This window comes from Lissotriton vulgaris, chromosome 3_1 (assembly GCF_964263255.1).
Source record: "Lissotriton vulgaris chromosome 3_1, aLisVul1.2, whole genome shotgun sequence".
NCBI classification, from domain to species: Eukaryota; Metazoa; Chordata; class Amphibia; order Caudata; family Salamandridae; genus Lissotriton; species Lissotriton vulgaris.
In genome coordinates, this window is record NC_141689.1 from 86,062,068 (window position 1) to 86,350,425 (window position 288,358).

General features: G+C 49.1%; 1 protein-coding gene across 2 annotated transcripts; it reads left to right on the forward strand.

Moving 5' to 3' along the window:
* Window positions 1-2,848: 2,848 nt before the first annotated feature.
* On the forward strand, window positions 2,849-220,199 carry LOC147726002 (uncharacterized). Of its 2 annotated transcripts, XM_086960121.1 has the most exons (6): window positions 2,849-2,949; window positions 63,360-64,194; window positions 68,481-68,512; window positions 75,650-75,699; window positions 206,564-206,644; window positions 218,848-220,193. In XM_086960121.1, exons 2-6 carry the CDS (start codon window positions 63,727-63,729, stop codon window positions 219,417-219,419), a joined length of 1,203 nt encoding a protein of 400 aa, XP_086816247.1. In that variant the 5' UTR covers window positions 2,849-2,949; window positions 63,360-63,726; the 3' UTR covers window positions 219,420-220,193. The 2 variants fall into 2 exon arrangements, with proteins under 2 accessions (XP_086816247.1, XP_086816246.1); XM_086960120.1 differs by lacking the exon at window positions 206,564-206,644 and having other exon boundaries at window positions 218,848-220,199.
* The last annotated feature ends 68,159 nt before the right edge of the window (window positions 220,200-288,358 follow it).

Sequence of the window (288,358 nt, forward strand, 5' to 3'; positions counted from 1 at the left end):
AAGATGGGCTATTTTACCTTTCTCCCCCCGATGGTGTCTCTTGTGAGTGAATCAGGCAAAGCTCATACAAAAGACACCACTTAGGGGAAAGGGGAAAAAAAGGATAAAATAATAAAGAAAGAGACCATCGTCTTCCGCTGTAGGTAGCATTATTTTGTCCTATGCTCTCTGGGACAGATAGCCTGGCAAATGTGTTTCTGCAGTAAGAAGGAAGATATAACACATGAATGTGAACTGTGTGCCTATGACCTCAGCTTGTCAGTATGTGCTACGTAACGAGACATAATTACAATTCACACACACCGCAATCAACCAAGGAATAGAGAGCAATACTAGTTCTTTGAAAGGACAGTGTCTTGAGAAGGATGAGAGCACTGTAGAGGAACAGCAGATCAAAGCACTAAAGCAGGAAAGAAGCAACACTTCATACTCAAAGAAAAAACAAGAGCCAAAAGTACTTAGCTGTGGCGTGTCCCTTATGCAGCAGTGCTGTGTCACACTCTGTATCCGTCACAAGGTGCTTTGCAAATGAGGCTCCCAGCGCAGACAGGACCTTGGAGTACCATCTACCCAGGCGGTCGTAAAACAGTGAAGAGTTTCTGCTCGTTAGAACCTCTCACAGGCAGAATGTACACTGCAGGTTCTGTTGGAATCCTTCACGTATCAGGCACAAACATAAAACAGGTTTTTACAAATGCCTAGAACCAGCGTAGGCTGAACCGTCCTGAAGCGGGCAAGCTCTCCAGAGCGTGAGGATCAGCCCGTAGACTTCAACAAAAAAATGTTTGCTCTCCTGCGCGTTGAAGAGATGCCTGCAAAATCAGCAAAGGAAAGGCTTGCACAATAGTGAGCAAAAAACAACTGAAAGTAAGCCCTGTTCGCTGTCCTGCAAAAACAACAGTTGATGGACAGAATGCAGAACAATGTCATACATTCACCCCAGTACAGAGATCTGGGCCTAAATCCATCGTTTTTTGGCACTCCACATCACCCCAGTTCAGACATGGCCATATGCGAATCAGCCTTGATCCTGTGCCTCATGGGAACAGTCCAGCCCGAACTGCCAAGCCATGTCTTTCCTGGACCGGAATCAGGCATCCTAGGACCTGTTTCTGGCTATCAGCCGTCATCAGCCACGATAGCTTGACTCCAGTGGTGTGGAGAGCATGGGACTCATGTCTGAGCATACCCATCCCACTCGGGGTGACAATTGCAAAAACAACAGTTGATGGACAGAATGCAGAACAATGTCATACATTCACCCCAGTACAGAGATCTGGGCCTAAATCCATCGTTTTTTTTGCACTCCACACCACCCCAGTTCAGACATGGCCATATGCAAATCAGCCTTGACCCTGTGCCTCATGGGAACAGTCCAGCCTGAACTGCCAAGCCATGTCTTTCCTGGACCGGAATCAGGCATACTAGGACCGGCTTCTGGCTATCAGCCTTCATCAGCCAGGATAGCTTGACTCCAGTGGTGTGGAGAGAATGGGACTCACGTCAGACTGATTTGCATATGGCCATGTCTGAACTGGGGTGGCAGAGTGGGCTACAGAACTGTGATGGATTAAACCCAGATCTGTTGACTGGGTGTGAGTGTTTGATTGGTTCAGATGCTCCATCCATCACCACCCCCTTTTGTACCGCTCTGTTCGGTCTCCTGAGCGTAAAGGCAATTACAGGCCCAAAAGGAAGTTGAACCTGAGCGAGAACATGAAGCCCAGTGAAGGCTGCTCCCCAGAGAAAGTCACGGTCCTCTCGATCTCCTGTGGAAGAGTCCCGATCCTCTCAACTCAATAATTAAACATATCTCTGCAGTCACCCTACAGAGGGTACACCCGTCAGGCGATCATGGCACAGAAATCAAGAGATTGCGTTAAGAATCTGAGTGCACTTAAAAGAAACAAATACCAAAGACAAAGTAAGGAATGTAGGAAAGAAAGAAGAGGAGGAGAAAAATGAGTCAAATAAAGGGAAAGACTGAAGGAAAAAGAGAAAGAAATCGAAATAGAGCAAAAGGGGACAATAACAAAAGAAGGTGGGAGACAAAAATGTATAAAGAGTGAAGGTAACAAGGCAGAAATGTACCTAAAGAGAAAGAAAAACAAATATAGAGTGAGAAAAAAAGAATAAGCTAGGAGGACAGAAGAAGAATTAGAAACACAGTGAATGAAAAAATAACAGAACAGTTAAAGAAAGGGAAGGGAAAAAAGAAAACAAGGGCAAGAAACAGAGAGAAGTAATAGACTAAAGAGAAAAGTAGTAAAAGAAAGACCGAAGAAAACAACACAAAAGATATAACGAGAAAACAATTAAAAAGGAGGGAAGGAAAGGAAGAACAAAACAGCAAAAAGTGAAGTAGAATAAATGAAAAATTAAAGAAAAAAGTCATAATAATGAAGAAACGGGGAAAAAAAGTGAAACAAACAGAAATAATGCATTATGGTATGGTTACATAGAGAGGAGATCGAAAGCAAAAAAGGGAGAAGAAAGGAACAAGAAAGATAGACATGTATGGTAAGAAGGTTACGTAGAAAGAAGAACGAAAGCAAAAAGTGAGAAAGAAGGAACTGAAAAGATAGAAATGGAAAGAAAGGCGAACAATAATCATCCAGGGAAAGAAACAATGACACCTGCAACAAATGTGGTACATCTCTCGCCTTCCTCTTCTGGATCCCATTCCATTCAAGACCAATAAATAACTGTGAGATGCGGGGAAACTCTAAGTCTAAGGCATCCTGAGAGCCACTGATCTCTAAGACAGGAAATGACTGGATGCGCCTCACGCGCCATCTTGCCAAACACTACCTCCAGGTGCATGCGCTTCAGGGGTGATTTTTCACCCAAATATGACGTACCAGAGTGCGTGTCGCCGTTTGTTTACGTTCTTTGTTTAGTTCGGTTTCAGGCGAGTTCGAGAAGGTGAGCCCCGCGAATCACCCGCAGGTAAAAGAGAAAGATATTCGCGCACATTTTTTACAGAGATACGGAACAAAGATTATTTGAGTCGCCGCTGGTCATGGCTGCGTTTGTAAGCAGGCCATGCTTGCGGAGTTGCACTATCGTTGCGTGTGTGCGCTCGAGGACGCGTCCTGCGGGTTCCAGCGAGACCCTGCGCTGCCTTCTGGATCAACAAACACGTGTCTTGTTCCTCAAAGACCCACACCCAGTCTCTCATGATGCCCATCCCTTCATGGGTTAAAAAGCACAACTAAATAAAACCTGTTTGTAAGGATCATGCGCAAGAGCTGGTAAAGCAGTAAATGCGATAATTTTTTTTAATGATAGTTTAAGTATTTATTGAGTAATATGCAAGATGATATGCATAACCAATTACTGTAAATCTAGTGTAAATAGTAGTCTGTGCCGACACATACACCCTTGCATTGCTACCTAGCAGTCGAAAGCACTCTAATTGCATGTTAAAAGCATTTGCAATGCAATAGGTCTTGCATTTAGGCGAGTTTAAGCTATTGGCATTGTAAATGACAACGCCTTTTATTTTTGTTTTAAAAACGAAAATAAAAGGCATTGTCATTTGCAATGTCAATAACTCAAACTAGCGTAAATGCGAGACCAATTGCATTACCTGCATATTTACAAATTTTAACAAAAGTTTCTAGCTCAAACGGGTCAAAAGTAACTAAAAATATTAAATATAATACAAAGCATCTGCACGTGCTGTCACGCAGCAGTGGAAGTCCCTTTGCAAAAGCTGAATGGTAATCTTTCTGAAGCTTATTGCTATATTTGCATATTAAATAAGTACTAATGAAATTATACCTGTGCTATATCGGTGTAAACATTGGTAAAAAATAATAATTTAGCTAACCATTTCACATAATTTGGTCCTCTCCTGACCCATAATTCCAGTGGCGCTGAATACTACCAAAGCAGAGAGAGCCCCTTGCCAGAGAGGTCTGAAACAACACTAGTCTGTTTGGAAGCGAAGGACACTCTGGGATATAAAATTGGGTGTTTCTTCAAATAGGCACTTCGTTAAAATATTCTAGGCTGCCTAGCAATTAGGGGAAAGTGTGACCCCATAATGCTTACAGTCTGGAAAATAATATATGAAAGAAGTGCGAAAAGGCAGGCATGACATAGGTTCGAGGTCTTCCAGTTACCATGCCGGGGATAGCCACATTGGTTTGAGTTTGTGTCATACCAGAGGGGTTCCATTGATGCTTCTCTTTTTCTCACACGTCTATGGACTTAATATTGTTCTAGTCTGCAATTTACTACATGCAGAATTATCCTGTATGGTGTCCTTTTTAGGTTTCGCCTGGCATCCGCTGCGCAGTAGCGTTCGCGCAGGCGAAATCTTATGTTAGAACAGTTGTTGGGTTTGCCCCGCCTCTCTTCCATTGGCTAGCTCCATAAATGGAGGCTAGCCATTGGAAGAGAGATCTGTCCGTCATTGTGCGAGGCGATTTTTAGGTCTCGCCTGTCGATGCGCATGCGCATCGAGCAAGGCGAGAGTATTGGCACTTATCCGCTCTTTATCCACACTGCAAGGAATCGTGGCGATTCCTTGCAGTGCCCGTGACTTTTAAGCTCAATGCGCATTGAGCTTAAAAGCGCGTGCACGTCCGTCTTTGTTTACCCGCTCCGCCCCCTCCCCTTCCCGCCCCAACCAGGCTCTTGTAGGGCGACGCTTCACCAGCGCTTCCCTCCCACTCGCTCACTTCCCTTCTCCCCCGCCCCCCACCCGACTTGAAATTTCATTCAGCCGCGCTGCGTTACTCCTCCCCTTCCCGCCCCAACCAGGCTCTTGTAGGGCGACGCTTCACCAGCGCTTCCCTCCCACTCGCTCACTTCCCTTCTCTCCCGCCCCCCACCCGACTTGAAATTTCATTCGGCCGCGCTGCGTTACTCCTCCCCTTCCCGCCCCAACCAGGCTCTTGTAGGGCGACGCTTCACCAGCGCTTCCCTCCCACTCGCTCACTTCCCTTCTCTCCCGCCCCCCCACCCGACTTGAAATTTCATTCGGCCGCGCTGCGTTACTTTTACGTCAACATGGCTTCTAGTTTGTGCTCTCCCTTGTTTCACTGCTGTCTGTGCCTGCCCTGCTCCTCGCAGCTGCCCCGGACGTTGATGACTGGTCTCCGGGAACACTGGATGTGTGAGCTCTATCAGCGCGGCACCCTTTCACAAGCGCCGTGTGGCTATGCTTTATTAACGCCCTAACAGCCAGCGTTATTTTTCTAAACTTGTCTTGTAGTATGCCAAACATGACTCTTCAGGCAAAGTTAACACTTTCTGCGTTATAACGGCGGGCCAGAGAGAAGGCTGCGCTGCTTGGCTCAGACCAGGGGGGCACTGCTGTCTGTGCCTGCCCTGCTCCTCGCAGCTGCCCCGGACGTTGATGACTGGTCTCCGGGAACACTGGATGTGTGAGCTCTATCAGCGTGGCACCCTTTCACAAGCGCCGTGTGGCTATGCTTTCATTGTTGTGTGTTTTCCCTGCTGACTCTCTGCTCCCGCTCCCACTGCCCCCTACCTCTTCCCTTTCTGTCAGTCACCGGGCTTCAGCTTGTTGTTTAAGAGAGGCCGGTGCATTCTCGACATTACCAGTTTGTGGAAATAAATTAAACAAATGAGGCAAAACACATATTCGCAATTAATTGTACATCTCAGTAACATAGGCAATACGATCATCTCTGCGCCCGTTTCACAAACGCTCAGCTGGTTTTGCTTTGATATAGGGTAGGGAGTGCTTTGTTATTAGGCCTCATTTTGTCCATCCATGTTTTTGATCTTCTAAGCGTTTTGTGGCAGTTTGTAACAAATGCATTTACTGAGAGCCATGACGTTTCTGAACCTAACCACTGAATAACCGTACTGGAGGGGAACCTGCTATAGTGTTTTAAAATTGTATTTGTTATCTAGTGGGTGTTTCTGGGTGTATCATGTACGTCTGCTTTTCGTGGGAGATGTTTATCTATGTGCTTTAAACTATCCCTGGCTTAACAGAAATTGGGGGGGGAGGGGGCAATGCATGCAGACAGAATTTAGAGGGTTTTGATAAGGGCATGTAGTAAGTCCTTCCACGCATTCCTCGCAGATATGTGGTACTTGGTATCATGTTCTGTTTTGTATGAGGGAGACTTATTACCATGTTCCACTCCTTAAAGTACTATAAAGCTGCCTCTCAGAAGAGGAGGCCCCATTTCCCACGTGTGAGCGCAAACAGCTGCTGACCCTCTTGGGCTGAGGACGTTGAACAACCTGTCCCGTGGGATGCCTTCATCGTCCTCCAACGGCACATAAGAGGCTGCAATTGACCGGGGTCCCCACTTTTGGGACGCCCATGTCACCCTCAACCCCTCACCCTCACTCACCCTCAAACCCTCAAACTCACCCTCACTCACCCTCAACCCCTCACCCACCCTCACCCTCACTCACCCTGACCATCACTCACCCTCAACCCCTCACTCACCCTCAACTTCTCTCACCCTCACTCTCACTCATCCTCACTCACCCTCAACCCCTCACCCTCACTCACCCTCAACACCTCACCCTCAACCCCTCACCCACTCACCCTCAACCCCTCACTCATCCTCACTCAACCACCCTCAACCTCACTCACCCTCAACCCCTCACCCTCAACCCCTCACCCTCACTCACTCACGCTCAACCCCTCACCCTCAAACCCTCAACCTCACTCACCCACCCTCAACCCCTCACCCTCACTCACTCACCCTCAACCCCTCACCCTCACTCACTCACCCTCACTCACCCTCAACGCCTCCCCCTCAACTCCTCACCCTCACTCACCCTCACTCACCCTCAACCCCTCACTCACCCTCAACACCTCACCCTCAACACCTCACCCACCCTCACCCTCACTCACCCTGACCATCACTCACCCTCAACCCCTCACTCACCCTCAACCCCTCACTCACCCTCAACCCCTCACTCACCCTCACTCTCACTCATCCTCACTCACCCTCAACACCTCACCCTCACTCACCCTCACTCACCCTCACCCTCAACGCCTCACCCTCAACGCCTCACCCTCAACCCCTCACTCACCCTCACTCTCACTCATCCTCACTCACCCTCAACCCCTCACACTCACTCACACTCACCCTCAACCCCTCACCCTCACTCACTCACCCTCAACACCTCACCCTCAACTCCTCACTCACCCTCACTCTCACTCATCCTCACTCAACCACCCTCAACCTCACTCACCCTCAACCCCTCATCCTCAACCCCTCACCCTCAACACCTCACCCTCAACACCTCACCCTCAACCCCTCACCCTCAACCCCTCACCCTCAATCCCTCACCCTCAATCCCTCACCCTCAACCCCTCACCCTCACTCACCCTCAACCCCTCACCCTCAACCCCTCACTCACTCTCACTCACTCTCACTCACTCTCACTCACCCTCACTCACCCTCACTCACCCTCACTCACCCTCACCCCCCACAGCCCCTCACCCTCACACACACCCTCACCCTCACACCCCTCATCCTCACTCACCCTCACCCTCACTCACCCTCAACGCCTCACCCTCACCCTCAACCCCTCACCCTCAACCCCTCACCCTCAACCCCTCACCCTCAACCCCTCACCCTCAACACCTCACTCTCAACACCTCACTCACACTCACTCTCAATCATCCTCACTCAACAACTATCAACATCACTCACCCTCAACCCCTCACCCTCAACACCTCACCCTCACTCACTCACGCTCAATGCCTCACCCTCAAACACTCAACCTCACTCACCCACCCTCAACGCCTCACCATCACTCACTCACCCTCAACACCTCACCCTCACTCACTCACCCTCACTCACCTTCAACGCCTCCCCTTCAACTCCACACCCTCACTCACCCTCACTCACCCTCAACCCCTCAATCACCCTCAACACCTCACCCTCAACACCTCACCCACCCTCACCCTCACTCACCCTGACCATCACTCACCCTCAACCCCTCACTCACCCTCAACCCCTCACTCACCCTCAACCCCTGACTCACCCTCAACCCCTGACTCACCATCACTCTCACTCATCCTCACTCACCCTCAACCCCTCACCCTCACTCACCCTCAACCCCTCACCCTCAACCCCTCACTCACCCTCACCCTCACTCTCACTCCTCACTCCCCCTCACCCTCACTCACCCTCAACCCCTAACCCTCACTCACCCTCAACCCCTCACCCTCACTCACCCTCACTCACCCTCAACCCCTCACCCCCTCACTCACCCTCACCCTCACTCACCCTCAACCCCTCACCCTCACTCTCACTCACCCTCACTCACCCTCACCCCCTCACTCACCCTCACTCTCACTCATCCTCACTCACCCTCAACCCCTCACCCTCACCCTCACTCACCCTCAACCCCTCACCCTAACTCACCCTCACCCACCCTCAACCCCTCACTCACCCTCACTCACCCTCAACCCCTCAACATCAACCCCTCATCCTCACTCACCCTCACCCTCACTCACCCTCACCCTCACTCACCCTCACTCACCCTCACTCACCCTCACCCTCACCCTCACCCTCACCCTCACTCACCCTCACCCTCACTCACCCTCACTCACCCTCACTCACCCTCACCCTCACCCTCACTCACCCTCACCCTCACTCACCCTCACCCTCACTCACTCTCACTCTCACTCTCACTCTCACTCACCCTCACTCACCCTCACTCTCACTCACCCTCAACCCCTCACCCTCACTCACCCTCAACCCCTCACTCACCCTCACCCACCCTCACCCTCACTCACCCTCAACCCCTCACCCTCACACAGTGCAATAGGTCTCGGAGCATTTGAGTTAGAGCTTTTAGAAATGTTTATGGCTTTTTTTTTTAATTCTTTAGCATTGGCTACAGGAAACAAAAATGCTAAAGATTTACAAAAAAACCCATAAACAATTCTAAAAGCACTAACTCTAATGCTGCGAGACCTATTGCATTTCCAATGCTTGTTTATTTTTTTTCCCCTCTGCCCCTTTGTTGCCGTCATTGCGGCGGTGAGTGTTGTCTTATTTTTTTTTTTTCCCAGGATGTTTGCGCCCGCCATTTTTTAGGTCTCGCCTGTCGATGCGCATGCGCATCGAGCTTGCAAGACTATGGGGGCTTAAACAGTCTTTAACCAACTTGCAAGGAATCGTGGCGATTCCTTGCAGTGCCCGTGAAAATCAAGGTCAATGCGCATGCGCATTGAGCTTACAAGCGCGTGCACATGCCCCCAGCCGCCTGCCTTGCACTCCTCCCACACCCCCGCTCCGCCCCCTCCCCTGCCTGCCGTGTCGCATTTCTTCAGTTCCCTCAGCCGTCTGCCAAGCCCCTGCTGCTTTGTCAAGTCAAGTCAAGTCAATAAATTTATATAGCGCGCTACATACCCAGAGGGTCTCAAGGCGCTTGAGGAAGGGTGGGGAATTACTTGTCGAATATCCAGGTTTTAAGTTGCTTTCTGAATGCTAGGTGGTTCTGGGTAAGGCGAAGGTGAGTGGGAAGTGAGTTCCAGGTTTTAGCTGCCAGGTAGGAGAAGGATCTACCTCCCATGGTGGTTTTGTTGATGCGAGGTACAGTGGCAAGGGCTTGGTTGGAGGATCGTAGCTGGCGGGAGGGGGTGTAGAAGGACAGTCGTGTGTTGAGGCATTCGGGTCCGATTTCGTAGAGTGCTTTGTGTGCGTGGGTTAGGAGCCGGAAAGTAATCCTCTTATTGACGGGGAGCCAGTGGAGGTTTTTCAGGTGACCAGAGATGTGTTCTTTACGCGGGATGTCTAATATGAGCCTGGCTGAAGCGTTCTGGATGCGTTGGAGTTTTTTCTGGAGTTTTGCGGTGGTACCGGCATAGAGGGTGTTTCTGTAGTCCAGTCGGCTCGTGACCAGAGCGTGGGTGACCGTTTTTCTAGTTTCGGTGGGGATCCAACAAAATGTTTTTTTGAGCATGCGAAGAATGTTGAAGCAAGATGAAGAAACGGCGTTGACTTGTCTGTTCATCGAGAGGGAGGAATCCAGGATGACACCCAGGTTCCGTGCGTGGTCCGTCGGGATGGGTGCTTTTCCAAGGGCCTCTGGCCACCAAGAGTCATCCCAGGCGGAGGGGGAAGTGCCTAGGATGAGGACTTCTGTTTTGTCTGAGTTCAGTTTCAGACGGCTGTGCTTCATCCAGTCGGCTACTTCTTTCATTCCTTCATGCAGGTTGGTTTTGGCAGTGTTAGGGTCTCTGGTGAGAGATAGGATCAGTTGAGTGTCATCGGCGTAGGAGATGATGTTGAGGTTGTGTTGGCTTGCGATGACCGCGAGGGGGCTCATGTATACGTTGAAGAGGGTGGGGCTGAGTGAAGATCCTTGTGGTACGCCGCAGATGACTTCAGTGGCCTCTGACTTGAATGCTGGAAGGCGGACTCTCTGGGTTCTTCCGGTGAGGAACGAGGTGATCCATTCCAGTGCTTTTCCTTGGATTCCGACATTTCTGAGGCGTTCTAAAAGGGTGCTATGACAGACCGTATCGAAGGCTGCGGAGAGGTCGAGGAGGATGAGGGCGACTGTGTCTCCATGGTCCAGTAGAGTTCGAATGTCGTCTGTTGCTGCGATGAGGGCGGTTTCAGTGCTGTGCTTGGCTCGGAAGCCGGATTGTGAGGAGTCGAGGGATTTGTTGGTTTCGAGGAATGCGGCGAGCTGGTTGTTGACCGCTTTCTCGATGACTTTGGCCGGGAATGGAAGGAGTGAGATAGGGCGGTAGTTTTTGAGTTCGGTGGGGTCAGCTGTGGGTTTCTTCAGGAGGGCGCTGAGTTCGGCATGTTTCCAGCTTTCCGGGAAGGTTGCGGAGTTGAGGGAGCAGTTGATGACGTCTCGGAGGTGCGGTGCTATAATGGAGTCTGCTTTGTTAACCACATGGCTGCTGCCATGATTTTTCCCGTATGCTGGAAATTGCTATTCTGCTGCTTTCATGACGAGCTCAGCTCGTCATCAGCACACGACACCCGTGGGTGATGACGAGCTGAGCTCGTCATCAGCAGCGAAAGGGTTAAAGATGTGGTGAGGGCATGGGTCTGTGGGGGATCCTGAGTGGATAGAGTTCATCAGACGGATGGTGTCCTCAGTGGAGATTGTCTTCCAGTCATTGAGGATGTTCAAGGGGGGTGGGGGTCCTACAGGGGGTTGGGTGGGTTGGTCTTCGGGTCGGTTGTCGAAGCTGTTGTGGATGTCTGCAATTTTGTTGTGGAAGAATGAGGCTAGGGAGTCGCAGAGGGCTTGAGAGGGGGTGATGTCGTTGGAGTTGGCTGAGGGGTTGGTAAATTCCTTGACGATGTTGAATAATTCCTTGCTATTGTGGGCGTTATCTAGTCGGTCCTTGAAAGCGGCTTTCTTTGCATTCCGGATCAGTTGGTGGTGTATGCGGGTGGCGTTTTTGAAGGCGTCCTTGGTGCTGGTGGTTGGTCTTTTTTCCAGGCCTTCTCAAGAGAGCGACAGAGTTTCTTGGATTTCTTAAGATCATCGTTGAACCAGGAGGCCTTCTTGCTGCCTAGTTTGATTTGTCATTTTTTCAGTGGTGCTAGGATGTCGGCGCTGTTGGATAACCATTGGGTGAGGTTGGTGGCTGCTTGGTCGGGGTTTGAGGAGTGGGCTGGGGGGTTTAGAAGAAGCGATGAGGAGATCTGGTCGATGGTGATTTTGTTCCAGTTTCTTTGCAGAGTGGGTTGGGGGTGGTTGTTGGATGTGGGCTTGTTGTAGGTAAAGTGAACGCAGCTGTGGGCAGTCCAAAGGAGAGCTGTGGTGTGGCTGAAGGAGATATGTTTGCTGGAGGTGAAGATAGGGTCGAGTGTGTGACCTGCGATGTGGGTGGGGGTAGTGACAAGTTGTTTAAGTCCGAGGTTGGCGAGGTTGTCCAAAAGGGTGGTGGTGTTGCGGTCGTTGTACTTTTCAAGGTGAAAGTTGAGGTCTCCCAAAAGGATGTAATCCTCGGAGGGGAGCGCGTGTGGAGTGATGAAGTCCGTGATGTCTTCACTAAATTGTGCGCGGGGTCCTGGTGGCCTGTAAAGGAGGGTGCCTCTGAGTGTGGTCTTGGGGTCGATGTGGATCTGGAAGTGAAGGTGTTCAGTGTTGGCGAGATTGACGTCTGAGCTGGTTGAGATGCGGAAGGATTTCTTATGGACGATAGCGATGCCTCCTCCTGTGTGGCCGGTACGGTCCTTGCGAATGATCTTGTAGCCTTCCGGGATGGCAATGGTGATGTCTGGGGCTGATGTGGCGTTCATCCATGTTTCTGTTAGGAAAGCGACGTCCGGAGAGATGGTGTCTAGTAGATTCCAGAGGTCGATGGCGTGCCTGTGGACTGAGCGAGTGTTGAGCAGGATGCATTGTAGGTGGTTGGGGTCGGATATCTGTTGTGTGTTCGTAGATGAGGAGTTGTTCTTGGTGCCGTCGAACTTGCAGGAGTTGCAGGAGAAGGGTCTATGGGTGTTTCCAGGAGCGGCTTGGACGCAGTTGGGGGAACGGCCGGGGTTAAGGGCTAGGAGGGTGGTGGCATCGTAAGTAATCAGGGGTGTGGAATTTTTGAAAAAAAGTACTTGTCCAAAGGACAAAGTGCTACAGAAATCTTCTTGTCCTGTAATAAAATCCACTTGTCCCCTTTACTACCTAAATCCTTTAGCTGCTGCTTTTACTAATCGGTTACACCATCCTAAGTAAAATAGCCCTTTGCTTCTGCCCATCAGTAGTAAGCAACCACGCAAATTCCTTAACCGCAACCTATAAAATTCTATATTCCTCTCACCATTAAGGCTAAACACATCCCCTTTCCTCTCAATTACAGTCTATAACCCTTCCACTGACTCATCAAAGGCTCCATCCCATCACCCTTTGCTTCTATTCCTTCACACTATAAGCTTCATGTTGCCCATTTATCTCAATACAGACAGAATAGTGTTATCCCTCCTCTCTCTCATTACAGGATACAGGTTCCTTCTCTTATTCATCCACTACACAGAATACAGGTTTCATGCGTGGCCCATTTATCTCCAACTCACTACATGTTCTATGCCCCTAGGGGTGAGTAATGCTGTGGCTCGTGAGCATGTAGCATCAGACACTGGTGGCAGACTTACTAACCAGGAGAAAAGAGACAAATGGTGGTTGTAGTGAGTTCACAGAGTGGAAATATGTGGGACCTGAGTTGGAGATGCGAGGGCTACAGTGATGAAGTAGTGTACAAGAATGCAAGGAAGTGTGCAAAGAGGATGCTGGAAAGAGTGGTGGTCAGGTTTGTAGAACAGGAGTTGAGGCGCTAAGCAGGGAGTGAGCGGCAGAAAGAAAGATGAATGTGACGAGAAGGGACTATAGCCACTAGCAACTAAAAGATACAAGACAAACGCGAAGCATCTGTAGGATTATGGGTTCACTTTTCTTAGCAAGTAGGCAGGGGTTGGTTTAATCCGGACAGGAAGAGAAATTTGGTTAAACCCCAATATTTTGGCTTATAGAAGCATCTTTCACCCCTGATGTCAGTAGGCCAACACCCTGGGAGGTTGAGGAAATCAGAACAAACAGGAAACAAAAAAAAGGGGGCTTCAGAAACATAAAACCCAATAACCTATATATATATTCAAGGCAAATAACCTCAAAATCAAGACACAGTCAAAACTCGTAGTGTAACAGACATGCTCTGATCTTGATTATTCTGGGTGAAAGAACCAAAAATGCAAACTGAAATAGAAAAAGCGAAATACCCTGTCTATCTAGTGTACATTCGCTGTAAATTGCGGATCCTAGCACACAACTATAATATAATACAATGCACACTTTTACCACTTTTTGCAGCTTTAGTTATAGTTGATTAATCAGTATGCACTATTTTGAAATCAATTCATGTGTCCTGGGGTGGCTCCTGATAAACTTGTTGCTAGCTGAATAGTCCCACTTAAGCGCAGAAGCTGCTGGCTTCCTGCATGGCTCCCTGCATGGCTCAGTAGTTGATTTTAAAATGTTTATTCCCCTTCCAATGGAATAACCGTTTAACCATCGTACTCTCATCCTCAGGGGAGGTACTGCTGCTATTCTCTGAGACTGCAGAGCTTGTAACTGCCACTTCATCTTCAGGCCCTGAAGCCTGAAACATCAGATAACGAAAATAACCTGTCCCCACAATCCAGGGAATCAACAGGTACCTTAAGCCCACCTGTGGCTTACAGTTAAATTTTTCTGAGCCCCACCCCCCCTACACACACACATATTAAGTATCCCCCATTGTAACCCATTGGCTCTGGGGTCTGGAGCCTCCTTCATTCTCCTCTACGACTAGGAGCCTTTCCCTAGGCCCGTGCGCCCGGCCTCGCCTCGTGTCCCATCTCACTCATACCTTTTTTCAAGCTCTGATCTCAGCTCTTTGATGCTCTCGTTCTATAATCAAAAGCACCACGAAGCTGAGCACTTTAATCACTGAAACCCCAAGAGGAGGAAGGAATGTCTGCTGCTGGCTCCCTCATAAGACAACCTAGGACACCCCGCCCTCCCAGGCCTGGCTCCAAAACACATTAGTACCGAAGAACGCTCACTGCAGGCTGCCTGTCCCTCACACCAGTAAACATGGTGCCGGTGGTTAAACTCACTCCAATGGAAGTCAGTCTGGCCACACTTAGCATGCACTCACTGCAGGTTACCTGTCCTGCACACCGGCAGGCAGACGGGAGAGGGCTCAACTCACACTAGAGCAAGCCCATTAGCACCGTTTCCTCAGGGCGCAGCTTACTCCATTGGAAACCATCTACGCCACTTCAGGGCGCACTTCCTGTGCTGTCTGCCCCTCACATCGATAAACTGTGCTCAATTCCCCCTTGTCCACGCCATGTAGGCCACACCCCAGAGCCCAGTGTATCCTGCCTCTATGAAAAGAGCCTAGGAGGTGTGTTTGTCCTTACTCAGTAGCCACCGGTCACAGGGGCACTTCTGACGCAGAGGGTATTCTCCATGTGGATACTGTCTGCAGTCACTGCGAGGCACTCCCACCCCAGGTTATACTGACTTACAGCTAATGCCTGCCAATGCCACCCTGGCCACGTGCTTGCACCCTGGGGAGGAGTGTCTGTCCCTCGACTTCCGCCTCAGGCTCTTAACCCGCTCTCTCTTCAGGCCTGCTCTCCCTGGGGTCACTCTGGTGCCAGAACTCGCATACAACACACATCTTGGAGCGAGCGTCAGTTTTGCACGGATCCCGTTCATCCCCCCCCCCCTCCTGTGGCCTACGAATATTTGCTCCCTGGACGTTGGCTCTTTTTGTCCCCCGGGCACAGTCATTGAGTTGGAGCAGCGAGCTTGAGGGAGAGACGTGCTTGCACCCCCACTCCACCGTTCTTGCTCTCCTATCGCCCCCCGACATCCTTACCATGCCTGAAATGGAAATTTAGAAGTGCCAGTTTCCACTGTCCAATAGTGCCTGCTCGCTGCTGAGATCTATGTGATATGTGTACAGTGAGCGTAGGCAGCTGTAGCCAAATGTAGTGGAGCGCTGGGTATTGCAGCACTGCTGAGAAGTGACTGGGCTCGTTCTTTCAAACGTAGGAAGTGCGGGTACTCGGTACTGGGCAGTGCATGCCCATGTAAAGCACTGACCCCACTCCTCACTTTTGGGTCCTGCTGGCCGCCGCCACGGGAAGATAGACACAAAGCTCACGTGTGTTTTGTAACGTGAGAGTTAAGAGCGTAGGGAGCTGCCCTTGTGTTCTCTGTCCCTCCCTGCCCCTCTTCTCCTGTCCATTCCCACCTACCTGCTTCTACGCATCTCTTCTCGGTGTTTCTATCGTGTCGCTCGTGCCCTTCCTTCTTTTCTCTCTGTACTCGGTCAAATATAAATATGAGTTTTCTCCCTCCCTCAGAGCCAGAACCGAACTAAACTGGTTATAATTACTGGGGCGGGGCGGAGCCGAGCCGACGAGGGGCTTAGTGCAGGCGCCGCTGCAAAATGCAATATTATTGAGACTGGATTAAAGTGGTAGTAATAACAACATGAGGGGCCGTCACAACAGAATACACACTGACCTGAGACTTGCATGTAGAAGAGGGAAGACCGGGTGACTCACTTTGCAGCATACCCGCTTTAGTGACGACTTGTGTGCTGCTTGCTGCTCCTCCAGTGTGTATGATCCCCTGGGTGCTATCAGTGAATGTAACCACCACTCCGGGCTGACCCGTAGATTGACAATCTTGCCGGTTGCATAAGTCATCGGGAGAGGCGCGCTCTCAACAGCAGCACAAGCTGAGTGTAGTCAGTAGTTGGTTCTGGCCACCAGTCCCAGTAAATACATCGTCAATGGAAGGCTGCAGGCCAAAGCCTTAGTTCAAGCCATTCAGATTAGTGCCAATCAGTTTCCCCAGATACTTCATGCCGCCCGTGGCGGTTTTGGTCTTTCCCACCCGAGGCCGCGCTGAAAAGGGCGGAGGGAGGGGGCGTTTGTCATGATTTCTCATGTGAGAGCTGGGGCGGGGCGCATCTCCAATTTCCTTATGCCGGGTTTCAGCCTCCCTTGTCCGATGCCCTCCTCACGTGTGAGGAGCATCAAACAGCAGACGCTTTCCTCCACCTGTTCCCGGGTTTTACAGGACGACTTCGACAGGACTGAAGAGAGTGGCTCCTTCTGGTTGTCATTTGATCTGCAGAGCGGAAAACTTCGGAAGTGCCGATAATTAGCATTTGAGCTGCCGGGCCCGCCAGTAACACAGACTCTGCCATTGATTGGCTGTGAGCCCCAGAGTGCTCCCAGATTGTTTATTATTTGTGATGTAATGTCTACTTGTCCGTCGGACAAAATAGACAGTAAATCATCTTGCCCGTCATAAAAATCAACATGGTTCGGGCGTCGGGCGATATGATTCCCCCACCCCTGGTAATGCGGGAGGGGTGGGCAATACGAGGACCAGGGGGACAGGCGCTGGGCGCGGTCCAGGCGCGGACGGGCATAGACGGGCTTACCTTTGGCGCACCTTCGGCGCGACAGGGGCGCGATTGCTGCGCGTACACGCTGCGCGTATAGGCATCAGTCATATATGGATGGTTGGGGGGGGGGGAGGGGCGAGGGTGGAGCAGCTGGGAGGCGGGAGGCGGGGTGGATATCCGGGGAGGGAAGGCTTCACAACAACAACAACAACAAGAGACTAAACAAGATGGCAGTCGGCCAAAAACCAATGCACAGATGGGGGCACACAGTATAAATGACACGCACAGACTTGTTCAACAAAATCGGGCACAGACAGTCAAATAAATGGAATGCAAGGCAAAGCAGACAGAGCTCAGCGTTACAGCACGTTATGGAGGCTGGCGCTCTGTGATTATGCTAATTGGTGTAAGTGGCAAAAAGCGCTACGCTGCGAGGAGTTGGAGCGCTATGGGGATGAGTAGTTAACTGTTGAAACCGGGCGCTATGGGAGTAAGTGGCTGAGGTCCGGTGCAGCTTAGCTCTCACACCCTCTCCCCGCTCCGCCCCTCCCCTGCCCGCCGTGTCGCATTTCTCCTCCCCCCTCCCCTTCTCTGCCATCCCTCCGTCTTGTTGCTTAAGCAGCTGCTCACCCACGAGCAATAACCACTAAACAAAGACGTTCCAGCCCGTGAATATGGATCCATCCTGGGTTTGCATTCTTTTGCTGCATAACTTGTGTCGCATTTCACCTCCCCCCTCCCCTTCTCTGCCTTCCCTCCGTCTTGTTTTTTTTTTTTTTTACCCGCTCCGCCCCCTCCCCTGCCCGCCGTGTCGCATTTCTCCTCCCCCCCCCCCCCTTCTCAGACTGTCCGGCACCCGCACTTGGTTCGTTTTACAAATTAAGCACGGGGTGTTGCGATGCCAAAGCCTGCACAGTAGGTTATTGTTTTATTAAATTAGTTCGACTAGACCCATGTACGTCCCTCACGGCTTCGACCCAAATCCCTCTTTCTAGCCTCTATATCCCCCTCCTACCGCCTGTTTCCCGATGGGCGGCCTAGTTTCAGAGATAGTTACACTCATCTGTGAAATGAAATGTCCGCCCATCTCTTTCCCATTAGTCACTGAAGGGCCTCGCAGCGCCTAACGCTCATCCATTACCGGTAACTAACTAAGGCAATACTCGTAGTGCCTTGAAATATTTACTGTCCTCTCGCCCTCCCACCCGTTCAGAAACGTCAGTTTTGTCACCCACACCCATTCCCTCCCCTGCCCGCCGTGTCGCATTTCTCCCCCCCCCCTTCTCAGACTGTCCGGCACCCGCACTTCGTTCGTTTTACAAATTAAGCACGGGGTGTTGCGATGCCAAAGCCTGCACAGTAGGTTATTGTTTTATTAAATTAGTTCGACTAGATCCATGTACGTCCCTCACGGCTTCGACCCAAATCCCTCTTTCTAGCCTCTATATCCCCCTCCTACCGCCTGTTTCCCGATGGGCGGCCTAGTTTCAGAGATAGTTACACTCATCTGTGAAATGAAATGTCCGCCCATCTCTTTCCCATTAGTCACTGAAGGGCCTCGCAGCGCCTAACGCTCATCCATTACCGGTAACTAACTAAGGCAATACTCGTAGTGCCTTGAAATATTTACTGTCCTCTCGCCCTCCCACCCGTTCAGAAACGTCAGTTTTGTCACCCACACCCATTCCACTTTGTCTAGGTCGTCTCTTCCTTTTTCGCCCTGTCAGGCCGGCTGGCACACAGTTCGCAACTCGGCCGTGTACTAACCCTTCAACCTGGTATTCAAATCCATCTACAGTCTCACCTCGAACTGCCCCTTCTCCTAAGTCATACCCATTCCAAGCTCAGAATCCTCCACTGCCTGACCATCCTGGCACAACCACACCTCTATCGTTGGGTGTTTTATCCTCCTAGCACCCATCAACTTGCACTCTACTCTCTGTGTTCGGCCGAGGGTAACACCTCAAGTCCCTCCACTTATATTTGTGAGCAGTTTAAGTGACCTTTAATAAAAAAAATGTTTTTTTTTTTTTTTCGAAACCTCTTTATTGATTTGATGGTGAAAGGGCATGGAATTTAAAGCACAGCATATGCTACACATCAGATCGTCTGTATGCGTAGGCTACAATGTACAGAGGACATCATTCCAACAGTAATCCCTTAAGGACAATTGGCTCAGCATAAAGCAACTTCCATAAAGAAACATCAGATAATAAACATAGAAGTGCTCCAAGTTGATGGGGGTACACGCTGGGTCTCTCCTATATAGAGAACAGTCAAGGAAGAGGCCCCACATTCATTCACCACCACCACATCCACCACAGCATCCACCACCACATCCACCACCACATCCACCACTCCCACCACCACCACATCCACCGCATCCACCACCACCACATCCACCACCACATCACCACATCCAACACATCTACCACCACTTCCACCACCACCGCATCCACCACCACCGCATCCACCACCACCACATCCACCACCACCACATCCAACCCCACATCCACCACCACCACATCCACCACCACCACATCCACCACCACCACATCCACCACGACATCCACCACCACATGCACCACCAATGCATACACCACCACATCCACATCCACCACTGTCGGAGGGGATGATTAATTAGGGGCAGGAGGGGCCAGGGGACTCAGTGCAGCAGCTTTCAGAAGCCGCGCTGGGGAGACCGTGAGAGAGAACTAAGGGAAATAGGACAGCTTAATTTGCACCGGGGCAGTCCTGGACCTCTTGCTCTAAAACAGGAAAAAACATACGTATGAGCTTTGGAGACTGAAGCTTGAGAGTTGTACAATTTATTTGAAGACACAGCTTCTAGAAATAATCAGTGATAGCATAAAAATCATATAGTACTTGGCCCTGTACCCAGCATTCTCTTGAAAGTCACATGGACCTGTTTGAGTTTACAAAGTACAGTTTAACATTTGCTAAGAGAGAGAGATTTTGCTTTAAGTACACTTATGAGTACTGAGGCAGATTTAAAAAACGGTTGTGCTTGTTCACATAGATGAATACTCACATTTGCTTATAAGTGTAATCCTGCAAGATACATTAGAATGCAGAGTACATGTTATTATCATTAGGTACGCTCACAATGCTATATCAGTGAGATGTCCTAAGACCACAATATAAATGCTTAAATGTAGAGAACAAGTTAAAAAGTACATATGCAGATATAAAAGGAATTATCTAAAAGACAGTTAAAACATAACACAAGTAAAATATTTACATGCACAAAAGTATGAACATTTGATCAAGGGCCCTTGGAGACAACTCTCGGTCTGAATACCTACAAACAGACGAGGAGTTGCCCGCTGATGTTCTTGCGGGGCTCCTTCTTATACTGTCCAAAACACATGAGACGATAATTACGTCATCCCACGTCACCACGTATCACATACCCGTCCATTGTCATTTACTGGCCTGCCCTGTACCTTTCCCACCCGTAAGGTTAGGTATGGCCTTTTTCCTGTAATTGTTGTACATACTACAGTCTAGACTGAGACCTGCCACTTGACTGGAAGTTTAATAATAAACTATCAATGGACGACAAAAATGTGTTAGTATTGCTTCGAGGGGTTCTATTCATGTGTCAATCAGGCAATCTGTGATAATATTTCGCCACACTTATCCTCAGTTTATCGGATATCTTGCTTGACGTAGCTGTGGTGGGAACTTCCCTTATTCTATTCATGGCTTAGGTGGGGGACGTGGGGTATGTTGCAAGATTTATAGAGGAACTTGACTTCTGCAGTTTGTGAGAAATATACAATGAGGTGGGGCCTGGTAGGGGTGCGGGTCCTTGCAGACAAGAGCAGCTGGGTGAATCTTGGGTCAGACCTGCTTTCTGCTTCTGCTTAAGCTAAGAGAAAATGGCAGTGCTCAGGGCAATGTAACTGAGGCCTGTAACCTCTAAACAGCAGGGCCTACACAGGGGTCATGTTGTGCAGGTGACAGGTGTGTCCTTGGATAGCTATGCAGCTAAAAATTCTTCCTCCAACACCACCACATCCCCCACATCCACCACCACTTCCTCCACCACTGCATGCACCACCACATCCACCACCACCACCACCACATCCACCACCACATCCACCACCACCTCCTCCACCACCACCTCCTCCACCACCACCACATCCACCACCACCTCCTCCACCACCACATCCACCCCCACCTCCTCCACCACCACATCCACCACCACCACCACCACATCCACCCCCACATCCACCACCATCACCAACACCGCATCCACCCCCACCACCACATCCACCACCTCATCCACCACCTCATCCACCACCTCATCCCCCACCGCATCCCCCACCGCATCCACCCCCACCACCACATCCACCACCACATCCACCACCTCATCCACCACCTCATCCACCACCTCATCCACCACCTCATCCACCACCACATCCACCACCACTTTCACCACATCCACCACCACCTCCTCCACCACCACCACATCCACCACCACCTCCTCCACCACCACATCCACCCCCACATCCACCACCACCACATCCACCCCACATCCACCACCAACACCACATCCACCACCACCATATCCCCCAGATCCACCACCACCACATCTATATGTGTGTGTGTGTGTGTGTGTGTGTGTGTGGCTCTGTGTGTGTGTAGGTGCAAATGCAATGTTCTTGGATTTTCGTCACAATAAATTACACTGAACATAATCTTCACAAAAGTTACTTACAAACGTTTAAGCTATTGCCATTATAAATTACAATAAATTTTATTTAAGTATTAATTATTTACAAAATTAAACAAAATTAAAAGCCATTGGTATTTGTAATAGCAATACATCTAAGTCACGTAAATACAACACACATTGCATTACAAATGCTATAGGTGTCACATTTGCGATTAAAACTATTGACATTGTAACTGACAAAGCTATTAATTTTGCTATTTTCAAAACCAACACATAAATAAAGTGTCATTTACAATACCAATCGCTCAAACTTTCCTAATGCGAGACCTATTGCATTTCCAATGCTTGTTTCTGGGAGCTAGGGCGAGCGGGTGGGTTCACGTAATGCTCCTTTCTCGTCAGGAACCTCCTGCAGCCTCTCCCTGCCCTGCCAGAGCCGAGGACACGCAGACACAGCATTTCTTCCCATTCCTTTCACCCCCCCCTCCCAGTTCGATGCCTTCTCGCTGATCACGCAGCCGCGGTATTTCTCACCGTTCCTCCCACCCCCCTCCCAGTTCAATGTCTTCTCGCTGATCACGCAGCCGCGGCATTTCTCCCCGTTCCTTCCAGTCCAGGAGCTGTGAACACTGCAGCCCTGGAGCTGTGAGAGTCACACTGCAGTCCTAGAGCGGTCGGATGGAGATGTCTTGACCTACGACCGCCAGTCCATCGTTACACGTTCGTAGCGACGTTTCCGTATTAAGTGTTGTGCACGTGTATAGCGCTGCCTTGAAGCGCTTACGGATCTGGGCGCCCATAATGGACTGTAGTCAGAGGGGTTATGTTACCTGCGAGGGGATCCTGGCGCTGAGACGAGCATTATGTTTGTTTAGTGACGAGTCATATGGGATGTGATAATCTCTGTGCGTGCCCCCTAATTCCCCCATCCTGATGACCTCTGTGCGCAGTCTGCCCTCGGTTCCAGGTGGGCGAGACGCCAACCCTGTCTACCTGCCCCATCAGCGCGGCCTTATGTGCACTGAGTGCTTGACTCTCACTCGGGTGTAGCGCCAAGTGTCAGACTCTGACGTCTGTAGGCGCTCTCTGAGCAGTGCCCCGTGTCTCCCATTGCACCGGGCCTTGGCCCAGCCCGGCCCTCGGTGGTCCCGTGGTGGGCAGGACGCGGCCTGCCGCGCCTTTCTAGGCATTCCTCCCGTCTCTCGGGCACAGTTGAAGAGCCTACGCCCAGAGAGATGTCTCGGCCCCTCCTCGGAGTTGGAACCCGATCCCGGGGCGGCTTCTCCTTCACACGGCTTCTAAGCCGTACCACGCCGTTGGCAGGAAAAGTGAGACGAAACCCAAGCCAGGCTCTGAATACTGCCGCCCCTTGTGTGCCCCTGTGGCCCCCACGCGCTCCCCGCGAGGCACCCTTGTGTTGGATGGCGGCAGCCGCGTGCCCCTCATGCTGTTTGTATTGCATTCTACTGTAGCATTTATGTAGCGCTGCGTACTCCGCCGAGGAGGCGGGGGCTGTTAGCGCTCTGCAGCACGCGGAGCGCGTGGCTGGGACAGTGGGTTATGGGCTGTGCCTTGTGTAGGGATGGTGTTACCATGGAGCGTGTGACCAGAGAGGCGTCTTTAGTTTTGTTTGATTGCCCCCATTCTTGTCGTCTTTGCCGTCTCCCCCCGTCTGGGACCGTGGCTGTCAACGGGGGCGTACGCTTATTAAGCTTGCGGTAATCAACTGTCATGCGCCAGCTTCCGTCCGGTTTGCGCAATGGCCACACGGGGTTATTCCACGCCGTGGTAATTGGTCTCACCACTCCCGCCTCCACCAAGTCCCGTATGGTTGCGGTAATCTCATCATGTCCCCCTGGAATCCTGTACTGCTTTATGTGAACTACTTGTGTTGGCAGGGGCACCTTCACTGGGGAAATTTTCAAGCGCCCCACCCTCACTGCAGCCACTGAGAAGTACTGCTTTGACCCAAACTGATAGCATCCGTCATCTAAGTATAGGGTCATACCTTTCAGAATGTCAATGCCAATGATGTACTCGGGAATAGGCACAATCAAAACAGTGTATGCTCTCTTGGGAAGTCTGTCTATTTTCATCTGAATTACTGTTTGCACTGCTGGTGTCTCCTGTCCTCCCAAACCTGTGATAGTAAAATACTGTCCTTTAAATTTTTGTGGATTGCCATGTATCAATGTGACCTCCGCTCCAGTGTCTACTAAAGCCTGAACCTCCAGAACATTTCTATCTTGACAATAGATCTCAACCCTCACATGTGGTCTATTATCTTTGCGAGCTCATCCCTGCACCGGAGCTTGGCCCATTTCCTAATCTAATTTTCGCCTGCGTAGCTCTGCATCTGCCCGGCGCAGGTCCCGGCGCAAATCTGAATACAATGTTGGGTAACTCTCACGAAACAACTACTCCTCTTCCAGGTCCCCATCTGAATCTGTGCAATCTCGGTCCCAACCTTTCTCTTTTGTCACTCTCACATGAGGTTCCCTCTCCCTCTCTCTCTCATGACTTGCTTTTTCGGGCTTCTCCTCAGGCTCCGATTCCCTGCGACTCACTTTCCTGTTATCTTTTCTATTCACATGCCTACTCCCCTCCTTCCTATCCAGTCCTCGCTTACGGTACATCTCCCACTTGCTTTTGGTCTCAATACCATCAATCTCACTCCTTGACCCCATCCTTTTAACAGGGTTAAAAACATATCACGTCTGGTCACTCTGTTGTTATCAGTACGGGACTCTGGACGTGAAGCCCTGTCTGGCTTGGCCCATTCCCCAAGCTCTCCAAGCTCACGGACTGCCTCGACCACTTCTCCTATGGTATTACCGGTTTGATTAATTAACAAAGTCATTATCACAGCTTTGTATGCAGGGGGCGCCAAGCGAATGATTTTGTTCCACATTGAAACAGTCATTAACTGATCCATCAAATTATGCGCCTCACCTAAAAGAACAGCTAGCTTCATCCCCTCCTCCTTAATTCTTTGTGATGCATCTCTTAGGGTAAACCATGGTTTTTCATTCCCAGGCCAATCTGTATGTGTGTTCCTGTGGCCACAACCCCAGGCAGCTAACTGCAACAGAGTAGTTTGATCATCACCATGGAAAGTCCGAAAGTATCCCTGCACAGTGGGGTCAGTACTGAGAGTACAAAATTTGGCTGCATCCCCCTCATCTAACATGAGCCCAGAAGCGCCGTGACCATAGAGGAGCACCATCCAAGCTAATAGCGTCTCGCCAGGCTTCTGTATAAACCTCACTAAAAGATCACTTATTTCCTGCTGTGTAAAAAACTCCAGGCTATTTAACATTACTCCGTCTGGGTTCCCTGGAGCGATTTGAAGTTTCCGTCTTAGAATGGGCTGTGCTTCTACTCTCTTAGCATTTTTTCCTACCTTGTCCTGTGTCTCCTCCTCTAAGGGCTGCTCTCCTTCTGAGGAGAATTCTGACGATTCCCAGATGTTGGCGTCCCAATTTGATGGATCGAAATCTAAGCCTGCTTTGGCAATCGCTAAATGGACCTTCCTCTTACTAACTCGCCCTCTCCTTTTCTTGTATCTATATTCAGCAACACGGACTGCTGCACTTTCTGCTATCGTTTATGTTTCTAACTTATCTTGTAATACCTTATTCTGATAGGAAAGCATCGTAGAAATACTATTGGCTTCAATAAGTTGTTTCTCTAAGCTCAACTGTTCTCGCTGTAGAGATAAACATTTGTCAAAAACTTGACGGTAGGCATGCAAGAGAGCCCAACCTCTGCGACCCACTGTACATAATTCCTTGCCTTTCTCTACAGGAACCTTCTGTAAACAATTTTAAACATCTTCTGGCGTTGCTTCCCCCAGACAGTCAAACCAGCTCTCACTTTTTTCACTCGTGCCAAAGAGCCAAAACCACCTTTCGTCTTTTTAAACATGGTACTCCCCACGTAATTTACCAATCCTACCGACTACGCCAAAATGTATTGCTTTGCCCACTTGCGTAATCTGAACTTACTCATACCACTTACTCACACAGACACTCCAACACTCCTCTTGAGGTGAAAAAATGAGCTTTATTAATATTGTAGGCAAAGGCAATAAGTCACTGAAGCTAATAAATTTGTAGGCACCGAGTGAAAGGCAATAGACAATGAATGCACCACACTATATATCTATAAATATGAAACTGTGAATACAGGTATATAAACAGTTAATTTACAAAGCACCTCACCAGATGCGTCGGCACCGGAGCCTGCAACATCCCTGGCTAAGCATTGCACCGAGTCGGGAACCCATAGAGACCGGGGGCTCAGGAAGTAATCTCTCTGGGCACCAAAGTTGTCCTGCGTGTGCGTCCATTCCAAGACTGAGTTCCTGAGCTCCACCCTACAAACACCGCTTTTTAGGTCGAGGACCGTCCCACGCAGTGGGCGGAGCCGAAGATTTAATGATTCTTAGAGGGGGCTTGGAACCCACTCCTCTTCTCCATTGGCTGGCCTAGCAAATGCTGGCCAGCCATTGGAGGAGAGGGGCATCACTCGGTCCAAGCCCCGTCTTTTTCGGATTTAGGGGTGTGTTTTTTCGTTTCTTTCTATTTACTTTCTCTCCTCTTCCCATTGGCTGGGATTTTACCTTCCAGCCAATGGGAAGAGGAGAGAACGAAAACACGCCCCTCAATCCGAAAAATGACCCTGGTTTCTCCGAGGCATTTCTGCCTTGCCTCGGAGAAACTTGGTCATGTTCAGTGCTCCTCTCTTACCTTCACTGCCTCCTTAAGAAAGCCAGCACCTCACACTGCCTCCTTAAGTGCTCCGGTGTGGGGCGCTTGATTATTTCATTCCTGCCGTGCTCCACGTCGGAGAAAGCCAGCACTCGCACTGCATCTTTAGCCAGCACCTCACACTGCCTCTTTGAGTGATGCGGTGTGAGGCGCTTGATTATTTCATTCCTGCCGTGCTCCTCGTCGGAGAAAGCCAGCACTCGCACTGCCTCCTTAGCCAGCACCTCACACTGCCTCTTTGAGTGATGCGGTGTGAGGCGCTTGATTATTTCATTCCTGCCGTGCTCCACGTTGGAGAAAGCCAGCACCTCACACTGCCTCCTTAAGTGCCTGGGTGTGGGGCGCTTGTTGATTATTTGATTCCTGCCGCGTGTGAGGGCGGACCAAGGGTGGAAAGCCGACAGCACAAAAGTTCGCCCATTTAAGGCTCGTCAAGCTCCACGTCGGAGAAAGCCAGCACCTCACACTGCCTCCTTAAGTGCTGCGGTGTGGGAGCGGACGGCAAACACGGCCGCAGTCACTACACACGCAGTTTTTGAAAACTTGGGGTACGTTTTCCGTTTTAAGAACAAGAAGCTGTAAGATTAAAAATAAAAAAAAGTATTAATAGTTTTCTACCTAGCCATAACGACCGCGAAAACAATATGCCTCCTCCCACCATTCAAAGTCAAATATCCTTAAGTGACACTCAACAAGACCCCGAAAGCGAAAGAGCGGCGGCTGCCTGCTGAGAGCAATGTGTTCAGATCTGCACTTCTCTCCCGACAGCAGCGAGACCCAGGCCGCCATGTGACTGGTGTGCGGTGAAGCGCCCAGGGCACACAGGCAAGGTGGGCGAGCCTCTCCCGCAGCACATGGCTTGGAGGGGAGCGCTATGCGCCCTGGTGACACTGCTCCACCTTCGGGTTCCCTAAGCAGCAGCGGCTGAGGCACGCACAGGTAAGATGCTGCTATCGTGCCTTTCAGTGGCGCAGCTCATCCCAGCACTGACACTTGAAAGGCATGTGTCACCTCCACTCCCCCCACCGTGGGAGACAGCCCAGACCAGCCCCTGACCCTTTTGATAGTTGCCGGCACGGGGCGGCGCCCCCTTCGTTCCTGGGAAATTTGTCGAGCCCATCTACAGGTGAGACCTGCAGCCGCTTCCAGGGAAGTCGCGAGCCCGCCCTGATCATCTGTTACTCATCTGTTACCAGCTCACTGTACCTTTGAAAAAGATTAAAGAAAAATGATTGTCACCGTAAATTCAGATTCAGGCAGCCTTTAGATCTGTTGATTACTCAGTTACATGCATTTGCATTTTTATTTTCTAACCAGCAACAGCGCTCTTCCTTACTGCCGCTCTTTTGACCTCACAGTAAAGGCAACCCCTTCCCTTTCAGTGAGAGGCACATTAAGTAAAGCCCTTGTTAACCAGCACACAGTTCAGAAAGGAATGCTACTTGGGGATCCATTAACCTAAGGCCTACCCGGAGAACCGTGCTTCAATCGGTGATTAATTGCACTTCTAAATTGTTATTAAAATTCTTGAACACACAGGCAAAGCTAATCTCCAGCTGTCTAGTTTGGGGAAATGACCAAGTCATTCAGAGAGCTAGCAATTGAAAACCTTTTTCACTTTGCTATTTTTCTATCTCTATTGAGCCATTGGTATTCATTATGGGCTAAAACTTTGTAAACATTTCAACTGCCTCATTGTACATTAAAAACATACTGATATTTACTGGGGCTGTATTTTATTATATGGTAGTTTCCTCTAGTTGTGCCTCGGCGTGTTGCTGCTATTCACGATGAGGTATTTCGTTTTCCCTTTGCGTGGTACTCTATTTAATGATGTGGTAATTGCTATGCTTTTTCTTTGTCTTCACCTTTTCTGTCATAGGTGGCTGTCTTTCCTTGCTATGAGCAAGTGATCGTCAATACTTTTATTGCTGACTAAACAACACATGGGTGCACATGGAATGCTGTTATAATAGTTTATGTTGAGGTAGTTTATGTTGTAGTTGTTTGTGGTAGTGTGGAACTTGCTGCTGGCGTAAAAGGTTTCTTATCTTCTTTATGGGTCCAGATGGCCCCATAAAGAAGATAAGGATTAAGTGAGCAGGAAGTCCGGGAGCCCAGTCTCAAAGGGACGGGGCTCAAAGACAAAAGGCTGCATCATGGCGAGCGCTTGGTTCAACATCCTTTCAGCATTCGTTCCTAAAGGTGAGTTCCAGTTCGTCTACTCCATCCCGCCCCCTCCCTCCTCTAAACCTGCCTGAAATTACTTACGTTGTCCAAAGAGTGACCTAGTGGAGGGTCATAGATGCATGCTGCTTTTTAGGAGCGTGCTCAGTACTATTGAAACGGGGGTGACATTCTTCGAATGCGAGTGAAGTGTGAGGTTTCCGACCCTGTTTGTTGTTTTACCTCGGTGCCGGCAAAATCAATAAGGCAGGCTTTAATGTGATAAACAGCGACGGTGCATGCAACCCAGCTGAACCGTGTTTATAAGACTTTGCAAATTAAACCCAGGCATAATGGCATTAATAATGCTCGTTAGCAAACAGAGTGGCTGTTGTAGGGGTGCAATAACCTGACATTGGAAGGAGTGACAAAGTAGAAAGGAAACCTGGCCGTAATATTTAGATGCACAGATAACTGGAAGTTGTAACATATGGTGACACGACAAAAACTGCCCAAACGGTACGTTTTAAAATGTGGGAAGACTTTGCTTTCGAAAGTCCGTGTACACAAGAAGCAAACATGCTACCAGTGTCACATGCTTTACACAGGATGTGTCAGGCTACGGTTCTACTACAGACTGCCAATCTTTCTCGCCTGTCCCAGTTCATCTAGGATGCTGCGCGTGATGGGCGTGGCCTCTTCCTGTCAGTGGGAGCATCTGTTGGCCGTGGAGCGGCAGGTGACCGTGATCCCTGCTCCTCCCAGCTCTCCTCCCAGCTCTCCTCCCTCCTTGGCGTTCTCGGCTGTTGCAGGGTCCATCTCCACGTTGCTACGTCTTCCGAGACTGGTAGGATCAGTGTTTGCTGGCTAAAAGCATCTTTTTACAGTGAAGCCATCCCCTGTAGTTGCTGTTCTGCTGTTTAATTTGCGGCAATCATGCCTTCTAGCTTGCTATAATTTTCCCAGTGATGGTAGTTTGACCGCGTGAATCAAGTGAAGTGCATCTGTTCTCCATAAATTACAGCAGGCGTCTGTCAAAGTAGTACCCAGGAGAGTATTATTAAGTAACTGTTTTTATTATTCTTTATGGGGTGGGTAGAAGTTTCCCTACTCTTTAGTTGGCAGTAGTTCTGGTTAAAAGACGGTATACTTGCTAGTGAGCTACTGCTTGTGACGGGATGGACCCCTGTCCTCCCTCGCTTGCTGACAGGACTCTGAAGCACTACAAGGCTCAGTCACTGAATAAATAGCCAGTGACTGCAGTTGAGCTTGCGCTACGTTTTCCAGCCACCTTCATGCTGGTGGTTGTTGAGGGTTTGTGTTTGCAGTTCATACTTGATGTGGTTGCACCCCCTCACAGTTTTAACATTGCTCCTGCTGCAATAACCAGTAGCGGACTTTTTTTTCTCTTTTGCCTTTCACGCGGACTGTTAAATATTCACATGAGACTGCAATTATTTAACACCTTCGACGCTGATGACGAGCTGGGCTCGTCATGGCGTAGCCTCCTCGCACGCTGATGACGAGCCCAGCTCGTCGCGTAAAGTGCGTTTTTAAAAAACTCAGCGTGCGAGCGGAATTCCGCTAGCGCGCATGGTGTTAATACACTGGTGCTTGTTACTTGCAGGGTAATAACTCTCAAGGGTGGGTAGGGACGAAAAGGATTTGGTTTGAAACTTTTTTTTTTTTTTTTGGTGTAAGATTTTTATTGACAGTTATCATCCAAGTAACAGCAGTACATTTAGGCAGTAAGCATGTCGTAAGGTAAGGCAACATTTTGTACTTCTACACAGCTAATCAGCCGACAGCCCTCCGGTCCGGCAGCGAATGTTGAAGATGATACGGTAGGTCATCAGGATGTAGTGTTCGGAGCCGTGAAATCTTACGCTTTCAAGTCCATTTTTTTCATTTTTGTGAAAGAGAAACCAAACCAAACTTAATGGCTCATTTGTATTGAATAGTCACAAAGCAACAAGAGAAAAGGCTATCAATAAAGTATGCCGATCCCAATCACCCAGGTACATACCCCTCCCCCCCCCCCAAGCATTATGTGAAATGAAATCCCCATCAACAAAGTTACAGTTCCGATCCCACACCAGAGCATCCTTCAAGTCAATCAATCATTTCCTCCTCATCGTCCGAATCTTCGTCATCATCCTCCTGCAGCGGCTCACACAGGTCCCCTCTATATCTATTCCACGCCTCCCATACCTTGTTCCATTTCTTTGGGTTCGCTCTCAGTTTATATACAGTTCTTTCAGTTAGCATCAATTTGTCCATGGTCTTGCACCACAACGCCAAAGTAGGTACCTCCGCCACCCCCCATCTTTGCGCCACATCGGGCTTAGCCACCATTGTACCAATTGTGACCCACTGCTGTTGTCTAAGGTTAAGGTCAGTGCCCTCCCATATATTCAAGAGACAGAGGCGCGGCTCCGGCGTAAGGGAGGTATCAAGGGCCTGTGATATTGTGCGCATGACCTGTTGCCAATATCTGACAATGAGAGGGCAATCCCACAGCGTATGTAATAACGTGCCGTCCTCCCCGCATCCCCTGAGACAGTGAGGGGTGTCAGCCCTATGTATTCTATGTAGGGTGGTCCTCGTGTAATATACTCTGTGCAGTATTTTTAACTGTATGAGCCGGAACCTAGCCGATACCCCTGCTTCCCTTGGAGACGCCGTAGCAGCATTCCAATCCGTCTCATCCATAGCTCCTAACTCATCCTCCCACTTTTCTCGCAGTTTCTGCAGGGGGTCTGGGAGATTATTTAGCAGTTTGCGATATGTGGGTGAGGTGGCCCGTGTCTGTAAAAAGTCCATAAGAAGCCGGTCTTCCAGGGGTGAGGACTCCGGGACGGTGGTCCCTGGTTCCAACACCGCCAGCAGAGCGTGCCTGATTTGGATGTATCTGTATGTTTCGGTGGGGCCTAGGGCATACTGCTGTTGTAGTTGCGCAAAGGGAATCACCCCTGAGGACGTCCAAAGATCCCCCACCGTTGAAATGCCTATATTATCCCACTGGGTGAATCCCTTACTGGATCTAAGGCAGCCCAGTTTTTTGGTGTCCCAAAGCGGGGTAAGTTTCGTGATGACCCCCTTCCATTTCAGCCGAGTAAGCGCCTTGTACCATAAGGTAACTGTATGTTTAGTAGGGCCAATCAGTCCTTTGAGGAGACTTGGGTTATATAAAGGGGCTAACAGACTTTGCGTTCCCAGTTGGGCCCTATCAGCCAGATATGCCGGGTCATCGTGTGGTGCGTGGAGCCATTGGTTGAGTACCTTGAGTTGAGATGCCCAGTAGTAAAGTTGTACATTTGGTAGCGCTATTCCCCCATCGTACCAACCACGGTTGAGTTTGAGGTGAGCAATTCTCGGAGGACGCTCACCCCATAGCAGGGTAGTGACAACTGCGGTGACTTTATGGAAATAGGAGGGCGGAATTACATCTGGGGTATTTTCCAGAACATACAGGAGGCGTGGAAGTGCCATCATTTTAAACAGGGCAGCACGCCCCAGGAGCGTGAGTGACAGGGACGACCAGTGTCGTGCGTCTGCCTTCAGACGGAGGAGGGGGGGTGCCAGGTTCCGGTCGTAGAACACGGCCGTGTCGTTGGTGACATGGATGCCCAAATATTTAAAGGAGACATCGGTCAACACTAGAGGACAGTGTTCAGGGAGGACTGGCATAGGGCCCTTCAGGACATAAAGGACCGACTTCGTCCAGTTAATAGTATAGCCGGAGGCTGAGCCATGTTTATCGCAAAGTGCCAGTAATATCGGAACACTCGATTCGGGGGCAGATAAGTAGACCAACATATCATCGGCATACAATGATACTCTGTCTTCCCAGGCCTCCGTCCATTTAATACCTTTCAGTAGTGGTGTCTTTCTAATAACAATCGCGAGTGGTTCAAGGACCAGCGCGAACAGTAACGGGGATAGGGGGCAGCCCTGACGAGTCCCACGCGCCAGAGGAATCGCTCGTGAAATGTGGCCATTGGCCGCCACGTGGGCTACTGGGTCTGTGTAGAGAAGTCGAACCCACGATAGAAATTTCGGTCCGAAGCCCATCCGGGTCAGAACTGCAAACAGGTAGTGCCACTCTACCATATCAAAAGCCATTCTGGCGTCTAACGACAAAATGGCCGCCGGTTCTTTCAGTGAATGTGCTCGAGCCAGTGCTCCGTGCAGCCTACGGAGATTCAGTGCCGTACTCCTATGCGGCATAAAGCCGGATTGGTCTGGGTGGATCAACTGGGAAAGATGCGGAGTCAGCCTATTAGCAATCCATTTCGCCAAGATCTTCGCCTCTGCGTTAATGAGCGAGATCGGGCGATAAGACGTACAGTCCTCAGGAGGTCTGTCAGGTTTTGGGATAGCTACTATTGTCGCCAAGCGCTGGTCTAAAGGCAGCGTTCCGGTCTCACGGCAGTTCTCAACCATGGCCAACAGTGGTGGGCCCAGTGCATCCGACATCGTTTGAAACCATTCGATTGGTATCCCGTTGGGGCCCAACGCTTTACCTGTACGCAGCGCACCTATCGCCATACGGAGCTCCTCCACCGTGAGGTCCGCTTCCAGCTCAGTCACCGCCTCCGGCGACAGCGTCTCTACTTCCACACCCTGGAGAGCTAGCTCCGCCGCCTCCGCCGTGACCACCACATCTGGAACATACACCCCCTGGAAGTGGTCCGCTAAGAGGTCAACAATTTTGGGAGGGTGTGTGTGACACGTCCCCTCTCGGTCCCGCAATTGTAAAATGTGCCTGCCACCGTCCCGTTTCTTGTCTAACCAGGCCAGTAGTTTATTGGCCTTGTCGCCCACATCATAAACCCTGCTCGCAGTCGACTCTATATGTTCTAACACCCGTCGACGGAGAAAGTCGTCATGCCTTTGCTGGCAGAGAGACAGTGCGTGTCGAGTGTCGTCCGACGGTACGTTCATATGAGCTACGTTAGCCTGTTCTAACTGCAGTTCCAGCTCTACCAGTTCCTGTTTTTGCTTACGTTTATGATCGGTTCTACCCGCGATCGCCTGGCCCCTCAACACTGTCTTATACGCCTCCCATAGTATCGTCGGGGAGAACACCGAGCCGGAATTCTCCTGGAAGTAATGCTTGGTGGTGGTTTTAAGGGATTTTCGAACTGGAGGGATTTTAAGATAACCGGGGTAAATGGGATAAAGCCGTTTGCGAGCCATGGTTGTGCAGGACAGTGTAGCGGTCAAGGGAGAATGGTCTGATATACCCCGGGGCGTAATCTGCACGTCAGCAAATGTGAGTCTGCCACCCCCCAGTGTGAGAAAGTAGTCAATGCGAGACAGGCAATCATGAGTGGATGAATAGTAGGAATAGTGGCGATCAGTAGGGTGGAGCTGTCTCCAAATATCAACCAGACCCTGTGCCTCCAAGAAGTCCCTGAATTTCGTTGGGCCAGCGGGGAGGGAGCGAACCGGGAATCTATCCATGTCAGTATTGGCCAGTGCATCGAAGTCTCCGCCCACCAGCAGGTCCCCTTCCGGAAGTTCCAAAAGAAATTTGCCCAGGTCCGGAAATGCCGATGAATGTAGCGCTGGTGGGATGTACGCAGACACCACATTAATGGGCACACCTTCCCATAGCCCACACACTGCCGCGAAGCGGCCATGTTTGTCTGTTTTTGTGGAGTGATGTATAAAACGCGATGTTTTTTTCACCCAAACACCTGTCCCCCGGGACCCTGAAGTGAAGTCCGAATGTACTACCATGCGATACCCTCTCCTATCCAGAGCTTTGGTGGCCGCCCCCACCAAGTGTGTTTCCTGAAGAAGGGCGATGTCACAGTTCAGTCGCCTAATACATTGCAAGACCAGTCCCCTCTTCACTTTATCCCCCAACCCCCGAACATTCCACGACATTATCTGCAACGGTGGCACAGACCCCACCCCAGTGTCAGGTGTTACGTTATTAGGTCGTGGGAGGTCCGCCATTGTGTAAACGCGTGTGTAAGTTGATGTTCCATGGGGTAGGACAGAGCCATAGTGACTGAAGAATTTCCCTGCCCTGTGCAACTATTCGCACGTCGGTGCCTTCGTAGTGCCAGAGGATCAGAGGTGGTACACCCGGTGTAAGGAATACGGTCATGTGTGACTATTAGCAATTTTAAAATGATGAATAGAGCCAAACAATTCAAACAAGCAAACCAACGAAACCCCCCCGTTCCCAATACCCCCACCCACCCTGCTTCCCTGCTACACGGACTCCAAACTGCCCGCCACCCCAATTTAGCAGAGTGCTTAGACCCATCCCAAAGAAAACACACAGTTACTTGCTCGTTGGGGGTGAGGAGTACTCCGGAATTAGAGACCCCTCATACCCTCCTCGGAGGCCCTCGGCCCAGTGTCCTTGGCGGTTCCAGCCGCAGTCCCAAACATCAATATCTCGTACACGGCGAGTGTTCAGGAGTCCACCTCCTGATTCAGGTCATCATTATCTCTTACTGGCGAGCTTCTGCCACTGTTCGTACCGGCTTCCCCAGCGTCGTCTCGGTCAGGTTGATGTGAGCCATTCTTAGTCCGTCCAGGGCGGCGAGAGTGGGAGGCAGGACGCCAGCCGTCCAGCCAGTCTCGTGCAGTTCCAGGGTCGTCGAAAAACCAGGTCCTGTTCTCCGCCACCACCCGGAGCCTGGCCGGAAAAATCATGGAGTAAGGGAGTTCTCGCTTCCTAAGTTCCTTTTTAACATCCAGGAAGGTCTTCCGCCGCCTGGCCACCTCCGCCGTATAATCCGGGAAGAACGCCACTGTTGAGTTGAGGATTTTCACCGGCGGTGAGACTCGCGCCGCCTGAAGGATGACATCCCGGTCGCGGTAGTTAAACAGTCTTGCTAGGATCGGCCTAGGCGAGGCCCCTGGCTTAGGTTGACCCCCTGGAACTCTGTGTGCCCGCTCGACTGAAAAGAAGGCCGACAGACCCTTAGGTTGAAGGTGGGTTTTAATGAGGTCCTCCACATACAAATCCATCGCTCTCGTGCCCTCAGACTCCGGAACGCCAAGAATGCGTACATTGTTCCGCCTGGAACGGCCCTCCTGGTCGTCAAGCTTATCCTTCAGGAGCTTGTTTTCCGCCATGACCGCTTCCATGGCCGTCTGCAGTTCCGAAACATCCTCTACTAGCGATTTCGTGACCAGCTCCAGTGAGCCTACTTTTTCGGCCATCTTGTGGAGATCCGCTCGGATAAGGGTGATTTCGGTCGAGATGGAGCCCACCGTCGTTTGGACCTGCGAGAGAGCCTTCATAACATCTTCCAACGTCGCCTTCTTCGTCCCCGCAGGCTCGCCTGGTTTTACGGAGGAATGTTTCCCATCCGCCGGAGGGGAAGCGGTTCTGTCGTTCGTGAATCGGTCGATACGAGTCTGGGTTGTACCGCCTTTAACACCTTTCCCGGCCATAGTTCGGTCACAGAGAAAATACAGTTCGCCGGCACAATGGGGTACCAGAAGGAACCACCGTCACAGCGCGGCCCTCAGTTTAGTGCGAAGAGGGGCTTTCGCTGCAATGAGGGAGACGCCCCGATGATCCTCACGGGGCAGATGGCAAGACAGTATTCTGATGGTTGTCTTGAAAATCCTCGGGCACCCCCCTCTATTAACCTCCGTCGGCTATGGCAAACAGTCTGTCCCTGGGCAGGGAACTCGCCCGCCGGCCGTCATTCGGGGTGGTCCTCCAGCACCGACTACTTCCTGTCTGCGGTAGCTGAACAGGCTGCACTTCCGGTCGGCCTCAGTCGCCACTAGAGTTCCCGGAGGTGGGCCTGTACTTCGGCCGGATCAGCACTCGACGATAACTCCGTCATCCAATCTTCGATTTCTGTCCGGGTACTTGCTGCCAGTTCCGCCCGGTCTCGGGCGTTCGGTGCCGCCGTCTGAGGTAGGAATTAGCCACGGATTATCGTACGGATAGATGGAGAGGCCGCTTCCCTGCCGGAGCTAGTCCTCTATGCTGCCGCCATGTTCGTCCGCCAGCCACGCCCCCCTGGTTTGAAACTTTTAGCGTTCCGCCCCTGAGGAATCAGTGGGCGCATTGTTGTGGCTCTGTGTGTGTGTGTGTGTGGGTGGCTCTGTGCCCACGAATAATCTCTACTACTCTCTAATGCTCACCTATTGCCATTGTAAATGACAATACCATTTATTTATGTTTTTAAAAAAACATGAAAAAAAGTCATGAGCAATGCCAATAGCTCTTCCTTTAATAATGCTTAGACCATTGCATTGTAAATGCTTGTTATAGTTTAAATCGACATGTTCGAGAAGCCTCTAGCAGGCGCTCTCGCCCATCTATTCACAGGTGCTGGCCCCATCTCTGCATCAGACCCGCCCAGACAGACCTGGCCAGATTCTGTTTGGGCTGTGCTGAGGCAAAAGACATTCCTTTCCCTATCTCCGGCCTTGGAGCTTTGCACGGCCATCCTCCCTCTGTCCTAGAGATAAGCCTAGAATGCACAAAAACACGCTGAAGGTGCAACATAACCTCACGAGGCATCCTCACGAGATGCCTCGCACCAGCTTGTACTGGTTTACGTGAAAAACATGTTTGTTACTGCTGAAGTGTAACTACAGGGCAAGGCAGCACAAAAGGGAAGTGCGATGCAAGAAAATGGAAGATCAGAGCATTGCATGGAATCGAGGTCAACATGTAATTTAGCACGTGTAAAATGGCAAATGCAGTACAGATGCCAGCAGCAAGGGGTTGTGTCGTGTGTTATCACAATTTGATGTGGATGGTAAGGAGCTTATAATTGCACATGCTTCAAGCGCACGTTTGTCTGTGGAAGGGAAATTATTAGTTATTGAGAAGGAAACTTGCCTGTGTGTGAGCCTTGCGACATTTCTGATCTTTTGTTTGAGGGTAAATTGTGTCCTGTGCGTAGCGATCTCAAGCCTGTTCTGGAATTATTAACTATAAAAGGTCTGTTTAATGCATCTAGTAGGATACAAAGATTGTTAATGCAGTTGCAAGATTTTATTTACAAGGTGGTGAATGTGCCTGGTAGAAGATATGTTTTAGCAGATTTTTTGTCTCGCATGCCTACAGATATGCAGGATTGTGATAAAAATAAATGGGAGGATTTGCTCATTCATGATCAAGGTGCTCCTAGACTTGAGGAAGTGTGGAAGAATGCATATGCTGAAGATAAAATTAACAACAGTTCATTGACTGGGTGGAGCACGATTGGTCTCCGAAGTCCTGTACGGTACAAGATTTAAGGAACTTTTGGAAAATCCAAAATGAATTATCCATAAGTCATGCTATAGTCCTTAAGGGTGAGAGACATTTCTCCCTCCGCTCTTAGGGAACATATTACGAAGTTGTGCCATGAGGGCTATTTGGCATTGTAAGATAAACTATACAGAGGGAATGATTGTATTGGTGGCCTGGAATTGATATGTATGCAGAGAGGTTGGTGAGTAATTCTATGTGGTATGCTAACTCTGATAAGTCCTTGAGGACTTTAAGACCAAGCATGTGAGCCAATCATACCTAAGAAACCATGTCACACGGTTACGGTGAATATCGGGATCATGTTGGTTCACCTGTCAAGTATATTAATTCCATGATTGATGTGTTTTCTATGTGGCCTATAGTCAAGGTTGTGGAGAGATTGATTCAGTGGAAGTGTTAAAATGTATTAACAAAATTTTTGTGGACGATGGTCTGTCTACTTAAGTTAATCAGTGTTAATGCGGTGCAATTTGTGCCTAATTTAGCTAAAGTGTATTTTGAGAATTTGGGGGTATACAATCCTAGTGGGAATGGCATGATTGAGAGCTTCAACAGGTTGTTGAAAGCGACTATAGATTTGGCAATACAAAATGATGTTGATTGGTAGAATCAGGTGCATAAGATTGTGTTGACTTTTAGGACCACTGTTCATTAGTCTTTGGAGGCGTCCCCTTTTGAGGTAAAGAGAGGTAGAAATGCTAGGACCAAGTGGAATCCTAGCAATGGCTTTTAAAGGGTTCTGCTTTTAACGTGCCAATGGAGGAGGTAGGGAGAAGAATTATTAATAACTGCAATAAGTACAAGGAAACATTCAACTACAGGAGGGGTTCAGAATGTTAGAATTGTGAAATTAAAATTTCCTTGGAAAGTCAGGAAGGGTGAAAGCAAATTTTCTGGCACCCTGCAATTGATTGATGTTTGGCGCAATGCGGTATGTCTAAGTGATGGTAAAAGTGTTGAGTATGAGAATAGTAGCCATTCTTAAAGGTGAGTGTTGTGTGTATGATGGAAGTTTTGGAGGTTTGGATGAAGTCGTAGCAAAGACATGGTATGTGACAGTAGTGAGGTGGCGGTGAACAGGAGTGAGGATGAAATGGATTTGGATGCTGGGTTTGTGCCGGAGAGTGGTCGAAAGGATTTAGTAAAGAAGGTAGCAAGTGTGATCAGGTTTGCAAGAATTTAAAACCAGTCCCATAGTTTTTGTGTGTGCGTTTTTTTTTTTTTTTTTTTTTTTTTTTTTCTTTAGCTGGCATTTAATTGTAATCTCAATGCATTATGGAATTGTTATGAATATAATATTGAAATGACAATCAACATGGTATATTTACATCAGTAATTAATCTTATTCAGTTTCTGCATATATTTGTAGTATTTTCCATATCTAGCTCGAATACTGTTGCAATTGTCTCTCTTCTGCTACATGGTATGCAAAAAAATTGTAACAAAGATAAAGTGCCTTTTTGATTTAAACAATATCCAGGAATTTGCATTTTGCAATAATCAAACAGTTAACCCTTTAATGTCTAGGACAGGTGAGAGATCAGAAATGGGTACTGCATACAATTATTAGCTTTGTGTGTGGGAGGAGAAACATTTTACCTTGACATTAAATAATGAACCATCGGTGGTGCCCCAAACTTGCCTTGTACCCTCTTGTTTTGCTGAATACTTTTTGTTGGCCTTACACTTACCTCCGCCAACCAATGCTAAAGTTCTTGTGCTCTCTTCCTAAATCATGGTAAAATTGACTTCCATCTGATTGCCATATTTAATTTATTTATATATTCCTTGTAAAGTGATGTACAGAATGCTCAAGGCTGGTAAATTAATTACTACAAGCAAATCTACAGCATTCATTGTGCCACCAACCTTAAGTGGCCCCATAAAACATCTCAGGCCTGCCATTGCAGCCTGTATGCAATTTTAAACTGCCACATCGAGTTTGCAAAATAAAACCACTTGTCAGGCCTAAAACTCTTCTTATTACATGTCACCATTAATAAACCCATAGGACTGGGTAAATTTGTATTTAAAAAGCTGGACATGTACTTTTTAAGTTTTACATGTCCTGGTAGTAATAAACTTCCAAATCCTGTGTCAGATCACTATGTGCAGTTGGCCTTTGTTTATTTCCTCCCAGATAGCCATACAATAGGGGGACTCAGTGTTGGCAAGATTGGCCATCCAGGGGGCGTGGCCAAGATGGCGACGGAGTAAGACGTGCTTTTGAGTCGCTCCGGCGCCCGACCTGCTAAGCATTGTACAGCATCGCCTGCGGGGCCCAGATCCGCTCCTGATCGACGACAGCGGTCCGTGGTGCTGGGCGGAGTGGTCTGGTGCTATCGGCGCCCTCCGGAGTGGTCATCCGGCGCCATTTGGAGCTCTGCAGCAACGGGCCTACTGAGCACCGCCCTTGCGCACGAGCGAGTCCGCCTAGGAGCGCAGTAGACCGGCGGCGGCTGGGCGGGGCCTCACGGAGCAGCGGACGTCCTCTGCCTTCTCGGCTCTCGGGCCCCCTTCGCAGCAACGGACCCTGGTTTGGAGGTTCACCCCTTGCTCTGGCCAGCTGGGAGACTCAACGGCTGACTACCTGTGGCGCCTTGGCCGTTGTACGGGCCATCCACCGCGTCTGACGATCAGAAGACGGGGGGCTCAGTCGGGCGCTGGGCCGCGTGCCTGCTTGCGGCCTGGCTCTGCGGGTCCGGTCCATCGACTTTGCTGCCAATCCCCGGCGCCTCGGCTGGGGAACCTGCCTCGTGTGTATTGCTGTGTGCTAGTGCTCTTCCCTGCAGCTCGGACGGCCTTGTGCCGCTATCCCGCCGCCATGTCGACCCAGCTTCGCAAAGGAAGGACGGTGAAGGAGGGGACCTCCAAGACGTCGCAACCGCCCAACTCCCCGGGGGCGAGTGGCTCGGCGAGAACATCAGATGAAGAGGCACCGGCCACTAAGGCCTTCATGTCGGAGCTCTTTGCCTCCATCAAGGAAGACATCTCGGACCTGCGGGCCCAACTGGCTTCGGACCTCCGTGAAGTCCGGAGGGACGTGGATGGCATTGGTGAGCGAGTGGCCGTACTGGAGGACCATGACCTAAGTATGGCGAATGACGTCCACCAGCTACAGCAAGATGTTCTTCGCCTTACGGATCAGAACTTGAATTTGCAATCCTATGCCGAAGACCTGGAGAACCGCTCCAGGAGAAATAACATCCGGATCAGAGCGGTCCCCTGGGACGGTGAAGCTGGGGACTTAAGGGGCTACGTGCAGGCCCTCTTCCTCCAGGTCCTGGATGAGGAGGACGTTCAGGAGATTAAACTGGACAGGGTACATCGAGTGGGCCTGCCCAGGCGAGGGGGCCCTCCTCCGGACATCCTGGCCTGTGTCCATGACTTCCAGATCAAGGAACGCATCCTCCGGAATGCTAGGGCCCTCTCCTCCTTGACTTTTCGAGAACATCGGCCACAGTTGTACCAGGATTTGGCGGCATCTACCCTGCAGAAACGGAGGGAGTTCCGGCCGGTGACTGCCTATCTGAGAGACCAGTGCATCTCTTACTCGTGGGGACACCCTTTTCGAATTATTTTCCGGTGGCAGAACCGGTTGATGCAAATTCGCTCCTTGAAGTCCGCGATGGAGCTGTTGGGACTGGAGGAGGAACCGTCCTCACAGGCAGCACGATCCTCGCCCTCGCGACGCCGCCATCGCTCATCGTCATGGCACAGAGTTGGGGCCTCCCCGGAGCGGCTACGACCGGACCACTCCATACGCCTGCGAGAGAGAGGATCGGCAGTGGCGTCGGTGGCATCAGTCACTCTTGCAAACTCTCAGCTCTCCTCTGGAGCGGCCTGACCCCTGATATCTTTCACGGTTGGGCGCCGGGGCGCCTCTCCTTCGTCGGCCCTGGGGTACTATGGTACTTTTGGAGAAGACACCCCGGGCCTTGGCCCTGGGGGCCCCTGATTTGGTGCTCCCGCCCCGATACCAGTCTGATGCGGACCGTGTGACCTGTGGCCCATTGGAACTGCTGACTATAAACTTCAGGTTGCGGGCCTTGTGCCCTGTTTTTTTGGTTTTGGGGCTGTTTGGGGGGGGTGGACCAGTTGGTGCTTATCGAGCGCTTGTGGTGGCAATACAGTTGTGTTTGGGGTTGGGGTTTGGGGGGGGGGTGGTGGTGGTGGCGACCTGGTGTGCTAGCGGTACGATGCGTGTGAGTACAACCCTGTTTCTTTCCGTGCTTTCTGGAATACACTGTTTGAGGGGTCCTAGGGCCCTGCTGCCTCTCTTGGCCTTTGTCCGCGAGTTTCTGAGTGAGCTGTGTGGCTGTTTCGGCGTTTGCATGGCGTGGCTTCTAAATTCCCGTCATGACCATTAGCATAGGTACATGGAATGTGAAGGGCCTCAACTCTCCGCAGAAGAGGCAGAAGTTATGGAAGTATATTGTCGACCATCACTTAGATGTGGTTGCCCTTCAGGAGACCCATCTGGCTAGGAAAGACGAGTTGCGGCTCCGCCACAGACAGTTCCCTCTTATCTATAGGGCGTCTGCAGCCACGAAGCATAGGGGAGTGGCCCTTCTATTCCGAGCTTCCCTGCATTTCCAACCCCTGGGAGTGAATGTTGACAAGGAGGGTCGATGGCTGATGGTTAAGGGGGGATTGCATGGCCGCCTCTGTACCTTTGTTGTGTTGTATGCCCCGAATACGGGCCAAAATGGCTTCTTGCAGGGCTTGCTTGACAAGGTGGGGGATTTTGTGGAGGGACACTTGATTCTGCTGGGTGATCTTAATATGGTGTGGGACAGGGACCAGGACGCTTCAGGAACACGGAGGGCAGATACTGGAGTTTTTTCGGAAGAAACTAAGCGTCAGCTAGGCGGTATGGGGTTAGTGGATGGCTGGCGCTTTGTCCACGCACAGGCTAGGGACTACACTTTTTTCTCTAATGTTCACCGCTCGTACTCTCGCATTGACTATGTCTTGGTGAGCCAGGCTCTCCGGGGTGATATACAACTGTCTAATATCTTTCCACTCTCCTTATCCGACCATAGCCTGGTGGTTCTGGGACTACGCTGGGCCCCTGGGGGGGACGGTTGGCGCAAATGGTACTTCCCAGCAGCCTTGGCGAGGGATGACATGTCCTGTAAGGCTTTACGTAAGGCACTCGGCGATTTCTTTCTTCTCAATCCCCCTTCGGACACCTCGGTGTACAACACTTGGGATGCGTGCAAGGCCTCCTTAAGGGGCACTTGCCTCGCTCTCAATGCGCGCCTGAACAAACTGCGTCGCGAGGAGAGAGAGGCCCTTGAAGCGGAACTTGCCACCCTGGAGCAGGCCCACAAAGCGAACCCCTCCAGGGTGACTTTACGGCCCCTAACGGCGGTATGTGGGAAGCTGAGGGCCCATTATAACAACAGGGCGGAGTTCACTCTTTTGCGTTTGCGGCGCACCTCTTACTCCCAGGGTAACAAGATTGGGCGCCATCTTGCCCGGCAACTCCGTGACAAGCGCGAGCGGGAATACATTGGAGGGGTGCGTGATCGCACAGGCTCGGTTCAGCACAAGGATGCGGACAAGGCGGCCATCTTTGGACGCTTCTACGCAGCACTCTACTCGAGGGATACTCTCGACCCGGAGGCTCAGTCCAGATTCCTGGAGGGGCTCCCTCTTCCGACGGTCTCCGATGAATGGAATAATTTGTTGTCCTCCCCCATCACTCGAGAGGAAGTCCTGGACGCTATCAAGGCTCTAAAGCTGCATAAGGCGCCTGGGCCTGACGGCTACACGGCCCTCTTTTATAAAACGTTCGCCTCGGAGATTTGTGATTACTTGGTCTCTCTTTTCAATGCAATGGCCACTGACGGTAGAACTACAGACTCCATGGCCGAAGCGTTGATCACTGTAATTCCCAAACCGGGGAAGGACCCTTCCTCCTGTACGTCTTACCGCCCGATAGCGCTCCTCAACCTGGACGCTAAACTGTATTCCTCCATCTTGGCGGGCAGACTGCAGGACCTCATGCCGGCCCTGATCCATCCTGACCAATCTGGTTTCATCAAAGGTCGGCAGACTCATGATAATCTACGCCGCGTGGTCCATCTCATAGAAAAGGCGGAACGATTCCGCATACCTGCGGTGCTGATAGGGCTGGATGCGGAGAAGGCCTTCGACCGCGTGGATTGGGGGTTCTTACACCGGACGCTGGAGGCTTTCGGTTTCTCGCCCGGCTTCATTCGCATGATCGAAGCTAACTATCGAAGTCCTACCTCCCGGGTACTGATCAATGGCCACAGGTCCGAGAGTTTTAGCCATACCAGGGGGACGCGCCAGGGGTGTCCCCTCTCGCCCCTCCTTTTCGCCCTCAGCATCGAACCTTTGGCGTTGGCGATACGGGAAGAAGAGCGGATCTTGGGGCTTCCCTTTACAGGTGAACAACACAAGATATCGCTCTTTGCCGACGACGTCCTCCTGTCCATACGCGACCCTGCTCAATCCCTACCCCATGTCCTCTCAGTCCTCTCCGCCTACGAGGCAGTGGCGGGTTTTAAGGTCAATTTTGATAAGTCCTATATTTTAAATCTGACCCTGTCCCCGGGAGATGTACAACAGACCCGGATGCTTACCACGCTTGCTTGGGCGTCCACGTCCCTGCTTTATTTGGGGGTGCGACTGACTTCCACCGTGGGAGCCCTGTTTCAGGCTAATTTTCCGCCGATGTTGTCCTCACTCCGGACTGAACTAGAACGGTGGAAGCCTAAATTCATCTCCTGGCTTGGCAGGATTCACGCCCTCAAAATGGTTCTTCTTCCTAAGCTATTGTACCTCTTTCAGGCCTTGCCCATTCCAGTGGGGCTGGACTATTTCCGCCGGTTGAAGACCGTGATGCTAAAGTATGTGTGGCAAGGTGGCCGAGCCCGGCTCCCGTTTGCGGTTCTTCGGCGCCCGCGTTTAGAAGGGGGGGTGGGTTTCCCGGACATGCAATTGTACTACAAAGCAGCTCAGCTTAGAATCCTGGTAGAGTGGTCCCAACAACGCTCGGAAAAACATTGGCTCCATATGGATCGGAGTGTGGCAGGCCGCTCCATATGGGATCTAGCATGGAAGCCTAAGATGGACCGGCCCAGGAACGCATACCTTAGCACCCCCACGAGCACGGTATTGAAGGTTTGGGACGGGGTGAGTGGCGACGATCGCTGGACCACCTTTCCGTCTCCGTTTACCCCGATTCATTTTAACCCGGCCTTCCCCCCGGCCTTGACGGAGGGCCCTTTTGAGTCCTGGAGGGAGGGCGGCTGCAGAGCCCTCACTCACTTATTTCATGGCACTGAGCCCCTTACTTTCCACAACTGTATGAGGGACTACGGGGTGCTGCCAACGGAGCGTTTTAGACACCTCCAGCTCCTCCACTGGGCGACATCGCCCTCGGTGGTGGATGCCGCCACCAGGCCCTTGACGAGTTTCGAATCTTTCCTTCTCCGCACCTCCACCATGAAGGGGGCGATCTCTTTCATATATAAGCTGCTATTGGACACTACGATAGCTCCGAGACCGCGGTACCAGGACCACTGGGAATCAACGCTGGGAAGGGACATCTCGGCTTGTGAATGGCGAGGCCTGTGGCGGGACGTGTCGGCGCATAACCACTCCACGGACCTCCGGGAGGCCCATATGAAACTCATCTTTGATTGGTACTTGTACCCCGCTAAACTGCGACGCATATTTCCGACTGCTTCGGATAGGTGCTGGAGGGGCTGTGGAATGTTAGGGGATTTTAGCCATATCTGGTGGGACTGCCCCTCCATCAAGCCATTCTGGGCCGAGATCCTCTCGCACATGAGGGATATCCTGGGTTATCCGATCCCGGACTCCATGGCTTTTGTCCTATTAGGCCTCAGGGACCCCCTACTCGAGCATCAAACTAGGGCGGATAAGCGTATCATGTGGTTGTGTTTGGGTGCGGCTAAGATGACCTTGGCAGCCGCTTGGAAGGCCCCATCTGCCCCTGCTATCTCCTTATGGCACGCCCGATTGTGGCGCCTTCTGAGCATGGAACGTCTTTCAGACATATTTCTAGGTAACTTTAAGAATTTCATGCATAACTGGGGCCCACTTGTACGATTTCTATCCCGGGGCCTTCCTTCGGCAGTGTGTCCGTCAGCATTGCGATCCCTTCATCTTTTCCAGATCTGAGTGTAGGTGTGACTGTGATGGGTTGTGTGTTTGGTGTCGCCACCACGGGGGGGGGGTGAATGTTGGGGTGGGATGTGGGTGGGAGGGTAGTTGGGGATGTTTTCCCCTTTTTTTTCGCGACTTACTTCACTCTGGGGATGAACACTACAACTTGCTTCGGGATGGAGCTGCCTCCCCTCTCCAAGGACAATGCCTTTATTGTTGGTACGCCTGACTTAATCTGATGGGTGGGCCTCCTGCCCGTACCTCTGTTGCTTGCCCGATCCTTGGCGCCTTGGTGTGGACTTTGGAGCTTAGCTGGCCTTGCTTTGCGGTCGTGTCCTCTCCCCGATCATTGCACCCCCTGTGTGGGGTTTGTGGCGGCATGTCGCCTGTTCTTCTCTCTTTCTCCCTTGCTCCTCTTGCTCTATTCCCTTCCCCCCTTTCCGTTTCACCTTGCATACTACAAAATAAAAATTTTATAAAAAAAAGATTGGCCATCCAGGACTTTCGGGGTGGAGCTGTGCACAGCCCCAGTTGCAATTCAAAGACACTGCTCCAGCACACACAAATAATGTTACATTAGCCTATTGTGACTCCAAACATCCCAGGATCAGGGCAGAGAGACACGAAATTCCAGACACTTCTGAAGGGTGAAAACTCAAGAGGTTTCTTGCACTTCAAAGCTGGCATCAGGTATGCAATAAGACCCTCAGTCCCACACTTTAGTTCACTTCTGGACCTGCAGAAGGTTCTCATGGGACTGAACTGTTTTTTGTGGCTTGCTGTGTACGACAGACTGCCCTGCTGCCTGAAGCCTGCCTTGTACCCTGAGATTACTGCCCTGCTGCTTGAGACCTGGTTTTCTGCTTGATTCTTGGACTTCCAGAGCCAACTTCAAGGGTTAGTTGGCTGGCTTCCTGATCATAGTATCGGGGCAGAAAAGGCTCCAACCATATTGAAACTGGGGAGTCCTGACCCTCCAAGTGGTGCTCCCCACCCTCACAGTCCTGGCCTCTTGAAAGTGGTGCTAAAGCTGCCCAGATAGCCCAAATCTAAACCTTGGGTCTTAGAAAATTGTCTATCAACCAGTGCTCTGAAAATTAAAATGGAGACTGGGATGTACCTGCTGGCTGATCTGCCTTAGGTGTACTGCTGGTCAGCCTGATTTCGGGTAGCTCAGCTACGTTCTTCTCTGCAGCAGCAAAGCTGTTAAGTTGCTCCTCGTGGGAAGTTGAATCCTGCCTCTGAGAAGCCCTCGTTGGATTTAGCCTGTTGCTTCGTCCCTTTAGAGATTTTCGACGTAATAAAAAAAAAACAAAAAAAACCTACGTCCGAATGTAGAAATATTCACCATAACTTTATTGAGTGGCTTCACTGCGATGACGCTGCCTCCTCGGACACTGCCGGCTGCCTTGCCCTGCGAATTTTACCTTCATAGAACTGCGCTCCATCGTAGTCGGCCATAACTTTTTTCGCTTTTAAAATGTATAACTCTGGTTCTACCGACTTGATTTCTGCTGTCAAAACAGTTATTCAGTTTTACTCTTGTTCTCTAAATTAGTGTGGGATTTTTTTATATTGCCTTTTCTTTATTACTGTAAAGTGCTGCATAGTTTACACACTGCTGCTAAGTTAAGCATGGCTGCTTTTGTGCCAAGCGATCAGAGTTAAGCACTGATAAATTTAGTGACGTTCACCCAGACAATGAATTGTGGCTTTTACTTGCGGAGGTCTTCACACCCACCTCAACCCGCAACCCAACTTCTCATTCAGTACCACTAGGAAGGGCGAGGTTTCCATGCAGAAATACAGGCGCCATTTCCCACCATGTTGGACCTGCTGATGGGTCTGGAAGTGGATTCAGTGTAGGTAGCTGAGAACAAACTAGATGCGACGGTGAAGCTGGTGCTGATCTTTAGGTTCTGCAAATGGTAGATGGGACACTGGGGGCCAAACTAAGAGGACCGGAAGCGAATGGAGAAGGTCTGGAAGTGTGTTGGAAAGGGGATCTTAAAGCTGGCCGAGCGAAGTCGAGAGGCCTCCTGGCGAAGTTCCTCCCCTAGGATCGTACAGATGAGCAATCACCCCTCTACAGATGGACACCACACAAAGATAGGTTCTCAACGTTTTTATCAATACTTTAAGGCAGGTTATCGTAGCGATACATGTGTAACTGGATCCAGAGATCCTTTCAGGTTTAGTCTCTGAGGGAAGGGGGTAGCGGGACAGTCTTGGTACCAGCCTGGTACAGGAATACCCTACGCTCAGCTCTCAATCCTCGAGCTGGTGGGTTCCTCAGAGTTGGGCTGCGGCAGCGCCAGCAGGGCTCCAGAGATGGTTTCAGCGAAGATGGGCCGCGGCAGCGCCAGCAGGGCTCCAAGGATGGATTCAACGAAGATGGACCGCGGCAGCGCCAGCAGGGCTCCAAGGATGGATTCAACGAAGATGGGCCGCGGCAGCGCCAGCAGGGCTCCAGAGATGGTTTCAACGAAGATGGGCCGCAGCAGCGTCAGCAGGGCTCCAAGGATGGATTCAACGAAGATGGGCCACAGCAGCGCCAGCAGGGCTCCAAAGGTGGTTACGGGTTCCACGCGGATGAGTTCGTCTCGGTGTCTCTCGACTCTAGGATACAACTGCCGACCTGCTCCAGAGCTGCCCCAGATATAGGTCTGGCGGTCGGAGGGGCCGGTATGAACGTGTCCAGACGTCGGGGGACGGTTGGAGGACCATCAAAACTCTTCTCCCCATTGATCCATCAAGTGGCCTCTTTACCACCTGGTCGGCTCGTGGTGCCAAGATGTCGGGGCTTCGCTGGGTCTGTGGCCGGGGTTGGGCCGAGGCCACGAGTGGTGGAGGGTCCAAGATGGAGTCTGGTTTTGAGATGTTGGTCCGGGATAGGGTTCGGACCAGCCGAGTGTGTTGAGGAGGGGTTGCCGAGTTCCAAAGGGGGAGAGCCGGCGGTTGCCGCCCTCGGCCGGAGGACAGGGGTCGAGGTAGCCCAGGGCCCGCCATGCGGGAGGAGTGGGACCACGCCACGTGGCCGGGTCCAACACCCCCCCCCCAGCTAAAGGCAGGGAGAGTCACCCATCCTCTTGGGTATTCTCCTCGCCGAGGCGGAAGAAGCGGGACAGGCAGTCTGCGTTGGCGTGGTCGTTGCCTGGGCAATGCTCCACAGTGAAGTCCATCCCTTGTAGGGAGATGGACCAACGCAGCAACTTCGGATTCTCCCCTCGCATCTGCATCAGCCACCGCAGAGGCCGGTGGTCAGTTTGTACCTGGAAGTGGGTGCCGAAGAGATAGGGCCGGAGTTTCTTGAGGGCCCACACCACGGCGAAGGCCTCCTGCTCAATGGTGCTCCAGCTCTGTTCTCGGGCCAGCAGACGTCGGCTAATGAAGGCCACCGGGTGATCAATTCCCTCGGTGTTGACTTGTGAGAGAACCGCTCGACACCGTGATCGGAGGCATCCGTTTGAACTATGAACTCCCGGCTGTAATTGGGGGTGTGGAGCACGGGGCGGTGCACATCGCTGTCTTTAGGGTCTCGAAGGCGGCCTGACACTCAGCGCTGTCCCTGGCCTTGAGTTCTTTTACTGGAGAGCCGGCTGAAGGACCACGGACAGGGCTGCTTTCCCTAGTGAGACGTCTTGAGCACTAGAGAGATGAACAAAAGTGCTCTCCGTGGGGTGCGGTCAGGAGGTAGAACTGTGTAGAAGAAGTCTCAATGAGGCAGGAGTAGAGTGTCTGTGCTTGGAGTGCTGTTTCGGTGATGAGATATTTGATCATATTTTGGTACAAAGAAAACACAGATATTGAGGGGGATTTGTGTGTGTGTGTCTTTGTTCCTGCCACCTATAGGACCAGCCACCGAGGTGGTTGTGTGCTGCTACGAATATAGCCTGGGTATTTTTGGAGTAGCTGGGGCATATGTTGACTACAGAAGTACTGTCACCTCAGACACTTCGCTAACCCCCTCTGACCTACTAGCGGAAAAGGGAGAGTCCTCGTGTTACAGTAAGTGAGCAGTTATTATTAATCGGGTTATCTGAGACTCCAAACGGCTTTGTAGTACTGTACTGCAGTGTGGACTGTACAGTTTCTCTCTCATGTGTGTTGTGGACTAAGCGGCTCGCTGGAAGCCTGGTGACCCTGGAGCCCTACATAAGACACCTGCTAGATGTATCCTTTAGGACTCACACTGTACCTATAGGGTGGAAACAGGCGGTTGTGCTTCCCCTACAAAAGAAGCCGAACATCAATTTCGAGAAACTGGAGAACCTCCGCCCCATTTCACTTCTACCATATTTGGCCAAAGTAGCGGAGAAGGTCGTGAACATCCAGCTGATGGAATTTGTGGAGTAGGCGAACCTCCTTCATGCCACTCAGTTTGGATTCCGGCCTCGACACTCTACGGAGTTGGCCCTACTTATGGCGGCCGAGACTATCAGACAGAGGGTTGATGAGGGTCAAACTATGGCTCTGATTCTCCTGGATCTAAGTGCAGCATTCGACACTGTAGCACTTGCCACCTTGCTACAGTGTCTGAATGAAGGTGGAATCTCAGGTACTGCACTGGAATGGATCCAGTCCTTCTTGGTAGATAGAGGTTTTCAAGTTAGGCAGGGGGACTGCTACTCCAGAGTGGTCAACTTGGGTCAGGGTGTACCCCAGGGTTCGTCCCTGAGCCCAACCCTATTCAACCTGTATGTCTCCCCAGTGGCTACTATAGTTGAGGGCTATGGGCTGCGCATAGTGTCCAATGCCGATGACACGCAGCTGATCATCTCCCGATCGCGCGCCCCCGATCTTGCTGCGGACAGTTTCAGAGCCTGCATGCAGGAGCTGCCATCCTGGATGTCGTCCAACTGCCTGATGCTGAACGGCAGCAAGACGGAAATGCTAGTGGTGGGAGGGGGCCCGTCGGTGTGGTCATCGGCATGGTGGCCACCCTGTTTGGGGTCGGCACCCATGCCATGTCAGGAAGCAAAAAACCTGGGTGTATGGCTCGATACTGACCTAACATTTAGGCCCCAGATTAACCGGGTGGTGGGGGTGTGCTTTGGTGTTCTGAAAGGCCTGCGGAAGGTTCTTGAGCTCCTACCAACGGAGGCCCGAAGGACGCTGGTGCATGCCCTTGTAACAGCACGATTAGACTATGGCAATCTTCTCTACCTGGGGGCCGCAGGAAAGAGCCTTGACCGTCTTCAGGTGTTGCAGAATGCTGCGGCCCGCTTGGTCCTGAGACTGCCTAGGAGATCTGTCTCAAAGGCAGCGCTCCAAGCACTTCACTGGCTCCCGGTGAGGAGCAGAATCGAGTTCAAGGCTCTGTGTACGTGCCACCGCATTATTGGCGGTAAGGCACCGTTACCATTACAGGACCTTGTTACCCGTTATGAGCCACTTAGAGCCTTGAGATCTTCCGGCTCTGGGCTACTGAAGATTCCCAAAGTGAAAAAGGCTCATATGGGGGGCAGGTTCTTTACGTTTCTGGCTGCGAAAAGCTGGAACAAACTCCTGTTGGAACTGCGCCTGGAGTAGTCTGAGTCCAGATTCAGGGGTAAATTCAAAACTCCTCTTTTTGTCCGGTAGACTGGTGACGGGTTTTAGTTGCTGTGATTTTGCTGCTCCCACCTACCATAGCGCGAGGACACGCCAATGTGCGTAACCAGGCGCTCTATAAATCTGCCTATTATTGGCTGTGGTTGTGTCCTCTGGAGTTTCTGGTTTCATCATTCCGGTGAGCGCTGCAGTAGTTGTTTTTATCTCCCACCCCAGTGATGTGGGCTGGTTGTAATCTTTGGGGATGTGATGTCTTCATACTACTAGAGAATTCAACGGATGTTGTCTCCTACCTTGTGATGTGGACTTGGGTGATCACTTCTGGGGAGTTTGACATAATTCAGGTGAGAGTTGTAGTGGTTGTCTCCAATCCCTCACCTTCACTCATAATGTTGGCTGGAGTTGTATCCTGTTGGTGCAATGATGGCATTACACTCCTGTGTGCTGTAGAGGTTGTCTCATGCCTTCTGATGCGGACTGGGAGGAACTCTTCTCTTCTGGGGAATGTCGTCCTTCAGGTGAGTGCTGCACTGGTTGTCTCATCCAGTGCTTTAAATGGAAAAAAACAAGTGCAGGTGCTCAACAAATTGAGATGTGGGCGGGGGCAGGGTTAGGGGGGCTGGACTATGGGGGTGGAGCAATGGGGGCGGGGCTACGGATAGTGCTAAAGGGCCATTAATTAAATTTATTGATAAAACCTCATGACCGAATGCAACTCTTCATTTAAGATTTTGTTTCATTGGCGCGTTATGTTAGAAATTGTTTCAAAGTTATATCTGCAGCATGGCATCCTGTTCGTGTTGTGTCCGCTTAGAAGCCCACTTGTTTTTGGTCCTAACTTCTATGTTGCTTTGAACAATCCGGGTGACCCAGTTTAAGCTCTCTAACCCACCTCTTAAGTCGGAGCGGAGTAGCCCGGCCTGGTACACACTTAATGCATCTCCTTTATTTCCCTCCTAGTGAGTGACTGTCTCCACCAGCCTGCCCGGTGCCCCTTCCCTGGCGGGGGCTCTGGCTGCGTCCAAGAGCAGTGCCTGGCGACCTCTCCCGCTGCCAAAAGTGCTCTTGTGCTTCGGAAGTGCACTCGTAATTTGCCGAGTAGTTCCACCTGATTGATTGACTACAAAGCCTCGCGGGGGGGCGGGGGGGGGGGGCTTCGCTCAAATGCTTCCTGATTGCCTTTTGTTTGCTGCTCAGTGTGGGAATCCGAGCTTCGATGAGACACTTGTAAAGTCACCCCGAGTACCCACCCCACCCCACCCCACCCCCACACGTGCCTTTACACTAAACCCAAGTGCAAAAAGTTCCTCTTCAAAGTGGGCTCTTATAGCCCTTCTTATAGCCCTTCAACAAATCCCACCTTCTGTTCCCAACTCAGGACTAACCGGTTGCGGAATTGGGTGTATTTCCTTTACTGTACAATATTGAGAGGTGATATGCCTACCACAGAGTCACTCATTTTTGTCTTCTTATTGGTGCACTTTGAAAGCCATCAAAGCTCCTCCGTCAAAAATATCTAGCGAAATAAGCAATAAATATGCCTGGAGGAAATGTTATAAATTGATGTACAAACAGCATAGTCAGTGCAGTACCACAAATAATATATACTTTACCTGTGCAAACAAAAGTTTGAGTGATACAGAACGAGACCTCAGACAAAATATCCCTTTAAAATACTTGAAGGCTGCATTGATCAATGATGCAACTTTTGTTGGCTGCATAACATTGAAGACAATTTTTTTTATATATTGACTTCTTTGCAAGTGTAGTTCCATTCATGCATTTGTAGTGATTTATTTGTGCCTATTGTCTGATTATTAGCCTTGTTGACCTTTTTTCTGATCTTTGTTGCTGTGACCAGTTGCTGGTGCGTATTAGTATTGCATACAATTAGGGTGGGGTGGAGGCAGTTTCCACACTTAACAGTGGTGAATACTGCTGGTATGTTTGAGAGGGAGCGGTGTTGGGTTAATTGGAAGTTGAACTCCACGTAGAATAAGCATTAAAAATGCAATAGGTCTTGCCTTTCATTAAGTTAAAGTAATTTGCTTGGCTGTACAATAGCATTAGCAAAGCAAATTACTTACACTTAATCAAAGGTGAGACTTAATGCATTTTCAATGTTTTTTTCAGATGGAGGCCCAGGATTTGTGAATTTTGAGAGACTGATTTTACATGTATTTACATCAGTGGCGGCTCCTCCGCTAAGGAGGAGGAGCGTCGCCACACAGCCTTAAGCAGTGGAAAAAAATTCAAAATAAAATGATGATAAATTGTTACCATTTTGTTTATTCCTGATGTGTCTCGGCGGGCGAGGCGGATCTGCTCTGGTCTTGGAGCAGGGGGAGGAGTGGTGAGCACTATGTAAGTGCGCATGGATGTTTCACCGTACCTCTCAGACTGGCCAAACGTTCATGCGCGTTTTACATGTTCTCCATTCAGCCAGCTTTACAGCCTGCATTGAGAACCTGCCCTGGCTCCCATTCCCGGGCTCACCTCCGAATCGGGGCGCTCAGACCAATCAAAACGCTGCATTGCTGTGATTGGGTATTGGGAGCCCGGTGCTTTCTGCCTCTTCAGACGAAGCCAGCCAGGAGGTAAATAAATTTTTGATATATATATTTTTTTTTTACCGTCCTCCCCGACCCGCGGCAGCCCCTGTGTTACACTGCCTGACACTGAACATTAAAAGTACTTTTTTCGGCAGAATAACTTCCCAAGTTCATATACCTGTCCTTTTTAGGTCTCGCCTGAGCCAGCGCATTTGCTGCTCTGGCGAGACATATAGTAAGCGGGTTTCAAAGTGCTACCCACCACAGGCTTTTGCACGCCATCAGCTGTCTGTTACGCGCACAAACACGCTCGACGTGCATAGCTGGCTTTCTCGCGTTAATCCCCTCCCTTCTCCCCCCTCCCTTCTCCCACTCCCTCGTTCGCCTCATGCTTTCTATGCTGTAGCAGGCCGCAGCCACCAGCTTTGTTTACTTTTGCTCAACAGTGCTCAATCGCGGCACCCGCACTTTACTTTAACCATGTTAAAAGTTAAGCGCGGGTGCCGCGATTGTAGCAAAAGTAAATATATAGTTTTTTTTTACTATTTCTTTACTTTTGTGCAACTGCGGCACCCGCGCTTTAATTTAACATCTATTTCTTAACTTTTGCTACAATCGCGGCACCTGCGCTTTACTTTTAACATGGTAAAGTAAAGCGCGGGTGCCGTGATTGTAGCAAGAGTAAAGAAATATATTTTATTATATTTCTTTACTTCTGTGCAATCGCGCCACTGGTGCTTTACGTTTAACCATGTTAAAGGTAAAGCGCCGGTGCCGCAACATTTCATCTGCCATTTTCTTTAAAGTTTCGTTTTTCTTTTCCGTCAAACGGAGCCTCCTCACCAGCCACACTGCGCCCCTGCACGCATTCTGTCTATGCGTTTCTCCCCACTATCATGGAGTTGTCCATTTTTATTTAGTTTGCCATTAATTTATAACCAGTCCATTTGGTCTTGTTTGTTCATAAATTACTTGCAGTGTCTTTGGTAAACCGACGCCTTCTCTTTTTATTCCGCCCTGCAGTGCCTCATGCCTCTCGATTTTCCATGGTGCCTTGCTGTTTTGTGCATAAGTTCTGCCTAAAGAATCCATGGGTGCAAGCCCAGCACATTACATTTTACGTTTCTAGAAAAATACAATTTGGAATAGTATATTGCACTTTAAATTTTGTGTAGGATGTTGACCCAGAGATGTTAGATTTTCTATACGATGTCTAGATTTGGGTCCCAGCTTCACGTGGTATGGTACAAGAACATGTTTAGAACACCTGCATAGAAAAAACCTCTAAAGACTTTGCTTATTAAACAGAGTGCTTCCAAATTGACGTTTTTACTTTGTGAAAGTGTGCCCCCTCCCCCCAAACAGCAATTCCTTTGTATGAGTTAATGCTGTGCAGATCACTATATTGTTTTATGGGGTTTAAGGTTATTCAGTATGCTCCACTTTCAAATTGGTGCCCAACAACTGCTCCTGTCGGCAACAGGTTTGGCTCATGGGTACTGTGTAACCTGTCTATATCTTGCATTTGTTTTACTGAACTGCTTTCACAGATCAGGATCCTCGTAAAATTCTCCACTCCTCTACTTTGGCTTGTGTTCATGCCCCAAATACGTGTCATGCTGTGTACCACTTTTACCCTTATGTAAGGCATTTCTCATCTATTGTTAGGCTGCTCATGTCAAATCAGTAAATGCATTGATAGAACACCTTATTCTATAAGTCCAATTTCAAATATGCAGGAATAAAATCCATCCTTATGAAGCCTGCTTGATGGTGGCCTCACTATGGAAGGGTTTGCTGCAGGACTCCTTCCATCATGTAATGCTGTGTGAGCTCTAAAACAAGACCGTGCTGGTCACCTAATTATCCCCCAAGGCTTTCTGTTCGGTGCATGACATGATTACTGATACCGATTGTGACAAGAAAGGTTTGGCTGGATTTCACGGATGTCAATGGTCTGTGGCTAGCTTTGTTGTTTGGTCATGGTTACAAAGTATTTACGAAAATATGTTGGATAATTTATTTAGTGGATCGTGTAAAACAAGTAGCTACTCTATTGTGCATACATCTCAAAACTCAAATGATACTTAATTACTTTTTTCCCCATAATAACTACATCCACACCATGCACATGAGTGTGGGTTATGATTAGGGCTCCCAGTTTATGATATATATATATATTTATTTTTTCTTTCACATTTCCGTCTGAATTTAGCCATATTTATTTTTGACCCATTTTATCTGTATTTATTCATATTGATTTTGTGTTTTGTATATAAATGAAGTTGTAAAACTGTACATTTCGATATTTATTTAACTGATAGGCATGCACTCATGCTTTGATGTCTGTTGTGTTTGAGCTATTTAAGGTGCCAAATATTGCATAACAGTACATCCACCGGTAAATACCAGCATTATACCACAAATGTATATTGACAAAAAATATTAAAGAGATTTCATCCTGTTTTTAGGTCTCGCTGAGCCAGCGCATGCGCTGCTCTGTTAGAAATTTAGTGAGTGGCTTTTGAAAGTGCTACCAGAGGCTTTTGCTGGCCTCAAGATTGCGGTCACGCGCTCGTGCACTCGCCCAGCCGCAAGCTGCCTCTCGTCAAGCGCGATCAATTTCACGTTGAAACCACGCGTGCAGCCGCCATTTGCTTCCCTTCCTGCGCGATCACGCGTGCAGCCGCCAGCCACCCTCCCAGCACAATCACTTTTACTTTGAAACTTTGTCAGTTTCCGCGCTTGTGCTTGTTTACAAACTTGTGCTGTGGCGTTGCTGTTGCATGGACACGCACCTTGCACGCTTTCAGTTTCCGTCACTTTGAAACTTTGTCAGTTTCTGCACTTGAGTTTGTTTAAGTCCGGATGGGAATTCCTGTCTCTAGATAAAAAAATGTTTTTATGATGGTTGATGAAGATTTCCCCTAATTCCCTCTAATTCATTTGTGCTCAGAATTGTTGGAATTGTTATATTTTTTTGCCTCTTAAAAATAAACCATAATGTTCAAATGTAACCGACAGCATACGTAAAGATGGAAAAATAAAATTCACTTCATGATTTGTTTTTCTTTATAATGTTTTATGATGTTACTTCTGCAAGTTTCCTTTTTGTTAATTAATTTATTTTAAGCTTCTGTCTTTTCACGCTTGGCCTCCCTGTTCCTCTGTTATCCATGCACATACTAATTGTGTTGGTTCCCATAAGGGTTTAGAATCAGTACTTTGAAAGAAGATTGTAACATTACCCTGCATTATGCACGGGTCTTTGGAATTATGCAGCAGCGGAAGACAAGATTATACCGTGGGGTTGACAAAACTATTCAACAAAGCCACTTCCCTTCTGAAAGCTCTACGGAACAGAATAGTACATTTTAAATGTACGTGTTCTGTCTTATGACCTGAATAAGGAATGCAACATCTTTGTAATTATTATATAGTCTCAGTCCCCTGTTGAAATAAGGGTTGCTTTGAGGCCGTAGTCTGCCAAGTGAACATGAATTTTTGCTTATTGTGAATTTAATTAAAGACCAAGAATGCCTCATTCGATGCACCATGTCCAAATTAGATATTTATTTAAGGTTTATCTTTTATTCTGCTGACAAAAACCCATGTTTGTCCATGAACAGAAGATTTCTACACAATCTAGACACATTGTTACCTCATTGTTACCGAAGACCAGCTGATCACCACCCTCAACCAGAACCCACCCACCGACCCCACCAACCCAGACGACGCTGCCAGCAACCTCAGACAGTGGTTTGACGACTGCGCCAACACCCTCGCCCCACTCAAGAAACCGTCCAACAACCAAACCAGCAAGAGAGCCACCTGGTTCACCGACTAGCTTCAGACCTCCAAACGTGCCTGCCGGAAACTGGAGAAGATATGGCTCCACGAACGCACTTCGGACAACCGCACAGCCCACATGGACACCACTCGCGGACATCACCACCTCATCAGTATAGCCAAGAGATCCTCCTTCAAAGACCTCATGGATAACAACGCACACAACAGCAAAGAGCTCTCAGCATCGTAAAAGAACTCTCCAACCCCAGCACCAACGCCATACCTCCCTCACATGAATTGTGCAACTCACTAGCCATCTTCGTCCACCACAAGATCGCTGACATCCATGACGGCTTCAACACCATGACGGCCCCGACTATGCCAGACCCCATCCCCCCCTGCGAACACCAGCGCCAACTGCCTGACCTCCTGGTCCAACGTCAACGGCGACGAGACACGCATGGTCATGAACTCCATCCACTCAGGATCTCCGTCAGACCCTTGCCCACACCACGTATTCAACAAAGCAGACACTGTCATCGCACCCCAACTACAGAAGGTCATCAACATCTCCTTCGAAACAGCAACATTCCAGGAAAGCTGGAAACACGCCAAAATCAACACCCTCCTCAAGAAGCCCAAGGCGAATCCCAAGGAACTCAAGAACTTCCTGCCCATCTCCCTGCTCCCGTTCCCGGCGAAGGTCATTGAGAAAATCGTCAACCTGCAACTGGCCCGCCACCTGGAAGACAACATCATCTTGGACCCGTCCCAGTCCGGGTTCAGACGAAACCACAGCACCGAGACAGCCCTCATCGCCACCACAGACGACATCAAGCGCCAACTAGACAATGGCGAAACATCAGCCCCCATCCTCCTGGACCTGTCAGCCACCTTCGGCACGGTCTGTCATCGCACTCTAAAGACACGCCTACTAGAAGCCGGAATCCAAGAGAAGGCACTTGACTGGACCATGTCCTTTCTCTCCGGCAGAACCCAGAGCGTCCGCCTCCCGCTCTTCCGATCCGAGGCCACCGACATCTGCGGCGTCCCCCAGGGTCATCCCTCAGCCCGACGATGTTCAACGTCTACATGGCCCCCCTCGCATAAGTGGCCCGCCAACACTACCTCAACATCCTCTCCTACGCCGACGACACCCAGCTCATCCTCTCCCTCAGCAAGGACCCGCACAGCACCAAAACCAACCTCCACGAGGGAATGAAGGCCGTTGCTGACTGGATGCAGAACAGCCGTCTGAAGCTGAACTCTGACAAGACCGAGGTGCTCCTTTTCGGACCCACCCCCTCAGCCTGGGACGACTCCTGGTGGCCGACCACACTGAGAACAGCACCGACACCCACCGACCATGCACGTAACCTAGGATTTATCCTCGGCTCCTCCCTCTCCATGTCTAAACAGGTTAACGCCGTCTCTTCCTCCTGCTAAAATACCCTGCGCATGCTCCGCAGGATCTACAAGTGGATCCCGACCGAAATAAGAAGAACGGTGACACAGGCTCTCGTCAGCAGCAGACTGGAATATGGCAACGCAATCTACACAGGAATCCCAGCCAAACACCTACGACGACTACAACACATCCAAAATACCTAAGCCCGACTGATCGTCAAAGTCCCCCGCAGCAGCCACATCACCCCCCACCTGAGACCTACACTGGCTCCCCGTCGACAAGAGGATCACCTTCAAGCTCCTCATCCACGCATACAAAGCACTCCACAACGCCGGACCATCCTACCTGAACAGCAGACTCCACTTCTACACCCCGACCCACCAGCTCCGCTCCGCCAGCCTCGCCCTCGCCGATGTCCGCCGCATCCAACGAACAAACTCCGGCAGCAGATCCTTCTCCTACCTCGCCGCCAAGACCTAGAACACCCTCCCTACCCACCTACGTCAGACCCAAGACCTACTCACCTTCAGAAGACTCCTCAAGACCTGGCTCCCCCTCCTCTCAGCACCTTCAGACCCTCACGGGTAAGTAGCGCACTTTACAAGTGTTCTGATTGGCTATTTAAATCAATCAATAAATCAATTTCAGTAGTTCACAGCTGATGGTGACCAGTTACGTTCCTTTAAAGTGTCTTGTGCGATATTACCTCCTGTATGTATGGGTATTTCTAATGTGCAAACCTAGATGGGAAGTAACTGTGCACTGATCAAACTGTGCTTAGTTGCAGTTCAAGGACATTACAGTGAGATAGGTGGTTTCCTAAATTGACGTGTGGTAAGATACCTAAATAAGCATTGGCATAGGAAATAGGTCTCACTTTTGGAACCTTATAATTATTTAGTTGTGCAGCACAATATTCTTGGTTCAACAACATCAACTGTTGCATGGCTAAACACTTAAAAGGTCCCAAAAGCGAGACCTATTGCATAATACCAATGCTTGTTTAATATACTGACATGCTTTCCCATCTGCACCTGGGTTTCCTCTATTAATTTACGATTGCACATGAAATTAGTATTTATTTCATTTGTTCTCTTTACTGTTTGATTTTCGTATACGAATCACAATTTGTTTTAATACTTTTTTTTTTCTTTTGTGCATTATGCTGACAGAAACCTTTTCTTATTTGATTTACTTCTCATGGAGCACCCGTAGAACGATTCTGTTGCAGGGATTCCACTCCTACACAGAACTGTGCACAAGAGACGTAGAACCTCAGTGAATTAGGGTGTACCAAAACTCACCTTAGGGCACAACATCCCCTTACCAGACTAGCATCAGTGTCTCTTTGGCTCTTTGTCCTATAGCAAAAATACCAATGATTAAACAACCCAGAACATGCGACTTAGGATACCTCAGGAGTTGTGGAAAACAAGAACACTCTTTTGTCACACTCTCATACCAGTCCAAAACATGGAGTAAAGGAGACACATGCAAGTTTGAAATATTTATTTCTAACGCCGTGATCTCAGGTGCAGCATCTGAGCATGTACATATAAACATACTATTAGCAACAAGGTTGTCAGCATAGTTACTACTCCATAAAATACAAAGGGAGAAAGCATATTATAATGCTAAGTGGAAACAGGTCTAAAATATACCTATATTTCGCCCTCCCTTGCTAGTAGATTATTTTATATCTATAGAAGGTCTCATAGGCTTACATGGATGGCCCCATACCTCCGGTATCAGCAGAAGTGGATCCCATTGAGTTCTGCACAAGCTCCCAGCTTGCGAATGTGCTCCAAGTGTGTGTGATCATGCCTGCACAGTGCATTATTAAACGCACCAGTATCAGAGCTGGCCACAGCTGCATGTGTGTTATATCTAGAACGTGCGCTGATCATTCTGAACAACAGACACGGTGTTCAAGACTACCTTGACTGTTGCGGCACTAACTGTACAGACTAAACTCACGAGACTGTGTGGAAGTGCGCAAAAACAAGTTATTCTAGTGTGAAGTGAAATACTCATGCTTCTCTAAACAATAGCGCCATTGTGTGCTGTGTGCAAAGCAAAGCAGAAAAGGAAAAATGGCGTTTAAACTTCTAATAAGCCATTTTTAAAAAAAATTGTTTTTATTGCAGAATTAGAAACCAGTGCACAAAATAGTTCAACCAGTTCACTTATGATATCACCAATCCTAGAAGTAAGTACAGTAAAGTCGTACACAGCCAATTAGCCCACAACCTGAAGGCCGGGGGGAGCGCATTGTATCGTATACACTGCAAAGGCGTCACAGTGATCACCCCATAGGGGTACCTGGTTAATAACATCATTTAGTATCTGCATTTTACCCCCCTAAACTCCAACCCCCCCTTCCACACCAGCCAGCATAATCCGGAATCCTATGTGAGTGATATCGGCGTTGTAACTCCTGGTCCTGCTCAAACCTATCAGTGGAGTCCTATGGTGTCAGTCCAGGGTGTATCTGTTATTGCCCTCGGCAACCTGCTTAACCCCTCTTGAGGACCCATGGTCGTGTACCCAGCCCTGGTGTACCTTTGATGTCTTCCATAACTTTGCCTCGGTGTCTGACAACCCTCCCCAAACCATCCCCTCCACCCCCCCTTCTGATGTGGGCATAGTTATTCCATATTAATAGCGGAGCACGCTACAAATCTGGTATTGCAGTCGTCCTTCCAAGCCTCATGGAGCCCTAAGTGTTCAATTTATCTATTCTTCCTCGTCCACCATGTAGTCACTATCATCTCCCATGCTCTCGCCATCTCCAAGCTTTTATCATTGTCAGTCTTGGCAGCCTGTCTCATTCGGAGCACACTATCACACCCGGACCATTTCAGCAGCTCATTCATCCACCTCCTCACAGATGGACCCTCCTTGGACTTCCAGTGCCAGGTGATCTCTCTTTGAGCCAGCACGAGCCCTAAATCAATTAATTTTCTTGTGATTTTCGTGTTCTTTGTGTGGGGAAACCAAAGCAGTAAGCACGCCGCCATGTCAAAATCCACCTCCCTGTCAGTAACCACGTTCAGGATTTCCCCTATCTCCGGCCAATACGTCCTTAAATTCAGACAGCCCCATAACAGGTGGTCCAGGTCTACCTCAGGCGCCAGGCACCTCGGGCACATTGCGTTTTGTACCCGAAAGTACAGTTTAATCCTTTCCGGGGTCAGGTAGGCCCTGTGTAAGACAAAGTAGTGAACCTGTTGGAAACGTGCATTCCTGGTCCCCTTCCGTGTTCGCTTCAAAATATGGCCCCACACTGTGTCTGGGATGGGCTTACCAATACTGTCTTCCCATTTCGCCTTTAGCGCCAGTAATGGTTCCAGTCCCTCATTCAACATGCTAACTTAACACCGTGTATAATGCAAAGCTCACCCCCACTACAATTCATTATCTTTACATTCATAGGAATTGTATTTGTCACCTATAGAAGTGAAATTTGTCAGTAGGAATGTTATTTTAGAGCTATTAAATTCAGATGTGTTTATTAAATATATGTAGTTGGTAATGCTGTCACTTGCTTACATAGTGCATGTTTTTTTTTCTTCAGAACTAATTTTATTAATTTTTCAGTGGTCGTTTGGCCCATTGGTCTACAAGTATTCACATACATTAGCGTCGCTATAACAAGCCAATTACAACAATGAAACCCAATGCATTTGTTCCTCTGAGGGTTTATGACTCCCCCAAGCAACCCCCATGTTCCGATCATGAGGTCATCACACCCCACCCCCGGATCAAATGTTTGAATTTCAGTGTCTATAATGTCGGACTTCGCTGTGCCAGTGGAAGACTGCTGGACTCTGCCCATCGCCGCCATATTTTATGTGTTTCTGTGGGCGTCCTCGTGCTTGGAAGACCGACAAAGTGCACATTTTTGAACTAGTAAATGTTTTCCTATTTTGAAAAATACTAGCTGTTCTCATTGATTTCCTTTTAATGCCTGATTCTAATTGCTTTGAGAACAATGTATGTTTTTGTTGTGGACTACTGCCGCAGTGTTTCCAAAATTAATGGAAGGTTTTCTTTTTTACTTTACATACACAGTGCAAGGTGGGCTGCGTGCAAAAAAATCTGAACAAGGCAGCATATTGAAAATCAGCGGTAATCACTCCTGAAAAGCTGATACAGGACATCACCGTAAAGAAGTTTAAAAACGAGCTTGACTTTCGGCTGCAGATTCGTAAAGGGCATTGGATTTGGAAGTACTGGGAGCGAAAAACAGTGGCATCCACTCCTTAAAGCTGTTACAGCACACCACATTAAATCAGTTTAACAAAGAGCTTGATTAGTAAAAAGCAGTGGAATTGAAAGTACTAGCATCTGCTTTTCAACAACACTTGGATAACTCCGATAGCAGCCAAACTTTACTGAATCCTGGTAGTACACTTCTGAGCACTGGCAACTTCTCCCAATGCCTGGCACTGTGCTTGGCCAGGGTAGTTCTTTAAAGAAGGAGATTAAAATGTCAGCCCTTCAAGTGGTTGCAAACAAATCTAAAGAAAAGGCTCATTCTGGCTGTGAATCCGATTCTGATTCGAACTATGCTTGTGAGGCACCTGACTTCGATGAAGAGCTCGGTAGTGCATGCAGCAGGCCCTCTGGAAAGCAAAACTGTGGTACTGGTTTGTACTCCAGGAAGACTGATGCTGGTAGCTCTCGCTTTGATAATGTTTTCATTCTTGACCCTGCTGGAAAGTCCTTTAGGAAAAAGATGAGAAGGAAGAAAAGGAAGACTGAAAGCTTAAACCCTCTGAATGCTTCCACTGTTCACTTGACAGCCAGCAAACCTTGCTCTGCTACCACATTGCCAAACAGTCCACTTGTCCCCCAAGAGTCCAAAAACAACTCTGTTGATTCAGGCCCTCTAGGTGTCCTCAAGGTATGTAGCTTTCATTGAGATCAATTTCTGTGTTTGTGTGAATTAGTGAGCTATGCTGTTATCAGCATTTCTTCTTTCTAGACAAAGCATTTCTAAGGATGTTGCAATAATGTTTTTTTTTTTCACAAAGTGGGAAAACATTGTAATAGTTATAGCTATGATACCTTTATTTGGCCCACACTTTACTTTGTTAATAACTTACAAGACTGCTGAAGTCCATTATTCAGTTAACTATTCTAGTGTTTGCTTAAATAAATCAAATTAGGCTGCAAAGCTCTGGAATAACCCCAGTGTCTACACATCCTGTGGCCCCCAAATCGTTCTTCTGACATTAGAGCTCCCGATTACAACTTGGGTCTAGTGCTTTTTTTTGTAAACATTTGTATTGCATTGTATTACATTTTATAACCGAGCACAACAGATCCAATGCATACAACAAAAACACACTATCACCAGCAGGCTAAACGCAGGGACCTACCAGCTAGAATCAGAGATCAATGACGAGAAAGGCACAGTGGGCAGGCATACTAAAGACTGCATTCCCAGCAGTAAAAAGCCTCTCCCTGAACAGAAGAGGTAGGGAATCCTGCAGGAGAAGCACCTACAGACAATAATTATAATCCAGTCCACCCAGTCACACCTCAGTGATCCTCGCTCACAACCGAGGTGAGGGGGGGGGCGGGAGGGGTAAGAGTAGAACCAGCGGATCAGGGAGAAAAGTGCTAATACCTGGAGCCAGCTGGTGTCGGGGGGGAAATGCACCATCTTCAGAGTTCGACATGTAGTGGCCAGAAGCGGTCCCATTCCCACAGGCAGCCACTCTGGGAGACCCGGCCAAGCCCCTGGGCGGATCCAGCACCTGACTACAAGAGGTAGCTCCTGGGTGTGTGGGTTATGAGTCTGCCGTAAAGTGCGGGCCCAAACATAGCGCATGGTCCTAATCAAAATGTTCGAAGTCCGCACCCTAGAGGGCATGCAATAAAAAGCCCAGCCGACAATCCTTGGAAGGAGAGCCATTCTTCGCAATCCACATAGCCTCCCAGAGAATGGCTCGCCAGCATGCCACCCACTGAGCTGTGCCCTTTAGTAATGCAGTTCAAAGTAATGTCCCCTCAGCCAGTGCTAAACGCAGTTTCCAAAGTGCAACCCAGTAACGGGATGCACCCCAAGAAAGCGAAAATAACAGACCAAGTTACCGAAGGAATTTTTGTGGCTGATCCAACTGGAGTACCGCAAAAAAAAGACAAAGTAAGCAGGGTAGCATAATTATCTTGGATAAAGCTACTTGACCGTTGACCGAAAGAGGCAGCATAGTCCAGAAGTTAACAGAGCGACGTAAGTAGGTCAGTAAATGCCTGTAGTTTCTCTCATACAGCAAGTCTGCAGAGTGGTACACCACCATTCCAAGATACTTCACCGTATCTCGTTTCCACCATAATGTTGGTGCCGAGGGGACAGGACTGCGCTCAGGGGCCTCTCTCCACAGGGTATAGATGCATGAGTCCCAATTGACCAAGTTCTGAGCAGGTCCAAACATGATTGTGAACAATCTGACAAAAGGTTAGAATCACTCCCTCAAAGATACAACATCATCTCATCTGCATACAGAGATGGGTAGGTACAGTTCATGACAATGGTCAGACCCTGAAAGTGTTCACGCTGAAGAAATACCAGGCCCTTTGATGTTGACTGCCATAATTATTACTTCTTACTCAGCGGCTACTTAAACAATAAGCGCTCAGAACTGCAGATGAGTTGATGAACGGCAAACCATTTTAAAGATTGGATTTTTGTAAGGTCAGTAATATTGGCTTGTAGAGACAGACCCAAAAGTGCTTTTGTTGCCTTAGTTAATGCTTTAGGCAAGTTGACCAGAAAAGCCATATTGGGCAACCATGGGAACCACCAGACCTCCAAACATGATTGTATTGAGGTTGTTATTCCAAAACAAATTTTATTGTACGCAATGGGGTCACTTGATTTCGTACAGGATATTTTCGATAAGAAACATTGATCATTGTGACATGAGATCTGCCGACATCCATTATATCAATATAAAGTTTATGAAGAAAAAAACACAAACATAGTGAGCTTAGAATATGCTTGCTCGCAACTGTTCACCGTATTGTGCCATGTCCATTGTATCTTTTTATAGACTATTCCCCATTAACCCCTTTGCGTATGACCGTGCCCGGTATACAGTTTGTCATCTCCCAGTTCCTTTTCATTTCGATATCTCGGTGCCCACTATCCTCAGGGTGGGGGCTCAATATATAGACCTCTGTAGTCCACCCATCTTTTCCAAATTATAGGCTTTTTTGTGGGCAGTCCCTAGCTTAGAATATGGGTTGCTCCAGGCCCATGCGGGTTCTCTAAGCAAGCGCCGGGAAACCCACTGCGGGTAGCTGTGCGCTATATAAGCTCAAATACATTTACATTTACATTTACATTAGGCATCAGGGGTTTCTAACCCCCGCAGTAAGTTGATTGAAAGCATGTTTTCAGAGCGACTTGCAGTTCGATCAGCCCATAGGAAGTGATTCAATCCTGTGTTAATCTGACAGAACCAGGCGGATGAGATCTAGAAGGGGTGAGTCTGTAGCTGATACAAGAGACTGGGAAGCGTAACCATCTTGAAGATGGCTGGTCTCGCTAGGGTAGAGAGCGGCACGCGAGCCCATGTTTTCATCTCTGCTTGTAGCCAGATGGAGGTAATATTTTTTTCCCAGGAGATAGACAGAGATGTTGACAGATATACCCCTAGGTATTTCAACCCTGTTGTGACTATCGTCACATCTTTCGACCGGCACCTATATCCGTTATCCCCTACAGTGGCCAACGTATTGATTTACGGGCATTCATGTATAGCTCCGATGTCTCTCCGAATATCTGCATTATACGAAGTAACCTTGGTCCTGTCCAGTGCGGCACAGTAAGAAAAAAAGAGAATATCGTCCGCGTACAGGGCTATATGGTCCAATAGCCCTCTGGTCCACTCGAAACCCCTGACCTGCGCGTTGATTATAACCCACGAAGTCAACGGCTCCATGGCTAATGCAAATAGGTATGGGGACAGGGGCACCCCTGACCGGTACCTCGCCCACTAGAAAAGGTGCTAGACACTGCACCCGCCACCCGAACTGAGGCTGTAAGGTCAGTGTATAACAGGTGAATATATGAGATATAACGGGGCCCAAGAATTAGGCGTTGTAGGAGGACAAATAGATAACGTCCAGCTCAGTGAATCAAACACACTATTTATGTCAGCCAGTAACAGTGTAGATGTACTTTGGGTTGTATGATCGTAGACCTTGTTCTTTACATAAGAGGCTGGTACAGCTCTCTTTATGGCTTATGTTTGAAAGGTTAGTGAAAAGCAGTCTAAAAAGAGGGATTCTAAATGTTTGATTGTCTGAACTTCATAAGTCGACTTTTCATTCTGCTAGCTTGGCTACTTTTAGCATTTGGTTTTGCGTATGTATGTTGAAAGCTATACCTTCCAAATGTCATTCCATAAATTTAGAGGAAAAATACGTTTTTTATTCCTATGGACCATTGGTGTGGTTTTCATTTTTACCAATGGGTAGGCACAAAAAGAGTTAAGCTTGGATCGGAAGGTAATGTATAAAAAACTGTATTTGTAGCAACAACGTCTTTGCTATCTATGTTGTGGCAGATGTTTCCCCAGTGTAGCACCGCTAGATGAAGTTACAACCATATTAAAAGCCATACTCTTTGGAGCCTATTGCAATCAGGCAGCCGTAGAGAGAAAGCCGTTGTTTCTGAGTGTAAATTCCAAAGTAGGCTTGGTGATTTAATCTTGTTTTTTGTTGAAATCATCAAGGAAGAGATGTTTTTAGAGCAGGGTTGAGTCATTTCCTCTGGAAGCCATTACCGTCATTCTAATAGCACCTTCCATCCACATCCCTTGGCCCCAAGAGAGATTGTAGAGTTAAGACCTGTAGTAGTTAGAGGAATGTTTTTGCTTTTCATCTCGATTTCTTTATTGATGCCATAAAATCATCAGAGCCCTGAGACTCAGTTGAAGTTAGATTGGTTGCTCCGAGTTGATTCAACCTTCCAGACTGGTTCATTTATCCAATGAGGACACTTCAAGCTTCAAGGACCATAGCAGTAATCTGTAGGTTGGTGACAAATATATCAAATACATTGTTATTCAGATGTTACCAATAAAATACTTCTGAGAGTTCCTTTTTTGTAAAAAGCTTCTACTTACCACCTGCGTGTCTCAGCATTTTCACTTAAATCCTTTCTATATTTTACAGGCTGATCGAGAAGATGCTGCCCACGTGGAAGAGTAAGTATATAAAGGTGTTGATGAGTTTTAGTGACTGTAAATAATTGTACTCAGTGAAGAAAGGCTCATTTAAATTTCAGAAAATAAGTTGTGAGCAGTCGATAGTGACAGAGTGCTTTATGGTTTACTTTTTTTGTGTGAAATAACTCCTAAATCTCTGGTATGGAGTAAGTATCTTTGTCTGGAGCATGTAATCCAGGTTATGTTTGTAGGAAGGTGGATACCTGACTATGCTTACCCCAGATTTTGTGCCTAGTGTTTAGCTGATTTTCGACTTAGCCTGGGGCCCTGATTAGCAGGATCCCAGGCCAACTATCTGCTCCCTCTTTAAAATGGACTCCATGTACCCTAGGTACATCTCCAATTGGAAACTGGGTCCCCTTATGAGCCCCTGTACAGTGTACTATAGGTACCCAGGGCATAGGTGCATCCAAGGCCTACCAGGGGCTGCAGCATGTATTATTCCACCCCTGGCTGGCCACCCAAATTGACACAACTGGCTGATCACTCAGCTGGGGCAAGGTGGTGTAATCAGCCTTTGTTTTAGATATAGTATACCTATATCTAACCTTATATCTAGACACATATACACCTATAAGTCACTCCTATGGCAGGCCTTAACAATTCTGGAGGCAGAGTGCTTGGTTTTATGTGAGATGGTGCTCTAGCATGAGCTGAGCCTGTCTGCAGCTTTCGGAACCATGTCCTTATAGCTGTTCTAGGATATTGCCATACCATATACTCTTAAGTGCATTATGTACCTCGCGGTCAGATGCTAACTATGGTTTGGCTTTATCAAGTCATGTCGAGTAAGGTGTCATACAATTTGGAATATTACCCCCTCGCCAGTTCTGGCGACGGGGGTAGCATTCCACCCTTCTAGAGGGAGAAGACCTGTTGTTCCTACTAATCCCGGTTAAAGTTAACCAGAGCCTCAGCATCACAAAATGGATGCTGCTGCCACAGACACAAGTCTGACCTCCTGCTGTTGGGAGTCCTTCCAGCGAGGGAAGCTTGGACAAAAGGTTTCCTGCCTTGGGAGGTGCTAGCAGCACCCCAGACAGGCTCTTATGTATTGGGGCAGGGAGGGCTGAAAGAAATGAGACACTGCCTGGGGCACACAAGGTGTCCCATGCATAGTCCAGTTCAAACCGGTGCTGGGGCACTCCAGCCCCAGCTCTGGCGCGAAGCTGGACAAATGGAGAGGGGTGTAACCACCCCCTTCCCTGGTCCCAGCCATAGGAGGGACCTAGCAGGTAATCCAGCCCCTAGATTTGGTATATAGGTAGGAGCTGAGTCCCAAGACTTTAGATTATCCTGACTGAAACTCTGAAACGAAACTCTGGACCTTCATCACTCTACTTTGGAAGAAGACGACTGAAGAATCTCCCTTGTGGTCAAGGAGTGACCACCCTGCACAAGCAGGCACCATCCAGCGGTGGGCGACTTGCTTTGCCGCCACCTCCCGCCGGAGCCTGAGCCCAGAGCCTGACAAGAACTGGATTCCCAGACATTCAACAGCCTGATCCACAGTCCCTGCAAAGCTGAGACCCGTTTGAGGCGACGAGAGATGTGGGACCGGCCATCTTGAAAGCTGTGCATCGGGGATTGAGAAGCCCCAGCAACGAGCAGCATCTGCACTGAAGATCAGCCCTGCACACTCCACGAGTTCTGCGTGGGGCCCTTTTACATTTTCCTGCTCGACGCGTCCGCCCGGTCACTTGCCCGTTGGCTAGTGGCCATCTTGGCGAAGATCCTTTGAATTTTCACCGCTGGTCAGGTTGCTCCAGACTGGCCCTTGCTTCCCTCAAAAGAAGCAGCCCCTCAGACCTTGCTGGTCTGAGTAAGAAGCCTACATCGTATCCTGCGTGGGTTGCCTTTGCCAAGGCTTGTTGACTCCAATCCTGAAGCCGACACCGCCGACGGAGAGTGCCTTCTTGGGACAGTCCGTCCCTGACTCCTGGTCGTCGTCAGCGCCTCCTGGTCCACGTGGCTGCAGAGACAAGCTTCCCATCGGCACCTGATCACTTCCTGACATCGCCTGGTTCCTTCCTGGTCACTGACTACTGACCCAGACTCTGTCCCCTCTGCTTTCAGGTGCTCTACATCTTCGATCCACCCTTGGATCCACCCGGACTCTTATCTTGTGGACGTCTGCAGCATCTTTTCTCCAAGGCTCCATAGATCTCCACGACGAAACCCGACACACTTTGGGACCTATGCACCCGCTTCCTGTGGGTTAGGTAACGTGAGTACTACGGTGCTCCTGTAAAGGTTTACACTTCTAGTGTCCTAGTTTCAAGTGGTTAAGGTCTAATCCAGTCGGAAGACTCCCAAACCTTTAACTTTGTAACTTTTACGCACACATTGACTTCTATGTGTGAACATATGTGCCTTTAGACACTGCACACGCATCCCGTGGGCCTCCTGCTCCCTAACGATTGTTAGTCCAGTGTAGCCCCAGCGATTCCCAAGGCCCTAGACCTTACCATTGTTCGTGACGTGGTACTTATACCACTTTCTTAGTATATGGTTTAGCGGGCCATCCCGGCCTATCCATAATTGTGCAACTTTTGTCTATTCTATTAAGTTACTTGTTTTGCGCTTGTGCTTCTGTGCTCATAAAGAGTTCAGGGGATTGTTTAGAAATAAATACATATATATTTTGAATATATATCCTGTGTGGTGTCCTTTCATTTGGTATTAAAGGGATTGCATATGGTAAAACAGCTGGCTTACATGCCCTCTTGAGTTTACCCTAAGACTGCTTTGTCCATGCTACCCCTAGGATAGCTGGTCTATAAGGTTGACTTTACAACCATCACCATAAGGGTTGTTTGGACTGGTGCAAGGTGCTTACTAGAATAGTGAACATCATATACCAGGCCAAATTCTCACCATGTTCACAACCTTCCTAGGTACCCATATACGGTAAGACTTTGGTTAAACTCTTCTTAATGTGAACGCTGCTTAATAAATTACCATTTCTACGGTCCTAGAACTACCCTTTTGGCAGAAAATAAAACCGATCCTCTGTGTCCCTGTTCTTTCTTTGTAAACATTGTAGTCCACCTAGCAAGGCACTGAACAAGAATATTAACAGTTCTTAAATTTTGACTGACATCTCTGCTAGTTTGAAGACCTTCTCTTAACGAAGATTAGTGTGGCATTGTGCTTCATTATTTACCAATCCATCTTAGGAATGTTTCTACCTGGGGGGGGCGGGCATTCAGGAGGTGGATCAGGAATTGATTGTACTCAAGATGATTTTAAAGTATCTCTGAATGCATCCTTAGAACATCTTTTTCTGTTACATTTTCTATATCTGACTCTATGCGTCGCTCCTCTGAGTTTTTAGGTCTCGTCTGGCGTGGCTGCGCACATGCGCATCTCGCTCAGGGAGATTTTATGGTTTGGAGGAACTTTTAGTAACTGGCTTTAAGCCCTGCCACTCTTTTTTTATTGGCCGCGTCACCGTTTATGCTAAACGGTGGCCAGCCATTTGAAAAGAAGTTTGTATGACATAGACTTTTCTCTTTTTCAGACAGCCCCGTTTGATTTCCGTTCGTCGCAAAAGCTTTCTTATCTTTATGAGGATTAGCCCAGCGTTGCAGGTTGCCTAGGGCTCATCTCTTGTTTATACATGGGGTTGATAGAAAAATATCTACAGATTGTGCAAGAGGCTCCAATATGGAGTTGACTCCAAAAGCAATCCGCCACCCTGGTGGAGGAAGTTTATTCATATGAATTTCTCTGCAGTAAAAAGAAGGTATGGACCTGTAGGAATTTTAGTCGTTCAGAATCTTTCTTATTTCAATATCTGCCCTGCTGTTGAGACTTCTTCCATAGTGTAAGTAATTCGGTCTTTCATGGTTGTAGCAGGATCATGTGCAAGTTTATTGTAGTGTGTCTCGTCTGATTGTTCTTTCAAGCGCTTCTGCCTGAAGGTATTTCTATCCTATAGGATAATGGCGCTTCCTTTGTCTGCCTGTTTAATTTACAGGTTGGTGTTGTTAGTTAATTCAGAGTGCCTGGTGTTCGGCTCTGGGGAGGTTGTCGCAGTGTTGCCTGTGGTTACCCTCCATACTGTCTAGATTTGCAAGTACCGCCTTTTTAAAACCTAAGATGTCTGGTGGGAGGATTAAAACTAGTGTTCATTGACCTTAGTACAATCAATTTTTTAACGTTTTGTTTATGATGTATTATTCAGACCTGGCTTGTAAAGGGTTATGTATCTTCCTCGCCGCTAGTATCATCCCTGAGATGAACATTCTCTTGACCATAGTAGCTTTGTATTTTTTGTCTCTTTTATTGGACTGGATTCTACAGTGATGTAGTAATCCCGTTTACTTTCATATTTCACTATACTCACGATACTCACGACCAACTGACCCGCTACCTCGTGGAGAACAACATCCTGGACCCTTCCCAGTCCGGGTTCCACAGCAACCACAGCACCGAGACTGCCCTCATTGCCGCCACCGATGACATCAAGTCCCTGCTGGACAACGGAGAAACGGCGGCCCTCAACCTCCTGGAACCCGCCTTCGACACGGTCTGCCACCACACACTACGAACACGCCTCCACTATGCCGGGATCCAAGAGAAGGCCCTGGACTGGACTACCTCCTTCCTCTCAGGCTGAACACAGAGCATCTGCCTCCAGACCCACTGACTACGCACGCAACTAGATGTCTTCCTCAACTCCACCCTCTCCATGACTAAACAGGTCAACGCCGCCTCCTGCTTCAACATCCTCCATGATCTATAAGTGGATCCTCACTGAAACGAGAATAAGTCACCCAGGACCTCGTCAGCAGCAGCAGGTTGGAATACGGAAACACCCTCTAGGCAGGAGCCTCGGCCAAACTCCTGAGACGGCTCCAACATATCCAGAATGCCTCTGCACACCTGATGCCTCACACCCCACCTAAGAACCCTACACTGGCTCCCGGTCAACAAGAGGATAATCTTCAAGCATCTCACCCACGCACACAAGGCACTCCACAACACCGGACCAACGTACCTCAACAGACGACTCAGCTTCTACACCCCCCAGCCGCCAGCTCTGCTCCGCCGACCTCGCCACAGTCCCCCGCTTCTGAAGACCTCTAGCGGCAGATCGTTCTCCCACCTCACCGCCAAGACATGGCACACCCTCCCCATCCACCTTCGGCAGACCCAAGACCTGCTGACCTTTAGAAAACTCCTCAAGACCTGGCTTTTCAAGCAGTAGCAGTATTCCCCACCCCAGCGCTTTGAGACCCTCACAGGTTAGTAGTGCGCTTTACAAATGATGATTGATTGATTGATACTAATTCAGCACTAATCCTTCTTTGGTTCTGGAGTAGCATGCTACTCGCCGAAAAAGCGCTTTGACACCTCGTCAGGGGTAGTAAGCGCTATATAAATGCAATTACAATACAAAATGGAAACAGGTGCCATTGGTGGTGCCAATCTGTTCTCAATAGTGATTGATTGGTGAAGGTGAATGCCAAGTTTTTACAGCCAGTTTGGGAGTTGGAGCTTGGCTCAATTCAGAGGGTCACTGGTTGTCCAAAGGTGTTGAGCCTTTCCAAACAGCATGACTATTGATTTGTGAAAGGCACCCTAAACATACCATTTTTTGTGACTACACTGAGATATGGGAGCAAAGATAAAACAGACTAGCAGATCCACTCCTGGCCATCAATGCTTTTTTTCGCCTCCTTGTTTTGCTGTAGAGAATTTTCATCTCATTCACTGGCTTTTCTGCAGTTTAATATGCTTTAGAATCAGATGGCAATCAATACTTAACACAGAGTAATGCTGAGGGTCTAAGCATTTATCTGGACTATTTAGGCATTAACTTCTCTATTAAATAACAGTCAAATCAAAAGAAAAGAGTATTGGTGATTGCACAGTGACTTGGAACAATGTCTGATATTTGCAGCACCCATTTCCTAGAAGTGAAAAGTCAGCAGCAATGTCAGATACTTAATCAGATTACAGATCAGAGGGATAGAGGTGTTGGGGCAGTTTGGGGATGGATTGCTTGGTGTTAGTTGTATTATCTTCCCTTATCTTTGCATATAATTTAGTCCCACTGGCCTGCAGTTGTATGTGTGTGCATGTGTTCTTCCACAAATGCTTAGTAAAGATTTAAACCATAAAAGAATAATATCCTGCCCTTTGGTTTTTATGCCCGTAATAGGTACAGATAGTTAGGAATTCTGTTTTGGATGCAGGTCAACTTAATTGGTTGGGAGTCATCCAATCTTGGATCTTGGAAACATTCTGATACTAACTTGTGATCAACTTGGGCTTGTGTGAGGGTGGAAGGACTGGCTATATATCATCAGAATATTTGAGTTTTGATCTAAAAAAGTGTCAGTTGGTGTAAAGATTACATGCATATATTGAAAATCACTGAAGACAAGCCGGACCCTTGCAGGATCGCACAGTCCACCTTCCTGGCGGTGGTGGGAGAGTTTACCCCTTCTCCTAGAGAGATGGCAATAATTTCATGATAGTTTACGGATCAAATACTTGATGACCCACACAATTTTTCGTGGACATAGCTCTCCCTAACAGAAGAAGGCTTATTTGATTTCATAATGGAGATTGTTTGTGACAGGTTGTTAGGCACGTTTTCCTTCAGTTGTCTCTCTGTAGTGAAAGGGTTTAGATATTCTGGTTACTGATCAAGCACCTTCTTTCAGCGTGGTGCAGGAATGCCATCTTTCTATTGTTTAAAATTGATGCGTTTCTGAAAGAGAATGTCAAAAAGCTCGTTTTTATGCAACGGAGCGGACACCTATTGTTTGGAAGTTTGAAGAGTCTATTTCCAGTTCGAGTTTTAATATTACTACATTGACAAGTAGTGTTCTGGAGTAGAACCGGGAATAGAAGTAAGTATCCTTTACTTTTTTGGGTTTTAAAAATCCATAAAATTACATTTTTACAATGTAATTGCTCTTGCGGTGTAGTGACTTGCAATGTAAGCATACTTATGATGTACTTAACTGTGATGTAGTGAGATCCAGAGTATAAGCTAATCTGTAGTGTTACTGCATCCTATTCATACACGCTAATTTTACTTTTGCCTTGTATCTTGAGGTAGCGCTAACTGTTGTACTTCAACTTTTTGTTTGTTAGTAATGAAAAAGTGACCCCCAGCTGCAGTTCAGACTCGATACAACCAGCAGGTAAGTTGAATTGACACTAATATATATTTTTTAATGGTATATCTGTTAGTAGGGTTACTGGTAGGGTGAGGTAAATTAATATTGAGGTTGTTTCTGGGTCCCGTGGCACTTAATTTTTTTTAAATCCAAACCCTATTGGAACAAGTTGGGTTTCAGGGATTTCTTGCATTTCAAAATTAGTCTACCCGGAGGAGTAGAGGAAGTCTGTTTCAGAAAAAATAAGCTTTGTATATGTAATGTTCTATCTATACTGTATTTTCGTAGTTGAATGGAAATTCTGTTTTGGGTAGCCAATTATGGAAGCCTGTTCAGCTTGGATGATGTCAAAGTCAAGAGGTACATGGGTGTGGTTTTTTTTTTTGACCAGCTATTGTAAGAGCTGCGTAATTCAGCATTTTTTTGCACTTAACTTAAGTCTTAGTCTGAAGATATCTGTATATACCTTTCAGTAGTTGCCTGCAGGTGACTGCAGCTAGTACAAGGGCGACTGTCCCATTTTTTTTGTCAGGAATATTCTTACAGGAATGGTAATGCTGTTGTGTTTCTCCAAGTGTAATAGAAATGTCACCCATCTTAGAAATAAGTCTGGGCAGAATCCTACTGTGAAACCTGCAAGTTAGTTATCACACATCCTCTAACTTTCCTGCTTCCGTGTCCGCTTTGATCCATATTCTGTATGGCAGTGATACTCAAACTACGGTCCGGGGGCTGCATGCCCCTTGATCAACAGCAGCACTGGGCTGCAGTTCACTTGATTCAAGAGTAACATTAAAAAGCTGCTCAATATACAGGCAAGCCTTTATTCAAAGGTTAATTAAGTTAAAGAAAGGAAGTGACTAAGTTGTCCAGCACTACTTCATTTTAAGAACACTTCTACTTTCTTGCACCCTCCCTCCAATCGTGACCCTGCTGGCATTGTTGCGGCCCTCGGTCACATAACAGACTAAACAACTTTGTGGTCCTTGTTTGCGAGTACCCATGTTGTATGGGGTCAGTAGCAAAGGGGCTTCTCTTCATGCTTGCGTTGATCCTAGGAGACTACATGAACGATTGTGAATGCAGTGGAGCTTGTATTGGATCCATCCCTCCTCTTTGTTCCAAATCCATAATGCTCATGAGTAGTGAAAGGGTCCCCCTGCATGTAGCCACAGAATGGGAGTTTGGCGGTACGACCACTTTGTCTTTCAAGATATTGACAGGCAGCATTGTAAGTCTACTCACTTGGCACTGCGTCGATCGGCTGGTAACATTGATATCTGCAGGTTTCATTAAAATTATCCTACTGTGCACACATTAGGTCTCTGTGATGCCTGGCGAACACAACACCCTACTACCAAAGATTTCCCCTATTTCTCTCACGTCCACCAGTCCGACTCCAGGATAGATTACATCTTTATTAGTCAGGCCTTAGTGGGCTCATTGCAGGCAGCCCAGATCCTAACCCTTTTGCTATCAGACCATAGCCTCGTATCCGCCAGTCTAGCATGGGATGGGAATAGACTGGGCAGGGCACGCTGGAACTTTCCAGGTTCGCTCCTTCGAGTCAAAACCCTCTGCTTAGAACCGAGTACCTCAATTAACGGGTATTTTACTCTTCACACCACAGACATCCCACGTAAAGAACATATCTCTGGTCACCTGAAAAACCTCCACTGGCTTCCCGTCAATAAGAGGATCACTTTCCGGCTCCTAACCCACTCACACAAAGCACTCTACGAAATCGGACCAGAATGCCTCAACACACGACTGTCCTTCTACACCCCCTCCCGCCAGCTTCGTTCTTCCAACCAAGCCCTTGCCACTGTACCTCGCATCAACAAGACCACCATGGGAGGTAGATCCTTCTCCTACCTGGCAGCTAAAACCTGGAACTCACTTCCCACTTACCTTCGCCTTACCCAGAACCACCTAGCATTCAGAAAGCAACTTAAAACGTGGATATTTGACAAGTAATTCCCCACCCCTCCTTAAACGCATTGAGACCCTCTGGGTATGTAGTGCGCTATATAAATCCATTGACTTGACTTGACTTGACAACAATTGGGACGCTTTTAAAGCGGTATTGAGGGGCAAATGCATGCAACTCAACACGGCACTGAATAAACGGAGATCGAAGGAATGCATAGCACTTGAAGGTGAACTAGAGGTAGTGGAAAAAGCTTACAATGCCACTCCCACACGAGCGCTTCAGCAACAGCTCAACGCGCACAGAGGCAAACTACAATCCATCTACAATAACAGAGCGGAGTTTACTCTGCTGAAACTGCGGCAATCAGCATATGCTCAGGGGGACAAAGTGGGGATCCACTTATCGCGACAACTCCATGAAAAGGGGAAACGCAAATTTATTGGGGGCATTTTGGAAGTGGATGGACACGTCACACATGCAGACAACTGCAAAGCTAATACCTTTGTCAAATTCTACTGGGAACTCTACTCATGCACCCCACCCGACCTAGACTTGCAACAGCAATACCTAGACGCAGTGGAACTCCTGCATCTTTCCCCAGCGACCACAGAACCTCTTGAGGGCCCCATTATCGCGGAGGTGGTCAGACAAGCTATCGCTTAACTTAAGCCCCTCAAAGCCCCGGGTCCCGACGGATTAACGGCGCACTTTTACAAAGGTTTCGCGTCTAAGCTAGTCCCACACCTTGCCGAACTTTTAATGCAATTGGGACCGATGCCAGGATCTCGGACACTATGGCCGAAGCTGTGATATCGGTCATTCCCAAGCCAGGGGAGGCAATGCGCCTCATATAGGCCCATAGCACTCTTCAATCTTGACGCAAAATTATATTCAGCTATCTTGGCAGTCCGGTTGAATGACCTGATGCCCGCATTAATCCACCCGATCCATCCGGCTTTATAAAGGGGTGACAAACGCACAATAACATCCGTCACACTGTACACTCATTGAGATTCTCTAAATTCAACATCTCTGCAATATTAGTGGCCCTCGACTCCCAAAAGGCCTTTGACAGGGTAGATTGGTCATTCCTTTTCCTAACCAAGTGGAAAGTTGGCTTTGTAGATAGGTTTATCCATATGGTCAGGGCGAACTACCATCTCCGGCAGTCATGGGTACTGGTCAACGTGTACACATCCCTCCCATTTGCCCTTAGCAGAGGCACGAGACAGGGCTGTCTGCTCGCCTTTTATTTGCCCTTAGTATGAATCCCTAGCTTAGAGATTCCGAGATCCGGGAAATCCGCTTTGGAGACACAGACCATAAAGCGTCTCTCTTCGCGGATGATATTTTACTTGCTCTCCGGGAACCTGCCTCCTCTCTTCGGGCAGTCCAGGAGGAACTGTGCCATTTTGAACTGGTGGCAGGCTTTAAAGTTAATCTTAAGAAATCCTCCATACTCAACCTCACACTCACTGACACTGAAGCAATTAGACTGCGGGGCTAAACACCCTTTCAGTGGGCGACACACTCCCTCCTCTATTTGGGCGTCTACCACACGCCTAAAATTGGGGACAAAGCTAACTACCCCGCGCTAGTGTTACAGGTGCAACAAGATTTTAAGAGATGGAAACCTCTCTACATTAAATGGCTTGGACGAATCAGCGCTGTCAAAATGATGGTCTTGCCGAAATGTCTAAATCTCTTTCAGGCTCTCCCCATCGAGCTATCCCGGGACTTTCTCTGTCGCCACTTATCATCAACTTCATTTGGCAAGGGGGAAGGCCCCACCTCCCCTTTCATGTTCTGAGACGGTCAAAGGAGGAGGGGGGAGTGTCACTACCAGACTTCACATTATACTATCAAGCGGCACAACTGCGTGTAGTGATGGAATGAGCATCACAGGAATCTGAAAAGCACTGGCTCCATATGGATAGGGCCATTGTGGGCAGCTCTACTTGGGATGTCCTATGGAAGCCCAAGAAAGATAGTCCGGCAAATGCATATCTGAGCACGCCCATGCGTACCACTCTTGGTCTGGGATCACATTACGAGAAGTGAGGGATGGACCACTTTTCCTTCCCTGTATATACCCCAAATCACTTTAACCCGGCCTTCCCACCGGCCTTACACGAAGGGCCCTTTGCTTGCTGGAAAGAGGGGCGAGACAACTTTGACATTCTGATATTTGAAAGCTGCAGAAAAAGGTCCCGCACAGCAAACACTACCACTACCTCCAGCTTAAAAATTGGGCTACACAACTACATGTACGGGAGGCGGCCCCTAGGGAACTAACGGTCATGGAACTGTTCTTAAAGTCAGGCAACGTGAAAAGGGCCGTCCCTTCACTCTATGCCATGCTATTAAGTACCATACAAGCTTCCCGGGTGCATTACATGCATTTCTGGCAACAGATGCTAGGGCGGGACATCACAGGGGAGGAATGGAAACATGTTTGGGGGACATTTCTAGCCACAACACTCGGTAGCCCTGCGGGAGGCCCACTATAAGAAACATCTAGACTGGCATCTCTACCCCACTAAACTCACACATTTTCCCTGAACCTCAGATCTCTGCTGGCAGGGCTGTGGTCTACAAGGGGACTTTCGACACATTTGGTGGGACTGCCCTGGCATTCGGCCATTCGGAGGGGAAATCCTTTCACATATTAAAGACATGCTAGGGTACCCTATCCCGACGACCATAGAGGGGGCACTGCTGGGAATCAGATTCCGTGCTGGAACACCAAACAAGAGCTGATGAGGCAATCATGGGGGCTAGTCTGGGAGTGGCTAAACTCGCCATAGCAGCCGCCTGGAAAAAGAAAGATACTCCCGCCATATCGATGTGGCACTCCCGCCTGTGGAGAATACTTTCCATGGAGCGCCTTGCTGACATTTTTTGAGATTAATATAAGAACTTTGAGTATAAATGGGGCCCACTGGTAACTTATCTGTCCCAAGGCTTGCCCGTGGCAGTTTGCCCTTCCTCCTTAAGGGCTATGCACCTCTTCCAATATTAAACCTCTGCAGCAGAGCCAGGCAGACACACTTATTCCCCATGGACAGGCCAAGACCATGCTTATCTAGCCGCCTTCTCATAACTCATCCGTGCCACTCAACTCCTCAAAATGTGAAAACACCACCACCAGGGCAGGGGAGGAAGCAGGGTTTCAGGCAGGGGTGGGGAGGTTTCCAGGTTTATGGTTCTTGTTTTAACGTAAGGGTGCACCCTTGCAATATGTGGACCCAAACTGAGCATCTTCTCTGCTGAATATGGGGGCATGTCAAGACCCTGCGATATGGGCAACTGGACTGCAATTAGCTGATTTTTCCACTTCAGAGGTTTGCATGCTCTACTGTCTCACTCTTGTATCTGATTATGATGGTGCATAAGCTGCTCATTTGAGAGCTGTTCTTCGGGCATCTTGTTATGTGTCGAACACCAGCTCATTTTTGTTCCGCAGGTTTTCTTTTTAAACTGGTAGTACCAGTTAAAAAAAAGTGGAGATTGTCTGGTTGAGTGACCGTCACTGTTTAGGTAGTACTCATAAGCTGTAGTCGGGCAGCCGCATTTCTTGTTGCTGATGTGCATGTGGCTGCCAGTGGAAATAAGCAAAATTTTCTAGAATAATTGTCTCATAGTCTGGAGAACAGTTAGATCGTCACCCTGGAAAATCAGTGGTGTTATGCGCTAAAAGGCTTTTCTGGGTGACTCGCTGCAGTGTCACAGAAGAAGTTTGTGGTGCTCAAATTGGGTTTAAGCCCTGTAGTGCACAGGTCCTACACATCAGTCTCGAAGAAGGCACCTTATAGTGTACACGTTTATCTTGGAGAAGGCACCCTATAGTGAATGGATATTACACATTTATCTTGGAGAATGCACACTGTAGTGTATGGGTACTACACATCAATCTTGGGGAAAGCACCCTGCACTGTACGAGTGCTAGACATCAATCTTGGGGAAGGCACCCTCTGGTGTGCAGGTGCTAGACATCAATCTTGGGGAAGGCACCCTGCAGTGTACGGGTGATGGACATCAATCTTGGGGAAAGCAGCCTGTAGTGTACGGGTGCTTCACATCAATCTTGGGGAAGGCACCCTGCAGTGTACGGGTGCTATGCATCAATCTTGGGAAAAGCACCCTGCAGTGTACGAATGCCAGACAACATTCTTGGGGAAGGAACCCTGCAATGTACGGGTGATAGACATCAATCTTGGGGAAGGCACCCTGCAGTGTACGGATGCTAGACATCAATCTTGGGATAGGCACTCTGTAGTGTATAGGTGTTATCCAATATTGGGGTATCTTTCATAGATTAACATGCATTAATCGTTCCCCGTCGCAGAGGCGAGAGTCCCACTGTAAATTACAAAAGTAGTGCCATAAGTAAATAACAGTTGTATGTCAAAAGAAAAGGGCCTCACGCCAAAATCTTAGAAGCCGATCTATATCATTATAGTAAAAGAACCAAAAGTTCTCTACAACCAATCAGCTACCAGCACACTCTAGAACACTCCCAGCAGAGTCAGTTCTCCTCAGATTTTCACTGCACGTCGTGTGGGAGTCTCCCTGAGTGCTTACTCAGTTCTACACTTCATCTCTTCAGGATGTCTGACAAGAAAGCTCTCTTTAAACCTTGCAGGACCTGTGATAAGAAGAGGGTCCATGTTGTTGACCTGCATAAGGACTGCATTTACTGCATTTATTCTAAGCATGTTGCGAAGGAGTGTAGGATTTGCCGTACTTTCCCTCCCATGACTGTTAGGGATAGAGAGGCAAGGCTGTTTTTATGGTTTAAATCTTACTCGGCTGTGGAGGATGACTGGGCCTCAACTTCTAGCAAAAGAGCTAGATCCCATGACAGCTCTTCAAGTGAGGGAAGAAAACATCAAAAAACCTCCAATGAGGTATCTGCCCTTCACAGAGGTCACCTAAACTTTTCCTCTGGGTCAACGCTGTCTCCACCCTCTACTTCTGTCAAGGAAACTAAGAGGGTGTCTACTTCAAAAACCGTGAGTAAAAGTCAGTTTGAACCTCTCACTTTGACTCAGTCGTTGACGATTTCTGTGACTTCTTCTGCCCCATCGTCGACTGTCACTGTCTCAACGACGGCTACAACTTCGCCTGTTTCTACTAAGATTCTAAGAAACCTGTCCAGGAAGACTCGTCGACGAGGAAGTCATCGACTAAGTCTCCGGCGACTGCGTCGATGTCCAGCCCGTCGACGGAGGTTCTGTCGACGAAGGTTCCACCGTCGTTGAAGGTGCTGTTGTCTGTGAAGTCTGTCGTCGACGTCTGCCTCGTCGATGATGTCATTGTCAACGACTGTATCGGCGAAGATCCCGACTACAACAAAGAGCCCGTCGACGACGACTTTGCTAGCGCAATCTCAGATTTCAACAATTGTGCTTTTGCCTTCATTTTTTTTTCTTTCTTTTCATAACACATTTTATTGCATATAAGTGCACAATGGCCAGCAGGCCGGATACATTTATCATGTCACATATTAACTGCTCAAACATAACCTTTAAAACCAATGCCTAATTCATTGTATTATTATTTTTTTTTTTTTTAAGACCAACGGTCCCAAACTTTATTTAGTTTCACAGATAAGTCAGTAGTTATTCATACAGTGTCATAACAATGCATTATCGTATACAGCAAATAGTACATGGTGACATTTCGGTTATACATGAGTGAAAATAAACATTGGCTGATGGAAGTGCATTAGTCCATAAGTGACGGTACCAGGAAATGTCTCATGACGCAGTGCTCGCGGGTCGTAGCACTGCGGAAGGACCAGCGTGGTCTCGGGGGTCAATAGTTATTGTCCGGAGTTGAGGTCCTTGATCAGCACTGTAGCGGGTAGAGGCGGTGCCATACCCTCTGCTGTTGTACGGGTCGCCAGGTGCCTGTTCCCTGACCACGGATATACCCAGCCTGCTGTATGCAAGATGCGAACAGGGAAGGGGGGGGGGCAGCAGTATCATGAGTACAGTATGAACAGCCTCTGTGTCAACCAAAAGATATAACGGGGGAGCATAATACAAGGGGAGGGGGGAAACCTGTCAATAACTGTTGGACGTGCTTTTGCCTTCATAATCAACACCAATAACATCTGCATCTTTTCAACTTAAGACTTTTCAAAGACCAGATTTCAGTAAAATATCCAATATTGTCATCTCACCTTCTGGAAACTTATGTTGACGATGAAGACTATGAGGATAATGAAGGAGCCCCAGAGCTGTTCCGATCATTGATTATATCTACAATGAAGGGGTTAAGATCATAAAGACGCCGGCGTTTATTCCGCCTGTTCTTCCTCGCATTGAGAAAAAATACAGTGCTCCTGCTAATAGTCCATCTTGTCTGGTGGGTCATCCACGACCAGATTTGGTAATTTCTGAAGCCGCACAGCAACGATCCAAGAATTCTGCGACGCCTATAACCACATCTCCTGATAAGGCAGACGGAGGCTAAACCTCTTAGGCAAAACGTTTCCAACTATGGCGGCGGCTTCTATTAAAGCGGCAAATTTTCTAGCAATAATCAGTCGCTCTGACCGTCGAATGTGGTCAGATATGGCTGAGTTTATTGATCTCATTCCTGAGGACCAGAGGCAAGACGCTAGGAAGATTCTGTTGGAAGGAGTACAAGCAGCATCCGAGATCCTAGATTGCGTACTGGACATTACAAACGCCAACTTTCGTCAGCTTGCCGGTGCTGCAGTGCTGGCTTAAAGCCACAACTTTCAGGCCGTAAGTGCGAACCAAGATTTTAGACATGGCATATGACTGAGAGTCTTTATTTGGAAAACATATTGATGAGGTCCTCCTTGCTATCAAGACTGATACGGATACTGCTAGATCATTACGCCCTTTAATACTGGCGCGGATCTTTCAGAGGTGCAAGAGGAGGTGGTTTTGCTTCTAAAGGATGATACCAAAACCAACAAAACAAGTAATACCAATCGCAGTATAGACAGCCTTACGGTCAGTCATCGTACCCCCAATCCTCTTCGAGTAGTTTTTCCCGTAAGGGTGGTCATACAATCACAGAATCAAGGTCGAGATTCCAACAGGAAGCAATGATCTGTGCAGGGCGACAACCATAACACCTTCCCTACGGCTCGAACATTTCAGCTTTTGTTCACAGGTATCTGAAAGAGACACGTTAGTGATAGATTCCTTACCTTAGAATATCCCCAGGCGTCAGACTGGATCCGGAAATATTTTGTGTAGCAATACCCCTGCGTGTCGGTAGGCGTCGTCCGCGTGTGTCGTTAGCGCCGGAATGACGTCATCAGAGTACTTAGACGCCGCCCATGCGCGCTGACGTCAGTTCTTCTTTTTTCCGCGCCAGCTAGCGCAGATCCGGAGAAGCTCTACTCCTATTCATTTTTTGACTAAACTTTTTGATCTTTTTGATCATTTCTCTACTCGAGTCTTCGACTATCGGTGCCGGTAGGGATGCCCGGGTTCAAGCCCTGCTCAAAGTGCGACCGACTGATGTCGGTTACCGACCCCCATCGCCGGTGCCTGAAGTGTTTAGGCCTTGACCACGACGACCGCACCTGCTCCGACTGCCGGGCCCTGACATCTAAAGCTAGTCGGGAGCAGTCCCGCAAGCGGCTTGAGCTTCGGGAGTCGGCCCGCGCCGTTCCAGGTCCTGGTCCCACAGGAGGTCGAGGGACCGGTCGCGGAGTCGGAGTCATCGCAGCTCCGGGAGTGGCCATCGGTCGTCAGGATCCAAGTCCTCAGGTAAGAGGCATGAAAGGTCGGAGAGACGTCATCGTTCCTCCGACCCACCCCGACGCTCGCACGATGTGGCCGGGGGTTCGGGTGACAGCACCCACGCGGATCCGGAGTCGCATGCATCGCCGCCTGCCCCACACCTTCGGGTCCCTGGGCACGGCGCGTCGCCAGGGGAGATCGAGCGGTACCTCATGGCCATGAGGTCCCTCCCTCCTCAGCCGGGTTCCGTGGTGCCTCCGAGCCCAATGGTCCCGGCTGGAGGCCCTAGCGGGTCGGGTGCTTCGGCCCCGACGCCGCCGGCGACTTCGGTCCCGGCGCCGCAGGACCTAACCGGATCCGCTTCCGGATCCGGGTCGTCGCCGGTCGACCTCACCGGCGCCGGCCCCGCGGGTGTCGCCCCCGCGCCTGCTGTGGACGCCGTCCCCAATCTTCCCTTCGGTCCTACTTTGGCGCCGGAACTGCGCCGCTTCCGACGGCCTTTAAAGATTTTTATTTCCATGAGGAGGCCCGACTGTTGCCCCTGTTTTACAGGAGACGGGTGACTGGAAGGGGTCTGAGGACCCTCTGGCACTAGAGTGCCAGTCTCAAGAGGACTGGACATATGAGCTTGGGGAGGCCAGTGGTATTGACAATTCGCCAGACACTGGATTTGTCTCCCCTCCCACCGTGGCTACGGAGGAGGGGGCTGCTTACAGTGTAGTGTTGATGAGGCCTTAAACCTTGAGCTCCCCGTCGCGGGAGTGAGGACTAACCTCCTCACTGAGGTACTCAAACCGCAGACAAGCTCCAGTGAGCCTCTACTGCCATTCATTGAGGCCTTGTGTGACGTTCTTGTGGGCACTTGGTCCAAGCCCGCCACAGGTCCACCTGTGTATAGGAACGTGGCCAGACGCTACCGCCAGGCCCCGGGCGACCCATGCTTTTTGTCCACCCATCCCACCCCCGAGAGCCTGGTTATCCAGGCCTCCACTTCCCAACCGCATTCCCGACGGCTCCGCCCGATCGGGAATCCAAGAGATATGAACTATTTGGGAAGAAAGTCCCTGAGTTTGGGGCTGCGGTCTGTCCATACCGCCTGTCTCTTGGGCCGCTACACCCACACTCTGTGGGACACAATCGCGGACGTGCTGCCACAATGTCCGGAGGAGGTCCGGGCTAAACTCGCCCAAGCCCTTGTGGAGGGCCGAGATGCAGCCCGATATTCTATCCGTTGTGGGCTGGATACCACGGACTCACTGGGCAGGGCGATGGCAACGACAGTGGCGGTTCGACGCCATGCCTGGTTGAGGTCCACCAACTTTTCGGCCGATGTCCAGGCCACACTTCTGGACATGCCGTTCGATGGCCGTCGCCTCTTTGGCGACAAGGCAGACAATGCGCTTGAGCGTTTTAAGGACTCCAGGGCTACGGCCAAGTCCTTGGGCCTCTCGGCCACACGCCAGCAATCGGGTGCCTTTCGCTCCTTTCGTGGCCACGGAAGGGGCGCCCCCACACGTGCTGCCAGCCACACACAGCAGAATGTTCAACAGCGCGGTGGTGGCTGTGGAGGCGGTCGGGGACAACGGCGAGGCCAGTCCACACCTCCCTCCGCAGCACCTGCCTCAAAACCTTCCTAGTCTGAGTTTTCAGGCCTATGTGACGCCAGTGGGGGGCAGGGTTCGCCATCACCTCCCCCACTGGCGCACTATCATGTCGGACAGGTGGGTGCTGCAGATCGTCCGAAGGGGCGACTCCCTCCCCTTCGAGGCGACCCCTCCAGCCATGCCACCGCAATTCCACCGCATGTCGGGGGATCTCTTGCAACTTCTGCAAGAGGAAGTCACGGCCCTCTAGGCCAAGGGGGCCATCGAGCGCGTTCCTGGGCCATAAGTAGGGTGTGGTTGTTACTCCCACTACTTTCTGGTACCCAAGAAGGGCAAAGGGGGCCTACACCCTGTCTTGGACCTACGGAACGTCAACGACTTCCTCCGGAAGGAGAAGTTCAAGATGCTGACTTTGGCTCAGGTCTTAGCTACCCTGGAGACTGGCTGGTAGCGTTGGACTTGCAGGACGCTTATTTTCACATCCCCGTCCTGCCGGCCCACTGGCGTTACCTGCGGTTCACGTTCGGCCACTTTCAGTTTACCGTGCTCCCCTTCGGCCTTACCAGCGCCCCACGGGTGTTCACGAAGGTGATGGCGGTGGTCGCAGCTCATCTACGCAGGTTAGGGGTGTCAGTCTTCCCCTACCTCGACGACTGGTTGTTGAAGGCGGGCTCGCCCCAGACAGTCGTCGGCCACCTCCAGACTACGGCCGACCACCTGCACTTGCTGGGGTTCTCCAACGTGCCGAAGTCGCACCTGTATCCCTCTCAGAAGCTCCTCTTCATCGGAGCGGTTCTAGACTCGGCGCAGTTTCGGGTTTATCCTCCCGAACAGCGGGTTCGGGATAATTAGGCTCTGATTCAGATCTTTCAGCCTTTATCCCGAGTCTCGGTCAGGTTGACGTTGCGGCTTCTAGGGCTGATGGCCTCCTGCATCCTTCTGGTGCATCACGCCCGGTGGCGGATGCGGGCTCTGCAGTGGGACCTTAAGTTTTAGTGGGCCCAGCATCAGGGCAACTTGTCCGATCATGTCTTGATCTCGGAGGGCACTGCAAGACAGTTGCAGTGGTGGCTCACGGACCGCGATTGGGTCAATGGCAGATCCCTCTCCCTACCCCACCCGGAGCACGTGATTGTGACTGACGCGTCCCTCCAGGGCTGGGGAGACCACATGGGAGAGGCGGAGATCAGAGTCCTCTGGTCTCCGGCGGAGTCCCGGCTCCATATCAACCTTTTGGAGCTGCGGGCGATCCGACTAGCACTGAAGGCATTCCTCCCCTCTGTCCGGGGGTGTGTAGTGCAGGTGTTCATGGACAACACCACCACCATGTGGTACTGAAACAAACAGGGCGGGGTGGGGTCGTGGACCCTATGCCAGGAGGCTCTGCGCCTCTGGCAGTGGCTGGAACATCAGGGCGTAACCCTGGTGGTTCAACACCTGGCAGGTTCTTTGAATGCCAGGGCGGACGAACTCAGCCGTCGGTGCATGATGGATCACGAATGGCGTCTTAACTCGGACGTGGCGCAAGGCCTATTTCAGCAATGGGGAGATCCTTGGTTAGATCTATTCGCCACAGAAGAGCACGCGCAATGTCATCAGTTCAGCGCGTTAAAATTTCCAAGGCGGCACTCGCTCGGAGACGCTTTTCGTCGCGAGTAGAGTTGCGGTCTATTGTACGCCTTTCCGCCTATACCACTTCTGCCGAGAGTGCTGAAGAAGATCAGGCGCGACCGGGCCCAGGTTATTCTTGTGGCTCAGGACTGGGCACTAAGATACTGGTATCCCGAGCTACTCAGTATATCAGTCGATCCTCCGATTCGTCTGCCTCTTCGGGAGGACCTTCTGTCCCAGCAGCAGGGGACAGTTCTGCACCCGAACCTGTCCAGTCTCCACCTACAAGCTTGGAGATTGAGCGGCGGCAGTTGAGGCCATTTGACTTGCCTCCCGAAGTCTGAGATGTCATTCTGGCAGCCAGGCGTCTCCACAAAGTCGGTATACGACTGCAGGTGGAACAAATTTGTGGCATGGTGCACAGCAAAGGCTGTGGACCCACTCTCTGCACCCATTTCTGAGGTTCTCCTCTTTCTTCTTTCTCTTGCCCAGCAGGGCTCTGCTCTGGGCACTCTCAAGGGGTACCTTTCTGCCCTTTCCGCCTTCTTACGGATACCTGATCAGCCTTCATTGTTCAAATCCCCCATTGTAAATAGGTTTTTGAAGGGCATCACACACATGTTCCCTCCTGATCCCTTCGTGATGCCCCAGTGGGACTTGAATCTTGTACTTACTTACCTAATGTGTGCTCCCTTTGAGCGGCTCCATAACTGTACTCTTCTTACTTTGAAGACTGCTTTCATGGTGGCCATCACCTCTGCCAGGAGAGTGAGTGAGCTCCAGGCTCTTTCTTCTACACCTCCTTTCTTCTCTGTCCATCCGGACAAGGTTGTGTTGCGGACGAGACCCTCTTTCCTGCCCAAGGTTGTCACAGCCTTCCACATCGGGCAGTCCATTATCTTGCCCACCTTCTTTCCGCCTCCGCATCCCTCGAAAGAGGAAGAGAGGCTCCACAGTCTGGTCCCAAAACGTGCGCCGTCTTATTATCTGGATCGCACACGCCAGTTCCGGGTGGATGACGAACTCTTTGTTGGTTACGTGGGCGCTAAGAAGGGAAAGGCGGAGCACAAGCGGACCATCTCACGGTGGATCATCTTGTGTATCCAGGCATGTTACTCCTTGGCCAAAAAGGAGCCCCATGTTGGATTGCGGGCTCATTCTACTCGGGCCACGGCGACTACAACTGCCCTGGGCCGAGGAGTGCCCTTGCAGGACATTTGCCAGGCAGCTACGTGGGCCTCGCTGCACACGTTTGCAAGACACTACTGCCTGGACAGCCAAGTCCGAAGGGATGGCTTCTTTGGCCGTTCCGTCCTCCAGGACTTTCTGGTGTGATTATTGGTTTGCAGGCCCACAACCGGGGTTGGTATTGCTGGGGTATCTATTCTAAGGTAAGGAATCTATCACTAACGTGTCTCTTTCAGATGCACAACTTACTACTTATGTGATGATATATTTGTAAGAGACATTAGTCGGTGATAGATTCCTTACCGACCCACCCATCCTCCCCGTTCTGCGAACCGATATCTAGGGTTAACCAGTGTTGGTTCTATCATGGCTCTGCGTATCTGGTGCAGAAAAGCTGTGTATCAGAACGGATGTCAGCGCGCATGGGCGGCGTCTAAGTACTCCGTCATTCCGGCGCTAACGACCAAACACTCAGCCTAACTATAAATAATAGCTAATGTGTGTGCCGTGTGCAAAAGACAGCAAAAGGTAAAATGGCGTTTAAACTTCTAATAAGCTCATGCTAACTTAACACTGCGTGAATGCAAGGCTCAGCCCCAATACACCCTCCCTTGATCGGAGCACGGACAAGTGATGGGGGCAAATCAGGAACGCCGAGTTCAAGTTTGAGAGATAGAATCAAGTTAAAAATTGCCATAATGGAAAAACGGGAGCAAACTCCGAATTTTGAAACTATTTCAATTTAGACGTCGCTTTTGGGCACAGTAAAGCCAATAGGCGGTAAAAAAATAATTAAAAAAAATCGGATGGTCATCATATGACGTCGGTCGTGAAAGAGAGAGAGAAGGAAATGCACCTCACTCCAACAGTGTATATGCACAGTACATTGCAACAGCCTCCAACAGGAGGTCATTGTTCTCATCTGGAAACATTTCAGCCATCCAATTCAGTAACAGGAACGAACATACATGTTCCTCAATACCCGGAGCTTCTAGTACCATCAGAGGACAACTTGGGTTCACTTCAATGTACCTGCCTGCCAAGAATTCATGCGCCACTGCAAAAATATTCCAACTTCCCAGGAATCCATTTATCGCTGCAAAGGCCATAATCCCGCCGCCAGAACATAGCAATTCATGAGCAACTAAGGGGCTCATCAGTTGATCATAATCTGCGTTGGGAGACACCGTACTGCAGAAACACAAATCCAGAGCCCATTCGAAATCGCAGCTCAGACGCATGTGAAAAAGGAAAATAGAAACGATAATCCATAAGCTGCACTCAGTGTAGCCAGAGGCAGCGCTCCATAGTAATCAAGCATTCGGTTGAGGAGCAACAACAGCCGGGGCAGATTGTCTTGTAACACAGGATGTGCATTCATTCTTAAATAAACAAATCAAGAGAAGCACTCCGGCAACCAGAGCAAGCATCAAGGGAAATCCACCAAAGAGGCTGGAAAAAATGCCGGCAAGACACCGAATATAGTTTGGAAAGAAGTCATAAGGCCACTACTAACAACTTTAAAAAAGTGAGCCAACCCTGTGGTCGAGGAGGCATTAAAGATAGTGTGAATTAACTACCCAAAATGCAGGGGACGATCCGCATTTAATAATGCATGCACTTCTATGCAGATGTTTGCCACGTGAAGGACAAATGTTTCACGTGCCGATGTAAGGGCGACTTCTCTCTGGGACAAAAGAGCTCTTATTCGACTCATCTTGTTGAACTCTGCTTTCAAGTTCGGAATCGACAGCCAGATGGAAACATCCAGCTTCCCATGTGAAGGAGGAAACAGTACGTTTTTACCACAAACTACGCGTTGGGAGACTGTAACGATATAAAGAATTCCAGCCAGCCTCCCACAACAGTCTTCATTATTTAAAAGTAAATAACTACCGTTTGCTAATGATGTGAATGTGGGTGTGATAGCAGGCGTCGGTGCAGCTTTTAAGACAGAGGCCAAATTAGGTGCATTTTGATTACACAATGTTAGACCCGGCCTCGTGGCGTGGTCCTCCCTGACCCCTAGCAAACACCCACCCGAGCTATGCACCACGACAGACCCCGAGTCCCCCGGCCTAGCCGACCCTTCCCTCCGTATTACCCACACCCGTCCCCGGACTTCCCCGTCCGTGCCTCCATCTTCCCGGCCCGTAGGCCCTGTGTGCCCACTTTCCAGCTCCTAAGATGGCCGCCCGATCCAGCGCGGCCTGTGCCGAGAGGCGCCACCCTGGCTGGAGGACAGCTCGCTCCCCTTGAGAGAGAGGGAGGAGTAGTTTTTCTCACACCTCCGACCTCCCCTCGAGAGATGGGTTTCGATCGCCCCTCTGGCCACCCCTCTGGCTGGCTCCATGCCTGCTGTGTCTGGGACTCCTCCCGAACCTGACTTGAATGGATCAAAGGGCCGCATGGCAGGAACCGAAAACAAGTGGCCCCATGTGTCCAGACCCCTGCCGACCAGAACTCCGGAGATCAAAGAGGAGCAGTCCTATAACTGGGGTTGCTCCGGGACTATCTGCAGATTCGCTCCTGGAACGACGAGAGCCCTGCTGACGTAGTCGCGGCTCGCCTGGCATTGAAGGACTTCTGCTGGAACCACCTGAGCCCTGCTGAGTGACTCGCGGCTCCCTTGCAACTTTGAACCACCTGAGCCCTGCTGAGTGACTCGCGGCTGTAGGAAGGTGGATATCTGACTATGGTTGCCCCCAACTTTTTGCCTGGTGTTTTGCTGGTTTCTCGACTTAGTTGACCTTGGACCCTGCTATTCAGGACCCCAGGCCCACTGCTCTCTCTGTAAAATGGATTCCATGTACCTTAGGTGCATACCCAATTGGATATTGAGTCACCTTATCAGTCCCTGTACAGCATACCTTAGGTATCCAGGGCATAGGTGTACCCAGGGCCTACCAGGGGCTGCAGCATGTATTATGCCACCCCTGGCTGGCCATCCAAATCTGACACAACTGGCTGCACGACAGCTGGGGCAAGGTGGTGTAATCCCCCTTTGCTTTAGATATAGTATCTCTATATCTAACCCTAAAATGGACACATATCTTCCTATCAGTCACTCCTATGGCAGGCCTTAACAATCCTGAAGGCAGAGTGCTTGGAATTATGTGAGATGGTGCTCTGGCATGAGCTGAGCCCGTTTGCAGCTTGCGGAACCAATAGCTGTTCCATGAGAACGCGTACCATATACTCTTAAGTGCATTATAATCCTCACGGTTATGTGCTAACTTTGGTATCGCATTATCAAAACATGTCGAGTAAGGTGTCATACGAATTGGAATACTAACCCCTCGCCAATTCTGGCGATGGGGTTAGCATTCCACCCTTCTAGAGGGACACGACATGGATGTAACTGTGAACCCCGGTTAAAGTTAACTCGAGCCTCAGCATCACAAAATGGATGCTGCCACCCCAGACACAAGTCTGACCTCCTGCTGCTGGGAGTCCTTCCAGCGAGGGAGGCTTGGACAAAGGGTTTCCTGCCTTGGGAGGTGCTAGCACCACCCCAGACAGGATTTTGTGTATTAGGTAGGACAGGGCTGAAAGGAATGAGACATGCCTGGGGCACACAAGGTGTCCCTGTGCATATGCCGGTCCAAACCAGTTCCTGGGGCACCCCAGAGCTGGTGCAGGACCGGACAAAGGAAAGCGGGTGTAACCACCCCCCTTCCTGGTCCCACCCAGAGGAGGGACCTAGTCGTAGTGCAGCCCCCTTTAGCCGGATAAAGGTAGGAGCTGGTCCCATTCCAAATTAGATTATCCTGATCAACTTCACAAGAAGAAACTCTGAAACTCGACGTTCTGCTCCACAGAAGACAGAAGGAATCTCCCTTGTGGGCAAGGAGTGTCCACCCTGCATCTGCAGGCACCATCAGCGTACCGCGACTTCCCTTTGTCGTCTTCCTGCAAAGGATCCAGACTTCAGAGCCCGACGAGACCCGGATTCCCAGACCTCAACCCACATCTGCAGCCGAGCTGAGACCCGTGGGTGCGACGAGACCCGTGGGACCGGCCATCTTGAAAGAAGCAGCACTTCGCTCCAGCACGACTTCCGAGGCCTCCTTGTCCAAGTGCTTTGGGGACTGAGAAGCCCCGACCCCGAGCAGCTCCTGCATCGAAGATCAGCCCTCCAGCATCCACAAGATCTGCGTGGGGCCCTTCTGCCTGATTGCTGCTCGACGCGTTGTCTGGTCACTTGCCGGCTGTCTAGTGACCTCCTAAACGACTAACACCGACAACTTTGCTGTTGGTCTGGTTGCTCCAGACTGGCCCTTGCTCCCTTCCAAAAGAGGAGCACCTCGGACCCTCCTGGTCCACTCCAGACGCCGTTTCCACTCACCGCGTGGGTTGCCTTTGCCAAGGCCTGTTGAACCCGAATCCGGAGACGACACCGCCGACAGCAAGAGCCTGCGTGAGCTAGGGTCAGCCCGAGTGCTGGTGGTACCCCTACGCTTCGGAGACTTCCTCCTGGGTCTGGCCCACGATGTCCCCCTAGCCGTCCACCTGGGACAAGACCTATAGCCGTCTGGTCACGCACTTCTATTGGCCAGAAATGAAAGCGACGTAGAGGCCCACCGCAAATCCTGTCCCACGTGCCAGGCTAGTGGAAAAAGCGGAGGAAAGCGCAAGTCTCCCCTCCAACCATTCCCCGTCATCAGTACCCCCTTTGAGCGGGTCGGAATCGACTTCGTGGGGCCGCTGGACCCCAAGGCCACCGCTTCATCCTCGTCCTAGTGGACCATGCCACTCGATACCCTGAAGCCATCCCCCTACGCACCGTCACGGCCCCCGTGGTGGGCCGGGCCCTGATGGGGATCTTTGCCCATGTAGGATTTCCCAGAGAGGTCGTGAGCGACCGTGGGACGAACTTTATCTCTCGGTACATGACGTCCCTTTGGCAACAATGTGGAGTATTCTATTGATTCACCACTCCGTACCACCCCCAAGGAAATGGCCTAGTAGAACGGTTTAACCGGACTCTGAAAGGGATGATCATGGGCCTAGAGGAGCCCCTCCGGCGCAAGTGGGACGTCTTGCTCCCCTGCCTGTTGTTCGCCTACCGAGAAGTTCCCCAGAAATCCCTGGGGTTCAGCCCATTCGAATTGCTGTACGGACACCCTGTCCGAGGGCCCCTCAGCCTGGTCCGAGAAGGGTGGGAGACGGCACCACGAGACCCCCCACAGGAAGTGTTCCGATACATCCTGACTCTCCGGAACCAGACCCGGAAGTTCCGAGAGCTGGCCGAGGCCAACCTGGAGGCGAGCCAAGAAGAAATGAAGCGCTGGTACGACCAGAATGCCACTCTGGTCGAGTTCCAGCCGGGCCAGCAGGTATGGGTTATGTCCCCAGTGAAACCTTGCGCCCTCCAAGATAAGTGGATGGGGCCCTTCAAAGTGATCGAGCGGAAAAGTCAAGTCACATACTTGGTGGACGTCCAGTCCCCCCCCGGAACCCCCTGCGGGTCCTGCACGTGAACCACCTCAAGCCTCACTTCGTGCGGACAGAACTGAGCTTACTGTTGGCCACAGATGACGGGGCGGAAGAGGAAACGGAGCCTCTCCCTGACCTCCTGAGCGCCAAAGAAAAAGATGGCTCCGTGGAAGGAGTGAACCTCTCTTCCTCCCTCACTCTCCAGCAATGCGACGACTGCCGCCAGCTCTTGGGGCAGTTCTCGGACCTGTTCTCCCTCATCCCCAAGGTCACCGACTGGTGTGTCAACGACTTGGACACCGGAGACAGCCAGCTGGTGCGACACTGAGCCTACGAGTCCCCTATCGAGTCCGGTCCTGCATCCAGGCCGAGGTCTCGAAGATGTTGTCCTTGGGGGTGGTCGAACCCTCCGACAGCCCCTGGGCCAGCCCCGTGGTGATGGTGCCGAAAGCCTCGGCCCCTGGTGTCACCCCTGAACTGAGGTTCTGCGTAGACTACCGGGGGCTCCATGCAATCACCCCAGCCGACGTTCACCCCATTACCCGCGCAGATGAGCTCATTGACCGTCTCGGGTCCGCTCATTTCCTCAGCACCTTTGACTTGACCTGCGGATACTGGCAAATTGCGCTCAAAGAGGGAGCCAAGGAGCGGTCCGCCTTCTCCACCCCGGATGGGCACTATCGCTTTCGCGTGATGCCTTTCGGGATGAAAAATGCCCCGGCCACTTTTCAGCGACTAGTAAACAAAGTCCTGGCCGGGCTCGAGGAGTTCAGTGCCGCATATCTGGACGATATTGCGGTTTTCCGTTCAGAATGGAGCGAGCACCTCTGGCACCTCCGGAGGGTGCTGATGGCACTGTGCCAGGCAGGCCTTACAGTGAAAGCTAGCAAATGTCAGAATGGGCAAGGATCGGTGGTCTACCTGGGACACCAGGTCGGAAGCGGGCAGGTCGCCCCCCTGCAGCCTAAGATCGACGCCATCTTAGCCTGGGAATCCCTAACCACCCAAACAGAGGTCCGGGCCTTCCTAGGCCTCACCGGCTACTACCGGAGGTTCATCCAGGGTTATGGCAGCCTCGTAGGTCCCCTCACAGAACTAACGTCCAAAAATCAGCCCAAGAAAGTACAGTGGACCCCAGCCTGCCAGGAGGCGTTCGACGCCCTCAAAGCCATGTCTACTGCCCCAGTACTACGAGCCCCTGACTACTCGAAAGAGTTTGTGGTACAAACCGATGCTTCAGAACCCGGCCTCGTGGCGTGGTCCTCCCTGACCCCTAGCAAACCCCCGCCCGAGCTATGCACCACGACAGACCCAGAGTCCCCCGGCCTAGCCGACCCTTCCCTCAGTATTACCCACACCCACACCCGTCCCCGGACTTCCCCGTCTATGACTCCATCTTCCTGGCCCGTAGGCCCTGTGTGCTCACTTTCCAGCTCCTAAGATGGCCGCCCGATCCAGCGCGGCCTGTGCCGAGAGGCGCCACCCTGGCTGGAGGACAGCTCGCTCCCCTTGAGTGAGAGAGGGAGGAGTAGTTTCTCTCACACCTCCGACCTCCTCTCGAGAGATGGGTTTCGATCGCCCCTCCGGCCACCCTGAGGGCTGGCTCCACGCCTGCTGTGTGTCTGGGACTCCTATCGAACCTGACTTGAATGGATCAAAGGGCCGCATGGCAGGAACCGCCAACAAGCGGCCCCCAGGTGTCCAGACCCCTGCCGACCAGAACTCCGGAGATCCAAGAGGAGCAGTCCTGTAACTGGGGTTGCTCCGGGACTATCGGCAGATTCGCTCCTGGAACGACGAGAGCCCTGCTGACGTAGTCGCGGCTCGCCTGGCAGAGAAGGACTTCTGCTGGAACCACCTGAGCCCTGCTGAGTGACTCGTGACCACCTTGCAACTTTGAACCACCTGAGCCCTGCTGAGTGACTCGCGGCTCGCCTGCAACTCTGAACCACTTGAGCCCTGCTGAGTTACTCGCGGCTCCCCGAAGATCGTAAGACCTCCGACATCTTGCTTGAGCCCTGCTGAGTGACTCGCGGCTCCCTGACTCTCCTGGACCCCTAAAGATCGCATCGTATTCCCCCGGCTCGAGGATTGAGAGCTGTGCGCCAGATACGCCCGACATCGACACCGAACCTTAAGACTGTCCCGCTACCCATACCCTGACCGAGACTTTCTCGAGCCCCAGCTCGATCCTGTACATACTTGCTTTTACCGATCATAAAGATCTTCTGAAGTACAAAATAAACGAACGTTATTAAGAAATCAGGTGTAGTGTCTCTTTGTCGTGTGGTGTTGGTATAGTGTGTACGATCCTAGATTCGAGACTCTCCCCCTGAGAAGTCTCCCTCCAGTGCTCATCTTGGTAACCCGGGAGGTGGGTCCCAGGGTGGTCAGGTGCAAGTCCTGCCCTCCCCTGAGGTCACCTTCTAACACACGACCCATGCAATTATATATTCCTAAACACTAACGATTGATCAGGTGTTGTTGTGCAATCTTCACCATTCAAATAAACATCTTTTCCCTCCCTCAGGCACCTATAGGTAAATGGTAGTGACCAAGCTTCATGGATATAAATGGTGCCTAGAGGTTCATACCTGCCAATTGCATAGTACTTCATGCAAGCTTCGAATTTGAACAAAGGAAAAGGTAGTGTTATTAACCCATGGCCGAGCCACACAGCAGAATTTGTCTCGGCCACAAAACGGCAATTGTTCCAACTTTTCAATATGTAACATAGAAAAAGTTGCATCTTTCATAGACCTAAATTGCTGTATGTCAGTCAAATTAAAAGGGGCAAATAACGAGGATGTTCATGTAGTCCCAAGGCACCTTCCCTGCCTTTAACGTTTGTACAGTCCATGCAAACTGCATAACGGAACACAATTGATTTTGGCCATGGTACAAAACAGAGACTTCTTGCACAATATCAACAGACGAAACAATATTATTCAATGTGTAAATGCGGGAAGAAAGCGTGTTAAGGCTGTTATCTACAACTGCGAGCACTTTTTCTAAATTTGGTTGATCTATAGCTCTTAAGCGGGAAGCAGCCTCAATCTGGGACAGTTTCCAAACTTCGTTGTAAAAAGCATATAATCCACCTTTTGGATCTGCCAGAAGCAGGGCCCTTGACAAAGTCATTCAGATCAAAATCGTCAATCAATTTAGACAAATGAAGCTTAAATGACGCTGAAGTGGAGTGTCTGAGCCAATTCTGACACAGCTTGCCTACAGAATAGGTAGTTACAGAATGGTCACTCTCAAAACAGGGATCCACCCTAACCTGTCTGTAGCCAGGGGCTAAACCCAGAAAACGATGTTGGCAAGAATCTGCACTTTTGTGCCACTGGTATTGTTATCCCAACCAGGGTACTCTTCCAATTCTGGAAAAGGAGCATTTCATTTTTTAGTAGTTGCCAATCCAAAGCAGGTGGTTTGTGAAATAGTCAAATTCAAAAACAACATATGGTCCGGGATGAGACATGCACACTGCAAAGCCTCTGTCTTGCACTTGCCAACTTTTAGAACCCCAAACTGATTTAAGATCAATAGTATCTTTCCACAGTCCATAGCCTCGAATAGCCAATAGGTCAAGAAAGGACTTGGAATATAACAATTTTGTGTGGGTAAGTCTAACTTGAAGAGGACTTTTCGATCATCTTAAAATAAAATGCATTAGGATTTTACTGATTAAAATCAGTAAAAAATGTGAATCTATTTAAAAGAGAGCTGGAGCTGCCTTCAACAGGAGCAGGGCAATGTTCCCATTCCGTATTATTAACTATATTCCTCCTTGTGTTTGCCTTATGCAGGTAGTGATTTCCATAGTGTTGATAACAGAACAAATCACCATAATTAGCTGAATCTAAATATAAATCCTCAGCATCAAAAGCAGCATAATATTTCAAATCTGAAAACAAAACCTCTACGGCTTGAACGTCCCAATCATCGGAGCGTATATTTTGTTTAATCACATCCCCCATAGAAACTCTTAGTACGTTCGGTACATTTATAACCTCTGTGGGACCATGAATCTGAAAATTAACAGCATCCTATACAATCCCATCTAAGACGGGCCAAGCAGTAATGTTTACAAAAGTCAGGTCCCTCTTCATTCTGTATGATGAAGAATAGGGTGCCAATGTTCCATTAATTAGTCGAATGGAAGTTCTCTCTTCAACGTAGTGTCCATTCACAAGACGGAAAAAATACACCACAAAGCCAATTAACATAAATAAAAAAATTGAAAAAAGCGCCAACCAGATGTAAGTCCAAGGGGGTATTAAAAAATGTTTCTTAAACCATGCTGCAAAAACTGAAATTTTCTAAGGGGACTTCGATCTGGTAGAGTTAGTGTCAAATGAAAATCTGGACTCAGTCGCCAAACAGTTCTATAAATCTGGCATTGACAGGTCTGTGGGGTAAGTATACTCAGTATCATCAAGATGATCATCAGATGGTGTATTCAATAAAGGACTTGAAACAGCAGGCATCTTGATGGCAACGTCAGGCCTGTTAGGAGCCAGAGCATCGATGGACAGGAGACCGCAGGTGTCATACTAAGAAGAATCGGCCACTCTGTAATTTGACATTGTCAATGGTGATGTACCTTTTTTCCTTAAGACCTGGAAATGGAGGTAAAACGTCTGTTCTTGTGCCCTGCACGCCAAGTACAGAAACTGGAGCTAGATATGAGGGGCCATACTCTTTCTTGTTCTCAACCTTCTCTCGGACCAGTTCTCCGACTCTGGGTAGCTAACTACCGGAATCTGCAATGCAGCAGCAGATGTGGAGGGCTTGTGTTCCTTTACAATACTGTATCTCTTCTCTTTTAGAGTCTGTAAAACATTGCAATGTTCAACTAGGTCAAAGGGGGCAGCTGCCGCCGCGTGGTCTAGACCTTCAAGGTCCGGGACAAACATTTTGATAACAAAGAGCAACTTGTATGTGGAACGCCCTCCCAGAGACCTTCTAGAGAGATTAGTGCATGCTGTACGCCATTGAGATAGGCTAGCCTGTTCAGGCCGGTAGCTATAACTCTAGCTGTCAAGGAGCGCTTTAAGTCGCGGTTCATCTGCTCCACAACACTATTAACCTCAGGCCGGTATGGAGACGAAAATTTGACCTGGACTCCAATGAACTCATGGCATCCTTGTACGCCTTAAAGGCGAACGCTGGATCCGTGTCCGAATGGAAGGTGCCACACCCAAAAATTCCCACAAAGACACGCAAATCCCTTATGACCGTTTGTGAATCAGCACTTCGGTGGGGCCACATTCATACAAAGCGCGTGCAAGAATCAACTGCAACTAAGATGTACTTATACGCAGTATCTGAGGAAAAAGGACCGCAGAGATCTAAATAAACGCAACCAAGTGGTTTATTAGAAATGTACAACTGTGTCTGGGGCGGACGCATAGCAGTCGAGAGCTTGATCTGCTGACAAATGTCACATTGAAGGATATAATCACGCGTCTGTTTATACAGTCCCCGCCACCAAAAACGCTGTTGCAGCTGACCTACAGTTGCCGAAACGCCCGCATGCGCGGACGCAACACCCCCGTGGACAGCTGTAATCAGCATTGACCTGCGGTCCGTGTTTGGAATCAATCTGTCACCAACATCGGGTATTTTCACATGAGGAACTTTATCAGGACTTAAATGATAAGAATACTTTGAAGGTAATCCACTAGGATATTTGCTTCCCTTCTCAGTAGCGGCAATTGCTGCCAAGATGTCATCATCAGACTTCCTTTTGGAACGTGTAACTGCTGCAACCAAATATGTCGAAACTGCTGTCTTCATGGCCTCATCGGCCAGACTAATGCCAACCGCGTGAACTCTCACACGCTGATGACCAAGAGTATGAATTACATACACGAGTGGCAGTTGCTCTTTAAGTTCAGCCACTCAAACCCAGATCATTTTATGTTTTGTTTTGCTACCTTTGGAGTCGCGATAATAGTTTGGAGTCCAAAAGAACAGATTGTCATTGTAAGACTGGACACAGTAGTAAGAGTCACTCACAATAAGAGTAGTCACACCGGAATCTGCGTACTCTAATGCAAGCATCAGAGCACGGAGCTCTGCCAATTGTGAGGTACAGTCCCCTAATGTCTGTGTATGTACGACATCGGACTTGAATTCTCCATTCACCATGGTACCAACCACAATTGCGCAATCTGAAACATATGCGTGCTTATGCCCATGCGCGACTTTGGCTGAACCATCAGTGTAAATGAAACAATGGAAATCCTCCAAAGGGCGCATAGTCAATGGAGCAGGATAAACAAATTCATACTGCAAAAACTCCTGCGACAGTAAGGAGGCGTCAAAAATAAACGTGACATCCGGAGACATCCGTGATGTTGCCAATTGTATCCAACATGGGTGCCAATCTTTAGAATTGGGTACACTGGCTTTCGTCACTGCCTCCAAGGCAGGATACGGTGTAACAGCCAACTTGCGTTTTCCCTGTGTCAGTGCTCGTTCTTTCAGAATCGCCATTTGCACTGCTGTCAACTTTTTCCACAGTGGAAAACCGCATTTCAGCCGAAGTGTACAAGTGTGACTTGTAAGCGATGGGTACTGTGTCACCTTCGTTAAAAGTAAGGTTTGTGAAACCCACCGCCCCAGGGACGATTCTTATCACCAGGTTGGTGTGGTTATCACGAGTCAGTAAGAATTTAGATTCTAGAAGATCAGACTGTAAAGATTGCAAAATGGCTGAATGTTCAGACAGCCAGCACGATTTGGTAAAAGTTGGTTGTATCAAAGCATATAATGGCTTGATACGCTGGGCATATTCGGGAATATAAGTACGCCTGAAATTCAAAAATCCCAGCAAGGAGTGCAATTTTTTCAGTGTTGTTGGAGCGCGCAGTTGTGCGCATTTCTCCAAGAAGTAAGGAGCCAATTTTCAACCTTAATTTTTGAGCACATAGCCCAGTAATAACACTGTGTACTCTGCAATTTGAGACTTTGCAAAGTTAAATTTGGAACTGACGTCCGCAAAATTACAAATTATGCGGTCAACGCGGCACAGATGTGCCCAAATTTCGTAGTGCGTGAGATAAATGTCATCCACATACGAACATGCATCTGGGTCGACTCTCCCTAAAAGAGAGACGATACGGGCAGCAAACACACCTGGACTATTCTTATAGCCCATAGCCAAACGTTTAAATTTTCTCTGTGTGCCACCGCTGGTAAAAGTGGTCCATTGACTACTTAAACCAGAAAGGATGTAGGCAAAAAAAACCATTGGATATGTCAAGTGTGGTTTTAAACCTTTTACACACAAGACCAGCCACTAGGGCAGAGCTGTGGTTATTCTGTACTGCACAGGTACGGCAATGCGAGTTTAAATGCCAGTAATCAAATACCAAACGGTAAGAACCATCAGGCTTGGTCACAGTAAAAAGTGGGTTATACGTCGAAGACACAAAAGTTTCAATCACACCTTGATATTCCAATTGTTCAAGGATTTCTGCCAGGGAAGCTTTCGCTTCACGCCTCATGGGATATTGAGGTTGAGACTGTGGAATAGACCATAAGGGAATCTCATATTGGGGGGAGAATTTATCCCAACCACAGTGAGTACGGTACAAAGCAGGCGCAAGGACCTTAGCCCACTCTTCTGCAAAATTGAGCGCATGCTCCTTTGACACGGTATGCGCGAAACTAGGGAGGATTACCTACTCCCCTCTCGGAGCTGCGAGAACAAAAGGTGGGGGCCAGTCAGCCTCCGCTAACAAAATGTCATACGTGGTTGTAAGATTTTCCCAAAATACCCCTATTATGGTACGTTGTATGTCACCTACAATTAAAAGGCCAATGTCAAAAAGCCTTTCAGGAGGAGCTACTCTAGAATCAGCTGTCTCAACAACAACGAATCGGTCAGTCGCTGCCACCTTCAGTAGTGGACGCAGGGCCTCTTGAACAATGTTGATCTCTTCTGCGCTGTCCAACAGCATCAGCACCCATGTCTGATTCCGAAGCTGCATTCTCACTATCTGTGGCATATCTCGCTGTTAAAGCGGCAACTTTATTTTTCTGAAACTGGGGTCTTTTCTGCGAAGAATCGTCCTGCTTGCCTTTTCCGTCTTTCGGGCGGGGTTGGTCGTGACTGCTGGCCACCCCATCCTCTGCGCTATTCCCGCCACCGGTCGACGAGGCCAATGTGTGCTGTAAAGAACGAGGAGAACGTTGACCAGGAACCTGAAAACGATCAGGTGACTTAATCGTAGCGCGAGCAAGTCATAAGCGCATTCAGTAGATGCAGGCGCTGGTGATGCGGGACGTGACTCCTGTTTCTGTTGTTTTCCCTGTTTCTTAATTTTGTTCCAATTTTGCTTTTGAGCTTTGGGTTGATCGTCTTTTTCAGACTTCGACACCTGAGTTTGATTTTTATCTTTGGTAGAAAAGAACTGGACACCCAAACTATTACGGCCTATGGTCTTATAAGCCGCCGTAATAATTCTCGGTAACTGACTGGGTTTATCGGCATCGGGGACATCGCGCAAGGCATTAGATACTTGGAAGTTCACCGCATCTCCCTTTATATTAGAAAGGCCGAGATCGGAAACTATGTCAAATGAGCCAACGAGTCTCATTCCCAATTCAACCGCTGCCTCAGGTCCGTGCTCATCCTGAACATGCTTAATGACCGTTGAAATGACAGCCATTGACGGAGTGCCGAAGCACCCCGTGTACACTGCCGCAAAGATTCTACCCTATGACTCGCAGTCACCGGCTTCCGGTACCAAGTCCTTGGGCAAACTAATTGTAAGAATCCTGTGTTTTTCTACAGGACTCTAATTAAGGAAAAACTGCCTCCAGCTGGTCAAATTTCTCGGCAAGCCAGAAAGGCATATCATCCTTATCCTGGGGACACTTGCCCATAACCGCAATAACCATAACGTGGCTAAGCTTCATTCCACTCGGTCCAGCTGGAAGCGCCTGAACACCAGGGGCCCTGGCCTGGAAATTGTGGGTAACCTATTGAACCAAGGCCCTAATAACTCCTATTGCGGAGGTATATAGGATACTCAATTCAGCAACGGGGACTGCCCCCGCAAGAGGATGCGGGGTAAATTCAGCCAAGACAGGCCAAGAAGCGCCTGGAATGAACAAAGGACCTAATCTAATCACCGTTAAACTGTGGGGAAGGGCGCGATTTAACCAAACACGGTGCTGCCATGCAGAAATCGGAATTTCCTGTGTCCTATAAGGAACATATTCCACAAGCACGGCTGTGTGAGTATAAGTGTGAAACATCCTTAGTATCCGCATACACTGCAGGACATGTCACCCATGAGTGGAAAATCTCAAACGGGTAAGCTATCTCAGCACTCACCACCAAAATAACCGCCATGCCCTCCAAGGAGACGTTATAAGCCTGCAAATGATTGCGGACCGCAACGCGACTATGCTGCGGTATGTCAACGTCACCCTTAACGACACAGATAGGATAGGTACAATGCAAAACAATGTAGCACAACTGGGTAGTAATTAAAAAAGAAACCGTTTTAAAAGATTCAAGCTTGAAAAGACCCATGTAATTATAGGTAGGTTTATCCGTCACCACTGTCAACCGGAAACAAAAGTGAGGGCGTTATGGACTGATATAAGCACTACTCAAGCATCATGTAATAAGACCACCACTGTTGGGCGCCATGTTCCAGGGATTCTGCTCAGACACAGAACTGTGCACAGAGACTCGTACCTCAGTGAATTAGGGTGTACCAAAAACTCACCTTAGAACCCAAAATCCCCTACCAGACTAGCATCAGTGTCTCATTAGCTCTTAGTCCTATCGCAAAGAAACCAATGATTAGACAACCAAGAACATGCGACTTAGGTTAACTCAGGTAAGGTGGGAAACATGAGCACTCTTTCATTATACCCTCATACCAGTCCAAAACAGGGAGTAAAGGGAGACACGTGCAAGTTTAAAATATTTATTTTAACGTCGTGATCTCAGGTCCAGCATCTTAGCTAATACAAGCAGACATATGAAAAGAAATAAGATTGTTAGCATAGTTACGATTCCATAAAATACAAAGGGAGAAAGCATGTTATAATGCTAAATGGAAACAGGTTCAATATATACCTATATTTCACCCTCCCTTGTTAGTAGGTTATTTTATAACTAAAGGTGGTCTCTTAGGCTTGCAAAGGGCGACCCCATACCTCAAAGATTAGCAGGAGTGAATCACAGAGTTCTGCACGAGCTCTCAGCATACGAATGTTCTCCAAGTGTGTTCTTTCATGCCTACACAGTGCATTATTAAAGGCGCCAGTATCTGAGTTGGCCACAGCTGCATATATGTTATGGCTAGAACGTGCGCTGATCAGTTCGAACAACAGCTACAGTGTTTAGATAACCTTGAAAGCCTCGGCACTCCATGTCCAGACTAAGCAAGTCTAGCAATGTAGAAAGTGTGCAAAAGACAACATAACTCCTAATAAGCTGATGCTAACTTTTCTTTTTTTTTTAGAACTTTATTTTTGGCATTTTGCAAAAAATAAACAACCAATAACATTCCCCTGTTGGCATCAAAACATCACATATGCACATTGACAGACTCATTAAGGCACGGTTAGTTGACCAGAGGTTACACTGAGATACACAGTTACACATGACACATTGCATATTATCAGACAACAGTTAACTTCTTGCGAGCCCTGGGCTAGTCCCTACACCTCCCTCCCCCTCCACCTTGACTCCAGGGGCATCCCCCGAATCCTCTTCAGCGCCTGAACCCATCGGTGAGAATAACTCACCACTCGTCCCCTCTGATTCACTATGGGAGGTATGATCCAGGACCCCTATCGAGGCACACATTACGTGCCAGGCTAACGGGTCCTCCTGCAGCTTCTCGTCCCTCCTACAGCTCTGCATATGCGCCTCCTCTGCTAGGGACCACTCCCGCACATCACTCAGCCACCTGAGAATCTCCGGGGCCCTCTGACCCATCCAAGTAATAGCTACCCTGCGCCTGGCCAGCACCAGCATCAATTGCATCAGCTTATAAGACCATTTCCGTTTCTTCGGCCTAGGTACCAACACCAACAGGCAGTGTAAAGGTGTCCGCGTAATGCGAATCCCCGTTGTGGCAGTGATATATTCCAGTGACCCCCTCCAAAAACTCTGGATCAGTGGACCTCCCCAGGCCAAGTGCAAGAACCCCGCTCCCCCACTGCATCTGGGGCAATCATCCCGCCTACCCGTGTAGTAACGCTGCAGCAAGCTCTGAGTGAGATAGGTGAGGTGCAGGAAATTGAAGTGTATTAGCTTAAAGCGCGCATTACAAGAGACCTTCTTTGTAAGGGCCCCTATTCGCTTACGTTGATCCTGCTCCACCGAGACACCCAAATCCACCTCCCAGGCCGCCCACGCCGGAGGTACCGGCGGGGCCGAGTCTCTACGCATGGCTGCATATAGCAGTGATACAAGTCGACGTCCTCGGCCACAAGACAATATAATGTCCAGGGTGTGAGTCATTGGGGGAATCTCTAGACACTGCATCCACAGTGACCTTACCACATCTCGCAATCCCTGCTAATGCAGGAACTGCCCCCTGCCAAGGGTGAAAGCCTCCTTCGCCTGTTCATATGTCAAAACGGTTTCAGATGGGTACAGATCAGCCAGGGTCACGCAACCTCCCTCCCGCCAGGCCTAAAAGGACATTTGCTCCGCTAACTCCACCATGGACGCCAGGATCCAAAGCGACAGGTCCCTATGAAAGGGCGCCGCCCGGAGCACCCTCTCAACAAAGCGGTGCCAGACATTCGCCGTATGTCTCATGATGTAGGGCAGAGTCTTGTTCGCCCCCCTGCCCCCCATCAATGCCACCTGGAGCTCCTGCACAGTCGCCGTACCCGCCAACAGCCGCGTCTCCCAAACCTCCGATTTCGCAAACCATGTGGCGGCAGGCAGCAGCTGCGCAGCATAGTAGTACAGGTCAAAGCTTGGGGCCTCTAGGCCACCCTCATCATAGGATCGCACCACTGTGTGAAGGGCAACTCGACTACGTCGGTTCGCCCACAATAGGGACGTAAGGAGCGCATTCAGTGTGCGAAAGACCCTAGGGGGGAGAGGACACAACGTATTTTGCAGTATATAAAGAGTCCTAGGCAACATTACTATCTTAGTGACAGCAAGCCGGCCCATGAGGGACTGCGGGAGGGTGTTCCAAAAGGGCACGGAGCGCTGCAGGGACTGGAGCACCCTGTCAAAATTACAGGCCAGGGATCTCTCCTCCGTAGACGCCACGTTAATCCCTCAGTACCGAAAAGTATCAATTTCCCAATGGAGCCCGAGCTCCGGTAAGTCGTCCCCGGAAACTGAGCCGAATCCCGACAACTGGTTAATCAAAGACTTAAGCCTATTGAGCCGCAGTCCCGATGCATCCCCAAACCGATCCAACTGATTAAGCAATGCAGGAAGGACTTCCAACGGGGCCTTCAGATAAAACAAGGCATCGTCTGCATACAAAGAGATAATGTTGCACGTATCTCCCACTTGTATGCCCCACTGCGACATCTCCAGACTAATCCGGACAGCCAAAGGCTCTATTGCAAGAGCGAAGAGAAGTGGCGAAAGGGGACACCCCTGTCGTGTGCCCCGCCCCAACTGCCACTCCTCCGAACGCACAGTCCCTAATCTCACCCGGGCTCTGGGGGAGTTGTATAAAATACGGACCCACCAGCAAAATTTCAGGCCTAGGCCCATCACCCTGAGTACCTCCTGCAGGTAAGCCCAGTCCATGGTGTCAAATGCCTTGGCCAGGTCAATCGATACGAGCACCATCTGCTCATCCATCCCCTGAACCTCATGGATGATATGATTCAAGTGCCTCAGATTCATGGCGGTGTTACGCCCTGGAATAAAGCCGCATTGGTCCGGGTGCGCCATCTGAGGGGCCAATCGGGTGGCCAATAATTTAGTTAGAATTTTAACGTCAGTATTGATCATGGTGATAGGGCGGTATACGGACGGGTCTAGCTTGTCCGCCCCCGGTTTAAGGATCTTACACATTTCTCCACTGGACATACTCTGCGGGAGCGATCCGGTCTCAAAGACTTCGGCGTAGACCTGCACCAATAGACGCCCCATCGTATCTCCAAACTCCTGGTAAAACTCCGGCGGGTAGCCGTCACTGCCCGGGGACTTTGCGCACGGCAAGCGGGCGAGGGCCGCTCGCACCTCCTCCGCTGACAGAGCCGCATCCAAGTCCTTCTGGACGGGCGTGGAGATAGAAGGGAGGGTCAGCTCCTGCAAATAAGGGGATTAAGAGGCCTCGGAGACGCCCGGGTCCGCGGTATATACGTGCTGAGGGTGGGACCGAAGAGTCTCAAGAATCTCCCTTTCCGTGTGGACCACCGTACCATGGGTGTTTTGCAGAGCCACTATACGTTCCGGTGTTTGCTCTCTACGGAGGATCCAGACCAACAATCGCCCTGATTTATCTAGGACCTTCCCTCGGGCAACCCGTTCGTCCGCGCGCTGTAGGTAGTCAGGGGACCGGCACACAATAGCCCCTCCTCCGCCATATGCAAGTCGCTGATAAGCTGTTTGCAGACTCCATACGTCTATCCCATACAGGCTCCCCTCACCACGGCTTTCAATGCCTCCCATTTAGTGGCCAGCGACAGGTCCCCCACTGCCAAATTAAGGTCTACATAATCCGTCAGGGCCTTCTCAACATGCGCTCTGTCCACGGAGTCACGGAGAACGTCCACTGGGAATCTCCAGGTACGTGGACGGGAAACCGAAGCTCCCCATCTCACCAGACAAGTCACCGGGGAGTGGTCCGACAGGTAGCGCGCCTGATGTGTCACCTCCATATTCATGTTGCACTCTACGTTGGCTATCAGTATCCTATCAAGGCGACTGTGTGTATTATGCCTGGGGGAAAAGTAGGTATACACCTGCAGCGTCGGGTTGGCCTGTCTCGAAATATTGACAGCCCCAGTATTTTCCATAACCTCATGAAGCTGTCTCATCATTCGGGGTTTCGTGCCCTCCCGCTGCAGGGACCTATCTAGCACAGGTCTAAAACACAATTAAAGTCTCCCAACCAGAAAAGTGCCTCCTCTAGGTCGTCCACTAGGATGTCTTGCAGTGCCGGGAAAAAACCCGGATCATCCACATTCAGTGCGTACATATTGAGAAAGGTGACATCCCTACCATCCAACTTGGCCCTGAGGAGCAAGTACCTACCCTGAATATCCGCCACCAAATACTGGCGTGCAAACTGGACCCCCAGCGCTACCCAAAACACCCCTCTAGCATATGAGGAATATGAGGAATCGAATACCTGGCCCCGCCATTTCTTACCCAGCTTCCTCGCCTCCTCCTCAGTAAGAGGAGTCTCCTGCAAATATGCCATCGAAACTTTATGCCTACGAAGCCAAGACAACACTATATCGTTTCGTGCAGGTACCCAGCCCTCTCACATTCCAGCTCACAAACTTGTAACCCATTGTCAACTATGTGACCCGCCCCCCCCCTCCCACTGCACTCCCAGTGTCCCTACAGACCCATTCCCAATGTGTCATACATGCGATGCCTGTAACTTCCCCCAACAACTCCCCTCCCACCCCAACCCCACCCACGAGCAATATACTACCAACAACCAAACCTGCCGATATGCCCTTCCCGCGCTGGTTCCAGGACGTACACAGCTTCCCCATCAGTCTCCCTCACTAAACCTACCCACAACCCAAAGAAAACCAGGAAGACAACCCCCCCACCCCCGTTCGACTCCCTCCCAGGCCGCCTATCAGGACCCCAAACCAACCACTGCCCCGCTTTGACAATTAAGGAGATCATTAGTCACCCAATCCCCTGAACCCAATCCCCCCCCCCGCTCTCCTGTCCCTGCGCTTCAGCCGTCTCCGGGACCGCTGCACTGGTCGGGGAAACCACCTCCGGAGAGTGTAGCAATGTGTCCGGCACCAGGATCTCCCCAGGAGAGGAAGGTCGAGATGCCGCCGGTAAGTGTTTCAACTCGGGCTGATCCACGCGGAGGGAGCCATCCTCTCCCACTGTGACTCGATTACTCTCCACACACTCATCAGCACGGGACCGTTGACGTCTTCTCCGGCTGCGCTGCCTCCGCGGTCTTGTCCCCAATGTGCTACGAGCCCCTGCCCATTCTCCAGGAGGGAGGGCATCCCCCCCGAATCTCGAGCCAATCCCACACCTCTGCAGGATCTTCAAAGAAGTGCACCTTCCCTTGGGCCATAACCTTGAGCTTCGCTGGGTAGAGTAGCATATACTGCAGTTGCATCTCCCTGAGCTTTTGTTTGACCGCCAAAAAGGACTTACGCTGCTCTTGAACCAATTGCGTATAGTCCGGAAAGATGGACACTCTTGAATTCTCAAATGTAAGGGCCTTAGATTCCCTCGCTGCTCTTAGGATGCAGTTCCTGTTGCGGTAGTTAAGGATCTTGGCAATGAGAGCCCGTGGAGGGACTCCAGGCCTCGGGGGTGGGACCAACGCTCTCTGAGCTCTTTCTATCACAAAGACGTCCGACAGACCTTCAGGGCACAGTACAGTCCGAATCCAGTGCTCAAGGAAGCGCTCCAGGTTGCCGGCCTCCGCCCGTTCAGGAATACCCAGTACACGAATGTTACTGCGACGCGCTCTCCCTTCTGCATCTTCTGCCCTCCGCTCTAGTGCCTCCGTTGTGGCCGAGAGTTGTGAGACCGTTTTTTTGAGGGAGGCGACCTCCCCTTGCAGTTGAGTAATGTTCCCCTCCGCATCTGTAACTTTATCGGCCACCTTGCGCAGGCCAGTACGTAGGGGATTTACGTCGATGGAGACAGTCTCGATCTGGCGCTCCAAGGCAGAGTGGGACCCCTGTATAGCTTTCAGCAGTTCCGCCCTCGATGGCTCCTCGGGCGTTGGAACCCCTTCCTCCTGCCCCGACTGGCGCGTGAGTCTCTGCGAAGGGAGCCTTTGAGTAGTATACTGCGTTATGGTGTTGGGCTGTCCCACCCGAGGCATTTTGTCCTTACGCATCATGAAGTATGACAGAGGTCATCCCAGACGTCTTCTCTCCACGAGACCCTCGATGCAGCAGATCGCTTAGAAGTCCCACACGTACCCGGGACCAGGCAACTCAGTCCACAACCTCAATATCCAGGCCCCCCACTGACTAGGGGCGTCCCAGTTCCAACGCTGGCCTGCGTTTCCCCGGGGAACTTGTCCTGTAGGAGCCGGTCCACGGCCACCGAACCAAACACTCCCTCACGCACGCAAGGCGAGGCCGAGGGGGGCAGTTGGTACTCGTCTGAGGTTCTCAAGGGACACAATACACAACTAGGCTCAGTTCACGGTTTCCCCAAGAGACACCCCCCTCCGTGGTGCTCAGTCCGACCAAGTATCGGCCGGCCTCAGTCTCTCCCTCCACGCGGCGGTGCCCCCTGATCAGTGCGCTCCTCCGGGAAAACTGTCAGTCACGTGCGTCCCCAGGCCAGGCCCCGGTCCAAGAGGGGAAAAAACCCTATCCACATACAGGCAGCCGCTCCCATCAAGGGTACTCACTCCGGGTCACCATGCGTCTGTATACTGCTGCACAGGATCCATGCCCCAGTTTCAGCAGTGCCCCTCCCCGCACCGGGGGCGACGCGTCCCATGGGCCTAGGATGCAGTCCTCGGTTCAAGCACAGAGCTGATGCTAACTTAACATTGTGTGAATGTAAGGCTCAGCTCCACTGCACTGGAGGTGGAGCAATAGGGAGGGGATGACAATACAACGTGTGAAATCAAGGGTGAGAAATGGTGCAGAAAAAGAGATGTAAAAGCTAGTCTCCGGGAATCCTTATTACAGTTTTAATATTCGGTCCCCTTGCCAGGATTAAAAGATAGAGAAATTAGTGGGTGCTAGGTAGGAGAGCTTATAATGAGACTCTACCTGCTCCACTCTGCATGGGTGTCGACATGTTTCAGCCGGTAATTGACAATGCCCCGGCTTTCTTCAGGACTCTCACTTCTGTGACCTTGGGTGCTCCCCCCTCCCTTCTATAAATTCAGAAGTAAAAACCTAGCATCCACTAATTTCTCTATCTTTTAATCCTGGATAGGGGACCTAATATTAAAAAAACTGTAATAAGGACGTTTGTGAATGGTCCCTAGCTGAAGAGGTCCACATGTAACTTACTAGAAGGAATGAGAAGTTACAGGAAGATCTACTACTTTGGCGTGACGTGTCACTCTGGGCTGGCAGAGGGGGGATCCTGTACGCAAAAGGCAACCGACAGTGAGGAGGGAAGTGGGTTGGGTATAGCCGGGGGGTCCACTCACGATGGGGGGGGCAGGTGGGTTGACCCTAGTGCTGTGGGCAGTGGACTTCAGTAATGTGCCCGGTTGCCTCCCTCACTGTGATATGATTGTACATGATTTTCTCCTTTTCCCCACTGTACATCTCCCTCCGGTACGCCACCTTTTGCCTTATAAGCCACTGATAATGCCAAAAATATGCCTACATATATTGATTTGATGCCAACTGTTTTTATTATGGTATTGTAATGTGTAAACTCAAAAATAAAGTTTATAAATAAAATTAAACTGTAATAAGAATTCCCTGAGACCAGCTTTTACATCACTTTTTCTGCACCAATTGTCACTATACTCTTTTCCCTCTTCTTTTTGTGATTAAAGTCTGTGCGGAAGGTCGTAGAGGGACCTGATCCTCTCAACCCTCTGTTCTAGTGTGTTTTTCATGTGTACATTTTCCCTTTTCTGTTTTCCATGTCTATGCATAGGCTTCATGCACAAAACTGCAAACAAATCTGACAGTCCAAAGTTAAGAAAATGTTAAGTGTTCTCTTCTGCCTTTCCACAAATTGTAGAATAAAACTTTTAAAACTGCATATTTTATTTAAGTCCTCGTATCTCAAAGTTTGTGTTAAATGGTTTGTTTGCCATTCTGTTCCACCTAGCATGACTTTTTTCCTCATATCAGAGTTTGCCATTTTGTATAAATGTATCAAGCAGGGAGTGACGCTTCGGCTGGTGAATGCGCGTTGGTTCCCGCTAAGCACACCTAAGGCTACTGCAGCCGTAGCTGTAGCTCAAGACTGCAGGATTCTTTGGATGCTGGAGAGGTGTGGAGGCTCGCGGCAACAGTGTGTAAAAGCGGCTGACGGACTGGGGAAAAGCGCTGATTGTCTACCACCATCTACCATTGTAAAACGCTGAATTGGGCACCGCAAACTTAATGCCGGGAGACACTCGGTTCGCAGGGTGAATGAATGCCGGCTCTGTTAGTACACCGTTCGTACACCTGAGGCTATTGCAAGCGGGGAGCAACTTGGAATTTGAAACTCAAAACCAACTTTCGGTGCTGGGAGCAGTAAGATTTACTCAAAATTTACTTAATGGATGCAAGAGTGCTTTTGAAGACGGCTCAGCTGGATTAATCTGTTTGGCTGTAGCTTAAATACTGTCGAGGGACTGGAGCGGATGTACTTGTCTATATGCATTTGCTGAGCTGCAGTGTTACTATTGGAGGCTTTATTGTGTGAAACATTAGAAACACTAGAAAAATCTTCCAAACACTGACCACATTTTTGGTAGGGCCCTTCTGGCATTGAGTCACGGGTGGACACCATTGTGTCCCAGAACTGGGCTTCGTTGATTTAATATTACTAAGATTGGTTGTGGGACTGAGCCAAACTTACCAGTTACTTCCACCGCTGCCAGGAGGAGGAGGAGGAGGACGCCGCCACCGGCCAGAGTCAGTACAGCTACACTTCGCGCGGCCGCCCCGGGACCATAACTCCCGGCAGGCTCAGCGGCGGCGCGCATTACTGACGACGCTCCAGGAGGCTCATATCATCGGCGCAGAGCCCCGCTTCGCCCGTTTAAGCCTGTTCAAGACCGGACAAGGCCGGGTCGGGCCACCCCCCTTCCATCTATCTCGCGACCTTCCCTTGTGAGTACTTTGTTTACATATTATCGCTGTCTTATTGGGATTAGTGCAATGCCTCCTAAGGAGGCTAAGGGAAGAGTGGACACTGCCAACTTTATGGGAGCCATGGACCAGTTCATAACAAGGATGAACTGTGTCTTTGATGAAGGCATCACGATTATGGAGCGACGAGTTTCACAGGAATTAGCCATCGCTAGAATGTCTTCAATGGGACACATTGCAAATGTGCAGACTCCTGTTCACCAAGGTGCTAATGGTGGTATTGGTGCCTCACCTATCTTAGAATTCCCCATTCCACAGATACCCTCTTGTGACTTATCGCTGGTTCCATCTGATAGTGAGTCTACGGTCTCAGACTCGTTATTGATATCTCCCCAAAAGTTGCCTATTGTGTCCAATGTAGTTAAGGTGTATAATACTAGACAACTACGTAGAAAAGACCCTGGGGCAATTCCAAAGGATAAACAAGGGCTGCCAAAGAATAATGGTGGGAGGAAAAAGAAACCCCCCAAAAATACTGGAGCAATTCTAGCTACTCTGGAGTGGCCTAATATGGGCGATTCTGCTAGCCCTGCCCAGGGTCTAGTAGATCCTATATTGCCTAGGGGGGCGCACCAGGAAGTAGGTGGGATGACAAGCCAAGGTGACAGGGAAGGGGCCACGGACGTTGAGTCAACTGTCATATATGAAACAAAAAGCCCTATTCAGCCTGCATGATTTGGATCTCAAACTCTGTAACTATTGGGGCCACACCTCATATTGGCTCTCCAAGAAAAAATTAAATTTAACCAGTGTTGTGTTACAGGTCCACTAGGTTTAACTAACGATTTAGCAGCCATGGGAGTAGCGGCCCTTGGCGAGGGATCTACAATTCCCTTAAAATCGTGCTCAATCCTTTTTAAATGTAATTCAATTTTACTCAGTCTATCCTCTAGTGGACGTAAGAGAGCTCTAACTGTCATATATGACAGTTGATCAATCAAAGAGGGATGTAAGGGGGAAAAAAGACTATATAGGGCAACCCCCCACTCAACAAATATGAAACAAAAAGCCCTATTCAGCCTGCATGATTTGGATCTCAAACTCTGTAACTATTGGGGCCACACCTCATATTGGCTCTCCAAGAAAAAATTAAATTTAACCAGTGTTGTGTTACAGGTCCGGACATGCCTTAAGATATGAAAATTGAGGTGTACAGATTCACCCACATAAAGAAAATATGTGGGAAGGATCCTTCCGCTCTGCTGCATGCTAAGAGCGGCAGGCGCATTCTTTTAACCACTCTTTTAATCATACTGTAGGTGAGCCGTAATTCCTTGTGGCAACGTGGTTATGTTCGGGCTATCCTGCTAGCACTTGACAGTTGCTGGCAGGTAAACTTCCTGTTCATTTCACACTGCATATCTTGGAGTATTGGCAGCCCAGTGTCATATAACTTCCCTGCTTTTAAATGACTATGGCGGCTGTCACCACTGTGCGATTTGGCGGCAGGGGGCACATTATGGTGACAGCAACATGGGGATCACGCTTCTATCCCATCATTTCGCTATTACACCTGGATATCAACAGAATCCAACTTGAATATATTATTACGTATGAAATAGCACTGTTATATGTTTTCTGCACAGGTTACTCATATCTAGGAGTTTCCAGGACGGATTTGTGATCTTTGAACACGCCGTCTTTTGATGCTCGATGGTACGATGACCATTTTCGGGCATAAGGTAAATATAGCGATTTGCAGCCACCGGCGATGGGTTGGTGTGTTGTGTGCTGGAGCCTCTTGTATTGACTCACCAATTTACCACCGCTGTGCTCTGTTTTTTAATGTGTGTATGTGTACAGGTCCTCATATGATAAAATGGAGGATTGAGAATAGAGACCCAACTATTTGCCCTGACGAAGTTGCCAATGACAAGGCAACGAAACATGTCGGTCCAGTCATAAAAATGAATGGTATTTATTCAACCATTTTTTAATGGTGAAGTTTGGCAGCACCAGAATAAAATAGATTCAGCCAGCCAAACCTCACGTTTTTATATTTGTTGGTTGTTGGGTGTAGGTACTTGTTATTATTTTCTAAAGCACTTTTTCTGTCCTACTAGGTAGTGTATTTGTACACTCCTTGTCTGTCTCTTTCTCTATTCTTTCTTGTGCATATTCTGTCTGCACTTGTTTCATCTTCCTAGCAAGGAAAGTAACCGATGATGAGAAGTGGGTATACCGGTGATTAGCAAACCGGGAACCCCCTCGGGTGTTACATCCGTGAGGTACTTTCCTTGCCTTCCCACATATTTTCTTTATGTGGGTGAATCTGTACACCTCTATTTTCATATCTTGAGGCATGTCCGAACCTGTAACACAACACTGGTTAAATTTAATTTTTTCTTGGAGAGCCAATATGAGGTGTGGCCCCAATAGTTACAGAGTTTGAGATCCAAATCATGCAGGCTGAATAGGGCTTTTTGTTTCATATTTGTTGAGTGGGGGGTTGCCCTATATAGTCTTTTTTCCCCCTTACATCCCTCTTTGATTGATCAACTGTCATATATGACAGTTAGAGCTCTCTTACGTCCACTAGAGGATAGACTGAGTAAAATTGAATTACATTTAAAAAGGATTGAGCACGATTTTAAGGGAATTGTAGATCCCTCGCCAAGGGCCGCTACTCCCATGGCTGCTAAATCGTTAGTTAAACCTAGTGGAATAAAAGCTCCTGTTGTCCCAAAGGTCACGGTAGCATCAAACACTGCCCAAGGGGCTCCAGTTGCACCCCTTGATAAGGACCTAGTAGATGCTAATATAAATAGACCACGTAAGCGTAATGTACCCCAGGGCAGTGAAGGTGGCAAGGTTCCCACGGCCCAGTCTCCTAAGGGGAAAAATATCTTAAATCTACCCCCGGAGGTTTGTCCACTTGTGGTAATTTTAGCAGGGGTTCCAGAGTTGGGTAAAATTGAGGTGGAGACCCCTATATCTCTGTGGAATAGGGTTGTCCACTGGCTAAACCTAAACAGACCACTGCCCCCTCACATTGTGGGCAAAATACTCATGATCAGGAGGGTGCCATGGGTTGGCCATCTTCCCAAAAATATAAGGGGGATTGCATCTTGATCAACTTTAACAACCCTAGAATTGTTGAATACATTTGTAATTGGAGATATCCCAGTTCAGGTGTGACTATACACACCCTTCTCTGACCTATTTTTACCCCCCAGGTTATTTTACTTCTCAGGCAGATGGTTGGACAATGGTGCAGCGAAATGGGAGAGGGCCCCCCAGGTGGGTTGGCCTATGCCTTCTCTGCACTTGGACCCTATCTCGACCCATAATCGTTTTAACTGTCTGGAAGCTGTTGATTGACTCCATGATGGAGTAGGAGCTCCAATCTGTTCCTCTCCTCCCTTGGGTAGTTGTTTTCCCCATCCTTCTGTACCCCCACAGCCCACGGGCCCAGAGGACTCCACTATAGTCTTGGAATCCATGAGGGCTAATAACATTGTTAGTCAGGACTTAAGCCCAACTCCATGTGCCCAAATCTCCTGTAATGTTCACACCAATGATCTCAAACGTGTCTCATGGAATGTGGCAGGTCTGCGAAGTAAGCTCCAATTACTGGACTGGAATGACTTCATTGATTGATTTGATATATGTTTCTTCCAGGAAACTTGGTGCCTTGAACCTTTATACAAGCCGGGTTATTATTGTTTTCATGAAGCTGCTACTACGGTTGGGCGAGGTCGCCCCTCTGGCGGGCTTATGGCATGGGTAAGGGTAGACCTCAACCTTAAGATTACTCATCATACTTGTTCATCACTGGATATTATGAGACTCTCCGTTAAGGGCTTGAATGGTATTTGCTCTTGGGAACTTCTTAATGTCTATGCTAGAGGCACCCAAGGGGGGGCCAAATCCTCCACTATTTCTATTCTATCTGACATGCTTAAACTGTGTCCTCCTGACTCCTTAGTTCTGGTTGCCGGAGACCTAAACTGTTCGTTTGAGCCTCTGGCAGCAGATGACATCCTTGGAGTTTATGATGAAGATGCCCGATGGGGCATCCCGTCTCTCTCGCTTATGCCCGTGAGGAGATGGTCACCGGTTGAACGCCCTAATGATTGAATCAGGACTAAGAGCTGTAAATGGGCGTACCATCTCCGATGCTCAGGGGGCTAATACACATAATAGAGTATCGTGTGAAAGTAGAATTGACTACATAATGGTGGATAGGAGGGCATGGAAGTCCGTGGTGGATATGGTCATTATACCATCAGTGGATAGTGACCATAACCCCTTGTCCCTCACCATGGTGGATCCATGGCACAGGAAGGAGTTTAGTCCCTTCATTAGTGCGAAATTAATAACTAAGACAGTTGTACCATCTAACTGTAATAGGTTTCTTAAGTGGCCAAAGTTTATTATGGAGGAAACCAGACTAAGTGCTCTGGAAGGAATTCTTAGTGAGCAGTTTTTAAGGCTTTCTGCAGCATGTAAGGACGTGGTTGGGCCTGTGGCGGCTGAAATAATTTATACTGATACGATAGGCCAGATTGGTAAACTGTTCACAGTTCCTGCCAAAAAGAGCCCGATGATTGTTAAGCCAGTGCAGAAATGGTTTGATGGCAATTGTAGAAGGAGGACAAATAGCCTGATTAATGCTATTAAATCTGGTAATCCAGTTGCAGTTCGGTTGGCCAGATCACACTACAAAGAAGCTATTACAACAGCTAATAAGGAGTGGAAAGAATCTGATTGGGACAGTCTTAGAGCTGCTAGTAAAGCCAAGAATGGAGGACTATTTTGGGCCTTAGTTAGAAGATCCAACGGCTGTGACCCGAATCAAACCCCCAATCGCATAACAGATAGGGAATGGTTCGAGCATTTTAGGATACTCTATGGGGCGATGACCAGCCCGGTACTCCAGGGCCCTCTTACGGTACCATGGCCACTGTTTCTGGTCAGGCTGCATTTATTAAAGTAGATAAGAAAGAGGTGATGGCTGCATTGACCAAGATTGTATCTGCTAAAGCCCCGGGGCAGGATGGTGTACCAGGTGACCTTTTTAAAGCTAATCCTGAAGGTTGGGCCTCTTACTTTGAAATTCTTACGAATGCTTTGTTAGAAGGCTCACCTGTTCCGAATTCATGGAAGGCGGCTGAAGTGATCCCTATATACAAGAAGGGCTCCAGGGGGGACCCTGCCAACAACCGCCCAATAAGTCTTATTGATGCGGGGCAGAAATTGGTTGGCAGGGTACTCCTGGAGAGGATTCTTTCTTGGGCTGGTGAAAACAGTATTATTTCACCTTTTCAGGCATGCTTCAGGGCTTGCACAAGCACGATAGATCAGGCATTTAGGCTGGTCCTCTTACACTGGAAGGTGGTTACCATTGGCAAGGGTGGTCTTTATTTGGCATTTATTGATCTAAAGACCGCCTTTGATTTGGTCCCCCGAGACCGCCTATGGCTGGTCCTGAAGGAAATGGGGATTCCCTTACCCATTCTGAATCTCCTAGCTCGTATGCATGATGGAACCTATGCATGCATTAGATGGGGATCACAGGAGCAAAAAACTGATAAGATCCCTGTGAATAGAGGGGTACGCCAGGGTTGTGTCCTGGCCCGACACTTTTCACATTATTTATGAATGGCGTAGTTTCCTTTTTGCTTGAAATTAATGCTGATGCCCCGGTCTTGGCGGGTGATAAAGTCCCCGCACTACTCTTCGCGGATGATACGTTGTTGGTATCAATAACTCCGGCAGGATTACAGAAGTTGTTAGACCGCTTCTGTTTGTTTTGCAAGCTCAGGGGCATTGCCATAAACACATCGAAAACCAAGCTCCTTTATTTTAACCCAAGTAGATTGTCTAGATCCACCTTATCTCTTGATGGGGTGTCTCTGGAACGTGTAAAGGAGTTCGACTACTTGGGAATTAGAATTTCGGACAAGCTTAAATGGCAGCCACATATTGACAAAATGGCGCTAAGTCATAGGAGGGTAGTTGGAGTACTAGGGAGGGAACATAGTGCATCCACTTCTAGACCCATTGCCCCTGTTAGGCTGTGCCCTTTATGGTGCAGAGCTCTGGGCCTTTGAATGTGTTGATGCCTTAGTCATTGCAGAGAACAAGTTCTTTAGGGAGCTTGCATCGCTCCTGAGGGGTACTCCTACCAAACCACTCTTGTGACCTGGGTCGTCGCTCCATTAAGGACCTAGTTTCCCTACGCCCCCTCTTATATTGGGCTCGGTTATAGCGTACCCCCGAGCTCTCAAGGTATGCTGATGGTTTAAGAGACGTTATGAACCTTCATGGAGCCCATAAAATGAGTTGGATATCTAATATAAAGAAGCTTTTTTTGGAAACGGGCCTTGCTAGTGGCCGGGAGCCTGGGGCATCGCTGTCCAAAACTGCAACTAAGCGAGCCTATTGGGCATGGGTTGATGATCATGAGCAGAGGGACCCAAATCTAGGTAGGCTGACCGAGGCTTTCCGACAGCACAAACCAAAGGCTTGCCTAGAGCCCTATCTGGATTTTATTAAGAAACCCAGAGATAGATCTCTCTATATTCAGTTCAGGATGGGAACACTCCCCCTTCGCGATCGTACTTGTAAGTGGAAGCCACCGCATCAAACTTCTCCTGATTGCCCAATTTGTGAAGGTGTTTCTGAAAATATTGCTCATGTCTTTTTTGTATGCCCAGCCTATATAAAACCTAGACAGAAATGGCTCAAACCTGTGTGCCGGTTGCTTGGAACCAGGGACCACTCCATTGCACTTAGAATTCTTAAGGCTGATGCTAGCACAACCTTAGTGTGTGGGGTGGACAAATTTCTTAGTTGGGCTTGGTTGATTAGGCTGAAGGCTATTTGATGAGAGAAATTTTAGTTGTATCTTTTTTATATGCTTAAATATTAACAAAGCTGATAAAGTTTAATACTTTTTTAATAATTTATTGTAATACCAAAGGTTTTTATAAGCAACTTTTTAAGGAAAATGTATTGTCAATGAATTGTGTTTTATACTTGAATTGTGCTTTTATGATATTATATATATCGAAATAAAGCTTTGATGATGATGATAAATGTATCTTCTTCGAAGGAACCATGTAGTGATAGTCTCACACTCAGTCTTTGATTTGCAAGTTTCAAACTGTACTCTTCAAGATCAGATGAAAATTGAGCAAAGGTTGCTAAACATACTGTAATTTACGGCAGCACAAACTTACCTATAAAAATGATATATTTTGAAAGCAGGTAGACGTGTGCGTTTCCCTACTGAAGTGTAATTATTTTTAATTTAACGGCAGCCTGAGGATCAGAGATAATCTCTTTTGTGAAAGTTTTTGACTATTCTTTATCAATTCTCTTTCAAATCTTGGCAAAATATTAATGTCACTAGATTTGCACATTTGTAAAGCTGGCAACGTCTGCCATTTTAGCAAAGTGTTTGGCTGGGTTAATAAAGTATCTTTCACATTTGAGCATTAGATTTTTCTTGCATGAAAAACAAGCTTCTACCACGTGTTGGATGATTCTTAATAGAGGTCAGTTTTTTTTTACCATCTACTTAGGCAAAGACTGATCTTATCAGTTTGCAGCCTGTGGTAAACACGGTGACTGCTGTAGGCAGGGGTGTCTAGCAAGGGTCCGGATGGCTTGATCCATTTTCGGATGTTAAATCAATATGAATTTCCATGCAATAATTTTTACATGATGGTTTTTTTAATTGAGATTCGGACCTAGTTTGCACACCCCTTCGGTTTCTGTTTGGGTGTGTGCAGTGGTTCAAAGAACACTGAATGTGCCGTGCAACAAAGAAGAAAACCAATTACCCTAAAAAAAAATTTTTCTCAAGATAAACCTTTTGCACCAGGGTAATGTTTTGCAGAATGCGTAGGTGAATTGGCCATTCTGGATCCTTTTTGGAACCAGGTCACTTCCTCTGCACCCTATTTACCACAACCCTTTATCCTCCTCAGTAACATGTGCTGGGGGCATTGCATGATATTGATACAGGTACATTTTTTGATCCTCCACTCCCTGTTTTTGATTGTAGTCTGAACCAACCATGTGTTTCTAGCAGCCGTTTTGCATTTCTCTGAAAGATCTACGGTAAATATTCTTGCCACTTGGGGCGTCAGACCTCTTTCTGAGATGCTTGGTAATCTGAATCGCTGCCAACACGTTCCTTCATGTTGAGTCCTCTTGAAGTGATTACATCTTTCTAGGCAAAGTTCTTTACAGTAGACTTTGAACTTCAAATTCGCCCATGCCTTGTGTATATTCAGCACACCTGAGGAAAAACATCACCAAACACTGTGGATGGCACATAGAAATGGTGCCTGATGGGAGGTCTCTGATTCTTACACTTAGCCTTAGTATATGCAGAGTGGACAGACTTGGTAAGTGAAAAGTTGACAATATTATTTTTGGTAGACATTGTTTTTGCATTTCAGGGCAGTCAGATGACACTTTGCAGACATGGAGTGCTAAGAGCTTTGTAATGACCTCTGGGCAGAGTTAGCACATCACTCACCCCTTCATAAACAAAGGGAAAAACGGCTCCCTTTTGAGTGTAGAGAGTGGGTAAATGAGTCTCTATTACATTTAATCATCTGACAAATTCCAGAAGCTGCCTCTCGGCTAGGTTTTCCTTTGTTTATCTACAGTGGGTTTAAGCAGTTAAACATTTAAGTTGCCCCTCTGCCCCAGTACCGCGCTTCCTGCTTCTTCCTAAAGGTGAAGCTGTTCCAGCCCGACTTGCAATTGTATTTTTGAACCTTGCAAAGCACTTTTTTGCCTAAAATTGCCGCATTCAAAGAAGTTACAATTGTCTTTTTTTTTTCTTGGGTGACGTGGACTAAATTATGAAAATTTCGTAACCACAGAGTAGATAAACATTACAGATACAAGTGACTTTTATATCCCCGTCTTGCAGGCTCGATCTGCAGCTCATCGCAGTCCTATTCGCATAGACCCATTGCATTTCGGGTTCAAAAGCCCTTAGTCAGGGGTAATTACAAAATTAAAACTTGCCATTTATTATTTTACTACATTACACATGCAACGTAAGCTATACTTCTCTCGTCCCCTTATTCAGAAAATTCACTCTATGCATTTTAAAATTAACTCTTAACTCACCAACGCTTGTTCCTTGACAAAATGATATTGCCCTGAAACTGTCCTAAATATGTCCTATCCCTTTTACATCTGCATCCACCAATCAATCATAAATAAAAACAACCTGTGTGTCTGCATCACACTGAATGTGTTCCAAATTAACACCCACACCGTACTCATTCCTAACAAAACACAAACATAACCCTCAATGTGTACCTGCAAAATCTTCATCCAGGGCTTGGTAGTTAAACCGCCTCAGCTGCTTCCCTCGTCTCCATAGGGAAAGTGATTAACCACCAATTTCCAGATGACCCTTCCCACTACATATCCCTGAACATAACTCTTCCCAGCTATGTGCGTTCCAACCTGCTTTGTGACTGACTACCCATTACACCAACCACTGCAAAAGAAATAAAAATCCCATCAGCCCCTGAATTCCTCCTGTTAATATGCTGCTGCATGTCATATAAGGGTTCACATTCTTGTTTTCAACATTTCATACTTACAAATCAATGTTTTACATGTGAATGATCTCGCAATGATGGACTATTTTTTAGAGCTAATGTTCTTAAAACTTAGATCTTCTAGAAATTAAGTTGGTTTTTTGATGGTTCTCAATAAACTAAATTGACTGTCTCGAATGAACAAAACCGCCTTCCATGTGTTATTTTGTTCTTTTATCTGTTCAGTCCTCTTAGTTCTCCTGACATAAAGAGGGATCCCTAGGGACTGCAGCACACATTGGCCACCCTAATGGACCCCTCACCAAGGTCATGCAAACAGCCTTTGCAGCCTGTATGTCTACATTGCACACATCACTGTGTGCCATGCCTGCCAGAACATGTGGCATAGGTAAAACGCACGCCTAAGGCAAGGTGCACTCTACCCATGTGAGGGCCTATCTGTGAGTGGATATGCCCCGGTGACATCTAAGTTTACCCTTGAATATTACCAGTGCACAGGAAAGCAATAATGAGTATATGGGATGGAAACTCTTCTTTACGAGTTCCCCATCTACATGATGGTTTCACTGTACCCCAAGGTGTTTGGTACAACACACCTTGTCTTAATAAACCCACACTAATGCCAGTGCCAAATTTATTAATAAATGTACACAGAGGTACCTTAAAGGTGCCCCCTGAAAAATTACCAACTTCTAGTGTGTTTGCTGGTCTCGACCAGCCTGCCAACACTCAACATGTTTCTGGCCTCCTGGAGTATGAGCCTTTGTTCTCAGAGGCTGGGAACAAAGCCTGCTCTGGGTGAAGGTGTTCACACCTCTTCCAAGCAGAAACTGCCTTCCAGAGCCGGAAGTTTCAAAGGCCATGCTGCCTGTGAAATGCGACACAGGCCTCTCCAGCTAGTCCAAGAATTCCAACCCACCCCTGTCCCATCCTCACTTTTTGGTCGGAAGATTAGGTGGTGTGGCAGCTGATGTGGACCCCACTTTTTAGAATTGTCCATCTTGTGCTGGAGAGAATTAGCCTATTGGGGTCAGTTATGCTTTTTTTCCTACAGGAAGTGGTCACCCCTAATAGTAGGTAACCTATTGGTTACTACCCGGTACTCCTTTTAATCCCCCTAAATTGAGTATTTAGGTGCCACCCCTCAACCTAAACCTCTGATTTGTGGACCTAAAGATGAAAAGTACAAAGAGGTGCTGAACCTGAGAACTGAGTGCCTGCCGCAGAGTTTTGGCGCAAACCCCTGCCTTGCACTTAGACTAGACCATCTAAATGAACTCTCGTCCTGCTGCTATGTAGCCTCAAGGAACCTCAAAGGACGACCAGTCTTCGCCAGCTGCCAAAGAACTCCTTGGAGTAGAGGAGCTACTCCCGTGCAGACCGAGGCACTGAAACCGCAGAGTTTGGTCCACTGACTTGCATCTCCCCGATCTGACTGGTGCAGCAACCAACCAGGAAGAGGTACTCTTGCTCTGGAAGGTCAGATCTCTCTCTCTCTCCACTGAGTGTAGAGGCACCAGGACAGACTGGAGCCATGCAGTACCAATCCCCAGGGTACCGGACACCTTGCACCGAAGACCAACATCGTAGAGTCCAGTCCGGACTCCAGCTGCACCAGAGACCCACAGCTGCCGAGGGACATCAAGACCCCTGAGACCCACTTCAAGAGTGGCCAAGCAGTCCTGAATTTGCCCCCGACATCGAGGAGCACCTTTACGCACTGGGGTCAGCCAACCTCCCTGCTCTGCCCCCAGCATCCCTGGCCTGGATAACGACCAACTGGCTGTGCTTCTTTGTCCCTAGGGCCCTTGCAACTCTAACTCCTGTCTGGGTGCTCTCTGACTTGCCTGCAAGTCCCCTTGTGCAGCCTGTTTTTAGATGGCTCCTCTTCCCCGTAGCGTGCCACCTACCAGCTCCACCAACTCCCTTTGGAATTCGGGTTGCACCTGAGGAATTGTTGGTAGAACATTGGACCTTGGCTTCCAGCTACTTTAAACCTGGAAGGTGACCCCTCTTCAACTGTCTGCGCTGTGCTTTAGCCACCAGCTTTTTCCTCCCATATGATTTTATGGAGCGTAGTTGCGCATAACTTTGAACTATATGCTTATCTTTGAAAATTCGTTAAATACAGTACTTACCTTTGAATGTAGTTCTTGGTTCGAAAATGCATATAAAAAGAATTGTTATTTTTAGGTCTTGCCTGGCGTTAGCAGCTTGCAAGCGCTCCTCTCTCCATGCGAGGGCCTTTTGGAATCAATACGGATTCCAGATGTGCACTCGGATGGACAGAAGATGTGCTCGTGGGCCCTGGATGCTTTACTTGTGGTGTGAGTCGGACGCACTATGTATCATACTAGCGCAGCTTCCAATTGTTATTATTGCTTTGGTAGACAGCTTGACATGTGCTCGCATAGAAAACCAGCAGGCTCTGAGGGCAAAAACATAAGCAACACTGATCAGCGAGGCACGTCGAGAAGAGCCCTGACCAGTGATCCAATGGACCGAATGCAGTGGAGGTACGTTTTGCTATTGTAGACACGGGCATCACTAACAGTCACAGTGCGTTAAGGTTAAACACCATTTCTTTGTTACCTTTAAATTCGTCTTCCTAATACTTTACACCAATACAGTAGGTATTGATTCACTGGTCACTTCAACACATGTACGGTTCCGTGGTTCATAAAGAGAGGATATTACAATAGTTTTCCCTCAAGACTGCAATTCACATAGACTGAAAATGGTATCCGTTCTTTACATTACATTCCGCTTCAGGGAAGCGATAACATCTACTTGCTTTTGGTATTTGAAATTAACGATTGGACGACTGCTTCTGTTCAAAGGTTGCATGCCTGAACAACTTGGGCTAATGAAAGTACAATGCATATAAAAAGAATTGTTATTTTTAGGTCTTGCCTGGCGTTAGCAGCTTGCAAGCGCTCCTCTCTCCAACTTGGGCTAATGAAAGTACAATACCCGCACCAAGCATGCTCTGCCAATGTTTGCTTGCAAGCCTGTGCGCCACCAGTTATAGCGAGTGGTGGAGCAATCAAGGAAAATAGGCCACGTCCCTGACCTGCCAAGTTAAAAAAAAAAAAAAAAAAAAAAAGCCACAGTGTGTAAGACTCTTTTGTCTTCTTTCCCCACCAACATCTCCTCCAGCCCTTACCCCCAAACCAAAAATATCCCACAAAAGCTTTCTGAGGCCGCCACGGATTGCCTGGGTGATTTCAAAATCTGCTATGGACATTCAGTGTTGAGAGTCCCCTACCTTCCATCGTGTGGTATAAACTCTTCACCACGTTACCTATCGTGTGACTCATGGTCTGACCTCCACATGGATCAGAAGTGAAAGACAGACATAGAGAGGGCAATTGTGGCTGCTCCGGCTGAAGCACCAGGTACTCCCAGGCAGTGTTGCCCTCACACATGCTGCACCTATGATAGTTGAGCCGCCAGTGATAACTCCTGAGAAGTAGGGTAGAAGCCAACTGGTGATTACACATGATGTCTCGTATGGAGTAGTAAGCACTATCTAAAAATAAATTCAAATACCAGTAACTCTATGTATGTAGCATTAACTGGGTCTGAGGTACTGAGTGAGACAAGATTGCACAGGAAACAGTCAAATGCACGCGACCTCCCATTTCCTGTCTTCCCTGCTCCCCCTCATCTGTGTTTGCGGATTCAGCCGCACTCTGCCAGACATCTCAGCACTGTGTTCCCACCACAACCTCTGTCTGCTCTACACGCTTGATCTTTTTTGTTTCTCTGCTACCGTGGAGGATCATTTTGTGCAGAAATCTTTTTTGCACATATTAAGTTGGAGTTTGACTAGTTCCTGAGCTGGTAAGGAGAGTAATTTGTTTTTAATCTTACTTCTGATTCATGAGTACAATTCTATTCTGCTTTTAACATTACTGTATCACTTGTGTCAATTTACTATTAGGTTTAAAGTATTTTATTCAGCACGACACATAAAGACAGACAAATGATACAAAAGACATAGCAGGACGCAGTGCCAGAGTTCAAAAGCGGCAGCAACAAGTAACACCCTGTGAAGTCTGATCACTCAATAGCAGAAGACAAATGTCGCCTCAATGTGCCATGACATTTTCAACAACCCCCCCCCCCAACTGCCCCCCCAACTCCCAACCACCCCTCGCCCACCCCTCTCCCCACCCCTCGTCCAGTGCACAGTTCCTGAATCGCGACACACATCAGAGCCTCAGTATCAAAGATGACCAGTCCATAGGGAGATCATGAAACGGAGCCCTCCGGAATCGGGAGCCTGAGAAGGCGGAGATACTTGGGACAGGTGAGCTCCCGAAATTCAGTAAGCAACAGGGAGTGAAAGGGCTGCCAGAGTTCTCTAAACTGATCCACATCCCCAGCCACTGTAAGAGACATTTTCTCCATACCCAACACGTGCCACAATCTGTGAAGCCAGCCAGTGATAGACGGGATCGTGGCCGTGTGCCAGTGTATTAAAATGTTCTGGACAGCGGAACCCAGGGCTATCGCTATCTGTCTGCCCCTGCGAGATCGAAGGGGGTACATTAGATCGTTCGGAAGCCCCAACAGAGTGTAGGCAGGGAAGCGGGGCAGTTCAATTTCGAAGCTAGAATCAATTTCATCCAGCACTTCCCTCCAGTAAGGCTCCAGAAGCGGGCAGTCCCAAAGTATGTGAGTGAGAGTACCTCGGAGCCCACATCCTCTCCAGCATGTATCATCCTTACTGCGATCAAACTCTCGCACTCGTTCAGGCGTGTAATACCAGTAGGTAGAAACTTTCGTTAGTGTATCTGTGAGCCCCATGTGATAAGCTGAATGCCTCGCTCTGTATGATATGTGTTCCCATTCTTTATGGCTTAGTGTCCTCCCCAACTCCCGTTCCCATCGCTCCCTCCCGGGGTGATAAAGGTGTGTCGCTGGTGGCTGCAGTAGTTTATACAAATCAGAGATCAGTTTGGAGTCCGAAGTCCGCGTCATGAGCCAATGTTCATAGGGGAGAAAAGGCCGGTCGGCCGCTCCTCTCACCTGCGGCTGAAGAGCCCAGTGGCGAGCCTGCATATAATGAATTGCTCCGTCTCCGGAAGCGAAAACTCTTGACGGAGTTGGAGAAAGGGGTGAACCCCCTCCGGGCCATATAGGTGACATAAGGCCCTACATCCCGCCTGACGCCATTCCGTAAAAGCCCCCTTTTCCATCCCCGGGGTGAAGTCCGGGTTGTCCACCAGCGGGGTGAGTGGAGACGGAAACGTGGTAAGACCGCGCAGAACGCCAGTAGCGTCCCACACTTGCAGAGGCACTCTCGTGACAAAGGAGGCGTAGAGGTTTTTAGGCCGGTGTGGGCGACGCAGGAAAGGGATCTCCTGCAAGGGCCTCCCCGCTACCGACTGATCCTGAAAAAGCCAATGCTTATCAGATTCCCATTTACTCCACTCTACAAGGTAGCGCAATTGAGCAGCTTGAAAGTACTTGCGGAAGTCAGGGATACCCAACCCACCAGCCTCTGGGGCCAGCAACGAGAGGGCTTGACGCATCCTAGGCTTCTTACCCTGCCAGACAAACCGAGATACGTCCGCCTGGAGCTGTGAGATCCATCCCACTGGTGGTTGGAGCGGCAGGGCCCGAAAAAGGTATAGTACCTGAGGCAACACCGTCATCTTGACAGCAGCTATCCTGCTAAGCCAGGAAAGAATGCCTCGGTTCCACCGGCTCAACTCCTCCCTAATCTTGGCACCTAGAATCCGGTAGTTCGCTGACACCATGGCCGGCAAGGTAGGGGCAATCTGGATCCCCAGATACGGCACCGCTCCCGAGGACCAGAGCATAGGGAACCGCTGCTGCAGATACGACCTAGTGTCCGGTTCGAGGGAGACATCCAGCGCCACCGATTTCCCCATGTTCATCTTGAACCCGGACACGATGCCAAAAGAGGCCAATTCCTCCATACACGCAGGCAGGGCCACGCGAGGCCGGTTAATGGTCAAAATAACATCGTCAGCGTAGAGGCTAATAGCGTGTTCAAAGCCCCCCATTCGGATGCCAGTCACCATTGGGTTGTCCCGCATCCGCTGGGCCAATGGCTCCATGTACAGCGCGAAAAGCAGAGGCGAGAGCGGGCAGCCCTGCCTGGTGCCCCGTTCAATACTAAAAGAGGCTGAGGCACACCCATTGACCCGGACCACCGCTGACGGGCGATTGTAGCAATTGAGAATCATGGAGCGGAATTTCTCTCCGATACCCGCTTTAAGCAGCACTCTTTCCAGGTCAGGCCAGTGGACGCGGTCAAATGCCTTCTCCGCATCCACTGCTAACAGCATCCGCTCCCCAGGAATCCGAGATGCTTTCTCCAGCAAATGGACTACACGTTTCGTATTGTCCACCGTCTGTCGTCCGGGGACAAAACCCGCTTGATCGGGATCGACCAGTCCGGGTAGGTGGAGAGCCAGTCTAGCTGCTAGAATCCCTGTATATAACTTCAGGTCAATGTCCAAAAGGGAGATCGGCCTATACGATCCGCACTTTGTCGGATCCTTACCGGGCTTAGGGATTACCGAGATGGTGGCTCGAAGCAGATCAGGTGGAATGGCCCCATGCTCCGCAAAGGAGTTGAACAGACGCGTCAGGATGGGAGCCAGCGTAGTGCAGAACGTTTTGTAAAATAGTGCAATGTAGCCGTCCGGCCCTGGTGCCTTACCATGCTTGAGTCTGGCAATAGCGGAGATCACCTCCTCAACCCGGATATCTCTGTCTAAGTGGTCCGCCTGTACCGGCTCTAGGGAGGGCAAGTCAACCGAGCCCAAATGTGCATCCAGGGCCTCCTCACTCGGGGGAGTTCCTGCATAGAGATCTTCATAAAACCCGCGGAAGACAGCCGCAATCTGCGCGTCATCAGTCTCCAGTCGCCCCGATGGGTCAGTGATTCCTTTGACAAGCTGAGATTGCCTCGCCGCTCGGAGCCTATTTGCCAATAACCGGCCACACCGGTCCCCACCGGTGTAAAAGGTGTGCCGCAGCCGTAACGCCGCATACTCGGCCCGGTCAAAATCCAGGGCTGTCGGAAGCTTCCGGGCCTCCTTGAGCTGCCGCCAAATTCGAGGAGCCCCCGTCCTGCGGTGGATCTGTTCCAGCTCTCTCACCCGATCTGTAAGTTCCTCTCTTTTGGCCTGCCGCGCCCTATTCTCTGCCGATGAGATCGCAATGAATTCCCCTCTGACTACCGCCTTCAAGGCCGCCCACTGCGTAGCCCGACTAGTGTCAGTGTTGTCATTATGAGACTGAAATTCTTTAATCACCGTCTCAATGCGAGCCACTACCTCCTTCCTGTGCAACAGCGTGTCACGAAGGCGCCATGTCCGAGGGCGAGGGGCCGTCGGAGGCATATCAAGCAGAACCTCAACAGGAGCATGGTCCGAAAGGGAGATCACCCCCATCTCCGCTCCCGAGGCTAGCGCCTTTACTGGGGAGGTAACCAAAAGGTAGTCTAACCGCGCATACGTGTTGTGCGCGTGGGAGAAATATGAATAATCCCTATCATTCGGGTGTAGCTGTCTCCAGAAGTCAAGGAGGTCCACCTCCGCGAGCTGAGCTCTGCGGTCCGCAGAGAGTTCCCCGACCTGGGGGGAGCGCTGCGCCGACCTATCCAGTGCGGAGTCAAAGACAATATTAAAGTCCCCCCCGAGTATGATATGCCTATCTTGCGTAGCAGAGACCTCTTCGATCGCCGCCTGCAGAAAGCGGTCCTGCCGCTCATTGGGACTGTATAAGGACCCGATTGTAAACGGAAGACCCCCTATCCTAAACCGATAAGCCAGCAGTCGACCCTTTTGTTCAGTGAATTGGTGAAGAATTTCCCCTTTGAAGTGGCGCGCCACCAGAATCGCCACCCCGGCCGTTTTAGTGGTGCAAGAGGAAAAAAAACTGTGTAGGGAACTTGTGGGACTTGAGTCTGTGTGTGTCCTGTGAGAGCAAGTGCGTCTCCTGTAAGAGACAAATGTCTGCCTGTGTGTTCTCTAAGAGCGAGAGGACTGCCCGCCTCTTGACAGGATTATTCAAACCCCGAACATTCAGGGTCACCACCTTACATGTGGTGGGAGGCATGGACAACAGTGGAGCAAAAAGCAGCCGGGTCCCCCGTCAGCCAGATTGGGAGGACAAAGGCCAAACACGGCACAGGGCGCAGTAGAGCATAAAGCAACACACAGAGGCATGAGAAGCAGTCCGTGCCATGCAAACCAGTGAGCACACCATCCAGCCACCGACCCACCGCCCTCGAAATGCATCGCACCAAATGCCCCCTGCCCCCCCAAGTCACACGGAAGCCACGAAGACAAGCCAAGCCATAGGCGCTGTAGCTCAGAGGAAGCAACCCAAAAAGTACGGACACTGCCAAGGTAACCAGAAACCTCATTGTGCACTGGACGACCCCCCCCTCCCCACTGCCAACTCCCGGATCCCCCCCTCCTACCCCAACCCCCCCAACTCCCCTGAACCCCCCCAACTGATCCCCGGTCTCCCCACCCACCCTCCTTCATCCAGTCCCCTCCCACAACTGAGACCAGATCAACAACTTCAAACACCCCTCCCTCCTCCCCCCAAAAAACTGTAAACCCATTGTCCTAGTCCGGTCCTTATCGGACAAGCCTGCGGAAAGTCGGAAAAAGTGGACGTCCAGCCACCTCGCACCCCTCCGCTCCCCCCACCACCCCCCAGAACCCTCAAACCTGCAGCTCCATCATATCGATGTCGATCTCCCCCCGGAGTTCACTTAAGCTGTGAGCGCCACCTCCGTTGCACTGGCAGTTCCATTTTCGTCCTGCACTGCTGGGCCCGACTCTGCCTGGGAGCAGACGATCGTCGGCCGGGGATTGTCTGCCATCCGTCTCTGGTGATACGGCTCCTGTGTGGCGTGTGAGCTCCGTCCTCAGTGGCAGTAATCCCCAACACACCACACGTATCCTGAAGAGAACGCAACTGGTGCAAGGTCCCATTCCACCTAAAGATGAGCCGGAAGGGATGTCCCCAGGAATACTGAGTGCCATGCTCCCTGAGAAAGTCGGTCGCAATTTTAAAAGCTTTGCGCTTTTGCAGAGTGGACGCCGCTAGGTCTTGATAGAGCGCTACCCGATGGCCTCTGAACTCCAGGGAGGGTCTCCTCCGCGCCTCCTTCAGGATTCGTTCCTTCAAGGGATAGTCCGGCAGGAAAGCCAAGATGTCGGGCGGAGGCGCAGAAGTCCGGCGTTGCAGGCCCACCCTGTGTGCTCTGTCAATTCGGATAGTGAAATCAGCCGGTTCCCCCAGCACCTCTCTGAACAGCTCGCCAAGGTAGGCCGCCACATCCTCCCCCTCTTCTCGGGACGGAATGCCCCGGACGCGGATGTTGTTTCTCCTGGAGCGATTTTCAAGGTCCTCCGTGTGCGTTTGCAGGTCAAGGTGCTGTTCCCGGAGTCGGATGACCTCCTGCTGCAATTGCGCGATTTCCTCGTCCCTGGCATGGCCCGCGTCTTCCACCGTGGACACTCTGTCTCCTAAACCGTCCACTTCCCTCCGTATCTCTCGGACCTCACCTGCGACCTCCTGTTTGAGCGTCTGAAAGTCGTCCCTCAGTGAGCTGAAGAGGGACTCCAGGAAGGACCTCGTGACCGGGGGTTCTCCTCCATTCGCTCCTTGGGCGGTACTCGGGTGGGGTGGGGATGGCTGACCCCGGTCCTGTCTAGCAGCGCTCCGGTGCAACATCTCCGGCAACGTGCGATCTCCCTTCCGATTCCCTTTGTTATTCGACATGCTAGCCACCGAAATTTCCCTCTTGGAAGCTCTGCAGTTCACCCTGGGAGCAACGTAGGAGCCGGGCTGATGATCTGCCACTCCGTCCCCTAATGGCCTATGGGGCCGGGATGCCCCACTGATCAGCGGTCTGCTCCCTCACTAACTGGCCACTGTCCAGTCCCCTAGCTCCACTCCGTCTGGCAGCGCACCTTCCTCTCGCGCCACAAGCCCTGCGGCCTCGGGCTCGGCGTCACCAGTGCCAATGTGGGATCTCCCTCCAAGCTAGGTCTCAGCGGGCCTTCGGGGACCACGTGGGGGCTGCGACAGCGCCCGGTCTATCTCCACCTTGTCCCACAGTCAAACCCAAGATGCCACAAAGGGGTCCGTTCCAGTGCCAGACCGGTGGTTAGGTGCAGTGGAGGCCCGAGACTCGATAGCCCTGCCCCCAGGCCCCCGCGGTTCCAGGGGATGTCGGCCGTAACTCTCCTCCCCAGGGGCCCTCCGTTGTCGGACTCACCGCAGGGTCTCCGTCGGTCAAGGGATCTGCTCCCAGCTCTACAGTCTCGACCGGCAGGTCGGTGGCTCACCGCTACGCAGCGTCTTCGAGGCCCGGGGCACAGGCCAAAGCCCCGGCCTCGCGTAGCAGGGGGCCCCCAAGACCGGCGCCTCCTTTTCGGCACCTCCGTTCCAGCCGATCCACGCTCCGGGAGGGCGCCGCAGGGCTAGGCAGGACCATCCAGGCCCGGCAGGTAAAACCCACAGTTTGTTACTGCCCACCCAGAGGTCGCTAGGGTAGGCGAGGACCAGGACTCAGGCCCGAGCCCCGGCCTTGCGTGAAGACTGATGCCGGCCCGATGTCGGACTCTCTGCGGCCCCGGATTAGGCAACTCCGGTGCCGACCCCCACAGCAACGAGAAGCGCAGAGGTCCGGGATAGGCGGGCAATGTCAGGAAAGCAGCTGCTATCACCCGGGCCGACGTCCAGGGCCGGGCAGGGTCCGCCTCTCCGCCAGGCCGTGTGCTAGGCCCCGCTCGTTCTCCGCGGCGGTGCCGCCTCCGGAGTCAGTCCCACGCTCCGGGGCCCGCCAGCGAACTTCTGGTTGCTCCTCCGTGGCACCACTCCCCTGCACCTTGAATCGCGGTGTCCCGGGGGGAGAATTAGCGCATTCAGAGCAGGATCAGGGTTCAGGGACGGCGGAGCTCACGTTGAGTGCGACCACTCAGCCCGCCATCCTGGCTACGCCTCAAGTTACTATTAAAGGGACATGTGGATCTTGTCTCCTAACAAAGAAATAGATACAAATAGAGATTAATATATGGAAGTATTTGGGTAATTCCATGTTTATCACCTTATATTCTAATGAAGGAAACCACGTAAACAAATACCTTTCTGCAAAAAATGTAAATGCACTGCAGTACCTGTTTAATAGTGTTGTTCAGTTCTACATAACATCTTCTTGGTTATATGTAAAATAACAAAAATGCTTACAACGCTTTTTTATTATAACTTTTAAACATGCTGCATAGCAACCACACTGCTCTACACTGTAGCTTAGACTTCGGCAAAGCTGAAAGTTCTGGTTAAAAACATACAAGGTCCCAAAGGCGAGACTTATTGGCTATGCCAATGCTTGTTCTTAATTGGTCTCTGATTTATTCTTTGAGTATGTGTCTCCTATATTACCCTGGAGTACAAGAAATACTTAGCACTACCCTCTGATGAGCCTAAATACTCGCCCCCACTACCAAAAATAGAGCGTATGATCTACTTTTGCCTCTGTCAACCAATTGGGGACCCACTGGAGACTCTACGCAGTGCACTTCTTTTTAGTACACTGTATAAAGAGCCAGCTTTCTATGCCGTCTCAGACAGGAACAAGGCATAGGAAAATCTGCCCTGGTCCTGCTCCAACAGGAACAGTCCAGCCTGATCTGCCATATTTTCTGTCTAGAATAGAATGGTGGCTCGGATGATTTCAACCATTCCTTCCACCACTGTGTTGATTTTTTACAGTTCATGATATTGATGTGAATTCCTGCCATCTGTTTTCGCACTTATGCAGATGACCTGATTTACCTGCATGCTGATAGCCAGCTGAATCAGCTTCATACAGTCTCAAAGATTTTGAAGGCTGTAGAATTGTTGTGTAAACTGAGTCCCTGGCTAAGCTGTACAAGGTTTGTTTTCATATCCAGGGGTGACATGAAGGAACTTAGTCCACTGCACCAGTGCTGAATGTGAAACAGGTCAGTGTAGCCCCGCAGAATCGCAGCCAGTACATAAATGGTTTTAATGCTTTTGGGTTACTAACGATCATTCATTAATAGTTTGCACGCTCAAGATCACTAGAAACAGAAAATGCAATTCAACATTTATTTTAAAATAGTTATGTTAAAATGCCGTGCTCTATTGCACATATTGGAAACCTCACCAAAGATAATACAAAGCAGCTAAGCTTTTTAATAACACTGAGAACTGGGAAAACTCATAAAATCACAATTTATAGCCCTTACACCCTCACTGTGCTATCTCTAAGCACTCTGCTAGTTCTAACCGGTGAAAAAATTAGAAGTCCGAGTACCGGAGGTGTTGCGCACACCTGGACATTAGAGTTTTTCTCTATTTCGAATAGCTTTTTAGCTATTTTGAGCATACGTCCAAGAGCTAGAAGATAGCGTCTATGTGCGTACTTTATCTTGTAGCCAACTTGTGAAGGCAGAATGGAATGCTTCACATAGCTTCAGGCAGTGTTGTTGGACTCTTCTACGGTTGAGTTGGAATCTGGTGCCGTGGTGATCTTGATATGACCTGGGTGAAGTGTCTCTCCTAACTAAGTGGTCAAGTGGTAGTTCTAACATATTATATCTAAGATTGAATTTGCAATATCTCCTTTGGAATGTTTTGACAATCATATACATCAGTGGATGTACTAATAAGGAGACACTATGTCAATACAGACTGCATTATTTTGAGTTACAGTTGTAATGACCTTGAAAAAGGCACTTACCGTGCACTGGGGATTTTGTTGATGTCTTTAATTGAAGGATTTAACACTTTCACAGTTCTTAGAAAGATAGGCACAGACAATTGTGTCCAAAGCAGTCCTGTTGATGTTTGAGCATAATTTTAGTAAATATGGCAGCCTCCATGGTCTAAGTTTGCCACTTTCATTGCCTATGATGGATTCGGGGCCAAAGGTAAACAAGTTAAACCGGCTAACTAAGAAGGAGTTTATAGCTAAAATGGGACCTGTCCTTTATTTGTATAAAACCTAAAGAAAGAAGCATTAAAAGCTAGTGATTAAAATGTATAAAATGATATAGTTATGGTAAGAAATAGTCATAAGATTTGACCTTTATGGAATAATTTCTTAAATAAAGTATTGCTGAATGTGTTTTTGTTTGATCTTGCTTATCAGACCTATTCATTGTATATTTATGAAATAAAAACAAATTGCCCGAAACGTGCATTTGATTACTATTTGAGTTTCTGCGACTTTGTGTTTTATGCTATTATTTTTTCTTTTTTTGTTTTAAAGTGATACATGCGCGTGTATTAATTTTTAGTAAAACGTTTTCCGAATGCCTACTGACCTTGTGATGTAAATTTAAGGTATGAATAAACAAAGTTTAAATTCCTAGCGGCATACCTGCTGTGGCTGAACGGCTTGATCACATTGACTGAAAGGCTCGATCACATTGGTTGAAAGGCTTGATCTCATCCTAGTCACGAGAAATGAGTGGGGGACCCTGTAGTGTAAGCATTCAGTATTTGATAAGTTGGGTACATTGAAACAATTAATAAACGTAGGAGCAAGAGATTTGATGATATTTCTACAAAGCACAGTGCACCTAAAGGGTATGATTCTAAAAAGTGTGCGGGGTTCAAATGGGATCATGAGATCAGATTAATAGAGGAACTTGATTTGAACTCCTAGAAATGGTGACTTGTCAAATACTGATATTTCAGATAAGGAAGCCAATCCCATACCTCCCACCTCCGGTCTTCTCTTCACCTTGGCGTTTGACTATTTGGTTGAGGATGGGCTACTATTTAGGAGGCCTTTGTGTTGAAAACGTATTGTAAAGCCAGTCATTAGGTTTTTGTATTCTACATGAGGCCCTATAAGAGAAATATAAAATTATCATGTGTAGACCTAAAGATGTTGATTGTTTTCCTAAGGTAAGATTAAATAAGACACTAACTACGTACCTCATATCCTAGCCAACATATTTCGGTCAGTTGTTTAACCCTCTACAGACTCTAGCCCACAGTCCCTAATTTCAGATGTCCACTATTTACATTGGTTGTTGATAGAGGCGCGCAACATAAAGGCTGCACATTTATGCCAGTCCGCTGCTGCTCTGCTTCTAGCAAGCCAAGCAATGCAGCTGCGTTCTATACATCACTGATCATTATGCTACTTCATGTAGCCCTCACCGGAGATAGCTTAGCGCAAATGATAAGCAGGTTTACAGATCAGTATGGGTTTCTGTTTTTGTTAGGCCCCAGTCTTTTTAAGTGCAATGTATTTATGCTTGCCCCAGTATTGGAACTTTCATAGATTCCCATGCTTTGTATCATTCCCCGTTGTCGGAATGGGAGCTTCAGTAGTATAAAAAACCATAGAAACAAAAGAGAAAAACAGGCCTAGGCCTCATCTTATTTTGTATCCTATCACTCTTTGTGTAAAAGAGACCAAACTTTTGCCAGGACCAATCAGAGCAACCTCACCCCATAGAACCTTCCTGAGACAGCTCAGAGCCTCAGATTTTTCTACCGCACGTTGTGCTAGGGAGTCTCCACTGAGCTCTGCTCAGTTTTTCTTCAATCTTATTGGATTTTGGATTATTTCTTCAACTTTATTCAACTACTATCAAGATGTCTGACGAGGAGAAGGCCCTGTTCAGGTCCTGTGCCTCTTGTGGGGAAAAAACTACTTTTTGTGGAAGATAAGCATGACAACTGTATTTATTGCTTATACCCGGACCACAAGGCCACAGACTGCAAAATTTGTAGAACCTTCTCTACCAAGACTCTCAGTGACCGAGAGGGTCGACTTTTGACCTGACTTCAAAAGATGAAGACTCGGAAGGAGGTGCTTTCATCAGATGAGGAGGATTCCACATCTCTAGCGTCCTCTCACAAGTCCATGAAGTGTCGTAGGTCTCTCCCTGGTTCTTCTTCTTCAGTTGAGCCCCCTCTTAAGGCCCCTCACAAGATCTCTGATAGGTCTGAGAGGGCTGGTCTCCTTCAATCTCCTCACGGAAGTGAAAAGGAGAGGCAGGGACAGGCTACTGGATTGGCTACAGCCTCAAAAGACAAAAAGGAGGTTTCCATTACTTCTCCGTCCAAAAAGACCGGTGACAAACACTCTTCTGTCACTCCTGGAACCGGTCCGGAGAAAAAACAGCGTCCGTCGACGACGAAAACGTCGGGTACGTCGACGACGATTGCTTCTGTGAAAGTTCCCGCTGTTTCCATGGCTCCGTCGACGGGCTCGTTGTCGGTAGCGATCTCCACGTCGATGTCTTCGTCGTCATTCAAGGTTCCAGGTTCGTCGACGATTGCTTCTTCCACGTCGACGACGATGAGCTCCGGTAAGGTGCTGTCGACGGGCTCGTCGTCGACGACAACTTCGACGTCGACGCTAATGGTTATGACAACGAGTTTGTCTACGAGACCGTAGACGATCATCCCGTCGACGACCAAGACTTCGTTGACTAAGACGGCTGTACCGTCGACGATTCCATCGACAATACCGTCTGACTGCTGCTCCGTCGACGACAGCTCAGACGACGAGACCGTCGACTGGTCAAAAGATGCATTTTCCACTGCGGAAGATGAAAATTACGCCGGAAATGACGTCTCCACGACGAGTATCGTCGGAAGTACCAACTATGCTCTTGGATGATGAGTCGGAAGAAGAGGAGGATGAGATTGTCCATTATGGAGGCGCCTACAGTCCCTCAGACTTGCATGTAAAACTGCAGGACACTGACACGGAGGAATATTTCGAGCATGCAGGAGAGCAACAGTTGCACTATGTTTCTCAAGAGCGACTTCCAGCTGCTTTGTGACAGGACATGGTGGCCATGCCCGCCTCTCTGATCTCTGATCTTCAGCTGATGTTGCAGGACTATAGAAACAGGTTTCCTTCAGAACCTTCAACACAGTCGGCGCAACCTCCGCCTCAGGTGTTGCCACAAGCACAGTCAATTACTGGTCCTCCTCCTTCGCCGGTGGTGCCACATTTCCCACCTCCGGTTATACCTCTGGTCCGATCTCAGACACCGGAACCAGAACCAACCAATATTGTCCAGCAGGATACCTCTTCGGACGATGATGCTGTTCAAGTGGATCCCTTGACTGATCCATTGCAGGACCCAGATTTGGATCAGGGTGACAGTGGCCTACAAGATCCAGATGCCACTGGTCGTGATACTTCCATATCCCCTCCTGTGGACATAGGGGGGTTCCATAACCTGATGGAGAGAGCGTCAGAGGTTTGGACTGCCGGTTACGAGAGAGGAGTCTGAGTGCTTCCTCTATGACTTTAAGGAGCAATACAGGAGATCTGTCAAGTCCATTCCTATAATCGAACATGTGTGGGAGGAAGGCATGAAGATCATGCAGAATCCAGCCACTGTTATACCGGTGCGTCCCAGACTGGAAAAGTATAAGGCCCCGGAGGGCTGTCCAGCTTGTCTTCTTGGACAGCCGAAGCCTGATTCAGTGATCTCTCAAGCCGCCCAAAGCAAGTCAAAAAATCCTACGACACCTTTGACTACGCCTCCGGACAAGGACGGTAGACGTCTGGATAATGTGGGGAAGAGGTTTTCTTCCATGGCCAGCTTGCTTGTCAGAGCAGCGAATTCTCTCGCCATTCTAGGCAGATACGATCGCCAGATGTGGTGTGACATGGCACCGTTTGTCGAACAATTGCCAGACGCGACAAGGGATGAGGCCAAGAGAGTGCTTATGGAGGGAGAGAAATCCTCCTCTGAAGTTATCGACTGCGCGATGGATATTGCTTCCACTGCTTTTCGGGCCTTAGCGGGGTGAGCAGTGCTACGTCGCCAGGGCTGGTTGAGAGCCACCTGGTTTCGTCAGGAGGTCCAAAATAAGATCCTGGACCTCCCATTTGATGGAGAGATGCTTTTCGGTAAGCATGTGGATGATGCCCTGCAGAATATAAAGAAAGATACCGACACAGCAAAGTCACTGGGATCTCTCAACTACCGTAAGGGCCCGTTTAAGGGCGCTCGTGGCAGAGGTTTCTCCTCGTATGGAGGCAACGCCCAACAGAGATATTCATCTCAATCGTCCCAGTCTTATAAGAACCAGTACTCTCATCAACGGCAGGGACAATCGGCGTCTTACTCTCGCCAAACTTCGCGAGGGCGTCAGAACCGCTAAGGACGTGACGGCGCCAAACGGTTCTACCTGCTGTTCCTACCCTCCCAGTCACATCAGTGGGGGCAGGATATCTTTTTGTCTGAACAGCTGGAGGTATATAACATCAGACCAGTGGGATCTGAATATTGTACAGAGTGGCCATACATTGGAATTCAAAGATCTTCCTCCAACAAGAGCTCCGTGCGCCATCCGCACAAAACATCTGGGACTGCTCCATCTAGAAGCCCATCAATTGTTCCTCAAGGGGGTAATAGAACCGGTACCTCTCTCTCAGAGGGGCAGAGGCTTTTATTCCAGGTTCTTCCTGGTGCGGAAGACGACAGAGACTTGGCGCCCCATTCTAGACCTACGAGAGCTCAACACTTATCTCATCAAACACTCTTTCAGGATGGTCACTCTCCAGGAAATTCTTCCTCTTTTGAACCCAGGCGACTACTTGGCTTCCCTGGATTTAGAAGATGCGTATTTACGCATACCGATACATTCAGCTCACAGACAATATCTGCGGTTCACAGTGGGCAAGAGCCATTTCCAATTCCAGGTGCTTCCGTTTGGCCTTCGGTCTGCACCTCAGGTGTTCACCAAGGTGTTGGCACCAGTGGCAGCTTTTCTAAGAACACATTCACTGGAGGTGTTACCTTACTTGGACGACTGGCTCGTCAAGGCTCCATCTTTCGAGGAAACCTCTCAGGCTGTTGCGACTTGCATTCAGCTATTCAATCACTTAGGCCTTCAATTAAACAAACGCAAGTCAATTCTGCAACCCTCCAAGACCACACGATTTCTGGGGGCCATTTTGGACACCACACAGGGCACGGCTCGTCCTTCGGAGGACCGTCAACAGAAGTTGATCGTATCAGCTCGCCAACTGGTCCACAAGAAATGGCTGTCAGTCCGTCAATACAAGTCCCTTCTCGGGTCAATGTCATCCTGCATACCATTAATACTGCATTGCAAGCTGCGAATGCGCCCTCTGCAGGAAGAACTAAACAAACAATGGCGCCAAGCAAAGGGATCATTCAACGACAAGGTGTTGGTGACTTCAACCATGAGAAAGGCATGTGAATGGTGGCTGGTACAAGCAAATATCGCTCAAGGTCTGACGTTCAGAACTTCACCTTCCCCCCTCATCATAACCACGGATGCCTCGTTGGAAGGCTGGGGAGCGGTGCTCCGCGAACTTCAAGTCAGCGGACACTGGAGCCCGGATCAGCGCCAGTGCCATTCAATTTTTTGGAGCTGACGGCCATTCGGTTGGCTTTGCAGGCCTTCCTTCCCAGAGTTCGCAATCATTCAGTGCTGGTCCGGACGGACAATACGACGGCCATGCACTACGTCAACAAGCAAGGGGGAACGAGGTCGCAAACTCTGTCCACAGAAGCTCAGAGGATCTGGGATTATGCGATCCTTCACAACATCAATCTGAGAGCCGAACACCTGGCAGGCTCGCTCAATGTCAAAGCGGACGCCCTGAGTCGACAGACGGAGGTGACGCACGAATGGGAATTAAATCAGTCCATTCTGGAGCATGTGTTCTCGGTTTGGGGGACACCTACCATCGACCTTTTTGCCTCTCCGGTGAACGCCAAATGCCGGTTTTACGCAAGCAAGGTTCACCATCAGGGGTCCCTGGGGAACGCCCTTTCGATGGTCTGGTACAGCGCATTCTTTTACGCTTTTCCTCCATTTCCCCTCATTCCTCTAGTACTCAAGAAAATGAAGGCGGAACCGTGCAAGATGATTCTCATTGCACCAGCGTGGCCCTGGCAATTTTGGTACACAGAGCTCCAGCGGCTCTCCCAGGCTCCTCCAATTCGCTTACAACCGATTCCGTCCCTGTTGTTCAGGAATCAGGGGCAGGTTTACCATCCGGATCCGAAATCGCTCCACTTGACAGCGTGGCTCCTGAACACAGAGTTTCTTCATCTGAATCTCTCCCAGGAATGTCGAGACGTTTTGTCACAGGCTCGAGCACCGAGCACAAATAAAACGTACAAGGCAAAATGGAGAAGGTTCTGCCTATGGTGTCAAAGACAAGGTCTCCATCCTTACAAATCTCTGCCTCACCAACGCTTGCCATATATACTATCATTGGCTAAGTCTGGGTTGGAAACTAGAAATAGGGGGGAGAAGGAGGTTAAACCAAACTAGGTCGGCCTCCAGTCAGTAACAGAAAATCAGGAACCCACTTTGAAGGGTTCAGAGACCTAGTTGGTTTGTATGGTTACTGTCAATTTTGTCAGTGTGTACCACGAATGAGAAAGAAAAATTTCTTTCTAGAGTCCCCTCACTCACCGGGGTTTCCCCACGGTGACATGCTTCATCATTGGGGCCATCCCAGTTCTCTACGAAAAGGGGCGTGCTGCGACTAGCGGACTACGCAGGAGCACTTTTTTGTGAAATTACTATGTGTGGTGTAAAGTGTAGTGATGGTGGAGTGGGTGTGTGATTAAAAATACAGTGCTAGTGGGCCTCAACAATTTATTTTGCTCCTAGTTTGGTATGTTAAAATGGGGTAACACTGTATTCTAACCTTAAGTATGGGCTAGATCAGTGTTGTGGTCTGGGTTGGCACATTCGTCTGTGAAGGTAATCTTGAAGCCATTTCAAGGTTTCGGCGTACTTCTTCAGGCCCTTCCTTATGGTCCTCTCGGATTGTGAAACAGTTCTTGAAGGGTTTGTTCCGGATGTACCCTCCAGTTCCACCTCCTCCACCAGTTTGGCAGCTCAATCTTGTCCTGGCTCAACTCATGAAACCTCTGTTTGAGCCTGTGCAGAAGGCGGACTTGAAGTTCCTCTCTTGGAAACTTGCCCTCCTCTTAGCTTAGTTCAACGAGAAGAGTGAGTGAGCTTCAAGCCCTCTCCATAGTGCATCCATTCCTTCAATTCAAAAAGGATGTTCTTATTCTTCGCACCAATCCAAAGTTCATTCCTAAGGTGCCGTCTGAGTTCCACTTGAATGAACCTGTGATTTTAAAATCTTTCTTTCCGTGCCCTTCTACACCTGCAGAACGCACTTTACATTTTTTGGACGTTCAGAGATCCTTGAAATTCTACTTGGAGCGAACACGACCCTTTCGGAAATCATCCCAGTTGTTTGTGTCCTACAGCGCACCTCGGAAGGGATTTCCTTTAGCAAAGAGTGGCATTTCCCACTGGATCTCCAGTGCGATTCAATTTTGCCATCAGGAGGCGGGCAAGCCATTGGACAGAACAGTTCGTGCCCATTCTACAAGGTCTGTGGCATTGTCTGTGGCTCTTTTCTCTGGAGTCGCCATTAAGTATATTTGCAGGGCAGCAACGTGGAGCAGTACTCCTACCTTCACGAAACACTACTGCCTAGAGTCTACTGGACGAGACGATGCGGCTGTTGGTCAAGCAGTTCTGCGGAATCTTTTTCATTGAGAGGTGAGCTTTCCCTACGATCCCTCCATCCTGGTGAGCACATTTTGTTTGTCTTACTATGCTATAAGTATTGCTATATGCTTATGTGATGCCATGTATCTACAAAATGTGTTTTGGTGATTTACTGCTAGCTACTCTGATACAAAGCATGGGAATCTATGAAAGTTCCAATACTGGGGCAAGAAAACAAGTTACTTACCTTGAACTTTGGTTCCCCAGTATTGGTAACTTTCATAGATTCCCATGCGCCCACCTGCCTCCCCTGGGAAAGCTCAGTCTTTTCACATGAGATAGTGGCGGTTTGCACAACGGCTACGAAAATCTGAGGCTCTGAGCTTTCTCAGGAAGGTTCTATAGGGTGAGGCTGCTCTGATTGGTCCTGGCAAAAGTTTGGTCTCTTTTACACAAAGAAAGTGATAGGATACAAAATGAGATGAGGCCTAGGCCTGTTTTTCTCTTTTGTTTCTATGGTTTTTTATACTACCGAGGCTCCCATTCAGACGACGGGGAATGATACAAAGCATGGGAATCTATGAAAGTTACCAATACTGGGGAACCAAAGTTACAGGTAAGTAACTTGTTTTCTTATATGTGGCTAATATAACTACTTTTCAGTCTTGGTGTTGGACTTGGCCTTTATGGCAGGTTCACCCCTAGACTTTTTGCTTGTAATGGTGACCTGGTGATGGTGATTTTTGGGTTCTGCGCACTTTCACTGTGTCCCAGTGGAAAGTGCGTGCGCACTATTAGTGCATGTGATGAGATAGGCCTGCCCTCCCATAGGAATGCATGGGGAATGTATGTGTCCCTGGCAGTTCCTGATGCGTGGGGTGTACAGGTTCGAATTTGGTATGTGCGAACTCGTGAGAGCGAATGCTTCGCAATGGTGTGTGTTGCATGAGTGTGTCATATGTAGAAGTGCCACTTCTAGGAGTTGGCATATTAGTGTAAAATATGCCTGGCGTGTGATTGGCTGGAGCTGGCTGGTGAGCCTGGCTCGTGGAAGGCTGGATGGGTCTGCCCGGTGATGAGTGGGAGATTAGCATGCTGATGGCTGGGGAGGAGTGTACCTGTGTCCTGAATGGGCTGGGCTTTTCCCCACACAATGCTGGCTCCGCCCCCTGTGGTGCGACTGATGACCCAAGCCCTGCCAGTGAATAGAGAGGGTGGTTGAGGTAAACAGAGTACTCAAAAACCAGCTGCGACTGGTTTCCCCCACCCTGCACCTACAGACAAAGGATCTATGTGTATAAAAATGGGGCTGTGTCCCCACAGAAGTTGTTCTCTGCCAGGATCCTGAGGGGGCTGTTGCTGCTGCTGGGCCAGAGGACCGCCACTTGGAGTGTCTCCCTGCCTGGAGACCCAGTGAGCTGGCTCTGGGCCCAGTCTTGCCCCCTGTCCCTTGAAAGGACTTTTTCTGGACCTTTATCTACTGCTAGCGCTGGGGAGCGCTTTCTGATGTTCATAGCGCCTGCGAGCGCTTCGTTTTTCTTCTAGCGCCTAACAGCACTTTATTCTGGCTGGAGCGCTTGGGAGCGCGTAATTGCCCAGCCGGTGCCCACCCGGCATTTGCTCAGGAGTGCTGAGCCCCTCGAGTGCCCACCTCGAGTTATTGTTTATTTCGCCATTTAAGCGGCTGCCCACGCCGCATTTGCCCGTGGAATCACCGCCGCAGCCCGGAGGAAGCAGCACCCGCCTTCAACCCGGGCCGCGCTGGGATTGGCCCAGCCGGCCGAGCCTCCCGCTGCGTCATCGGGGGAGGAGAAGATCGCAGGAAGCAGCCTGCGTGCACTGACCGAGGCTCCCCGAGCGAGAGGAGAGCCCGGGACCTCCAATGAAGAGCCGGGGAGTGATTTGAGGGAGAGGGGGCGTCGGGGCACATTGCCGGTGCCCGCCCCTCCTCTCCAGCTCGAGGTGATGTCCAGGCTCCAGAACGGAGGAAGAGCCCTGCATCCGCCTCCAAGCTGCCCAGAACAGCCGGTGAGTGTACCCGAGAGGAGGGGAGGGGCGCGGGACACATTGTCGGTGTCCGCCCCCCCCTCCAGAAGCGCGATCTCGTGCGCGGTGCGGCTGTGAAGCCCGAGGGCTTCAGGGGGCATAATTGTGTTAGACCCTGCGAGGCTCTTGGCGGCCATTGTTTCTCGAGTCCCCTGAGAGGGACTCCACCGATCTAAAGCGCATTAGGGGTGGTAGAGCGGCCCCACTTGGAAGCGGGTCGCTCCCCCCTGGTGTTGAAGCAGTTCCTAGAGTCCAGCGAGGCTCAGACCCGGCCCCATCGTTCTGTGAGCCCCAAGAGGCTCTCCAGCTGATCCTGGGTCCCCCGTGAGAGACCCCACTGCCCAGTGAGGCGGCAGTCGTGTTTGAGAGCCTGAGAGAGGCTCTGAGGGTGCCATTTTCTTGCTTTGCGAGCCCAGAGAGGCTCGAGTGCCCTGTTCATTGTTCCAGAGCCCAGAGAGGCTCTCCCTTGTTGCCCACATTGTTCTGGCCAGAGCCTGCGAGGCTCCAGCAGTGGCCCAACAGTGTATCCAGCTGCCCAGCACTTTGTGGGCAGTTGCTCCGTTTAGGACCCTGACATTGGGACAAGTTGTGGCTTACATGACTGTGTTGCGTAGTTGCTTGTTCTTACACCTCTGAATGGGTAGATTATTCATCATGTGTTCTCTTGTGCTGCACCTCTGAATGTGTTTTTATGCGTCATGTGCTTTGTCCTTTTACACCGCTGAATGTATTGTGATGCATCATGTGTTTCCTTCCTTAGACCCCTACAGGTATAGCGATACTTAGGTGGTTTCCTTCTTGCTAGTACAGGTGGTACTAGCGAGGCCCAGGTTCCTTGTGTGATCTCCTAAGATAGTGAGGGTTGCATAGGTGGTGCTCACCTGGTACCAGTAGTGACTGGTTGTATGTTATTTTTGATGCTAAAGTGAATATTATTCTGTGTTCTAAGTGCTAATTCTACCTAGTGCTAAGTTCTACAAGTGCTGATTCCTGACAGTGGTCCATGTGGCCCTGTCTTGTACATATCCCCTGTAAATTCTGCCCGTGCCTGTTGGCACATTGTAAAGTGTGTGTTTTATCTAATGTGTTTTGGTGTAATACAAAGGCTATTTTTACATATAACCTTGTGTGGAGTTTCCTTTGTGGTGGGCCTTGGGTGTTGTTGCTGGGGTGCGTGCGCAAATACTTAACTCATATCGCCTCCAAGTTTAGCCTTGCTGCTCGTGCCACGTTACCTAGAGGGTGAGCAGGGGTTATCTTGGCGTGTAACTCCCTTGCCCTGACTTAGGAGTGGTGGTCTCTGACTGACTTTGGCGAAAGCCCTGGCCAGCCAGGGATCCCATTTCTAACACTTGGTATTTCTATTATGAAAATGTTTTAATTGATGCAGTTCTTAAGTCCTTGTTAAGTTAATTCCTGACATTTTCCCAGGTCTCCCTCTTAGGTTTCACTTTGAGAGTTTATAGTTGTCTCCTTTTAAATAACTAAAATGGAACGTCCCCCAAATGCGCTTTGTTGTAAATACCGATAAGTAACAAATGGAATCTAAAGTTTTTACAGTACACAAACTAAGAAATTCTAAGTCTTGACAAGTGAAAAGTGTGCATATATTTCAACACATCTCATACAGTATATTTTAAATAATACCACAATAGGGCAGTGGGTGGTAAATAGTATTGCCTCATGTTCATTCATTTTGTTTTTCACTGTATGTTGCCATGCTGCCACAAGCGATACAAATTTGAAAGTTAATTTCGCTGTATTTTTATAAAATCAATAATGAAATTTGTAAACTGACTTTCTATGATTGTTTAAAAAGCGCATATTCGCAGACTGTGGCTGTAAAGTAAAAGAAGTGCTCATAGAGAATACCTGGCAAGGAATGAATTCAAGAAAATAATGCTTAACAAGGAATGCTTTCTGAAGTCTTAAATGTCAGAGGTTCGACACGTCACGTCAAGAGAGGGGCATGGTGTTGTACACTTTACATCTAGCGACAGAGGAAGCTGTGCTGCAGTCTTTTGATTTTTTTAACCAACACAAGACATAGGTTTTGGTTGGGCACGTACCACTCGGATTTATGTGCAGAAATTCTTGAGCACTAAATAACCGTGACTTATGCACAATTTACTTTGTAACCAACCTGCTGGGGATACCATTCCTAAGATCTAGTCACCAAGGAACCTTTTCCTTCCTGAAAGCCTCGAAACCAGTGGCACAGCAGCATTTTGTGCTACTTGGATATGTTTTAGGTTTTTCTGTGACTGATAGCTTGACTACGCATAGTCCAGTATAGTCTGGATCAGCAGGTTGAGAATGGAAATGTATTAATGCTGGTCAATAAATGGAAGGAACTTTTTCACGATTCTCAGCTCTGGGAGGTGTTTGCAGCACATGTAGAATGCGGGGCAACAAGGTCATTTTGATGGCAGCCAATCTGCCCAACCATGAACTTCTGTGCTTCTTCCAGTTAAGGATCGCCTGGCGTGTCCCGCCTTGGTGCCCTATAATAAACCTATGCCCTCAACTTCTTCCTTAAGGAAAAGAAATTAATTATTCTCGTGTTAGCTCTGACCCTAGCTGCCCTGGAGACTGGATAGTAGTATGGGACTTTCAGGATGCCTGTTCTCATTTACCCCTCCTCCTGCATGCCCAAGTTCAATAATAACTTTATTCGTTTTTTTACAACCATAAAAGTATACACTAAGCAGCATCTCAGACAGTAAATGAGCAATTAAAATATAAAATATACAGTACATTTCATAAGTTTATAGTTCACATATCCTTAAAATAAGACATAAATATCTTTAAAAAAAATTTTTTACTTTTAAAACAAGCTGTCCTTTCTTGGGTCACATCGACCTTTAAATATATTTGCACCATACTTGTATCCATAAATACCTCATACTTCCTATCGCTAAAAAGATCTCTATTTCCTCAGTACTCTTTACATTTAAGGAACTCTTTAACTTTATTTAAATATTTACCTATAGCACAGGCTTTATCTAAATTCATCATACCCACTAGGAGGTTTACAGCTTGCATCCTATTTTTAATGTCATATTTTTAAAAAATTGGGCCTAAAATCTCTATTCGTATATCTAATATCCTCCAGCAGTCCAACAATATGTGTAAGTTATCACAGGTAGTACCTAAAGTGCAAGTGCATTTTCCATAGCTATTTATCATAAAATGTGTTACTCCTTTGTTCATATAACACGGGTTTATCCCAATTCTCAATCGTAGCACTTCACGCCTTAGCTGGAAACTAGGTAACCTGTCGATATAGGGAAAATGTAAATCGTTTTTCCACTCCATAACCATATGGGAGACTGAGCTTTTCTGTGATAGGTACTCTTGATCAAGGGTTTGAGATACTTCTAAGCCCAGGTTCTTAAGATCTTTCTTGTCTAACCTGGGTTCAAGATACTGAGGGTCCCACTTTAGATTTAACACCCCATACGCTTCCTCAATTGAGGCTCTAGTCTCTTTATCCCAGGTCAGTTCACTGTTTGCAATTTCATTTTTGCACCACTGTGAAATTTTTTGGTCCTCACCCAAACCCAACCGTTGCCAGAAACGTAACAAAGACATACAGGCTATGATACTCCATGCGGTAGTTCCCAGTTTTAATCTTGCCGCCTGTACCATAGACAAACTTGGCAGCGCGAACAGGCATTTAAGGATATTACCCTCCTGTTTATCCCATCTATTTTTGCTACTTATATAAAGTACCTCTGCGCCATACAAGAATTGTGGAGGGACCATTGCTTGGTAGGCCTTTTACATCAGTTTATCAGACATTTCGACGTATACGCTATTAAATCTTTTATAATCCCTTCACTGATGCAGAAACCCTCATTTTGAATGCATCAAGGTGGGTATGCCATTGGAGACTACTTGCGAACCACATCCCCAGATATCTATATTCTGTCACTTTTTCCACCATCTCAGTGCCCAGATACCAGGAAAACTTTGTTTTGCTTTTTCCAAAACACAAGATTTGGGTCTTTTCCATAGTCACAACTAGTTTCTTGATTTGGCAATATTCTTTAAACATGTTTCATTTTCTTTGCAGATACGTCTGATCCACAATGACCAGGGCCATATGTATCATCAACCTGATTTGCAATTCTGAAATAGCGATTTCTTTAGGAATCGCCATTTCAGAATCGCAAATAGGGATGTATGTACAAATTCGTAATTTTTATGCAAATTCTTAGTATTCCTTAATTGTGATTAGCAAATTGTGAATCGCAATTAAGTAATACTTTCCCATTCAGTTCTATGGGCCAGGAGGCCTATAGGAATGAATGGGAAGTTATTCTCAATTTGCGAATCGCAATTTGAGAATCGCAAATTGAGAATAATTTCAAGGGTACAGGGGTGTCCAAAGGACACCCTGTTGCACCTCTGAAATAAGCATGGGTGGCGCACATACATGCCCTAAGGGCATGTGTGTGTCACATGGCACTTTAAAAAACGCAAAAATGTGCATTTTTCAAGGAATTCGCAACTTACCATCAACTTGAAGTTGGTGGTAATTTGTGATTCCTTAAGGACAATTTGCCTTTTTTTTGCTTCATACATTGCATTTAAGGAATCGCTAACTTTGCGATTCCTGGTTTTGCACCAGATTTTCCTTAATACATACCATTTGGTAAATTTGCATTCGCAAACGCTGAAATTCTGCGAATTTCGGCGTTTGCGAATGCAAATTTTCTTGATACATATGGCCCCAGATCATCTGCATATAATAAGCAAGGGATATGGTTTCCTCCTAATTTCGGGCTAGCCCCTCTAACCTTTCTTAGTTCCAAAGGCAGGTCAACTATAAACAGGGAAAAAAGCAAGGGGGAGAGCACGCATCCCTGTCTTAGCCCATTTACGATCTGGAGACTCCTGGACAATCCTCTGTTCACATCTAGGATTATCTGGGCCCAATTTGTAGTGTGCAGGGCTTGGATCAGGGCCAACAAATCATTTTGAATTTAATTTTGTACCCTATCAGGGTTGACCACAGCTGCCCCCTATTCACCAGATCGAAGGCTGCGCGGAAGTCCACAAAGCAGCAGAACAAATTGCCCCTCTGCTCGATAGACTGCTGCGCGATGGACCAGAGAGCAAAACAGTGGTCCACAGTAGAATGACCCTCTTTAAACCCTCCCTGTTCTGGGGGCACTGTCTGATTTTCCTCTGTCCAGTCCTTGAGCAGACATAAGATTACTTTAGCAAACACCTTTTTGCCTTTGTCCAGGAGGTTTATTAAACTGTAAATTTTAGGGAAATTTACATCACCTTTTTTATGTATAGGTCTTACAGTTGCCCCTTTCCAACTATCTGGCATAACCCCCGTATTAAGAATCCCCTGAAACATATTAGAGAAGAACTGTGACCACCAATCTGGGTTCGTTTTTATAATCCCTGCCGGCAGATTATCTGGACCGGCGGCTCGAGTTAGTTTTAACCTGGATATTATACTTATAATATGGCCGGGGAGAAGTAAACTTGTACTTCTTCCCTTACACCTGGCCGTACGATGGTATTTATTTCCTCCACTCTTGGCCACTTCCCATAAATTTCCTCCAGATAATCCACCCACATATCCTCCTGCACCGAGCACTGTAAAGACCCCAGTGCTTTCCCAGTGCTCTCTTGTACTAATTTCCAGAAGCCTTTCACATTTTTTTCTTTGATTACCTCGAGTAACTTCACCCAGCATCTGTCCTTATAAGTTCTTTTTTTATCTCTAATAATTGCTTTATATTTTATCTTTAATTTCTGGAGGCTAAATAATACATCGGCCTTGTATCTCCACCTTAGCCTTCTTTCCTTTTGCCTAATACTAGCTTTTACTTTGCGACAGTCCTCGTCAAACCAAGGCTTATTATTAGTATTTAATTTTATTTACTTATAGCCCCAGGTTTACCCGATTTAATTTTTATCCAGAGACGTTCTACCGGTTGTCTTATTTTGTCTTCATACCAGGTAATACCCTCTTCTACTAGCGATTTATCAAATATGAATGTCAGCTGGACTTCCCTTAGTTTTTTTATATGTTCTTCAGTGATACGAGTTGTAAGCCGCTTTGGGTATTCTACCTGCACTTGTATGGCTTTTTGTCACCGAGGTGCCCTTTTTGCATATAGTTTCATCAGTAAAGGGTAATGATCACTACCTTCCACCCCTGCTACTTCAAAGTGTTTAACTAGTTCAAAGCACCAAGCCTGTAAAAACATAATCTATCGGACACATTTGCTGCCCTATTGTAAAAGTACGCTTAGCGGGTCTATCCGCATCCTTTCTTCCATTTACACACACCAGGCCTAAAGAGCCTAACAGTTTCCCAAGTGCCCCTCTTGGGACGAAATGCCACTGCTGGGAAACTTGGCAATCTCAATATTGTAGGCTCTTAACAAGTCTCTAGACCACAAGTCTGTTTTTAAGGGGTTTAATCTAGGATTAAAATTACCCAAAATCACATCTCTGGTAGGTATCACAAAGGCCCTCCAAATCCTTTTTAGGGCTCGCCTGCTGATGCGCTTGCGCATAGCTGGCGAAGCTCTATTGTGGCTTATCCAGAGTTTAACCACTGGCGATTCCATGCAGTGCATGTGCTTTTTAGGTCATTGCGCAAGCGCAAGCCCTAAAAAGCGCGTGCACAATGCCACCAGCCGCCTGCCTGCCTCGCATTACCACATCAAAGGCAGCCCTCCCAGCGCATTTCTCACCCCCTAATTATTCACGGCCGGCCGTACTTTCAGTTTCACGGCCGCCAGTCCGTGTCTCTGATGCCGTGTCTCTCGTTTCTCCTCCCCCCAGTGTACTTTTTTAAAAACTTGTTTTATTTCACCCTAGTCAGTCGTTGCTTGTTTCCTTTTTTTCATTTTCTTTTCACTCGCTTTGGTCCTCACGGTCACTTTTTCACATTCTCGTTGATCCGTGTAGATCCGTCTTTCCTCTTTTGGTTCACTTTATTTTGACCCCGTTCTGCCACCCCACGCCGTTTTCTCGTACCGCACTTTCGTTTCAACCGTTTTACTCTTCTCTAGCTTTTTATTTTTAATACAGCATGTTTTGCACAGTCGTTGACTAAACGCTAATTTTTGTCGTATATCTGCCATAACATTACTGGCAGATACTTTAATGGTGACTGGATTGATTCCTTAATTCGGCAGCTTTCTTCCCTGGTTATTATCTAGGTACTCGTCGCTAACTACGACCAATACACACTGACCGAGTGAGCCACCCTAAACTTCTGGTCCGGTCAGCGCTCTAGATATCCCGGCAATGCCCACGGGACCGTTCTAAAACTTCCGTTTTCCTTATACTTCCCGCGTGGGACTTGCCATATCGACACACGAGGAGTAACTACTGCCTGACGTGCCCGTCTAGCAGTCAGGTAAGCCGGTCATCCCTTTGTCGCAACTGCCCCAGACGCAGGGAAGGTACTAATGCTCCCTCGATTCCTTTTCTTCCCACAGTGCCTCGCCCCATCTAATCCCAACATCGATTAACTTTACGAGGATCACAAATCTAGTGAGTACATGGCCCTTTCTCTGGCTTATTTTTGGGCTGTCGGGTTTGCTATTTTGGATAGTTGCAGCTCCCGCAACCGGGGCGGCTGTTCCTAATGAAATCGAAAGCTCCAGCCCCCGTTACGTGGGCAGCTGGCACTCTTGTATTCGAGAGCTCCGAATCCCTAGCATCAGTTTAAGAGCCGGACGATTATTAAGCTATAACTAACGGATGTATTTTTTTCACCTCACCTTTGGTCTACTTGCCCATCTCGGCTGGGGATCAGATGTTGACGCTCTTAGAGATTAGAACTTGCCAATGGTACAGGGTTTGTTCTGGAGCTGAGCGCCACCGGATCTCCATCACATGGCCTTGAGAATCCCCTAGACCATTACAGGAGCTGGGTGTTGGTTCTTCTAACCTTTCCCAGGCACTTATTCATGGGGACTCCCAGTTCTTTTAACTTCCCATGCCTTCGTCCTTTATGGGGTTTGGGTCTCTCCACACCCCCATATTCTCACCTCCATCTTAAGAACTGAAGAACCGGGTTTTCAAGTACCCAGCGGCGTCAGGGACACACCCACAAGTCCTCTAGGTTCCCTTGCCTTGGTATACAGAGACACGGAATACTTCTAGGTGGCGTCGGAGATCAAATTTATTAGCTGCAGCTAGTAGCAGAAATCCCAGCAATACAACACGGTGTACAACTCAAGAAACTGCTCAATTTTACTAAGGCGAGACATCCCTATTTATACACAAAAAGGTACATTTAAAATGCACGCCCCTGCACCAAAATTCAATCCATAGAAAATACATGACATCACACAGCATCATACAGTAAAGCTCATTTTACAGTGTCCCAACCCAAAAATAATATTTAGGCATATCTAAATAATAATCTGGAAGGCCCGCACAAACCCTTAATTGAAAGCGTAACCCATGAAATGAAGAAATAGTCAAGAAAAATAGTTTCAGATAATGTGCAGGATAACAGAGACGTAAAGAAACTTAAAGTTAACAAATGTCTTGAATAGTGATTGGAAAAGCAAATAACGATCTTGCAGGGAAATTGGCTTGGCAGGGTCAATTCCAGGTTAAAGGCCAGCTTCTGAAATTAACTCCAGTGCACGAGAAATCCTTGGTTAATGTGTATGATTCACAATAGGTCAGACTGATTTGCTCACAGACTAACTTCTGAGGCCTACATAAAAAGTAACACTAGATATTTGATATTTGATATTTATTAATTTTTATAAAGCGCATCTATCGCTCCGGAAGGAGCATCCTGGCGCTGACAATCAGAAGGGACCAGATAGGTGAGGTGAGGAATCATATGGCTGCGAGGACTAACGGGTCGGGTTGAAGGAAGATCCAGGTCTTCAGGAGTTTCCTAAAGAGGGTTTCTGAGGGGGCATGCCTAAGGTTAGAGGGAAGGCCGTTCCAAGCCTTGGCCGCCAGAAATGAAAAGGTTTTTCCACCTTTCGTTTTGAGCTTAAACCTGGGTATGATAACCAGATTAGCTTCTAGTGACCTCAGGCAGCGCGATGGAATGTATTGGGGGAAGCGCTTAGCAAGATAGGAGGGACCAGTGTTCTTAGTGGCTTTGAAGACAGTAACAAGGAGTTTAAAAAGGATCCTTTTATGGAGGGGCAGCCAATGGAGGGTGTTGAGGGCCGCAGAGGCCGAGGACCTTCTCGGAAGACCAAGAACGAGCCTGGCTGCCGCATGCTGGACGCTCTGCAGCTTCTTAAGGGTGGACTTTTTTATACCTGCCAGAATACCATTACAATAATCAAGCCTGGACAGGATCAGAGCCACGGCCACTGATTTCCTGGCGGAAATAGGGAGAAAGTCGAAGAACTTCTTTAGCTGTCTAATGAGATTAAAACAGCACCCTGCAGTGATGCGCGCATGTTCGTCAAAACTGAGGGACGAGTCAAATTGGACACCCAAATTGCGGGCCGATGAGACAGCACTGGGGGGTGCCTCGGAATGTTGGGGCCACCAATCTTTTGGATGGCAGTCACGACACATGGCAAAAACCCATGTTTCAGGAAAGAAAATCTTAAGAAAAGAAACCATTTAGATATTGTTTAAGATAAGATATGTGCAAGGAAAACTAAAAGTTAACGAGGTCCTGAACAGTGATTGAAAAACTCAGACAACGATCAGCTAGTGAAACAGGGTTTGCAAAAGGTCAGTTTCAGGTGAAAAGGGTTACTCTCTCTCTGCAGTTCATTCAGAGTCAGAGAAACACAAATTAATATATGCACGAACTCAGAAGGCAAAGCCACTTGTTTTGGGCCTACTTTACTGGCCCACGTGAGGGCAAAACTAAAATGCAGTCAGGTTTGAGAATTACAGAACCACAGACCCTCCTTTTGCCATTACGTAGGCAATACCCTAAACCAGCGGTTCCCAAACTGTGCGCCGCTGCGCCCCGGTGCGCCGTTATGAGTTGCCAGGGGCGCCGCGCATGATGTGGGAAAATAGTGTCCGGCCCTGTGCTGAGCAAGACTCTCTACCAGGGCCTGAATGCAGCCAGCAATTGAAGGTTATTGTAGCCGCAGCGCGACATAAGGGGGAGTTAGAAATGCCGCCTGCACAATCCAGGAACATGGTTTGCCCAGTAAGAGCGCACTGCCGCCATACATGCATACCTACGTGCTTGCTTTCCTTCACAGACTTAGCCTCCGCATACGCTGGCATGCACAGCAGATTGTTCAGCGTTACTGCATGCCCGCCGTGTTCTGCCGTGCCTCGTGGGACCCTCTTCTCAAGTTACATAGGTAAGAGGACAGAATCACGGCTCACTCATGGTTAACAGGCACGCACTGTGTCTTGTATGTACTGGAGCACAGCCTGTGACCCAGAATTGAAGGACCCAAGCCTCTCTAATTAAGAACAAAAGACAGGGAGCTACCAGAGAGGTTGTAAAGGCATGTTAGCAGAAAATGCGTTTTGCACGTAAACTGCTGAGTCAAAAAGGAAAATTGTGTAGTTTGTTTTCTTGAGCAGCTGCACTTATTGGCTGCAGGAAATGCAAGTTGCTTGGCACTTTTGACACCACTAATGACAAGATGGTGAGAGAGAGATAAGATGTGTGCGCCATGGAGTCGGTAAGTCTGCACTTGCGTCCAGCTCTCACATAGGCGCCCAGAAATGCTCCACTCTGTCACCATCATCAGTAGTAGTTGAGCAGCACCTGCGCTGCAGCACAGACCACCACTTCAGCTACCCTGCTACCTGTACGAGTGCTGGTGCTGTCCACAGCAGAGAAGTTCTGGTACTCAAACGAAAAAACATATGAAGTGCCGACCCAATTAAAGAACTGTTGGCAATTCCAAACAGCAACTTGACAAGATGGGACGAATTAGAAACAGGACAATTTCATATTAGAGGTATAATGAGAGCTTGGGATTTCTTTACCACATGTTTCAGTTTGTTGGGCAACATCCGTGCCATTAGCGGGAATTGAAATCCGCAGCAAGACTGACAATATTCGCTGTTTGCCAAGTAGAGTGTAGATTTTTAGAGGCATAAAGTCATGGTTGCTCTTGGTTATCATGTTTCAAATTCCACCTGGGTGAGTTGATCAAAATCTGCACGGGATCTCCTGATCGTGTCAGTGTCTCAGCTTGGAGCAGAGCACAGCTCCCACTGGCTTACGCTGCTGCATTCTGGCTCCAGTCCCAGTTTAAATATGCCAACATTACATAAAGCATCCGATCTCACTATACAATGGTATGCATTTACCAAAAGGTTGCTTCTTATGTTATTGAAAACAGCTTCAAATTGCCTCATCATTCTTTTTCCTCAACACATCATCATTCATTGGGGCTGCAAGCAGAATTTGCAGAGAGATGCAGGAAGTTAAAATCTGAGAAGAGCTCACATTTGTATTAAAACAGTGCTGTGCTAAACTCTCTGACTGCAGCATGTCTTTGCCCCCAAACCATCTGCTCAGCTAACAGATTGAACTCTGAGTCACCTTAGTCGAGAAGATTACCACTGCAATTGCTCCTGTTTCGGACTTCTAGAATATGAGGATAATTTTGCAAAGCACTGTGGGCGTGCAGATCTTTGGGAAAGGTTTAGAAGCCCAGGGAACGAGAATAGGGGAATACTGTGTGCTTTGTAAAAGGTATTTCCTTCTGGTGCACAAGGGGAGATGGCGTGTGGTAATTCAACACTCCATCGTTACTGTCTCCCCTGGATAGTGTGTGTATCTTCTTGTGCTCTCGAAACTTGGCATTCACAGGGACACAGGTGAGCTTGCAATATACAACTTTATAAATAAAAAATAAAATATATCAGTGCCCTCCGTACCCAATGCACATGAATACAGAGCAATCCAGAGATGTGGATGTGGAGAGTAATGAATATTCTTTAATTAGGGCTCTTGTATTGCAGGATATAATGCACAATTAGGCTGGTTCTACTCCTGGAAGCAACTGACAGAAGCCCAGGCCTGCATCCACTGACTACTGTACTAGCCTCTCATGCCACTTGTTCTTCTGCTGCCCTGCTGTCTTGCCATGTGACTTGCTCGGTTAGGATGTACTGGACGGTGTGCAAAGTGACTTTCACTCCCACCATCCAGCAGACTTGGCCTGTGACAGGCTCGCCACATGAACTTACTTTGTGCCTGACTGTAACCCAGACCTACTTGTCTGCCCTGCAAACAGAATTAGCTTGGTCCACTTTATTCACCTTCCAACTCACTTTGGCCAAGTTCTTCTTGCTTGTCATGCAATCGGTCTCAATCTCAGTCCAACTGGCATGCCATGCATATCTTAAACTGGCCACCACTGACCTGGGATGTAACTGGGTCTACCACCTCCACCTTGTGCAACTGACTCTACCTTATTCATACCAGCATGCTACAAAACTGCCTCTTGCCCGTCCATTCTTCCTGCCATGAGACTGGCTCTACCCCAGCCCCACTGAGCTGGCTGGATCTTACGCAGCCCTGTCTTCTGCCATTCATCTCGTTCTGCCCCCAACCTTATTGTCCTGCTCTGCCTCAGCCCCTGTGACTTGGAGTGTGCCTACTAGCTCTGCCAATGCTCGTTGACCTGGCCCCACTGACAGTATATTACTTGCTGTTCACCAGCCCTCCCAGTCTGCCATCCAACTGACTGCCCCATCCCTACTGTACTAACTTTACTAGGCGACTGACTCTGCCCATACACAGTGACATGGCATGCGACTGTCACTGCATCACCCGGCATACTGGCATAAACCCATCTTTGTAGTAACTTCATCTGACCTGTTTTGGACTGCCAGGGAACCTTTAACGATCATAAAATGCTCCAAAATATGACTTCCTCTGCTTGTCATCAATTGGAAAATACAAAAACGTACTCACAGAAATATTCAGCGTTTCCAGCTGAACAAAAAAGTTAGTGCTCTCTATTTCCTAGTCTTCCCTTGAAAAATATTATGATTTTATTACCGATTTTACCCTGTTTCCAAATTAAGAAAGTACATATTCGACAACAATTTGAAAAATGAAATAAAGTCTACAGGTGATTATATTGTTTCTCACTTAACAAGTTCTTATTGAACAACTGTTATATTTTTATTTTGTTACAAATATGATTATAATACATTCATCGCATCCCAATTAATTTCAGGAAGACAACTGGAAGTACTCCCGAGGTCGGGCTTACATCCCCCCCACCGGTAAAAAAATGGTGGGGAGCCACGGCCAACTGCCAATTAGGTCAAGGGAGCCACAGGTCAAAAAAGTTTGGGAACCACTGCCCTAAACTCATGTCAATCTGAATCTAGCTCTATATCTATTCTCATCAGGTCATCAAGCTGTTGCTGTAACATCATCTTATTATCCTTCACTTCTCTCGGGACTGGTCTTCTCACACAGATCATAGCACAAAGACTAAAAATGGCGGGACCACACTGGATGCATAAACAACACGAGAAAAGGATAGCTAACGCCATACCAAGGAACGTCTGAATCTTCCATCCCCATTTGGACTCCCATAACCATCCCATCAACGACCAGTCTCCTTCGTCCACATGAATAGACTCAGAGATCTTATGTAGTCTAGAGATGGCTTGGTACACTGTCGGTATGAAAACGCAGCAACTAGATCGAATCAATTTGCATACCCCACCTCTATCTGCAAGTATAATATCTAAAACAAAACGGTTCTGTAATGTCATAAGGCGATCCGCTTGAAGCTCAGCTGTAATATTGCTAAGGGCACCTGCAGTCTCATTTATAGTGGCCTCAACCACTCTCGTAAGCTGACAAATATTCCTACTAGTAGCCATAGGACCCCAAAAGGGTAGGAAACCCTTAAAGAAGTCTCCAGCTTCTTGTGCGACAGTATCTTTCACATAGATTACACCTCTACCATATCTTGTCTTTATGGTAATCGAAAACAGCAGTGTATGTAGGGGGAAGCAAAAATGCCACATAACATGTGCCAGAAAAATCAGATTGCAACCATGTGTATGCTCTATCGTGACAAACAAAATACGTGCCTTTAGCTGGCACGAACGGAGGCGATTTCTGGGACTTATAAACGTATGTGTGAACACACACACACTCTTACCAAGCTGAGCCCTCGGATTCTGAGCATTACCTTGCAAACAAAGATGACCTTGGTGGGGTACAATCCAAATAGGAGGAGACCTTCGCTGCCTTTCTTTCTCCGTCAAGCTAGCACTATATGTTGTCTTATTCCAACCGACATATGCTCGTACCTCATCTCTAGGGATAGCGTTATACGCATCGATATCTCTAATCATATCAACTATTCCCTGTATCAAGGCATTATTACTTGCATTGTCTTTGACGGAACATACAGGAGAAGCTTCATTCGCATAGATAAACATTGATTGGAGTGCCCAAACTGACCCGTTAGGCGAAAAAGGCAAAACCAAATATGGCATTCCCTTATCTGTAGTATGTGGCATAAGACCACTCACCCAACAATTCGTGGTATTTATGACTAGCTGATGCTGGTGCAACATCTGTATAAACGAATTGTTCACAAATTCTGATCTTCGTGTCTGTTCATGTTCAGGTAACGTATGAAACTCATGTCGAGAAACAGTAGAAAGAGAAAGAGTAGGTTGAGAAGTTGGTGCTGACGTCAATTGTGTAGAAGAAACAAACCAGAATATAGTAGCTAATAGAATACATAAAAGTATTAAAATAGATAAAGCTATACCACACTTAGAGAACAACATTCTATAATATCGGTTTATCATCTCTTGCTTTTTATCGTCATTCCTCAATACAATCTCCATTTTCTAATGTCGCTCACGCAATCTTGACAGAGTACTTCAGCAGTAATTATTAGCAGGTCATAGGTACACTGCAAGTCCTGCAGACCTACTGCCACTACTCAGGTCACGAACTGAACCGTTGGTACTCCTACGTGACCCTGCAACTGGCAAATGGTAACCAATCAAAAATTTCACAGAAAACCATAATACAATTTCAGAAAAAGCAAGAGAAAAAGAAAAACAAAAGTCAAATGCAAAATACTTGAAGAAATCGTCTCTTTTTGGTCTCAGTGTGGAAAAAAAAATAATGTTCAAAGTCCCTTTATTTATTCCGAGATCGGAGGTTGTAACGTGATTTAGTCGGCACAGTTTGGTCCGTAAACAAAAGTTCAGGTTTGGTAGTGTCCAATCTCAAACGTGGAGGAACAGCTGCTTGCAGCACATTGTCATCCTCTCGTTCTGACCGTGTCCATGTCAAATGAGCATCACTAAAAGGCACGAATGTGGGGACTCGCTCGCAATCTGTATCAGCTATACCATCCCTCACCCACTGATCATACGGTAAAGGCAAAGCGACTTTTTTCATATGGGTGGCTTGCACCCAGTTTTTCTTGCCAGCTACTCTAACAGCAGTTCAAGTGACCAGAAGAACTAGGTAGGGACCAGTCCATCTCGGTTCCAAATTCTTGGTACGCTGGAAGTTCTTGATGAGGACGTATTGACTAGGTTGGATTGAATGTCCTGGATCTGTAGTAGCTGTCGGCAAACTGTCATAGACCTGTTGGTGGAGAACACGTAATTTAGCAGTCATGTAAGTAATCCACCAACATAGGGTACTCAATACTGCTGTATTCTTTAGGACGAGGCACACCCCAAACACCCCAAACACTCGCAGGACGACCAAACACGATTTCATATGGACTAAGTCCCACTCGAGAATGCACAGTCGTCCTTGTTGACAAAAGAGCCAACGGCAAGGCATCCGGCCATGTAAGACCAGTGCTCGCTTGTACCTTAGCTAATTTCAGCTTCAAGGTACCATTGTAACATTCAACAAGTCCAGCAGACTGGGGGTGATTCGCTGCATGGAACTTCTGATTTATTCCCAATCCAGCACACACTTTCTTCATGATTTGACCCACAAATTCACTCCCATTGTCCGACCATACAATTCTCGGCAAACCATACCTAGGGAAATACTCTCTCAACAAAACCTTGGCTGTAGACAAGGCAGTATTATCCTTTAGGGGGTAGGCCTCTATCCACCTGGAAAAGGCACAAACAACCACAAGGACATACTTCAAATTGTTGCATCTCTCCATATGTATATAATCTAGCTGTATCACCTCAAACGGATACGTCGGAGGAGCAAAATGACCAGCTGGAGTTGGAGTTCCCTTACCAGGATTATACCTCAAACAAATCCTACAATGTTTCACCACATTCTCTGCACATTTCGGAATTCCAGCATTCTGCCAAACTGGAGCCAACATCTTGCATTTTCCCTTTGAACTTATGTGAGCCATTCCATGAGCCATCGTAACCACTGGGAGCACATACGCATTTGGCAACAGCCATCGCTGGTGTTCTGACAACTCAACCCAACAACCTGTCGAATCCGACATACCCGTAGTCTCTCTCCAAACACTCACTTCTTTCTCAGTCGCTTCAGCCTGAATCATTTTCACACTTTCTATTGTGTCTTCACATATTCCACCAGCCATAACCCAATTAGCTGGGCCTGCAACATACATACGGCTCATCATGTCTTTCGCCGTTTCCTTCGCAACTTCATCCGCAAACTCATTCCCTCGACCAACATCGTCCACAACTTTCTTATGCGCACTACACTTCATAATTGCAATCTGCTTTGGGAGAGTGAGAGATTCCAAAAGTTCATTCACCAACTGCCCATGCTGTATTTTGGTTCCGTGCGAAGTAAGGAACCTACGCTCTCTCCACAAACGCCCAAAACTATGGGCAACTCCAAACGCATACTGGCTGTCGGTGTAAACATTCACTCGCTTTCCTTCTGACAACACGCACGCTCTAGTCAGTGCAATCAATTCTGCTGCTTGCGCAGAATTCTGTGGCATGCGTGCTGTCTCAACAACTGTATGTAAAGTTGTAATAGCATACGCTGCAGTCGTTTCACCATTCGGAAGCTTAAAACACGAACCATGTACCCATAGGGTACCATCAACATTTGCAAGGGGAGTATCCCTGAGGTCAACTCTAGCTTTCGTTTCTTCCTCTGTACAAAGAAAACAATCATGCTGTTCTTGAGGATCCGTCTCTGTAGAGATCGGTAACAACGTAGCTGGATTCAGCACATTACATCTTTTAATGTGCACATGACTAGCCAACAATGTCAACTCGTAACCTGACAGACGTGCACTAGTAAGGTGCTGTGTTTTAGTCCTGTTTAATAAGGTATCCACTGCATGTGGGACCATCACAATCAACGTGTTGTCCAATACCAAACCAGCAGACTGTCGGATAGAAACAGCCGCTGCAGCTGTAGCTCTCAAACAGTTCGGCAACGCCTTAGCAACTGGGTCTAACGTAGAGGACAAATACGCACATGGACGCTGCTTGTCCCCAAATGGTTGTGTCAACACTGACAATGCACAACCTTCTCTCTCGTGCACCTACAACGTGAAAGGCTTACTATAGTCTGGAGTACCCAACACAGGAGCCGAACACAATGCATCGCATAGTTCAGAAAAACGTTTCTGACATTCGTCAGACCAAGGAAGAGGATGCGGAGTATCTTTCAGAGTCAATGCTAACAGTGGTTTCGCCAACAGTGAAAAATTGGGGATCCACTGTCTACAATACGATGTAATACCTAAAAAGGCACGCACTTCTCTCTGTGTGGATGGTACATTCATTTGCACAATTGCTTGAATTCGTTCTGGGGTCAATCTCCTTCCCTCCTTCGACAAGAGATGACCTAAGTAGGTCACTTCTTGGCGACAATATTGTAACTTTGAAGGTGACACTTTATGATGAAGGTTAGACAAATACCGCAACAAAGAAAGAGTAGCCTCTTTACAAATCTTTTCATCATTAGCAGTAATCAACAAATCATCGACGTACTGAATAAGAGTAGCACCAACAGGTAACCCAAAACCGTCAAGCTGAGTTTTCAACGCCTGACTATAGATGGAGGGACTTTCACAATAACCTTGGGGAGCTCTCTTAAACCGGAAGCTTCGGCCTCCTAATCAGAAGCCAAAAATATCCCTACTCTCCTCAGCTATAGGAATACTGAAGAAAGTATTCTTCAAATCGATGACAGAAAACCAAGCTGCCGAAGCAGGAATCAAAGTCAACAAAGCAGTGATATAAGGTACCACAGGAAACTGTGGCACGACTATCTTGTTTACCTCTCGAAGGTCGATCACAAACTGGTACACAGGTGGCTGAGAAGCATCAGTACGTTTAAGGATAGGCAAAACAGGACTGTTACAAACATTACCTCTCGTTTCCTCAACTACGCCCTTCTCAACCAGATCATAAACAATCGCTAAAAGAGCTCTCTCACCATCACTCGAGATCTTGTATTGGGGAATACGAGGTAGCCTAGCATTTGACTTAAGCGTGACAACATAAGGTGGAATCTGCAAAAGACAAACATCATTTGTACCTGTAGCCCAAAGTGTATCAGGAAGCGAACGCAATTCCAGTGGCAAAAAATCCTTAGACAAATACATTGGAGAAATCACTTTTCTTACCGAGGGTAAGTTGTACTCCTGAAGGAGAAAAATGTAATGTCGCATACAATCTTTTCAGCAAGTCCAAACCCAACAGATTCTCACCACAACCAGTCGTTAAAATAAGTGGAGCTTCCAATTCACAAGGGCCAATCTAAAGGGACAAAGGACTAGAAACCGGATTACGAACTGGGGTGCCTGAAAATCCTACTGAAACATTGGTCAAGCCAGACAAAGGTGCGCCAGGAAGTTTAGAGTGCATAATAGAACTCTTCATCGCACCAGTATCCAAAAGAAAAGGTTCTACCACACCTGATGTAACCACTTCAACATAAGGTACACTCTGGTCTACTGGAACTGACACTACTCCCTCACTTTGTCCTTGGCTGTCCTAGTTATTATTATAACCAGAACTCTCACCTTCGACATAGTAATCCTCAACATAATACTGGGCAGACTGACCACTCGGAACATTCTGTCTGTCAAAATAATTCTCAGAATTCTGTAGGGAAGAGGAACGCTCATTCTGGGGAAACACACTGTGAGAAGTTGGCCGATATGCAGCGTTCGCTATTCTAGCGACCACTATGTATCGTTCCAAACGACCCTTATGGTGATTGGTTGTAAGTCAACCTTAGACCAGCTATCCTAGTAGCGTGGATACGAGCAGTCTTCGGGCTAAACTCTAGAGGGCGTGTTAAGCCAGCTGTTATACCATCACATACCCCTTGAACCCCAAGTGAAAGGACACCACACAAGTGTTATGAAAATAAACAGTATATTTATTAAGAATCACAACAGCCCTGGACTCTTTATGAGGACAGGGTACTAAGCACAAACCAAAACTCTTAGGAAAATACTTCAAGTGCACAATCAAAACAAGTGCCCGAGGGCACGGAAAGTTTAGTGGTCTCGGGCGGACCCGATAAGGCAAGTCGGAAGCGAGGGACTTGGGACCCTAGAGTAAGGAGGCTATGCAGGCACCGAAATGCCGAAGTTACCTAGCCACGAGGGCTGCGGCTGCACAAGTCGTACAGGCGTCGGGGGTCTTCGCTGACGAGCCAGGAGCCGGAAGAAAAGGAGTTGCTGGCCGGCGACCAGTGATGAATAGTTCGTAGAGATCCAAGCCTGGATCAGAGATCGTTGATACCTGAAAGCAGAGGGGACCAAGTTCGTACTACTAGCCAGTAGTCAGAGGGTACCAGGAAGGCACCGGATGGCCGTCACCTCGACTAGGTGAGTGGGCGACGCTAGGCTCTGCAGTCTCACGGACCCGGAGGCGTTGTCGGCGACCAGGATGGAGGTGCGAGCTGTCCCACGAAGGTTGATGCTGTCGGCGTCGCTGGGCCCAGGATTGGGGCAACAAGCCTTGGCAGATTTCAGGGCCACGTGGTGGGCCTAAAATGGCGTCTTGAGTGGACCAGGAGGGTCCGGGGTGCTTCTCTCAAAGATGGAGGCAAAGGCCAGTCTGGAGCAACCAGACCAGCAGCGTTGGTTGTCGGATGTCGTCAAAGAAGGGCACAAGCCAGCGGCTAGTGACCAGACAACGTGCTGAGCAGCGAGCAGAAGGGCCCCACGCAGATCATGGAGATGCTGGGAGACTGCACTTCGGTGCTGGAGTTGCTCAGGGTCGGGGCTTCTCGGACCCCAGAGCACTCACCAGAGAATTGCTTCGATGGTCGTGCTGAGTAAGAAAGCGTGCAGGTTTTGATGATGGCCGGTCCCTCGAGGTCTCGTCGCACCCACAGATCACAGCTGAGCTGATGACGTGGGCAGAGGTCCGAGTTGCCAGGGAAGCCGGTTCTCGTCGAGCTGGGCCGTCGGATTCCTGAGGAAGGACTTGCAGCAAACCGCAGAGTTCTTAGATGGTGCCTGCGGATGCAGGGTGACTACTCCTTAGTCACAAGGGAGAAATCTTGAGAAGAGTCTCGAAGTCCTTTCGTAGAAAGTATTCTTGATTCAAAGATGATCTAATTTGGAAGGGTCCCCGCTCCGGCCTTTATCCTAAAGAAAGGGGTGGGTACATGACTAGGTCCTGCCCTAAGGGTGGGACCAGGAAGGGGGGTAGTTACACCCCTCTCCCCTGCCGGACTTTCCCCAGGTCAGGGGCTGGCGCCCCTGGAACTGGTTCTGACTGGCAGATGCGTAGTGAGCACCGGGGTGCCACTCCGCAGTCACCTTCTCGCAAAGCCCTACCTACCCAGAATACACAAACCCTGTCTGGGACGGTGCGAACACCGCCCTTGACAGGAAACCCTTTGTCCAAGCTCTCCTCGCTGGAAGGACTCCCAGCAGCAGGAGGTCAGACTCGTGTCTGTGGTGGCAGCGTCCATTTTGTGGAGCTGAGGCTTCAGTTAACTTTAACCGGGGTTCACAGTTACGTACATGTCGTGTCCCTCTAGAAGGGCGGAATGCTAACCTCGTCGCCAGAATTGGTGAGGGGGCAGCATCCCGATTCGTATGACACCTTACTCGACATGTCTTGATAACGCTATACCGAAGTTACCGATATGATACGCGTTATCATGGAACAGCCATTGGGTCTTGGTTCCGCAAGCTGCAACCGGGCTCGGCTCGTGCCAGAGCCCAATTCACACGATTCCAAGCACTCTGCCTTCAGGATTGTCAAGGCCTGCCATAGGAGTGACTGATAGGAACTCGGGTGTCCATTGTACGGTTAGATATAGGGATACTATACCTAAAGCAACGAGCGAGTACGCCACGTTGCCCCAGCTGTCGCGCAGCCAGTTGTGTCAGATTTAGATGGCCAGCCAGGGGTGGCATAATACGTGCTTCAGCCCCTGGTAGGCCCTGGGTACACCGATGCCCTGAGTTACAGGGTCTGACAGGGTGGCCCAGTTCCAATTGGGTAATGCACCTAAGGTACACGCATCAATTTAGAGAGAGAACAGCTAGGCTGTGGGTCCGATTGGCAAGCCCACAGCCCGAGAAAGTCGTAAACCAGTGAAACAAAAGCAAAAAGTCCGGGTGATCATAGGATTGCAGACCCTACTCTCCTACACACACCACGTCCCATACCCCTAGGAGCTTGCTGAAAACTACCACAACCTCTCTGACCAGATACACAATTTGCACGCTGTAACAAAGCCGGGCAACTATTCTTGTAATGACCTTCCTCTCTGCAATAAGCACACTGATTAGGGCCAGGAAAGAATCGCTGAACATAAGGCTCGGGCTTCTGTAACAATCTCTGAAATTGTGGAGGTTGCTGAAACTGAGGCTGATTCTGATGAGGCGGATAAGCTTGCTGCAAAAGAACTTTCGTTTTTAACTCTTTAGTTTTCTTCTCCACTTTATCCTTCTCATCTTTATCCCTATTCTCGTAATATTGTGCAGTATCCAATATCTGGGCCGACGAAGAGACAGCCCATGAACTCTCAGAGTCCTTTAACTTATTAGAAAGTTCGGGAAGCAAATTAAAGACAAATTTATCTACAAACAACCTTTGACCACCCTCCGTACTCATATCCTGACCACTATGATCAATAAATGTCTCTTTAAACCTAGTGAAGAAATCAGATACACTCTCGTCTTTCTTCTGCTTACATGCTGCTAACTTATCCCAATTCACTCATAAAGCGGGCATCATTGTTTTCATCAGATTAATAATTCTACCTGGTAATTCTGAAACTAGAGGTTCAGGTTTAGCACCTCCCTCCTGTCTACCATCTGCAGCAACAATATTCGCCCAGGTATCACCTAATTCAGCAGCATGATTCTCATGACAGGGACTACATTACCCATCAACATATCGATGTCCGCTAAATTCATAATACACGCTTCAACTGTCTGGGACAACTCCTTGTAATAACCAGCAGGATTCTTACGAGGGTCAGGTAAGGTCTGCTTAAGAGCCAAGACCTCTGCTCTCTTCCAAGGGACATGTACCCATACTCGCTGAAAATGAGCCGTAGCGGTGAGGAAATATAAATTTTATGGTCAAGATATGTTCCCTAGCGCGTACCCCACCGTCTCCATGTACGAGTTAAAGTGCATGTAACTTCCCTCCTGTACCAGCTATGAAGACGCAAATACATTTGCGTCCAACGTTAACATGTCCTCTTTCAGACCCACCATGAATGGGTTGAATGGTCCGTTCCTAAGTATGCTATGCCAACGTCTTTTTGTAGCGTACTTCTACGTTTTTCAGCTCTGGCTGAGTAGGCCCTGAATTTCTGCCACCGAGCCTCTTTTCTGGCTTCTGACTCGAAGGGCCTCTGCCCAGGCTGCCTCTGTACCCGTGAACTCTGACTCACTTTCAGCGCGGCCCCTCGCGCTCAGCTCAGCCTGCTGCCTGCCAAGATTGACTATAACCTTCGAGTTATCTGTTCCGCTCCCCGAAAATACATTCCTGCCTGCCAGTTTCAGTAAACATTCCCCTCAGCTGCAGAGCCAAAGGGCCGGCCTGTCTCTATGCAAGTAATTCATAGCCCTTGTTGCCATGCTCCCATGGAAGGCCCGTGCCCCCACGCTTCTCATACAGACACTCAGGCGCTTATACACGCACTCACAGCAAGTATAGAATAGCTTCTGCCCTAGAGACCTTTCCGCCCAGATAGCTTAGTTCCTAAACATCAGATACCAGATATGATAGAAGCACAAGTTGATCTGACATGCCAGACTTCTGTCTCTTTCCGTCAGTATAAATGTCAAGTCCCCATGCACCCTCTAGTCTCACGTGCAGCACACGTCATGCAGCTGCGCGCGCATCCAAGCTTCCGATTTCTGCTGACATTGCAACATTTCTGTTAGTGCCACCCCTTTTGTGACACTTACCTGTGACGTTTCTAGAACACACCTCTAGTTCACGCCTCTTGATTACGCACATGTACCACGTGTATACTGTTATCTTGTCTTCTCTCAGCTGTTACGCCTTCTATACTGTTTCCAATGGTGTAAATTAAGTATATAAGCTATGTACTGTTAATAAAATGTAGCGCTCTATCCCTTCTGACACCCCTGTGGTGGTCAGAACATGATATCCTGGCCATGACCATTCCTTTTTAAGGAATAAAACCCCTAAGAACTCTAACACCACGGACTCTGTCTTTTTCTTCCGATTTTGAGTTATTATTGATTAAGTACTTACCTGCATAGAAATTAAGAGAGTAAATTAATTATTTACGTCATTTGGCGCCCGAACAGGGACCCCTCCCCCACCTCACGCGCCGGTTGGCGCATTGCCAGCTCTGTCCCCTGCCATCAGTTAGATGGACCATACGCGTACCGGCAGGATTTCCTGCATCTCCCTCTGACCCACGGAGGTGACGAAGACTGCGATCAGTGCCCAGACGAGGCGGTGAGGAGTGCGGAGGATCCCGACCAGAGCCTAGCCGAAAGAAACAAGGTCCGAGGTGTCAAGAGGCCCACCAGGTTTCCGAAGTTTTCCGAAGTTTCCCGAAGTTTTCCGAAGTTTTCCGAAGTTTCGAGTCGAGCCCAGTCGAGTTTTCCGCGGCCTTCTGTTTTCCGTGCTTCCCGGTGAGTACCATTGCTGGGACGTATCTAGACGGGTTTGGGTACACAAGTCCGGTCTGCACTGTTTTTAGGCAGTGTATCTGTACTGTTTAGCAGTATATCTAGTATTCCGAATTTCTGAATTTCTGCACTGTTACACCAGTGTATCTGTACTGTTTAGCAGTACATCCGGTATAGGGGGTAGTCATCTATGTCTCCAATGTCTTTTCATGTGATTAATGTTGTGGTATGAATGTGACCGTTTTATGTGCATTATTGTGTTTTCTTGTATAACCAGTTATATTCAGAATTAAGTATCAAGGATCGCGCATTCAGAATCAAGTAGGCAAAATGCCGTTTTTCAACAAGTTAAAGCAGATAGGAACTAGGAAAGGGATGTTAGAGGAAGAAATTCCTATCCCCCCTAGGGACACTCCAGGTAACTTTATGTATAACAAGCATGGCATAGATGCCATATTGTATCTAGAATTATGGACCGATTATACAAAGCACCTAGACGAGAGACACAGATGGCCAGTTAATGGAACCTGGGATGCCGAGTGCATCGTGAAGGTCGAGGAGGCATTACGGAAAAAGAAAGCCAGACAATCTCAGAAAGACGCCATAGAATTTTGGCGTAAGGAATCACATAAACGTGCTGAAAGAGCACTCCGTAGAGAAGACAGACTTAAAGAATCAGATAAAGCTCAAGAAAATGAATTAGTTACTGAAGGAATCCGAGTAAAAACAGAACAAATAGATCGCATCCGAAATAGCCAAGTAAACGGCATGTATCTTATGGCCGAGGGTACACCTGACGCCATTTCCGAAATACCGAAAAATCTGCCGCCACCACTGGTTCCAACTAAAGTAATGCATAAGACTACTAAAGATATATTCCTGAATTCCTATCTAGAAGATGTAGCACCAGCTTATACCAATCTGCCTGTTCGTGCCCTGCCTACTGACAGAGACGGGGATGGCACTCCGCCCCCAGGTCATGTTCCGCCGGTACCGCGACAGACTTCCCCTGTTCCGCCAGCCCCGCCACTTCCTGCACCTAAAACAGATCTACCGAAACCACGTTTACCAGATCCTACTAAAAGACAAATTCAAATACAGACTGCACACAGAGATGATACCCAAGCCTCCGCTTCAGGGGGTGCGACCGCGGGTCCTCGGACCCCGCCATTGACACACAGATTAAATGTCAGGGATATACAGAGTCCCCTCACGTTCAGGTCTCCTCACTTATCCCGCTTGGACGCATTCAAGGAAAACATTTCAGTTTGTAGATACGATCCAGTACCCGGTAAAGACGATCTAATGATATTGGCATCACTACGGTTAAGATCTGCTACTGATATCTTGCTAAGCTATGTAGGAATGAAGGACCGTCTAGACAGGATATACGAGTTTGTACAGACAGGGAAAGACCCTGACAGTATCAAGAATGCCATGGAAAACCAGAAAGTTGACATACAAGCACAGATACTACGATTTTTCATAAATTGTCTAATAAGAGAACGAGATAGGCCTGGAACAGATCAGAGTGAATTAGATGCACTGAACAAGTGGGGTCAAAATATAGCCGATGGAAAACATGACAAACAGAATTGCATAGCCACTATGTACAGAAAAATAAGAAAAACAGTAATAGAGGTACACCAAAAAGAGAAAGACAAAGCTTCCTCTGAGGAGGAAGAAGAATCTGAAGAACCAGAAAAGACTGCAGACACCATAGCATATGTAGGTAAGGGAACTTACCTTAGGAAGGGTATCCGTCCAGAAAGCAAGAGAGTTTTCTTCTCTGCCTTGACAAATCCGAATTCTGCTGAGCATCAGTTCCAGGAAACTGATAAAAGGCTTCGAGATCGAGTTGGGTACCACGTACTCAATTCTATGGATGAACAAGAGCTAGCCCGATCAGCTGTATCATGGGCCGAAAATGCAGACATATATAATGATGACACGGTGGCGCAGACATTTCTGAACCTCTCCCCCGACGAACAGAAATTAGCAGGTGTATACATGATTCAGCACCTTCTCATCAAATACAGAAAACATTATTCTGATCCAGGTCCCTTACACGAAACACTAGAAGCACTACTCATGGATAGATGGAGAGGTTTAAGCACCAAATTAATTCAAATAATTCTAGAACAACGACACAGATATAATACCTTTGTAAGCTCTGAATATGTTCCCGCCCCGCCCCCAGAAAGGAAAACGTATCACATGCAACGCCTGAGTGGCGTTGAAAGTCAGAACCCCTTACGAGAAGTGCACCCTGTTATGGGTGAGGATCGTGTCTTGAAGCGCGTGTATGTACACACGCCTCTGACTAAATTAGAACTGTTAGAAATGAAGAAACTAGTCCCGTGTCATGATAAAGACCCTGCAGGTTTTCACAGAGAGCTTAAAGACATGTTACTGATGGGGGATTACACATATGATGACATTATGAAAATGTTAAAAGTACTGTTGCCCACGGGTATCTTCGAGAAATTAAAAGAAAAGGAATGGGAGGTGGGGGACACAAAGATTGCATGGGCAGAAATAGAGGACGAAGAAAGAAAACGGGTCCCAGGGTTAGGCCTTGGGGACAAAACTAAAGCATTACCAGGTTTGATAGTACAGGTCCTGCCCAGATTATTGACAACTAGAAAGGAAGATTGGGACGCCATCTCGTCCTGTAAACAGAAACATGATGAAGATACTAGTGACTTCTATTCAAGATTCGAGAAATGTTTTATTATTAATAGTGGCCTCAAACCAAGTAGCGAGTCGTACCCGCATCTTTTTGTATCAAAGTTAGTGGAGAATTCCCTACCGTTAGTTAAAAACCGTGTATACAAGGTCGAGAGTACATGGCAAGCAAACACGCCATCACAGATGTTACAGATGTTACAATATCACCAGAACAGAATTAGAGAAGAACAAGATCAGGAACAGAAACGTATGAAAGACACGAAGATGAAAATGTTAGTAGCACAGACGGTCCCAGCCGATGGGCACAGAAAGGGTACGACCCAGACAGGTCACACCGCAGCTCCCGTTAAAGGGACATGCAATTACTGCAAGCAGCCAGGTCACTACGTACATGAATGCCCAGTTCTGAAACATAACATAGCGACAGGTAAAACTAAAGAAAGACCGCATCCGCCTAGACAAGACCATAACCAGCATCAGTCTTCACAGAATACACAGAATACACAGCCTATGCATGCTTCTTCGACTCCAGCACAGACAGTAGCGATACCACAGCCACAGCCCATTGCCGCGTCTCAGCAAGTTTCACAGCAGATGTATCAGTATGCCCAGTCCGCATATCCAGATTATCCCCGATATACATGAAACAGCCTAGAGAGGGAAGGTGGCTTGCCTCTTATTGAGATTCCTGTAGATCAAGAAGGTCCTTATGTACACAGTCAAGTATTGGGAAAAGACAGAAAGTTTTTAATTGACACAGGGGCAAGTCGCACTACGATCAGCCATGATGAAGTCCCAGGGGCACCCCTCTCAGGCTCACAGAATGTTTCCCTTGGTTTTTCAGGACAGCCTATTGTAAATGAAGTATCAGAACCAGTTCCCCTGGCTGTGGGTCCATTATCACGTGTTACAGACTTGTTACTTACGAAATCGTGTCCAGAAAATCTGTTAGGAATTAAAACATTGAAGGCTCTAGGAGCCATAATATGCTGTTCCCCGGAGGGAGTTAGACTCTTTCTGCGGGATTTCAAGGGTCATTATGTTTTGCGAGAATTCGATGTCAGATTGAAAAATGTACCAGATTACTTGTGGGCAAAAGGCCCAACTGATGTAGGTTGTATGCACATTACACCATACCGTGTTACACTCAAAGCAGGTGTTGTATTACCCCGAATCAGACAATACAAGTTACCACCCGATGCTGTAGTGGCTTTACTGAAAATCATTGACTAGCTCATTGCCCAAGGAGTGGTCGTCGAGACCGACTCCAATGTCTGTAATTCACCCATCATCCCGATTCTTAAACGTACTGATCCCAATGCACCGCCAGTATATCGGCTGGTGATTGATCTTCGAGAATTAAATAAATGCATTGTACCACAGTATCCTGTGGTCCCCGATATCTCATCCCTATTGACTGCCATTGATTCAGAAGCAACGTTCTTTACTGTAATTGACCTCAAGAACGCCTTCTTCAGCGTGCCTATTGATCCAGAGAGCCAATATCTCTTCGGATTCAGTTTAAATGGACGCAGCTTCAAATTTTCACGCGCACCTCAAGGATTCACAGAAAGCCCCAGCATCTATAGTCAAGCACTGAAAAGACAACTAGATTGTATTCAAATGCCAGTTAACACCGCTTTACTGCAATACGTCGATGATCTACTGATCACCGCACGAAGTGAGCCCGAATGTGAAAAAGCATCACTGACAGTTTTACATTTTCTGGCCGACAAGGGACACAAGGTGTCTCCTTCGAAGCTACAATTCTGTGTTCAGCAAGTTGTGTACTTGGGTCACTTGCTGTCCAAAGTGGGGAGACAGCTCACTCCCGATCGCATTCAGTTAATTGTAAATATGCCGCAACCCCAGACACAAAAGGAAGTGCGGGCCTTCATAGGCCTCACCTCATACTGCAGACAATGGAATCCTCAATATGCATTCCTAGCTAAACCACTCATCGAGTTAACGACACAGGAGGCAGCGACTTCGACTGCCCTCCCTTGGACTCAGGAACATACACAAGCTTTTGAAGAATTAAAGAAAGCATTATGCCAAGCACCAGTTTTAGCGACACCATGTTACAGCAAACCGTTTACACTTTTTGTTACAGAACGTGATGGTACAGCGTTGTCTGTCCTCACCCAAGATCAAGCAGGTTCACATAAGCCTTGCGCTTATTTTTCTAGTACATTGGATTCAGTAGCCCAGGCACTCCCTGCGTGCTTAAAGTCAGTAGCAGCAACAGCGTTAGCAATCAGACAAAGCGATTCAATTGTTTTAGGTCATCAGTTAACAGTACAAGTTCCACACTCTGTAGAGGTTTTGTTAAACAGAACCCAGACTCAACACTTGACTATAGCACGACTGACAGGTTATGAATTAACGTTGTTTCAGCCACACATAGAAATCAGACGCTGCAGCATCCTGAACCCCGCAACACTGTTACCTACAATTATGACAGATCCAGCCCAGCATGATTGTATAGAAATCATTAATGCAGTAACAAAGCCACGACGAGACTTAACAGATGGTCCCCTCATTCAAGCCCTGCTAGAAGCAATACATTTGCCCTCGGGCATATCAGTCATGAAGTGTAAAGCACATACTAAAGTTACAGATTCTGTTTCCCAGGGTAACGACCTGGCAGACCAGACAGCAAAACATACAGCACTGACTCACACCCAGATTACGGATGTGACAAAGACAATAGTACCGACAAAGTGTATGGCAGTTAGAGATCCCGCCCTAGATGTAATTGACATCCAGACGCATGCTACCCCAGAAGAAATAAAGAAATGGATTGAACTAGGAGGGATCCAAACAGATCAAGGTTGGATGACGAAGGGAAAATCTACATGGTTTCTCCCTGACTCTATGGTTCAAGTCATGATTAATACAGCACATAGCCCGGCACATCTAGGAGAGAAAGCAATGTTAGACAGTTTACAAAATCTCTGGAGCAATAAACACTTACGAGCAGCAGCAAAACAGAAAGTGCGTACTTGCATGATCTGTTGTCAGTTCAATCCAGGTAAAAGCGTCCCTGTAGAGCAAGGTGGATTTCATCCTCCTGATCACCCTTTTGAAGTCCTCCAGATGGATTATATCCAGATGAACAGTTGTCGAGGATTCAAGTATGTCCTTGTAATTGTTTGTGCTCTGGCCCGTTGGACCGAAGCATACCCAGTTCCAGACTACACTGCTCCGACCACTGCCAGACAGCTGGTTCGTGAATTCTTCCCACGGTACGGTTTGCCCCGTGTCGTGTATTCAGATAATGGACAACCCTTCTCCTCCGAGTTAATGAAGCAGGTTTCTTTACTGTTAGGTTACCAGTGGAAATTCCATTGTGTCCGACATCCTGAAGCAGCAGGCCTTGTAGAAAGGCATAACCAGACACTAAAAATACGTCTTGCCAAGATATGTCAGGAAAAAGGGGTCGACTGGATAGTCGCCCTGCCCGTGGCACTATTCTACATGAGGATGGTCGCCCACTCGAGATCAGGGCTATCCCCGTACGAAGTGGTTTTTGGCAGACCACCGAATATGTGGGGGACGCCCATTCCGAAAAAAATCACTGATGTTGATTGTAATATGTTGACAGATTACCTTGCCTCCTTGATGTCTGCACTCCAATCATGTCGTTCACAGGTTGCCGCAGCCTTCCCTGACAACACTGATGTAAAGCCGCACGAGGTCCGTCCTGGGGACCTGGTACTCGTCCGGAATTTCGACCGGAAAAATCCGCTGGAGCCCCGCTGGAAATCTCCGAAGACCGTCCTTCTCACCAGGAGGACCGCCGTGAAGATTGAGGGGAGAAAGGGGTGGGTCCACACGAGTCATGTGAAGAAATTTTGTGGACTGAAACCTGATCGAGACTCGTCCACCCCCACCAAAGACTGTGTTGAGAAAAAAGACTTTACAGTATCCGAACGAGAAAAAACTCCCCAAGAAGAATACCGTATGAAACTCCGATCTAGCAAGTCAGACAGTTTAATTGTTTAAGTCCTCCCCTAGGTGAATCGGTTAAATAGTTTCTGACATGTATCCCCTAGATCGAGATAGAGAGAGAGAGAGACAAGTCAAAAGAAATACATACTGCAAATCACTGCGTAGTCACTGTATAGTGACGTTGTTAATAATGTTTTTTCTAAGTGTTCTAATTATTATTGCCAGTATTCTGCTACCTATCTACTGGCCTATTTTCAAGCGTGAACAATCTGTTTACAATGTCTCTGCTGAACACTTTCATTTCAAAAACTTTATTCGATTCAATGCAAGAATCATAAAAGTAGAAGTACATTTAGGACACACAGTTAAAAATTCACTATGAAAACAGTTTTAAAAAAATTCTGGCACTATAAAAGTTCATTGGCAGGTAAAGTCACATAACCATATTATTACTTTAAGTTAATCATCTCTGGATAATACATAATTTTATCAGGCAGGGGTGTTTTTGGAAACAAGTAAAAATAATAAAAAGAATCACGGTACAGGATTATAAAGTGCAGGATTATAAAGTGCACATGTCAAATGGTATAGTTCTTGGGGCAAAATTCTAGGCATACCGTTTCCTAATCTGGAGTGACACTCGTATAAAGTTCAACATTGCACAGCAGACTGTAGGGGATGACAGAGATATTAAGAAATCATAACCCTCTTTACAATGGCGTATTTGTTCTTCCTTGAGAATCGGTTTGATAAACCTGGTTCTTGGGTCTTTATATAAGGAACAAAAAAGAACAAGATGCATTGTATTTTGGCTATCTTTGTAATTACAGTTGCAGGGTGGGAGTTCCTTACACCAGCCCCCCTGTATGGGGAATGCAAAAAGAAAATGCAAAGTATGTAGCCTGAATCTTGTCAAGTAAAAACGCCATTGTACATGATTTGTAAAGGTTAGATAGAACTGATGCTGTAAGACAGCCTTGGGGGCATAGGGACTGTCCATACAATTTACAATCGATGATTTCCAGTAATGCGATTTAATTACATTTTTGATATCTCCCTGTATATTTTCAGGGTTGTCAAAGGTGTCACCCAAGCCTATTTTATGAAACATTTCATTTACATAGGATAACCAGGGGATTTGGTTCATATTTGACAATTTCAAACAGTCCTGGATAATATCCTTAGTAAGCTGTAAGTCCTCCGATACCCATATTTTGCCCCATAACAACAAAGGAGAAAGACGAATAATGTCGCTTACATAATTTAAGCCTAGTTCATTGTGAGCGAATTTATTTGAGGAGCCTGATGGGATAGCCAAGACACGTTTTAGAAATTTATTTTCCATAATCTGTATCGTGTCGGGGCTGTCTGTCCCCCAGACCCCCGCCCCATAGGTAGCAATTGACAGACATTTTGCTCTATACAGAGTTTTTAAATGTGAAATGGGTTTTTGGCCTAATTTGCCACAAAAGCGGAACAATCCCTCTATTGAGCGACTAGCACTCTGCACTCGTGTTTTCATTAATGGTGCCCAACTTAATTTGTGATTAAAAAGGTTTCCCAAATAATTAAAGTTTTCAACTTTGTCAATGACGGAGGTACTTACTGCAAACTTTCTGCTCTTAGTGCCCTTTGGGCCACAGACCATGATAAAAGACTTAGCAAAATTCACTTTGAGATCTAGGTCCAACATAAATTTGTGAAAGGCATCAAGGCAGTGCTGCATACTATTTGCAGTGAGTGTCATGAGTACCGTATCATCGGCATAGGAGAGCATTGGAATGCTTCTACCATTTACTTTTGGGAAATCATGGCAATGGTCCAACAAGTATTTTTCCAGCCCATTAGTATATACAAGGAATAAAAAAGGAGCTAATATGCATCCTTGTCGGACACCCTCGGTCGAGGGGATGGACTTGGTTTTCTCCCCCCCTGGTCCAAACCTTATGGCCACCGTGGTGGATTCGTGGAGTCTGCGAAGAAGAGTGACCAGGGGTTCCTCGAAACCCATCTCCTCCATCATTTGCCACAGCTTACTACGACACACAGTGTCAAAAGCACTTGATAAATCCATAAAAGCAAGATGGATTGAAGATTTTTTTGCCTTTGTGTATTTCCCAATAATTAACGCCAAATTGAGGCACTGTTCAACAGTGCCTTTTCCTTTTCTAAATCCATATTGGGAATTTACAATTAGGCCCACCGAGTCCGCCCATGATTCTAATCGTGCTAAAATAACCCTGCCCAAAATTTTGCATGATGCGTCAATTAGAGAGATTGGGCGATAGCATCGGGGATCAGATCTATCGCCCTTCTTAAAAATTGGCACCACCACTGCCTCCTTCCAGGATGCAGGAATGTGGCTAGTGACAACTGCTTTAAAAACATTCAACAATACAGGTGCCCAGACTTTGATATTGTGCTTAAAAAAGTCCAAAGGTACTCGGTCGGGGCCAGGTGCTTTTAATGATGTACCTTTTAATAATGCGTCCTCCACTTCTTGCAGAGTCAGCGATGAACTCAGGGAGAGGGAAGATTGGGGAACCACAGATACCCTTTCATCTACTGTCGGTATCACATTTGGTTGAATGTTATGAGGATTGAAAATATTCCCAAAATGGGTTTCCCACGAATCACAATCAATCTCCATTACGATATTATCCATATCATTATTTACAAAAAGGGGGCGATTGATGACTTCCCAGAAAAGTCTACTATCCTTTAATTCTGTTGACTTTTCTAAGTCTTCCCAGGCTTGATTTTTTAAACCCAACTTCCTTGTTTTAATAGCTTCTTTATAAGCTGATCTAGCTGCTCTAACTGATTTTATGTCCCTTGGTTTTTGTTTTAATGCTGCTTTCAGCAATCTCTGAGTTGCTGAACATGCAGCATCAAACCATCTGGGGCCTAACTTTTTGTGTTTACCAATTGGTTTTATTAGGCGCTCAGCTACGTGCTCACATAGGGATTCAAAATTACCTATAACCTCTTCTGGACCGGTTGTAGGTGTGAGGCAGGCCTCATATTCAGCGCTATATTCATTTAGGATCTCTGCCTCAAGACCCACCGCGTCTATTTTGCCCCATTTAAGGGTGATACCTTGATTTTTACTATACTTTACCGGTTGCTCCCAAATAGAATGTTTGGGTTTAACCGGGCAAAACAGGGTTAGAATTAAAGGATTATGGTCACTGGCAGCATTAGGTATTACTTCCAACTTATCGACATAGGAAAGGTGCCCACTAGAGACAATTACAAAGTCAATAAAACTCATAGTGCCCCTAGTTCCCTGGAACGTCGGTATAGGCACAGAGTTTGGGCCAACCCAGGGCTCCAATATACGTAAATCATTTAAAATAATGATATTATTTAACGCATCCCCCTGAGGTGTGTGTTTAAAATGTGACAGCGGTTGATCTTGTGAATCTGTCAAGCCACACACCTTTGAATCACCATGGGCACATAATGAACAATTGAAATCACCCAACCAGATAACAAATAGTTGGGGTTGTTCTTGACGTACCCCAGCTATTGCCCTTTCTAATTCCAGGATTACAGTTGTCTCATTGTTGTCAAAAATATTATAATACCAATTAATCAGCAACAATGGTTCAGGGAACAAATTGACCAACATCAACACTTGGAACCAAGGTGAATCAGCTATTATAGAGGCCACAAGTTTACATAACTTTAACGAGGTTGCTGACATTAAACCACCTTTTGCCCTGCCCATCTGAGAGGGTATTGCTAAGGTGTTAAAAGCTTGGAAACCCTCCATGCTCTGGGCAGTTCTACTCCATGTTTCCTGCAGGCACAGGATGTCGCAGTCCCCCACAAAGTCCAACCATGCCTCGTCCTCAAGTCTTGATGCAAGTCCAGCAATGTTCCACGAGATCAGACCCATCTTTTGATCATTTTTATGCCTCGTATCCGGTTCTGTTACTGCTTCTATTAGATTGTTCCCAGGAGGAGTTAAGCTTGAATCACATTCTCTGACAGAAGATAACTCAAGTACTGGAGCATTGGGAGTTTGATCATCATCGATGGGAACAATCTCCAGTGCGATATTATTGCCCCTTTCCCCCTTCTCCCAAGGCTGGGTTCTCCTAATACTGAGTTATCCATAATCCTGGGAGGATCTTGTGATGGTCAATCGATCTCTTCCATGCCTACAAGTGGATTAAAGCGGTTTCTCAAGGGGACACCATTTGGGGGCCATCCTACATAATCCTCACCCTGAAACCTTGGTCTTAAGTTGTTATGCCAAGCTTGCAGGGGGTAGTTGTTGTTATTGTGGATCATTTCCCAGGAGAAGGCATCACTCTGTTGGGAGGGTCCCCAGTTGTTCTGGCTTGGCCATATAACCCTATTTCTGTGGGTCCACATGGGATACATTTCGTTATTAAATGCCTGCCTAGCGTTCTTATAGGGGAGGGATTGGGGTGCAAAATTCAGGCTTGGGTAAAAATACTCCAGACCTATGCACTGGATATCCCCAACTCTAGCAAATCTCGGTTTGCTACAGATGATATCTTTTACCCAGGTATTACTGAAGTTAATCAAAATACAGTCCCCCTCGAGATCCTTCTCACTCGGGCCTACCCAGGGGACTCTACGTACACTAAGTATGTTTGTTTTGGAGTCGGAGGGGAGTGGTCTATTAATGTTAAGCCAGAATGTTATTTTATTTCTTAGCTCCTGAGTAGATTCTGTTTTATTGGGGGGGAGTGGGGGTACTCCAGTAAGTATTACCATAAAAGGGGCTGAATCTGGCGGCAAGTTCAGGGGTGGTGGTTTCTTTCGATGTACTACCTCACCATCGTTGCTTTTTGTATTATTTACAGAACCCTGTAAACCTGTTTGTTTTATTTGTTTTATTTGTTTTTGCCCTTGGGTACTTCCCTGTTTGGGGGTCGCGGCTTCCGTCGTCGATGCCACATTGCCCGTTTTTTGACCAGTTGTCCCTGCCACATTCGCAGAAACAGGTTTAGAACGGGGTAGTGGTATCGGTTTTGTTTGAACTAGCGGGGCCGGTGCCACCTTAAGGTTAGAATTTATAGGCATTTTGGCGTTTGTATTTATACTTTTATTCTCACTCCCCTTTTTTGGGTTACTACTACTAACAGTGATGTTTTTATTCTTATTTTTTGTACCCCCCTCTTCAGGCAATTTGTTCTTACTTGCTGGAGTTTCAGGGGGATTGGAATTGGAGGAAATAATATATTCTAGTTGATCTAACTTCAGGTTTACAATCTGGATTTTCTCTAAAACAGGCAACAGGAGTATTTGAACCAGTTTCTCAATTTCCCCCAGAAGGCGGTCATTGTTGTTGGTACTAAAAGAGAAGGTTTTCTGTCCCATGTCAGCTAATAGGGGACCCTTTTGTTTAGTAGGGATTATTAGGGTTTTAGATGGTGCTGGCTTTGCTAACTTTGGTTTTACCCCTTTCCTATGTGTACCACCTCTCTTACGTTTATTTGGGTTATGAGTTTCCCGCTGAGATGCCACTATCTGATCTTGTGTAGGAGTAGGAACATTTTTACTTGAATTGCTCGGGTTGTTTTCTATTACATTTACGTTTAGTCCCGTAATATCTGGTGAAATGGGTATGGGAGTAAGTGAAGATGCCTCAATTTGGGAATCCGCTATCAGGACGGTCTGTGATTCAGGGATTATCTCTAGATTAGGACTAGCCTCCAAATTACTATCCGAACAAAGTAAACTTTGCTCAGGAGTAAGTAATTTGGTAGGTGTAATTTTTAACGCAATATTCCCCAGGGACGAGCGTTTTCCTGTAATCAGGTCAAGTGACAGACGCTTTTCTGTGAGGGCAATTTCCTTTTCTAAAATCCCCGTTGCCCGACTGATAAAATCATCCAAAGTTCCAGTGGCTTTACCATTATTTGTTTTAACGGTGATCTGTCTATTCTTCCCTGAGCGTGTGGACATCATAAGAGTTTAGAAAAAGCACAATTTATAGTGCCAGATTTATAAAAGTATGAATAATACTAATTATAATGGGAACAATTTGGAAGCGATAGATAAATAAAATAAATAAAAGGGGGGTAGCCCCGACCCGACCTTGGACGGCCTTAGACGGCCCCGCCCTTGTCCCGGGCTTCTCCCGGTCGCTCCCGCTCGCTCCCGCGAAGCGGGAATGCTAGGCTCCTTAAGACTCTACTACCACGTGATAGGCGGGGGGGCGTGGCCAGCGGGGAGAGCAGCCCAGGTGATGGTGATTGGGCGCGCAGGGGCTCCTGGACACTGGAGTCCCCTGCCTATGCTCGCAGCCCCGCTGGTTACTCGCCTGCCCCGCGCTCCTCCTGATGACTCAGTTGCTGCCTCCTGGCAGGCGACGCGAAGCGGGACCCGCGAAGCGGGTCCGGCAAGGCGTGGAAGCGGGCGGAATCCACAAAGGGGTCAGCTGCAAAGGGTCTGCTGCACTGAGGCTCCGCTGTGCTCCTCTGGCGTCCTGGCGCTACAGGTTCGTTTCCTTAAAGGTCCCACAGGCAAAAGGTGAGGTTTGCTTTTACCTCCGTTGGCGGGGGGGCGTGGCCAGCGGGGAGAGCAGCCCAGGTGATGGTGATTGGGCGCGCAGGGGCTCCTGGACACTGGAGTCCCCTGCCTATGCTCGCAGCCCCGCTGGTTACTCGCCTGCCCCGCGCTCCTCCTGATGACTCAGTTGCTGCCTCCTGGCAGGCGACGCGAAGCGGGACCCGCGAAGCGGGTCCGGCAAGGCGTGGAAGCGGGCGGAATCCACAAAGGGGTCAGCTGCAAAGGGTCTGCTGCACTGAGGCTCCGCTGTGCTCCTCTGGCGTCCTGGCGCTACAGGTTCGTTTCCTTAAAGGTCCCACAGGCAAAAGGTGAGGTTTGCTTTTACCTCCCTGCTGAACACACTTTTAGTGAATTACCTGCACACGAACTCTCTTACAGACTTGCGCTGCGCAACAATACATTCATTAGTATGTTACACCACTCCCATCAGACGAACAATGCTACAGACTGCTGGATATGTGGCCGACTCCCTCCCTACCAGAATTACAAGGGAGCTCTGCCCCTCTTTCCGTACCCGTTCACTCACAATGGCTCCTGTGGGGCATGGTTTAAAATAATTAATTCCTTAGATCCTGATATTGCTGTTTTCGATGGGGGCTGGGTTTGGGGAAACCTGAACTTAGTCCTGCTCGACGTCTGTTACCCTGATAAGGAGGGACTCCCTACTCGAATAGGAACTGATCTAGAAAATGAAGTATATGGATTAGGTAACTACACAATTAGCCTCATGATCCTTACTGTTGAATCCGAAGCTGCTCCAGTTCTGCCCCATATGCTAGTATTACCAGTCACTGGTGAATTATGTGTCCGAAAGAAAGGTTCAGTACACTTAGGTCATAGTAAATGCACTACTGTGGTCGAATTCAGTGACCATGGTAAATCGTCCTTTAAAGCTATCAGCCATTCCTATTTTGTTTGTGGTCATACCGCATACATACGTTTGCCTCCAGATTGGGATGGTACCTGTTATATTGCATTCCTTCTGCCACCTGTTTTTCTAGCTCCCCCCGATTATCATAGAAATACGAATCTAGTAAAGAATAGACCCAGAAGAGATATTCCACTTGTCGACTACACAGAAACGGCATGGGAACAGTACACTGATTTTAATAAAGGATTCTTTTTCTTTTTAGGACCTGTCCAAAACAGTAAATTAATACGTAGATTAACTAGAACACTTGAAGCTGTAGTACATGAAACTGCCTCCGCCTTAGGTAACTTAACAGAGGAGCAATCTGCTATGCGGGTTGTTGTCCTTCAAAATCGTCTTGTTATTGACGTCATCTTGGCAGATAGAGGTGGAGCCTGTAAGGTCATCGGGTCAAGTTGCTGTGTTTTCATCCCACAAAATGCACCATCTGTCTATCAAGCTATTACCCGTCTGCATAAAATTGCAAATCAGATACATCAGAATCCAGGCACCTGGACTTGGTCCGGTTGGTTCTGGACAACGTTAACAGCCTGGGGATGGAAGATCCTATCCTTCCTAGGTTTCGGCCTTGTCATAGTATTCAGCTGCTGCCTGTGCCTACAGTGTGGGCCGGCGATATGTGGACTGTGTGCCACATCATGCATTGAACATTCCAGTTTTCTCTCAAACAGTCAAAGAAAGAAAGATGAACAAATAATGTTACAAGAACAGACTGATCGATTCATGAGGATTGATATATCATGAAGGGTCCGTAGGGAACAAGGAGGGAATGAGGAAATATAAATTTTATGGTCAAGATATGTTCCCTAGCGCGTACCCCACCGTCTCCATGTACGAGTTAAAGTGCATGTAACTTCCCTCCTGTACCAGCTATGAAGACGCAAATACATTTGCGTCCAACGTTAACATGTCCTCTTTCAGACCCACCATGAATGGGTTGAATGGTCCGTTCCTAAGTATGCTATGCCAACGTCTTTTTGTAGCGTACTTCTACGTTTTTCAGCTCTGGCTGAGTAGGCCCTGAATTTCTGCCACCGAGCCTCTTTTCTGGCTTCTGACTCGAAGGGCCTCTGCCCAGGCTGCCTCTGTACCCGTGAACTCTGACTCACTTTCAGCGCGGCCCCTCGCGCTCAGCTCAGCCTGCTGCCTGCCAAGATTGACTATAACCTTCGAGTTATCTGTTCCGCTCCCCGAAAATACATTCCTGCCTGCCAGTTTCAGTAAACATTCCCCTCAGCTGCAGAGCCAAAGGGCCGGCCTGTCTCTATGCAAGTAATTCAAGTAATTCATAGCCCTTGTTGCCATGCTCCCATGGAAGGCCCGTGCCCCCACGCTTCTCATACAGACACTCAGGCGCTTATACACGCACTCACAGCAAGTATAGAATAGCTTCTGCCCTAGAGACCTTTCCGCCCAGATAGCTTAGTTCCTAAACATCAGATACCAGATATGATAGAAGCACAAGTTGATCTGACATGCCAGACTTCTGTCTCTTTCCGTCAGTATAAATGTCAAGTCCCCATGCACCCTCTAGTCTCACGTGCAGCACACGTCATGCAGCTGCGCGCGCATCCAAGCTTCCGATTTCTGCTGACATTGCAACATTTCTGTTAGTGCCACCCCTTTTGTGACACTTACCTGTGACGTTTCTAGAACACACCTCTAGTTCACGCCTCTTGATTACGCACATGTACCACGTGTATACTGTTATCTTGTCTTCTCTCAGCTGTTACGCCTTCTATACTGTTTCCAATGGTGTAAATTAAGTATATAAGCTATGTACTGTTAATAAAATGTAGCGCTCTATCCCTTCTGACACCCCTGTGGTGGTCAGAACATGATATCCTGGCCATGACCATTCCTTTTTAAGGAATAAAACCCCTAAGAACTCTAACACCACGGACTCTGTCTTTTTCTTCCGATTTTGAGTTATTATTGATTAAGTACTTACCTGCATAGAAATTAAGAGAGTAAATTAATTATTTACGTCAGCGGCCTGAATACCCAAATTTACATTAGCCGGAACTGCTTCTTTCCATACCGGAGGAACTTCTCTCATTGGGTACTGTTTCACTTTCCTCCTAACAGAGAAATCAGGTTCATACAATGTCTGAGGCGGAAGTCTAGATCTGAAAGCAAGTATTGTCTCTACGGCATCTGTAACATCCGATTCCACTATCATCCCTTTGGCAAAATCTGACTGAACATCGAGCACATCCTGCGGAATCGGACCCAACTCATTATCTTCCCATTCCTGACGCAGAAAAGTACACATTACATCAAAAACATACCTTTGCTTAGGCGGTTCCCACTGAAAGAAAACATCCATAACTGCTGGCAAATTATACATCGGAGCATTTAAAATCCACCTACGAGCCAACAAATCCAACACTGTCCGTTCTTCAGAACTAGGAAGCTGACTAAGACTCTTCTTACGTTCCGAAACAGGGGTCATATTCAGTGACCCAAACAATGGTGACAATAAATTAGAAACCGTTTCTGTCATTCGTTTTCGAACAGAAGGAGAAGAAGTAGACATAAGAACAGGAGAATAAGTATTCTGAGGCAATGAAGGTGTAGGAACAAGAACAGTAGAAATCCAAGATGCAGAAGCAGAAGGCAAAGGAGTTTGAGGCAAAGCTGATAGCAAGGCTGGCGACCCTAGAATGGGTTGCGCAGGAGAAGGCAAAACCATCTGTGGAGCACCGGGTGGCTGAACAACAGCAGGAGGTTGAACAACAAAGGGTGGAACAACCGGGGGTAATGGAGGCGCAGTAGCACCCTGCACGTAAGGAGAAGGCAATCTAAGTAAATGAGAGATCAAAGGATCTTTTTCAGGGTCTTCCATCACTTTCGGAGGAGAAGACGGCAAGGCCGGATAACATTTATCTATGGCCATGCAACGCTGTCTATCTAAGACTTCACTCGCACGCTCTTCTCCATCTTCCTTAAACTGTCTAGCAGCTTGTAGTACTGACATATTTTTATCTTTCCTATCTCTCTTTGCTTGCTTAATTTCTCTCTGTTTGGCTTCCTTACGCCAAAGGCGGAAAGAGTCAAACATCGCCGGCCGGGCTTTCTTCTTAAATAGCTTAACTTCTAGATTGTCTAAAATCTCTGTTTCAAAACTACCATGTGGGGGCCATTGCAAAACACTATCCTTTTTAGTGTAGCGGACCCATACTTCATTATAAGTAATAGGGCCCACTCCGTGTTTTGAGTACAGTTCATAAGTCAGAGTTCCAACCGGAGGTATCTGACATGAATCCTCCAATCGGGAATCCCTGTTACTACCACAAACAAACCAATTACCAAATTTACCAAGACCAGGCATCTTGCTCACTAGTCTGGTTTCAAACTTCAAAGGGAATCAAAAAATGATACACTCGTAAATATACAAGCCCTTCGGCTTTGGGTACTGCAGCAACCAAATCAAAACCAACCAAATCAAAACCAAGGAACGAGTCAAAGTCGTGGGAGCGACCCACTTATACTTAACTAAATATCTGTCACGCCACCAGAAGACCGTCTATCGTCTCGCTTTACAAACATCAATAGGAGGGTCCAAGACAAGGCGACAGTCAGGGCAGCAGTCCTTCGTAGCCTTTGGAAAGCGGGAAGCCTCGCAGAAAAGTCCTTTGGTCCACGTCGACATGCAGGGGTCGATGAAGTGGGGGCCCTCCTCCAGAATTTCCTCACGTGGCTCCTCGCAATCTTCGGGCTTGGACCGGTACCACTGAAGTTGCCCCACATTGGGCGCCAACTGAAGAACCGGGTTTTCAAGTACCCAGCGGCGTCAGGGACACGCCCAAAAGTCCTCTAGGTTCCCTTGCCTTGGTATACAGAGACACAGAATACTTCTAGGTGGCGTCAGATCAAATTTATTAGCTGCAGCTAGTAGCAGAAATCCCAGCAATACAACACGGTGTACAACTCAAGAAACTGCTCAATTTAACTAAGGCGAGACATCCCTATTTATACACAAAAAGGTACATTTAAAATGCACGCCCCTGCACCAAAATTCAACCAATAGAAAATACATGACATCACACAGCATAGCTCATTTTACAGTGTCCCAACCCACAAGTTAATATTTAGGCATATCTAAATAATAATCTAGAAGGCCCGCACAAACCCTTAATTGAAAGCGTAACCCATGAAATGAAGAAATAGTCAAGAAAAGTAGTTTCAGATAATGTGCAGGATAACAGACGTAAAGAAACTTAAAGTTAACAAATGTCTTGAATAGTGATTGGAAAAGCAAATAACGATCTTGCAGGGAAATTGGCTTGTCAGGGTCAATTCCAGGTTAAAGGCCAGCTTCTGAAATTAACTCCAGTGCACGAAGAAATCCTTGGTTAATGTGTATGATTCCCAATAGGTCAGACTGCTTTGCTCACAGACTAACTTCTGAGGCCTACATAAAAAGTAAAACCAGATGGCAGTCACGACACATGGGAAAAACCCATGTTTCAGGAAAGAAAGTCTTAAGAAAATAAACCATTTAGATATTGTTTAAGATAAGATATGTGCAAGGAAAACTAAAAGTTAACGAGGTCCTGAACAGTGATTGAAAAACTCAGACAACGATCAGCTAGTGAAACAGGTTTTGCAAAAGGTCAGTTTCAGGTGAAAAGGGTTACTCTCTCTCTGCAGTTCATTCAGAGTCAGAGAAACCCAAATTAAAATATGCACGAACTCAGAAGGCAAAGCCACTTGTTTTGGGCCTACTTTACTGGCCTACGTGAGGGCAAAACTAAAATGCAGTCAGGTTTGAGAATTACAGAACCCACACTTCACGGATCCCATGTTTTCCATGCTGCCTTTTAATGACATTAAAATCCTGCGCTGCGTACATCTGTGAAATATTGGTTAAAAGGGCCCTCGAGTTTAGATTAAAAAAAAGGAACAGCAACAAAAGGCTTCTGGAATGTTCTATTGTTTCGTGATGTCATCTGAGGTTTAGAAACTTGAGGACACTGCTGTGCCGGCTGCTCCGCGCTGTTTCTCCTCATTATAGTTTGTTGATGGTGGATGGCACTCCCTGCAGAAAACAACAATGTGTGTGTCAAAAGCTAACAACATCGGGGAGCCGGTGTCCCACACCATGTAAATGGCAATTCATTTATGTTCTCAGTTCAAAGCATGGGACTGGCGCGATCTACTCGAGGATATGAAATCTGTTGTTAACTGTGAACTTTATTTTGACAAAGATTGTAGAGGGTGTAATCTTTATTAAAACTCAAATAATACACCTGAAGGCATGCAGCGTTGTAAAACATCACTTGGCTGGTAAATCAGAATATTGGTTTGATTTTTACGTGAAATAGATTGTGCGCTCCCTCTTTATGCGTCTGTGACCTGCTCTTCACTTCTTTCTCTTTCTCACTGTTGGACAGGCCACGTGAGGGGCTTGCCTCCTCCCCACATGACAGGGCCCGGGCCCCGGTCCTCCAGACGTTACCCACAAAGGCAACCCGCACCCCGTCCCATGCGGGACTCCTGCCGCGGACATCTCTGTATCATGGGGCCGAATTCTTTCCCGCTCCCTCGGCCGGCCCGGCCGCCATCTTGGACACTGCACCACGAGGCCGCGTGGCCTCAGATCGACCCTAACCCTGGGCCTGGCCAGGCCCCGACATCCCGGCACCACCATCCACCCAGGAGGTGAACGGCCCACTTGGCAGGTTGATGGGAGGAAGAAGTATCGATGGCTCTCCCCCGCCAGGTGCCGATCGCACCCAGCTCCCCCGGGCGCTGGCTCCACCCCCCTGCTGGGTGTCTGGACTCCCTCATCCCGGACCTCCCGACCTCCAAGTGGGAGGGTCCGGACATCAAAGGGCACCAGACCTATAACTGGGGCAGCTCCAGAGCAGGAAGGCAGTTGTATCCTGGAGTCGAGAGACGCAGTGAAGAACTCATCCTTGACGGACTACTGGCGCTGCCATAGTCCTACCTTGCGAACTATTGTCCTGCCTGCTGGCGCTGCCGCAACCTTCTGAAATCTTCATCGTCGTCGGGACCTGCTGGCGTGGCCGCGGACCGTTTGTAACCACCACCTTCACCGGGACCTGCTGGCTCCGCCGCGGACCGTCGCTATCTTCAACCATCCCGGGACCTGCTGGCTCCGCCGCGGCCCGATCATCCAGACCGCCGAGCTCGAGGATTGTGAGCTATTCCATCTACCAGATTGGTAACAAGACTGTCCCGCTACCCTTTCCCCAATCGAGAGACTAGAACCGAGGGGACCCCTGAGTCCAGACCTCCTTGTACCATTTCACCATACTTAAAGAATTGCTTATAAAGAACGTTAAACCTTATCCTGGTGTGGTGTACATCTGTGGGGGGGAAGTTACTCGTCTGTACGATCGCTGGAGACGGCTCTCCCCGGAGACCTCTCCCCTTATTCTCGGCCGACCCTCCCGGTCCGTCTAACATTGGTGGCCAGCGGCGCGTTCCGAATCAACGCGTAATCGTACAGAGAGTAGCTCACCCCACGACAAAACCACGATGACAACCAAAGAGAGCGGATCCACCGAGAAATTCCAGATGGAGAAATTGGAAGAGTACAGCCATCGTGAGTTGAAGCAATTCTGCATTGAACTAGGTATCGCTACCACCGGTCTGAGTACTAAGGACGATTTCAAGCACGCCATTGAGTCATGGGCAGAAACCGGGGCCGACAGAACCCCGGACCAAAATATCACAGCAGCCGAGAAAAACGCCACGGCTCCCGAGGAGCGAAGAACGGGTCTGTCGCAAAACGAAATCCAAGAGCGAGAGAAAAGCAGACTACATGAATTAGAAATGGCCCGGCTCAAAATGGAGGGCGAACTCAAATTAGCTGAACAAAAACTGAACCTAGAACATCTACGGCTCCGAGAAGAAAGGGAAGAAAAACAGAGACAAAGAGAGCTCGAAGAGAAGAGACTGGCGTATGAACACGAACGCAACCTAGCAGAGATCGAATTACGTAAGCAGAACAAAGAATTAGGGGTGCCTGAGCAACCGCGCACCCCGGGAGCAACAGAAAAGAAAGTACACATCCCCAAGGATGTCGTGCGAGAATAATTCCGAGATGACGACATACAGCAGTGGTTCAAGGCCTACGAGATCGCTATGACCGCCCACCGGATCGACCGAAGCGACTGGGGAGCCGGCCTATGGGGGAGGTTCGTCAATGAGGGCCGCGATGCCCTGTTACAGCTCCCCGACCATCTAATGACCTCCTATGACCACATGAAAGCTACCCTCCTCACCCGCTATGGGCTCACACCCGAAATGTACCGCCAGAGGTTCCGAGACTGCACCCGGATCCCGGGTACAACTTGGGTGGAGTACGTGAACTACTTCAGCCGAGCCTTTGAGGGTTGGATCAAGGGGAGCAATGTAACGACCTATGAGCAACTCTTCAATCTCATGGTATGGGAGCATTTATCTAACAACTGTTTCGTCGAACTCAGGCAGCACCTCCTCGACAGTAAATTGACCGATCCACGACAGCTCGCCGCCGAGGCTGACCGGTGGGAAATCACCCGAGTGGGCCGAAATGGGTCGCATGAACAGCACCGGAACCACCCAGGTCAGCACCGTCCCCGAGGGGGAGGAGGAGGCCAGGGACGAGGAAGAGACAACGCCCTGGCCGCTCCCGCTGCCAACACTCCACCCCCGGCCAACCGGGGCAACACCCCGGCGCCCCCGGGTACAGAGCCAATGTCACGTGTCACCGATGCCAGCGAGTCGGCCACTACGCCAATGACCCGAACTGTCCACAGAACCAGAGCCCGAGACCCCGCCAGATGGCTGCCGCCGCCCTGGGGGAAGAACAAATCTCCGAAGAACACGAGGAACATGAGCAAGAACACCCAGAATGGGAACCGGCCGCCATGGTTCTAGCATGCCTAGGGGGAAAAGACATGGTCCCGCGGGCCCCCCTACCCGCCAACACCCGGAAGTACAGTCAGTGGGTGAGCATTAATGGGCGCCGGGCCGAAGCCCTACGTGACACCGGGGCCAGTGTGACAGCCGTCCGCTGTCACCTGGTGACCCCAGAACAGATCCTGCCGAACGTTCTCTGCCCTGTCCGCTCAGCCGACAACTCGGAGAGTCTCTGTCGGATGGCCTGCGTCCCCTTCGAGTGGGGAGGAGTCTCCGGCATGTTGAAGGTGACGGTCCGAGATGATGCCCCCGTAGACTGCCTCCTGGGAAATGATCTGGAGAGTTCCCCGTGGGCCGCCGTAGAGAGAAGAGAGCACCTGGGGATGTTGGGTCTCCCGGACTGGGCGTGCGTAACCACCCGGTCCATGGCCGCCCGTGCCATCCCCAGACCCGAAGAACCCGAATGGCCGGCACCTCCTCCCCCGGTCGCTCCAGTCGAAGACACCGTCCGTGCCGACCTTCCCGAGCAAACCCCCGAAGGGCTCGCCCAGCTCCAGGACCTTCCCGACCTGGCTCAGTGGCGTCAGGAAGGGGGGCCCACCCAAGAACAGTTTCGTCAAGAGCAGAAGACCTGTCCCTCCCTCGAGGGACTCCGCCAACAAGCCCTCGCCCAAAGCGCCGGGGATACCGCCGGAACCCATTGGGTCTATTGGGACAATGACCTGCTGTACAGTGAACAGAGAATCGCGGAGTTAGGGGCCAGTCGAGTGCTAGTGGTGCCCCTCCGCTTTAGAGACTTTTTGCTAAACCTGGCCCACGATGTCCCCCTGGCTGGTCACCTGGGTCAGGACAAAACCTACAGTCGCCTGGTGACCCACTTTTTTTGGCCAAAGATGAGGAACGACGTACTCCAGCACTGCCGGTCTTGCCCCACGTGCCAGGCCAGCGGGAAGAGCGGCCGCAAGCTGAAAGCCCCTCTGCAACCTTTTCCAGTGGTCACCACCCCGTTCGAGAGGGTGGGAATAGACATTGTGGGGCCCCTGGACCCCCGTACAGCACAAGGACATCGGTTCATCCTGGTACTGGTGGACCACGCCACCCGCTACCCCGAGGATGTTCCCCTGCGAACTGTGACAGCCCCGGTGGTTGGCCGGGCCTTGATGGGAATCTTCTCCCGGGTGGGCTTCCCCCGAGAAGTCGTCAGCGACAGGGGCACGAACTTTATTTCAAAATACATGAAATCCCTCTGGCAACAGTGTGGGGTCACCTACCGATTCACGACCCCCTATCACCCTCAAGGAAACGGCCTAGTTGAGCGGTTCAACCGCACGCTCAAAGGGATGATTGGGGGGTTGGAAGAGCCCCTCCGTCGCCAGTGGGATGTGCTACTGCCGTGCCTCCTCTTTGCCTATCGAGAAGTCCCCCAGAAGTCCCTCGGCTTCAGCCCGTTCGAACTCTTATATGGACACCCGGTGCGAGGGCCGCTCAGCCTAGTCAAAGAAGGTTGGGAAATGCCCCCTCTGAAGAACCCTCCAGATGTTTTCAAGTACCTCCTGACCCTACGCAACCAGACCAGAAGGTTCAGGGAAATGGCTAAAGCGAACTTGGAGGCCAGCCAGGAAGACATGAAAAGGTGGTACGATCAAAATGCCTCCTCCATCGAATTTGAACCCGGCCAACAGGTATGGGTGATGTCTCCCACCGAACCATGCGCCCTGCAAGACAAATGGACAGGGCCCTTCAAAGTGGTCGAGCGCAAGAGCCCCGTCACCCATCTCATCGATATGGAATCTTCACGGAACCCCCTCCGGGTCCTCCACGCCAATAGACTAAAACCCCACTTTGTGCGCTCGGAGCTCAGCCTCCTGATGGCAACAGACAGCGGAACCGAAGAGGATTCCGAGCCCCTCCCTGATCTCCTACGGACTCGAGAGAAGGACGGCTCCGTGGATGGGGTCCGACTCTCGGAGGCCCTCACCCAGGAGCAACGTCAAGGCTGCCGAGACCTCCTACTGCAGTTTGCCGCTCTGTTCTCCCTCACCCCAGGGGTCACCCCCTGGTGCTCCCACGATGTAGACACGGGAGACAGTCCCCCTGTCCGACATCGGGCCTACCGCGTACCAGATCGGGTACGGGCCTGCATCCAAGAGGAGGTGTCCAAGATGCTCACGCTCGGGGTCATCGAGCCCTCAGACAGCCCTTGGGCCAGCCCAGTGGTACTGGTCCCCAAAGCCGCCGCCCCCGGCACCACTCCGGAGCTCCGGTTCTGCGTTGACTACCGGGGCCTCAATGCGGTCACCAGAACCGACGCACATCCCATTCCCCGAGCAGATGAACTCATCGACCGTATGGGAGCTGCCCGCTACCTCAGCATCTTCGACCTGACAGCGGGCTACTGGCAGATCGGTCTCACACCCCGAGCCCAAGAACGATCTGCCTTCTCCACCCCTGATGGCCACTACCACTTCAAGGTCATGCCATTCGGCATGAAGAATGCTCCAGCAACATTCCAGCGGCTAGTAAATCAGGTCCTGGCGGGACTCGAAGAATTCAGCGCCGCCTATCTGGACGATATCTCTGTGTACAGCCGCCACTGGTCCGACCACCTCAACCACCTCCGAGAGGTCCTGCAGGCCCTCCAACGCGCCGGCCTCACGATCAAGGCCAGCAAGTGTCAGATTGGCCAAGGGTCCGTGACCTACCTCGGGCACCAGGTGGGAAGCGGTCTGGTGGCCCCGCTGCAACTCAAAATCGCTGCCATCCAGTCTTGGCAGCCCCCCATCACCCAGACCGAGGTCCGCGCCTTCTTGGGGCTCACAGGCTACTACAGGCGGTTCGTGAGGGACTATGGCAGCATTGTGGGGCCCCTCACGGAGCTCACCTCCAAAAACCACCCAAAGAAGGTCAACTGGACCCCAGACTGTCAAGCGGCCTTCGAGAAACTGAAGGCCGCCATGTGCACTGCCCCTGTGCTCCAGGCCCCCGACTACAGTCGGGAATTCATCGTCCAAACGGATGCCTCCGACCATGGCATTGGGGCAGTCCTCTCCCAGTTGAACCCCGAAGGACTTGACCAACCAGTGGCCTTCATCAGCAGACGTCTCCTGGCCCGAGAACAACGCTGGAGCACCATCGAGAGGGAGGCCTTCGCAGTGGTGTGGGCTCTCAAAAAGCTCCGACCCTATCTCTTCGGCACCCACTTCCGGGTGCAAACAGATCATCGGCCCCTGCAGTGGCTAATGCAGATGCGGGGGAAAACCCAAAACTGTTGCGTTGGTCCATCTCCCTGCAGGGGATGGACTTCACCGTGGAACATCGACCCGGCCAGGACCACGCCAACGCAGATGGCCTGTCAAGATTTTTCCGCCTCGACGAGGAGAGTCCCCAAGAGGATGGGTGACTCTCCCCGCCTTCAGCTGGGGGGGACGCATGTTGGACAGGCTACGTGAGGGGCTTGCCTCCTCCCCACATGACAGGGCCCGGGCCCCGGTCCTCCAGACGTTACCCACAAAGGCAACCCGCACCCCGTCCCATGCGGGACTCCTGCCGCGGACATCTCTGCATCATGGGGCCGAATTCCTTCCCGCTCCCTCGGCTGGCCCGGCAGCCATCTTGGACACTGCACCACGAGGCCGCGTGGCCTCAGATCGACCCTAACCCTGGGCCTGGCCAGGCCCCGACATCCCGGCACCACCATCCACCCAGGAGGTGAACGGCCCACTTGGCAGGTTGATGGGAGGAAGAAGTATCGATGGCTCTCCCCCGCCAGGTGCCGATCGCACCCAGCTCCCCCGGGCGCTGGCTCCACCCCCCTGCTGGGTGTCTGGACTCCCTCATCCCGGACCTCCCGACCTCCAAGTGCGAGGGTCCGGACATCAAAGGGCACCAGACCTATAACTGGGGCAGCTCCAGAGCAGGAAGGCAGTTGTATCCTGGAGTCGAGAGACGCAGTGAAGAACTCATCCTTGACAGACTACTGGCGCTGCCATAGTCCTACCTTGCGAACTATTGTCCTGCCTGCTGGCGCTGCCGCAACCTTCTGAAACCTTCATCGTCGTCGGGACCTGCTGGCGTGGCCGCGGACCGTTTGTAACCACCACCTTCACCGGGACCTGCTGGCTCCGCCGCGGACCGTCGCTATCTTCAACCATCCCGGGACCTGCTGGCTCCGCCGCGGCCCGATCATCCAGACCGCCGAGCTCGAGGATTGTGAGCTATTCCATCTACCAGATTGGTAACAAGACTGTCCCGCTACCCTTTCCCCAATCGAGAGACTAGAACCGAGGGGACCCCTGAGTCCAGACCTCCTTGTACCATTTCACCATACTTAAAGAATTGCTTATAAAGAACGTTAAACCTTATCCTGGTGTGGTGTACATCTGTGGGGGGGAAGTTACTCGTCTGTACGATCGCTGGAGACGGCTCTCCCCGGAGACCTCTCCCCTTATTCTCGGCCGACCCTCCCAGTCCGTCTAACACTCACACACTATCTGCTCCCCCTGTCTATTTGAAGCTCATTCACCACTTCATGCTCACGCTTGACAGGTTTTTCCTGTGGAGCACTACTTTTGTTTTATCGTGTTTGTTTAAACAACGATGTTCACTTCCACTTTCCGCTAGCAGCTGCCCCCTCACCCTCTCTCTTTCTTCCAGGTAGTCCTCTCCTATTTTGGTGACTCACAACCACACACATGGATTTTCGTCACAATAAAAAACACTTAACATAATCTTCACAAAAGTTATTTACTAAAGTTTAAGCTATTGCCATTACAAATAAAATAAAATATTTAAGTATTAATTATTTAAAAAAATTAAAAGCCATTGTTATTTGTAATATCAATACATCTAAGCCCCGTAAATATAAAACATGTTGCATTACAAATGCTATAGGTGTCGTCACATTTGCGAAAGTTATAACTATTGGCATTGTAAATGACAAAGCTATTAATTTAGCTATTTAAAAAAATTACACATAAATAATAAAAATATCATTTATAAGACCAATAGCTCAAACTTTCCTAAGGCGAGCCCTATTGCATTTCCAATGCTGCTTTAGACTTTCCAGGTGCACTTTGTTATCTTTCCCTTTTCCCTTCTGGATATGCACGTTGATGATACATATGCCTTCATAACATGGATTATTATTGAATGTCAGCACTCTACTACTCAACTTCTTCCATAAGAAGAAAAATAAATTAAATATTCTCGTGTTAGCTCGGACCCTACCTGCCCTGGAACTGGATAGTAGTATGGGACTTTCAGGATGCCTGTTCTCATTTACCCCCACAAGCTCTTTCAGTTCCCTTTGCAATCCGTTGGCCTTACCTGCACCCCTAGTGTGTACACAAAGGTGATGCCAGTGGTTGCAGCGGTCAGTTTCCTGTCTTCCCCTACCTTGACGACCTACTGTTGAGTCAGGCTCTCCCCATGCAGTCATCGCCCACCTTCAGACTACTGCAGACTTACTGCATTTGTTGGGGTTCACTGTCCATGTGCCTAAGTCACACTTGACTCCCTCTCAGAAGTTTCCTTTTATCTGAGTTATTCTGAACACGTTGCAATTTCGATCCTATCCTCCAGAGCAACAAGTCTAGGATATTCAGACTATGATTCTGATATTTCAACTGCTGTCCTGGATTTCGTGAGACCGAATCTGCTGGGCCTCATTACAGCTTGCATCCTCCTGGTAACACATGCCCACTTGCATATGCAGGCTTGCAGTGGGGCCTGAAGTCCCAGTGGGCGTAGCATGAGGGAATCTATCTGATCTGCTCCAGATACTGGAGGAAACTGCAGCAGATCTGCAGTGGTGGCTGACCAATCACGATTCGCTCAGCAGCAGACCCCTTTCCCTACCCTGCCCAGAGCTCATTGTGGAAACAGATCTGTCCATTCTGGGTTAGTGTGGCCATCTGAGAGAGGTGGCCAGAGGTCTCTGGTTTTCAGCAGAATCTCAGCTTTACAACAACCTGTTGGAGCAAGAGCGATGTGCCTGTTATTGGAAGAGTATCTTCTTTCCATCGAAGGGGGTGGGGTGTTTAGTTCAGGTGTTCACGGACACCACCACCGCCTTGTGATAGTGAAACAAGCAGGGCCAGGTAGGGTCTTGCACTCTGTGTCAAGAGGTCTTGCGTCTCGGGACTTGGCTGGTACATCAGGATATGTTCCTGGGCATACAGCACCTGGTGGAATCTGACACCTGGGCAGACTATCTCGGCTGTTGATTCCTCGCGGATCATAAAGATTGTCTCCACCTGGAGGTGGTGCACAATCTCTTCTGTGACTGGGGATTATCTTTGCTAGATTAATTTACCCCCGATGAGAATGTGCATTGTCGGGAATTCTGCGTACTTGATTTTACTAGGCAGCCCTCGCTCATACTCATTTTTTCTCGAGTGGTCTACATCGCTTCCTGTATGCCTTTCTGCCCATACCACTCATGCCCAGAGTTCTCAAGAAGATCAGGAAAGACTGGGCCCAAGTCATCCTTGTGGCTCCCAACTGGGCTTGGAGAGTTTGGTATCCCGAGTTGTTGAGCATGGCCATTCGTCGTCTGATCCGGCTGCCCCTTCAGGAGGATCTTCTGTGGCAGCAGCAGGGTAGGTATCTCCTCTGTTGACCGCTTTCGACCGTGTGCTGGATGTCTGCTATTTTGTCTTTGCAGCCAGGTGTCCCTCCAGCAAATTTGTATACGCCTGCCTTTGGGGCAAGTTTGTGGCATGGTGTTTAGAAAAACAGCAGCCCCCTGCCCAAACCACTTCCGCTCCAACCTTATCAGGTTCTTCTATTTGTTTTTTCCCTTGCCTAGGCCTACCCTTTTGCTATTTAAGCCTTTTTGTGGTTGCCTGATCAGCCATCCCTCCTCAAACCCCTATTGTACATAGGTTCATGAAAGGTTTGCAACATTTTTGTTTCTTCTTTGACCCTTCTTCATGCCTCAATGGGACCTTAATCTAGTCCTGACGTTCCTGATGCGCACTCCCTTTGAGCCCATGCACAACTGTCCTCTCTGGCTCTTTACCATCAAGACATCCTTCCTGGTGGCAATAACCTCTGCTTCTTGGATGACAAAGCTTCTGGCTTTGACATCCAAGCCTCTGTATTTAACCGTCTACCTAGACAAGCTGGTTCTATGAACTAGGTCTTCCTTTCTGCTAAAAGTAGTCACTTTTCATGTAGATCAGTCCATCACCCTGCCTACTTTTTACGCGTTGCCACATCTCTCTAAAGAAGAGGTGCCACTTCACAGACCGGACCCAAAAAAGAGTTTTCTTTCTACCTAGACTGCACAAGAGAGTTCAGGGTGGACGACCAGCTCTTCCTGGGCTATATCAGAGCAAAGAAGGTAAAAGCTGTAAAGAAGCAGACCATCTCCTGGATGGATCGTCCCCTTCATCAAAATCTGCTACTCATTGGCCAAGAAGCAACCCTCTGAAAGTTAGCGAGCTGTAAGTATTCTGTTTACCCATCCATACACCAAAGTTTTTCCAGACAAACTGGTTCTGAAAACACATGCCTTGTTCCTTCTAAATTGGTCAGGTCATTGCATTACTGACCTTCTTTGCTCAGCCTCACCCTTCTAAATGGGAGAGACTCCATCGCTTGGACCCAAAGAGTGTGATCGTTCTACATAGATCATACCAAAGATCACCAGGTGGACTATCAGCTCTTCCTTTCTGTGTTCTGGCAAACACAATGAAAAGTTGTGCAGAAACAGACCATCTCCAGATGGGTTGTACTCTACATTTAAATGTTACACCCTTGCTGGAAAGCAACCAGAGGATTTGCAGGCTCATTCCACCAGAGCCAAGTCTGCCACCACTGCGTTAGCGCATCGAGCATCTGTCGGGTAGCAACGTGAGCATCTTTGCACCCGTTTACCAAGAGCTACTTGTAATAAAGTGTCCTCTTTTTGCATGTTTGCCCCGACTTTTTGCTAAACTACTAATGTACTTTGACTTAGTGTGCCCTGGGCTCCTGTCAAACAGGTACCCAGGGCCTATGTTCTGCCCAGCATGGGCAGTGTCAACGAAGGGGAAACTTGAAAGGCTTGCTGCCTTTGTGAGCTTTCCCAGGCCTGTTGCTGCTTCCAGCAACTGGCTCCCACCGCTTCTGACCCCCACTTTGGACGGGAGAATCAGTAGGAAACCAAGTGAGGTTTGCTCACTTTTGCCAACCCCACCTCTCAGGTAGGGGAGGTGAGGTGCAGCGCAACTGTGTCTCCGCCATTTTTCACATGGGGGTACCCAGCCAACCAGAGTGAGGCATATGGTCCCCTCCCACTGGAGGGTGTCATAATAGGGGGTGTACCCACCCCAAGGAAGTGACCCATTGGTCCCAACCTTTACTTACCTGTAACGCCTCTAAATCTAGTATTTAGGGGCACCCCTGAACCTTGCCACCTCCGACAAGAACCGACCAAGAAGAAAAGAAAGACCTTAGAGACGTGCTGAAGCTAAGAGGAGGAGGACGCCCACTGACTTGGCCCCAGCCCTACCGGCCTATCCCCACCTCAAGAACCCCAAGGTCCTGCCTCGCCTTACACAGAGAAAACTCTTTCTCCCGTGAGCACTGGATTTGCTCACCAACAGTCTCTGGCTCTGGCCAAATCTGCGAGTCTGCACCACTGTGCAATCAACGCACATTACCCGAGTTAGAGTAGCCCAACACCACAAGGAGGTCTCCCCAGCGATCCTGACCGGAGAGCAGTGACCTGACTCTACCCTCTCCACGGTGCCTGCAGTCTTTTTCTGGAGGATCACCGCGACCGGAGCTGGTAAGAAAACGTGACACCTAAAGACACCAAAGACGTGTTCCTGGGTGACCTCAATATCCACTGGAACGACCCTAAAGACTCCACTGTCCTTAACCTATCCAACCTTCTGGAAATACATAACCTCAAACAACTATGCAATCAGCCAACTCTCATCAAAGGTGCAACACTAGATGCGATCATTACCAACAAAGAACTGGTCTCTCTGAGAGCTAGTCAGACCACCACCTCATTCTGTGCAGTATTGACACACGTGTCAGCCACCAACCTATTTGTGACGTCAAACCTAAACTTTTGACCAGAAACATCAAAATAGTCTCATTTTCCGAACTTGGATCCATGATCCATCCACATCTTCAACTTCATCCCTCATCATGGACGGCTGACGACCTCACTACTCACTTTAACAAAAAAATTATAGCGGTTTTAGACCAAGTAGCTCCACTCAAACTCAGAGGCAAAACAAATCGAAACCCTGGTTTAACGTGGAGCTAAATGATGAACAGCGCCAACTCAGACAGACGGAAAGGGCTTGGAGGCTAAACCCCTCGACCTTACACCTAGCACAACTTAGATCTGCTCGGCAGGCATACAAAAAACACATTTTCTGTGAAAAGGCGTCCTTTTTCCGCAGCCAACTAGATCCGGCGAAAAACGACCGAGAGAACTCTTCAGCATTATCAAAAGCCAAACTAACGGCACCCCCTCTCAAGATATCGAAGCCACAAATGAGCGATGTGAAGAAATTGCCACCTTTTTCACTAATAAAGTCTCTAAAATTGATCAATCCTTCATACAACCCGCAAACACTCCTTCCCTCATAACCTGCCCCCCCTTCTACTTCCCTTGACCACGCAGAAAGAGCTCTGTATAAGGACAATCGGACCGGCCTCCAGCAAAAAAGCAATGCGCACTGGTCCAACTTTGAGCTAATGGCGGAAATCGAGGTCTTCAAGATAATTTCTAATCTAAAACCATCATCCCACACCATGGACCCCCTCCCTTCCACATTCATAAAAATACTCAACCACACCATCTACCCTTTCTGGACAAAAATCAACGCCTCTCACCTCAGGCTGTGTCCCAGACTCCCTTCAACTAGGACAAATCACGCCCATTTTCAAGCAACCAGGGGCCGACCCTAATGATCTGAACAACCTCAGACCTATCTCAAACCTCCCATTCCTTGCAAAAACATTTGAGTCATGTGTTCTCCACCAACTCAATAAACACCTTGATGAGTGCAACCTCCTCGACACCTATCAATCGGGATTCAGGAAAGGCTGTAGCACTGAAACAGCCATACTCAACGTCTCGGACGGCGTTCGCAAAGCCTTAGATGATGATGTCTGCCTACTCCTTATGGACCTATCTGTGGCATTCAACACAGTTTTTCATCCAGCTCTTCTTGAGACCTTGTCGAAGCGCTCTGGCATAAATGGTACTGTACTAAAATGGTACACTTCTTTCCTCCAGCATCGCTCGCAACAAATTAAAATCAACTCCTGTCTCTCGAAGCCAACAAAAGTCACACTTGAGGTACCACAAGGCTCAATCCTCTCCCCGTCCCTCTTCAATCTCTTCATGGAGCCCCTCACAATCATCTTGAAAAAAGCTGGAGTGAGTCACCACCTTTACGCGGATGACACACAAATCTATTTCAAAATAAAGTCCCTTGATAACATCCAACATCTCAATACCACTCTAACGGAGATCCAAACTTGGTTCAACGTCAATCACTTAAAGCTCAACCCAGATAAAACGGAACTGATCCTATTCTCTCCAAAAAGCACCCATCGTCCTATCCAAGTGTGGCTCAAGAATCTGGTTGCACTAAACTGCCCCCTCGTTCTATCCGACTCAGTTAAGTCTCTAGGCATCACCTTTGACAAGAACCAATCAATGGAGGCCCACATCAAAAACTCTGCAAAAAGTGCTCTTTTCTCTCTTAAACACCTCAAGAAATTGAAACCTTTTCTTCCCCATGATGACCTCAAGACAGTAGTTCAATCCCTGGTTCTCTCTAAAATCGACTACGGGAACGCCATCCTTATAGGGACTCCTAAAGCTCACTTAGCCCCTCTAAGGGCAGTGCTGAACATGGCCGCACAACTTGTATCTGGAGTAAAAAGATTTGAGCACATCACTCCAGCTCTCAACTCCCTGAAATGGCTTCCCATGGAAGGGAGATGTATTTACAAGCTGGCCTGCATCACACACAAAACCCTCCACTCTCTGGCCCCCAACTACCTGAACAACAAACTGGTTAGAGCAGGTCAAGCCAGAACACTGAGAAGCTCCAACTCACTCCTTCTAATTCTGCCAAAAATGAAAAAGAAAACCACCCAATACCGATCATTTTCTGGCAACGCTCCCAGGATATGGAACGCTCTCCCGTTCTCTCTTCTCTCTTCTCTCTCTTCGAGAAGCCTTTGTTAAATTTGTTAGAACATTCTGCCACTAGAGGGCAGATTGTTCTAATAGCCTTATAGCCCTTCATAGTAGGCTAATAAAGTCCTGTCCCTTGTTAAAGTTCCTCGCCTTCGGCTCGTGCCTTTAACACAGGAGCAGGTCTTTAATAGGCGGTATAGCGCGCTACAGCGGGCTATAAGGCTATAGTAAAGTTTTCTAGTTTAGTTAAGGTAGCATTAAGGGGCAGAATAGGTTTTTGGGGTTCAGGGAAGAGGAGCTGTAACGGATAGTCAGGGGTTTGTAGAGTCCGGGAAGAATAGCTTTAAGGGGTCAGTAAAAGTTATCTTTTTTACAATTCAGGAAAGTGTGATTTTTAAAAAAATAGTTTATTAAATAAGTAATTTAATAAAGGCCATTAAATTTGACTTAAAATAAATATATCGGCAATGTAATTTGTGAAAACTAATTCATAAATTAAAATTTATAATTAAATTACTTTTTTGGAGCCAAGGAGCTTAGTCTCTTCAACCCTTTGAACCTAAAGCTAGGAATTAGAAAGAAAAACACTGTCCCTTAAGGAGTGCCAGGTTAAAGTATTGATGGAAAGGGACGGGGAAAGTTGGCTGCTGCCTTTGAAGAATAGACACCCTAATTATGTTATTTTCTAGGATAACAATACTGTGGAATGTGTTTAGCTTAAAGGTCGAGAATGTTTGTTACACAATAACTCGAATTGATAGAGTTCTGGCAATTTTATAAATTATTACAGGTCTTGGAGGGTATCACTTTTTATGTGGAAGCATATGACGTCTGCCCAAAGCATGTGCTTCTGTCCGCCAACATGGGAGCCAAACTCCTTCCATGTTTAGTGATCACAGAAGCAGTTTTTTAAGTTGATCACGTATGGTCTGGTGAAACCTCCACTGTCAGTCCAAACAATATAGTTGTGCAAGTGGAATATATTGGCCTAAGTTTAACATGCTTCGCATCGATAAAGTGGACACCACCGAATCGAAGTAAGAAATACATTGTACAACTTGCCAGACCTCTTCTGGTCAGCAATGGCACCTAGCCAGCTTCACTTCCGTGCGGAGTTCACCTATGTTCAGTACTTGTGTTGCAAAATGTGTTTGAGATGTGCAACTCTTTCCACAGGACTTTCGCAGCGTTAAACTTCCTCCTCCGGCATAGGAAGTCTGGCAATGTGCTTGTGGAAATACCCCTTACTGTGGTTATTGTGGAGTTTAAATGTGTAAGTAGCATTGTCCCCTTTTAGCTCTCATTCTAGACAAGTACTATGGCTTTAGAATCTGCATCCTTTTTAATCTCCTGATACCACGTTCTGCATTTTCTGCTGAAAGGAAGTCTTGTGCTTAAACCAGGACTGTGCTGCTAATGCCTTCCTCCTCCAATTGTGAGACTATGTTTAGGTCCAAAGTATTAAACGGTAATGTAATCTGCATAGAAGAACAAGAGATGGACAACATGCAAGGGGGCTGCTGCCCGAGAAATGGAGAACAAGAGCTAACACTCTTCAGACAATTTGAATAGCAAACGTAAGCGTCACGTGGATCTGCAGATTTGCTCAAACAAATCAAGATGGTGAAGGCCAAATGTACACTGCCAGGGCTTTTATCTTGTTAACATGCTAACCTGTGGTGTCTATTATAGAAAGGGGGGTTACCCAAATAGTAGTCACTGGGACCTGGGTGCAGTAAGTACTGAGAGGGAGAGGTCCCAGTGTAAACAAGAAACATATAATGCAATACAATGAATTAATCAAAAACAATAATTTTGATCCACAAAGTTTTATTCACTGTGGGATCTAGTGTAATCAATACACATAGCAAACAGTCAACTGTATTAAAGGTCATACAGTGCCCCAGGAGGGAGAAGGGAAGTGCTTGTGAAGAAGTAGGGGAAGTGATGGGATTAAGTGACAGTAAAATCAATCTCTCAATGAACTTTTCATGCTATAATACGTATAGCAACAACTGCCAACAAAATGGCGACAATTATTTTAGAGAAGGCATACGACACAGAGTACAGTGTATATACAAAATATTGGCGTGAGGTTGCCGCAATTGGACAAACAGTCGACGTTTCGACCATCTGAGACTGCAGGAATATTTAGCCTTGCTGCGGGGTCTTCATCAGGACCAGGGGAAGGGGCAGGGAACCACAGGGTAACCAATCCTCCGTGTGGTCTTGTAAATGAGTAAGGCAAAGGAGAGTTGCGAGGCTGCACCGAAAGCCGCTTCAGGAACTAATTCGATGTTCGTTAATATCCGACATCGTGGGGATTGTATCTAGAGTTTGTTAGGTAAGATGAATCATGGAGCTCCGTACGCGGGCAACCTGTGGTGTCAGCTAGACTGGGTAGAATGACAGCACACTGTGACCATCTTCAGTGCTTCACTGAATATTTAGAATGAGACTGTTGAAAGGCGGGAAACTATGGACTCAGTAGGGAACTTGGTGACCAAATGATTACTTCTTCTGTACTGTATGTAGTTGATTGGCTACTCAATAACATTTTGCACTACTTTTCACTGAACACCCTTTTGGGGCTTCAAGGACCAACCTGTTGCAAGTGTCACACTTATACTCATATATACTTCTTTCATCTTAGTGTCAGTTGGCAGTGTGAATGTCCTAGGCTGGTAGTCTTTATCAAAGGGGTCTCTGTTTTTCCTAGTGTTCATGGTTATTTGGTCCGGTTGTTGCTTATAATTAAGTTGGTCCTTTGAAAAAGAATACAGGGTGTCACCTTTTTAATTTAATCTTCACAGAGAAGAAGCCCACTGATAGATGGTATTGATCAATTCTGCTTGAAGTCTTTTAAGAGCCTAGTATTAAATTATTTCTACAAACCTGGGTGGTTTCAGACAAGGGCCGTCTCTTGGGTATGAGTTTTTGTGTAGATGCTCCAGATGTTTCATTTCATCTTGATTTACTTGCATGCTTGTGGTACTTGGTATAAGACCTCTACTATAAATATGTTCATAGATTGATTATAACCTTTAAACTTGTCCTTTGCTGTTTAATGACTGTAGTTTCCTGGTGGATAGCTCCAGCACCTTTGCTCTGCAGCAATTGTTTCTTGAAAGATGTCAAAGAAAAGTTAAACGCAGCAGGCAAGTCTGCTCTTGGTCATGTGGTGATACATTATCCATGAGTCTGCAAAAAACCACCAGTGGGGTAAGATGCATTCATGTGATGAGCATAAGAAAGTAGCAGTGAGGAAATAGATGAAAGTGTGACGTCTTTCCTATTTGTAGCAGCTGGTGTAAAACGGAAAGCTAGAGAGAGTATATAGTTGTACAGACTGGCAAAAGCAGCCATGTAACGGTTATTTTATGGGTATTTGTAAAACATGCTATCACTTGGGGGGGTGTCCTGGCACTGAGAAGTTGAGTCTAGCCTCGACTGAGGTTGTCGGGTAGGTCTAGGCTCTGATTTGTTGAGGTAGGTTGTTTCGGACTTTAGGAGTGATGTTGTAGAAGGCCCGACTGCAGGTTTTGTGTATATGTGGAAGTAGAAATCTGGCAGAGTAGAGGCGACTGGACGGTTTGTGAAAAGAAATAAACTATTGATGTAGGTAGTGTTGTGTAGTGATTTGAAGTTTGTGAGCAGTTTGAACTCCGCTTGTTTGTGCACTGGTAGGCAGTGGAGCTCTGGGGTGCTGTGATGTGTGTGGCGTTCGAGGTTGAGTGTGATTTTTGCTGCTGAGGTCGGAAGGGTTTGCGGTCGCCTGCTGAGTGGATGTTCCCATAGTCTTGACTTTCTTGTGACGAGGGTGTATGTGTGATTGTTTTGCAAGTGCTGGTTGGGAGCTAATTGAAGATTTTCCTCCGTACCTTTTTGTTGTAGAAGCAAAATGTCGGAAGGGTTTTTATCTAGGAACCTAAATCGATATTTCTATTTTATGCCATCATACGGTTATAATCAATAATATCCCTATGGAGGCATAATAATCATATCCATATTAGTCCTAGCCCATGCAGTCACATTAAGCAAGGCTACTTCCCTGGACTCCTAGAAAGCACAACAAGTTCTCTAAACAAACCAAACCTACAGCAACCTGGGAAATCCCCGTTTGCTTTTGTTTTGATTTCGTCCTAGAACTCCTGTGAAGCACTAAGAACGGCCAGTTCTTGGTGACATCTTTATTGACGTCTTATGTCCAACCTTACGTCAAACCCGGCACCTTTCAGGTATAAATATACCAACGTTGCCTTAAGCAAACACACGGTGGTGGTTTTGGAGCCGAGCAGCTATCTACTTGCCCGAGAGCCCAGCTGATGCGAGAGCCCACAGACGCTGCCCCTCCTTTTGACGCACTGAGAGAGACGCTGTCTTTTCTCCTGCCGAGAAATCCAGCTCCGGTGTTCTCAGCCGCCTTCGTGGGCTGCTGGGATATCGAGTCCTGAAAGAGAGATACCACACCTCCTGCTTTCTACTACCAAGGTACGGAGCTGACTAAACCCTTAAAGAGAATTCTTGATTCAGATTCTTGGCGAAACCAACTTAACTTAAACTGCTACTTACTTACTCCTTCCCACATATTAGGCTTAGGTCAGGTACACCGGGGTAGGCGTAGTTAGAAGCACCAGTTGAGTACGTTAGTCAATGTATATATGTATGTATATATTTTATCTATTTTAAAGTATCATATGGCTTAGAAACCATATCAATGCTTGTATAGTATTATTTTATACTCCTCCTTTTACTGTACGCACTTTACTTTACTATGAGTATTGCAACTGTGGCAATTCATTTCTCTTGCATCAGAAAGAAGACTGCTCAATAAATTACACCTTTTATTGAAAAACGCCCATCTCTCTTTTCTCTGCACTCTGGTGAAACTAAGTACGCACGATTGACTAAGTGAAATAGCTGTCTTTTGTTTTCTCACGACTCTAGAGATACTCTTATTCTGAGGGAGCAAAGTTGTCATGTTTTATGGTTGTCAGAAGCTAATCCCTTCTTGTCTAGCCAGGGAGGTTAAACTCCTCGTTTATTCGAGAGTTTCTAGTGACCTCTGAGCTAGCTGGCAAACCTTAAGTCCAATATAGTCCGTAGAGACCTAGTCGACCTCAGTCCTACGTCTACACTGCTGAATATATTATTCCAATGCGCAGAGCCTATTGGGAATATAGGAACTACACTACAGTAGAAGGCCCGACTGCAGGTTCTGTGTATATGTGGAAGTAGAAATCTGGCCGAGTAGAGGCGACTGGAAGGTTTGTGAAAAGAGATAAACTATTGATGTAGGTAGTGTTGTGTAGTGATTTGAAGTTGTTTGTGAGCAGTTTGAACTCCGCTTGTTTGTGCACTGGTAGGAAGTGGAGCTCTGGGGTGCTGTGATGTGTGTGGCGTTCGAGGCTGAGTGTGATTTTTGCTGCTGAGGTCAGAAGGGTTTGCTGTCGCCTGCTGAGTTGTTTGCTAATCCCTGCTTAGTGGATGTTCCCATAGTCTGACTTTCTTGTGACGAGGGTGTATGTGTGATTGTTTTGCAAGTGCTGGTTGGGAGCTAATTGAAGATTTCCCTCCGTACCTTTTTGTTGTAGAAGCAAAATGTTTTGATGGCATTGACTTGGGCAGTCCTGTTGAATTTGCTGTCCATGGCAATCCCAGGTTCTTAGTGAGTGGTTGTAGTCTGTTTTGGTTCCAGGTCAGTTGAACACCTGGTGGAGTCCCATAGCAATGGGTTCTTTACAAAAATCACTACTTGTGTCTTGTCAGAGTTAATTTTGAAACAGTTGGTTCATCCATTTGGCAACTTCGGCCATGTAGGTGGTAAATTTGCTCCGGGTGCTGGAAGTCATGTCCAAGAGGCAGAGTGTGAGCGGAGTCATCGGCATAGGAAAGGAATTCTAGGTTGTGGGTGTTGCGTGCAGGTGGGGTCTTGAATTCATTAAAGAAGGTAGGGCTAAGTGAGGATTCTTGTGGTACTCCACTGATGAGGGTTCGGGCATCCAAAGAGTAGGTAGAAAGGCTGACTGTATCGTTTCAGTCAGGAACAAGCAAATCCAACAGCTTACAGGTCCTTTGATTTCAATTTCATGGGGTGTGATACTGTGTCAAATGCTGTGGAGAGGTCTAAGAGGATGAGGGAAGTTGTGTCTTCGCTGTCCAGAAGTATACGGATGTCATCTGTAGTGGCGATGAGGGCTGATGTTGAGCTGTGCTGTGGTTGAGTTTGAAGCAGAGGAGTCAACTCCGTGACGTCAGAGTTTGTTGTTGTTGAGATAGTTGAGACATTTGTTGAGTCTTTCTATTACTTTGACCAGGTACGGTAGCTGGAAGAAGAATCTGTATTAGTGAGCTTTTTGAGTAGGGGAAGAACGTGGCATGTTTACATGTGTATGGCATGGTGGCTGATGCGCAGGGAATGTCATTCAGGATCTGAGTGAGCACTATGCTGATGCGTTGAAGTCCTCTGGTGAAGGTGTGGTGGGAGCAAAGGTATGATGGTTTCCTACCTCGTGTTGGCTGGTGTTAGAAGGGACAATCTCAGAGGGCCAGGTTATGCTCACCCGGTCACCCCAAGACCCGCCTCTCCCACAGAACTTGCAGAGTCTTATCGTGAGGTCCTCACCGGGGAGGACTTTGAGTCTAGGATCGTACACACTGAGCTCTCACCACACTACGAACAGACACCACACCGTGGGATTCTAGTAACAAGTTCTTTATATAAGCAGTAAAACGAAGAAAGCACTCTTATGTACACAGTGGTCGAGGGACCACAAAGTCTTTGAGGATTCGGGAAGGGGGAAGGCGGACAGTCTTTAGTCTCTGGGTCAGTATGAGGCGTACCCTTCGCACAGCTCCCAATCCTCGAGCCGGGGGGCACGGGATGATGGTCGTACCGACTGCTTCACCTTTGTCGAGTCGGCTCGGTCGTGATGGTGGTCTCGATGGTCCAGCCGGACCAGAGTACTCCCCGAGCTGCGACGACGTCGGCAGGGCTCGATCTGGAGAAGTTGGTGAGGAGCCGCGACAGCGTCAGCAGGGCTCGGATGATAGCAGGTTCAGGCTTGAGCCGCGACAGCGTCAGCAGGGCTCCGGTGGTCTTAGAGAGGTCGAGCCGCGACAGCGTCAGCAGGGCTCCGATGGTTAAAGTTCAGCTCGAGCCGCGACAGCGTCAGCAGGGCTCCGATGGTTACAGTTCAGCTTGAGCCGCGACAGCGTCAGCAGGGCTCCGATGGTTCCAGATGAGTTCTTCTTAGGGTCAGCTGCGATCAGATCAGCAGGGCTTCAGGTCCAAGATACAACTGCCCGCTAGTTGTCGGGTCGGCCCAGATATAGTCCATGGGCCCTTTGATGTCCGGACCCTCGTAGGCGGAGGTCTCATGCCCTGGGGGCTGGTCGTTGGCGAGGTCCGGCGGTTGGCTCTTTGATCCTTTGAAAAGAGGGGTCCGGGAATTCCCAGACGCCCAGCAGGTCTGGAGCCAGCACTCAGGGAGGCCAAAGGTGCGATCAAAACTGGCCCCCAGGGGAGGGCCAAAGGTGTAACAGATACCAGTCTCTCAGGGGAGGCCGGAGGTGCCATTGAACTGCCTGGCTTATCACACTCGGGGAGCGCTTTACCCCCCAGCTGGGACTGGCGCGCCTTTGGAGTCTGGGTTTCGCTGGGGCCGGGGTCACGCTAGGCCCAGGGAAACAGGGATCTCGGGAAGAAAAATGGCTGCCGGGCCTTGTGGGGCATGCAAGGTTAGGCGCTCGGAGCCGGGAGTGGGACGGGGACACGCGGGTCTGGTCGTGGTTTACGGGGGTTCGGGCTTATCGGGGGTGAGACGACCAGGCTGCGGGGTGCAGGCTATTCTTACGGGGGTGCTGCGCAGGGCGCTCATGGTGCAGGCCTACGCTCACAGGGTGTGGAGGGACAGAGACGGACCACGCCACGATGCCGGGTCCAACACGCGTCCCTCCCAGCTGAAGGCGGGGAGAACTACCCATCCTCTTGGGGGTTCTCTTCGCTGAGGCGGAAGAATCTGGACAGGCCGTCTGCGTTGGCGTGGTCAGCGCCAGGCCGGTGCTCAACAGTGAAGTCCATCCCCTGGAGGGAGATGGACCAGCGCAGCAATTTGGGATTCTCCCCTCGCATCTGCATCAGCCACCGGAGGGGTCGGTGGTCGGTCTGGACCCGGAAGTAAGTACCGAACAGGTAGGGTCTCAGCTTCTTCAGGGCCCAAACCACCGCGAATGCCTCCCGCTCGATGGTGCTCCACCTTTGTTCTTGAGGGAGTAGCCTCCGGCTAGTGAATGCTACTGGCTGGTCCAGGCCGTTCTCGTTCACCTGGGACAGGACTGCTCCGATGCCATGCTCGGACGCGCCCGTCTGAACTACAAACTCTCGTGAGTAGTCGGGGGCCTGTAGGACGGGGGCCGTGCACATGGCGTCTTTCAACGTTTCGAACGCCTCTTGGCAGGTGGGGGTCCAGCTGACTTTCTTCGGCTGGTTTTTGGAGGTTAACTCCGTGAGGGGGGTCACGATGCTGCCGTACCCTTTGATAAATCTCCGGTAGTACGTCGTGAGTCCTAGGAACGCCCGTACTTCTGTCTGGGTCGTGGGGGCCTCCCAGGCCACGATTGCATCGATCTTGGGCTGGAGGGGGGCTACGAGGCCGCTTCCGACCTGGTGCCCGAGGTAGACTACGGACCCTTGTCCGATCTGGCACTTGCTTGCCTTAATGGTGAGACCGGCCCTTCTCCGGGCCGTCAGCACCGCCCAGAGGTGCTGGAGGTGCTCGGACCAGTGGGAACTGTAAACTGCGATATCGTCCAGATACGCAGCACTGAACTCTTCCAACCCCGCCAGTACCTGGTTAACCAGTCTCTGGAAGGTGGCGGGGGCGTTTTTCATCCCGAAGGGCATCACCCGGAAATGGTAGTGACCATCCGGGGTGGAAAAAGCGGATCTTTCCTTAGCTCCCTCGGTGAGGGCGATCTGCCAGTATCCACTGGTCAGGTCAAACGTGCTAAGGAAGCGAGCAGCCCCGAGGCGATCAATAAGCTCGTCTGCTCGGGGGATGGGATGCGCATCGGTTCTGGTGACTGCGTTGAGCCCGCGGTAGTCAACGCAGAACCTCAGCTCGGGAACAGCGCCAGGGGCGGCTGCCTTCGGAACCAGGACCACGGGGCTAGCCCATGGGCTGTAAGAGGCTTCGACCACCCCGAGAGCTAACATCTTCGATACCTCGGCCTTGATACAGGCCCGGACTCGGTCAGGGACGCGGTAGGCTCTGTGCCGTACCGGTGGGCTGTCACCGGTGTCCACGTCGTGGACGCACCAGATGGTGATGCCTGGGGTGAGGGAGAAGAGGTCCGAGAACTGTCCCAACAACTGGCGACAGTCCTCGCGCTGCTCGGGAGAGAGGGAGGAGGAGAGACTCACACCCTCTACGGAGCCATCTTTTTATTTCACGCACAGGAGGTCGGGGAGAGGCTCCGTTTCTTCTTCTTCTCCATCGTCCGTGGCGAGGAGCAAGCTCAACTCGGACTGGGCGAAGTGGGGCTTGAGGCGGTTCACGTGGAGAACCCTCAAGGGGTTCCTGGGGGACTCTACATCGATGAGGTCACCTGACTCTTGCGCTCTACCACCTTGAAGGGTCCTGTCCACTTGTCTTTCAGGGCACAGGGTCCCACGGGGGCCATCACCCAGACCTGCTGTCCGGGCTGAAACTCAACCAGAGTGGCATTCTGGTCATACCACCGCTTCATTTCTTCTTGACTGGCCTCGAGGTTGGCCTCGGCCAGTTCTCGGAACCTCCTAGTCTGGTTCCGGAGGGCCAGGATGTATCAAAACACATCAGGAGAGGGCTCTGGGGCCGCCGTCTCCCACCCTTCCTTGACCAGGCTGAGGGGCCCCCGGACAGGGTGCCCGTAGAGGAGCTCAAAGGGGCTGAACCCCAGGGACTTCTGGGGGACTTCGCGGTACGCGAAGAGGAGACAGGGAAGGACGACGTCCCACTTACGCCTCGGGGGCTCTTCAAGACCCATGATCATTCCCTTGAGGGTCCGGTTGAATCGCTCCACCAGACCGTTCCCCTGGGGGTGATGTGGGGTGGTGAACTTGTAGGTCACCCCACATTGTTGCCAAAGGGACTTCATGTACTTGGAGATGAAGTTGGTCCCCCGGTCGCTGACGACTTCTCGGGGGAATCCCACCCGGGAGAATATGGCCATGAGGGCCCGCCCCTCTACGGGGGCTGTCACCGTTCGGAGGGGGATGGCTTCGGGGTAGCGGGTGGCATGGTCCACCAAGACAAGGATAAAGCGGTGACCCAAGGAGGTCCGGGGGTCGAGAGGGCCCACGATGTCGATTCCCACCCTTTCAAAGGGGGTACTGACCACGGGGAAGGGTTGGAGGGGGGCCTTGCGTCTCCCTCCGCTCTTTCCGCTGGACTGACACGTAGGGCAGGACTTACAATGGGCCTCCACATCGGAGCGCATGCCTGGCCAGTAGAAGTGGGTGACTAGGCGGTGATATGTCTTGTCTTGGCCCAAGTGTCCCACCAGGGGCACATCATGGGCCAGGTTCAGGAGGAAGCCGCGGAAGCGTAGGGGTACCACCAGCACTCGGGCTGACCCTAGCTCGGCAGATTTTTGTTCGCTGTACAGGAGGCCGTTCTCCCAATAGACAAAGTGGGAGCCGGACTGGTCACCCGCGGCCTGGGTGGCGGCCTGCTGCCGCGGCCCAACCAAGGATGGACAGGAGGTCTGTTCTAAGCAGAATTCTTCCCGGGACGGTCCCCCTTCCTGGCGCCACTGGCCCAGCTCCGGAAGGTCGTCCAAGCTCGGGGTCGGTTCGACGCCAGGACCGAGTGGACCTGCGTCGGGGGGGGGGGGGGGGGGGGGGGGAGTTCTCCCCGGGGACCAGTTCAGGGGTCTCAGAGGATTCGGGGACCTCGGGGTCCTCAGGGGTAGCCGGGGTTGCCTCTGGAGTTGCCCCTCGGGAGGTCATCGACCGGGTGTTTACACAGGCCCATTCAGGCAAGCCCACCATCTCCAAGTGGGTCCCTTTCTCAACCCGCTCCCATGGGGAGCTCTCTAGATCGTTGCCGAGCAGGCAGTCCACGGGCATGTCGGAGCGGACCGCCACTCGTAACTCTCCAGAGACGCCCCCCCATTCGAACGGGACTTGAGCTATTCGGCAGGTGCGGACGGAGTTATCAGCTGCGATCACCCTGCAGGAGATGTGGGGAACGATCTGGGCTTCGGTGACTAGGTGGCGTTTGACTGCGGTGATACTGGCTCCCGTGTCTCGGAGCGCCCCTATGTGGTGGCCATTGACAGTCACCTGCTGTCGGTACTTCTCTGTGTTGTCGGGTAGGGGGCTCCTGGGACCATCTCCCTATCACCCAGGGAGACTAACATCATAGCTGCGGGGTCAGCTCCCTCGAACTCCTCTTCTCCCCCTTCTTCTAGGGCTACTGAGGTGATGTGGCGCTCTGGGGGCCCTGCAGCGGCAGGCTTCTTGAACAAAGGGCAGCGGCGGTCATTGGCATAGTGCCCGGGTTGCTGGCAATGGTAGCAGGCTTGGCTGACTCGGGACCCTGGCTTAGCTGAGGGGAACCCTGCGCGCGCTGTGGGAGGTGAGGTGCCGGGCTGGTTTCTGGGGGGACTGCGCGGGGACCCTACCTGGGACCCCCTCTGTCTATTCTGATTCCCCCCTCCTCTCTGGCGGGAAGATCCCTGTTCATTTCGGCCAGAGTCGCCCCCGGGGTACTCTGGTGCTCACCCAGCGATCGGCCTCGACGGCCAGCTTCCGGGGGTCAGCCAACTTGCTGTCCAGGAGGTGCTGTCGGAGTTCCACAAAGCAGTTCAGAGACAAATGTTCGTAGGCAATAAGTCAATGAGCCCCTCAAAGGTGGACACCTTGCTGCCCTTGATCCACCCCTCGAGGGCCCGGCTGTAGAAGTTGACATATTCTACCCAGGTGGTGCCGGGGATCTTCTTGCAGTCTCGGAAGCGTTGGCAGTACATTTCTGGGGTGAGCCCGTACCTTGTGAGGAGGGCTTCTTTCATGTGGCTGTAGGTCTGTTCGGTAGACGGTAGGTCGAGTAGGGTGTCTCTCCCCTCACTCAGGAATCGCCCACACAGCCCGGCTCCCCAATCCTTCTGCGGAACTCGGTGAGAGGTCATGGCGACCTCGTAGGCCTTGAACCATTGCTGGATATCATCGTTTTTATAATATTCTTTGACCACGTCCTTGGGGATGTGGACCTTGGGTTCTACCGGGGGAACGGACTCTCGGGTCGCCGCTGTTCTGTTGTCTTCGGTCCGGGCCTTTAGTTCGATCTCCTTCATGCTGCGCTCGTGCTCTAGCTGGAGCCTTTTCCCTTCGTGTTCTCTCTGGAGTTTCTTCTCCTCCAGTTCTCCTTGCAGCCGCAGCTGCTCGATGGCTAGCTTTTTCTCAGCTAGCTTGAGTTCTCCTTCCATTTTCAGACGGGCCAGTTCTATCTCGTGGTTTCGGTCGCGTTCTCGGTCGGTCATCTCTTCTCGAGACAGACCTCTCTCTGTGTTGTGAGTCCGCGTCGGGGACTCTGCTCTTTCTTACTCTGGGGCGTGGGTTTCGATCAGGGGGGCTTCCCCTCCATCGGCTTCTGTCGGTGCTGGAGGTTGGGCTCCGGTCTCCACCCAGGCTGTTAGATCTTGTTGAAGGTCTTCTTTGGTGTTTAATCCCGTTGTCGGGATATGGAGATCTTTGCAGAATTGCTTTAGCTCTCGGTGCGAATAGTCTCCCAGAAGCTCCATCTGGAACGTGGTCTTGTCGTTCGTGAGGCTCATGGTTGTTCTTCGTTCGGGTAGTGTGTCAGTACTGTACGATCCCTAGACGTAGGTTCTGATCGCGACGCTGCCACCAATGTTAGAAGGGACAATCTCAGAGGGCCAGGTTATGCTCACCCGGTCACCCCAAGACCCGCCTCTTCCACAGAACTTGCCGAGTCTTATCGTGAGGTCCTCACCGGGGAGGACTTCGAGTCTAGGATCGTACACACTGAGCTCTCACCACACTACAAACAGACACCACACAGTGGGATTCTAGTAACAAGTTCTTTATATAAGCAGTAAAACGAAGAAAGCACTCTTATGTACACAGTGGTCGAGGGACCACAAAGTCTTTGAGGATTCGGGAAGGGGGAAGCGGGACAGTCTTTAGTCTCTGGGTCAGTATGAGGCGTACCCTTCGCACAGCTCTCAATCCTCGAGCCGGGGGGCACGGGATGATGGTCGTACCGACTGCTTCACCTCTGTCGAGTCGGCTCGGTCGTGATGGTGGTCTCGATGGTCCAGCCGGACCAGAGTACTCCCCGAGCTGCGACGACGTTGGCAGGGCTCGATCTGGAGAAGTTGGTGAGGAGCCGCGACAGCGTCAGCAGGGCTCCGGTGGTCTTAGAGAGGTCGAGCCGCGACAGCGTCAGCAGGGCTCCGATGGTTAAAGTTCAGCTCGAGCCGTGACAGCGTCAGCAGGGCTCCGATGGTTACAGTTCAGCTTGAGCCGCGACAGCGTCAGCAGGGCTCCGATGGTTCCAGATGAGTTCTTCTTAGGGTCAGCCGCGATCAGATCAGCAGGGCTTCAGGTCCAAGATACAACTGCCCGCTAGTTGTCGGGCCGGCCCAGATATAGTCCATGGGCCTTTTGATGTCCGGACCCTCGTAGGCGGAGGTCTCAAGCCCTGGGGGCTGGTCGTTGGCGAGGTCCGGCGGTTGGCTCTTTGATCCTTTGAAAAGTGGGGTCCGGGAATTCCCAAACGCCCAGCAGGTCTGGAGCCAGCACTTAGGGAGGCCAAAGGTGCGATCGAAACTGGCCCCCAGGGGAGGGCCAAAGGTGTGACAGATACCAGTCTCTCAGGGGAGGCCGGAGGTGCCATTGAACTGCCTGGCTTATCACACTCGGGGAGCACTTTACCCCCCAGCTGGGACTGGCGCGCCTTTGAAGTCTGGGTTTCGCTGGGGCCGGGGTCACGCTAGGCCCAGGGAAACAGGGATCTCGGGAAGAAAAATGGCTGCCGGGCCTTGTGGGGCATGCAAGGTTAGGCGCTCGGAGCCGGGAGTGGGACGGGGACACGCGGGCCTGGTCGTGGTTTACGGGGGTTCAGGCTTATCGGGGGTGAGACGACCAGGCTGCGGGGTGCAGGCTATTCTTACGGGGGTGCTGCGCAGGGAGCTCAGGGTGCAGGCCTACGCTCACAGGGTGTGGAGGGACAGAGACGAACCACGCCACGAGGCCGGGTCCAACAGCTGGCCACTTGGTCATAGTTGTTTCCTAGGATGACATGGTAAGTGGTGTTACGAGCTTCGTTTGGTTAGTTTGAGGGTTCAAATTGCTGTATATGAAGGTTATCTTGCTGCAGAAGTACTGTGAGAGCTTGAGATGGGTGATTCTTTTAGAGGCGGTCGCTGGTGAAATTAAATATTTCACATTGGCAAAACTTTCTTTGCTGCTGTTTGAGCTGGCTTTAATTCGGTCTGCGAGCGTGGTGCGTTTAGTTGTTTGGATCTGCTGGTGGTAGCGTCGGAGGCGAGATTTTTAGGTGTTCAAATCCACAATGTTTTAGCTCATTCTTCATCTACAGTCCAGTTGTCTGGGGTGATTGTTCATCATTCTGAGTTCCTCCGAGTATTAGCTGGCTTGTGATTTGTATCTTCTGGCTTTGTCGTGCCTGAGGGGTGCTAGGGTGTTTGCGCAGTGGGTTATCAGTAGATGATTAGTTATTGATGGAATCGACTGGGCTACTGCTGTGTTCTGGCTGGCGTCCTTGTGTCTATCATGCATGGTTCCAAGTATTTCAAAGCTCTGGCTTCCAACATATTTTGTGAACAGGTTCAGGTCCTACTGTTATGCTACAGTTCTCCCATTGGTTAGTAAAAGTCGACTGGGTGTTAGAGCTACCAATTAAGCAATTTTATAATTTCAGTTCTTGCATATTGTATCAAATCTCAGCTAACTCGGAAGCTTCTCTTCCGGTTGAGAATTGTACAAACATGTAATATGGTTGATGTAAACTGGGAGTTATAATAAGAATAGCAAAGTGACAAACATAAAATACTTAGTTTAGATTGTGCACATCTAGCCGGCTTGGTACAAGAGATGTAACCAGACTAAAACAGTACCTAAAATATTAGATTAAGACAAATTTAAATTAATGACAATTGAGAAGGTCTCTGGTGCAGTGTTAGGTTAGTTTTGTTGTGAAAATTTGAAACTGTTCCATCAGTCACTATGCTCCAGTTGCTCTGTAGTCTAGCTCAGCATATGTACTTAAATGTTATACTATTTTATTTTACTGCACATTAAACACTTTGTTTTGTGTCACTGAATCCACAGAGGTGGCTGCTGTGATGCCTGTCAGAAGAACACAGAATGTCTGGATTATAGGTGACTCTTGGATCTTCTGGTTGTGGAAGCATGCTCTGAAAAGCAATGTGGAAAAGCATTTAAACCTGCCAGACAAGAACATCTTTTGGTTTCCAGCCAAGGAGGTGAGGTTATGGAGGACTGTTGTTCCTCTCTTGAAAAGTACAATGGGCGTTCCATTGCCGGACATTCTTGTTTTGCATTGTGGTGCGGATGATCTTGTTCGTAAACGTACGTACGTTTTGACTTCAGCTATGAAATCTGACATTTTGGAGATAATGTGGATGTTTCCGAAATTGAAGATTGTTTTTTCTTGTATTGCGCAGCGAAAGAACTGGTTGCGCAAAAGTGAAAAACCGAGACGCAGCGTTAACAACTATATTACTGCATTTCTCCGTGAACATCAGATGTTCAGCATCGATCACAATAACATCATGTTCTATGATGCTCAACTGTTCCTCCCTGATGGTGTGCATTTAAGTTCTGTTGGAAATAGCATTTTTATGCAAAATATTTGTGATACTTTACAAAATCTCAATTAAGCAAAATCTGTTATAAGAAAATGAAAGGTCCTTTTCAGGGCTTCTTATATAGTTAAAAACTGTAATGTTTCCATTTTCAATAGCTCATTTCCAGTAGGCCATATTTGTAATAAAAATCCTTTCACTTGCATTCTTGGGAACCTCCTTTACTATTTTAGATGTACTTTTGTTATAAAGTTTGAAATGTACTATATCATTTTACATTTGTTTTCTTTTGGATGACAAAAGTGAATCACAGAATTCCAACGGTGGAAACATGAATCTTAAGTTAAAGCAACCCCTTCATTTGAGGGAGTGTTTTAATCTAAAATGATAATCGGACACGTATATATTTTGTTTTATTGTGCTACAGTGAGGGCGATGGATAGATAGAGTGAGGGTATAATGGCTACAACTAAATGCAAATCACTTTATTTTATAGAATGAAGGAAATATAGGTTTTACTTGTTAAAATGTTGATTCATATCGCTGTACCTGTACAATAACTTTCTGAGCTCTTAATTGTTGGCCTCTCCGACAGTTTATTTTGCATTAAATGAGTAAACCTCATCTTGGTGTTAATTGATGCCATCTGAACGAATAATAGTGACATTAACAGAAGTCCACAAATAAATAGAATGTTTTATTGGAATAACTTCCTCTTACTAGAAGTTTGTTATTTAGCTAAAATATAGCTTCAGAATGTACTTGGTTATTGTGTTTACTTTACTTGGTTGCCTTGCAGCTGGAGAAATATAGCGTCCAAAGCATAAATGTCCATCATTAAAAAAAATTTTTTTTAAAAAAGCCAGTGTGTAGTCAAGTCTCCTCGCCCACCCATACCGCCCATCAGATCCCCGGTCTTGCTTTACAGTGTGGGAGCGTTATGCATGTGCAGAGCGCTATAATTTGTAATAACTGTTTTTAAGTGTCTTATTTCTTGATTTGGGTAAGGGATGAAATTTTGGGCCTTGCATCAGCTTTCTGAAGCCTAAGATTAGCTGTAGGTCAGGGGCTTCAAAGAATGTGTTTATGATGGATTATGTTACTCAGACTGACACTCCGAAGTAACTATCTCAGCTTTATATGACAAGCCCCTTTCCAGGCCCCAACAAGAACTGCCTGTTAAAGTACCTTCATGAGCGCGCTCGGACCGTCATTAGAAAGAACAAGGCAAATAAGTTAATCCCGGTTTCTTTACTCAGCAGCCGAGTCCTTGTGGGATTTCAACCACCAGGCCTTTCCTTGTGGTACAGGGCAGTCATCATGGATTGAACCTTGGTCAATAACACTGTACTATAGGTATTGCACTAAAACTTACTCTATTTTAGCACTTCTGTCTCCCAACAGGATGCCTGCTTCTATTATTGTTCAGTTTGTTATCCCGTTAACCTTTTTTCTGCCTGTACAGTCATTGTGGTGGCAAGCCAATATTTGGGTTCGCAAAACCAACTAGTACTGTGGAAAGACACCATAACTCTTGAGGTAACCAACAGGGAAAGAGCTAAATCCAGGATATCTGCGTCCTCTGGCTAACTGCATCATTCCAGTATGGAAATACACTAAATGGTTTTTTATTTTCGTTTTTTTGAAAACCTTTATTATATCGTTCAACAAAAAGTACAGAAGTAGCCCTACAACCACAGGGGCCGGTCACCACATGTAAGCGATATGTATCAGGAGTTCCAATAACACAGCTCTTCAGCTGGCAACCCTGGGGTCCGGCAGCGGATATACGATGCATTGAAAACATTTCGGATCAAGGTAATACATAAGGTTTCATTTTACATTTAACCACCCCCCGAAGACAAGATAAAGAAGAAGATACAGGATATCCGGAGCTACACACTCGAAGGTATAATAAATGCGGGTAGGTGTGAGAAGGTAGGCGCGGATCAAGTTAGAGAAACAGTAAAGACGCAAGCGCTAATAAGTTCACTAAGGGTGAAGAACAAAACTACCGATCTCTCATCGTAGCCGCCCACCCCAGACCCCGCCCACTCGTATACTTCAGGATGAAACCGAAAGTACTGTTACCGGACCCTGCAAGAAGAAAGAAAAAGGGGCCATAGAACACAACAAAGGCAAAATAACAAACCCCCCACGCACCCCCCACCCTGCACCCCTGCAATGGCTATGGCCTACCCCACTAGCAGCGTGCCTGTCGCCCAGAGGAATACCCTAAAAAGAGAGAAAGAAAAAGGGGCCATAGAACAAAACAAAGGCAAAATAACAAATCCCCCCCCCCCCTGCACCCCTGCAATGGCTACGGCCTAACCCACTAGCAGCGTGCCTGTCGCCCAGAAACGTCCCTAAAAGAGAAAAGAAGCGGAGGAGGAGAGACAAAAACACACTCCCGGACTCCCTTACCCCCCACCAGATGTGACCACCCCGAAACAAGATCAAAATAGAATGCAGCGAAATACACAATCAATCCGGGGAAGCATGATACATACCACCCGACTCCCGCACTTTACAGGACACAATCCCAGCAGCAGATTAAATTATTTTTCCGAACCCTAAAAAAACCCACAAGTTAACCCTGGCCAGTGCGATTCTTCACTAGAGCACTTATAATCCAGACCACAGCAACAATAAGAGAGGCAAAGCTTTCATAAAAGTTCAAGTCAGTATGAGCAAACCAAATAAAGGATAAAAGTTCACGATATCCACAAAGCAAGCGAGGAAAAGCCTGGAAGGATGATAAAACTCTCCAATAGTCACATGTGATCTTGTTGAGGCACTCGAGGTTGTCCATAGTGATAGTCAGCGGGATATGGCTCAAGCAGGGGACGCTGACAATGTTCACGGGCGCGTGATCTGTCTTGTAAGAATCAGCATTTTGGTGTACAAGGGAACCCAAGGAAGCAATATGCTAGGGACCATAGGGTAGTTATATCTATAACCAGGACAGTGGTCCCTAGACAACGCAAAATTTGACAAATAAGTAAATATAGGCTAAATAGACACTATATTCTTTGTCCAGCTGGACAGATTTATTTTTGATAAGTACATTTTTAGAATTTTTAAAAGGAGTGTTAACAGCAGGACACCAGCCAATGTCAACTGACACACTAAGGAAAAGGACGGACAGGGCAACTAAACAGTCTGTGTAGTTAATTCACAGTCAGACGATGATACAAACACACTATGGCTGGCATCAATTAATACATTTCATGTGCATATAGTGTGACACAGTCGAAAGACGTTTTGAACCTATGAGTAATACAGGTACATCCTCAGGACATTCATTATATGCCTTCCACTTTTCAAAAAAAGTCAAATTTAACTTGCTCAGCCCATACTAGGGACTTTACTTATTTGTCAAATTTTGCCTTGTCTAGGGACCATTGTAAGAATCAGCAGCACACACAGAATCCGGCTTCCGCACAGGGTCCTCAAAGTTGAGCATACAATGTTCCGTGGGTAGTACAGCTGGCTGAGATGATGGCGAAAAGCCACCGTCCGGTCTCCAGGAAAGATCGTCCATTGTTACCGACAGTGCTTGGTAGTTGACGATGATCTGTGAGTGGAGCGCTCTAATGGCCGCCATTACGGCGTGCAGCGGTGGTGTCTTCTGCCCCCTCCATCTCCTCTCGCAAAGCGACAGATCAGGATGTGAACCCCGGAGGTAGACTACTCCGGGGTAGCAGGCACAACCGGAGCGGACAACAATGGGCGCTCTCACCTCCCGATTTCTGCACCTTTGCCGCTGGTCAGGGCTCCCATCCCACCCCCGAAAGGCTTACGATGTCTCCGGGTGTCGGATACAGGGCCGCAGCAAACGAGGTGTCACGCTGCAGCGTGTGCGGTGCAGGCAGGATACGAAATCGCCGTTAAAAAAGTTAGTGGTCTCGGGCGGACCCGATAAGGTAAGTCGGAAGCGATAAGGACTCGGGACCCTTAGATAAGGAGGCTATGCGGGCACTGAAATGCTGAAGTTACCTAGCCCAGGGGCTGCGGCTGCATAAGTCTTGTACAGACGTCTGGAGTCCTCGCTGGAGACCCTGTAACTCAGTTCATAGGTGTACCCAGGGCCTACCAGGGGCTGCAGCATGTATTATGCCACCTCTGGCTGGCCATCTAAATCTGACACAACTGGCTGCACGACAGCTGGGGCAAGGTGGTGTAATCACCCCTTGCTGTAGATATAGTATACCTATATCTAACTCTAAAATGGACACATAGATTCCTATCAGTCACTCCTATGGCAGGCCTTGACAATCCTGAAGGCAGAGTGCTTGAAATCATGTGAGATGGTGCTCTGGCATGAGCTGAGCCCGTTTGCAGCTTGCGGAACCAAGTCCTACTAGCTGTTCCATGATAACGCATACCATATACTCTTAAGTGCATTATAATCCTCGCGGTTATATGCCAACTCTTGTATCGCTTTATCAAAACATGTCGAGTAAGGTGTCATACGAATTGGAATACTAACCCCTCGCCAATTCTGGCGACGGGGTTAGCATTCCACCCTTCTAGAGGGACACGACATGTATGTAACTGTGAACCCCGGTTAAAGTTAACTCGAGCCTCAGCATCACAAAATGGATGCTGCCACCACAGACACAAGTCTGACCTCCTGCTGCTGGGAGTCCTTCCAGCGAAGGAGGCTTGGACAAAGGGTTTCCTGTCAGGGGCGGTGCTAGCACCATCCCAGACAGGGTTTTGTGTATCCTGGGTAGGCAGGGCTTTAGAGGAAGGTGACTGCAAGTGGCACCCCGGTGCTCACTATGCATCTGCCGGCTAGAACCAGTTCCAGGGGCACACCAGCCCCTGAGCTGGGGAAAGTCTGGCATGGGAGAGGGGTGTAACCACCACCCTTCCTGGTCCCACCCATGGGCAGGACCTAGTCGCATGCCAGCCCCTTTTCCTAGTATAAAGATAGGAGCGGGCCCCCTTCCAAATTAGATCATCTTTGAATCCTGAAACTACTTTCTACGAAAGGGACTCTCGACTTCTTCTCAAGATTTCTCCCTTGTGGCTAAGGAGTAGTCACCCTGCATCCGCAGGCACCATCCACAGCGGTTGCTCCACTCGCGCTTTGCTTCCTTCAGACGCTTTGCTTCAAGTCACCTGATTGCCCTGATTGCTGCCTGACTGTCCAGATTGAGCGCCTCGTGGTGCGCGCAGCGCTTGGTATCGTTAATGTGATTTGGTGCCTGCTTGCCTTATCGCAGCGTTTGTATCGCGCCTAACATCTTTCTTTTGCATACGTAATTTGTGCTCATTGGCCTGCATTGCGGGAAGTTTAAAGCGCCTGCACTGTGATTGAGATTTAATTTTTCAGCATTTGGTGTACCTTGTCTCGCATTCCGGCTTTGCCCCAGTTTCGTTTCTGCTGCCGGGCGGCCATTTGGTGGAGTGTTTGTTGACATTGTATCTGCCCGTGTCTCCTCCCAGCTCCCGCCTCCCAGCTGCCCCGCCCACGCTCCGCCCCCTCCACTCTCTATTTATGTCCAATGTCCCAACGCGCAGCGTCCACGCGCTACGGCCACGCCGAAGGTGCGCCAAAGGTAAGCCCGTCTACGCCCGTCCGCGCCTGGACCGCGCCCAGCGCCAGACCCCCTGCCCCTCGCGCTGCCCAGCCCTCCCGCATCACCTACGATGCCGACACCCTCCTAGCCCTCAACCCCGGTCGCGCCCCCAACTGCGTCCAAGCGGCTCCTGGACACACCCATGGACCTTTCTCCTGCTACTCCTGCAAATTCAGCGGCACCGACAACATCTCTGCTACGACCACACCACAGATTCCCCACCCCAACCACCTACAATGCATCCTTCTCAACACCCGCTCGGTGCACAGGCACGCCATTGACCTATGGAACCTACTAGACACCATCTCTCCAGACGTCGCCTTCCTAACGGAAACATGGATGAACGCTTCCTCCGCCCCAGACATCACCATTGCCATCCCTGAAGATTATAAGATCACACGCAAGGACCGTACCAGCCACACAGGAGGAGGCATCGCTATCGTCCATAAGAAATCAATCCGCATCTCAACCTGCTCTGACACCAACCTCGCCAACTCCGAACACCTTCACTTCCAAATACACATCGACCCCAAGACCACACTCAGAGGCACCCTCCTCTACAGACCACCAGGACCCCGCGCAAAATTCAGTGAAGACATCACGGACTTCATCACTCCACACGCACTCCCCTCCAAAGACTACATCCTTCTGGGAGACCTCAACTTTCACCTCGAAATGATCAACGACCGCAACACCACCACCCTCTTGGACAACCTCGCCAACCTCGGACTTAAACAACTAGTCACTTCCCCCACCCACATCGCAGGTCACACACTCGACCCCATCTTCACCTCCAGCAATCATGTCTCCTTCAGCCACACTACGGATCTTCTCTGGACTGACCACAGCTGCGTCCACTTCACCTACAACAAGCCAAAACCCACTAACCACCTCCAACCAACTCTGCAAAGAAACTGGAACAAGATCACCACCGACCAGATCTCCGCATCGCTCCTTCTAAACACCCCAGCCCACTCTTCTAACCCAAACCAAGCCGCCGCCAACCTCTCCCTATGGCTATCCAACACCGCCGACACCTTAGCACCACTGAAAATACGTCAAAGCAAACCTGGCAGCAAGAAGGCCTCATGGTTCAACGATGATCTTAAGAAGTCCAAGAAACTCTGCCGCTCCCTTGAAAAGGCCTGGAAAAAAGACCCAACCACTAGCACCAAGGACGCCTTCAAAAACGCCACGCGCACTCACCACCAACTAATCCGAAAGGCCAAGAAAACAGCATTCAAGGGTCGACTTGACAACAACGCCCACAACAGCAAGGAACTTTTCAACATCGTCAAGGAATTTTTCAACCCCTCAGCCAACTCCAACGACATCACCCCCTCTCAAGCCCTCTGCGACTCCCTAGCCTCATTCTTCCACAACAAGATTGCAGACATCCACAACAGCTTCGACAACCAACCCGGAGACCAACCCACCCAACCATTTGCTGAACACTCTCCCCCCGTGAACACCCTCAACGACTGGAACCCAATCTCTACTGAGGACACAATCCGCCTGATGAATTCCATCCACTCAGGTTCCCCCACAGACCCATGTCCTCATCACATCTTCAACAAAGCAGACTCCGTCATAGCACCGCACCTCCGAGACGTCATCAACTGCTCCTTCAACTCCGCCACCTTCCCGGAAAGCTGGAAACACGCTGAACTCACCGCCCTTCGGAAAAAACCCACAGCGGACCCCACCGAACTAAAAAATTACCGCCCCATTTCGCTCCTTCCATTCCCGGCCAAAGTCATCGAGAAAGCCGTCAACAACCAGCTCGCCGCTTTCCTCGAAGCCAACAAATCCCTCGACTCCTCACAGTCCGGCTTCCGAGCAAAACACAGCACTGAGACCGCCCTCATCGCAGCAACAGACGACATTCGAACTCTATTGGACAATGGAGACACAGTCGCCCTCATCCTCCTCGACCTCTCGGCAGCATTCGACACAGTTTGCCACAGCACCCTGTTACAACTCCTCAATAACATCGGAATACAAGGAAAAGCACTTGAATGGATCACCTCGTTCCTCACCGGAAGAACACAGAGAGTCCGCCTCCCACCATTCAAGTCCGAGGCCACTGAAGTCATCTGTGGCGTACCTCAAGGATCCTCACTCAGCCCCACCCTCTTCAACGTTTACATGAGCCCCCTCGCGGCCATCGCCCGCCAACACAACCTCAACATCATCTCTTACGCGGATGACACTCAACTAATCCTTTCTCTCACCAATGACCCCAGCACCGCCAAAACTAACCTACACGAAGGAATGAAAGAAGTTGCCGAATGGATGAAACAAAGCCGTCTGAAACTGAACTCAGACAAAACAGAAGTCCTCATCTTAGGTACATCCCCCTCTGCATGGGACGACTCTTGGTGGCCGGAAGCCCTTGGAAAAGCACCCATCCCGACAGACCACGCACGGAACCTAGGCGTCATCCTGGATTCTTCACTCTCAATGAACAAACAAGTCCGCGCCGTTTCCTCATCCTGCTTCAACATTCTTCGCATGCTCAGAAAAACATTTCGCTGGATCCCCACCGAAACAAGGAAAACAGTCACCCATGCTCTAGTCACGAGCCGACTGGACTACGGAAATACCCTCTACGCAGGTACGTCCGCTAAACTCCAGAAGAAACTCCAACGAATCCAAAACGCTTCAGCCAGGATCATATTAAACATCCCGCGCAACGAACACATCTCTGGTCACCTGAAAGACCTCCACTGGCTACCCGTCAATAAAAGAATCACCTTCCGACTGCTAACCCACGCACACAAATCACTCTACGACATCGGACCAGAATGCCTCAACTCACGACTATCCTTCTACACCCCCTCCCGCAAACTTCGCTCTTCCAGCCAAGCCCTCGCCACTGTACCTCGCATCAACAAGACCACCATGGGAGGCAGATCCTTCTCATACCTGGCTGCTAAAACATGGAACTCACTCCCCGCTTACCTTCGCCTCACCCAGAACCACCTAGCATTCAGAAAGCAACTTAAAACGTGGATATTTGACAAGTAATCCTCCTCCCATTTCTAAGCGCCTTGAGACCCTCTGGGTAGGTAGTGCGCTATATAAATTATCTGACTTGACTTGACTTGGCGGTCTGCTGTAAGTCTCTCCTCCGGATCAAGACTGCCCAGCTCGACGAGAACCGGCTTCCCTGGCACCTCTGACCTCAACCTGCATCATCAGCCCAGCTGAGATTCGTGGGTGTGACGAGACCTCGAGGGACCGGCCATCTTCAGGACTGCACAACGCTTGCCCAGCACGACCGCCGAGGGATCCTCGAGTGAGTGCTTTGGGGTCCGAGAAGCCCCAACCCTGAGCAGCTCTAGCACCGACGTTCAGCCTCTACGAGATCTGCGTGGGGCCCTTCTGCCTGTTTGCTGCTCACCGCGTTGTCTGGCTACTAGCCCGCTGGCTTGTGGCCTTCCCGACGACGAACGACGACATCAACACCGCTGGTCTGGTTGCTCCAGACTGGCCCTAGCTCCCCTCCAAAAGAGGAGCACCCCGGTCCCTCCTGGTCCACTCCAGACGCCATTTTGAGTCCACCGCTTGGGCTTTCATTTTCCAAGACTTGTTGCCCCAATCCTGGGTCCAGCGACGTCGACAGCAGATACCATCGTGGGACAGCTCGCACCTCCATCCTGGTCGCCGACAACGCCTCCTAGTCCGTGAGACTGCAGAGCCCAGCGTCGCCCACTCACCTGGTCGAGCCCAGCGTCGCCCCCCCCCCTCCCTCCCCCCACTTGATGGATCGCTGTGAAACTTTCAGCCGGGAAGGAGCTGAGGTAGATGACAGTTTTTTGAAAGTTTAGTGAAGATTTATCTAACAGTACCAATGTTATTACCGGGGGCCCCATAGATAGAGTGAGGGCGATAGATAGAGTGAGGGCGATAGATAGAGTGAGGGCGATAGATAGAGTGAGGGCGATAGATAGAGTGAGGGCGATAGATAGAGTGAGGGCGATAGATAGAGTGAGGGCGATAGATAGAGTGAGGGCGATAGATAGATAGAGTGAGGGCGATAAATAGATAGAGTGAGGGCGATAGATAGATAGAGTGAGGGCGATAGATAGATAGAGTGAGGGCGATAGATAGATAGAGTGAGGGCGATAGATAGATAGAGTGAGGGCGATAGATAGAATGAGGGCGTTAGATAGAGTGAGGGCGTTAGATAGAGTGAGGGCGTTAGATAGAGTGAGGGCGTTAGATAGAGTGAGGGCGTTAGATAGAGTGAGGGCGTTAGATAGAGTGAGGGCGTTAGATAGAGTGAGGGCGTTAGATAGAGTGAGGGCGTTAGATAGAGTGAGGGCGTTAGATAGAGTGAGGGCGATAGATAGAGTGAGGGCGATAGATATGGTGAGGGCGATAGATAGAGTGAGGGCGATAGATAGAGTGAGGGCGATAGATAGAGTGAGGGCGATAGATAGAGTGAGGGCGATAGATAGAGTGAGGGCGATAGATAGAGTGAGGGCGATAGATAGAGTGAGGGCGATAGATAGAGTGAGGGCGATAGATAGAGTGAGGGCAATAGATAGAGTGAGGGCAATAGATAGAGTGAGGGCAATAGATAGATAGAGTGAGGGTAATAGATAGATAGAGTGAGGGCAATAGATAGAGTGAGGGCGATAGATAGAGTGAGGGCGATAGATAGAGTGAGGGCGATAGATAGAGTGAGGGCGATAGATAGAGTGAGGGCGATAGATAGATAGAGTGAGGGCGATAGATAGATAGAGTGAGGGCGATAGATAGAGTGAGGGCGATAGATAGAGTGAGGGCGATAGATAGAGTGAGGGCGATAGATAGAGTGAGGGCGATAGATAGATAGAGAGAGGGCGATAGATAGATAGAGTGAGGGCGATAGATAGAGTGAGGGCGATAGATAGAATGAGGGCGATAGATAGGGTGAGGGCGATAGATAGAGTGAGGGCGATAGATAGAGTGAGGGCGATAGATAGAGTGAGGGCGATAGATAGAGTGAGGGCGATAGATAGAGTGAGGGCGATAGATAGAGTGAGGGCGATAGATAGAGTGAGGGCGATAGATAGATAGAGTGAGGGCGATAGATAGATAGAGTGAGGGCGATAGATAGATAGAGTGAGGGCGATAGATAGATAGAGTGAGGGCGATAGATAGATAGAGTGAGGGCGATAGATAGATAGAGTGAGGGCGATAGATAGAATGAGGGCGATAGATAGGGTGAGGGCGATAGATAGAGTGAGGGCGATAGATAGAGTGAGGGCGATAGATAGAGTGAGGGCGATAGATAGAGTGAGGGCGATGGATAGAGTGAGGGCGATAGATAGAGTGAGGGCGATAGATAGATAGAGTGAGGGCGATAGATAGAGTGAGGGCGTTAGATAGAATGAGGGCGTTAGATAGAGTGAGGGCGTTAGATAGAGTGAGGGCGTTAGATAGAGTGAGGGCGTTAGATAGAGTGAGGGCGTTAGATAGAGTGAGGGCGTTAGATAGAGTGAGGGCGATAGAGTGAGGGCGATAGATAGAGTGAGGGCGATAGATAGAGTGAGGGCGATAGGCGATAGATAGATAGAGTGAAGGCGATAGAGTGAGGGCGATAGGCGATAGATAGATAGAGTGAGGGCGATAGATAGATAGAGTGAGGGCGATAGATAGGGTGAGGGCGATAGATAGAGTGAGGGCGTTAGATAGAGTGAGGGCGTTAGATAGAGTGAGGGCGTTAGATAGAGTGAGGGCGATAGATAGAGTGAGGGCGATAGATAGAGTGAGGGCGATAGATAGAGTGAGGGCGATAGATATGGTGAGGGCGATATAGTGAGGGCGATAGATAGAGTGAGGGCGATAGATAGATAGAGTGAGGGCGATAGATAGATAGAGTGAGGGCGTTAGATAGAGTGAGGGCGTTAGATAAGTGAGGGCGTTAGATAGAGTGAGGGCGTTAGATAGAGTGAGGGCGTTAGATAGAGTGAGGGCGTTAGATAGAGTGAGGGCGATAGATAGAGTGAGGGCGATAGATAGAGTGAGGGCGATAGATAGAGTGAGGGCGATAGATAGATAGAGTGAGGGCGATAGAGTGAGGGCGATAGATAGATAGAGTGAGGGCGATAGATAGAGTGAGGGCGATAGATAGATAGAGTGAGGGCGATAGATAGAATGAGGGCGATAGATAGGGTGAGGGCGATAGATAGAGTGAGGGCGATAGATAGAGTGAGGGCGATAGATAGAGTGAGGGCGATAGATAGAGTGAGGGCGATAGATAGAGTGAGGGCGATAGAGTGAGGGCGATAGATAGATAGAGTGAGGGCGATAGAGTGAGGGCGATAGATAGATAGAGTGAGGGCGATAGATAGAGTGAGGGCGATAGATAGATAGAGTGAGGGCGATAGATAGAATGAGGGCGATAGATAGGGTGAGGGCGATAGATAGAGTGAGGGCGATAGATAGAGTGAGGGCGATAGATAGAGTGAGGGCGATAGATAGAGTGAGGGCGATAGATAGAGTGAGGGCGATAGATAGAGTGAGGGCGTTAGATAGAGTGAGGGCGATAGATAGAGTGAGGGCGATAGATAGAGTGAGGGCGATAGATAGATAGAGTGAGGGCGATAGATAGAGTGAGGGCGTTAGATAGAGTGAGGGCGATAGATAGAATGAGGGCGATAGATAGGGTGAGGGCGATAGATAGAGTGAGGGCGATAGATAGAGTGAGGGCGATAGATAGAGTGAGGGCGATAGATAGAGTGAGGGCGATGGATAGAGTGAGGGCGATAGATAGAGTGAGGGCGATAGATAGATAGAGTGAGGGCGATAGATAGAGTGAGGGCGTTAGATAGAATGAGGGCGTTAGATAGAGTGAGGGCGTTAGATAGAGTGAGGGCGTTAGATAGAGTGAGGGCGTTAGATAGAGTGAGGGCGTTAGATAGAGTGAGGGCGTTAGATAGAGTGAGGGCGATAGAGTGAGGGCGATAGATAGAGTGAGGGCGATAGATAGAGTGAGGGCGATAGGCGATAGATAGATAGAGTGAAGGCGATAGAGTGAGGGCGATAGGCGATAGATAGATAGAGTGAGGGCGATAGATAGATAGAGTGAGGGCGATAGATAGGGTGAGGGCGATAGATAGAGTGAGGGCGTTAGATAGAGTGAGGGCGTTAGATAGAGTGAGGGCGTTAGATATGGTGAGGGCGATAGATAGAGTGAGGGCGATAGATAGAGTGAGGGCGATAGATATGGTGAGGGCGATATAGTGAGGGCGATAGATAGAGTGAGGGCGATAGATAGATAGAGTGAGGGCGATAGATAGATAGAGTGAGGGCGTTAGATAGAGTGAGGGCGTTAGATAAGTGAGGGCGTTAGATAGAGTGAGGGCGTTAGATAGAGTGAGGGCGTTAGATAGAGTGAGGGCGTTAGATAGAGTGAGGGCGATAGATAGAGTGAGGGCGATAGATAGAGTGAGGGCGATAGATAGAGTGAGGGCGATAGATAGATAGAGTGAGGGCGATAGAGTGAGGGCGATAGATAGATAGAGTGAGGGCGATAGATAGAGTGAGGGCGATAGATAGATAGAGTGAGGGCGATAGATAGAATGAGGGCGATAGATAGGGTGAGGGCGATAGATAGAGTGAGGGCGATAGATAGAGTGAGGGCGATAGATAGAGTGAGGGCGATAGATAGAGTGAGGGCGATAGATAGAGTGAGGGCGATAGAGTGAGGGCGATAGATAGATAGAGTGAGGGCGATAGAGTGAGGGCGATAGATAGATAGAGTGAGGGCGATAGATAGAGTGAGGGCGATAGATAGATAGAGTGAGGGCGATAGATAGAATGAGGGCGATAGATAGGGTGAGGGCGATAGATAGAGTGAGGGCGATAGATAGAGTGAGGGCGATAGATAGAGTGAGGGCGATAGATAGAGTGAGGGCGATAGATAGAGTGAGGGCGATAGATAGAGTCAGGGCGATAGATAGAGTGAGGGCGATAGATAGAGTGAGGGCGATAGATAGAGTGAGGGCGATAGATAGATAGAGAGAGGGCGATAGATAGATAGAGTGAGGGCGATAGATAGATAGAGTGAGGGCGATAGATAGATAGAGTGAGGGCGATAGATAGAATGAGGGCGATAGATAGGGTGAGGGCGATAGATAGAGTGAGGGCGATAGATAGAGTGAGGGCGATAGATAGAGTGAGGGCGATAGATAGAGTGAGGGCGATAGATAGAGTGAGGGCGATAGATAGAGTGAGGGCGATAGATAGAGTGAGGGCGATAGATGGATAGAGTGAGGGCGATAGATAGAATGAGGGCGATAGATAGAATGAGGGCGATAGATAGGGTGAGGGCGATAGATAGAGTGAGGGCGATAGATAGATAGAGTGAGGGCGATAGATAGAGTGAGGGCGTTAGATAGAATGAGGGCGTTAGATAGAGTGAGGGCGTTAGATAGAGTGAGGGCGTTAGATAGAGTGAGGGCGTTAGATAGAGTGAGGGCGTTAGATAGAGTGAGGGCGTTAGATAGAGTGAGGGCGTTAGATAGAGTGAGGGCGTTAGATAGAGTGAGGGCGTTAGATAGAGTGAGGGCGATAGAGTGAGGGCGATAGATAGAGTGAGGGCGATAGATAGAGTGAGGGCGATAGGCGATAGATAGATAGAGTGAGGGCGATAGATAGAGTGAGGGCGATAGGCGATAGAGTGAGGGCGATAGATAGATAGAGTGAGGGCGATAGATAGATAGAGTGAGGGCGATAGATAGAGTGAGGGCGTTAGATAGAGTGAGGGCGTTAGATAGAGTGAGGGCGTTAGATAGAGTGAGGGCGATAGATAGAGTGAGGGCGATAGATAGAGTGAGGGCGATAGATAGAGTGAGGGCGATAGATATGGTGAGGGCGATATAGTGAGGGCGATAGATAGAGTGAGGGCGATAGATAGAGTGAGGGCGATAGATAGATAGAGTGAGGGCGTTAGATAGAGTGAGGGCGTTAGATAGAGTGAGGGCGTTAGATAGAGTGAGGGCGTTAGATAGAGTGAGGGCGTTAGATAGAGTGAGGGCGATAGATAGATAGAGTGAGGGCGATAGATAGATAGAGTGAGGGCGATAGATAGATAGAGTGAGGGCGATAGATAGAGTGAGGGCGATAGATAGAATGAGGGCGTTAGATAGAATGAGGGCGTTAGATAGAGTGAGGGCGTTAGATAGAGTGAGGGCGTTAGATAGAGTGAGGGCGTTAGATAGAGTGAGGGCGTTAGATAGAGTGAGGGCGTTAGATAGAGTGAGGGCGTTAGATAGAGTGAGGGCGATATAGTGAGGGCGTTAGATAGAGTGAGGGCGATAGATAGAGTGAGGGCGATAGATAGGGTGAGGGCGATATAGTGAGGGCGTTAGATAGAGTGAGGGCGATAGATAGAGTGAGGGCGATAGATAGAGTGAGGGCGATAGATAGATAGAGTGAGGGCGATAGATAGAATGAGGGCGTTAGATAGAATGAGGGCGTTAGATAGAGTGAGGGCGTTAGATAGAGTGAGGGCGTTAGATAGAGTGAGGGCGTTAGATAGAGTGAGGGCGTTAGATAGAGTGAGGGCGTTAGATAGAGTGAGGGCGTTAGATAGAGTGAGGGCGTTAGAGTGAGGGCGATAGATAGAGTGAGGGCGATAGATATGGTGAGGGCGATATAGTGAGGGCGATAGATAGAGTGAGGGCGATAGATAGATAGAGTGAGGGCGATAGATAGATAGAGTGAGGGCGTTAGATAGAGTGAGGGCGTTAGATAGAGTGAGGGCGTTAGATAGAGTGAGGGCGTTAGATAGAGTGAGGGCGTTAGATAGAGTGAGGGCGTTAGATAGAGTGAGGGCGATAGATAGATAGAGTGAGGGCGATAGATAGATAGAGTGAGGGCGATAGATAGATAGAGTGAGGGCGATAGATAGAGTGAGGGCGATAGATAGAATGAGGGCGTTAGATAGAGTGAGGGCGTTAGATAGAGTGAGGGCGATAGATAGAGTGAGGGCGATAGATAGAGTGAGGGCGTTAGATAGAGTGAGGGCGTTAGATAGAGTGAGGGCGTTAGATAGAGTGAGGGCGTTAGATAGAGTGAGGGCGTTAGATAGAGTGAGGGCGTTAGATAGAGTGAGGGCGTTAGATAGAGTGAGGGCGTTAGATAGAGTGAGGGCGATAGATAAGAGTGAGGGCGATAGATAGATAGAGTGAGGGCGATAGATAGATAGAGTGAGGGCGATAGATAGAATGAGGGCGTTAGATAGAATGAGGGCGTTAGATAGAGTGAGGGCGTTAGATAGAGTGAGGGCGATAGATAGAGTGAGGGCGATAGATAGATAGAGTGAGGGCGATAGATAGATAGAGTGAGGGCGATAGATAGAATGAGGGCGTTAGATAGAATGAGGGCGTTAGATAGAGTGAGGGCGTTAGATAGAGTGAGGGCGTTAGATAGAGTGAGGGCGTTAGATAGAGTGAGGGCGTTAGATAGAGTGAGGGCGTTAGATAGAGTGAGGGCGTTAGATAGAGTGAGGGCGTTAGATAGAGTGAGGGCGATATAGTGAGGGCGTTAGATAGAGTGAGGGCGTTAGATAGAGTGAGGGCGTTAGATAGAGTGAGGGCGATATAGTGAGGGCGTTAGATAGAGTGAGGGCGATAGATAGAGTGAGGGCGATAGATAGGGTGAGGGCGATATAGTGAGGGCGTTAGATAGAGTGAGGGCGATAGATAGAGTGAGGGCGATAGATAGAGTGAGGGCGATAGATAGAGTGAGGGCGATAGATAGAGTGAGGGCGATAGATAGAGTGAGGGCGATAGATAGAGTGAGGGCGATAGATAGAGTGAGGGCGATAGATAGAGTGAGGGCGATAGATAGAGTGAGGGCGATAGATAGAGTGAGGGTGATAGATAGAGTGAGGGCGATAGATAGATAGAGTGAGGGCGATAGATAGATAGAGTGAGGGCGATAGATAGATAGAGTGAGGGCGATAGATAGAATGAGGGCGTTAGATAGAATGAGGGCGTTAGATAGAATGAGGGCGTTAGATAGAGTGAGGGCGTTAGATAGAGTGAGGGCGTTAGATAGAGTGAGGGCGTTAGATAGAGTGAGGGCGTTAGATAGAGTGAGGGCGTTAGATAGAGTGAGGGCGTTAGATAGAGTGAGGGCGTTAGATAGAGTGAGGGCGTTAGATAGAGTGAGGGCGTTAGATAGAGTGAGGGCGTTAGATAGAGTGAGGGCGATAGATAGAGTGAGGGCGATAGATAGATAGAGTGAGGGCGTTAGATAGAGTGAGGGCGTTAGATAGAGTGAGGGCGTTAGATAGAATGAGGGCGTTAGATAGAGTGAGGGCGTTAGATAGAGTGAGGGCGATAGGCGATAGATAGATAGAGTGAGGGCGATAGATAGAATGAGGGCGTTAGATAGAATGAGGGCGTTAGATAGAGTGAGGGCGTTAGATAGAGTGAGGGCGTTAGATAGAGTGAGGGCGTTAGATAGAGTGAGGGCGTTAGATAGAGTGAGGGCGATAGAGTGAGGGCGTTAGATAGAGTGAGGGCGTTAGATAGAGTGAGGGCGTTAGATAGAGTGAGGGCGTTAGATAGAGTGAGGGCGTTAGATAGAGTGAGGGCGATATAGTGAGGGCGTTAGATAGAGTGAGGGCGATAGATAGAGTGAGGGCGATAGATAGGGTGAGGGCGATATAGTGAGGGCGTTAGATAGAGTGAGGGCGATAGAGTGAGGGCGATAGAGTGAGGGCGATAGATAGATAGAGTGAGGGCGATAGATAGATAGAGTGAGGGCGATAGATAGATAGAGTGAGGGCGATAGATAGATAGAGTGAGGGCGATAGATAGAGTGAGGGCGATAGATAGAGTGAGGGCGTTAGATAGAATGAGGGCGTTAGATAGAATGAGGGCGTTAGATAGAGTGAGGGCGTTAGATAGAGTGAGGGCGTTAGATAGAGTGAGGGCGTTAGATAGAGTGAGGGCGTTAGATAGAGTGAGGGCGTTAGATAGAGTGAGGGCGTTAGATAGAGTGAGGGCGTTAGATAGAGTGAGGGCGTTAGATAGAGTGAGGGCGTTAGATAGAGTGACGGCGTTAGATAGAGTGAGGGCGTTAGATAGAGTGAGGGCGATATAGTGAGGGCGTTAGATAGAGTGAGGGCGATAGATAGAGTGAGGGCGATAGATAGGGTGAGGGCGATATAGTGAGGGCGTTAGATAGAGTGAGGGCGATAGAGTGAGGGCGATAGATAGATAGAGTGAGGGCGATAGATAGAATGAGGGCGTTAGATAGAGTGAGGGCGTTAGATAGAGTGAGGGCGTTAGATAGAGTGAGGGCGTTAGATAGAGTGAGGGCGTTAGATAGAGTGAGGGCGTTAGATAGAGTGAGGGCGTTAGATAGAGTGAGGGCCTTAGATAGAGTGAGGGCCTTAGATAGAGTGAGGGCGATAGATAGAGTGAGGGCGATAGATATGGTGAGGGCGATATAGTGAGGGCGATAGATAGAGTGAGGGCGATAGATAGATAGAGTGAGGGCGATAGATAGATAGAGTGAGGGCGATAGATAGAATGAGGGCGTTAGATAGAGTGAGGGCGTTAGATAGAGTGAGGGCGTTAGATAGAGTGAGGGCGTTAGATAGAGTGAGGGCGTTAGATAGAGTGAGGGCGTTAGATAGAGTGAGGGCGTTAGATAGAGTGAGGGCCTTAGATAGAGTGAGGGCCTTAGATAGAGTGAGGGCGATAGATAGAGTGAGGGCGATAGATATGGTGAGGGCGATATAGTGAGGGCGATAGATAGAGTGAGGGCGATAGATAGATAGAGTGAGGGCGATAGATAGATAGAGTGAGGGCGTTAGATAGAGTGAGGGCGTTAGATAGAGTGAGGGCGTTAGATAGAGTGAGGGCGTTAGATAGAGTGAGGGCGTTAGATAGAGTGAGGGCGTTAGATAGAGTGAGGGCGTTAGATAGAGTGAGGGCGATAGATAGATAGAGTGAGGGCGATAGATAGATAGAGTGAGGGCGATAGATAGATAGAGTGAGGGCGATAGATAGATAGAGTGAGGGCGATAGATAGATAGAGTGAGGGCGATAGATAGATAGAGTGAGGGCGATAGATAGATAGAGTGAGGGCGATAGATAGAATGAGGGCGTTAGATAGAGTGAGGGCGTTAGATAGAGTGAGGGCGTTAGATAGAGTGAGGGCGATAGATAGAGTGAGGGTGATAGATAGAGTGAGGGCGATAGATAGAGTGAGGGCGATAGATAGAGTGAGGGCGATAGATAGAGTGAGGGCGTTAGATAGAGTGAGGGCGTTAGATAGAGTGAGGCGTTAGATAGAGTGAGGCGTTAGATAGAGTGAGGGCGTTAGATAGAGTGAGGGCGTTAGATAGAGTGAGGGCGTTAGATAGAGTGAGGGCGTTAGATAGAGTGAGGGCGATAGATAGATAGAGTGAGGGCGATAGATAGAGTGAGGGCGATAGATAGATAGAGTGAGGGCGATAGATAGAATGAGGGCGTTAGATAGAATGAGGGCGTTAGATAGAGTGAGGGCGTTAGATAGAGTGAGGGCGTTAGATAGAGTGAGGGCGATAGATAGATAGAGTGAGGGCGATAGATAGATAGAGTGAGGGCGATAGATAGATAGAGTGAGGGCGATAGATAGATAGAGTGAGGGCGATAGATAGATAGAGTGAGGGCGATAGATAGATAGAGTGAGGGCGATAGATAGATAGAGTGAGGGCGATAGATAGAATGAGGGCGTTAGATAGAGTGAGGGCGTTAGATAGAGTGAGGGCGTTAGATAGAGTGAGGGCGATAGATAGAGTGAGGGTGATAGATAGAGTGAGGGCGATAGATAGAGTGAGGGCGATAGATAGAGTGAGGGCGATAGATAGAGTGAGGGCGTTAGATAGAGTGAGGGCGTTAGATAGAGTGAGGGCGTTAGATAGAGTGAGGGCGATAGATAGATAGAGTGAGGGCGATAGATAGAGTGAGGGCGATAGATAGATAGAGTGAGGGCGATAGATAGAATGAGGGCGTTAGATAGAATGAGGGCGTTAGATAGAGTGAGGGCGTTAGATAGAGTGAGGGCGTTAGATAGAGTGAGGGCGTTAGATAGAGTGAGGGCGTTAGATAGAGTGAGGGCGTTAGATAGAGTGAGGGCGTTAGATAGAGTGAGGGCGTTAGATAGAGTGAGGGCGTTAGATAGAGTGAGGGCGATATAGTGAGGGCGTTAGATAGAGTGAGGGCGATAGATAGAGTGAGGGCGATAGATAGGGTGAGGGCGATATAGTGAGGGCGTTAGATAGAGTGAGGGCGATAGATAGAGTGAGGGCGATAGATAGAGTTAGGGCGATAGATAGAGTGAGGGCGATAGATAGAGTGAGGGCGATAGATAGAGTGAGGGCGATAGATAGAGTGAGGGCGATAGATAGAGTGAGGGCGATAGATAGAGTGAGGGCGATAGATAGAGTGAGGGCGATAGATAGATAGAGTGAGGGCGATAGATAGATAGAGTGAGGGCGATAGATAGATAGAGTGAGGGCGATAGATAGATAGAGTGAGGGCGATAGATAGAGTGAGGGCGATAGATAGAATGAGGGCGTTAGATAGAATGAGGGCGTTAGATAGAGTGAGGGCGTTAGATAGAGTGAGGGCGTTAGATAGAGTGAGGGCGTTAGATAGAGTGAGGGCGTTAGATAGAGTGAGGGCGTTAGATAGAGTGAGGGCGTTAGATAGAGTGAGGGCGTTAGATAGAGTGAGGGCGTTAGATAGAGTGAGGGCGTTAGATAGAGTGAGGGCGATAGATAGATAGAGTGAGGGCGATAGATAGATAGAGTGAGGGCGATAGATAGATAGAGTGAGGGCGATAGATAGAGTGAGGGCGTTAGATAGAGTGAGGGCGTTAGATAGAGTGAGGGCGTTAGATAGAGTGAGGGCGTTAGATAGAGTGAGGGCGTTAGATAGAGTGAGGGCGTTAGATAGAGTGAGGGCGATATAGTGAGGGCGTTAGATAGAGTGAGGGCGATAGATAGAGTGAGGGCGATAGATAGAGTGAGGGCGATAGATAGAGTGAGGGCGATAGATAGAGTGAGGGCGTTAGAGTGAGGGCGTTAGAGTGAGGGCGTTAGATAGAGTGAGGGCGTTAGATAGAGTGAGGGCGTTAGATAGAGTGAGGGCGATAGATAGATAGAGTGAGGGCGATAGATAGATAGAGTGAGGGCGATAGATAGATAGAGTGAGGGCGATAGATAGATAGAGTGAGGGCGATAGATAGAGTGAGGGCGATAGATAGATAGAGTGAGGGCGATAGATAGATAGAGTGAGGGCGATAGATAGATAGAGTGAGGGCGATAGATAGATAGAGTGAGGGCGATAGATAGAGTGAGGGCGATAGATAGAGTGAGGGCGTTAGATAGAATGAGGGCGTTAGATAGAGTGAGGGCGTTAGATAGAGTGAGGGCGTTAGATAGAGTGAGGGCGTTAGATAGAGTGAGGGCGTTAGATAGAGTGAGGGCGTTAGATAGAGTGAGGGCGTTAGATAGAGTGAGGGCGTTAGATAGAGTGAGGGCGTTAGATAGAGTGAGGGCGATATAGTGAGGGCGTTAGATAGAGTGAGGGCGATAGATAGAGTGAGGGCGATAGATAGGGTGAGGGCGATATAGTGAGGGCGTTAGATAGAGTGAGGGCGATAGATAGAGTGAGGGCGATAGATAGAGTGAGGGCGATAGATAGAGTGAGGGCGATAGATAGAGTGAGGGCGATAGATAGAGTGAGGGCGATAGATAGAGTGAGGGCGTTAGATAGAGTGAGGGCGTTAGATAGAGTGAGGGCGTTAGATAGAGTGAGGGCGTTAGATAGAGTGAGGGCGTTAGATAGAGTGAGGGCGTTAGATAGAGTGAGGGCGTTAGATAGAGTGAGGGCGTTAGATAGAGTGAGGGCGTTAGATAGAGTGAGGGCGTTAGATAGAGTGAGGGCGTTAGATAGAGTGAGGGCGTTAGATAGAGTGAGGGCGATAGATAGATAGAGTGAGGGCGTTAGATAGAGTGAGGGCGTTAGATAGAGTGAGGGCGTTAGATAGAATGAGGGCGTTAGATAGAGTGAGGGCGTTAGATAGAGTGAGGGCGATAGGCGATAGATAGATAGAGTGAGGGCGATAGATAGAATGAGGGCGTTAGATAGAATGAGGGCGTTAGATAGAGTGAGGGCGTTAGATAGAGTGAGGGCGTTAGATAGAGTGAGGGCGTTAGATAGAGTGAGGGCGTTAGATAGAGTGAGGGCGTTAGATAGAGTGAGGGCGTTAGATAGAGTGAGGGCGTTAGATAGAGTGAGGGCGATAGATAGATAGAGTGAGGGCGATAGATAGATAGAGTGAGGGCGATAGATAGATAGAGTGAGGGCGATAGATAGAGTGAGGGCGATAGATAGAGTGAGGGCGTTAGATAGAATGAGGGCGTTAGATAGAATGAGGGCGTTAGATAGAGTGAGGGCGTTAGATAGAGTGAGGGCGTTAGATAGAGTGAGGGCGTTAGATAGAGTGAGGGCGTTAGATAGAGTGAGGGCGTTAGATAGAGTGAGGGCGTTAGATAGAGTGAGGGCGTTAGATAGAGTGAGGGCGTTAGATAGAGTGACGGCGTTAGATAGAGTGAGGGCGTTAGATAGAGTGAGGGCGATATAGTGAGGGCGTTAGATAGAGTGAGGGCGATAGATAGAGTGAGGGCGATAGATAGGGTGAGGGCGATATAGTGAGGGCGTTAGATAGAGTGAGGGCGATAGAGTGAGGGCGATAGAGTGAGGGCGATAGATAGATAGAGTGAGGGCGATAGATAGATAGAGTGAGGGCGATAGATAGAATGAGGGCGTTAGATAGAGTGAGGGCGTTAGATAGAGTGAGGGCGTTAGATAGAGTGAGGGCGTTAGATAGAGTGAGGGCGTTAGATAGAGTGAGGGCGTTAGATAGAGTGAGGGCGTTAGATAGAGTGAGGGCGTTAGATAGAGTGAGGGCCTTAGATAGAGTGAGGGCCTTAGATAGAGTGAGGGCGATAGATAGAGTGAGGGCGATAGATAGAGTGAGGGCGATAGATATGGTGAGGGCGATATAGTGAGGGCGATAGATAGAGTGAGGGCGATAGATAGATAGAGTGAGGGCGATAGATAGATAGAGTGAGGGCGTTAGATAGAGTGAGGGCGTTAGATAGAGTGAGGGCGTTAGATAGAGTGAGGGCGTTAGATAGAGTGAGGGCGATAGATAGATAGAGTGAGGGCGATAGATAGATAGAGTGAGGGCGATAGATAGATAGAGTGAGGGCGATAGATAGATAGAGTGAGGGCGATAGATAGAGTGAGGGCGATAGATAGAATGAGGGCGTTAGATAGAATGAGGGCGTTAGATAGAGTGAGGGCGTTAGATAGAGTGAGGGCGTTAGATAGAGTGAGGGCGATAGATAGAGTGAGGGTGATAGATAGAGTGAGGGCGATAGATAGAGTGAGGGCGATAGATAGAGTGAGGGCGATAGATAGAGTGAGGGCGTTAGTTAGAGTGAGGGCGTTAGATAGAGTGAGGGCGTTAAATAGAGTGAGGGCGTTAGATAGAGTGAGGGCGTTAGATAGAGTGAGGGCGTTAGATAGAGTGAGGGCGTTAGATAGAGTGAGGGCGTTAGATAGAGTGAGGGCGATAGATAGATAGAGTGAGGGCGATAGATAGATAGAGTGAGGGCGATAGATAGATAGAGTGAGGGCGATAGATAGAGTGAGGGCGTTAGATAGAGTGAGGGCGTTAGATAGAGTGAGGGCGATATAGTGAGGGCGTTAGATAGAGTGAGGGCGATAGATAGAGTGAGGGCGATAGATAGGGTGAGGGCGATATAGTGAGGGCGTTAGATAGAGTGAGGGCGATAGATAGAGTGAGGGCGTTAGATAGAGTGAGGGCGTTAGATAGAGTGAGGGCGTTAGATAGAGTGAGGGCGTTAGATAGAGTGAGGGCGTTAGATAGAGTGAGGGCGTTAGATAGAGTGAGGGCGTTAGATAGAGTGAGGGCGTTAGATAGAGTGAGGGCGTTAGATAGAGTGAGGGCGATATAGTGAGGGCGTTAGATAGAGTGAGGGCGATAGATAGAGTGAGGGCGATATAGTGAGGGCGATATAGTGAGGGCGTTAGATAGAGTGAGGGCGATAGATAGAGTGAGGGCGATAGATAGAGTTAGGGCGATAGATAGAGTGAGGGCGATAGATAGAGTGAGGGCGATAGATAGAGTGAGGGCGATAGATAGAGTGAGGGCGATAGATAGAGTGAGGGCGATAGATAGAGTGAGGGCGATAGATAGAGTGAGGGCGATAGATAGAGTGAGGGCGATAGATAGAGTGAGGGCGATAGATAGATAGAGTGAGGGCGATAGATAGATAGAGTGAGGGCGATAAATAGATAGAGTGAGGGCGATAGATAGATAGAGTGAGGGCGATAGATAGAGTGAGGGCGATAGATAGAATGAGGGCGTTAGATAGAATGAGGGCGTTAGATAGAGTGAGGGCGTTAGATAGAGTGAGGGCGTTAGATAGAGTGAGGGCGTTAGATAGAGTGAGGGCGTTAGATAGAGTGAGGGCGTTAGATAGAGTGAGGGCGTTAGATAGAGTGAGGGCGTTAGATAGAGTGAGGGCGTTAGATAGAGTGAGGGCGTTAGATAGAGTGAGGGCGTTAGATAGAGTGAGGGCGTTAGATAGAGTGAGGGCGATAGATAGATAGAGTGAGGGCGATAGATAGAGTGAGGGCGATAGATAGAGTGAGGGCGTTAGAGTGAGGGCGTTAGATAGAGTGAGGGCGTTAGAGTGAGGGCGTTAGAGTGAGGGCGTTAGATAGAGTGAGGGCGTTAGATAGAGTGAGGGCGTTAGATAGAGTGAGGGCGTTAGATAGAGTGAGGGCGTTAGATAGAGTGAGGGCGTTAGATAGAGTGAGGGCGATATAGTGAGGGCGTTAGATAGAGTGAGGGCGATAGATAGAGTGAGGGCGTTAGATAGAGTGAGGGCGTTAGATAGAGTGAGGGCGATAGATAGAGTGAGGGCGATAGATAGAGTGAGGGCGATAGATAGAGTGAGGGCGATAGATAGAGTGAGGGCGATAGATAGAGTGAGGGCGATAGAGTGAGGGCGATAGATAGATAGAGTGAGGGCGATAGATAGATAGAGTGAGGGCGATAGATAGAGTGAGGGCGTTGGATAGAATGAGGGCGTTAGATAGAGTGAGGGCGTTAGATAGAGTGAGGGCGTTAGATAGAGTGAGGGCGTTAGATAGAGTGAGGGCGTCAGATAGAGTGAGGGCGTTAGATAGAGTGAGGGCGTTAGATAGAGTGAGGGCGATAGATAGAGTGAGGGCGATAGATAGAGTGAGGGCGATAGATATGGTGAGGGCGATATAGTGAGGGCGATAGATAGAGTGAGGGCGATAGATAGATAGAGTGAGGGCGATAGATAGATAGAGTGAGGGCGTTAGATAGAGTGAGGGCGTTAGATAGAGTGAGGGCGTTAGATAGAGTGAGGGCGTTAGATAGAGTGAGGGCGTTAGATAGAGTGAGGGCGTTAGATAGAGTGAGGGCGATAGATAGATAGAGTGAGGGCGATAGATAGATAGAGTGAGGGCGATAGATAGAGTGAGGGCGATAGATAGAATGAGGGCGTTAGATAGAATGAGGGCGTTAGATAGAGTGAGGGCGTTAGATAGAGTGAGGGCGTTAGATAGAGTGAGGGCGTTAGATAGAGTGAGGGCGTTAGATAGAGTGAGGGCGATAGATAGATAGAGTGAGGGCGATAGATAGAGTGAGGGCGTTAGAGTGAGGGCGTTAGATAGAGTGAGGGCGATAGATAGAGTGAGGGCGATAGAGTGAGGGCGATAGATAGAGTGAGGGCGATAGATAGAGTGAGGGCGATAGATAGAGTGAGGGCGATAGATAGATAGAGTGAGGGCGATAGATAGATAGAGTGAGGGCGATAGATAGATAGAGTGAGGGCGATAGATAGATAGAGTGAGGGCGATAGATAGAATGAGGGCGTTAGATAGAATGAGGGCGTTAGATAGAATGAGGGCGTTAGATAGAGTGAGGGCGTTAGATAGAGTGAGGGCGTTAGATAGAGTGAGGGCGTTAGATAGAGTGAGGGCGTTAGATAGAGTGAGGGCGTTAGATAGAGTGAGGGCGTTAGATAGAGTGAGGGCGATAGATAGATAGAGTGAGGGCGATAGATAGAGTGAGGGCGTTAGAGTGAGGGCGTTAGATAGAGTGAGGGCGTTAGATAGAGTGAGGGCGTTAGAGTGAGGGCGTTAGATAGAGTGAGGGCGTTAGATAGAGTGAGGGCGTTAGATAGAGTGAGGGCGTTAGATAGAGTGAGGGCGTTAGATAGAGTGAGGGCGTTAGATAGAGTGAGGGCGTTAGATAGAGTGAGGGCGTTAGATAGAGTGAGGGCGTTAGATAGAGTGAGGGCGTTAGATAGAGTGAGGGCGATATAGTGAGGGCGTTAGATAGAGTGAGGGCGATAGATAGAGTGAGGGCGTTAGATAGAGTGAGGGCGTTAGATAGAGTGAGGGCGTTAGATAGAGTGAGGGCGTTAGATAGAGTGAGGGCGATAGATAGAGTGAGGGCGATAGATAGAGTGAGGGCGATAGATAGAGTGAGGGCGATAGATAGAGTGAGGGCGATAGATAGAGTGAGGGCGATAGAGTGAGGGCGATAGATAGATAGAGTGAGGGCGATAGATAGAGTGAGGGCGATAGATAGATAGAGTGAGGGCGATAGATAGATAGAGTGAGGGCGATAGATAGAGTGAGGGCGATAGATAGAATGAGGGCGTTAGATAGAATGAGGGCGTTAGATAGAATGAGGGCGTTAGATAGAGTGAGGGCGTTAGATAGAGTGAGGGCGTTAGATAGAGTGAGGGCGTTAGATAGAGTGAGGGCGATAGATAGATAGAGTGAGGGCGATAGATAGAGTGAGGGCGTTAGAGTGAGGGCGTTAGATAGAGTGAGGGCGATAGATAGAGTGAGGGCGATAGATAGAGTGAGGGCGATAGATAGAGTGAGGGCGATAGATAGAGTGAGGGCGATAGATAGTGTGAGGGCGATAGAGTGAGGGCGATAGATAGATAGAGTGAGGGCGATAGATAGATAGAGTGAGGGCGATAGATAGAGTGAGGGCGATAGATAGAGTGAGGGCGTTAGATAGAGTGAGGGCGTTAGATAGAGTGAGGGCGTTAGATAGAGTGAGGGCGTTAGATAGAGTGAGGGCGTTAGATAGAGTGAGGGCGTTAGATAGAGTGAGGGCGTTAGATAGAGTGAGGGCGTTAGATAGAGTGAGGGCGATAGATAGAGTGAGGGCGATAGATAGAGTGAGGGCGATAGATAGAGTGAGGGCGATATAGTGAGGGCGATAGATAGAGTGAGGGCGATAGATAGATAGAGTGAGGGCGATAGATAGATAGAGTGAGGGCGTTAGATAGAGTGAGGGCGTTAGATAGAGTGAGGGCGTTAGATAGAGTGAGGGCGTTAGATAGAGTGAGGGCGTTAGATAGAGTGAGGGCGTTAGATAGAGTGAGGGCGTTAGATAGAGTGAGGGCGTTAGATAGAGTGAGGGCGTTAGATAGAGTGAGGGCGATAGATAGAGTGAGGGCGATAGATAGAGTGAGGGCGATAGATAGAGTGAGGGCGATATAGTGAGGGCGATAGATAGAGTGAGGGCGATAGATAGAGTGAGGGCGATAGATAGATAGAGTGAGGGCGATAGATAGATAGAGTGAGGGCGTTAGATAGAGTGAGGGCGTTAGATAGAGTGAGGGCGTTAGATAGAGTGAGGGCGTTAGATAGAGTGAGGGCGTTAGATAGAGTGAGGGCGTTAGATAGAGTGAGGGCGATAGATAGATAGAGTGAGGGCGATAGATAGATAGAGTGAGGGCGATAGATAGAATGAGGGCGTTAGATAGAATGAGGGCGTTAGATAGAGTGAGGGCGTTAGATAGAGTGAGGGCGTTAGATAGAGTGAGGGCGTTAGATAGAGTGAGGGCGTTAGATAGAGTGAGGGCGTTAGATAGAGTGAGGGCGATAGATAGAGTGAGGGCGATAGATAGGGTGAGGGCGATATAGTGAGGGCGTTAGATAGAGTGAGGGCGTTAGATAGAGTGAGGGCGTTAGATAGAGTGAGGGCGATAGATAGAGTGAGGGCGATAGATAGAGTGAGGGCGATAGAGTGAGGGCGATAGATATGGTGAGGGCGATATAGTGAGGGCGATAGATAGAGTGAGGGCGATAGATAGATAGAGTGAGGGCGATAGATAGATAGAGTGAGGGCGTTAGATAGAGTGAGGGCGTTAGATAGAGTGAGGGCGTTAGATAGAGTGAGGGCGTTAGATAGAGTGAGGGCGTTAGATAGAGTGAGGGCGTTAGATAGAGTGAGGGCGTTAGATAGATAGAGTGAGGGCGATAGATAGATAGAGTGAGGGCGATAGATAGATAGAGTGAGGGCGATAGATAGATAGAGTGAGGGCGATAGATAGAGTGAGGGCGATAGATAGAATGAGGGCGTTAGATAGAATGAGGGCGTTAGATAGAATGAGGGCGTTAGATAGAGTGAGGGCGTTAGATAGAGTGAGGGCGTTAGATAGAGTGAGGGCGTTAGATAGAGTGAGGGCGTTAGATAGAGTGAGGGCGTTAGATAGAGTGAGGGCGTTAGATAGAGTGAGGGCGTTAGATAGAGTGAGGGCGATATAGTGAGGGCGTTAGATAGAGTGAGGGCGATAGATAGAGTGAGGGCGATAGATAGGGTGAGGGCGATATAGTGAGGGCGTTAGATAGAGTGAGGGCGATAGAGTGAGGGCGATAGATAGATAGAGTGAGGGCGATAGATAGAATGAGGGCGTTAGATAGAGTGAGGGCGTTAGATAGAGTGAGGGCGTTAGATAGAGTGAGGGCGTTAGATAGAGTGAGGGCGTTAGATAGATAGAGTGAGGGCGATAGATAGATAGAGTGAGGGCGATAGATAGATAGAGTGAGGGCGATAGATAGATAGAGTGAGGGCGATAGATAGATAGAGTGAGGGCGATAGATAGAGTGAGGGCGATAGATAGAATGAGGGCGTTAGATAGAATGAGGGCGTTAGATAGAGTGAGGGCGTTAGATAGAGTGAGGGCGTTAGATAGAGTGAGGGCGTTAGATAGAGTGAGGGCGTTAGATAGAGTGAGGGCGTTAGATAGAGTGAGGGCGTTAGATAGAGTGAGGGCGTTAGATAGAGTGAGGGCCTTAGATAGAGTGAGGGCCTTAGATAGAGTGAGGGCGATAGATAGAGTGAGGGCGATAGATATGGTGAGGGCGATATAGTGAGGGCGATAGATAGAGTGAGGGCGATAGATAGATAGAGTGAGGGCGATAGATAGATAGAGTGAGGGCGTTAGATAGAGTGAGGGCGTTAGATAGAGTGAGGGCGTTAGATAGAGTGAGGGCGTTAGATAGAGTGAGGGCGTTAGATAGATAGAGTGAGGGCGATAGATAGATAGAGTGAGGGCGATAGATAGATAGAGTGAGGGCGATAGATAGATAGAGTGAGGGCGATAGATAGAGTGAGGGCGATAGATAGAATGAGGGCGTTAGATAGAATGAGGGCGTTAGATAGAATGAGGGCGTTAGATAGAGTGAGGGCGTTAGATAGAGTGAGGGCGTTAGATAGAGTGAGGGCGTTAGATAGAGTGAGGGCGTTAGATAGAGTGAGGGCGTTAGATAGAGTGAGGGCGTTAGATAGAGTGACGGCGTTAGATAGAGTGAGGGCGTTAGATAGAGTGAGGGCGATATAGTGAGGGCGTTAGATAGAGTGAGGGCGATAGATAGAGTGAGGGCGATAGATAGGGTGAGGGCGATATAGTGAGGGCGTTAGATAGAGTGAGGGCGATAGAGTGAGGGCGATAGATAGATAGAGTGAGGGCGATAGATAGAATGAGGGCGTTAGATAGAGTGAGGGCGTTAGATAGAGTGAGGGCGTTAGATAGAGTGAGGGCGTTAGATAGAGTGAGGGCGTTAGATAGAGTGAGGGCGTTAGATAGAGTGAGGGCGTTAGATAGAGTGAGGGCCTTAGATAGAGTGAGGGCCTTAGATAGAGTGAGGGCCTTAGATAGAGTGAGGGCCTTAGATAGAGTGAGGGCGATAGATAGAGTGAGGGCGATAGATATGGTGAGGGCGATATAGTGAGGGCGATAGATAGAGTGAGGGCGATAGATAGATAGAGTGAGGGCGATAGATAGATAGAGTGAGGGCGTTAGATAGAGTGAGGGCGTTAGATAGAGTGAGGGCGTTAGATAGAGTGAGGGCGTTAGATAGAGTGAGGGCGATAGATAGATAGAGTGAGGGCGATAGATAGATAGAGTGAGGGCGATAGATAGATAGATAGAGTGAGGGCGATAGATAGATAGAGTGAGGGCGATAGATAGATAGAGTGAGGGCGATAGATAGAATGAGGGCGTTAGATAGAATGAGGGCGTTAGATAGAGTGAGGGCGTTAGATAGAGTGAGGGCGTTAGATAGAGTGAGGGCGATAGATAGAGTGAGGGCGATAGATAGAGTGAGGGCGATAGATAGAGTGAGGGCGTTAGATAGAGTGAGGGCGTTAGATAGAGTGAGGGCGTTAGATAGAGTGAGGGCGTTAGATAGAGTGAGGGCGTTAGATAGAGTGAGGGCGTTAGATAGAGTGAGGGCGTTAGATAGAGTGAGGGCGATATAGTGAGGGCGTTAGATAGAGTGAGGGCGATAGATAGAGTGAGGGCGATAGATAGGGTGAGGGCGATATAGTGAGGGCGTTAGATAGAGTGAGGGCGATAGATAGAGTGAGGGCGATAGATAGAGTGAGGGCGATAGATAGAGTGAGGGCGATAGATAGAGTGAGGGCGATAGATAGAGTGAGGGCGATAGATAGAGTGAGGGCGATAGATAGAGTGAGGGTGATAGATAGAGTGAGGGCGATAGATAGAGTGAGGGCGATAGATAGAGTGAGGGCGATAGATAGAGTGAGGGCGATAGATAGAGTGAGGGCGATAGATAGATAGAGTGAGGGCGATAGATAGATAGAGTGAGGGCGATAGATAGATAGAGTGAGGGCGATAGATAGATAGAGTGAGGGCGATAGATAGAATGAGGGCGTTAGATAGAATGAGGGCGTTAGATAGAATGAGGGCGTTAGATAGAGTGAGGGCGTTAGATAGAGTGAGGGCGTTAGATAGAGTGAGGGCGTTAGATAGAGTGAGGGCGTTAGATAGAGTGAGGGCGATAGATAGATAGAGTGAGGGCGATAGATAGATAGAGTGAGGGCGATAGATAGATAGAGTGAGGGCGATAGATAGAGTGAGGGCGTTAGAGTGAGGGCGTTAGATAGAGTGAGGGCGTTGGATAGAGTGAGGGCGTTAGATAGAGTGAGGGCGTTAGATAGAGTGAGGGCGATATAGTGAGGGCGTTAGATAGAGTGAGGGCGATAGATAGAGTGAGGGCGATAGATAGGGTGAGGGCGATATAGTGAGGGCGTTAGATAGAGTGAGGGCGTTAGATAGAGTGAGGGCGTTAGATAGAGTGAGGGCGATAGATAGAGTGAGGGCGATAGAGTGAGGGCGATAGATATGGTGAGGGCGATATAGTGAGGGCGATAGATAGAGTGAGGGCGATAGATAGATAGAGTGAGGGCGATAGATAGATAGAGTGAGGGCGTTAGATAGAGTGAGGGCGTTAGATAGAGTGAGGGCGATAGATAGAGTGAGGGCGATAGATAGAGTGAGGGCGATAGATATGGTGAGGGCGATAGATATGGTGAGGGCGATAGATAGAGTGAGGGCGATAGATAGATAGAGTGAGGGCGATAGATAGATAGAGTGAGGGCGTTAGATAGAGTGAGGGCGTTAGATAGAGTGAGGGCGTTAGATAGAGTGAGGGCGTTAGATAGAGTGAGGGCGTTAGATAGAGTGAGGGCGTTAGATAGAGTGAGGGCGTTAGATAGAGTGAGGGCGTTAGATAGAGTGAGGGCGATAGATAGATAGAGTGAGGGCGATAGATAGATAGAGTGAGGGCGATAGATAGAGTGAGGGCGATAGATAGAATGAGGGCGTTAGATAGAATGAGGGCGTTAGATAGAGTGAGGGCGTTAGATAGAGTGAGGGCGTTAGATAGAGTGAGGGCGTTAGATAGAGTGAGGGCGTTAGATAGAGTGAGGGCGATAGATAGATAGAGTGAGGGCGATAGATAGATAGAGTGAGGGCGTTAGAGTGAGGGCGTTAGATAGAGTGAGGGCGATAGATAGAGTGAGGGCGATAGATAGAGTGAGGGCGATAGATAGAGTGAGGGCGATAGATAGAGTGAGGGCGATAGATAGATAGAGTGAGGGCGATAGATAGATAGAGTGAGGGCGATAGATAGATAGAGTGAGGGCGATAGATAGATAGAGTGAGGGCGATAGATAGATAGAGTGAGGGCGTTAGATAGAATGAGGGCGTTAGATAGAATGAGGGCGTTAGATAGAGTGAGGGCGTTAGATAGAGTGAGGGCGTTAGATAGAGTGAGGGCGTTAGATAGAGTGAGGGCGTTAGATAGAGTGAGGGCGTTAGATAGAGTGAGGGCGTTAGATAGAGTGAGGGCGTTAGATAGAGTGAGGGCGTTAGATAGAGTGAGGGCGTTAGATAGAGTGAGGGCGATAGATAGATAGAGTGAGGGCGATAGATAGAGTGAGGGCGTTAGAGTGAGGGCGTTAGATAGAGTGAGGGCGTTAGAGTGAGGGCGTTAGATAGAGTGAGGGCGTTAGAGTGAGGGCGTTAGAGTGAGGGCGTTAGATAGAGTGAGGGCGTTAGAGTGAGGGCGTTAGATAGAGTGAGGGCGTTAGATAGAGTGAGGGCGTTAGATAGAGTGAGGGCGTTAGATAGAGTGAGGGCGTTAGATAGAGTGAGGGCGATAGATAGATAGAGTGAGGGCGATAGATAGATAGAGTGAGGGCGATAGATAGATAGAGTGAGGGCGTTAGATAGAATGAGGGCGTTAGATAGAATGAGGGCGTTAGATAGAGTGGGGCGTTAGATAGAGTGAGGGCGATAGATAGAGTGAGGGCGTTAGATAGAGTGAGGGCGTTAGATAGAGTGAGGGCGTTAGATAGAGTGAGGGCGTTAGATAGAGTGAGGGCGATAGATAGAGTGAGGGCGATAGATAGAGTGAGGGCGATAGATAGAGTGAGGGCGATAGATAGAGTGAGGGCGATAGATAGAGTGAGGGCGATAGAGTGAGGGCGATAGATAGATAGAGTGAGGGCGATAGATAGATAGAGTGAGGGCGATAGATAGAGTGAGGGCGATAGATAGAATGAGGGCGTTAGATAGAATGAGGGCGTTAGATAGAATGAGGGCGTTAGATAGAGTGAGGGCGTTAGATAGAGTGAGGGCGTTAGATAGAGTGAGGGCGTTAGATAGAGTGAGGGCGATAGATAGATAGAGTGAGGGCGATAGATAGAGTGAGGGCGTTAGAGTGAGGGCGTTAGATAGAGTGAGGGCGATAGATAGAGTGAGGGCGATAGATAGAGTGAGGGCGATAGATAGAGTGAGGGCGATAGATAGAGTGAGGGCGATAGATAGAGTGAGGGCGATAGATAGAGTGAGGGCGATAGATAGAGTGAGGGCGATAGAGTGAGGGCGATAGATAGATAGAGTGAGGGCGATAGATAGAGTGAGGGCGATAGATAGAGTGAGGGCGTTGGATAGAGTGAGGGCGTTAGATAGAGTGAGGGCGTTAGATAGAGTGAGGGCGTTAGATAGAGTGAGGGCGTTAGATAGAGTGAGGGCGTTAGATAGAGTGAGGGCGTTAGATAGAGTGAGGGCGTTAGATAGAGTGAGGGCGTTAGATAGAGTGAGGGCGTTAGATAGAGTGAGGGCGTTAGATAGAGTGAGGGCGATAGATAGAGTGAGGGCGATAGATAGAGTGAGGGCGATAGATATGGTGAGGGCGATATAGTGAGGGCGATAGATAGAGTGAGGGCGATAGATAGATAGAGTGAGGGCGATAGATAGATAGAGTGAGGGCGATAGATAGATAGAGTGAGGGCGATAGATAGATAGAGTGAGGGCGATAGATAGATAGAGTGAGGGCGATAGATAGATAGAGTGAGGGCGATAGATAGATAGAGTGAGGGCGATAGATAGATAGAGTGAGGGCGTTAGATAGAGTGAGGGCGTTAGATAGAGTGAGGGCGTTAGATAGAGTGAGGGCGTTAGATAGAGTGAGGGCGATAGATAGATAGAGTGAGGGCGATAGATAGATAGAGTGAGGGCGATAGATAGAGTGAGGGCGATAGATAGAATGAGGGCGTTAGATAGAATGAGGGCGTTAGATAGAGTGAGGGCGTTAGATAGAGTGAGGGCGTTAGATAGAGTGAGGGCGTTAGATAGAGTGAGGGCGTTAGATAGAGTGAGGGCGATATAGTGAGGGCGTTAGATAGAGTGAGGGCGATAGATAGAGTGAGGGCGATAGATAGGGTGAGGGCGATATAGTGAGGGCGTTAGATAGAGTGAGGGCGTTAGATAGAGTGAGGGCGTTAGATAGAGTGAGGGCGATAGATAGAGTGAGGGCGATAGAGTGAGGGCGATAGATATGGTGAGGGCGATATAGTGAGGGCGATAGATAGAGTGAGGGCGATAGATAGATAGAGTGAGGGCGATAGATAGATAGAGTGAGGGCGTTAGATAGAGTGAGGGCGTTAGATAGAGTGAGGGCGTTAGATAGAGTGAGGGCGTTAGATAGAGTGAGGGCGTTAGATAGAGTGAGGGCGTTAGATAGAGTGAGGGCGTTAGATAGAGTGAGGGCGTTAGATAGAGTGAGGGCGTTAGATAGAGTGAGGGCGATAGATAGATAGAGTGAGGGCGATAGATAGATAGAGTGAGGGCGATAGATAGATAGAGTGAGGGCGATAGATAGAGTGAGGGTGATAGATAGAGTGAGGGCGATAGATAGAATGAGGGCGTTAGATAGAATGAGGGCGTTAGATAGAGTGAGGGCGTTAGATAGAGTGAGGGCGTTAGATAGAGTGAGGGCGTTAGATAGAGTGAGGGCGTTAGATAGAGTGAGGGCGTTAGATAGAGTGAGGGCGTTAGATAGAGTGAGGGCGTTAGAGTGAGGGCGTTAGATAGAGTGAGGGCGTTAGATAGAGTGAGGGCGATATAGTGAGGGCGTTAGATAGAGTGAGGGCGATAGATAGAGTGAGGGCGATAGATAGAGTGAGGGCGATAGATATGGTGAGGGCGATATAGTGAGGGCGATAGATAGAGTGAGGGCGATAGATAGATAGAGTGAGGGCGATAGATAGATAGAGTGAGGGCGTTAGATAGAGTGAGGGCGTTAGATAGAGTGAGGGCGTTAGATAGAGTGAGGGCGTTAGATAGAGTGAGGGCGATAGATAGATAGAGTGAGGGCGATAGATAGATAGAGTGAGGGCGATAGATAGAGTGAGGGCGTTAGATAGAATGAGGGCGTTAGATAGAGTGAGGGCGTTAGATAGAGTGAGGGCGTTAGATAGAGTGAGGGCGTTAGATAGAGTGAGGGCGTTAGATAGAGTGAGGGCGTTAGATAGAGTGAGGGCGATATAGTGAGGGCGTTAGATAGAGTGAGGGCGATAGATAGAGTGAGGGCGATAGATAGGGTGAGGGCGATATAGTGAGGGCGTTAGATAGAGTGAGGGCGTTAGATAGAGTGAGGGCGTTAGATAGAGTGAGGGCGATAGATAGAGTGAGGGCGATAGATAGAGTGAGGGCGATAGAGTGAGGGCGATAGATATGGTGAGGGCGATATAGTGAGGGCGATAGATAGAGTGAGGGCGATAGATAGATAGAGTGAGGGCGATAGATAGATAGAGTGAGGGCGTTAGATAGAGTGAGGGCGTTAGATAGAGTGAGGGCGTTAGATAGAGTGAGGGCGTTAGATAGAGTGAGGGCGTTAGATAGAGTGAGGGCGTTAGATAGAGTGAGGGCGTTAGATAGAGTGAGGGCGTTAGATAGATAGAGTGAGGGCGATAGATAGATAGAGTGAGGGCGATAGATAGATAGAGTGAGGGCGATAGATAGATAGAGTGAGGGCGATAGATAGAGTGAGGGTGATAGATAGAGTGAGGGCGATAGATAGAATGAGGGCGTTAGATAGAATGAGGGCGTTAGATAGAGTGAGGGCGTTAGATAGAGTGAGGGCGATAGATAGATAGAGTGAGGGCGATAGATAGATAGAGTGAGGGCGATAGATAGATAGAGTGAGGGCGTTAGATAGAGTGAGGGCGTTAGATAGAGTGAGGGCGTTAGATAGAGTGAGGGCGTTAGATAGAGTGAGGGCGTTAGATAGAGTGAGGGCGTTAGATAGAGTGAGGGCGTTAGATAGAGTGAGGGCGTTAGATAGATAGAGTGAGGGCGATAGATAGATAGAGTGAGGGCGATAGATAGATAGAGTGAGGGCGATAGATAGATAGAGTGAGGGCGATAGATAGAGTGAGGGTGATAGATAGAGTGAGGGCGATAGATAGAATGAGGGCGTTAGATAGAATGAGGGCGTTAGATAGAGTGAGGGCGTTAGATAGAGTGAGGGCGATAGATAGATAGAGTGAGGGCGATAGATAGAGTGAGGGCGTTAGATAGAATGAGGGCGTTAGATAGACTGAGGGCGTTAGATAGAGTGAGGGCGTTAGATAGAGTGAGGGCGTTAGATAGAGTGAGGGCGTTAGATAGAGTGAGGGCGTTAGATAGAGTGAGGGCGTTAGATAGAGTGAGGGCGATAGAGTGAGGGCGATAGATAGAGTGAGGGCGATAGATAGAGTGAGGGCGATAGGCGATAGATAGATAGAGTGAGGGCGATAGATAGAGTGAGGGCGATAGGCGATAGATAGATAGAGTGAGGGCGATAGATAGATAGAGTGAGGGCGATAGATAGATAGAGTGAGGGCGATAGATAGGGTGAGGGCGATAGATAGAGTGAGGGCGTTAGATAGAGTGAGGGCGTTAGATAGAGTGAGGGCGTTAGATAGAGAGGGCGATAGATAGAGTGAGGGCGATAGATATGGTGAGGGCGATATAGTGAGGGCGATAGATAGAGTGAGGGCGATAGATAGATAGAGTGAGGGCGATAGATAGATAGAGTGAGGGCGTTAGATAGAGTGAGGGCGTTAGATAGAGTGAGGTCGTTAGATAGAGTGAGGGCGTTAGATAGAGTGAGGGCGTTAGATAGAGTGAGGGCGATAGATAGATAGAGTGAGGGCGATAGATAGATAGAGTGAGGGCGATAGATAGATAGAGTGAGGGCGATAGATAGATAGAGTGAGGGCGATAGATAGAGTGAGGGCGATAGATAGAATGAGGGCGTTAGATAGAATGAGGGCGTTAGATAGAATGAGGGCGTTAGATAGAGTGAGGGCGTTAGATAGAGTGAGGGCGTTAGATAGAGTGAGGGCGATAGATAGAGTGAGGGCGATAGATAGAATGAGGGCGTTAGATAGAATGAGGGCGTTAGATAGAGTGAGGGCGTTAGATAGAGTGAGGGCGTTAGATAGAGTGAGGGCGTTAGATAGAGTGAGGGCGTTAGATAGAGTGAGGGCGTTAGATAGAGTGAGGGCGTTAGATAGAGTGAGGGCGATAGATAGGGTGAGGGCGTTAGATAGAGTGAGGGCGTTAGATAGAGTGAGGGCGTTAGATAGAGTGAGGGCGATATAGTGAGGGCGTTAGATAGAGTGAGGGCGTTAGATAGAGTGAGGGCGATAGATAGGGTGAGGGCGATATAGTGAGGGCGTTAAATAGAGTGAGGGCGTTAGATAGAGTGAGGGCGTTAGATAGAGTGAGGGCGTTAGATAGAGTGAGGGCGTTAGATAGAGTGAGGGCGTTAGATAGAGTGAGGGCGTTAGATAGAGTGAGGGCGTTAGATAGAGTGAGGGCGTTAGATAGAGTGAGGGCGTTAGATAGAGTGAGGGCGTTAGATAGAGTGAGGGCGATAGATAGGGTGAGGGCGATAGATAGGGTGAGGGCGATATAGTGAGGGCGTTAAATAGAGTGAGGGCGTTAGATAGAGTGAGGGCGTTAGATAGAGTGAGGGCGTTAGATAGAGTGAGGGCGATAGATAGAGTGAGGGCGATAGATAGAGTGAGGGCGATAGAGTGAGGGCGATAGATATGGTGAGGGCGATATAGTGAGGGCGATAGATAGAGTGAGGGCGATAGATAGATAGAGTGAGGGCGATAGATAGATAGAGTGAGGGCGTTAGATAGAGTGAGGGCGTTAGATAGAGTGAGGGCGTTAGATAGAGTGAGGGCGTTAGATAGAGTGAGGGCGTTAGATAGAGTGAGGGCGTTAGATAGAGTGAGGGCGATAGATAGATAGAGTGAGGGCGATAGATAGATAGAGTGAGGGCGATAGATAGATAGAGTGAGGGCGATAGATAGATAGAGTGAGGGCGATAGATAGAGTGAGGGCGTTAGATAGAATGAGGGCGTTAGATAGAGTGAGGGCGTTAGATAGAGTGAGGGCGTTAGATAGAGTGAGGGCGTTAGATAGAGTGAGGGCGTTAGATAGAGTGAGGGCGTTAGATAGAGTGAGGGCGTTAGATAGAGTGAGGGCGATATAGTGAGGGCGTTAGATAGGGTGAGGGCGATATAGTGAGGGCGTTAGATAGAGTGAGGGCGATAGATAGATAGAGTGAGGGCGATAGATAGATAGAGTGAGGGCGTTAGATAGAATGAGGGCGTTAGATAGAGTGAGGGCGTTAGATAGAGTGAGGGCGTTAGATAGAGTGAGGGCGTTAGATAGAGTGAGGGCGATAGAGTGAGGGCGATAGATAGAGTGAGGGCGATAGATAGAGTGAGGGCGATAGGCGATAGATAGATAGAGTGAGGGCGATAGATAGAGTGAGGGCGATAGGCGATAGATAGATAGAGTGAGGGCGATAGATAGATAGAGTGAGGGCGATAGATAGGGTGAGGGCGATAGATAGAGTGAGGGCGTTAGATAGAGTGAGGGCGTTAGATAGAGTGAGGGCGTTAGATAGAGAGGGCGATAGATAGAGTGAGGGCGATAGATAGAGTGAGGGCGATAGATATGGTGAGGGCGATATAGTGAGGGCGATAGATAGAGTGAGGGCGATAGATAGATAGAGTGAGGGCGTTAGATAGAGTGAGGGCGTTAGATAGAGTGAGGTCGTTAGATAGAGTGAGGGCGTTAGATAGAGTGAGGGCGTTAGATAGAGTGAGGGCGATAGATAGATAGAGTGAGGGCGATAGATAGATAGAGTGAGGGCGATAGATAGATAGAGTGAGGGCGATAGATAGAGTGAGGGCGATAGATAGATAGAGTGAGGGCGATAGATAGAGTGAGGGCGTTAGATAGAATGAGGGCGTTAGATAGAATGAGGGCGTTAGATAGAGTGAGGGCGTTAGATAGAGTGAGGGCGTTAGATAGAGTGAGGGCGTTAGATAGAGTGAGGGCGTTAGATAGAGTGAGGGCGTTAGATAGAGTGACGGCGTTAGATAGAGTGAGGGCGTTAGATAGAGTGAGGGCGATATAGTGAGGGCGTTAGATAGAGTGAGGGCGATAGATAGAGTGAGGGCGATAGATAGAGTGAGGGCGATATAGTGAGGGCGTTAGATAGAGTGAGGGCGATAGAGTGAGGGCGATAGATAGATAGAGTGAGGGCGATAGATAGAATGAGGGCGTTAGATAGAATGAGGGCGTTAGATAGAGTGAGGGCGTTAGATAGAGTGAGGGCGTTAGATAGAGTGAGGGCGTTAGATAGAGTGAGGGCGTTAGATAGAGTGAGGGCCTTAGATAGAGTGAGGGCCTTAGATAGAGTGAGGGCGATAGAGTGAGGGCGATAGATATGGTGAGGGCGATATAGTGAGGGCGATAGATAGAGTGAGGGCGATAGATAGAGTGAGGGCGATAGATAGATAGAGTGAGGGCGATAGATAGAGTGAGGGCGATAGATAGAGTGAGGGCGATAGATAGGGTGAGGGCGATATAGTGAGGGCGTTAGATAGAGTGAGGGCGTTAGATAGAGTGAGGGCGTTAGATAGAGTGAGGGCGTTAGATAGAGTGAGGGCGATATAGTGAGGGCGTTAGATAGAGTGAGGGCGATAGATAGAGTGAGGGCGATAGATAGGGTGAGGGCGATATAGTGAGGGCGTTAAATAGAGTGAGGGCGTTAGATAGAGTGAGGGCGTTAGATAGAGTGAGGGCGATAGATAGAGTGAGGGCGATAGATAGAGTGAGGGCGATAGAGTGAGGGCGATAGATATGGTGAGGGCGATATAGTGAGGGCGATAGATAGAGTGAGGGCGATAGATAGATAGAGTGAGGGCGATAGATAGATAGAGTGAGGGCGTTAGATAGAGTGAGGGCGTTAGATAGAGTGAGGGCGTTAGATAGAGTGAGGGCGTTAGATAGAGTGAGGGCGTTAGATAGAGTGAGGGCGTTAGATAGAGTGAGGGCGATAGATAGATAGAGTGAGGGCGATAGATAGATAGAGTGAGGGCGATAGATAGATAGAGTGAGGGCGATAGATAGATAGAGTGAGGGCGATAGATAGATAGAGTGAGGGCGATAGAGTGAGGGCGTTAGATAGAATGAGGGCGTTAGATAGAGTGAGGGCGTTAGATAGAGTGAGGGCGTTAGATAGAGTGAGGGCGTTAGATAGAGTGAGGGCGTTAGATAGAGTGAGGGCGTTAGATAGAGTGAGGGCGTTAGATAGAGTGAGGGCGTTAGATAGAGTGAGGGCGTTAGATAGAGTGAGGGCGATATAGTGAGGGCGTTAGATAGAGTGAGGGCGATAGATAGAGTGAGGGCGATAGATAGGGTGAGGGCGATATAGTGAGGGCGTTAGATAGAGTGAGGGCGATAGATAGATAGAGTGAGGGCGATAGATAGATAGAGTGAGGGCGATAGATAGATAGAGTGAGGGCGATAGATAGAGTGAGGGCGTTAGATAGAATGAGGGCGTTAGATAGAGTGAGGGCGTTAGATAGAGTGAGGGCGTTAGATAGAGTGAGGGCGTTAGATAGAGTGAGGGCGTTAGATAGAGTGAGGGCGTTAGATAGAGTGAGGGCGATAGAGTGAGGGCGATAGATAGAGTGAGGGCGATAGATAGAGTGAGGGCGATAGGCGATAGATAGATAGAGTGAGGGCGATAGATAGAGTGAGGGCGATAGGCGATAGATAGATAGAGTGAGGGCGATAGATAGATAGAGTGAGGGCGATAGATAGGGTGAGGGCGATAGATAGAGTGAGGGCGTTAGATAGAGTGAGGGCGTTAGATAGAGTGAGGGCGTTAGATAGAGAGGGCGATAGATAGAGTGAGGGCGATAGATAGAGTGAGGGCGATAGATATGGTGAGGGCGATATAGTGAGGGCGATAGATAGAGTGAGGGCGATAGATAGATAGAGTGAGGGCGATAGATAGATAGAGTGAGGGCGTTAGATAGAGTGAGGGCGTTAGATAGAGTGAGGTCGTTAGATAGAGTGAGGGCGTTAGATAGAGTGAGGGCGTTAGATAGAGTGAGGGCGATAGATAGAGTGAGGGCGATAGATAGATAGAGTGAGGGCGATAGATAGATAGAGTGAGGGCGATAGATAGATAGAGTGAGGGCGATAGATAGAGTGAGGGCGATAGATAGAATGAGGGCGTTAGATAGAATGAGGGCGTTAGATAGAATGAGGGCGTTAGATAGAGTGAGGGCGTTAGATAGAGTGAGGGCGTTAGATAGAGTGAGGGCGTTAGATAGAGTGAGGGCGTTAGATAGAGTGACGGCGTTAGATAGAGTGAGGGCGTTAGATAGAGTGAGGGCGATATAGTGAGGGCGTTAGATAGAGTGAGGGCGATAGATAGAGTGAGGGCGATAGATAGGGTGAGGGCGATATAGTGAGGGCGTTAGATAGAGTGAGGGCGATAGAGTGAGGGCGATAGATAGATAGAGTGAGGGCGATAGATAGAATGAGGGCGTTAGATAGAATGAGGGCGTTAGATAGAGTGAGGGCGTTAGATAGAGTGAGGGCGTTAGATAGAGTGAGGGCGTTAGATAGAGTGAGGGCGTTAGATAGAGTGAGGGCGTTAGATAGAGTGAGGGCGTTAGATAGAGTGAGGGCGTTAGATAGAGTGAGGGCGTTAGATAGAGTGAGGGCGTTAGATAGAGTGAGGGCGTTAGATAGAGTGAGGGCGTTAGATAGAGTGAGGGCGTTAGATAGAGTGAGGGCGTTAGATAGAGTGAGGGCCTTAGATAGAGTGAGGGCGATAGAGTGAGGGCGATAGATATGGTGAGGGCGATATAGTGAGGGCGATAGATAGAGTGAGGGCGATAGATAGAGTGAGGGCGATAGATAGATAGAGTGAGGGCGATAGATAGATAGAGTGAGGGCGATAGATAGAGTGAGGGCGATAGATAGGGTGAGGGCGATATAGTGAGGGCGTTAGATAGAGTGAGGGCGTTAGATAGAGTGAGGGCGTTAGATAGAGTGAGGGCGATATAGTGAGGGCGTTAGATAGAGTGAGGGCGATAGATAGAGTGAGGGCGATAGATAGGGTGAGGGCGATATAGTGAGGGCGTTAGATAGAGTGAGGGCGATAGATAGAGTGAGGGCGATAGATAGAGTGAGGGCGATAGATAGAGTGAGGGCGATAGATAGAGTGAGGGCGATAGATAGAGTGAGGGCGATAGATAGAGTGAGGGCGATAGATAGAGTGAGGGCGATAGATAGAGTGAGGGCGATAGATAGATAGAGTGAGGGCGATAGATAGATAGAGTGAGGGCGATAGATAGATAGAGTGAGGGCGATAGATAGATAGAGTGAGGGCGATAGATAGAATGAGGGCGTTAGATAGAATGAGGGCGTTAGATAGAATGAGGGCGTTAGATAGAGTGAGGGCGTTAGATAGAGTGAGGACGTTAGATAGAGTGAGGGCGTTAGATAGAGTGAGGGCGTTAGATAGAGTGAGGGCGTTAGATAGAGTGAGGGCGATAGATAGATAGAGTGAGGGCGATAGATAGAGTGAGGGCGTTAGAGTGAGGGCGTTAGATAGAGTGAGGGCGTTAGATAGAGTGAGGGCGTTAGAGTGAGGGCGATAGCTAGAGTGAGGGCGATAGCTAGAGTGAGGGCGATAGATAGATAGAGTGAGGGCGATAAATAGATAGAGTGAGGGCGATAGATAGATAGAGTGAGGGCGATAAATAGATAGAGTGAGGGAGATAGATAGATAGAGTGAGGGCGATAGATAGAGTGAGGGCGATAGATAGATAGAGTGAGGGCGATAGATAGATAGAGTGAGGGCGATAGATAGATAGAGTGAGGGCGATAGATAGAGTGAGGGCGATAGATAGAGTGAGGGCGTTAGATAGAGTGAGGGCAGTAGATAGAGTGAGGGCGATAGATAGAGTGAGGGCGATAGATAGAGTGAGGGCGATAGATAGAGTGAGGGCGATAGATATGGTGAGGGCGATATAGTGAGGGCGATAGATAGAGTGAGGGCGATAGATAGAGTGAGGGCGATAGATAGAGTGAGGGCGATAGATAGGGTGAGGGCGATAGATAGAGTGAGGTCGATAGATAGAATGAGGGCGTTAGATAGAATGAGGGCGTTAGATAGAGTGAGGGCGTTAGATAGAGTGAGGGCGTTAGATAGAGTGAGGGCGTTAGATAGAGTGAGGGCGTTAGATAGAGTGAGGGCGATAGATAGAGTGAGGGCGATAGATAGGGTGAGGGCGATATAGTGAGGGCGTTAGATAGAGTGAGGGCGTTAGATAGAGTGAGGGCGTTAGAGTGAGGGCGATAGATAGAGTGAGGGCGATAGAGTGAGGGCGATAGATATGGTGAGGGCGATATAGTGAGGGCGATAGATAGAGTGAGGGCGATAGATAGATAGAGTGAGGGCGATAGATAGATAGAGTGAGGGCGTTAGATAGAGTGAGGGCGTTAGATAGAGTGAGGGCGTTAGATAGAGTGAGGGCGTTAGATAGAGTGAGGGCGTTAGATAGAGTGAGGGCGTTAGATAGATAGAGTGAGGGCGATAGATAGATAGAGTGAGGGCGATAGATAGATAGAGTGAGGGCGATAGATAGATAGAGTGAGGGCGATAGATAGAGTGAGGGCGATAGATAGAGTGAGGGCGATAGATAGAATGAGGGCGTTAGATAGAATGAGGGCGTTAGAGTGAGGGCGTTAGATAGAGTGAGGGCGTTAGATAGAGTGAGGGCGTTAGATAGAGTGAGGGCGTTAGATAGAGTGAGGGCGTTAGATAGAGTGACGGCGTTAGATAGAGTGAGGGCGTTAGATAGAGTGAGGGCGATATAGTGAGGGCGTTAGATAGAGTGAGGGCGATAGATAGAGTGAGGGCGATAGATAGGGTGAGGGCGATATAGTGAGGGCGTTAGATAGAGTGAGGGCGATAGAGTGAGGGCGATAGATAGATAGAGTGAGGGCGATAGATAGAATGAGGGCGTTAGATAGAGTGAGGGCGTTAGATAGAGTGAGGGCGTTAGATAGATAGAGTGAGGGCGATAGATAGATAGAGTGAGGGCGATAGATAGATAGAGTGAGGGCGATAGATAGATAGAGTGAGGGCGATAGATAGATAGAGTGAGGGCGATAGATAGAGTGAGGGCGATAGATAGAATGAGGGCGTTAGATAGAATGAGGGCGTTAGATAGAGTGAGGGCGTTAGATAGAGTGAGGGCGTTAGATAGAGTGAGGGCGTTAGATAGAGTGAGGGCGTTAGATAGAGTGAGGGCGTTAGATAGAGTGAGGGCGTTAGATAGAGTGAGGGCCTTAGATAGAGTGAGGGCCTTAGATAGAGTGAGGGCCTTAGATAGAGTGAGGGCCTTAGATAGAGTGAGGGCGATAGATAGAGTGAGGGCGATAGATATGGTGAGGGCGATATAGTGAGGGCGATAGATAGATAGAGTGAGGGCGATAGATAGATAGAGTGAGGGCGATAGATAGATAGAGTGAGGGCGTTAGATAGAGTGAGGGCGTTAGATAGAGTGAGGGCGTTAGATAGAGTGAGGGCGTTAGATAGAGTGAGGGCGTTAGATAGAGTGAGGGCGTTAGATAGATAGAGTGAGGGCGATAGATAGATAGAGTGAGGGCGATAGATAGATAGAGTGAGGGCGATAGATAGATAGAGTGAGGGCGATAGATAGATAGAGTGAGGGCGATAGATAGATAGAGTGAGGGCGATAGATAGAATGAGGGCGTTAGATAGAATGAGGGTGTTAGATAGAATGAGGGCGTTAGATAGAGTGAGGGCGTTAGATAGAGTGAGGGCGTTAGATAGAGTGAGGGCGTTAGATAGAGTGAGGGCGTTAGATAGAGTGAGGGCGTTAGATAGAGTGACGGCGTTAGATAGAGTGAGGGCGTTAGATAGAGTGAGGGCGATATAGTGAGGGCGTTAGATAGAGTGAGGGCGATAGATAGAGTGAGGGCGATAGATAGGGTGAGGGCGATATAGTGAGGGCGTTAGATAGAGTGAGGGCGATAGAGTGAGGGCGATAGAGTGAGGGCGATAGATAGATAGAGTGAGGGCGATAGATAGAATGAGGGCGTTAGATAGAGTGAGGGCGTTAGATAGAGTGAGGGCGTTAGATAGAGTGAGGGCGTTAGATAGAGTGAGGGCGTTAGATAGAGTGAGGGCGTTAGATAGAGTGAGGGCGTTAGATAGAGTGAGGGCGTTAGATAGAGTGAGGGCGTTAGATAGAGTGAGGGCCTTAGATAGAGTGAGGGCCTTAGATAGAGTGAGGGCGATAGATAGAGTGAGGGCGATAGATATGGTGAGGGCGATATAGTGAGGGCGATAGATAGAGTGAGGGCGATAGATAGATAGAGTGAGGGCGATAGATAGAGTGAGGGCGTTAGATAGAGTGAGGGCGTTAGATAGAGTGAGGGCGTTAGATAGAGTGAGGGCGATATAGTGAGGGCGTTAGATAGAGTGAGGGCGATAGATAGAGTGAGGGCGATAGATAGGGTGAGGGCGATATAGTGAGGGCGTTAGATAGAGTGAGGGCGATAGATAGAGTGAGGGCGATAGATAGAGTTAGGGCGATAGATAGAGTGAGGGCGATAGATAGGGTGAGGGCGATATAGTGAGGGCGATAGATAGAGTGAGGGCGATAGATAGAGTTAGGGCGATAGATAGAGTGAGGGCGATAGATAGAGTGAGGGCGATAGATAGAGTGAGGGCGATAGATAGAGTGAGGGCGATAGATAGAGTGAGGGCGATAGATAGAGTGAGGGCGATAGATAGAGTGAGGGCGATAGATAGAGTGAGGGCGATAGATAGAGTGAGGGCGATAGATAGATAGAGTGAGGGCGATAGATAGATAGAGTGAGGGCGATAGATAGATAGAGTGAGGGCGATAGATAGATAGAGTGAGGGCGATAGATAGAATGAGGGCGTTAGATAGAATGAGGGCGTTAGATAGAATGAGGGCGTTAGATAGAGTGAGGGCGTTAGATAGAGTGAGGGCGTTAGATAGAGTGAGGGCGTTAGATAGAGTGAGGGCGTTAGATAGAGTGAGGGCGTTAGATAGAGTGAGGGCGATAGATAGATAGAGTGAGGGCGATAGATAGATAGAGTGAGGGCGATAGATAGAGTGAGGGCGTTAGAGTGAGGGCGTTAGATAGAGTGAGGGCGTTAGATAGAGTGAGGGCGTTAGATAGAGTGAGGGCGTTAGATAGAGTGAGGGCGTTAGATAGAGTGAGGGCGATATAGTGAGGGCGTTAGATAGAGTGAGGGCGATAGATAGAGTGAGGGCGATAGATAGGGTGAGGGCGATATAGTGAGGGCGTTAGATAGAGTGAGGGCGTTAGATAGAGTGAGGGCGTTAGATAGAGTGAGGGCGATAGATAGAGTAAGGGCGATAGAGTGAGGGCGATAGATATGGTGAGGGCGATATAGTGAGGGCGATAGATAGAGTGAGGGCGATAGATAGATAGAGTGAGGGCGATAGATAGATAGAGTGAGGGCGTTAGATAGAGTGAGGGCGTTAGATAGAGTGAGGGCGTTAGATAGAGTGAGGGCGTTAGATAGAGTGAGGGCGATAGATAGAGTGAGGGCGATAGATAGAGTGAGGGCGATAGATAGAGTGAGGGCGATAGATATGGTGAGGGCGATATAGTGAGGGCGATAGATAGAGTGAGGGCGATAGATAGATAGAGTGAGGGCGATAGATAGATAGAGTGAGGGCGATAGATAGATAGAGTGAGGGCGTTAGATAGAGTGAGGGCGTTAGATAGAGTGAGGGCGTTAGATAGAGTGAGGGCGTTAGATAGAGTGAGGGCGTTAGATAGAGTGAGGGCGTTAGATAGAGTGAGGGCGTTAGATAGAGTGAGGGCGATAGATAGATAGAGTGAGGGCGATAGATAGAGTGAGGGCGATAGATAGAGTGAGGGCGATAGATAGAATGAGGGCGATAGATAGAATGAGGGCGTTAGATAGAATGAGGGCGTTAGATAGAGTGAGGGCGTTAGATAGAGTGAGGGCGTTAGATAGAGTGAGGGCGTTAGATAGAGTGAGGGCGTTAGATAGAGTGAGGGCGTTAGATAGAGTGAGGGCGATAGATAGATAGAGTGAGGGCGATAGATAGATAGAGTGAGGGCGATAGATAGAGTGAGGGCGTTAGAGTGAGGGCGTTAGATAGAGTGAGGGCGATAGATAGAGTGAGGGCGATAGATAGAGTGAGGGCGATAGATAGAGTGAGGGCGATAGATAGATAGAGTGAGGGCGATAGATAGATAGAGTGAGGGCGATAGATAGATAGAGTGAGGGCGATAGATAGATAGAGTGAGGGCGATAGATAGATAGAGTGAGGGCGTTAGATAGAATGAGGGCGTTAGATAGAATGAGGGCGTTAGATAGAGTGAGGGCGTTAGATAGAGTGAGGGCGTTAGATAGAGTGAGGGCGTTAGATAGAGTGAGGGCGTTAGATAGAGTGAGGGCGTTAGATAGAGTGAGGGCGTTAGATAGAGTGAGGGCGTTAGATAGAGTGAGGGCGTTAGATAGAGTGAGGGCGTTAGATAGAGTGAGGGCGATAGATAGATAGAGTGAGGGCGATAGATAGAGTGAGGGCGTTAGAGTGAGGGCGTTAGATAGAGTGAGGGCGTTAGATAGAGTGAGGGCGTTAGAGTGAGGGCGTTAGATAGAGTGAGGGCGTTAGATAGAGTGAGGGCGTTAGATAGAGTGAGGGCGTTAGATAGAGTGAGGGCGTTAGATAGAGTGAGGGCGTTAGATAGAGTGAGGGCGTTAGATAGAGTGAGGGCGTTAGATAGAGTGAGGGCGATATAGTGAGGGCGTTAGATAGAGTGAGGGCGATAGATAGAGTGAGGGCGTTAGATAGAGTGAGGGCGTTAGATAGAGTGAGGGCGTTAGATAGAGTGAGGGCGATAGATAGAGTGAGGGCGATAGATAGAGTGAGGGCGATAGATAGAGTGAGGGCGATAGATAGAGTGAGGGCGATAGATAGAGTGAGGGCGATAGAGTGAGGGCGATAGATAGATAGAGTGAGGGCGATAGATAGATAGAGTGAGGGCGATAGATAGAGTGAGGGCGATAGATAGAATGAGGGCGTTAGATAGAATGAGGGCGTTAGATAGAATGAGGGCGTTAGATAGAATGAGGGCGTTAGATAGAATGAGGGCGTTAGATAGAATGAGGGCGTTAGATAGAGTGAGGGCGTTAGATAGAGTGAGGGCGTTAGATAGAGTGAGGGCGATAGATAGATAGAGTGAGGGCGATAGATAGAGTGAGGGCGATAGATAGAGTGAGGGCGATAGAGTGAGGGCGATAGATAGATAGAGTGAGGGCGATAGATAGATAGAGTGAGGGCGATAGATAGAGTGAGGGCGTTGGATAGAGTGAGGGCGTTAGATAGAGTGAGGGCGTTAGATAGAGTGAGGGCGTTAGATAGAGTGAGGGCGTTAGATAGAGTGAGGGCGTTAGATAGAGTGAGGGCGTTAGATAGAGTGAGGGCGTTAGATAGAGTGAGGGCGATAGATAGAGTGAGGGCGATAGATAGAGTGAGGGCGATAGATATGGTGAGGGCGATATAGTGAGGGCGATAGATAGAGTGAGGGCGATAGATAGATAGAGTGAGGGCGATAGATAGATAGAGTGAGGGCGTTAGATAGAGTGAGGGCGTTAGATAGAGTGAGGGCGTTAGATAGAGTGAGGGCGTTAGATAGAGTGAGGGCGTTAGATAGAGTGAGGGCGTTAGATAGAGTGAGGGCGTTAGATAGAGTGAGGGCGATAGATAGAGTGAGGGCGATAGATAGATAGAGTGAGGGCGATAGATAGAGTGAGGGCGATAGATAGAGTGAGGGCGATAGATAGAATGAGGGCGTTAGATAGAGTGAGGGCGTTAGATAGAGTGAGGGCGTTAGATAGAGTGAGGGCGTTAGATAGAGTGAGGGCGTTAGATAGAGTGAGGGCGTTAGATAGAGTGAGGGCGTTAGATAGAGTGAGGGCGATATAGTGAGGGCGTTAGATAGAGTGAGGGCGATAGATAGAGTGAGGGCGATAGATAGGGTGAGGGCGATATAGTGAGGGCGTTAGATAGAGTGAGGGCGTTAGATAGAGTGAGGGCGTTAGATAGAGTGAGGGCGATAGATAGAGTGAGGGCGATAGAGTGAGGGCGATAGATATGGTGAGGGCGATATAGTGAGGGCGATAGATAGAGTGAGGGCGATAGATAGATAGAGTGAGGGCGATAGATAGATAGAGTGAGGGCGTTAGATAGAGTGAGGGCGTTAGATAGAGTGAGGGCGTTAGATAGAGTGAGGGCGTTAGATAGAGTGAGGGCGTTAGATAGAGTGAGGGCGATAGATAGAGTGAGGGCGATAGATAGAGTGAGGGCGATAGATAGATAGAGTGAGGGCGTTAGATAGAGTGAGGGCGTTAGATAGAGTGAGGGCGTTAGATAGAGTGAGGGCGTTAGATAGAGTGAGGGCGTTAGATAGAGTGAGGGCGTTAGATAGAGTGAGGGCGATAGATAGAGTGAGGGCGATAGATAGATAGAGTGAGGGCGATAGATAGATAGAGTGAGGGCGATAGATAGAGTGAGGGTGATAGATAGAGTGAGGGCGATAGATAGAATGAGGGCGTTAGATAGAATGAGGGCGTTAGATAGAGTGAGGGCGTTAGATAGAGTGAGGGCGATAGATAGAGTGAGGGCGATAGATAGATAGAGTGAGGGCGATAGATAGATAGAGTGAGGGCGATAGATAGATAGAGTGAGGGCGATAGATAGAGTGAGGGCGTTAGATAGAATGAGGGCGTTAGATAGAGTGAGGGCGTTAGATAGAGTGAGGGCGTTAGATAGAGTGAGGGCGTTAGAGTGAGGGCGTTAGATAGAGTGAGGGCGTTAGATAGAGTGAGCGCGATATAGTGAGGGCGTTAGATAGAGTGAGGGCGATAGATAGAGTGAGGGCGATAGATAGGGTGAGGGCGATATAGTGAGGGCGTTAGATAGAGTGAAGGCGATAGATAGATAGAGTGAGGGCGATAGATAGAGTGAGGGCGTTAGATAGAATGAGGGCGTTAGATAGAGTGAGGGCGTTAGATAGAGTGAGGGCGTTAGATAGAGTGAGGGCGTTAGATAGAGTGAGGGCGTTAGATAGAGTGAGGGCGTTAGATAGAGTGAGGGCGTTAGATAGAGTGAGGGCGTTAGATAGAGTGAGGGCGATAGAGTGAGGGCGATAGATAGAGTGAGGGCGATAGATAGAGTGAGGGCGATAGGCGATAGATAGATAGAGTGAGGGCGATAGATAGAGTGAGGGCGATAGGCGATAGATAGATAGAGTGAGGGCGATAGATAGATAGAGTGAGGGCGATAGATAGGGTGAGGGCGATAGATAGAGTGAGGGCGTTAGATAGAGTGAGGGCGTTAGATAGAGTGAGGGCGTTAGATAGAGAGGGCGATAGATAGAGTGAGGGCGATAGATAGAGTGAGGGCGATAGATATGGTGAGGGCGATATAGTGAGGGCGATAGATAGAGTGAGGGCGATAGATAGATAGAGTGAGGGCGATAGATAGATAGAGTGAGGGCGTTAGATAGAGTGAGGGCGTTAGATAGAGTGAGGTCGTTAGATAGAGTGAGGGCGTTAGATAGAGTGAGGGCGTTAGATAGAGTGAGGGCGATAGATAGATAGAGTGAGGGCGATAGATAGATAGAGTGAGGGCGATAGATAGAGTGAGGGCGATAGATAGATAGAGTGAGGGCGATAGATAGAGTGAGGGCGATAGATAGAATGAGGGCGTTAGATAGAATGAGGGCGTTAGATAGAATGAGGGCGTTAGATAGAGTGAGGGCGTTAGATAGAGTGAGGGCGTTAGATAGAGTGAGGGCGTTAGATAGAGTGAGGGCGTTAGATAGAGTGAGGGCGATATAGTGAGGGCGTTAGATAGAGTGAGGGCGATAGATAGAGTGAGGGCGATAGATAGGGTGAGGGCGATATAGTGAGGGCGTTAGATAGAGTGAGGGCGATAGAGTGAGGGCGATAGATAGATAGAGTGAGGGCGATAGATAGAATGAGGGCGTTAGATAGAGTGAGGGCGTTAGATAGAGTGAGGGCGTTAGATAGAGTGAGGGCGTTAGATAGAGTGAGGGCGTTAGATAGATAGAGTGAGGGCGTTAGATAGATAGAGTGAGGGCGATAGATAGATAGAGTGAGGGCGATAGATAGATAGAGTGAGGGCGATAGATAGATAGAGTGAGGGCGATAGATAGATAGAGTGAGGGCGATAGATAGAATGAGGGCGTTAGATAGAGTGAGGGCGTTAGATAGAGTGAGGGCGTTAGATAGAGTGAGGGCGTTAGATAGAGTGAGGGCGTTAGATAGAGTGAGGGCGTTAGATAGAGTGAGGGCGTTAGATAGAGTGAGGGCGTTAGATAGAGTGAGGGCCTTAGATAGAGTGAGGGCCTTAGATAGAGTGAGGGCGATAGATAGAGTGAGGGCGATAGATATGGTGAGGGCAATATAGTGAGGGCGATAGATAGAGTGAGGGCGATAGATAGATAGAGTGAGGGCGATAGATAGATAGAGTGAGGGCGTTAGATAGAGTGAGGGCGTTAGATAGAGTGAGGGCGTTAGATAGAGTGAGGGCGTTAGATAGAGTGAGGGCGTTAGATAGATAGAGTGAGGGCGATAGATAGATAGAGTGAGGGCGATAGATAGATAGAGTGAGGGCGATAGATAGATAGAGTGAGGGCGATAGATAGAGTGAGGGCGATAGATAGAATGAGGGCGTTAGATAGAATGAGGGCGTTAGATAGAATGAGGGCGTTAGATAGAGTGAGGGCGTTAGATAGAGTGAGGGCGTTAGATAGAGTGAGGGCGTTAGATAGAGTGAGGGCGTTAGATAGAGTGAGGGCGTTAGATAGAGTGAGGGCGTTAGATAGAGTGACGGCGTTAGATAGAGTGAGGGCGTTAGATAGAGTGAGGGCGATATAGTGAGGGCGTTAGATAGAGTGAGGGCGATAGATAGAGTGAGGGCGATAGATAGGGTGAGGGCGATATAGTGAGGGCGTTAGATAGAGTGAGGGCGATAGAGTGAGGGCGATAGATAGATAGAGTGAGGGCGATAGATAGAATGAGGGCGTTAGATAGAGTGAGGGCGTTAGATAGAGTGAGGGCGTTAGATAGAGTGAGGGCGTTAGATAGAGTGAGGGCGTTAGATAGAGAGGGCGATAGATAGAGTGAGGGCGATAGATAGAGTGAGGGCGATAGATATGGTGAGGGCGATATAGTGAGGGCGATAGATAGAGTGAGGGCGATAGATAGATAGAGTGAGGGCGATAGATAGATAGAGTGAGGGCGTTAGATAGAGTGAGGGCGATAGATAGATAGAGTGAGGGCGATAGATAGATAGATAGAGTGAGGGCGATAGATAGATAGAGTGAGGGCGATAGATAGATAGAGTGAGGGCGATAGATAGAGTGAGGGCGATAGATAGAGTGAGGGCGATAGATAGAATGAGGGCGTTAGATAGAGTGAGGGCGTTAGATAGAGTGAGGGCGATAGATAGAGTGAGGGCGATAGATAGAGTGAGGGCGTTAGATAGAGTGAGGGCGTTAGATAGAGTGAGGGCGTTAGATAGAGTGAGGGCGTTAGATAGAGTGAGGGCGTTAGATAGAGTGAGGGCGTTAGATAGAGTGAGGGCGTTAGATAGAGTGAGGGCGTTAGATAGAGTGAGGGCGTTAGATAGAGTGAGGGCGTTAGATAGAGTGAGGGCGATATAGTGAGGGCGTTAGATAGAGTGAGGGCGATAGATAGAGTGAGGGCGATAGATAGGGTGAGGGCGTTAGATAGAGTGAGGGCGATAGATAGAGTGAGGGCGATAGATAGAGTTAGGGCGATAGATAGAGTGAGGGCGATAGATAGAGTGAGGGCGATAGATAGAGTGAGGGCGATAGATAGAGTGAGGGCGATAGATAGAGTGAGGGCGATAGATAGAGTGAGGGCGATAGATAGAGTGAGGGCGATAGATAGAGTGAGGGCGATAGATAGAGTGAGGGCGATAGATAGAGTGAGGGCGATAGATAGAGTGAGGGCGATAGATAGAGTGAGGGCGATAGATAGATAGAGTGAGGGCGATAGATAGATAGAGTGAGGGCGATAGATAGATAGAGTGAGGGCGATAGATAGAATGAGGGCGTTAGATAGAATGAGGGCGTTAGATAGAATGAGGGCGTTAGATAGAGTGAGGGCGTTAGATAGAGTGAGGGCGTTAGATAGAGTGAGGGCGTTAGATAGAGTGAGGGCGTTAGATAGAGTGAGGGCGTTAGATAGAGTGAGGGCGATAGATAGATAGAGTGAGGGCGATAGATAGATAGAGTGAGGGCGATAGATAGAGTGAGGGCGTTAGAGTGAGGGCGTTAGATAGAGTGAGGGCGTTAGATAGAGTGAGGGCGTTAGATAGAGTGAGGGCGTTAGATAGAGTGAGGGCGTTAGATAGAGTGAGGGCGTTAGATAGAGTGAGGGCGATAGATAGAGTGAGGGCGATAGATAGGGTGAGGGCGATATAGTGAGGGCGTTAGATAGAGTGAGGGCGTTAGATAGAGTGAGGGCGTTAGATAGAGTGAGGGCGATAGATAGAGTGAGGGCGATAGAGTGAGGGCGATAGATATGGTGAGGGCGATATAGTGAGGGCGATAGATAGAGTGAGGGCGATAGATAGATAGAGTGAGGGCGATAGATAGATAGAGTGAGGGCGTTAGATAGAGTGAGGGCGTTAGATAGAGTGAGGGCGATAGATAGAGTGAGGGCGATAGATAGAGTGAGGGCGATAGATATGGTGAGGGCGATATAGTGAGGGCGATAGATAGAGTGAGGGCGATAGATAGATAGAGTGAGGGCGATAGATAGATAGAGTGAGGGCGTTAGATAGAGTGAGGGCGTTAGATAGAGTGAGGGCGTTAGATAGAGTGAGGGCGTTAGATAGAGTGAGGGCGTTAGATAGAGTGAGGGCGTTAGATAGAGTGAGGGCGATAGATAGAGTGAGGGCGATATAGTGAGGGCGTTAGATAGAGTGAGGGCGATAGATAGAGTGAGGGCGATAGATAGGGTGAGGGCGTTAGATAGAGTGAGGGCGATAGATAGAGTGAGGGCGATAGATAGAGTTAGGGCGATAGATAGAGTGAGGGCGATAGATAGAGTGAGGGCGATAGATAGAGTGAGGGCGATAGATAGAGTGAGGGCGATAGATAGAGTGAGGGCGATAGATAGAGTGAGGGCGATAGATAGAGTGAGGGCGATAGATAGAGTGAGGGCGATAGATAGAGTGAGGGCGATAGATAGAGTGAGGGCGATAGATAGAGTGAGGGCGATAGATAGAGTGAGGGCGATAGATAGATAGAGTGAGGGCGATAGATAGATAGAGTGAGGGCGATAGATAGATAGAGTGAGGGCGATAGATAGAATGAGGGCGTTAGATAGAATGAGGGCGTTAGATAGAATGAGGGCGTTAGATAGAGTGAGGGCGTTAGATAGAGTGAGGGCGTTAGATAGAGTGAGGGCGTTAGATAGAGTGAGGGCGTTAGATAGAGTGAGGGCGTTAGATAGAGTGAGGGCGATAGATAGATAGAGTGAGGGCGATAGATAGATAGAGTGAGGGCGATAGATAGAGTGAGGGCGTTAGAGTGAGGGCGTTAGATAGAGTGAGGGCGTTAGATAGAGTGAGGGCGTTAGATAGAGTGAGGGCGTTAGATAGAGTGAGGGCGTTAGATAGAGTGAGGGCGTTAGATAGAGTGAGGGCGATAGATAGAGTGAGGGCGATAGATAGGGTGAGGGCGATATAGTGAGGGCGTTAGATAGAGTGAGGGCGTTAGATAGAGTGAGGGCGTTAGATAGAGTGAGGGCGATAGATAGAGTGAGGGCGATAGAGTGAGGGCGATAGATATGGTGAGGGCGATATAGTGAGGGCGATAGATAGAGTGAGGGCGATAGATAGATAGAGTGAGGGCGATAGATAGATAGAGTGAGGGCGTTAGATAGAGTGAGGGCGTTAGATAGAGTGAGGGCGATAGATAGAGTGAGGGCGATAGATAGAGTGAGGGCGATAGATAGAGTGAGGGCGATAGATATGGTGAGGGCGATATAGTGAGGGCGATAGATAGAGTGAGGGCGATAGATAGATAGAGTGAGGGCGATAGATAGATAGAGTGAGGGCGTTAGATAGAGTGAGGGCGTTAGATAGAGTGAGGGCGTTAGATAGAGTGAGGGCGTTAGATAGAGTGAGGGCGTTAGATAGAGTGAGGGCGTTAGATAGAGTGAGGGCGATAGATAGATAGAGTGAGGGCGATAGATAGATAGAGTGAGGGCGATAGATAGATAGAGTGAGGGCGATAGATAGAATGAGGGCGTTAGATAGAATGAGGGCGTTAGATAGAGTGAGGGCGTTAGATAGAGTGAGGGCGTTAGATAGAGTGAGGGCGTTAGATAGAGTGAGGGCGTTAGATAGAGTGAGGGCGTTAGATAGAGTGAGGGCGTTAGATAGAGTGAGGGCGTTAGATAGAGTGAGGGCGATAGATAGATAGAGTGAGGGCGATAGATAGAGTGAGGGCGTTAGAGTGAGGGCGTTAGATAGAGTGAGGGCGATAGATAGAGTGAGGGCGATAGATAGAGTGAGGGCGATAGATAGAGTGAGGGCGATAGATAGAGTGAGGGCGATAGATAGAGTGAGGGCGATAGATAGAGTGAGGGCGATAGATAGATAGAGTGAGGGCGATAGATAGATAGAGTGAGGGCGATAGATAGATAGAGTGAGGGCGATAGATAGATAGAGTGAGGGCGTTAGATAGAATGAGGGCGTTAGATAGAGTGAGGGCGTTAGATAGAGTGAGGGCGTTAGATAGAGTGAGGGCGTTAGATAGAGTGAGGGCGTTAGATAGAGTGAGGGCGTTAGATAGAGTGAGGGCGTTAGATAGAGTGAGGGCGTTAGATAGAGTGAGGGCGTTAGATAGAGTGAGGGCGATAGATAGATAGAGTGAGGGTGATAGATAGAGTGAGGGCGTTAGAGTGAGGGCGATAGATATGGTGAGGGCGATATAGTGAGGGCGATAGATAGAGTGAGGGCGATAGATAGATAGAGTGAGGGCGATAGATAGATAGAGTGAGGGCGTTAGATAGAGTGAGGGCGTTAGATAGAGTGAGGGCGATAGATAGAGTGAGGGCGATAGATAGAGTGAGGGCGATAGATATGGTGAGGGCGATATAGTGAGGGCGATAGATAGAGTGAGGGCGATAGATAGATAGAGTGAGGGCGATAGATAGATAGAGTGAGGGCGATAGATAGATAGAGTGAGGGCGATAGATAGATAGAGTGAGGGCGTTAGATAGAGTGAGGGCGTTAGATAGAGTGAGGGCGTTAGATAGAGTGAGGGCGTTAGATAGAGTGAGGGCGTTAGATAGAGTGAGGGCGTTAGATAGAGTGAGGGCGTTAGATAGAGTGAGGGCGATAGATAGAGTGAGGGCGATAGATAGAGTGAGGGCGATAGATATGGTGAGGGCGATATAGTGAGGGCGATAGATAGATAGAGTGAGGGCGATAGATAGATAGAGTGAGGGCGATAGATAGAGTGAGGGCGTTAGATAGAGTGAGGGCGTTAGATAGAGTGAGGGCGTTAGATAGAGTGAGGGCGTTAGATAGAGTGAGGGCGTTAGATAGAGTGAGGGCGTTAGATAGAGTGAGGGCGATAGATAGATAGAGTGAGGGCGATAGATAGATAGAGTGAGGGCGATAGATAGAGTGAGGGCGATAGATAGAATGAGGGCGTTAGATAGAGTGAGGGCGTTAGATAGAGTGAGGGCGTTAGATAGAGTGAGGGCGATAGATAGATAGAGTGAGGGCGATAGATAGATAGAGTGAGGGCGATAGATAGATAGAGTGAGGGCGATAGATAGATAGAGTGAGGGCGATAGATAGAGTGAGGGTGATAGATAGAGTGAGGGCGATAGATAGAATGAGGGCGTTAGATAGAATGAGGGCGTTAGATAGAGTGAGGGCGTTAGATAGAGTGAGGGCGTTAGATAGAGTGAGGGCGTTAGATAGAGTGAGGGCGTTAGATAGAGTGAGGGCGTTAGATAGAGTGAGGGCGTTAGATAGAGTGAGGGCGTTAGATAGAGTGAGGGCGATAGATAGAGTGAGGGCGATAGAGTGAGGGCGATAGATATGGTGAGGGCGATATAGTGAGGGCGATAGATAGAGTGAGGGCGATAGATAGATAGAGTGAGGGCGATAGATAGATAGAGTGAGGGCGATAGATAGATAGAGTGAGGGCGATAGATAGATAGAGTGAGGGCGATAGATAGATAGAGTGAGGGCGTTAGATAGAGTGAGGGCGTTAGATAGAGTGAGGGCGTTAGATAGAGTGAGGGCGTTAGATAGAGTGAGGGCGATAGATAGATAGAGTGAGGGCGATAGATAGATAGAGTGAGGGCGATAGATAGATAGAGTGAGGGCGATAGATAGATAGAGTGAGGGCGATAGATAGATAGAGTGAGGGCGATAGATAGAGTGAGGGTGATAGATAGAGTGAGGGCGATAGATAGAATGAGGGCGTTAGATAGAATGAGGGCGTTAGATAGAGTGAGGGCGTTAGATAGAGTGAGGGCGTTAGATAGAGTGAGGGCGTTAGATAGAGTGAGGGCGTTAGATAGAGTGAGGGCGTTAGAGTGAGGGCGTTAGATAGAGTGAGGGCGTTAGATAGAGTGAGGGCGATATAGTGAGGGCGTTAGATAGAGTGAGGGCGATAGATAGAGTGAGGGCGATAGATAGAGTGAGGGCGATAGATAGGGTGAGGGCGATATAGTGAGGGCGTTAGATAGAGTGAGGGCGATAGATAGAGTGAGGGCGTTAGATAGAATGAGGGCGTTAGATAGAGTGAGGGCGTTAGATAGAGTGAGGGCGTTAGATAGAGTGAGGGCGTTAGATAGAGTGAGGGCGATAGAGTGAGGGCGTTAGATAGAGTGAGGGCGTTAGATAGAGTGAGGGCGATAGATAGAGTGAGGGCGTTAGATAGAATGAGGGCGTTAGATAGAGTGAGGGCGTTAGATAGAGTGAGGGCGTTAGATAGAGTGAGGGCGTTAGATAGAGTGAGGGCGTTAGATAGAGTGAGGGCGTTAGATAGAGTGAGGGCGTTAGATAGAGTGAGGGCGATAGAGTGAGGGCGATAGATAGAGTGAGGGCGATAGATAGAGTGAGGGCGATAGGCGATAGATAGATAGAGTGAGGGCGATAGATAGAGTGAGGGCGATAGGCGATAGATAGATAGAGTGAGGGCGATAGATAGATAGAGTGAGGGCGATAGATAGGGTGAGGGCGATAGATAGGGTGAGGGCGTTAGATAGAGTGAGGGCGTTAGATAGAGTGAGGGCGTTAGATAGAGAGGGCGATAGATAGAGTGAGGGCGATAGATAGAGTGAGGGCGATAGATATGGTGAGGGCGATATAGTGAGGGCGATAGATAGATAGAGTGAGGGCGATAGATAGATAGAGTGAGGGCGTTAGATAGAGTGAGGGCGTTAGATAGAGTGAGGTCGTTAGATAGAGTGAGGGCGTTAGAGTGAGGGCGTTAGATAGAGTGAGGGCGATAGATAGATAGAGTGAGGGCGATAGATAGATAGAGTGAGGGCGATAGATAGATAGAGTGAGGGCGATAGATAGATAGAGTGAGGGCGATAGATAGAGTGAGGGCGATAGATAGAATGAGGGCGTTAGATAGAATGAGGGCGTTAGATAGAATGAGGGCGTTAGATAGAGTGAGGGCGTTAGATAGAGTGAGGGCGTTAGATAGAGTGAGGGCGTTAGATAGAGTGAGGGCGTTAGATAGAGTGAGGGCGTTAGATAGAGTGAGGGCGTTAGATAGAGTGACGGCGTTAGATAGAGTGAGGGCGTTAGATAGAGTGAGGGCGATATAGTGAGGGCGTTAGATAGAGTGAGGGCGATAGATAGAGTGAGGGCGATAGATAGAATGAGGGCGTTAGATAGAATGAGGGCGTTAGATAGAGTGAGGGCGTTAGATAGAGTGAGGGCGTTAGATAGAGTGAGGGCGTTAGATAGAGTGAGGGCGTTAGATAGAGTGAGGGCGTTAGATAGAGTGAGGGCGTTAGATAGAGTGAGGGCGTTAGATAGAGTGAGGGCGTTAGATAGAGTGAGGGCGTTAGATAGAGTGAGGGCGTTAGATAGAGTGAGGGCGATAGATAGATAGAGTGAGGGCGATAGATAGATAGAGTGAGGGCGATAGATAGATAGAGTGAGGGCGATAGATAGAATGAGGGCGTTAGATAGAATGAGGGCGTTAGATAGAGTGAGGGCGTTAGATAGAGTGAGGGCGTTAGATAGAGTGAGGGCGTTAGATAGAGTGAGGGCGTTAGATAGAGTGAGGGCGTTAGATAGAGTGAGGGCGTTAGATAGAGTGAGGGCGTTAGATAGAGTGAGGGCGATAGATAGATAGAGTGAGGGCGATAGATAGAGTGAGGGCGTTAGAGTGAGGGCGTTAGATAGAGTGAGGGCGATAGATAGAGTGAGGGCGATAGATAGAGTGAGGGCGATAGATAGAGTGAGGGCGATAGATAGAGTGAGGGCGATAGATAGAGTGAGGGCGATAGATAGAGTGAGGGCGATAGATAGATAGAGTGAGGGCGATAGATAGATAGAGTGAGGGCGATAGATAGATAGAGTGAGGGCGATAGATAGATAGAGTGAGGGCGTTAGATAGAATGAGGGCGTTAGATAGAGTGAGGGCGTTAGATAGAGTGAGGGCGTTAGATAGAGTGAGGGCGTTAGATAGAGTGAGGGCGTTAGATAGAGTGAGGGCGTTAGATAGAGTGAGGGCGTTAGATAGAGTGAGGGCGTTAGATAGAGTGAGGGCGTTAGATAGAGTGAGGGCGATAGATAGATAGAGTGAGGGTGATAGATAGAGTGAGGGCGTTAGAGTGAGGGCGATAGATATGGTGAGGGCGATATAGTGAGGGCGATAGATAGAGTGAGGGCGATAGATAGATAGAGTGAGGGCGATAGATAGATAGAGTGAGGGCGTTAGATAGAGTGAGGGCGTTAGATAGAGTGAGGGCGATAGATAGAGTGAGGGCGATAGATAGAGTGAGGGCGATAGATATGGTGAGGGCGATATAGTGAGGGCGATAGATAGAGTGAGGGCGATAGATAGATAGAGTGAGGGCGATAGATAGATAGAGTGAGGGCGATAGATAGATAGAGTGAGGGCGATAGATAGATAGAGTGAGGGCGTTAGATAGAGTGAGGGCGTTAGATAGAGTGAGGGCGTTAGATAGAGTGAGGGCGTTAGATAGAGTGAGGGCGTTAGATAGAGTGAGGGCGTTAGATAGAGTGAGGGCGTTAGATAGAGTGAGGGCGATAGATAGAGTGAGGGCGATAGATAGAGTGAGGGCGATAGATATGGTGAGGGCGATATAGTGAGGGCGATAGATAGATAGAGTGAGGGCGATAGATAGATAGAGTGAGGGCGATAGATAGAGTGAGGGCGTTAGATAGAGTGAGGGCGTTAGATAGAGTGAGGGCGTTAGATAGAGTGAGGGCGTTAGATAGAGTGAGGGCGTTAGATAGAGTGAGGGCGTTAGATAGAGTGAGGGCGATAGATAGATAGAGTGAGGGCGATAGATAGATAGAGTGAGGGCGATAGATAGAGTGAGGGCGATAGATAGAATGAGGGCGTTAGATAGAGTGAGGGCGTTAGATAGAGTGAGGGCGTTAGATAGAGTGAGGGCGATAGATAGATAGAGTGAGGGCGATAGATAGATAGAGTGAGGGCGATAGATAGATAGAGTGAGGGCGATAGATAGATAGAGTGAGGGCGATAGATAGAGTGAGGGTGATAGATAGAGTGAGGGCGATAGATAGAATGAGGGCGTTAGATAGAATGAGGGCGTTAGATAGAGTGAGGGCGTTAGATAGAGTGAGGGCGTTAGATAGAGTGAGGGCGTTAGATAGAGTGAGGGCGTTAGATAGAGTGAGGGCGTTAGATAGAGTGAGGGCGTTAGATAGAGTGAGGGCGTTAGATAGAGTGAGGGCGATAGATAGAGTGAGGGCGATAGAGTGAGGGCGATAGATATGGTGAGGGCGATATAGTGAGGGCGATAGATAGAGTGAGGGCGATAGATAGATAGAGTGAGGGCGATAGATAGATAGAGTGAGGGCGATAGATAGATAGAGTGAGGGCGTTAGATAGAGTGAGGGCGTTAGATAGAGTGAGGGCGTTAGATAGAGTGAGGGCGTTAGATAGAGTGAGGGCGTTAGATAGAGTGAGGGCGTTAGATAGAGTGAGGGCGATAGATAGATAGAGTGAGGGCGATAGATAGATAGAGTGAGGGCGATAGATAGATAGAGTGAGGGCGATAGATAGATAGAGTGAGGGCGATAGATAGATAGAGTGAGGGCGATAGATAGAGTGAGGGTGATAGATAGAGTGAGGGCGATAGATAGAATGAGGGCGTTAGATAGAATGAGGGCGTTAGATAGAGTGAGGGCGTTAGATAGAGTGAGGGCGTTAGATAGAGTGAGGGCGTTAGATAGAGTGAGGGCGTTAGATAGAGTGAGGGCGTTAGAGTGAGGGCGTTAGATAGAGTGAGGGCGTTAGATAGAGTGAGGGCGATATAGTGAGGGCGTTAGATAGAGTGAGGGCGATAGATAGAGTGAGGGCGATAGATAGAGTGAGGGCGATAGATAGGGTGAGGGCGATATAGTGAGGGCGTTAGATAGAGTGAGGGCGATAGATAGAGTGAGGGCGTTAGATAGAATGAGGGCGTTAGATAGAGTGAGGGCGTTAGATAGAGTGAGGGCGTTAGATAGAGTGAGGGCGTTAGATAGAGTGAGGGCGATAGAGTGAGGGCGTTAGATAGAGTGAGGGCGTTAGATAGAGTGAGGGCGATAGATAGAGTGAGGGCGTTAGATAGAATGAGGGCGTTAGATAGAGTGAGGGCGTTAGATAGAGTGAGGGCGTTAGATAGAGTGAGGGCGTTAGATAGAGTGAGGGCGTTAGATAGAGTGAGGGCGTTAGATAGAGTGAGGGCGTTAGATAGAGTGAGGGCGATAGAGTGAGGGCGATAGATAGAGTGAGGGCGATAGATAGAGTGAGGGCGATAGGCGATAGATAGATAGAGTGAGGGCGATAGATAGAGTGAGGGCGATAGGCGATAGATAGATAGAGTGAGGGCGATAGATAGATAGAGTGAGGGCGATAGATAGGGTGAGGGCGATAGATAGGGTGAGGGCGTTAGATAGAGTGAGGGCGTTAGATAGAGTGAGGGCGTTAGATAGAGAGGGCGATAGATAGAGTGAGGGCGATAGATAGAGTGAGGGCGATAGATATGGTGAGGGCGATATAGTGAGGGCGATAGATAGATAGAGTGAGGGCGATAGATAGATAGAGTGAGGGCGTTAGATAGAGTGAGGGCGTTAGATAGAGTGAGGTCGTTAGATAGAGTGAGGGCGTTAGAGTGAGGGCGTTAGATAGAGTGAGGGCGATAGATAGATAGAGTGAGGGTGTTAGACGGACCGGGAGGGTCGGCCGAGATTACGGGGAGAGGTCTCCAGGGAGAGCCGTCTCCAACGACTGTACAGATAAGTAACTTCCCCCCCACAGACGGACACCACACAAGATTGAAGGTTAACGAGACTTTATAGGCACTTCTTAGGTTACGTTGATATAATACAAGGAGGTCTGGACTCAGGGGTCCCCTCGGTTCTGATCTCTGGTTGAGGAAAAGGGTAGCGGGACAGTCTTAGTTACCAATGAGTTCAATAGCTCTCAATCCTCGAGCTCGGCGTGGTTGCTGATCGGGCCGTGGAGGAGCCAAGCAGGTCCCGAGATGGATGAAGGGTGGTCGACGGGCCGTGGAGAAGCCAAGCAGGTCCCGAGATGGATGAAGGATGGTCGACGGGCCGTGGAGAAGCCAAGCAGGTCCCGATGCAGATGACAGTTACAACGGTCCGCGGCCTCGCCAGCAGATCCGGACGACGGTGAAGGATGAAGGTTACGACGGCTGTGGCAGCGCCACCAGGCAGGATGATGGTGCACAGGACAGAGCTACGGCAGCGCCAGTAGTCCGTCCAGGATGAGTTCTTCTTTCGTCTCTCGACTCCAAGATACAACTGCCTTCCTGTTCTGGAGCTGCCCCAGTTATAGGGCTGGCGGGCTTTGATGTCCGGACCCTCGCACTTGGAGGTCGGGAGGTCCGGGATGAGGGAGTCCAGACACCCAGCAGGGGGGTGGAGCCAGCGCCCGGGGAGGCGATGGGCGAGCGGCACTGGCCGGGGGAGAACCATCGACACCTCTTTCTCCCATTGACTGGCCAAGTAGCTCGCTCACCTCCTGGGTGGAGGGTGGTGCCGGAATGTCTGAGGCCGGGCTAGGCCCAGGGTTGAGGTCGATCGGGGGCCAGGCGGCCTCGTGGCGAAGTGTCCAAGATGGCGGCCCGGGCTGGGCGCGTGGGTCGGCCGTGGATCGGACCCACGAGGTTATCATGCTCGGGGGCAGGTGTCCCTGAGGGGACGTAGGACGTGCAATGGTGGTGTGTGGTGCTTGTATGACTGGCTCGGGCTTGGTCGAGCCGGGGGAGAGCGGCCCGTCACGTGGCCTGTCCAACATGCGTCCCCCCCAGCTGAAGGCGGGGAGAGTTACCCATCCTCTTGGGGACTCTCTTCGTCGAGGCGGAAAAACCGGGACAGGCCATCCGCGTTGGCGTGGTCAGACCCAGGCCGGTGTTCAACGGTAAAGTCCATACCTTGCAAGGAGATGGACCAGCGTAGCAGTTTTGGGTTTTCCCCCCGCATATGCATCAACCACTGCAGGGGTCGGTGGTCAGTCTGCACCCGGAAGTGGGTGCCAAAAAGGTAGGGTCGGAGCTTCTTGAGGGCCCATACCACAGCGAAGGCTTCCCTCTCTATGGTGCTCCAGCGTTGCTCCCGTGGTAGGAGTCTCCGGCTGATGAAGGCCACCGGTTGATCAAGGCCTTCGGTGTTCACCTGGGACAGGACCGCCCCAATGCCCTGGTCGGAGGCGTCCGTCTGGACGACGAACTCCCGGCTGTAGTCTGGGGCCTGGAGTACAGGAGCGGAACACATGGCGGCCTTTAGCTGTTCGAAGGCCGCTTGACACTCTGGGGTCCAGTTCACCTTCTTGGGCTGATTTTTCGACGTGAGTTCGGTGAGAGGCCCCACGATGGTACCATAGTCTTTCACGAACCTTCGGTAGTAGCCCGTGAGGCCCAGGAAGGCTCGCACCTCAGTTTGAGTGTTAGGGGGTTGCCAGTTCTGGATGGCGGCAATTTTCAGTTGAAGAGGGGCCACTAGACCGCTTCCCACTTGGTGTCCGAGGTAGGTCACTGACCCTTGTCCAATTTGACATTTGCTGGCCTTGATCGTGAGGCCAGCTCGCTGAAGGGCTTGCAACACTGCTTGGAGGTGGTGGAGGTGCTCGGTCCAGTGGTGGCTGTACACAGCGATGTCATCCAGGTAGGCGGCGCTGAACTCTTCGAGCCCCGCCAGGACCTGATTGACGAGCCGTTGGAAAGTCGCTGGGGCATTTTTCATGCCGAAGGGCATGACCGTGAAGTGATAGTGGCCATCGGGGGTGGAGAAGGCAGAACGTTCTTGTGCTCGGGGTGTGAGGCCGATCTGCCAATAGCCTGCCGTTAGATCGAAGATGCTGAGGTAGCGGGCAGCGCCCATTCGGTCGACCAGTTCATCTGCCCGGGGGATGGGGTGTGCGTCCGTTCTGGTGACTTCATTCAGGCCCCGGTAGTCGACACAGAACCGGAGTTCGGGTGTGGTTCCGGGGGCGGCTGCTTTGGGGACCAGTACGACCGGGCTGGCCCATGGACTGTCGGAGGGCTCGATGACCCCGAGCGTGAGCATCTTAGTTACTTCCGCCTGGATGCAGGCCCGTACCCGATCAGGTACGCGGTAGGCCCGGTGGCGGATAGGAGGGCTGTCTCCGGTGTCCACATCGTGCACACACCAGGAAGTGACACCTGGGGTGAGGGAGAACAGGCTGGCAAATCGTGATAGGAGGGCTTGGCACTCTTGGCGTTGTTCCTGGGTGAGGGTCTCCGAGAGTCGGACCCCATCCACGGAGCCGTCTTGCTCCTGGGTCCGCAAGAGGTCAGGGAGAGGCTCGGAGTCGTCCTCAACCCCGTTGTCTGTGGCCATCAAGAGGCTGAGTTCTGTTCGTGCAAAGTGGGGTTTCAGTCTGTTGGTGTGGAGGACTCGGAGCGGATTCCGGGCAGACTCCATATCGATCAGATAGGTGGCGGGTCCCTTGCGCTCGATTACCTTGAAGGGTCCCGTCCATTTGTCTTGGAGAGCGCACGGTTCTGTGGGGGACATTACCCAGACCTGTTGCCCCGGCTCGAATTCAATAGATGAGGCGTTCTGGTCATACCATCTCTTCATGTCCTCTTGACTGGCCTCTAGGTTGGCTTTCGCTAGGTCTCTGAACCGCTGGGACTGGTTGCGGAGGGTGAGGAGGTACCGGAAGACATCTGGAGGACTCTTGGCCGGAGGCAACTCCCAGCCTTCTTTGATCAGGCTGAGTGGCCCCCGTACTGGGTGCCCATAGAGCAGCTCGAATGGGCTGAAGCCTAGGGACTTCTGTGGGACCTCCCGGTAGGCGAAGAGGAGGCACGGCAGCAGCACGTCCCACTGGCGACGGAGGGGTTCGTCCAATCCCCCGATCATCCCTTTTAGTGTGCGATTGAACCGCTCAACAAGTCCGTTTCCTTGGGGGTGATAGGGGGTCGTGAAGCGGTAGGTGACCCCACACTGTTGCCAGAGGGACTTCATGTATTTGGAAATAAAGTTCGTGCCCCTGTCACTGACGACTTCTCGGGGGAACCCCACACGGGAGAAGATCCCCATCAGGGCCCTGCCGACCACTGGGGCTGTGACGGTCCGGAGAGGAATAGCCTCAGGGTAGCGGGTGGCGTGGTCCACTAGTACTAGGATGAAGCGATGGCCTTGTCTTGTACGTGGGTCTAGGGGTCCCACAATGTCTATTCCGACCCTCTCAAATGGGGTCGTGACTACGGGAAAGGGTTGCAGGGGGGCCTTTAATTTGCGGCCGCTCTTCCCACTGGCTTGGCACGTGGGGCAAGATCGGCAATGCTGGTGCACATCGTTTCTCATTTTTGGCCAGAAGAAGTGGGTCACTAGGCGGCTGTAGGTTTTATCTTGTCCCAGGTGCCCTGCCAGGGGGACATCGTGGGCCAGATTTAGCAGGAAGTCTCTCAAGCGGAGTGGCACCACTAGTACTCGATTGGCCCCCAGCTCGGCGATTCGTTGCTCGCTGTACAGTAGGTCATTGTCCCAGTAGACCCAATGAGTTCCGGAGGTATCCCCTGCGCTTTGGGCGAGCGCTTGTTGTCGGAGTCCCTCAAGGGAGGGACAGGTCTTCTGCTCCTGACGAAATTGTTCTTGTGTGGGCCCCCCTTCTTGAGCCCACTGGTCGAGATTAGCAAGGTCGGAAGGTTGAGCAGGTTCGAGGGGGATGCCCTGGTCGGGGGTCTCGGCGGGGGCGACCGGAGGCGGAGGCGCCGGCCATTCTGGTTCTTCCGGGTGATGGTTGGCACGGGCGGCCATAGACCGGGTGGTGACGCACGCCCAGTCTGGGACGCCCAACATCCCCAAGTGTTCTTTTCGCTCCACGGCTGCCCACGGGGAGCTTTCCAGGTCATTTCCGAGGAGGCAGTCCACGGGGGCGTCGTCTCGGACCGTTACTTTCAACATGCCGGAGACCCCTCCCCACTCAAAGGGGACGCAGGCCATCCGACACAGACTCTCCGAGTTGTCGGCTGATCGTACAGGGCAGAGAATGTTCGGTAGATATTGCCCTGGGGTCACCAGATGACAGCGGACGGCTGTCACACTGGCCCCGGTGTCTCGAAGGGCTTCGGCCCGTTGTCCATTGATGCTCACCCATTGGCCGTACTTTTGGGTGTTAGCGGGTAGGGGGACCCGCGGGACCATGTCTCTACCTCCTAAGCACGCGAGAGTCATGGCGGCTGGCTCCCACCCTTGATACTCTTGCTCGTCTGTTTCTTGTTCCTCGGAGATCTGTTCTTCCCCTAGGGCCGCGGCGGCCACCTGGCGGGGTCTTGGGCTCTGATACTGCGGGCAGCTTGGGTCATTTGCATAGTGGCCGACTCGTTGGCATCGGTGACATGTAACATTGGCTCTGTATCCCGGTCGCGCCGGGGTGCTGCCCCGGTTGGCCGGGGGGGTGGTGCTGGTAGTGGGGGCGGCCGGAGTGTTGTCTCTTCCTCGTCCTTGGCCCCCTCCTCCTCCTCTGGATCGGTGGTGACCATTGTTGTTCCTGTTCTGCTCGTAGGACCCATTCCGGCCCACTCGGGTGATCTCCCACCGGTCAGCTTCGGCTGCGAGCTGCCGGGGATCGGTTAACTTGCTGTCGAGGAGGTGTTGGCGTAGTTCAATGAAGCAGTTGTTGGACAGATGCTCCCATACCATCAGATTGAACAACTGCTCGTAGGTCGTGACGTTGTTCCCTCTGATCCAGCCTTCGAAGGCTCGGCTAAAGTACGTTACATAGTCCACCCAAGTTGTACCTGGAATGCGTGTGCAGTCTCGGAACCTCTGACGGTACATCTCGGGCGTGAGGCCATAGCGAGTGAGGAGGGCCGCTTTCATATGGTCGTAGGAGGTCATCTGGTGGTCTGGGAGCTGTAACAGAGTATCGCGGCCCTCATTGAGGAATTTGCCCCATAGGCCGGCTCCCCAGTCGGCTCTATCGATCCGGTGCGCAGTCATCGCGATTTCATATGCTTTAAACCATTGCTGGATGTCGTCTTCTCGAAAATATTCTCGGACCACATCCTTGGGGATGTGCACTTTTTTGTCCGTGGTCCCGGGGGTGGACGGTCTGTCGGGCACCCCTAATTCTTTATTCTGTTTGCGCAGGTTGATCTCGGCTAGGTTCCGCTCGTGCTCGTACGTTAGTCTTTTTTCCTCGAGCTCCCTTTGCCTCTGTTTCTCCTCTCTTTCTTCTCGGAGGCGAAGGTGTTCTAAGTTTATTTTTTGCTCGGCCAATTTGAGTTCTATGTCCATCTTGAGTCGGGCCATTTCAAGTTCGTGTAGTCGGGCTTTTTCTCTTTCTTGGATCTCGTCTTGCGAGAGACCCGTTCTTTGCTCTTCAGGGGCCGTGTTGGTCTTTTTCGCGGTGCTTTGCTCCGGGGCTTCGACATCCCCGGTCTCTGCCCAAGATTCTAGGGCATGCTTAAAATCGTCCTTGGTACTTAGTCCGGTGGTAGCGATACCTAGTTCGATGCAGAACTGCTTTAGTTCACGATGGCTGTATTCCTCTAGCTTTTCCATTTGGAACTTCTCAGTTGATCCGCTCTCTTTAGTCGACATTGTTGTTCGTTGTGGGGTGAGCTACTCTCTGTACGTTATGCGGTGATTCGGATCGCGCCGCTGGCCACCAATGTTAGACGGACCGGGAGGGTCGGCCGAGATTACGGGGAGAGGTCTCCAGGGAGAGCCGTCTCCAACGACTGTACAGATAAGTAACTTCCCCCCCACAGACGGACACCACACAAGATTGAAGGTTAACGAGACTTTATAGGCACTTCTTAGGTTACGTTGATATAATACAAGGAGGTCTGGACTCAGGGGTCCCCTCGGTTCTGATCTCTGGTTGAGGAAAAGGGTAGCGGGACAGTCTTAGTTACCAATGAGTTCAATAGCTCTCAATCCTCGAGCTCGGCGTGGTTGCTGATCGGGCCGTGGAGGAGCCAAGCAGGTCCCGAGATGGATGAAGGGTGGTCGACGGGCCGTGGAGAAGCCAAGCAGGTCCCGAGATGGATGAAGGATGGTCGACGGGCCGTGGAGAAGCCAAGCAGGTCCCGATGCAGATGACAGTTACAACGGTCC

Excerpts from the sequence above, each read along its gene's own strand:
- LOC147726002 (XM_086960121.1), top strand. The coding sequence starts at position 63,727 with ATGCCTGGCACTGTGCTTGGCCAGGGTAGTTCTTTAAAGAAGGAGATT. Across the intron at positions 64,195-68,480 it reads GCCCTCTAGGTGTCCTCAAG|GCTGATCGAGAAGATGCTGC; the intron begins GTATGTAGCTTT and ends TATATTTTACAG. Across the intron at positions 68,513-75,649 it reads GATGCTGCCCACGTGGAAGA|TAATGAAAAAGTGACCCCCA; the intron begins GTAAGTATATAA and ends TTTGTTTGTTAG.